The sequence below is a fragment of the Oncorhynchus kisutch genome, linkage group LG4, assembly GCF_002021735.2.
Source record: "Oncorhynchus kisutch isolate 150728-3 linkage group LG4, Okis_V2, whole genome shotgun sequence".
NCBI lineage: Eukaryota > Metazoa > Chordata > Actinopteri > Salmoniformes > Salmonidae > Oncorhynchus > Oncorhynchus kisutch.
The window spans coordinates 28,485,283-28,773,640 of NC_034177.2; the positions used below are offsets into that span (position 1 = coordinate 28,485,283).

Below are 288,358 nucleotides of genomic sequence, written 5' to 3' on the forward strand. Positions count from 1 at the left end.
GCCCATGCAAAATCTTATTTAAAAAAAAAATGACATTGAAACTAGGATTGACCTTCGTTTTCTTTCACATGCACATGTTCCTTTAAATCCCGGTAAAAACAATCTGAGATCAGGATCTGCACCACACCTCTTCCTCAGATCCTGCACTTACACGTGACTTTGTCACATGCGAGTTATACAGGTCCCACCTCCCTTCTGTAATTGGTTCTGACCAGCCGCTGAGGATTTCTATTGGATCAGAAACATGTCCTTTCAAAAGCAATGGTCCTATGCTGCTGTTGTCTTTTAGAGATATGACGTCAATCGTATCTAAGGGGTGTGAGGTGACGGGCCAACAATCATAATTAACACCAGAAAAAAAACTTGTCGCTGAGATTTCATAATGTAGTTTCAATTCATTTGACTGTAGTTTCTGCCACAAGTAAACTCTGTCAATCACTTACAATGTAAGATCATTTGTTGCGTTACACTACCCACGTGTCAACCACCTGACTGTAGCTACCACTTGACTGTAGCTGCCTACCGAAGAGAGGATCAGTAACAAACGTAGCCGAGTTAACATTTAAAGGAGTGTTATTTTGACACTAAGATTTCAAAGAATGATGTAGTAAGACTGGAATTATAATGCTAATATCATTGGACATGTATTACAAACCATAGATATCCCGCTCGCGAAGTGTCCTTTCCACATACTTTTTCACTTTTTAGAGTCACCATTTGGAAATCCAGATGATATAGGTAGCCTACAATGTAGGCTAACTACAAACCTAAGTTTTTGTAGTGACGAGTGGGAGGAGGTTGATTTCTACCTCGTCTGGTATTAGTCAGATAAGGGGAGGAGTCTCTCACTGACAAGAGACTGGCTCTTCTGAGTTTGTCTGCTCCCTAAAATAGCAGTTCGTGTGTAAATGTGACTGAAATTACGTGTATGTCTATTGGAGCCTCTGATATAGAGTGTCTATATACAACGAGGAACTTGGGAGACAAGGTGAGTAGCAAAAATAGCAACAATATTGCACAGAGGGGCACTAGTGAGAGAGAGAGAAAGCGCAAGAGGAAGACGTAGAGTGAATTAGGGATCGAAAAGCCATCCCATACTGTAGCCTACATGTAGCGCTATGTGATTATGCCATGCCAGTTTCTGTGTTTATATTCTGGATGAATATAGTATGAACTATTGTTTATTAGTATTCCTAATAATAGGCGACACTTATTTTAGATATACATTGATTTTACCCTAGATGCCCGTGCGTCTTTGCTCTTATAGCTCCAATAAGTAAACAGTTATGCTTTATCTTATTTGGTAGCCTACAGTAATTCTATCAACTTTATCGTAGTCTGTCAATTTCAGGATATTTCTTAGATTAATAGATTATATCAATCGTCTTGAATTACTAATGTCTAGCTATGACTTTACTATAACTTGTTTACTGATTATGTTTGTGAGCGCGCAATATCGTAGAGTTAACAGTGTCGTGGACTTCTCAGACAACGGGAGGAATGCGTTTGCTTGCAATTTTACTTGGTTTTGTATTATCTACGTTGAAATATATATATTTTCACATCAATGCCATCACATCACAATAGATTACATGGCATCAGATTACTTTTCGGCTTTTTACTTTGGTTGCTTTGAAATCCTTTATAATTGTCTGTGTAGACTAGGCGAATTAATATAACCGTCTATGTGCACTATAGCTGTATGAACAACTAAAACTTGACTTTATCCATTCCATTGCATATCACTGTAAAATCGAATGCATTTTCTTAGTTGTGGACTAGAATATTTCCTTATTTTAATAGGTTCACAATAATAAGTTAGTAGCCTAAACATGTGATTACTTTGTTATAAACAAATAATAGTAATATATAGTAGTCTATACAGTGTCAGTTTATTGGTAAAGATACTTTGCATTGTTAGTTCTGAAATCTACATTTTGCTGGTCAGCTGGTGGTGGTCATTTGTCCATTTAGAACTAGGCTACTCCAACTTCTATTGTTGCTTTGCTTTTATCACTGCTATTTGCTTGAGTTAGGGCAACATCTCCTCTGCTATGGAGCAATGTATGTTTGCCACCAATAAGATGTGACGTATGTCTATTTTTGAAGCAATTTTGTTTTCTTATAGTAGGCCTATGTCTTGTTCTCAGTTATAAGGGACTATTTTGATGATATATTATATTTATAGTTTGAATCTGATGTTTTTTTTTTTTTAGCCTGGGGCATATCTCCAGTACGGATTCATTCCACAGTCAGGAGCTCCATCAAACTTATTCCCAGTAAAGGATTAATACAGCAATGCTTCAATCTTTTGAATGGAAGAGTCATTGCACCTGTTTTGTATGGTTTTATTTCTAATTACAAGCCTGATGAGAGGCAGTCTGGTCACAGTGAATAGTTAGGAGAATGACCTCAACATCAGTGTTTTTCTGCACTAATGACTGAATGGATTGAACAGATTTACAGGCTACAATATTATGAAGGAGCCATGGTGGTATTGACTGTATTGATTTGTTGTGATCATTTATCTGCTATTTAAAATGTACATACATCATTAAATAAAGGTTCAACATAATAACAAATGACACTTTTCTGATTCAGCATATTTGTTTTGGAAGGCCACAAGCCATATTGTAGGTGTCAGTGTAAAGAGTTATGTACAATCACTCAAGAGCTCGTAAACTCACACAAGATGGTCAAATAATAAACCCCAGGACCTTAGTTTGTTGTAGATGATTTACTGGCACTGTGAACTTCAGTATGTGGACAAAAGTTTATGGCATCTCCACTTGACTTGACCCCATTGTATATAATTCCAGACAGATAACAGTAGAGAGTGTTTAGTTGATACTGACTGATAAATGTCTAATGTCCCCCCCCCCCCCCCCCCCCGGTTTCCCCAACCATGAGGTATTCCTAGCTTGTTGATAATGAAAATAGCAACGTTTTTGGGACGGCAGTCTTGGCAGCAATATAAAGGTATATCTGTGTGTAGTTTTATTGAGTGTCTGTTTTGGTCCCGTCTGCATTCATTTTTCCCCCAACCGATTACTGCCCCAGCTTATAGAAAGGTGATTTGCTGCTGTACAGTTAACTTATGTAAGAACTTATAGTAAAATTGGTCATATGGCACTCATAGTATGATAGTATCCTGATCTGTAATATACATCCTTGTCTGTAATATATATATTTGTGGCCTTATTAACGAAACAGCAATGCAATGTTTTGTTTGTTTCTCTAGTGTTATGTCAGGGTGTAGTAGATACAGTTATTCATTTAATATCATCTTTCTCAGTAACATATTACATAATGTGTGTGTGTTTGTGTGTTCAGGCCTAAATGTCTCTCTGTAAATTGATAGATGTGTAAATACAGTATTTGTTGTGAGTGAAGAAAGTTGACCCAGGTAAAAGGGAGAAGTTCTGAGGTGGTGATTGGTGTGAGGAGTGGGGGTCTGGAGTGTCTCCCACCTCGCTTCTCTTCATAGCACCAGAATATCACAGCTTGGATTCAGCTCCTTCCAGGAGACACACAGGAGAAACGTTGAGTGTGTGGGCAAGTCGGATATGCAATTAACGCTGGTTGTCAGAAAGAGAATGCTGGCGTTTACACCATGCCTCTGAATTAATGAGCGAAACACTTTCTCAACTCTCCTCTCCCCCTCCCAGGACATTTTTCCCAAGGAGGAAAACGCAGCAGGAAGCTTAACGCAAGCGAGGGAAGCATTGAAGGGAAAGGAAGAGACAGACAGGAGCTGGATTTTCCCATAAAGAGAATATCACTGCTTTGATAGTTGGGTAAGCCACGTATTCTTAAAAATCTTGGTATTGTTGTTGTTGTTTACCTGTTTATTTACTCTCCTGTTTTTTTAAGAGAGTCACTTAACTTACTTAATTGTATATGCCATGGATCTCCATAGGGTTGGATGATGTCAATCTTTGTCCTATGGTGATTAGGCACTCATAAAACATTGTGATATAAGATGGCATCGCCCCCTATTGGCCAACCCCCAAAATTGTTTTTGTGAGAAAAAAAACTCAGTTAAAACAACTGTTGGGCTATAGCCAGAAATTGCATGCTATAACTTGACGAAAGATATGTTTGTTGAACGCCTGGACAAAGCCTAAGTGGAGGAAAAGCTTAAATAATATTTCGGGTGGAGCTTCCGTATGGCCAGGTCAGTGTGTGTGTGTGTGTGTGTGTGTGTGTGTGTGTGTGTGTGTGTGTCTGTGGCATGCACATGATGGAGTGACAGTCAACTGATGAGGAACGGGCTGTTTTACCATAGTGAGTTAGGTTATAAATCATGGGCTTGATAGAAGCGTACCGTCTTCAGAACTATAATTGTTTGTTATATTTCTCATAAAGCTGCGATTGAGAATAGCATATGCCTCGGCCTATAGATTCTATCTTTCATTCTTGTAATTTTTGATAGCAGCACATTATAGACAACTCCTTCTTAAGCTATTTGAATATTTAGGAAATAGGTTACTGTTCATAACTTTAAAGCTATTTGAATATTTAGGAAATAACTTGTCTTGAAGCTTTTATGATAGACCTAGTAGGAGGATAGGTTATAGGCTACTTGGTTTTCAACCTCGCATGGGGTGATTTTTCCTGGCACACACAGAAAATCTATTTCTTAATCAGCTTAAACTTGATTGAACTTTATTTTTCTGTAGTCTATTTATATTGTTTGTTCACTCTCATTATTAGTCCCCTGGCTAAATTACGTTTTTAGGGAATTAAAACAATATTTTGCTCTCTCCGACTCCATTCTTTGCGGCACTGTGCAAGTCAAGTTCAAATAGGCTAAACCATCGTCTGTCACATAACGATGTCGTCAACATTGATGATGGCTGTCAGTCATCGTTGATAGATGATGCTGTTGTAATATCGCTTAACCCTAGATCTCCAGTAATGTTTTATGCTTTCTTTGGTCCTTTTGGTTATTCTCTTTATCTCAAGTGGGAAACATCATTAAGACCATCTGGTTTCATGAGAGTGTCAGCTGTACATGGATTTTGTAGTGTTCACCATGTTACACCATTGTACTGTGGCACAGCACTTCCCCTACAGTACACTTGAGAGCTGAACTGGTGTCAACTGCAGCTGACTCATCAGGCACAGTTTTATAGCACATTTTTCGAGAGTTCTACAAGACTACTTGTTTTGAGAGAACCAGTAGCTAACACAATTAACCTTTAAACTTCTTTAGATAGATACAATAACAAAGAAGAGAAGCAAAGAATACAGGTTGTGTATCACACCTCCCCACAATCAACAAGTATCAGCAAAGGTCATGATATTACATTATTTCATCAAAGTACTGAATGTGTTTATACATCGAGGTGTAAATTAGTAGTTGTTTCACTCTTACTCTCTCTTTATTCACTAGTGTGACTGCGACCCTATGTAGGAAGTCCTCTCTTATTCTCAGAGTTAGGTGTTAGGTGTGAGGGAACTTTGGCAATTATGTTCAAGATATTTGTCAGAGCAACAACAGGAAAAACACTATGCTTCTTCTCTATGTCCACTTTGCTTAGTTTCTTTGTTACAAAGCCCTCTGCACATGCTCTCAGCAACATGATTCATTGTTTAATGGAGCTCCATCATCAAACTGGAGATTCCAGCATTCTCCCGTGAGACCTGGAGGCAGGATGCAGAATCTTGAGCCTAGCAGACAATTGTGTACGCTCTAGACTATTTATTCTAAAGGAAAGCTTCCTGAGTACTTTAATAAATAAAATGGGTATAAATGTAGTTATTCTATTCCAGAAAGGGCGAACCATGAATGTGGATGTTCTTTCTTGTGTTTATACACTGCATCAAATCAACTCTGACTTCCCCTTCTATCGTGTGTGGCTACTGCAATGGCTGTGTAACCCAGAGGAATGCACAGTGTCCTAGCGGTGTCACCCAACCCCACAACCCAATCCAACAGAGAGCTGAGCTCCAAACCCAGAATCCCCTGGCTGCCTCCTGTCTGACCACCAGGTCACAGAGCCTCACCTTTGATGCTAAATGGGTTAGTTACCCCCAGGATACCAGCCAGTTTGACAAACACACGCAATTATCATTTAAAATGTTTATCAAAATATTAGCTCCCTGTTCGTTTTTCCTCTCTCCTCCAGTCCATAATACAATATAAAAAATTGGATTTGATTTGATTTGGTCACAGAGCCTCACCTTTCTCCTTTCTCCTGTCTCCTGTAGGCTGATTCAAAGCATTGACAGTAAGGCCTACCTCTGACAAGAGCTCTCATATTTGCTTAATTTAGTCCTTTTCCATCAGATTTCCCTTTAGGTCCTTGTTCGTTTTTCCTCTCTCCTCCAGTCTCACAAAACTGAGTCAAGTTATTCTGCAAATACATTGTGGAGTGTGCCAAATCAAACCGTCTATCATGCTATGAGGCTGCACAGTTGGAACTTTATTAGGCAGGCCTTTAATGTGCTGTGATGATGACTTCCAAACCGTTAGCCTGTGGATCAGGGACCAGCCCTGGCACAGGCTAATATACCACATGTACACTTTATAAATACGGCTTAATATCCTACATGGCGGTGCGGTTTCAAAGTTAATATCATAAAAATATTTTGAAATCATATTCAAACACTTATTATGCAGTTCTTTTTTTCTTCTTCTTTTTTTAAAGAAAAGCCACACTCAAATATATAATTTGACATGATTTTAAATCTGAAATTAAGAAAGATTTATACTAATAACGTACAGTGGTGCGGCCGATGGTCAATGTATACTTGGAAAAGCAAATGTAAAAAGCACCAATTTTTCCTATAGAACTATTTATAATTCTCATCACATCTGCCTGCTATGTCACTGTAGTATGTCAACAAAGCAACTCTGTTGACAATTAGCCCCCTATCATTCTGACCTAAATATCAATATCCTAAACTACAGTGGCTTATAAACATCTGATAGCCTGAAAAACTGTTTCTAACAGAAGTATGAGTGAACCACTCACTAATGCACTGTTGTCTAAGGGAGCACCTAACAGTGACCTTTCAACTGTCCTGCCCTTGGCTGTGACCTCTGGTAGTAAGCCACCCCATACGGCCCACTCAGCACATGTGCTGCTGAGCAGGGCAGAGCGGCTTAAAGATAGACAGCTTCTTCCTGTCTTCTTTGCCTTTCCCCTTCGAGCCCTCAGTCAGACAGAGTTGTCCTTACCCCCTCAGCTCTCTCTGGTCATACTGAAGAATCAGCTGAACCAAAGCGGCAGCCTCAATCTGCAGCTAATCCTCTTTCACTACTATCATCCCTGTCTCTCTCTCCCCTCCACTGTTTAAGTGGCACACACAGGGTTAAGACTGCAAATCAACTTTGAATGTGAACATTTTTACTTGTTGAAGTAAACAGTCTTGAGGAAGTTCATAGTGTAAATTGAGTTATCAATGGTTTATGATAACCTTTCCCTTTTAAATCTATAAATCATCACAAGGATATTTTTAAAAGTTTCATAAGGACATTATGAACCATTTGTTACCAGGTATTAGATGATCACAGCTGTCTTTCTATATGGCATTGATTTGGGCTATTGCCATTTGAATGTCTCCTGTAGGCTGATTCAAAGCATTGACAGTAAGGCCTACCTCTGACAAGAGCTCTCATATTTGCTTAATTTAGTCTTTTTCCATCAGATTTCCCTTTAAAAGGCTCAGCAGTAACAGAAAATAACGTATTCTACGAATCCAAATTGACACAGGTAGTGCGGAAAGAGGGAATATTACTGGAAACTTTCTAAGTTTACCACTAAACTACCAGAATTTTACTAGCTTTCAAGTTTTGGGTTAATTTTTATAAAATGACATCTCGTGGCCCTTTTGGATACTTCAGATTATCACAGATGTTCCTCTGTGTGGCCTGATCACATAATACAATATAAAAAATTTGATTTGATTTGAAATGTCTGTATCCTGCACGGTTCACATATCATATGCTGCATTTAGACAGGCAGCTCAATTCTGATCTTTTTTTCACTAATTGCTTAAAAAAGATCTGATGTGAATAGATCTGATGTGATTAGTCAAAAGACCAATTAGTGGAATAAAATATCAGAATTTGTCTGCCTGTCTAAACGCTGCTTATGATACGTGAACCGTGCAGGATACGGACATCTAAAAGGGTACTTTTGAGATATTGATATTACTATTTTCAAGGTTGAATAAATCAATGTGAATTTTTCTCAGAACATAGACTTACCTCATATTTTTGAGGACTCCATAACGAGTATAATGACACCAAGATATTGTCTGTATCATGTACAGTTCACAGATCAAAGGTTCTGACAGGAGGCATGTATAGGTCTCAAAATACAAAAGTAAAAAGCATGTCAAACATCCTTCATTCCAATGAAGTTTCTATGTGAGAATTGACAGATTTTTTTTTATTTGGGACATGCTGTCGTGGAATCGCCCCTAAGTGAAATTGACTAGATCAGTTTTCATGTTGAGTCATGTTGGATCAACAGTGCACTCCAATCTTTAGATGTCTTTCTTTCTGAGTGCATTTCTGACAGACTCTCTACAGATAAAAAATAAAGCAGTGCCACGCCACTATGGCATTCGAAGAAATGGTACACATCATTAAAACAAACTGAGGGCTAAACTGACACATTTTCATAACAAATGTGACACACTTGTATTGCATGTGAACTTTAAGGTGTTCCGCTATGTTACTTAATTGGAGTAGGACAAGAACCATACTTTTAGTTTAATATATTCACCTCTACCAAGTCAAGTTAAGTGACTTGAGTTATACCGAGGACTGACAAAAGATATAAACTAAGAAAAAATAAGTAGTACATGCATGCTAGCTGCAGTGTGGCTTCTGAGGTTAGCGTGTTAAAGCTTCTGCTATGTGGTGGAGCAGAGGGGATGGCTGATGAACCTCTGGTCTCTCATTCTACAATATTAGTGTCACTATTGATACGTTAGCAAAACCACAATAATGTTGTGTATCATAAAAACAAGAGCCTTATGTACATAGTCAAGGAAGTCCATCCTGTGGTTGATTTGTTTGTTCTTTGTTTGCATGATACTGTAGGTGTCAGAAATGGATTTCATTTTGTTGTTGAAGATGTGTTGCATCGTAATAGCAGATGAAGAAGAAAAAAAGCGGTAGCCTAACAGATAACACTGAAATACATACATTATCATAGATCAGAATTGTTTTAGGAATTTTCCCATTAATTTAAGGAAAACATAACTTTGCTGAGTTGCAGTTTGACTGAATTTCAATGGGACTTTGAAAAAACATTAAGGAATATATTATAATCTAATTTGCCAGATCAAAAGATTTCTTGTGACCACTAATATGCTCCCCTGTATCACATTTAAGACACATCCACTTACGGTAATCTTAACATAAAAAGTGTGGAGTCCCGATGGAGGACCTGAGTTGTCTTGCAGGGTCTATAGGGTTGCACATTTTGGGGAATATTCAGAAGTGGAAATCTTCCATGGGAATTAACGGGAATATATGGGAATTCATGGGAATATATGCAAATGAATATTAATACCATTTAAATGTAGATGTGTTTTACATTGGATATATTTACCATATCATATGGAGACAGAAACATAAACCTTGTACCATATCATAAGTAGACATAATTGGGGCGGCAGGTAGCCTAGTGGTTAGAGCGTTGGATTTGTAACCGAAAGGCTGCAAGAGCGTCTTCCTCTCAGGCTTCCATGTCTTCTCCCTGGACCTCCTCAATGTCCACCTCTTGAACATCAGACTCTGGGGCCTCATCTTCATGGTCACTTTCTAACAATGTTGAGGATGGCTCGTTGTCAGGCTTAAAGAGCCTTAATTTTTCAACCCTTGTTGGTCAGCCTGTTGCATGCTTTGGTGTGTGTGTTTCCAAACAACGACCAGTTGCGCTCTGAGGTGCCTGATTTTGGTGGGATTTAGAGGATGATGGAGCCAACAGGGGAAAGAGCTTCAGATCCACAAAGTCCCTTCCACCAGGTGACTGATGAGATATGTTTGCACGACTGCCATATTGCATCTCCATCCCAAAGCCCTTGCTTGGAAGTGTACATCGCCAGACTGCCAAGCACCTTGCCCTTATCCAAGCCAAGGTGGTGAGACACTGTAGTGATGACACCATAAGCCTTGTTGATCTCTGCACTACACAGGATGCTCTTGCCAGCATACTTGGGGCCCAACATGTATGCTGCGGCGTGTATGGGCTTCAGGCAGAAGTCTTCATGCTTTTTAATGTACTTCAAAACTGCAGTTTCCTCTGCTTGGAGCAACAGTGAAGTGGGCAGGGCAGTACGTATGTCTTCTCTTACATCTGCAAGCAGAGTCTGAAAATCAGACAGGGTGGCATCGTTTCCCTCAATCCGTGCAATGGCTGCTGCTATAGGTTTCAGGATTTTCAGGCTGATTACCACTCTCTCCCAAAATACATCATCCAGGAAGATCCACTTGATGGGGCTGTCCATATCGGCAGACTGTGATATGGCCATTTCTTGGAGAGACTCATTCCCCTCCAGGAGACTGTCAAACATGATGACAACACCACCCCGATGGGTGTTGCTGGGCAGCTTCAATGTGGTGCTCTTATTCTTCTCACTTTGCTTGGTGAGGTAGATTGCTGCTATAACTTGATGACCCTTCACATACCTAACAATTTCCTTGGCTCTCTTGTAGAGAGTATCCATTGTTTTCAGTGCCATGATGTCCTTGAGGAGCAGATTCAATGCATGAGCAGCACAGCCAATGGGTGTGATGTGAGGGTAGGACTCCTCCACTTTAGACCAAGCAGCCTTCATGTTCGCAGCATTGTCTGTCACCAGTGCAAATACCTTCTGTGGTCCAAGGTCATTGATGACTGCCTTCAGCTCATCTACAATGTAGAGACCAGTGTGTATGTTGTCCCTTGTGTCTGTGCTCTTGTAGAATACTGGTTGAGGGGTGGAGATGATGTAGTTAATTATTCCTTGCCCACGAACATTCGACTACCCATCAGAGATGATTGCAATACAGTCTGCTTCCTCTATGATTTGCTTGACCTTCACTTGAGCTCTGTTAATCTCTGCATCCAGCAAGTGAGTAGATAAAGCATGTCTGGTTGGAGGGGTGAATGCTAGCAAAGAACATTCAGAAATCTCTTACAATACACATTGCCTGTGAGAATCAGAGGTGAACCAGTTGCATACGCAGCTTGAGCAAGACATTCATCAGCATTTCTCTGACTATGTTCATTGAGTCAAATAAACTTCTGATTCCAGGAGGACCATGAGCTGTTGCTATCGATAAGGTGTCTGTTTCATAATTTTCACCTTGAATAGAAGTAGAGGGACTTTTGTCAGAGGTTGCTTGTTGTGAGCACCGAGGGAACTTATGCACTTGGCCAGATGATTCTGTATCTTTGTTGCATTCTTCACATATGATTTGGCACAGTATTTGCAAAAGTACAGTGCTTTTCCTTCTACATTAGTTGCAGTGAAATGTCTCCACACATCAGAGAGTGCCCGTGGCATTTTCCTGTAAAGATGAGAAAAAAATAGTAAGAAAAACCCCAAATACAATTCCATGTACAGATAAATAGTTAAGCAGTTGGATTAAACAACTCCTTTGTAAGATAAATGTTTAAAAATGAAACATGTATGGAAATAGGTGAATTAACACTCCTCAGTTAGCAGGTTCAAGCAAGCTAAAACCCACATGGTAACAAAAACTAACTAGCAGAAATTGTTAACAAGTTATAAATGATTTCAACATACTTTGCTGTAGGCTACTATTTACTAGTTAACAAAAAAATAATGTATGTCATTTAAAATATATTCACCCCACCCAGTATTGTAATCAAAACTTTAAAAGCATGTAGTCCTTGGCTCAGACAGTGTAGTAGTAAGGGCTCAATTGCATCTCATTAGTGTGCAAGATCTTGAGAATCAGCTGTACATGGAAGAGTGCACTGCACATGTGATGGAAGAATGCACTGTGCATGCAAAGGGTTGCAATTCCATTGAATTGGGGATAGTTTAACCAAAATATGCCAGGAGACCTCACTGTTATAAGTTAACTTTTTTGATGAATTTAAGCAAAATTCCCGAAATACCCAGGCTTAACATCCCATGGAAAATTTCCGGAAACATTCCAGAGCTGTCATCAAGGCTAAGGGTGGCTACTTTGAAGATTCTGAAATATAAAATATATTTGATTTGTTTAACACTTTTTTGGTTACTACATGATTTCATAAATGTTATTTCATAGTTTTGATGCCTTCACTGTTATTCTACAATGTTGAAAATAGTAAGAATAAAGAACAACTATGGAATGATTAGGTGTGTCCAAACCTTTGACTGATACTATACATACAAAAGTATAGAATTGAATCTGATTAGGTGTGTCCTGAATAATAAACAGATTTGCAGGTGTATGGCTTGTATTTGGGGATCTGGAGGTCATAGTCCCTAGTGTGACCCCATGCAGTCAGTAAGTACAGTTGCTGGTGGTGACCTAACACCCTCTTCTGGTTTGAAAGCTGGTCGGGTCCACCTCTGGACTCAAACTATAAGTCCCACCATATCTCTGCTCTGAGGGTCGTGTTTGAGCAGAATGACCGGTAGTTTTGTTTTCAAATTGAGCATTTTAAGTAATTAGGGACACTAGGGGTAGGGGGTTTAAGTCCACCATGTTTTTTTTGTATTCAGCAAAACATGTAGCGTTGTGTGTGTGACGCTTACAAACTTGATCTTGATTTCAGAATGTCTTTACTCACCTTTGCTTTGACACTGTAAAATTAAATCAGAAGTAGGTGCAGCCCAAAAACATTCTCCCCATCAATTTCCCCTACTATGCTCCTACACCAGTGTACGAAAGGAGACTTGACCCTTGCCATATGAGGAGAAGTGGAAGGCGGGGCAGGGACGTGTCACTAATACTGGGCTGGGCATGACATCATTCCTTGGCCTTTACAGCCCTGGCAGCATCCAACCAGGGAAAACATTACATCACTCCTGTAGTAAAACATGTAGTCTCACAATAACAACTTAGTGCTGGGAGCAGTAATACATTACAGGTTATCACCTGGAATGGAAAAACATTTGTAGATGTCTGAAATGTTTGAGTTTGAAAGTGAGCTGTTTTGATATGGTGATTTATATTAGGGCACTCTGTCCTTCTTCATCCCCCCAAAATATATTTAATCCCTGTCCAGGCTGCAGTAGTTGTACCCTACTCTCCATCTCCAGAGCCCAGCTCTCTGAAGCCTCTGTTTGAGAGTGTGTTGAGGCTGCCAGTTGTCTGTGCCCTCCCTCCCTCCTCTTCTCCTTCTCTCTACCAGTCCAGTCTCTCTCTGCCTGGGAGCAGACTGTGTGGCTTCCATGAGCTGCTGATCCAGGTGAAATGGTAGACAAAACCCACTGGTCTGTCAGCTGTTCTCTGGCTGTACTCAGCCAGTGTCACACTCAATGCTCCCCAGCTTGTTCCTAGTCCCCTCCCTCCCTCCCCTCGGCCCTCCTGTCACTGACCCAGCTGCCAACAGTGTTCAGACCATGTTTGGGGGAGAGGCATCCGTCACCAGCAACTGGGCCACAGGCTATCACAGAACAGTTAGGCTGAAAAGATTCCTGGAGAGGCAGGCAGCAGGGCCAGTGGGTTTATCTCACTGTGTGTTGTGTTGTGTGTGCGTGCGTGCGAGCGTGCATGCTTATGTGTGTGTGTGTAGTTATGTATGGATGTGAGGGTATGTTTGTTTGATGACCTATCAAACTGTTTGATGACCTATCAAAGTGGTGATCACAATGTGTCTGTCCTATTGACTTTAAAAGGAATGGGTTTGATTTGGTATAATATCGAGTCAGAGGACATTTAGGGAATTCCAAAAGGATGAGTTGTGCATCTACAAAACATGTAAATTGTGTTAAAGATGGATTGTATCAGCTCTACTTTCTCCACCCATACACAATTCCTGTTGTTCCCCAGCACCGGTATGTTATGGAGGTACTGAATCATTATGCAAACTAAGTCAATTCTTCCTGGAATGCCTGGAAATATTCATAATATTGTTTATTTGATGTCGAGCCCTTTGCTTAAACAATACATTCTTGCATAATTTACAATACTTTTATCCTTGATCTTGAGATGGATTAGTTGGAGGAAAGTTTTCATGTTTTGTTCAGATTCAGTCTTCTGAGCAACAAACAACAAGTATAGAGAAAATACTTTAATATGACTCATTTTGTGTCCTTTGTGTCCTGTAAGAACGTAGCTTTTCCAAGGAAATGCCCCCATTCAAACCTGGTTGCATAAACACCAGTCATGCACCAGGCAGACACTGTTTATATAAGAGCACATTTTTATTTCAAAGTGAAAATTGTTACTCAGCTTTGACTTGGTATTGAAGTCAAAATGACCAATAAGCATCCCATGAACGCTCTCCCTGGTGCCTACATGATGTGATTGTGTTTAATGTTATCTCTACTGTACATCTTTCCTCTTCTCCCTGTCGGTTTTAACAAGGACCCATTTACAATAAACGGAAGAGGTTTTATCATGCCAAAAACACTAAACAACCAATTGAAACCAGCAGACATAAAACTGATTTGTTGAAAATGAAGGCTTACGTTGTAATGGAAACAAATGGTTTCACCTTGCCAAAGTGATATGGATTTATTGGCTGTATGTTGAAATCAGTCTATTAAACCAATTACAATTATGTTGTTTAGCATTAGAACATTTTCCAACTGTTGTACTTTTACCTCAAGGGATTAGTGTTACATTTAGTCATTTCCACAATCATCCATGTAGGCCTAGGTTTGTGTGGAGTCATATTTTTATTTTTTTATCTAATCAATGTTGAATCTTTCACAGTTATTGTGAGTCATAACCGTCCATGCTGCTTGGGTTGCATAAACATTTTATGTAATGGAACACTGAGCAACAGAGGGATGGAGAGCACAAGAAAAATGGGAAGAGAAAATCTCATATTTATTCCAAGCCATTTTTAAACTCCCATTAAAAGAAGCACCAGTGCTCTGTTGGTCAGGACAGGAAGAAACACACTAACAGCCAACAGAAACTAGACAGGATGTGTACAACACAATATGGTAAACTCAGAGCAGTTTAATTTGTTTGTGTAGTTAAATCTGCCCGCTGTTGATCAAACAACATATTTGAAGGAGAATGAAATATCTAAACTGAATCGGAAAGTCTCATCTGGATATTCAGTGAATTTGGAGAGGGGAAGAGAGTGAGGAACTGTAGTGCTGCCGATACACATTAATGCATGACGTCCCTAACATCCTTACACAGCGTATTCCCCCAGGAGGAAGATCTTGATTCATCTGTGCTGTTTACCATTTCAGTGTTGTGTTCTATGGAACATCAAAAGGCTGCCATGCCACTTAGCACAGCTTGTAGGGGGCCTGGGGGGTAGGGGGCTGTCGCACCCCTCTGCGTTGGTGGGATTATCTCTCCCTGGTGAGAAGTCCCTGTGATGATGGACAACCATGCAAATGGACACATACCACCACATCACACAGACAACAGGTTAGGATTTAGAATGCGTGCATTTGGGTGTGGGTGCATGCATGTTTACAGAAGACTCTGAAAATGGGCTTTTCCTGATATCCCTGAAAAGTTTAAGTTATGATTGATGAAGAAAATCTACAGAACTGTAGAGAAAAACGGAGGAATGTGTAGTCTGTGAATTTCTTTTAGACCTGTGTCATCTGTGACTCCATCCGAATGATTTAGAAAAGGAGAATTTGGTGCGTTGTGACACTTGAAGTGCTCATACAGAGAGAATGTCAGATTCTGACACTAACTCCTGCCAGGAAATCCACTGGTAAAATTGGCGTACTGTCATAAGAGATGTTGGTGATAAAATGTTTTTGGAGAGAGGTTTTGGCTCCGAGACATTAAGTGGCTGTTACTGTTTATTTTTTAAATTTAACTAGGCAAGTCATTTAAGAACAAATTCTTATTTTACAATGACGGCCTACCCCGGTCGCACCCTTTGGGACTCCCAATCACAACCAGTTGTGATACACCCCAGGATCGAACCAGGGTCTGTAGTGATGCCTCTAGCACTGAAACTCTACGAGATGCAGTGCCTTAGACCGCTGCGCCACTCGGGAGCCCTAAAATCTTATGTGAGTAGTTAATTTGATGTAAGTAGTTAGACACTTTAGTCAGTACATTTTTTGCAGTAGAATATAACATTTTGGTGGATGAGAAGTGATTACTGACTATCACATAACAAGGTATTAAGGATGATGGAACAATATTACATTTGGGGCTTCATCTAAGAACAGCAACATATTCAAGTGAATATACTTGCATATTGTTTGGGTTTAGCCTGTGGTTTGTTGACTATTGATGGAAAATTGCCAATGCCAGTATAATTTAGGATAGCATTAATGTACATCATGCATTTCTCAATTGCCAAAACCAGATCTTTTTAATCAAGAATAATCCAAGCTTGCATCCGTTTCTACATGCTTAAACTTGTACAACAGTTAGCATAACGAGACAAACCTTGAGAAGGAGAGTGGCCTCTGCACATGAAATGGATATACCAGTTAGGAGAGGGTCATCTCTTTATCCTTGAGAAACTGAGAATCCATTCATTCGCTAGGCTCGTAAACTTGATTGACACAAATGGATCATTGGGAATAGAATTGTCCCAGCAGTAATTATGTTACAACGCTGCGACTACTACACACAACCAGCGTACCGGGGCTGGGGGTGGGGAGAACTCTTCCTCAAATCCATCTCAAGGTTTTATCCCTGTTTCCTCTCCATTTAAGTTCACACAGAAACACATGTGCGCTCACATACTCACACACACAAACTCCAGCACAACAACATCTGTTTAGACTGTGAAGTTACAAAGTCTGAACTTCACTGCACTGTCAGTAGATGTTACCTGAACAGTACAGTGTAACTGGCTCTGTCTGCTAGAGTGTACATGTTGGCAGTGATTACAGTACACTGTATCTCCAGCTTGTTGCAGTTGTCTTGCTGGCCTCAGATTCTTCTCACTATGCCTTCAAGCCAGAGGAAAATGTGTATTGGTTTTGTTCTTCCTGCTGGTTCCATCATACAGGTTTGTCGGACTCAATATGGTGATAAATGACAAACAAATGCCATATTAAAGTCACTTCAATGGAATTCTCTCATGGACCCCAAGGCATTTTTGTCAAAGTCACCTTGCATAGTCCTCTCATCCCCTGACATTACTGTGTGAGTGAGGGTGTCTGTCTGCTAGCGCTCAGTTTCACTGTCAGCATCTGATGTCCTTTATATTTCTGAAGATGTAGCCTGTTATCCAAACCTTACCATACCTTTGAAACCTGCTCAGTTCAGCTGATTTCAGCATGCAATAGAGGAATGCATTAAAAAGTAACAATAGGATACCTGTAGTGATTGGCAAGGGTGTATGTTCTGTTATTGTGCTCTCTCCTAAAGAGCTACGTTTTTTTCATTTGTCTCCCAGGTTATTGATGGATGATGTATGATGTGGGGGTCTAAAGCTATTTTCCCCAAGAGAATATTCAGTTGATCCAGTGGGGTTTTCCTGATGATGTCATTGTGGAGGTGATAAGTATCTTTGTCTCTGCGTGCCGCTGTCTGTAGCTCCATCTTCCCAGCCAGAGTTGGGTGCTAGCAGGATGGATCATGGTTTGAACTTGCGTTGTTCCAATGAGGGTTTACAGCTGGGTCAGTGGAGAGTTGGATTGAGGTAGCAGTCATCATTTGGAGAGATTAACCACTCGCAGCCTAGCCTGGCCTGGCCTGCTTTGGTTTGACTCCTCAACACAAACACTCAGAGCAAGAACGCTAACCTTTGCATCGTTGTCCCCTACAAGTCACACACTCATACATGTCAATGGATTTCTTTTTTTATCAACTTGATCAAGGTAGGTCTAAAATGCATGCTAAAATAATTATACAAGTGGAGAAGCATTGCCATGCCCCAGTAGCCATAAGCTCAATAAACCATTATTGTTTACTATGCAAGCTATGCAGAACATGCTCTGGAATATTTGTGAGTCACTGTTCAACCCTTGTTGAACTCTGACTTGAATTACCAATGTACAGTATGTCAGGGCTGGATCTACTAACATCATAACAAGCCCTACTTGAGTATAACTATTCATTGAAATAAACAAAGGAAAATACTTTCTATTGTCTGTTGGTATCTCGAGGTCATCTAAAAAACAACACATTCACCCTTCATTCCGTCAGTGACATAAAGCCATTACTCAATGTAACATTTTCATTATGAGTTTTCTCACATAGCTTTTAGTGGTTCAACGTATCACAGCTATTTCAAAGGGTGTGGGTTTAAACTCATTGTTCACACAATGGTTCCTAGGAGTTATCATTTGTTGAGATTTGCAAGTCAAATTTTTTTTCTTCACAATTGCAATAACAGTATATTGCAAACCTCTTCAGAGTATAGCATTCATGTTTTAAAAAAATCTAAAGCTTAAGCCAAGCAATTCATTTTAAACTTAATGACCATGTAGAAAATATCTACATATTTCAGTTCACCCCATAGGTTTATGTTTTGTGGAAATTACATTTCTTTATAACAGTCATGGCCCTCATATAGTTATTGTTTTAGCTTCTCAGTACTGTTTTTGAAGTCATTGTCTAGGAAAATAATGTCACCCCAATAAATGTTTTACAAATAAAGTTAACAGGCTGTAGAAAGTCCAATACGAGCACATATTTAAAGCATTTTATTTAACTCACAAGGCAAGCTGCTCTCCCTCTTTTTCTCAAAGCCTATTTCCCACTAATTTTTGTTCACACAGCCCTTTGGTAGATCTTATTAATATCTCATTAGTTGCCTTGGAAACAGAGGTGAGGGAATGTACAGAGTGAGAGAGCGAAAGAGAGAGATACGAGGGAGATAGAGAGGGTGAGAGATGGGGGAGTGGGAGAAAGGGAGATAGATGAGGGAGACAGAGGGAGAAGGAAAAAGAAGGAGAGAGAGGAATGGAGAAAGTGGTTTGTGAAGGATCAGCCTTGTGTCAGATTAGCATCAGGAGACATTAACACTAGTGATGCTTCTTCTGGGACCACAATCCTCCGTCTCCCTGCTCTGCTGGAGTGGGAGATAAGCATGCAATCACAAAGGGAAGTGTAGGAGCAGGAGAGAGAGGCTGGCTCGCCTCCACTCGCCCCCAGGCCAACAGCCCCATTTACAGGTACAGCACAGCCTGATGACAGGAAGAACAAAGAGTTGGGGTGTTCATTTCTTAATGCAGTTATGTCAGGGTCTCATTGAAATTAAGCAGCAGAACCGTGAGGGTTTTCTTTGCTCTATGTCCCACTCCGCTTAAAGCCTTACAAACTGGAACTGAGCCACTTCCTTACACTTTCAAGTTTTGGAGTTGAATTGAATATTTATACTGTTTTACATGGCTGTTTTCTTGTTATGTATGAACTTGCATAACTCATCATTATGTAACTCAGGTTATGTTTCAAATCATTATCCATATTGGGCAAAACAAGGAAAGGCCTGACGTCTAAAAGAATAGAAAGTGGTTGTGTGCTTGGTGTGGCAGCATGTGCCTGTCCAGCCTGTCTAATGGCCATGTACTGTAAATATAATAAACACACAGAGAGAATCAACAGGAGATGGAGTAGTGTTGTTGTTTAGTCTCAGACTTACAGTCAGGAAGGTAACAAGCAGAGGGATCAGAGAGGAAGGGTGTCCCCAAGGCACACTCCTTCCCTTTTTTCTCTCCCTCCATTTTCCCCCTACCTCCCCTGCAGTGGGCATTTAGAGGGGTCCTGAAAAACAGGAAGTAGAGAGGCAGGAGGTTGAGTCTTGTCTGCTCACGCTGTGGCCTGGCCCTGTGGTAGGATAGTCAAATGAGGTCATCACACACAGGAAGCACAACTGTCATGGCTATGCTCAGGACTATGACTGATGTCCATCACAGTCAGAGGAAATAGGGAAGGCTTTCCTCATATTAAACACTCAGTTAGACAGACAGCACAGTACACGTTTGAAAGTACAGAGTCTTAATTAAGCAAGGAAGAGCTGAACATTCAAAGTATTAGATGCTTTTCTTGGCTTTAAGTTTTTATAGATCATCATTGTAACCACATCATGCTCTGGATGTAGTTTTAGACTCTTGTGTTGTAGTTGATAACAGCATAATAACATGGTCAACAACAGGGTCAATAATAGCTCCTGTTCTCATCCTTTTTTATGAAATAAACCATGTAGGATGTCATATTTTGTGTTTGCTAGCATTGCGAGATGTATTGTAAGGTTAAGTAATACTAGGCATATGTGCAGAGCTTATTCAGACTTACTGACTGAGAGCGAAAGAGTGAGGGAGGCGGATGTTCTGTGTTCAGTAATTACAGTGGTAGTGGACTATGTTTTATTGAGTGTGAAAGGGCCGACCCCGTCACCAACCCTCCCCGTGTTCCAGAGGCCTGTCTCATGGGAGGGAGGAGGGGACAGAGAGATGGAGAGTGGCTGCTACTGGGCTTGCCTCTCTGGGCCTGTCTCTCACACAAACAATAACACACAACAAAAGTGGTCAAACATCACTCCACCTTAGATGAATACCAAGGATCTACAGGGGCTTTTTAAGCTAAACAATGCACAACATCGTTCCACTATTTTAACAGCTTCACTACACTCAGATGGTAGTCGTGAGTGAGGCTTGGTTTCATCTGGACATTCTGTGGGACATGTAGCTGGTATTGATTTTGATGTCAGCCTGATGTGGTCTCCGTAGAGACATATTCACTGTACATTGATCTCTGTGGTGCAAATGTTTGGTAAGCAACCTTTCAGAATTGCTGGACCGGTTTAAAGACAAAGTGGTCCAGGTGTACATTATCGAGGTCTTCTAAAGAGTACATGGTGAGATGTATATGTTTACATTCTTAAGCAAGGTTAAATGGACAGAATCATCCTATCAAGCATCATTAGCATTGAGTAATGCTTTAAAGGAAGAGTTCATTTTACCTCACCTTATGGATCAAATTGTTGTATTGGCCTGGAGTGCAAGGTTATTATAGTTTTGTGTTTTTCTATTTTTATTTGAAATTCTGTTTAGTTTCAGTTAGTTTTCAGACCTGATTTGCTAGTTTTATTTAACTGTAGTTAGGATTGCAAAGCTACCGGTAATTTACCAAATTTACTGGAATCTTCAGTAATTTTGGTAATTAACAGAAAATCTAAGGCAATCTATTATAACTTTGGTAATTTATACTTGAATAAAAAAAGTATAAAATCATTTTTTATATCTGTGTCCATATTGTCAATGAGTTTCTAGTAGATAGACCATATGGTTCAACAGAAATAGCCAATTTTTTTTTAAGCATCTAATCAACAATGGCATTATTTTCAATTATAAACTGGGTGGTTCGAGGACTGAATGCTGATTGGCTGAAAGCCGTGGTATATCATATACTGTACCACGTGTATGACAAAAAAATATTTTTTTTTACTGTTTGGCAGTGGTGTAAGTGAGTGGTTGCGTGCATAAATGTGATAATGAAGGGTGTCTCAGATTTAGAAATTATGTTTTACAGTGAAAGCAATCCAAGCGTTTGTGTAAGTTTATTGATATCTTAGCATAGCATTATGTACACTTAGCATATCAGGAAGCTTGGTCACGAAAATCAGAAAAGCAATCAAATTAACCGTTTACCTTTGATGATCTTTGGATGTTTTCACTCACGAGACTCCCAGTTACACAGCAAATGTTCCTTTTGTTCCATAAAGATTATTTTTATACCCAAAATACCGACGTTTGTTTGTCGCGTTATGTTCAGAAATCCACAGGAAAGAGCGGTCACGACAACGCAGACGGATATTCCAAATAGTCTTCATAAAGTCCACAGAAACATGTCAAACGTTTTTTTATAATCATTCCTCAGGTAGTTTTTAAAATATATATTCGATAATATATCAACCGAGTGTGTAGCTTTTTCCATAACAGCGGGAGTAACAATGGCGGCTTTACTCAATTGCGCACAAACTCACTCTGAGAGCCCCCACCTCTCCACTTACGCAATGTGATCCTTCACGCTCATTTTTCAAAATAAAAGCCTGAAACTATGTCTAAAGACTGTTGACACCTCACGGAAGCCACAGAAAAAGGAATCAGGTTTACAGTTTTGGAAACTATAGAGTGTTTTCTATCCTAATCTGTCAATTATATGCATATTCTAGCATCTGGTCCTGAAAAATAGGCCGTTTACTTTGGGAACCTTATTTTTCCAAACATAAAAATTGTGCCCTCTAGCTTCAAGAGGTTAAGAGGAAAGAAGAAACCTTCCCAGAGCAAACTCTCCCCTGAGAGCTTTCCTTCCCTAACCAACTGTAGCCGCTCTGGTAGCAACTTGATTTTTGCACGCTCCAAATCCTGTTTAAATGCCAATTCCTTTTCATACTTTACATGATCATGCTCTAGTTGCAACAGAAGCCGTTCTTTCTGTTCAAAAGACAGACCACTAGGTCTAACAGTTGGCGCGGCCATTGTAACGAAACGGGGAGACGGCGAGTCCTCGGCAGAGGATGCCCCAGTGGTAACTTCAAGAATAACACTTTCCATCAGATTGGCTTTCAATATCAACCTAACAGAATTTTAGACTTTTAGCACTAATTTCAATCTTGTAGTGTTCAGCAATCTTCAACAGCTGTTCTTCAGTACATAATTATAACAGTTCCTCTGATGGAAAGCGAATTAACTCATCTACATTAGACACCATAGTCACAAGTAAATACAATAAAGAAATTCTCTCTCTTCCCCTATGCTGAGCACACCAGACCACAACAAGAGAAATGACAATCACACTGGGCACCACAGAAGATAAAGATATATATGGAGCTTCCCCAAAATCAACAATAACTCAACCATAGTCTTCGTACGGATTTGCGGTGGGTAATTACACACTGTAGCCCGCTGGCAAGAAAAAAAAAAAAAAAAACACTCATCATGCTGGCAGATTCCCCCGAGCCACAGATGTGCACCCGAGACAACTGCTCAGTCCAGACACCACACAAAAATTACAAACTAACCATGCCCAACGTATTCCAAAGTGAAACACGTCACTAAACCTAACAGGGAAAAAAGAAAGGCTTTAGCGCCGGGTAGCAAGTGTCACTACCCTACCCAAATCTCCCACTGAGGTACACAGCCGATTGTACTCACCTCCTCAGACCAATGTCCCAACAGCGAGTAGAGGAAGAGTCTCCAACCTTAGCAGGGGCCTGGAAACTAACCAATGTACTCTCTCCAACACAGCACACAACCAACTATCCACCGCAGTGGCAAGTTTACCAAACAAAGACAACCAATACTGGGCCTACCAAACATTACAACTCCAGAAAAATCTGTAACAAAAGATTCAAACAAAGCACCTATAGAGTTTAACATGAACTCCACATTTTCTCCCAAACACAATACCTTCAAAATCCCAGATGAGCCCCCACTTGTCACGAACCGGCTCGAGGTCCGTAAAAAAAAGGGAGACAACATGGAGATTTGGAATAACAAAAATATAATTAACTGATGTAACGTAAATACAATTAACAATGGTGAGTGTAGTCAGTAATCAGTAGTGTAAGTGAGTGGTTGCGTGCATAAATGTGATAATGAAGGGTGTTGAAAGGTGCCAAAGCAAGCAAACACACAAAAATGCCATAACCAAATTCTAACAGTGCGTCTGCATGGAGAGAGTCTCCTCAATGAATGGGGAAGAGGTGTCCCATGTCGCTGACGACCCTCTCGGCTCCGCCCACCGGCATCCTAATAAAGAAAACAAGAGCAAAGGGAAAGAATACAGCAGACAGAGTGGGAGGTTCGTCACATTTCCAAGATGGCGTAGCAGTCAGACGTCTATGTCTCTGTCTTGTCTCGTCCCATGTATGTATATTTTTATATATCTTTCTTCACATTCTTTTTAAGATTTCTCCTAAACCTCAACTTCAAAATACTCTCGTGCAACCCGCCTCACCCAATGTGGTGTGGATCTGTTTTTGTTCTAAAGTATTTCTGTTTACCTCCGAACTGGAATACCTCAACTGAAACTAGGTAGCTAACTAGCTACCAGCTATCAGCTATCAGGGAAACACTGTCACCACCGATAAATCCACAATAAGTGAGAATTTCAAGAAGCATTTTTCTGTGGCTGGCCATACTTTCCACCTGGCTACCCCTACCCCGGTCAACAGCCCTGCACTCCCCACAGAAACTCGCCCAAACCTCCCCCACGTCTCCTTAACCCAAATCCAGATAGCTGATGTTCTGAAAGAGCTGCAAAATCTGGACCCCTAAAAATCAGCCGGGCTAGAAAATCTGGACCCTCTCTTTCTAAAATGATCTGCAGAAATTATTGCAACCCCTATTACTAGCCTGTTCAACCTCTCTTTAGTATCGTATGAGATTCCCATAGTTTGGAAAGCTGCCGCGATCATCCCCCTCTTCAAAGGGGGAGATACTCTAGACCCAAACTGCTACAGACCTATATCTATTCTACCCTGCCTTTCTAAGGTCTTTGAATGCCAAGTTAACAAACAGATTACCGACCATTTCGAATCCCACTGTACCTTCTCCGCTATGCAATCTGGTTTCAGAGCTGGTCATGGGTGCACCTCAGCCACGCTCAAGGTCCTAAATGATATCATAACCGCCATCAATAAGAGACATTACTGTGCAGCCGTATTCATCGACCTGGCTAAGGCTTTCGACTTTCAATCACAACATTCTTATTGGCAGACTCAACAGCCTTGGTTTCTCAAATGATTGCCTCTCTTGGTTCACCAACTACTTCTCCGATAAGAGTTCAGTATGTCAAATCGGAGGGCCTTTTGTCCGGACCTCTGGCAGTCTCTATGGGGGTGCCACAGGGTTCAATTCTCGGGCCGACTCTCTTCTCTGTATACATCAATGATGTCGCTCTCGCTGCTGGTGATTCTTTGATCCACCTCTACACAGACGACACCATTCTGTATACCTCTGGCCCTTCATTAGACACTGTGTTACCTAACCTCCAGATGAGCTTCAATGCCATACAACTCACCTTCTGTGGCAAGTAAAACTAAATGCATATTAGTATTCAACCAATCACTACCCGCACCAGCCCGCCCATCCAGCATCACTACGGTTCTGACTTAGTATATGTGGACAACTACAAATACCTAGGTGACTGGTTATACTGTAAGCTCTCCTTCCAGACTCACATTAAACATCTCAAATCTAGAATCAACTTCCTATTTCGCAACAAAGAATCCTTCACTCATGCTGCCAAACATACCCTCGTAAAACTGACCATCCTACTGATCCTCGACTTCGGCGATGTCATTTACAAAATAGCCTCCAACACTCTACTCAACAAATTGGATGCAGTCTATCACAGTGCCATCCATTTTGTCACCAAAGCCCCATATACTACCCTCCAGTGTTGGGTGACCCTCGCTTCATACTCGTCGCCAAACCCACTGGCTCAAGGCCTTATCTCTGCTCACTGGTCACCATAGCAGCACCCACCCGTAGCACGCGCTCCAGCAGCACTGGTCACCCCGAAAGCCAATTCTTCCTTTGGCCGCCTATCCTTCCAGCTCTCTGCTGCCAATGACTGGAACGAACTGCAAAAATCTCTGAAGCTGGAGACTCTTACACCCCTCACTAGCTTTAAGCACCAGCTGCCAGAGCAGCTCACAGATCACTGCACCTGTACATAGATCATCTGTAAATAGCTCATCCAATCAACCTCATCCACATACTGTATTTATTTATTTATTTATTTATCTTGCTCTTTTGCACCCCAGTATCTCAACTTGCACATTCATCTTCTGCACATCCTACCATTCCAGTGTTTTAATTGGTATATTGTATTTCATTTGCCACCATGGCCTATTTTTTCCTTACCTCTCTTATCCTACCTCATTTGCACATGCTGTATATAGATTTTTCTACTGTATTCTTGAATGTATGTTTGTTTATTCCATGTGTAACTCTGTGTTGTTGTATGTGTCGAACTGCTTTGCTTTATCTTGGCCAGGTCACAGTTGCAAATGAGAACTTGTTCTCAACTAGCCTACCTGGTTAAATAAAGGTGTTCTCAACTAGCCTACCTGGTTAAATAAAGGTGTTCTCAACTAGCCTACCTGGTTAAATAAAGGTGTTCTCAACTAGCCTACCTGGTTAAATAAAGGTGTTCTCAACTAGCCTACCTGGTTAAATAAAGGTGTTCTCAACTAGCCTACCTGGTTAAATAAAGGTGTTCTCAACTAGCCTACCTGGTTAAATAAAGGTGAAATAAAAAACAAAATAAATAAAACATCACTCAATGTGATTTTAATTTGAAAAGAATAATCCTGAGACTGGTGGAAAAAAAATATGTTGTTAAGAAACTCGCTCGCCCATGTTTACACCAATCCAATGATTTTTAACTGTAGTTAATTAAGTTACAGTGGAAGTCGGGAAGTTTACATACACCTTCGACAACTAAATTTAAACTCAGTTTTTCACAATTCCTGACATTAATCCTAGTAAACATTCCCTGTCGTAGGTCAGTTAGGATCACCACTTTATTTTAAGAATGTGAAATGTCAGAATAATAGTAGAGAGAATGATTTATTTCAGATTTAATTTCTTTCATCACATTCCTAGTGGGTCAGAAGTTTACATACACTCAATTAGTATTTGGTAGCATTGCCTTTTAATTGTTTTACTTGGGTCAAGCGTTTCGGGTAGCCTTCCACAAGCTTCCCACAATAAGTTGGGTGAATTTTGGCCCATTCCTCCTGACAGAGCTGGTGTAACAGGTTTGTAGACCTCCTTGCTTGCACATGCTTTTTCAGTTCTGCCCCCACATTATCTATATGATTGAGGTCAGGGCTTTGTGATGGTCACTCCAATACCTTGAATTTGTTGTCCTTATGCCATTTTGCCACAACTTTGGAAGTATATTTGGGGTCATTGTCCATTTGGAAGACCCATTTGCGACTCAACTTTAACTTCCTGACTGATGTCTTGAGATGTTGCTTCAAAACATTTTCCTCCCTCGTGACACCATCTATTTTGTGAAGTGCACCAGTCCCTCCTGCAGCAAAGCACCCCCACAACATGATGCTGCCACCCCCGTGCTTCACGCTTGGGATGGTGTTCTTCGGCTTGCAAGCCTTCCCCTTTTTCCTCCAAACATAACGATGGTCTTAATTGCCAAACAGTTCAATTTTTGTGTCATCAGACCAGAGGACATTTCTCCAAAAAGTATGATCTTTGTCCCCATGTGCAGTTGCAAAACGTAGTCTGGCTTTTTATGGCGGTATTGGAGCAGTGGCTTCTTCCTTGCTGTGCGGCCTTTCAGATTATGTCGATATAGGACTAATGTTACTGTGGATATGGATACTTTTGTACCTCTTTCCTCCAGTATCTTCACAAGGTCCTTTGCTGTTGTTCTGGGAATGATTTGCACTTTTCACATGAAAGTACGTTCATCTCTAGGAGACAGAACGTGTCTCCTTCCTGAGCGGTATGACGGCTGTGTGGTTCCATGGTGTTTATACTTGCGTTCTATTGTTTGTACAGATGAACGTGGTACTTCCAGGCATTTGGAAATTGCTCCCAAGGATGAACCAGACTTGTAGAGGTCAACAATTTTTTTTATGGGGTCTTGGCTGATTTCTTTTGATTTTCCCATGATGTCAAACAAAGAGTACCTGAGTTTGAAGGTAGGCCTTGAAATACATCCACAGGTGCGCCTCCAATTGACTCAAATTATGTAAATTAGCCTATCAGAAGCTTCTAAAGCCATGAAATAATCTTTTGGAATTTTCCAAGCTGATTAAAGGCGCAGTCAACTGTGTATGTAAACTTCTGACCTACTGGAATTGTGATGCAGTGAATTATAAGTGAAATAATCTGTCTGTAAACAATTGTTGGAAAAATTACTTGTGTCATGCACAAAGTATATGTCCTAACCGACTTGCCAAAACTATAGTTTTGTATAGTTTTGGAGTGTTTTGTATAGTTTTGGAGTGGTTGAAAAACGAGTTTTAATGACTCCAACCTAAGTGTATTTAAACTTCCGACTTCAACTGTAGATAGTAGGGCTGGGAATTGCCAGGGACCTCATGATATGATATTATCACGATACTTAGGTGCCAAGTTGATATGTATTGCGATTCTCACAATTCTATGTATATTGCGATTCTCACAATTCTATGTGTATTGCGATTCGAGACTGCGATTTTACTTCCGATTTGATGTTCCAAACATATTTCTCACTATACGTATGTCTTCTGCAGAGAGACAAACGAGAACATGAGAAAATGAGTTTTGATCAGCGATGGAAATTAAAGTGCTGAAAACATGTTGGCTCATTATTTACAAAGGGGATGGAGAACAAGATTTAGGTTGAAAAATACAGAAGTTTAGGTGCATGTACAGCCAACTAGCGCTAGCCATTGGTGTAGTGGTGCCTAGAGAAGTGGGTATACTCTAATTTTGCCAAATTCTTTCAAAATGGCACCCCTGGCAAAGGAAAGGCACCCTGTGTGAAAAATTATATGAGAAACAGTGACATACACTCTGAATTACCTAAAATGATGAATCCCATATCTTTCCCAGTCAGGCCAACCCAAGCTGTTCTGTGCAGTAGGCTCATTCTGTAGTAGGCCTACTATTGAAACAGATAAACTCAGTCATATTTTCCCACCCTTTTCAGGTTTTCATTCTTAGTCACACTTTCTTTGTTTTACAGAAAAACATCAACTTATGTATGTATGTTCTAAGTCCATAACAATGCTTAAACCACACTTGAGGGTAGTTACCATTGTATTCCAGTGTGCAGGCACATAAGTACTATTGTTTGATTAGTAGTGTTTCTTTAGCTCAAAATATCATTATTATTTAACATTTAACTGAGAAGGTTTTTGGGAGTCTTTCCATCTACCAGAAGACAGTTAGGCCTATCATTACCATGGCTATATCTTTCTTGTTCCTTAATTGTCTGAAACCTGAAAGTTTTACCTCATTATGAGGCATGTCTTACCTTGCTTCAAAGTAGCATATAGACAAAATCCCACCGTAGAAACATGGAGGCAATTATTTTTATAAAGACTTACACATATGTGTTGTCCTGTTCATTTAGTTTTCTTTAAACTTCCTTTCATTGTCTAGCAGCCAAAGGCATTATCCTAATCAAATTGGCAACCCATGATAGTTGCATCTCTAAGTCCCCCCTCTTTCTAACAGAAACCACTTGCATGTGCGGTGCACATTTTAGAACAGTGGTTTGCTGCAAATTGCATTTTGGAACATTCACTCATAGGCCTACTGCCGTGTGTACATTGCATTGCTGCGCCTAAAATGTGAAAAAAGTATAGTTTTTCAACATTTTAAGCCAAACATTCCGACCTGTTCCATCAGCTCTATTAATTGATAGGCCACATATCTCCACTACACTACTTTAGAGCGTTGGGCCAGTAACCGAAAGGTTGCTGGATCGAATCCCTGAGCTGTCAAGGTAAAAAATATGTTGTTCTGCACTTGACCAAGACATTGAAAATAAGAATCTGTCCTTAACTGACTTGCCTAGTTAAAAAAATGTAAAGTATGCCTTAACATTCACCAGTTATTATGTGTTGATTTTACATTGGGATTCACAACACCTTTTATTAGGATACAATTGGTCTGCATTTTTGTAATGGCAAACAACTTGTACTGTGTTAATTATTACTCTCATTCAAGTAAAATGATGCAAGTCAATCTAGGTTTACAGATAGAATAAGGAAATATATTTATTCAGAGTGGCTGTACCAAGCGGAGTGTAGCACACCTGGTGTCTGAGGGGCCTCAGCTTGTCATCTCATATTTATGTAACAGAAATGTCATGACACAAGGCATTACACCACAAGAACCTGCACTGTCCTGCACTGCTATGACATATCCTCTCACAGTTTAGAGACATGGTGGAATGTGTGTGTTTTACTGGCAATAGATTCAGGCCTACTGTACAATTGTACAATACAGTGTCAAGACAAGCAAGATAACTTACTTTCAAGGTAAGAGACAGACAGACAAACACTCATATAGACACACCAGTAGAAAAAGTGTCAGTATGAGTATTTGGAAACGGTGAATGAAAAAGTACACTCGTTCTCACTGGTGTGTTGTGATGTGGTTTAGGGAAATTCTTAATGGGTTTTTACGTGGTTAGTTTCCTTACTGTGGACAGCCATGCGTGGGTTGTTGGCTCGGTGAACTCATGTTGAGTTTGCCTAACAGTGGAGGTTAGATTCAGACAGCCAGACACTATAATGCCAGTGTCACAAACCCCCAAATTACTGTATGCAACTGGAACTGGCCATTTCTGGTCCCATGATGTTAGTCAGCTCTCAAGTGTAACCACACAGTAGTCTGTAATGCTGACTGTATCTCTGGACGTGGGCTGAATACTCTAACGTTAACTTTATTCAGAGGTTCTTCTCTATGGTGAAATGTAGTTGTATATGCATTTTTTTGTGTGTCAGTGATGAATGCTCCTCTAGGGAGAGGTATATACAGTGCCTTCGGAAAGTATTCAGACCCCTTCAAATTTTCCACATTTTGTTAGGTTATAGTCTTATTCCAAAATGTATTAAATAGTTTTTCCCCCCTCATCAATCTACTCACAATAGCCCATAATGACAAAGCAAAAACTGTTGTTGTTTTAAACATTTTTTGGGGCTAATTTATTACAAATAAAAAAACTTAAATATCACATTTACATAAGTATTTAGACCCTTTACTCAGTACTTTGTTGAAGCACCTTTGGCAGCGATTACAGCATCAATTCTTCTTGGGTATGATGCTAAAAGCTTGACACACCTGTATTTGGGGAGTTTCTCCCATTCTTCTCTGCAAATCCTCTCAAGCTCTGTCAGGTTGGATGGAGAATGTTGCTGCACAGCTATTTTCAGGTCTCTCCAGAGATGTTAGATCGGGTTCAAGTCCAGGCTCTGGCTGGGCCACTCAAGGACATTCAGAGGCTTGTCCCGAAGCCACTCCTGGACTGTCTTGGCTCTGTGCTTAGGGTCGTTGTCCTGTTGGAAGGTGAACCTTCGCCCCAGTCTGAGGTCCTGAGCGCTCTGAAGCAGGTTTTCATCAAGGATCTCTCTGTACTTTGCTCCATTCATCTTTGCCTCGATCCTGACTAGTCTTCCAGTCCCTGCCACTGAAAAACATCCCAACAGCATGATGCTGCTACAACCATGCTTCACCGTAGGGATGGTGCCAGGTTTCCTCCAGACGTGACTCTTGGCATTCAGGCTAAAGAGTTCAATCTTGGTTTCATCAGGTCTGAGAAGTTCTCATGGTCGGAGAATCTTTATGTGCCTTTTGGCTTCCGTCTGGCCACTCTACCATAAAGGCCTGATTGAATGCTGCAGAGATGGTTGTCGTTCTGGAAAGTTCTCCCATCTCTACAGAGGAGCTCTAGAGTTTTGTCAGAGTGACCATCGGGTTCTTGGTCACCTCCCTGACCAAGGCCCTTTCCTCCAGTGGCTCAATTTGGCAGGGCAGCCAGCTCTAGGAAGAGTCTTGATGGTTCCAAAAAAATGTCCATTTAAGAATGATGGAGGCCACTGTGTTCTTGGGGACCTTCAATGCTACAGAAATGTGGAAAAAGTCAAGGGGTCTGAATACTTTCCGAAGGCACTGTATTTCCCTTAGATCAGAGGAGCAGCTAGAGGGCAGAGTTCATAAGGCCTGCTGACGTCTGAACCAGTCGCCAGGTTGGCAGGTTACAGAGCACCTCACGTGGGAACTACCTCATCCACCTCAGAGGATTTAAACCTGAGGATGTCAACCTGAGACTAGGTGCACTCTTAATCATCTTAAGAGCAAAGCTGGGAGCAGCCTGGGTCAGATAAGGAAGAGTGAAGCAGAAGTATATTAGTTAAAGCTCTGTGATTCTGTCGTCCTGTTACTGGTTGTTAGGCTTTAAGATTGAAGAAAGATAAACCCAGTAGAAATGTACTTGGTTGGGAGTCATAAATGGCAAGGTGCACTTCAATAACAGCTCAATGCAGTAATTTCTCACTTCAAATGGAAAACATAATTTCACAATTAAGTTTAAAATGCTTTATAAAGTCTTTTCATTGGTTCTGAATCAGGCCTATTCAACACTAAGGACATATCAATTGCGTTTAGCATTTTCTAAGCAGTTTCCCCTTAAAGTCTGAAGTGTTCTGCCAGTGGCTCCAGCTGCTGTGGGGGGATAAGGAGACATCATGTTCTCCGGTCATTCTCAGATCCTCTCTGTATGTGTCAGGGAATGGAATACAGACTCCTTGGCTGCTTTGATGTGCCTGAGAAGAGATCACTCAGTGTTATGTTAGCTTCCGAGTGGTGCAGTGGTCTAAGGCACTGCATATGAGTGCTACAGGGGTCACTAAAGACCCTGGTTCGATCCTGGCCTGTATCATAACCGGCCGTGATCAGGAGTCCCATAGGACGGCGCACAATTGGCCCAGCGTTGCCTGGGGTAGGCCGTCATTGTAAAAATAAGAATTTGTTCTGTACTGACTTGCCTGGTTAAATAAAACAAATATGTTGTTCTTTCCTCTTTCTTTCTCTCTCTCTCTTTCTCTCCTGCAGATTGTGGTGTGGTCACAAGAAGTACAGAGTAAAACCGAGTAGAGTGTTGTACAATGTGCTAGGAGTGAAGGAAAGAAGACAAGCTCTGTTGTTTTTCTGATATTCTTGAGGTGTCAGAGAGACCAAACAGGACACAGAGATGGGCCGGAAGAAGATACAGATCACGAGGATCATGGATGAGAGGAACAGGCAGGTCAGTGTCATCCCCCCATCCCCCCTACCCTCCACTCAACATAACGAAGTCTCTCTCTCTCTTGCCACACACAGGCTAATGGCAGTAGGCTACTGTTGCCCTGTATGGAGTTGAAAACAGGAGTTAAGTTCTCACCACTTAACCACCTGTTTTGAATTCTTGACAGGGACTCAGAGTGCCTACTGACAACACAGGACCAGGCATGTGCACAGATAGGGTTCTACCTGTGCAGAGCACATGCCCCTTTGCCCTCCCACTCACTAAGTGCCCTTTTGGGTGGGGGTATACAGTTTTTTTGTAAACAGTTTTTGTTGTTGTTGTTCTGAACCCACTGCCCGCAAGTCATTGTGACATTGTCAAGTTCGCCACGAAATGCATCAGTGATTCATATTTTCCAGAAACTTTCTGAAACGGCACAGGAATGCACGTCTGTGTGTATGTGTGCGGTGCGCACGTATGTCTACACTTTGTGTAGCCATTAGCGATGAAGCAAATGATAACAATCTTCTGGTAGAGATGGAAAGGCTTTCCCAAAAACCTTTTCAATTAAAATGTTAACTACAATGTAGCCTATGCCTACCTGACAGAATGATATTATGATCATTTAAATTAATCCAGTGGCCATTTGTTTTGCAAACTCTGCAATCACATGAGTTTACAGAAACACCACTAACCAAATAACGGTCTCTTCCTGGTTCGCATTAAAGGGTGACTACACACAACTTTAAATGTTTTATTTTTCCCCAACCGCAAAAGTGGTCTCCTGTTGTGGTGTAAACATTGTTGTGGATTTAGAACATTCAATTTGGTTTTTGTGAACGGAACTGGGAAAAATGGAAAACGGAATTTAGGAAAAAAACTGTACGGAATCAGGCAAAATTAGGACAGGTGGAGGGGATGGATCTACTTGGGTAGGGGCTCTATGATTGGCTGAGGGGGACACAGGAACAGGAAGTGTTTGGGGCTGGTGATGTCACAATCTTCTCATCCAATGGCAAGGAAGGATGGGCTCTGAGGTTAACTTTTTTGGGGAGGGGAGAGACGGGTAACTATCTCACCAATGTCTATCCATTAATTTCTCTGTCTCATGCTCTATTGCTCTGGCTCTCCCTTTTCCCCGAGTTTACTTCTCTCTTCTGGGGGTCGCAGAGAAAAACGGAGAACACCATCTTGTAGGTCAGACCATACTGACGCTACATACATTTCCATGATAAAATACATTTTCAGGATGTCTCATGGTGTTAAAAAACACAGCTCTAGCTTTGCCACCTTTCACTGTAGATGCGTAAGTGCGACACTGGTGAATGGAAAAAACGGATATCTCTAGCTTAAATGTAGTATGCGTAGAAAAGCTGGCAGGCATATTCATGGCCATTTTAACCTCTCCTTGTCCCAGTCTGTAATCCCCAAATGTCTTAAGCTGACTGCGGTGGTAGGCCTGATCCCTGGAGACGATGGGACAGTCTACAGGAAGGAGGTCAGGGACAACAACCTCTCCATCAATGTCTGTAAGACCATGGAGTTGGGGGCGGGGCGAGCGAGCATGCCCCTGTCCACATTGACGGGGCTTGACTGGGCTGCACTGCTTGGTATGGCAACAGCACCACCCTTGATCACATGGTGCGACAGAGGGTGGTGTGTGCAGCCCAGTACTCCCTGCCATCCAGGACCTCAGCTACCCAAGCCATAGACTCTTCTCACTACTTCCGCACAGCAAGTGGTACCGGTGAATCAAGTCTGACACCAACAGGCTTATATCCCCAAGCCATAAGACTGCTAAATAGCTAACAAAATGGCTACATGGACTATTTGAGTTGATCCTTGTATTTACATTACTTTTTTGCACTGTCTCTATGCACACTCACATACAATCATCATACGCTGATGCTACACGGTTTATCATATATCCTGATGCCTAGTCCCCTTATCCCTATAAATATCTACCTCTCTCACTCCAATATTACTGCAGATTGTAAATGTGGTATTGGAACTGACCCTGTGTATACAGTGCCTTCAGAATGTAGTCATACCCCTTGCTTATTCCACATTTTGTTGAATCCAATATGTATTAACCTCTCTGGGATATGTGGGACGCTACCTGGCCCAAAGCCAGGGAAAATGCAGAGCTCCAAATTCAAATAAATTACTATAAAAATCTAACTTTCATTAAATCACACATGCAAGATAGCAAATTAAAGCTACACTTGTTGTGAATCCAGCCAACATGTCAAAACGGCTTTTTAGTCGAAAGCAAACGATGCTATTATCTGAGGATAGCACCATAGTAAACAAAGAGAGAAACCATATTTCAACCCTGCAGGCGCGACACAAAACGCAGAAATAAAAATATAATTCATGCCTTTGACGAGCTTCTTTTGTTGGCACTCCAATATGTCCCATAAACATCACAAATGGTCCTTTTCCGTCGATATATATCCAAAATGTCCATATATTTGGCGCGTTTCATCCAGAAAAACACCGGTTCCAACTTGCACAACGTGACTACAAAAAACGTGACTACAAAAATATTACCTGTAAACTTTGCCAACACATTTCAAACTACTTTTGTAATACAACTTTAGATATTTTTTTACGGAAATAATTGCTAAAATTGAAGACGGGATGATCTGTGTTCAATACAGGAAGAAAACAAACTGTAGCATGCTTTCTGGTCACGCGCCTCTAACAGTACACTTCTAGTGACCCTCGTTCAAGATGGTCGTACTTCTTCATTACACAAAGGAATAACCTTAATCAATTTCTAAAGACTGTTGACATCCAGTGGAAGTTATAGGAACTGCAAGAAGGTCCCTTAGAAATCTGGATTCCCAATGAAAACCCATTGAAAAGAGAGTGACTTCAATTATTTTTATCTGAATGGTTTGACCTCACGGTTTCACCTACTAAATAAGTTATGTTATACTCACATACATGATTCAAACAGTTCTAGAAACTTCAGAGTGTTTTCTATTCAAATCTACTAATACTATGCATATCTTATCTTCTGGGGATGAGTAGCAGGCAGTTGGATTTGGGCATGCATTTCATCCGGATGTGAAAATACTGCCCCGTCACCAAGAAGTTAAATAGCTTTTTTTCTCACCCATCTACAGACTATAACCCATAAAGACAAAGTGAAAACATGTTTATTTTTATGTATGATCTAATTTACATAAGTATTCAAACCCCTGACTTACAGAGGGGAGAACAAGTCTTTGATACACTGCCGATTTTGCAGGTTTCCCTACTTACAAAGCATGTAGAGGTCTGTAATTTTTAGCATAGCTACAATTCAACTGTGAGAGACGGAATCTAAAACAAAAATCCAGAAAATCGTATGATTTTTAAGTAATTAGTTTGCATTTTATTGCATGACGTAAGTATTTGATACATCAGAAAAGCAGAACTTAAAATTTTGATAGAAAACATTTGTTTGCAATTACAGAGATTATACATTTACTGTAGTTCTTGACCAGGTTTGCACACACTGCAGCAGGGATTTTGGCCCACTCCTCCATACAGACCTTCTCCAGATCCTTCGGGGCTGTCGCTGGGCAATACGGACTTTCAGCTCCCTCCAAATATTTTCTATTGGGTTCAGGTCTGGAGACTGGCTAGGCCACTCCAGGACCTTGAGATGCTTCTTACGGAGCCACTCCTTAGTTGCCCTGGCTGTGTGTTTCGGGTCGTTGTCATGCTGGAAGACCCAGCCACGACCCATCTTCAATGCTCTTACTGAGGGAAGGAGGTTGTAGGCCAAGATCTCACGATACATGGCCTCATCCATCCTCCCCTCAATACGGTGCAGTCGTCCTGTCCCCTTTTGCAGAAAAGCATCCCGAAAGAATTATGTTTCCACCTCCATGCTTCACGGTTGGGATGATGTTCTTGAGGTTGTACTCATCCTTCTTCTTCCTCCAAACACAGCAAGTGGAGTTTAGACCAAAAAGCTCTATTTTTGTCTCATCAGACCACATGACCTTCTCCCATTCCTCCTCTGTATCATCCAGATGGTCATTGGCAAACTTCAGACGGGTCTGGACATGCGCTGGCTTGAGCAGGGAGACCTTGGGTGCGCTGCAGGATTTTAATCCATGACGGCGTAGTGTGTTGCTAATGGTTTTCTTTGAGACTGTGGTCCCAGCTCTCTTCAGGTCATTGACCAGGTCCTGCCATGTAGTTCTGGGATGATCCCTCACCTTCCTCATGATCATTGATGCCCCACGAGGTGAGATCTTGCATGGAGCCCCAGACCTAGGGTGATTGAACGTCATCTTGAACTTCTTCCATTTTCTAATAATTGCGCCAACAGTTGTTGCCTTCTCGCCAAGCTGCTCACCTATTGTCCTGTAGCCCATCCCAGACTTGTGAAGGTCTACAATTTTATCCCAGATGTCCTTACACAGCTCCCTGGTCTTGGCCATTGTGGAGAGGTTGGAGTCTGTTTGATTGAGTGTGTGGACAGGTGTCTTTTATACAGGTAACGAGTTCCAACAGGTGCTGTTAATACAGGTAATGAGGGGAGAACAGGAGGGATTCTTAAAGAAAAACTAACAGGTCTGTGAGAGCCAGAATTCATACTGGTTGGTAGGTGATGAAATACTTATGTCATGCAATGAAATGCAAATTAATTACTTAAAAATCATACAATGTGATTTTATGGATTTTTGTTTTAGATTCTGTCTCTCACAGTTGAAGTGTACCTATGATAAAAATGACAGACCTCTACATGCTTTGTAAGTAGGAAAACCTGCAAAATTGGCAGTGTATCAAATACTTGTTCTCCCCACTGTAATACATGTTAGAATCACCTTTGGCAGTGATTACAGCTGTCTTTCCACACCTGGACTGTACAACACTTGCCCATTATTCTTTTCAAAATTCTTCAAGCTCAGTCAAATAGTTTCTTGATCATTGCTAGACAACCATTTTCAGGTCTTGACAAACATTTTCAAGAAGATTTAAGTCAAAACTGTAACTCGGCCAATCAGGAACATTTACTGGCCTCTTGGCAAGCAACTCCAGTGTAGATTTAACCTTGTGTTTTAAGATATTGTCCTGATGAAAGGTGAATTAATCTCCCAGTGTCTAGTAGAAAGCTGATGGAACCAGGTTTTCCTCTAAGATTTACCTGTGCTTAGCTCCCTTCCGTTTATTTTTTTCCCGAAAAACTGCCCAGTCAACAATTACAAGCATACCCATAACATGATGCAGCCACCACTATGCTTGAAAATATGGAGAGTGGTACTCAGTAATGTGTTGTTTTGGATTTGCCACAAACATAACCATTTCTATTCAGGAGAAAAAGTTAATTGCTTTGCCACATTTGTTGCAGTATTTCTTTAGTGCCTTGTTGCAAACAGGATGCATGTTTTGGAATATTTGTATTCTGTACATGCTTCCTTCTTTTCACTCAGTCAATTAGGTTAGTATTGTAGAGTAACTACAATGTTCTTGATCCATCCTCAGTTTTCTCCTATCACAACCAATGAAATCTCGAACTGTTTTAAAGTCGCCTTTGGCACAGTGGCGGCACTGTGCTATGAGGGAGGAAGAATATATTTTTTTATGAGCATGGCCTTATTTCTATTACAGGATGTTGGATGACTGACATTCATATTCCATTCACCCAGTTCAATGTAGCATCGATAGGTTTAGGCTACTACATTATACTCTATATTATAATTTTCCCCATACCCATCTTGAGGTTGCTACAACCAAGCCTATGAATGAAAGTTTACACTGTAGGTGCACACAGGTCGAGAGAAAAATATGAGGTGACAGACAGTGACTGATGGATAGACTGTGACACATTCAGTACTGCCTTGCACACTCTTGCCTGCATCTAGCTTATCTAGGGTGTAATCATTAGTTCAACAGTTGCAAACGAGAGTTTCTATTGGACAAATTCAGGTATTTTTATCCCCATTTCGTTTTCTTCCGTTTAATAAAAGTTTTTCAATAGAATCATTGGAAGGAATACACCACTGATCGCGCCTAAATACAGTTCACTTTCATAGCTGCCACATTGTATTCCTTCTAGCCTCTATGCACTCTCCTCCTCTCACCTTTTACATTTGTTTGTGGACTTCAATGCACAAGACATCAGCTGTATGTGACCAGAAAAAATAACATGTCATAACCCCCTCACACAGCCTACATCGTTGTCCCAATATTAGCTAAAGTAACGTCCTAATCAACATAGCTAATAGAACTAATGAGTTAGTAAAACCCGCTACAATCATGCAGTAACGTTACAGTGTATAGTCAGCAAGCAGTTTACCAGTTATACCGGCAGGCCCCGGTGGCAATACATTAATAAAACCAAAAGCTTACCTTGACTTGGATCAGTTCCAATGTTGTGTTGGATAGTCATAGCCAGCTAGCTAACATAGCATCCCTCTGTTGAGTAGGCTAAACAAGCCATCTGCATTTGCTAGCTAAGTAAGTGAAACTGAAAGTGAAAAAAATTACAATCTCTCTCTCTTGCTTCACCTTCGTTTTTGATGAAACTACTCACCACCTTTTATGCACTGCAGTGCTAGCTAGCTGTAGCTTATGCTTTCAAGTTTTTAGAAGTTCATCAAAGGTAAACGATTTAATTTGATTGCTTTTCCGATTTCCGTGACAAGGTTGCCTGCTGCTAGCAAGGCATAATGCTATGCTATGCTATGATAAACTTACACAAATGCTTGTTTAGCGTTGGCTGTAAAGCATATTTCGAAAATCTGAGATGACAGGGTGATTAACAAAAGGCTAAGCTGTGTTCCAATATATTTCACTTGTGATTTTCATGAATAGGAATATTTTCTAGGAAGATTTAGGTCCATTGCGTTATGCTAATTCGTGTCAGGCGATGACACGATGATTACGCTGAGAGTCACAAGAAGTTAATAACCCTTAATAAAGAGTTGCAGTCTGTTTTGGAATGGGTGGGCAGTAATAAACAGGTCCTGAAACTCTAAAAGGGGTCTTTTCACAGTACCCAAATCCAGAACAAATTCAAGAAAGCGTATAGTATTATATAGAGCCATTATTGCATGGAACTTCCTTCCATCTCATATTGCTCAAATAAACAGCAAACCTGGTTTCAAAAAACAGATAAAGCAACACTTCACGGCACAACGCCTCTCCCCTATTTGACCTAGATAGTTTGTGTGTATGCATTGATATATAGGCTACGTGTGCCTTTCATTTTTTTTAATGTTCTGTCCTTGAGCTGTTCTTGTCTATTCATTTTCTGTATTATGTTTCATGTTTTGTGTGGACCCCAGGAAGAGTAGCTGTTGCTTTTGGAGATCCTAATAAAATACCAAATACATCAATTATCAACGTCAATGATCAGGTGATTGCCCACCCTTATTTCCCAATGTCAATCATGTCTTAGGAGGCACTGTAAATAATAGCTTGCTTACAATTTGTGTTTTGTTGCAGAAATAAATAGGCTTATGCTCAAAAATGTAAAAATGTTCACTAAAGAGGCAATTGGTATGTTATGAATTCCTAGATATTGATTATGAAAGGGGGATGTGCGCCCTTTTTTCATTTTGAGCACCTGCCCCCTGAAAGGTCTGTGCACGGCCCTGCACAGGACTGTTTGTTTTGAGGTAGGAATGTTCTCTGGTATTCAAGTGTGCTTCAATTATTTTCAGACCAATAGATGTAATTTATTATTCATACAGATAAAGTGTATCTATCCAGTGTAGGGGTTAGCTGTAAAATGATATGCCTTCAATGTTGAGAAAAGATGGGATCAGCTGGCTTTAAATATGTTTATATTCCATATAAAGATAGATTTTCTAGGTATAAACTGGTGTTATGAAACAAAGTAATGTAATCATGTAATTTAAACTGAGTGTATAATTTAAGCCTCATCTCAACAGCATTTATTATCAGAAAATATTAGATGCAGAAATAATGCAAAACATATCTAATCCAGTTAGAAAAGCCAAGGCTAGCTTTTTCAAGCAGAAATTTGCTTCCTGCAACACTAACTCAAAAAAGTTCTGGGACACTGTAAAGTCCATGGAGAATAAGAACACCTCCTCCCAGCTGCCCACTGCACTGAAGATAGGAAACACTGTCACCACTGATAAATCCACCATAATTGAGAATTTCAATAAGCATTTTTCTACGGCTGGCCATGCTTTCCACCTGGCTACTCCTACCCCGGACAACAGCACTGCACCCCCAACAGCAACTCGCCCAAGCCTTCCCCATTTCTCCTTCTCCCAAATCCATTCAGCTGATGTTCTGAAAGAGCTGCAAAGTCTGGACCCCTACAAATCAGCCGGGCTAGACAATCTGGACCCTTTCTTTCTAAAATTATCTGCCGAAATTGTTGCCACCCCTATTACTAGCCTGTTCAACCTCTCTTTCGTGTCGTCTGAGATTCCCAAAGATTGGAAAGCAGCTGCGGTCATCCCCCTCTTCAAAGGGGGGGACACTCTTGACCCAAACTGCTACAGACCTATATCTATCCTACCGTGCCTTTCTAAGGTCTTCGAAAGCCAAGTCAACAAACAGATTACCGACCATTTTGAATCTCAACATACCTTCTCTGCTATGCAATCTGGTTTCAGAGCTGGTCATGGGTGCACCTCAGCCACGCTCTCAAGGTCCTAAACGCCATCGATAAGAAACATTACTGTGCAGCCGTATTCATTGATCTGGCCAAGGCTTTCGACTCTGTCAATCACCACATCCTCATCGGCAGACTCGACAGCCTTGGTTTCTCAAATGATTGCCTCGCCTGGTTCACCAACTACTTCTCTGATAGAGTTCAGTGTGTCAAATCGGAGGGTCTGCTGTCCGGACCTCTGGCAGTCTCTATGGGGGTGCCACAGGGTTCAATTCTTGGACCAACTCTCTTCTCTGTATACATCAATGAGGTCGCTCTTGCTGCTGGTGAGTCCCTGATCCACCTCTACGCAGACGACACCATTCTGTATACTTCCGGCCCTTCTTTGGACACTGTGTTAACAACCCTCCAGGCAAGCTTCAATGCCATACAACTCTCCTTCCGTGGCCTCCAATTGCTCTTAAATACAAGTAAAACTAAATGCATGCTCTTCAACCGATCGCTACCTGCACCTACCCGCCTGTCCAACATCACTACTCTGGACGGCTCTGACTTAGAATACGTGGACAACTACAAATACTTAGGTGTCTGGTTAGACTGTAAACTCTCCTTCCAGACCCATATCAAACATCTCCAATCCAAAGTTAAATCTAGAATTGGCTTCCTATTTCGCAACAAAGCATCCTTCACACATGCTGCCAAACATACCCTTGTAAAACTGACCATCCTACCAATCCTCGACGAGGCGATGTCATTTACAAAATAGCTTCCAATACCCTACTCAACAAATTGGATGCAGTCTATCACAGTGCAATCCGTTTTATCACCAAAGCCCCATATGCTACCCACCATTGCGACCTGTACGCTCTCGTTGGCCGTCCCTCGCTTCATACTCGTCGCCAAACCCACTGGCTCCATGTCATCTACAAGACCCTGCTAGGTAAAGTCCCCCCTTATCTCAGCTCGCTGGTCACCATAGCATCTCCCACCTGTAGCACACGCTCCAGCAGGTATATCTCTCTAGTCACCCCCAAAACCAATTCTTTCTTTGGCCGCCTCTCCTTCCAGTTCTCTGCTGCCAATGACTGGAACGAACTACAAAAATCTCTGAAACTGGAAACACTTATCTCCCTCACTAGCTTTAAGCACCAACTGTCAGAGCAGCTCACAGGTTACTGCACCTGTACATAGCCCACCTATAATTTAGCCCAAACAACTACCTATTTCCCAACTGTATTTAATTTTATTGATTTATTTATTTTGCTCCTTTGCACCCCATTATTTTTATTTCTACTTTGCACATTCTTCCATTGCAAAACTACCATTCCAGTGTTTCACTTGCTATATTGTATTTACTTTGCCACCATGGCCTTTTTTGCCTTTACCTCCCTTCTCACCTCATTTGCTCACATTGTATATAGACTTGTTTATACTGTATTATTGACTGTATGTTTGTTTTACTCCATGTGTAACTCTGTGTCGTTGTATCTGTCGAACTGCTTTGCTTTATCTTGGCCAGGTCGCAATTGTAAATGAGAACTTGTTCTCAACTTGCCTACCTGGTTTAAATTATATTGACTGTCAATTGAAATACTGTTCACGCCATTCAGAAGAGAGGCCATTTCTATATTGGGTAGTGTTAGGATAGGTTACCTGTTTTATGGAACTGCAGCTCGGCTGCTGTCACTGACAATATGAATCTGAACAGAAAGAACTTATGTCCCCAAAGTCCCAGCCGGATCAACAGGCACCATGGCATTTTTTGTCAGTGCAGTCGTATTTACAGACACGATTCCTCCGCCACCCTGCAATTTCAGCCAGAGAAGTTGATGAGGCAGCAGCAGTATAGCAGGCTGCAGCAGGGGCTGCTTGGCGTGGGAGTGAACCCAGAGCACTGAGCAGTGAGTGAGCAGGGCGAAGTGGGGTGACTGCGGCCTCTCCACACTGGAGGACTTGTCCCTTGGCCTGGCAGGGCCCCTCGCTGGGCTCCGCGCGGCTCCATGTGGTTGCAGCTACTTGGTAGTAATTAGGAGCAGCCACTGCACCACAGCACCCTGTCATTAGCAGGGTGGGTCAGTCAGCCGGACACACAGCACCCTTCTGTCCCTCGACTCTAACTGCCATGGCTCTAGTACTGGCCAGCCACAGAGTAGAGAGGCCTGCCCTGGAATTCAGTCTGTCTACCTGCTCACGCTAAATATAAACCCCTAAACAGCACAACACTTCACAGTCCTGTCTGCTCAACCACTGTCTCAGAGGCCTACTTTATAACCGTGGAGAAGAGGGATCCCTAGACTTTGCACTTTTGATAAAGTATGGAGAAGTCGACTTTTGACCCAGATCCAATAGGATATATCCTTTTTTGGGGGTAAGATGTATATATATATTATTTAGCAATACAAAACATACATTTACAAATGACAGCATACTGTCGCACATCAATGACATCAGACCTACCCAGACCCACCTGCTCACACCCTCTCTCCAGCGCCCGCATCACTCTCCGCCACATGGCCTCAAACTGCACCATTTTGTTTCTCTCCGTTGCCCACGTACTTTCAACATTTATGTAATATAGCATTTGACCTTTCCATTATGTTAACAAGGGACGATTGGTTGATTTCCAGTTTTTAAGTATACGTTTTTACAAGATGATTGACAAGTAAAGTACCGTCCAACCCATCGAGTATCTCATTGCACCCTCATATGCCATGTCTTGAAATACGCAGACAGACGGATTAAAAGTACCCTACTGTTCAAAGGTTTGGGGTCACTTAGAAGTGTCCTTGTTTTTTAAGGAAAGCAAACATTTTTGTCCATTAAAATGACATCAAATTGATCAGAAATACAGTGTAGACATTGTTAATGTTGTAAATGACTATTATAGCTGGAAATGGCTGATTTTTAATGGAATGTCTACATAGGCGTACAGGGGCCCGTTATCAGCAACCACCACTCCTGTGTTCCAATGGCACGTTGTCTAGAAGGCCAGCATCCCGGAGTCGCCTCTTCACTGTTGACGTTGAGAATGGTGTTTTTCGGGTACTATTTAATGAAGCTGCTAGTTGAGGACTTTTCTCAAACTAGACACTCTGATGTACTTGTCCTCTTGCTCAGTTGTGCACCGGGGCCTCCCACTCCTCTTTCCATTCTGGTTAGAGTCAGTTTGTGCTGTTCTGTGACGAGAGTAATGCACAGCGTTGTACGAGATCTTCAGTTTCTTGGCAATTTCTTGCATGGAATAGCCTTAATTTCTCAGAACAAAATTAAACTGAAGAGTTTCAGAAGAAAGTTCTTTGTTTCTGGCCATTTTGAGCCTATAATCGAACCCACAAATGCTGACGCTCCAGATACTCATCTAGTCTAAAGAAGGCCAGTTTTATTGCTTTTTAATCAGGACAACAGTTTTCAGCTGTGCGAACATAATTACAAAAGGGTTTTCTAATGATCAATTAGCCTTTTAAAATGATAAACTTGGATTAGCTAACACAACGTGCCATTGGAACTCAGGAGTGATGGTTGCTGATAATGGGCCTCTGTACGCCTATGTAGATATTCCATTACAAGTCAACTGTTTCCAGCTACAATAGTCATTTACAACATTGACAATGTCTACACCGTATTTCTGATCAATTCAATGTTATTTTAGTGGTAAAAAAAATAGCTTTTCTTTCAAAAACAAGGACATTTCTAAGTGTACATTTGCATTGTAACACTTCTGACAGCAAACTTTATTGCATTCCCAGAAGGCATGGATTATTGAGTCATTGTTAGTTTTGCACTTAAGACATGACTCTGCCGTTGTGCTATAGAATTTGTGAATTTAGTCTTTTACATAATACATTTTATACATTAGTTTATACTGGATTAATTGTATATTTTTGTTAACTGTATATTCCAACATTCACTCCGTCTTGTGCCAACATCAGTTGTTTTAAAGTCTTGGTTCCAATAGTTTATTTACTATTAGTTTCTAAGAGATTGTAAGTTGGATACGCTCTCTGCAAGGTTTTGCATATCTTACCTATCATATGAACATCCTTTTCAGACTCAAATAAGATTCCCTCAAAACTGCTCTGATGTCCAAACGATTTCAAATTGAAATTTTGTGATATGAAACTTTTATGTTACATCTATTTTAAAATATCTACATTGGTCAGTCAAAACTGCTTTTTAATTCTGTCATCGAAATAAATGTATTTCCTATTACCAAGTCATTTACGCTTTCTATGTTTTTAGTTATCCATTTGGACCAATTTATCGGGTAATTCTGAAAAGCTATCTAAGGATTGTTCCATAGGGTTGTGTTTTTAGAATTTGATATTGGTTCTTGTAGAATACGCTTAATTTTCTTCCAAATATACTTTTTTCATACTATGACCGAGTATAGTTTTTAAAAGAATGTCTTCGGTGGTGTAATTGGTATTACTGAGAATAAATATAAAAATAGGATGTATCCTATTCGCACCATCTCAAAATATAATTTGCACTCTCTAGCAGGTGGAACAACTTTCATGCCATGTGCACAGAAAGTTAATTGGGGTTTTGCTCACCCTCCTGAGGGTGATAACATGAGACCTCGTGACCCTACCCCTAAGCTGCTCTGCTCCCGCTCCCCCATGTCTCTGACAGTTACTGTGTGGGTTGCAGCTCAGCCAAGTGAGATACCAAAATCTACACAATGGGCCAATTATCAGCATAACACCTGTTTCTGGGTGGGATCTAAATAGCAGTCCAGGGGTGAGCAGACTCATGCCAGAATATTAGTATCTGCACCATCTGCACTGACCTGTGACATCAGCAAAAAAGGAAAAGGAAGGAAGCAAGAACGTAGATTCAGGTTGTTTCTGATTGCTGAATTGAGAAGCTGGGAACTCTCTGAAAACTTGCGGCTTGAAGCGTAAAGTGTAGAAGGGAAATACACTCACAGTACTGTATTGTTTTACAGAAAAGTCCAGGCGTGGAGACACACACTGCTTAGTCATTTATGTGTGTGTTGTCTTTCCATATGATTTTCAAATGTCACACTTCATCCTCCTATAATGGTTATCAGTAGTGCCCAGGCGCTACCATTACTGTGGTTTCGCTGGCTCAGCAACAGACACTCTTCTATGAGAATAGGGCACACTGTGAATACACTGGGAGTGCTGCTAAAATGAAGCTTCACCATGGTAATGTGATGTGTGTGTATCTTCTCTCCATGGACCTTGAAACACACAGTGTCCTGTCCCTGGGGTGTGCTCCTAACCAAGGGGAAACGACCATTAGCATACGAGCTCATTGTCGGAAGACAATTAGAATCGTTATCCGTGTGGCTTCACTGCCAGCAATCCATATTCATAGCGTTAAAGCGAACGAAGGCCTTAAGTAGGCTAATTAAATAGCGTGGTAATACAGGACGCTGCGTGGGGGGGGGGGGGGGGGGTCGTCTTCTCATATCATCACTGGAAGTGCTCTGGAAGGGCTGTTGACCTTTCACAATTTATGGCAGCGAGTGTGGCATGAGCTGGGAGGTCTGTAATTGCACTATCTATCAAAACAAATGGATTAGTCTCAAGAGCCCATGCAGGAATGAGCTCAGGCAGGAATGAGCTCAGGCAGAGCACGTAAAGTGTGTCATTTCTAGGATGTTTCTTTGATTACCTTTGGATTGACTCGCCTATCAATTCTCTAAAATGTAATAATAGCCAACGTTTTAGCAATATCACTTTTTTATGAATAGATGTAGATTTCATAACCATAGCATTATTTTATGATGCTCACCCTAGATCCCCTTGGTTCTACTGTTCTCTTCATCCTCTAGGTGTATGAAAGATGTAGGCTGAGGTCCTGTCATGAGTACAGGGCCCACAGGGCCCACACCGTTCTAGACACCAGTCCCTGAGTGTGGCCCTTAGTGCAGGCAAAGGGAGGGAGAGAGAAGCCTCAGCTCAGCCAGCCTCACAGAGCAGAGCAGCCTGCCTGACATGCTAATTGAAAACCTGTGTAAGGGATGAATGCTATAATGGAGCTGGACAACAGGATCACTGTGGATAGATCCATCCTCAGCTCAGCACCACCCTACAATTACAACTCCTAATGATAACACTCACCTGTCTCATTTAGACAGTCTGGCTGGATAATTGAAGAGTAGGGGAATGTCCTGAGATGAATCCCTGAGGGCGAATCTGGCTTAAGTACGCTCACATGGCCTAATGAGAAGTGCCTTGCAAACAGATAAACTCTCTGTTGTGGCTTGATTGTGTTGTGACGGTCCATGCCTCATGAATAGTACAAAATAACAACGTGAAAGCCCATGGAAGAGCAGAGAAGGACTTTTTAGCAGCAGCATGTGTGGGGTCTCCCTCCCAGTGAAAGGTACAGAGTGGCCTTGTTTAGTAGTGGAGTGGAGTGAGGCTGGCTGTGGCTGGCCTAGAGAGCTCTGCGTAGCTAGCTCCTCATGTCTAACGACGTCCTCTGGATGCCATTAAGCAGGCTCACCGGGGGTAATTGCCCAAGTCATTAAAAGTTTGATGATTTTCCTGCTGGGTGGAGGGTTGCCTGCCCTTGCTGTGGCTCACTTTGGATTTGGCTTTGGCATGTCACATGCTCGTGGGCACAGTGCTGCTCTCTCCTTCTCCTTCTCTCTCCCCGTCTCTCCCTCTCTCACCGGGGAAGCATCGGAGCACATCACTATTTTTCATCCCTTAGTCTCCCCTCTCTGAAACTCTGAAAGCTCTCAGACCAACGCCGTTCTTTTTTGAACAGGTAAAATCCGTGTTGATAGAGAATGCAGAGAGAGACAACAGGGAAAACGGGGGAGGCTAGATGAAGTGCACTGCCTATGACGCATGTTTGAAAAGTAGAATCTTTAAACTGCCTTACAAATGAGAGGGTAGCAGCTGTATGTGAAACAGAGACTATTATGTTTTGTTTTCACATATTTAAGTATTAGCAAGAGGTTAGTGAGGGAAGTTTAGTGGTCTGCTCCTGTTGTCAGGTTAGAAATCAGAGACAATGTACCCATCAGGAGCAGAAAAACTGTAATGACTGTAATGATTCAAATGACGTCCAATACTGAACAATAATTACATTATTTTTCTAGCAGCAGTCCTCTCACCAGCTCAGCCGAGTTGAATAGTGAAATTCTTCAACTAAACTCTATACATACACTATCAATGGAGACCTAGCAGAAGAGCTTGAGCAGTGGGCTCATTTCATGGAGTTTAATGGGAAGAATCTTACAGTTGAGTTTCAAGGTCAAGCGCAGCTGGCTGGCCAGACCTCTGGGTGCTACGGTGATCCATTGGAATGGGGGACTTGTGGATGTCCGTCCCCCTCGTCAGAGCTGATCCAGCCAGACAGGACATGAAGGAAGGCCTTGTGCCTAGTACTGTACTCTAGTTCTGCACAGCCAGGGGGCCCGGGTCACTCTCTCAGCTGGTGCCAGGGCGCACAGATGGACAGTGATAGATTACTGTTGAGAGTTAGAATAGTAGAATACGCAAAGTACAATTTCTAAATTTGGTTGTGCATCAGCACCAACTATGCTGTTTACTTTCTTCGTCTACGTCATGTCGCTGAGTCTACCTTTAACATGTCATAAGTCAAGGCACAATGGGTAGAATTGCAGGAAATGAACTTTTAAACTTAAATTATTCTCTCAATTGTTAAGACAGGGGCCAGTAAAATGTTTTGCCTGCGAGGTGGGGGGGGGGGCCCCCATCAAAATCTTGATTAGGTCCCCAGAAGGCTAGGGCCGGCCCTGGCTACTGGTATAATGCATTGTTAAGAGAGTTAAGTAGTTTCACTGCACAAATAGATTGATTGCACAAATCAGTTGAATGAATGTGTGGGTATGGACACAGACCTGTGAGCAACTGCGGACCCTCATGATGAATTCAGATTTATTGTGGCTCCACCTCCATCAAAGTTGCCCATCCCTAGTCTACATGATCCTTTCATGGCAGAGCAAGACGGCCATGCACTCAGTTTGATCTCTGGCAACACATTATTTTCAGTACAGTAGGTCATATACAGTAGCAGTCAAAAGTTTGGACACACCTTCTCATTCAAGGGGTTTTCTTCATTTGACTATTTTCTACATTTTAGAATAATACTGAAGACATCAAAAGTAAAAAAGGGTTAAACAAATCTAAATAGATTTGAGATTTGAGATTCTTCGAAGTAGCCACCCTTTGCCTTGATGAGAGCTTTGCACACTCTTTGCATTCTCTCAACCAGCGTCGACTGGAATGCTTTTCCAACAGTCTTGAAGTTCCCACATATGCCGAGCACTTGTTGGCTGCTTTTCCTTCACTCTGCGGTCCAACTCATCCCAAACCATCTCAATTGAGTTGAGGTCGGGTGATTGTGGTGGCCAGGTCATCTGATGCAGCACTCCATCACTATCCTTCTTGGTCAAATAGCCCTTACACAGGCTGGAGGTGTGTTGGGTCATTATCCTGTTGAAAAACAAATGACAGTCCCACTAAGCGCAAGCCAGATGGGACGACGTATCACTGCAGAATGCTGTGGTAGCAATGCTGGTTAAGTGTGCCTTGAATAAAAAAAAAAACACAGACAGTGTCACCAGCAAAGCACCATCACACCTCATACTCTATACTTCACGGGTGGAACCACACATGCGGAGATCATCCGTTCACCTATTCTGCATCTCACAAAGACACGGAGGTTGGAACCAAAAATCTCTAATTTGGACTCGTCAGAACAAAGAACTGATTTCCACTGGTCTAATGTCCATTGCTCATGTTTCTTGGCCCAAGCAAGTATCTTCTTCTTATTGGTGTCCTTTAGTAGTGGTTTATTTGCAGCAATTTAACCATGAAGGTCTGATTCACACAGTCTCCTCTGAACAGTTGATGTTGAGATGTGTCTGTTACTTGAACTCCGTGAAACATTTATTTGGGCTACAATTTCCGAGGCTGGTAACTCTAATGAACTTATCCTCTACAGCAGAGGTAACTCTGGGTCTTCCTTTTCTGTGGCGGTCCTCATGATGTAATGTCTGCTTCCAACTCACACTCTCAAACATGTAGATCCCCTGAACGCAGCTCACTTTCCAGCTCACACTCTCAAACACATAGATCCCCTGAACACAGCTCATGCTCCAGATCCCAATCACCTGAGTTCTGATCACCTGTTTACACACCTGTATTTCATTATCACACACTATTTAGTTCAGTTCTTTGCACTCCATCATTGAGATACTTTTTGTTTTGTGACAAACTTCTATTTGGAGCTCTGGTTTTCCTGTAATTTCATCCTCCTGTATATAAAGTTTTTCCCTGCTTCATGAATGACGCCTTTTGCCTATTCCCTGCCTGTACTGATGCCTTTTTGGACCTTCTGCCTGCCCCTGGACCTATCTACCTGCCTCTTCCTGTGGTCCTTTACAATAAACATCTGCTGCGCCCTGCATTTGAAACCAGCTTTCTGTTTCCCATCTTGTTCATTACACATGAGAGACAGTTTTATCATTGAAATTCTTCCGTATTGACTGACCTTCATGTCTTAAAGTAATAATGGACTGTCGTTTCTTTTTGCTTATTTGAGCTGTACTTGCCATAATATGGACTTGTTTTTTTATCAAATAGGGCTATCTTCTGTATACCACCCCTACAACTGATTGGCTCAAATGCATTAAGAAGGAAAGAAATTCCACAAATAATACTTTAACTTCTAATGGCTGCAGGGGCAGTATTTGAGTAGCTTGGATGAAAAGGTGCCCAGAGTAAACTGCCTGCTCCTCAGTCCCAGTTGCTAATATATGCATATTATTATTAGTATTGGATAGAAAACAATCTGAAGATTCTAAAACTGTTTGAATGATGTCTGTGACTATAACAGAACTCATATCGCAGGCAAAAACCTGAGAAGAAATCCAAACAGGAAGTGGGAAATCTGAGGTTGGTCGATTTTCAACCCAGCCCCTATAGAATACACAGTGGGATATTGGTTATGTTGCACTTCCTAAGGCTTCCACTAGATGTCAACCATCTTTAGAAACTGTTTTAGGATTCTACTGTGAAAGGGGAGAGAATGAGATGGGAATGAGTCAGAGGTCTGCCAGCAGTTACGCGCTGGTCACGCTCATTTCACATAAGAGCTCCTTTGCTTTTCTGAAGACAAAGGAATTCTCTGGTTGGAATATTATTGAAGTTTTATGTTACATCCTAGAGATTGATTCCATACATCGTTTGACATGTTTCTACGGACAGTAACAGAGCTTTTTTGACATTCTGTCTGCAATTAGGGAACACGCTTCATGACTTTGGATTTGTTTACCAAATGTGCTAACAAAAGTAGCCCTTTGGACATAAATGATGGACATTATCGATCAAATCAAATATTTAATGTGGAACTGGGATTCCTGGGAGTGCATTCTGATGAAGATCATCAAAGTTAAGTGAATATTTATAATGTTATTTCTGATTTCGGTTGACTACAACATGGCGGATATCTCTATTTGTTTTCTGAGCGCCGTTCTCAGATTATTGCATGGTTTGCTTTTTCCGTAAAGCTTTTTTTAAATCTGACACAGCATTAAGGAGAAGTATATCTATATTTCCATGTCTAACACTTGTATTTTCATCGATATTTATAATGAGTAGTTCTGTAAAATGATGTGGCTCTCTGCAATATCACCGGATGTTTTTGGAACTAGTGAACATAACGCGCCAATGTATACTGAGATTTTTTAAATATAAATATGCACTTTATTGAACAAAACATACATTTTTTGTGTAACATGAAGTCCTATGAGTGTCATCTGATAAAGATCAATAAAGGTTAGTGATTCATTTTATCTCTATTTGTGCTATTTGTGCTTTTTGTGACTCTTCTTTGGCTGGAAAAATGGCAGATCTTTCTATGACTTGGCGGTGACCTAATATAATAGTTTGTGGTGCTTTCACTGTAAAGCCTATTTGAAATCAGACACTTTGGTGGGATTAACAACATGATTACCTTTCAAATGGTATAAGATACATGTATGTGTGAGGAATTTTAATTATGAGATTTCTGTTGTTTGAATTTGGCGCTCTGCACTTTCACAGGCTGTTGTCATATCAATCCCGTTAACGGGATTTCAGCCCTAAGACGTTTTTAACAAGGCACACCTGTTAATTGAAATGTCTTCCAGCTGACTACCTCATGAAGCTGGTTGAATTAATGCCAAGAGTGTGCAAAACAGTCATCGAGGCAATTGTTTTAATTTTGGGGGGTGGTGGCTACTTTGAAGATTCTCAAATATAACATTTTCTTTTTGTTTAACACCTTTTTGGTTACTACATGATTCCATATGTGTTATTTCATAGTTTTGATGTCTTCACTATTATTCTACAATGTAGAAAATAATAAAAAATAAAGAAAAACCCTTGAAAGAGTAGGTGGGTCCAAACGTTTTACTGGTTCTGTATATAACCACTTGACCAAGCTAGACACTCTATTGATGTCACATCACTTTTCCTCTTCGTTCGTCTTCCCACATTTCTTTGCTGATTACAGTTGTCAACGGAGAATTTTGGAACAGCAATGCCTGAGACGTGCACTTCATAGGATGAGTGGTGGAGCCATGAAGGAAAAGTAGTTGGAGAAAGTTTTCTATGAGCGCAGAATTAGCACCCCCAGCTCGTCACTAGCAATGAGAGAGAATCTGAAAAGGTCAAGGTTTTCAGCCAGGCTCATAGTCAGGTGAAAAATCCTAATATAACTTCTGTGTGGGTTATTATAATAACCTTATCAAAGGCTGCAAAAAGATGGAGAAATAGATGCATTTTAAGTTTAGAATAGTTGAGTCATTTTCTTGTTTCCATATTTGCAGTTGAATGTTTGGTAGAGAGTAATAGTAACACACTCGTAACTTGTGGTACTGAAAATGAGTTTGTTTCACATGATTTACAGTGGATACCACTTTTGCTGTCACCGTGATTTGCATGAATTAGACAGTACATTACCTGAACATAATCATTACACCGTAATTCTTGAGGAACCCATAGAATGGTGTCTGTGTGTGTGGGTTTCTTTGCGAGCCATAGGAAAACACTACCTATAGACTAGCCCACGTGAACTCAAAGGTGCTTGTGGTTTTCCACTGAGAGGGGTGTCAACCCAAAGGCCCACGCCTTAGCAAGGTCTTAACTCTGCGGTGTAGGCTACTGACAATCATGACACAAGCAGCTTGTTCTCGCCGCATCTAAGATATTAGTCGATGATCAAAATGTCGCTCATTTTACATTAGTATGAAGCACAGTATGTGGGCATGTTTGACATGGTATTTCATTCTCTGATAAGAGAATACAGTACAGAAACCATTTAGACATCCTACAGTATCTCCAGTCAGTGAAAGGATACAGACAGTATACTAGAATAGGGAACACTCCTCTTTAAGAGCAGCTGGCTCTGCGGGGGCGATACGGGCTGATCCAGGTCTCTGTGATTCTCTGGGTGAAATGAAGCAGGAGCCTGGGTCAGCGCAGCGCTGTGGCCCTGCTACTCCATTCAGCACACTGATGGCTAGCCCAGCCAGGTGGAACAAAGTCCCAGCCCACCAGTTCAGTTCACTCACCCAGGGTTAGCTGCCTGCTTCCTGCTGAAAGGTGACGTCTCCCTCCCTCCATGGCTTAGCTTAGCAGGCACACTCATCTGCGAAAACGTTGTCAATTTGTTAATTATTTCCCCACATGACAGTCAGTGCTTTCCAGACGGTTAAACAAACAAACAAGTAAACAAGCAAGCAGCTCTGAGGAGGAGAGTGAGTCAAGGGAGGTCAATGTCAGGTGGTTTGGCTTGTCATACGCCGGCCCATTAACCTGCTCCAGGAGCTACTGTAGCCTACTGTACTATACATTGTTATAGTCAGCTCTGATGAGAACAGAGTGGGGACTGGTCCTATGTGGACCAAGGATACAGAGATGGCACATACCCTTGTCTGCCCTCGTGGAGCGTATTGCCTCCACAGCACAAATAAACACTATGACATGCACTAAAGCAATGGATAGAGAGACTGCTCTCCAGCAGGACTCATATATATCCATATGTCAAAGGTCATAAACCTTAACATGTTCTAAGACTTGCAACTCATGCATTTAAAGGAAATGTTATTCTGGTGTTTGGTTTTGTCATCACGTCCAAACCTGACATGTGGAAAGGGCCTGTGTGTCTCCCAGAGTTATAATGGACCTGTGTAATTACCTGTAGTGTGGAACATTTGAAATTCATTTTTCACAGTTGAAGTGACCCCACTGGCTCAGTTGAGACAGAGAAGCTATACAACTCATAGGATTATGTTGCATTATGCCATTTTAAATGAGGGTAGGCACAAGCTGTGACCAATTATAGTTGAACAAAGCTAGCTCATCTGCCTAGCTCCTCTTAGTAGGTCAGTGAAATTGGTGGAAGTGAATACAGACACATTCACTCTGCTTTGGCCTGAAGCACAGCTTTCACTGGCATATCCATAGAATAGCTCTCACTGTACTGTAACTGAATGCACTTTACATGACGCACACTGTGAGGATGATAAGCTTGCATAAATGCTATCGAGGAGGTGTTTCACATAAACAACATTACAGAACCGCTTGTACAGTCTCAAAGTACACTGCCTGTAAAATATACCAATGGAAGAACATCTGCATTCCTTGTTTCCCTGTTTGTCTGGATGAGGTTCTACAATGAAACAGGGTCATAGCATACATTACTGCATAGGCAATAAAGTAGTGCTACATAATGACGTATGTATTGGGTACAGGCAACCACAGATACAGAGCTGAAGAGATGCAGGACAGAAAGTCTGCAGAGAGGGTTAGGTTTCAGTACCCCTGGAGTGATGCATGACCTACAGTCCCGTCTGTGGGCTCGTGTTACAGGCAGAGTGATGCAGGGGCAGGGAGGGACCGCTGTCCGTACCGTACATGGAGTCAGGAGCTAATGTAATGTATGGATCCCTGTTCCCAACGCCCTGATTCAGCTTACCTAACCGCTACATGACTTTACACTGCCTGACCTCTGGCCTGCTAACCAATCACACCAGCCTCATATCCTCACTGTAGTTGTCCTAAAGGGATACACTTATGACTTCTGTATTATGAGAGATGGAGATAGGAAAGTATCTTATTATTAGTTCTGAAACTGTGCTGCTGCAGCCTGACCCCTATCCAACCAGTAAGAACACCCCCAGGCTGCTGCTCAACATCATTTCCAATTCTGTTTAATCACCCTCTTTTATACATGCATACTAAATATGTGTGAATGTATCTATGCATAATTTCTGAATTTGAATAGTATTTTTTTAAATCTGATTTTGTTCTGTGTGTAACTGATGATGATGGTCACTGTCTCCTCAGGTTACCTTCACGAAGAGGAAGTTTGGGCTAATGAAGAAGGCCTATGAGCTCAGCGTTCTATGTGACTGTGAGATAGCCCTGATCATATTCAACAGCTCAAACAAACTCTTTCAGTATGCGAGCACAGATATGGACAAGGTCCTGCTCAAATACACTGAGTACAATGAGCCCCACGAGAGCAGAACCAACTCCGACATTGTCGAGGTGAGTTGCTTTTACATTTTCACTGTATCAGGGCAGGAAACCATGCATATGCTTATGCAGAAAAAAATACAATGTTTGGGCTTTGAAGACTGAAGGACTTGTAACAGTTTCCTTCTAGCTACCAGTCAGATAGGGTAGGGGACATCTGCAGCCTATGATAAGTTGAGCTTCAGTTCAGTCCAGCAACCGACAAGACAAATCTACCGCTGCACAGGCCTGCACTCAGTAGCTGTCCAAACAGCATGGAAACTCTGTTTCCCCCAGATACTATACTGTCTATACCTGCATGGATGAATCCCATAATCATTATACCACTGTTTATGACAAAAAGCCTATACTTTACTCAGATGTTATGTTTAATTACATAGCATTATGTAATGAACATACTTTCGAGATTCCTATTGGCTCTGAGAGTGTTGGAGAGAATTCCAGCAGCACTTGGTCTCCCTGGCAGCTAGTGTCCCTCTACATGCCCAAACACTCACAGAAGAAGAAGAAGCCACTTGTTATGCCAGCCTATCAAATTTGTCGGCCAAAAGTATCACTGCAAAGAAAATGGGGGAGATTGTGGATCCATCGGGATCCAAATCCCTCCCACTGACGCACTTTGTTTTTCAACCTATTCAGAATCTGTTTTCTGAAGCTAGTGTCTTCACTTTTGACTAAATGAAAAACAAACACATTCAGGCCCAGTTTAAAATTCATGATAATAACAATAAAAGTGCTTTATTTGTTTTGCAAGCCAATATTTAAAGTAGACACAGACTAGTTCTTGTGTTTCAAGTTTTGACTGAGGTGTTTTCATTAAACAGGACAGACATTTCCCTGGTTTCTGCACTGCTAGCGGCATCGTAATACACTTGTGTTTTCACTGGCAGACTTCACTCAAACATACCTTATTATTAATCTGTCCAACAGAGAGAATTCATGAGTTGAAAGAGCATGATGAATACACCAATTCCAAGAATCCCACATTTAAAAAAAAAGAAATTTCACTTAAAGAAATTTGTAAAATTGCATAAAAGGAGTCAGCTGTGCCTGGTATATTTTGTTCATGTTACTGCTGCTATTGAATTACCTGCTTGGCAGAGCTGCAAAACAGTGCTCTGGCATCCAGCAGTCTCAGCCCTCTATCAGGGGTCCTATGCTCTCTCTCTCTGAGCTGAGATGGGTCTCACCTGCATTCAAATAAATGGACACACTCCACCCTTATGTAACAGTGATACCATGTTTGTTTTCTGTTGTGACTTGAGAGTCCTTGTACTTATCAAGTACAACAACTGATTCTCGTAGATGGAAGAGGATTCATTGTTTGCTATTTGTTCCATGTTTCCTTTTTGTAGAGATACCCATAGAGATTCTACAGTATGGTAGTGTATGTGTCTATTGCTACAGTATTGTATATTGTTGATGTACGTGTCAGCTGTATCTTGTAATTGGCATGTACTGTACTCAGTTCGGCACACAGTGTCATCTCTAGGGAGCACTGCCAATGGTCCATCACTAACTCAAGTGTAGTACATGCTGGTGGGGATCTGTCCATTTCCCACGTAGCCCCTCTAGCCATCTGCAAGGATACTGCCCTGCTCTTGCTGCATGAACGAAAGACGAGAACAATGCAGCGTTGTCCCTGCTCACTCGGCCAGCATCTGTGCAGATATGTGCAAATCCCTCTAGCCCTGCTGGCTATGTGGCCAAGGTTCAGAAGTGAAGAAGCAGAGCAGAAGTAACCAGGCCTGTCCAGGCTCCACTTTTGAACATTTCCACACAAGCCACCATTCACTGGTCCAAAAAGTGCTGCGGCACAAGAGCAAACGTCAGAGCCGTGTGTCATTCACTGAGCTCAGTGTCTGCTGTGGGCTTATCTGATATAGCCCAGGCTGTTGGCTGCATCTTGTTGTGGAGTGTTCTTATAGAGAAAGCCAGACGGCCTCTTCAATAAAAGACAAAGGATGTCCTTTTATTCTCGCAGAGCACAGAGATTGCCGATAGATGTCTGCACTTTTAAGCATGATCTTTATCGTTAGAACACGGACTACTCTTTTGAAAAGACATGATATGAATGTCTACCTGGTTGGCTGGCTGCTGCTTTCCTATTGGTGTAGTCAGTGTCATTGGGATATAGGATGACTGCACTCCTAATGAGCCATCTCTCTCTCTCTCTCCTTCTCTCTCTGTGTTGATGTGTCTCACATGGAGACACTTACCCTGACACTTATCTAAATGTATAAATTGCATTAAATGGATAATTGCCACACAAACAGTTATTTGCTCATCTGCCTCGCTTGAGAGACCAAGCAAATCCTTTCTGAGTTTTCATTGGGCAGCATACGGTCCAATTCCATGTGCGAAGCCAAATCAAAGGTCACACTCCTGCTCAGTAGTACCATCTATAGATAAAGGCTGGGCCTTGCAGTGTGGGAGAGCATTTGCCATGTTTCTCACAGATGGATGTATGCCTGGGGCACAGTTTGATAGCCCAGTGGAGAGCTATGGACTTTGTCTTAAACTTGGCTCTGCTGTAGATACCAGAACAGCAGGCTCAGAGAGCTGTGCTTGAGCATGAATGTGTGTCTGTGCATGCGTGTATGCGTGCGTCAATCAAATCAAAATTGATTTGTCACATGAGCCGAATACAAGTGTAGACCTTACCGTGAAATGTTACTTGCATGCCCTTAACCAACAGTGCAGTTCAAGTAGAGTTAAGAAAAAATTTACCAAATAAACTAAAGTAAAAAATAATAAAAAGTAACACAATACCGAGGCTATATACAGGGGGTACAAGTACTGAGTCAGTGTGCGGGGGTGCAGGTAAGAGGTAATGTTTACATGTAGGTAGGGGTGAAGTGACTATGCATAGATAATAAACAGCAAGAAGCAGCAGTGTACAAAACAAATGGAGGGAGGGGTCAATGTGATAGTCTGGTGGCGATTTGATTTATTGTTCAGCAGTCTTATGGCTTGGGGTAGAAACTGTTAAGAAGCCTTTTGGTCCTAGACTTGGCGCTCTGGTACCGCTTGCCGTGCGGTAGTAGAGAAAACAGTCTATGACTTGGTTGACTGGAGTCTTGCCTCTGACACCTCTGACACTGGATGGCAGGAAGCTTGGCCCCAGTGATGTACTGGGCCGTACACACTACCCTCTGTAGGGCCTTACGGTCAGATGCCGAGCAGTTACCATATCAGGCGGTGATGCAACTGGTCAGGGTGCTCTCAATGGTGCAGCTGTAGAACTTTTTGAGCATCTCGGGACCATGCCAAATCTTTTCAGTCTCCTGAGGGGGAAAAGGTTTTGTCGTGCCCTATTCACGACTGTCTTGGTGTGTTTGGACCATGATAGATCATTGGTGGACACCAAGGAACTTGAAACTCTCGACCCGCTCCACTACAGCCCTCGTGATGTTAATGGGGTCTGGTTCGGCCCGCCTTTTTCTGTAGTCCACGATCAGCTCCTTTGTCTTGCTCACATTGAGGGAGAGGTTGTTGTCCTGGCACCACACTGACAGTTCTCTGACCTCCTCCCTATAGGCTGTCTCATCGTTGTCGGTGATCAGGCCTATCACTGTTGTGTCGTCTGGAAATTGAATGATGGTGTTTGAGCCGTGCGTGGCCACGCAGTCATGGGTGAACAAGGAGAACAGGAGGGGACTAGGGACACATCAGCGGGGAGGGGACTCATCAGCGTGGCGGATGTGTTGTTGCCTACCCTTACCACCTGTGGGCGGCCCGTCAGGAGGTCCAGGATCCAGTTGCAGAGGGATGTGTTTAGTCCCAGGGTCCTTAGCTTAGTGATGAGCTTCCTGGGCACTATGGTGTTGAACGCTGAGCTGTAGTCAATGAGCAGCATTCTCACATAGGTGTTATTTTTGTCCAGGTGGGAAAGGGCAGTGTGGAGTGCGAATGAGATTGCGTCATCTGTGGATCTGTTGGTGCAGTATGTAAATTGAAATGGGTCTAGGGTATCTGGGAGGATGCTGTTGATGTGAGCCATGTGAGCCAGCCTTTCAAAGCACTTCATGGCAACCAATGAAAATCCCTCCAGCTCTATATTATCCGTGTCGTCGTTCTGCCACGACTCGGTGAAACATATTTCAGTTCTTAATGTCCCGTTGGTAGGATAATCGTAATCGTAGGTCATACATTTTATTTTCCAATGATTTGCATGTTAGCAAGTAGAATAGATGACAATGGGAGTTTACTCGCGGATTCCCAAAATACAGCCCGATCTGCGTCATCTTTTCCTCTGTCTTTTCTTCTCGCAAATGATGGGGATCTGGGCCTGTTCCCGGGAGAGCAGTATATCTTTCCCGTCGGACTCGTTAAAGGAAAAACCTTCTTCCAGTTCGTGGTGAGTAATCCCAGTTCTGATGTCCAGAAGTTATTTTCGATCATAAGAGACGGTAGGAGCAACATTATGTACAAAATAAGTTAAAAAAATAAGTTACAAACAACTCAAAAAAATGAACAAAATAGCACAATTGGTTATGGGCGTGTAAAACGTCTGCCATCCTCTTCGGCGCCAACTTAATATGTATGTGTGGGTGTGTGTTTGGTGGTCTGAACTCCAGCAACACTCCGGGCGACAACTGAACTATTGCATGAAATCTCCCTTTGTGGATCACGTCCACTTCTCCGTTTGATTAGAAGTGTCCCCGCTTCAATCTGATCCCACCTGCGTCTCGCATTTTAAAGACCCGGCTTACAGAGCAGCCTTTTATTTACTGAGTAGCTATGATGAATAGATTGATTCACCGGTTCCTTTCCTCAGAGGTTAGGTCAAGCTTGTCTGGGTCTGTAAGGGCTTTATAGCAAATATCTTGCCAGAGCAAACTTCATTTGTTGCAATGTCGTTTTCCTGTGCTGAGTGAACATTTGTGCTGTGCTGTGCTGAGAATACAATTTAGCTCATTTTATTTTCTTTACAAACAATTTGCAGTGGACAACCTGTGAACCTTTTATCTGACTGATGTACAGAGGATACATCAAAACTTTTATCTGACTGATGTACAGAGGATACATCAAACCTTTTATCTGACTGATGTACAGAGGATACATCAAATGCAGGTCAACTTGAGCAAGATCACTGCGATAAAGAAGCAGATCGACTCCAGCTTGCATACTGTCTGTCAGACTACCCTGTATAATTAGACCATTGCTGTTCGTGTTGGGTGCTGTGGCAAAAGTCCTACAGTATAGTAGCTGTTGCTGCTTCTCTTATTGAATTTCAATTGTACCATAAATGAAAATGCTGCTGTAGGTAATTAAAATAATCAAATCATCCCTTCTCCTCTTCCTTCCCAACGGGAGATAATGAAATCTTCCTTTAGCTGTTTTATAACCTACCGTTATACTGAGTACAGACAGCTCACTGTCTAGCTGAGAATCCTTAAAATCAGATATCAACTTCACAGGAACGATTTGGCGTCCATCTGTGCTTTTCTTTAAAACATTTCAACACAATTACTGTTTGCAGCTATGCTTGGATTAATCAAGTTTGCATTTAAATGAAATTGACATGGACTAAACACATTTAAAGTAATGTCATAAAATAGGGGATGTGGATATAATTGAATGGGATTATACAGCTGTAATAGTTTAAACACGAGTGTTAGACTACACTTTAGTCCATTGGTATTTATTAGGATCCCCATTAGTCCATGATGGGAATAATGGCTTTATTCAAATTTGGAGCTGCAGTTTTACTCAAATTCCATGCCTGGGCATGTAAAGAGCTGGACTACAATGGATATAAAAAGTTGACATTTTGCTTCTTCTTTTTTTGTCTTTTCCCATGCCCATCTTCTGGAGTAAACCAAGCTAGAGCAGTCATACGCAAATTCACCTTTCTCTCCGACATTAGAGAGGCCGTATTTGTTAAATGTGGTTTTGGAAATAGAACAATGTTCCTCATTGTTGAGTGTTCTATAGATAAAGAGCTCATTCAGTGAAAGAAAATTAGCGTAAATATAACATGCATCATCTCCATAGATTTATCAGTATTGTTACTTTCAATGATCATCTATTATTATGAATGGCACTCACTATTCAGAATAATAATCCAATAAGATATGTAAATCCTGACCATTTCATAATGTCAGGTCTATTGGGTCTGCTTTTCTCTCTTTACTCCACTACTTTCCATTTGAATCATTCCACTCTTTCACCACAAAGCCTGCTTATAGTAACCGCATTGGCAGTGGATCATGAAATAAAGGCCTCTGACATATAGAAACGACTGTATTTTCTTTTTTTATAAAAGAGCGAGTGTATCCAGGGTTTGAGACAGGAGGTGTTTATGTTGTCAATCAAAGCCAGTACAGTGATTAAGACTCATCTCTGTCTTAATGAATGCAAATTGGCACATCTGCTATGGTGGGCTAACTGTCCAGACTGTTCAATTAGCCTGATTGATCAATTATCTTCCTCCCGGTGCTTCTGCAGAGGACGTGACAGGGAAGAAAATTGTCAGCACAGAAAGATCGACAGGAGGAGAGGGAAAAGGAAGCCCTCTGTTCGAAACCCTTCACTCTACCGATCAAAATACGGATGCTTTATTTGATTAGGCAAAAATGATGATGGAATTTCTTTCATTTTATTATAGTGGAGCATTCAATTTAATGATGTAGTCCTCAAATAGACGTTGAATTGTGGAATTGAAAATCATGGAAATGTTCTGAGTACATTTCTGTGTAATGAGATTAGATCTAAAAAAGAAGAAGAATCAAAAGACTTCTGTCTTGAGCACTTTGCCACTCGTAAGAGGTGGACCAGAGATCAGAGGACGGTTATCACCATGTAATAGATGCATTATATTACACATAAGTGGACTTGATAGGTTAATGGATGTCACTTTCAATCAAGATGAAGGGGTCATGATGTGTAATTACTTAAGTGAGTAATGAGTCAAATTTCAGGTCAGGTTGACACCGTGCGACAAAACAATTAGCAATCTCATTTACATGTTTATTGCTGGTGTTTTCTACAATTCTCAATTGCTTGAGGAACAGCAGGAGGATATTTTGTGTCATATATAAGTTGCTTAATCTGAGTCTTGGCACTTTACCTGATGAATTCCTTTCATTTGGACCAATGAATCATGTTTCTCAGGCAGTGGACACCAGGTCTCTTGCAACAACGTGACATGCTGTGTATTTATGCACAACACAACTGCACTTCAGTGGCCCACATAATGCTGTAATTATATGATGGAAACCATTGTCCTTTAATTTTAGTGTCTTACTCCAGTTTGAAGTGACCCCACCAAGGCTTCCCACTAGTTCATACTCATATAAACAACTGTTCCTCAAGTATAGGAAGTAATCATCGAAATGATTTGCCTTCTAGTGTGTTATCTTCCTGGAATATTATGAACATAGCCATGTTGGCTTAGTGAGTAAGCAGATTTAATGAACATCATAGCCCAGTGGTGAAGGCTCCCTCTGTGGAGTATCAGATACATATTCAGGCCTGAGTGCTGTGTATCTCTAATTGTGACATTCCAAGATAATGGGGACAGTCACATGAGGCTCTGGCTGGCACAGAGAGAAGCTTTCACCACTGAATCCTCTCAAACATACCACTCCTCTAGAGGGGCTGGCTCTCTGGAACAGATAGAATGTAGTGCATACTATGAAGTCTGTTGTAAGCATGCACCTTACAGTATTTGTCTCAGTAAAACAAGAAAACGGTGATAAAATTACAAGCTTCAGTCTCAAATTGAATACTTAGTTTAAATTTCAAAGACATTTTGTGTGAGTCGTGAACAGTCAGCAATCACCATACTGTATGATCATGTGACAAAGTGTTGCGTCGTAGGAGAACATGGAGCTGCCGTGTGCTGAGGAGATTCTTCTGCCTTATAGTTACTGGCATCACACATGGATTATTGCACTTACCTCACGCTCCAGTGATGTTACTGACTCTCCCAATCCTGGATGATTAACCAACTTTGAAAGATTAATCTAAAAGGGGTCAGGGGCCTAATTTATGTTTGATATGCACAGATGACAACACAAATGAAAAGTATTACATTTTAATTGGCAAGTGCTTAACTTAGCGACTTGACTTTGGGTTGGCCAGAAGCCAGAATCCCTCTGATCCACTAAAGCCTTGTTTGACATTTGAGATGGCTGAAGGGTACACATGGTTAGCTGCACTGGCTCGCCTGCGTAAGGTCGCTCTGAGGGAGAATCTAAAAGCCCACTTCCCCTGATTAAAGCATGTTTTTACTATACTTATTCTTATACCACTAAAAAAAACTCTCACTTTAACAGAGTAGCCATACAATGTCCACACTATACATCAGGGTTACATACCACTGCCTGCAAAGTGATATAATCTGGCAAGATTTCAAAACCCATTGGGCACTTCAAAACCCATTGGGCAATACTCTCTTCCTCAGTCTCAACATCTATCTAGCAAAGTCATTTAGAGCCTTTTTATCTTTAGCTCCATGATTTAATTGTATATTTACCCATAAATTGTACTTTAACATATGTCGGGATTAGTTTGCATCATGGTCTCATTTCATTTCACTGATCATTGGCACCACTTGGTATCTGTTTTCTTCAGCAGTACCTTCTCATTCTTACTGCTATGTCGCTATAGCTCTCTCTGAGCACCCACAATATTAGAAATGGATCTTAAGCTAAGACTAATGTCAGTTCTATTGACATATGACTATTGAATTAAAGTAGATTTAGGGCATTTATGATTTATGAACTGCTGATCCCAATGTTAATATTCCAGCAGCAAACCAAATGTGTACCTTTTTGGTCTCTCAAGCTTTATTAAAATGACATTCATTTGCTTTTCCCTTCTTTTTCATAACCTATGATACATCAAATAGTTTCTACCTATGCCCGGTTTGTATGTTTATTCCAATAGAGGGGGTTTGGTTTAGTGGAGTACTATTCATGGTGAGATAGTGTATTGTAACTAATGCTCAGCTGAGGATCTGATAAGGTGTATTGGCTCATTATCTTTGAAGCCGTCTCTGTATTGATATATTTGTTGCAACTGGATTCTCTATGGAATTGGTCTGCAATGAGTAGGATATGAATAGAAGTGTCCATTTATCCATGCATTCATACTATAAACTGGGGCTGTCAGTGTCTGGGATTATTCTCTGCATTTGTCACTGGAAATGGAACTGCATCGAGTGCAAGGGTCAGTCCTGAACCTGTTTGCTTGGGCTTATCTGTAATCATGTAATACAGAAAAAAAACATTTGATTTTGTTCTAATGCTCATATTAAAGTAATGGATTTGTTTTGAAAAACAAAGCAAATGGCTAGTTTTCTATTACTGTGCTGTGTGTATCCAGTTCAGTGTAGGTGTTGCTGTGGATTCCAGGAAAGGTCAGTGAAATTAACCTGTACTGTCAGTCTGCACTGTCAAAACAAACACATTATTCTGAGCAGGCCAATGAGGCCATGGATATATCTGCGGGAAAGTGTAATGATGAGCCACCTAAAAATAATCAAGGAATCACTAATGTATATATTGAAAGCAAAAAAATAAGTGTTTTTATTTCATCAGGGGAGCCCATTGAGAGCAGGGTCTCATTTTCTATGGTGACCTACAGGTTACAATTTTTTAAAACTACCATTTCAACACCATAATAAATGTTTACATTTAATCAAAACAAATGCAATTCTCATTTAACAAATTCAACATTAGACTTCTACACTGGCCTAGCAATAATAGCTCTAACCTCATAGCTGAGGATTATGTCGTGAGTGTTACTAGTGGCATACAGTGCCTTGCGAAAGTATTCGGCACCCTTGAACTTTGCGACCTTTTGCCACATTTCAGGCTTCAAACATAAAGATATAAAACTGTATTTTTTTGTGAAGAATCAACAACAAGTGGGACACAATCATGAAGTGGAACGACATTTATTGGATATTTCAAACTTTTTTAACAAATCAAAAACTGAAGAATTTGGAGTGCAAAATTATTCAGCCCCCTTAAGTTAATACTTTGTAGCGCCACCTTTTGCTGCGATTACAGCTGTAAGTCGCTTGGGGTATGTCTCTATCAGTTTTGCACATCGAGAGACTGAAATTCTTTCCCATTCCTCCTTGCAAAACAGCTCGAGCTCAGTGAGGTTGGATGGAGAGCATTTGTGAACAGCAGTTTTCAGTTCTTTCCACAGATTCTCGATTGGATTCAGGTCTGGACTTTGACTTGGCCATTCTAACACCTGTATATGTTTATTTTTTAACCATTCCATTGTAGATTTTGCTTTATGTTTTGGATCATTGTCTTGTTGGAAGACAAATCTCCGTCCCAGTCTCAGGTCTTTTGCAGACTCCATCAGGTTTTCTTCCAGAATTGTCCTGTATTTGGCTCCATCCATCTTCCCATCAATTTTAACCATCTTCCCTGTCCCTGCTGAAGAAAAGCAGGCCCAAACCATGATGCTGCCACCACCATGTTTGACAGTGGGGATGTTGTTCTCAGGGTGATGAGCTGTGTTGCTTTTACGCCAAACATAATGTTTTGCATTGTTGCCAAAAAGTTCAATTTTGGTTTCATCTGACCAGAGCACCTTCTTCCACATGTTTGGTGTGTCTCCCAGGTGGCTTGTGGCAAACTTTAAACGACACTTTTTATGGATATCTTTACGAAATGGCTTTCTTCTTGCCACTCTTCCATAAAGGCCAGATTTGTGCAATATACGACTGATTGTTGTCCTATGGACAGAGTCTCTCACCTCAGCTGTAGATCTCTGCAGTTCATCCAGAGTGATCATGGGCCTCTTGGCTTCATCTCTGATCAGTCTTCTCCTTGTATGAGCTGAAAGTTTAGAGGGACGGCCAGGTCTTGGTAGATTTGCAGTGGTCTGATACTCCTTCCATTTCAATATTATCGCTTGCACAGTGCTCCTTGGGATGTTTAAAGCATGGGAAATCTTTTTGTATCCAAATCCGGCTTTAAACTTCTTCACAACAGTATCTCGGACCTGCCTGGTGTGTTCCTTGTTCTTCATGATGCTCTCTGCACTTTTAACGGACCTCTGAGACTATCACAGTGCAGGTGCATTTATACGGAGACTTGATTACACACAGGTGGATTGTATTTATCATCATTAGTCATTTAGGTCAACATTGGATCATTCAGAGATCCTCACTGTACTTCTGGAGAGAGTTTGCTGCACTGAAAGTAAAGGGGCTGAATAATTTTGTACACCCAATTTTTCAGTTTTTGATTTGTTAAAAAAGTTTGAAATATCCAATAAATGTTGTTCCACTTCATGATTGTGTCCCACTTGTTGTTGATTCTTCACAAAAAAATACAGTTTTATATCTTTATGTTTGAAGCCTGAAATGTGGCAAAAGGTCGCAAAGTTCAAGGGGGCCGAATACTTTCGCAAGGCACTGTATGTCTGTACATTCTGTCAAGTGTATAAAAGACAAGATAAAACACTGATCTACTTTTGTTGATTGTGTTTTTAGGAAATATGCTTGGCACTGCAATTCTCTTCTACCCAAGACATTTCATCTGCTTCCACATGTGAATAGGGAGGAATACTGATATGTTGAGTCTGATTTCTAGTAACACACACTGTACTTTATTACTACATGATGAAAAAATGTCACACACACATACACACATAAAAACAAGTCAAGTTGTTAGTCAGGCTTTGTTGAACAAATGTTTCCGTCATTCTCTGAAGAGAAGCTAAAATCCACTTTTCATATGTTTTGATATTGCTGGATACACTTTTCAGAATTGTCTTTGTAGTTCTAGATGACAGAACGTACCTTTTTCCCATGTACTGAGGTGCAGTAAGCATTCTGGTTGAAAAGCCATAATTTGCCATGCTGAGTGTAGGAGTACTAATGGGGTTGTAGCCAGTCTCCTGCTGGGTTTCAAAGTTTATAGGACAAGGACTCCATTTCCTCTGGGCTTTCACTAGAAAAAGGGTCACCACTCTCTTTGGAGTTTTTTTGCATTCTATGAAAGCAACACTTGTGATCATTTTTATCCAAGTCTTTTATAGAACATCCTATTTCACACCACATTTATGAAACAAGCCGTGAATGGACTATAATTGTCTCTTTTTCCTCATGTTCACTATGGCTTGGTTGCTGTGGAAACTCATGTTAATGTTTCAGAAAAACAGGACATGGACAGTGAACAAATAAATCTTCTTCAGTTTATCACAACCAGAAGAGTCCCATTAAAGTGTGTGCATGTGTGTTAGCCCTTTGCCCCTGTTCTTCAACAAAGCCCCTGCACTCTTCACTGCGATGGTTGTTACCAGGTTACAGTCAAGAGTTTTTTTGTTTTCATGCTTCATTGACGTCAGAGCTTCTTTTCATCCTTCACTCTCAAGTGTGATATGTATTTTTCATTTCAAAACTAGGTCTTCTTGGAGAGGGTGAAAATAAAAGGAGAGAGAACAACAAAAGACCCCCAGCCATTGCAGTCCCTGTAAACATTACTCTCCAATGACACTAATGAGCCATGCTCTAATCTCAAGTGCTGGAGCACTGCACTGGCGGCTTTGTACAAAAAACACTAGCACTCATTCAGAAAGGAAACAAGAGAGATGACATGAGTACATGTTTTTTAAAACTGAATGACAAATTACATTCTGGCTCTTTTTTTTGTGAAATAAACATTTCCCTCTGCTGTTCATCTGAGTAGAATTTGTATTATGTTGATTCTTTCTCATGTACTTGTGTTAGAAGGCTCCATATGAATTAAATGTATTACTAGTGTTTCAGTGGTTTATGTTCTTAGGTGTGTACAGATGTGGGATATTCCCACTGATGGTTTTTGCTGTTAATTAGTTTTGTGTTAGATTAGAACTGGTTGGTGTCGGTGTAGTTCTCTTCTGGTTTCTTGCTGAACCCGGTCTTGAAATGAGAGATACAGATCCTAACCTGTCCTATGACTTGAATATTTTGATAACTTGGAAACTATTGATGTGTGTGTTTCTGACCATCTCTGTATTGTTTTAAAAATGCTTTCTCCTCCTCTTAAAAATGTCTGTCCCCACTCTCTGGCATCATTAACTCCACAACGGCTAGTCAATTTACAGATGCTATTAAATGCTCTACTACTGATCATGTTCTTTGTCATCACACTCATGATTTGCTGAACATTTTCAATGACATGTGTCAGGCTGCTTTAGACTCAGTGGCGCCAGTTAAAACCAAGAATAAACTGTTTGCCAGTCTCACCTTGGTTAACACACTCCTGCCTTAAAAAGTGAATTTAGAAAGCCTTAACGTAAATGGAAGGCCTGCAAACTTAAAGTATTCTATGAGATAATGAAACATCTCCAACACTCAACTACATGGTTTAATGTAATTCAATAACACCAGGAATGAAGACCTTTACAGTAATAGAATTCTTTGCTTTCTACAGCATCTCATTGTTCTGGCAAATGTTTTCATATCTCGACTATGAATTACATGTTGCTGACATCATCCCATAAACACTTGAATGATTTCAACATTGCCATGATATATGATTCCTCGCTGTTTTACTTGATTCAAATGTCTTAAGTGATGTATTCTTTAGTTTCTAGAGGCATGCCACTGATTAACTGGCACAGGCCTACCATGGCTTATGGTAAAACTCTTTGTAAAAGAAGGCCTAACTTGTAATGAAAAGTAATGCAATACATGTCGCTCAGCAGCAACATGCAACACCATGTTCATTTCATAGCCACTTTATTTTGTGTTTATGTTAATGAAGGAAGAGCTACACATGTCAGTCTGAATACATCGGAATACATCAAATAGGTCAGCCCTAATTTGGTTTGAACTACACACATTACCAAAAGTATGTGGACACCTGCTTGTCAAACATCTCATTCTAAAATCATGGGCATTAATATGGAGTTGTTCCCCACTTTGCTGCTATAACAGCCTACACTCTTCTGGGAAGGCTTTCCACTAGATGTTGGAACGTTGCGGCGGGGACTTTCATTCAGCCACAAGAGCATTAGTGAGGTTGGGCACTAATGTTGGGAGATTAAGCCTGGCTCGCAGTCGGCATTCCAATTCATCCCAAAGCTGTTCGATGGGGTTGAGGTCAGGCCTCTGCAGGTCAGTCAAGTTCTTCCACACCGATCTCGACAAACCATTTCTATATGCACCTTGCTTTGTGCACCCCCGTGTTGGACCTGTTGGATCGGAGGGTGAGGGCTAGGGCCATTCCCCCCAGAAATGTCTGGTAACTTGCAGGTGCCTCGGTGGAAGAGTGGGGTAACATCTCACAGCAAGAACTGGCAAATCTGGTGCAGTCCATGAAAAGAAGAGCAACTGCAATACTTAATGCAGCTGGTGGCCACACCAGATACTGACTGTTACTTTTGATTTTTACCCCCCCCCTCCCCCCCATTTGTTCAGGGACACGTTATTCAATTTCTGTTAGTCACATGTCTGTGGAACTTGTTCAGTTTATGTCTCAGTTGTTGCGTCTTGTTATGTTCATACAAATATTTACACATGTTAAGTTTGCTGAAAATAAACGCAGATGATAGTGAGAGGACGTTTCTTTTTTTGCTGAGTTTATATAGTGTACTTTAATGACAGTCATGCCACCAATGGAGCGTCCTTGCCAAGTTTGTATAGTTGACATGAGAGACCACAGTGACCAATATGGACAGAGGAACTATGTTGATGGTTCTTCTGAAGGCCAAACCATGAGCCCACCCCCATGTTCTCTACTGACCTTGTGGTCCCTGTAACAGAAATGTGACCCTTATTTCACATAGAACGGCTTCTGTATGTTAGCTCCGTTGGGCAAGAATCAGCTTGCCCTCCCCCCGTCTCACCATGGGCAGTGTGAGACCTCCCTCCTCTACCCAGGGGTGAGGACAAAGCAGAGCACAGCCAGTTGGGAGGAGAAGGAGGGGGGTTAGCTGGCATCATGCCACCCTCCCCTACCTTGCCTGGCTGAGTGAGGAGGTGGGTGGGCAGGGAGGGAGGGGTGCTGTGGCTCAGATTGATGAGGCCAGGTCTATGGTCTGGGTATTGAGTGTTGCAGAACATTACTTCCTGCGCCCCCAGCGCTCCACGCCCGCCCCAGCCCTCCACATCTGCCCCAGCACTCCACGCCTGCCCCGGCCCGGCGCTCCACACCCGCCCCGGCGCTCCACACCCGCCCCGGCCCTCCATGCCCGCCCCGGCACTCCACGCCCGCCCCAGCCCTCCACATCTGCCCCAGCACTCCACGCCCGCCCCGGCCCTCCACGCCCGCCCCGGTGCTCCACACCCGCCCCGGCGCTCCACGCCCGGCTCCACGCCCGCCCCGGCGCTCCACGCCCCAGCGCTCCACGCCCGGCTCCACGCCCTCCCCAGCCCTCCACGACCGCCCCAGCGCTCCACGCCCGCCCCAGCCCTCCAACGCCCGCCCCAGCCCTCCACACCTGCCCCAGCCCTCCACACCTGCCCCAGCTCTCTATGCCCGCCTTTTTGGAACTCCTAATTGTCCTTATGAATATTTTAAAGGCGAGCAAGTATGGGGGTTGAGGACGGGGGTTTGGTTTCAAGGGCTCTGACAGCTAATGATCCACTCTGTGGGTGCAGGGAGAGGGAGACAGGGAGAGAGAGAGAGATGTTGATGAATTAGAGAGAGGGGGAGGGTGGTGGGAGCGGGGAAAAAGATGTTAAGTGAACTTCTTGTAGTAGAAATAGTTTGTTTTGTGAATGGTTGTTTATACCTTTTTATCTTTTAATATAGCTGTCTAGAGCTAGTTGGATGTAATGGAACGTGTTCGTCTCATTTGTTCCCAATCTTTTAAAGATGTAGATAATGATGACATTGAGATGCCTTTATCCTCAATTTGGACTTCAATTCCCAGTTGACTAAATTGTCTGAAAATATCCAAGCCACTGATTGAAAATGTGTTCTCTTTGACTGTGGCAACTAATATCTTTGCCACGTCCGTTATTCAACAAAGTCTCTGAGCAGCTGCCTGTCTCTCGGAGGGAATGGTATTGCTCTCTGCTGTGCAATTTATTCTTACTCAATAATATAGCGGCTATATTTGTCAAAGTTTCAATCTAGCCAGTCAACCACAATCATTTTCTGCTCTACTGTAAATTGAGCTGACCTGAGACAGAGGCTTTCTCCTCCCTGTCTGTCCTTTAGGGACACGCAGACCACAGCTCAGTCAGGATTACTCTACTTTTATATGTCTTACTCTGTTTGGTGTATCAGCTCGGAGCTAACCGTGGTCTCGCCATTGTCCTGTTTTTGAGAGGATTGGATCAGACTTTAGGATATATTGTTTTCCAAACAGCTGCAGTCCGTTCATAATAACTTAAGAAAACACAGTCTGTCCTGTACAGCTGAGAAGGAGCACCTCCTGCTGTATTTCCTGTCAGACAATGGGCTGAAGGAGAGGAAGGACATGCATGGGGTCATATCCTGATATCAGTTAGATCACTGATGATGTGGAATGGTCATGAGATTAAAGCAGATATGTCTGGGAATCAAAACCAATTTCCTTATCTAGCCCTCCCTACTCTCAGACCAGGAATATGACCATTACCAGTGTGTAGAGAGGAGAATCTGTTAGGGCCCTCGGTAATGGCATACAGTACATACAGCCACTAGCTGGAGACTTCACGAGAACAACCAACATACCCTTTTCCCCCTCAAGTGAAATCTACCTCACCAAAGGAAAAATGGGAACATACTCACAGTGAAAGACTTGTCTCTTAAGACGTTATATAAAAGCTAAAATATTTGTGAGCAGATGAAAGCCTTGCTATCAGCCGCCTCCCCATGCTGATTCTCAACAGTGTTCACACTCAAAGAGGCCCTTTGATAGCCACATTAGATGGAACGGGCCGGACACAATGGTGATGTCATGAGGATTAGCACGCTACCTTGCTTAGTGCGGCAACGTGCACAACAGCGAATTCACAACACTGCAGGGTGGGTGTGCAAGGTGGGGACACAGTTGAAATGAGGTGAGGAACACTACAGAAGCAAAAATAGTTCAAATATACATTATTTATATAGACTATAATCAAATCATAATTAAAGCATTATTTTGGTGTGTGTTCTATATAGCTACCACTGGAAGACACTGACAGTTCAGCCACAACCTGCCTTCTCCCCACATTTGAGAAGTTTGGCTTTTGTAACGACATCTACTGTCTACTTCCAAACTCCCTTTTATTCACATTCAGTACATGAATAAGTGAAATGTAAAAAGCTCGACACAAGCGGGGGGCATTGGAGTGTAATGGTGTTCCATCTCAGGCAGACTGCAGAAATTGCTTTGGCCCATTTCAGTGAAAGTGCTTCACAAGGAGCAGGTATGGTAGGTGGCTTACGCAACAGCTTTGGCTCCACTTTATCTTTAACTCATTAAATTATGTTTTCTTAAAAGTTCAATGTAAATGGGGCTATAATATAAACTCTGCGGTTGTGGTTAAATCATACACTCAAAAGACTCAACTTTTTTGTTTTGATTGCAACAGTCGTGTTTATTTTCTGTGACATAAACATAGATCTAAATGGAACACTATATTTGGCTAATATGGCTTCGACAGCAGGCACCATGCCTCGTCTCAAGATGGAGCCGACAGAGAAGGTCGCCTCACTTCTAATCATTTGGAAACTTTGCAGTATTTTTTTATTTTTTATGTATTATTTCTTACATCATATGTACACAACCATTCAAAAGTTTGGGATCACTTAAAACCGTTCTTGTTTTTGAAAGTAAAGCACATTTTTTTGTCCATTAAAATAACATAAAATTGATCAGAAATACAGTGTATGTAACGGTTTTCTTCCGCTGAAGGAGAGGAGGACCAAAATGCAGTGTTGTTAGTGTTCAACATCTTTAATATAGATAAACGAGAACACTACAAAATAACAAATGTGAAAACTGAAACAGTCCTATCTGGTACAAAGACAGAAGACAATCACCCACAAAATACCCAAAGAACATGGCTGCCTAAATATGGTTCCCAATCAGAGACAATGACAAACAGCTGCCTCTAATTGAGAACCAATCTAGGCAACCATAGACATACAAAACTACCTGGAAAGGAAACAGCCCCATAAACATACAAAACCCCTAGACCAGGAAAAACACATAAATCCCCCTTGTCACACCCTGACCTAACCAAAATAATAAAGAAAAGAAAGATAACTAAGGCCAGGGCGTGACAGTGTAGACCCTCTTAACGTTGTAAATTACTATTTCAGCTGGAAACAGCTGATTTTTTATGGAATATCTAAATAGGCGTACAGAGGCCAATTATAAGCAAACATCACTCCTGTGTTCAAATGGCACGTTGTGTTTGCTAATCCAAGTTTATCATTTTAAAACGCTAATTGATCATTAGAAAACCTTTTTGCAATTATGTTAGCACAGCTGAAAACTGTTGTACATATTAAAGAAGCAATACAACTGGCCTTCTTTAGACGAGTTGAGTTTCTGGAGCATCAGCATTTGTGGGTTCGATTACAAGCTCAAAATGACCAGAAACAAATAACTTCCTTCTGAAACTCATAAGTCTATTCTTGTTCTGAGAAATGAAGGCTATTCATTTGCGAGAACTTGCCAACAAACTGAAGATCTCGTACAACGCTGGGTACTACTCCCTTCACAGAACAGCACAAACTGGCTCCAACCAGAATAGGAGTGGGAGGCCCCAGTGCACAACTGAGCAAGAGGACAAGTACATTAGAGTGTCTAGTTTGAGAAACAGATGCCTCACATGTCCTCCAATGGCAGCTTCATTAAATAGTACCCACAAACACCAGTCTCAACGTCAACAGTGAAGAGGCGACTCTGGGATGCTGGCCTTCTAGGCAGAGTTCCTCTGGTCAGTGTCTGTGTTCTTTTGCCCATCTTATTCTTTTATTTTTATTGGCCAGTCTGAGATATGGCTTTTTCTTTGCAAATCTGCCTAGAAGGCCAATATCCCAGAGTTGCATTTTCACTTAAAACTAGACACTCTAATGTACTTGTCCTCTTGCTCAGGCCTTATACCCTCGACACGGATATAAGGACCTCTCCCATCCTCCTTTCGGCAAATCAGACCATGACTCCATCTTGCTTCTCCACACCTACAAACTAAGACTCAAGAGGGACGTTCCGCTGGTCAAGTTCCGGTGGCCTGTCCTCGAGGGCCTTCACAGTGTTCTACAGGAGCACCAACGAGAGCATACTGTCGGGCTGCATCACAGCCTGGTACGGCAACTCCACTGCCGCAGACAGACGGGCGCTTCAGAGGGTGATACGTGCAGCTGTTGGGTGCACATTGCAGGACACCTACAATACCAGGTGTTGCAGGAAGGCCAAGAAGATCATCCAGAACCCCAGCCACTCAAGCCATGCCCTGTTCTCTCCGCTTCAATCACTCAAGCGCGGGCAGTACAGGAGCATCATGGCAAAACCCCCCCCCCCCCCACCTACAACAGTCATTTACCTGACATAGAGATAGAATTGATAGCTCCATTCTAACATCATATGAAAACAATTATTTTCTATATAACGTACAATTGAGACACTGCTTCAATAGCTCATACTCTTGCGTGTGTAAGTTTAATATAAATGAACAACAGGTGCTCTGGAGGAGATGAGTGATACTGTAGATGTTATCATCAGTATGGGGGTTGGGCATACAGTACTATGAGTGAACAGACACATTTCAAGGCCTCTCTCACTTTCGGAACATCAGAAAAAAGCCTGTTCTTTTAACATTACACTCACACACTCACTATGATGCCCCGCTGGTTTGACGTCAGACAACCAGATTTTAATTTTTGGTGTATAGAGCCAATTTTCTAGTAGTCCAGGATGGCTGTGAGAAAATATCTGCTGGCCTGGTTCCCACTGCTCATAATGAACCTCCATGAGCCTTGTGAACAGATTACACAAGTTCAATTATCACTACTATCTGTCTGCAGACCCATATACAGACAGACTCACCACCCACCCTCCATTATAAATGTTGTTGTTGAAAAGCCCTATAAGTTCTAATGTATTCACACACCTCCAGCTTTGCTTTCTTAAAGGACTTTTGGTATTTGTTTCATTAGTCCACTATTGATACAGTCCCTAAATGTTTTTCATGTCAGCAATCAAGTTTTCAAGATATTGAACTTTCAAAATACAGAAAATGGAGTATGATATGACCTTTGAAAGTGAATTTCTGAACTATAGAAGGAATAGAAAGGAAGAAATGGAATAGAACGAACACAACTTCAATTTTGTTTACCATAATTCAGCATTGGTTGGTTTGTTTTGTGGAAACATTTGTATGTATTACTGAACCAATAGTATAGAGTAAAAACCTTGGGTTGAGTGATGTCTGATGGCCTTCAGGGTTCCATGTGGCCCCTTCTAAGGCCATGTTAGTGTGAGGCCGTGTGTGATTGGCCGGGCCGGGGAGCCAGGGCCTGACAGGTGTTTGGGAGAGAGACACCTGTTTGGCCATGTGCTGATTTAGTGATCCATTTACTGGGAGCTGCGGGCAGCGTCTGTGGGACACCCGAAACATGCCAAGTCATTTAAGGAGGAATTACTGCCGTGCTGTCCCAGACCTTCACTCCTTAACGTGCTCAGCTAGGAGTACCTCGGAGAGGAAATCTGTCACTCTTCACTCTTTCTTAGGCATGAATACATTATATGCTGTCATAATGTTTAATTTCAATACATCTTAGATCACGGAGGTCAATATTGACTTGTGAAATGAATTACCTAGATATGAGCACTCACTGTTGGGCTTTGTGCTGTTTAGTCTCAGTGCAATATGTTCCATGGTTTGTTCTGAGTGCTGAGTGTCCCTGGCACTGGATGTTTCCACTCTGGCCCCTCCCTGAGTGGCTAGCAGGGCACGGGGCCAGGGGCAGAGGGTGCGGCTGGATGGAAGTGCTGCCTGCGGCCCTGCCCATCTCACATAGCCATGGCCGGCCAGCCCAACCCAGCTATTCCCATAATGAGCAGGTTTGGACTTTAATTTGCAGGTCCTGATCAGATCTGTGGCAGTCTGGCGGAGAAAGTGCATAGTTTCCCTGGTAAACATAGCCTTAACAGGAGCCTAACTGAAGAGCAGCCTCAGTAAACAGGAAATGAACCAGGAAGGCGTTTTCTTCGAATGAGAAGAATGCCCCGGCTCTGTACCACACCAAACACTAGTGGATCTAAATGCACATTTACACATGTTGTGTATCATTCATCTCTCTCTCTCCAGTAACATTATCAGACAGATATGACTGATATGATTTAGGTGCTTTTCAGAGTTCCCCTGCTTCAGATTTTAGCTCATACACTGTTTCATCAAGTGTTTAAGCTAGAGTAGAGTGTATAGTTTGTATTTGTATTATTAAGGCAGCAGCTACTCTTACTGGGGTCCAAACACATTAAGGCACTTACATCACACATAAAACAAAAGGTAAAACAGTACATCATATAACATTATTACACCACTACATATCTACAATATAACAATATTACGTGTGTGCTAGTGTGTGTGTGCTTATGCGTGTGTCTATACCTGTGTGTGTGCCACTTCACAGACCCTGCTGTTCCATAAAGTGTATTTTAATATTTTTATTCTTCTGACTCAACTGCTTAAATCATTTACCTGATGTGGAATAGAGTTCCATGTAGCCATGGCTCTGTGTAGTATTGTGCACCCCCATAGTCTGTTCTAGAGTTGTGGATTGTAAAGAGACCTCTGGTGGCATGTCTTGTGGGGTATGCATGGCTGTGTGCTAGTAGTTTAAACAGACAGCTTGGTGCATTCAGCTTGTCAACACTTCTTACAAAAACAAGTCAATCTCTCCTCCACTGTGAGCCATGAGAGACTGACATGCATATTATTAATGTTAGCTCTCTGTACATTTAAGGGCCAGCCGTGCTGCCCTGTTCTGAGCCATTTGTAATTTTCCTAAGTCCCTCTTTGTGCCACCTGACCACACAATTGAACAGTGGTCCAGGTGTGACAAAACTAAGGCCTTTGTTGATAGTATTGTTAAAACCTCTTTGGGATATGTGGGACGCTAGCTGGCCGAAATCCAGGGAAAACGCAGAGCGTAAAATTCAAATAAATTACTATAAAAATCAAACTTTCATGAAATCACACATGCAAGATAGCAAATTAAAGCTACACTTGTTGTGAATCCAGCCAACATGTCAGATTTCAAAAAGGCTTTTCGTCGAAAGCAAACAATGCTATTATCTGAGGATAGCACCATAGTAAACAAAGAGAGAAACCATATTTCAACCCTGCAGTAGCGACACAAAACGCAGAAATAAAAATATAATTCATCCCTTACCTTTGACAAGCTTCTTTTGTTGGCACTCCAATAAGTCCCATAAACATCACAAATGGTCCTTTTGTTCGATTAATTCCGTCGATATATATCCAAAATGCCCATTTATTTGGCGCATTTGATCCAGAAAAACACCGGTTCCAACTGGCTCAACGTGACTACAAAATATCTCAAAGGTTACCTGTAAACTTTGTCAAAACATTTCAAACTACATTTGTAACACAACTTTAGGGATTTTGTAACGTAAATAATCGATAAAATTGAAGACGGGATGATCTGTGTTCAATACAGGAAGAAAACAAACTGAAGCATACTTTCTGGTCACGCACCTCTATCGAACAGTACACTTCTTGTACACTCCTTGTTCAAGATGGCCGTACTTCTTCATTACAAAGGAATCACCTCAATCAATTTCTAAAGACCGTTGACATCCAGTGGGAGTGATAGGAATTGCAAGAATGTCCCTTAAAAATCTGGATTCCCAATGAAATCCCATTGAAAAGAGAGTGACCTCAACAAACAAAAAAATCTGAATGGTTTGTCCTCTGGGTTTCGCCTGCTAAATAAGTTCTGTTATACTCACAGACATGATTCAAACACTTTTAGAAACTTCAGAGTGTTTTCTATCCAAATCTACTAATAATATGCATATATTATCTTCTGGGGATGAGTAGCATCATGAAATGCATGAATTTGGGCATGCATTTCATCCGGACGTGAAAATACTGCCCCCTGTCACCAAGAAGTTAAGAAGGCAGAGCAGCACTTTATTATGGACAGACTTCTCCCCATCTTAGCTACTGTTGTATGTTTTGACCATGACAGTTTACAATCCAGGGTTACTCCAAGCAGTTTAGTCACCTCAATTTGCTCAATTTCCACATTATTCATTACAGGATTTAGTTGAGGTTTAGGGTTTAGTGAATGGTTTGTCCCAAATACAATGCTTTTAGTTTGTTTTAAATATTTAGGTCTAACTTATTGTTTGCCACCCATTCTGAAACTAACTGCAGCTCTTTGTTAAGTGTTGCAGTCATTTCAATTCGCTGTAGTAGCTGAGTGTTGTGTCATCCACATGCATACAGTAGATACACTGGCTTTACTCAAACATTTTAAAAAGTAAGGGGCCTAGACATCTGCCCTGGGGATTTCCTGATTCTACCTGGATTGTGTTGGAGAGGCTTCCATTAAAGGACACCCTCTGTGTTATGTTAGACAGGTAACTCTTTATCCACAATATAGCAGGAGGTGTAAAGCCTAACACATACGTTTTTCCAGCAGCAGACTATGATCAATAATGTCAAAAGCCTCACTGAAAAGCCTCACTGAAGTCAACAAAACAGCCCCCACAATCTTTTGATCACCAATTTCTCTCAGCCAATCATCAGTCATTTGTGTAAGTGATGTATTTGTTGATTGTCCTTTCATATAAGTGCGCTGAAAGTCTGTTGTCAATTTGTTTACTGTAAAATAGTATTGTATCTGGTCAAACACAATTTTATCCAAAAGTTTACTAAGGGTTGGTATCAGGCTGATTGGTCGGCTATTTGAGCCAGTAAATGGAGGTTTACTATTCTTGGGTAGTGGGATGACTTTTGCTTCCCTCTAGGTCTGGGTGACACACTTTCTATTAGGCTTAGATTGAAGATATGGCAAATAGGAGTGGCAATATCGTCCGCTATTATCCTCATTAATTTTCCATCCAAGTTGTCAGACCCGGGTGGCTTGTCATTGTTAATAGACAACAATTATTTTCATCTCTTCCACACTCACTTTATGGAATTCAAATTTACAATGCTTGTCTTTCATAATTTGGTCAGTTATACTTTCATGTGAAGTGTCAGTGTTTGTTGATGGCATGTCATGCCTGAGTTTGTTAATCTTGAAAATTGAAAAAATCATTAAAGTAGTTGGCAATATGAGTGTTTTTTAAATTTATGAGCCATCTGATTCAATGAATGATGGAGCTGAGTTTGCCATTTTCCCTAAAATGTCATTGAATGTGTTCCAAAGCTCGCTGTTGATTTCACGTACATTATCAAGCTTTTCACACATATTATTCAGATACTGATAGTTAACACTTGGTGGTCTATAGCAGGTTCCCACCAGGCTTTAGGTGAAGCAGATGAACCTGAAGCCATATTACTTCAACAGTATTTAACATGAGATCCTCTCTAAGCTTTACAGTAATGTGGTTCTGAATATAGACCCGCATCACCGCCCCATTGGCATTTCTGTCTTTTCTGTAGATGTTATAACCATGTATTGCTATAGATAGAATATGAATGCCATCTGTTACTAGCCAGTTATTGATTTCATGAACTTTGTTTCTTAGCCTACATATTTTAATGTGGGCTATTTTTTGGCAATTTTATGGGATGCTTGATTGTTTTTATTGCTTTACTGGGAAGTTTATCAGATGTAGACATGCTTATGTTATTTATGTTTGATCGGGGTGAGCTTCACACAGTGGACTTCCTACTAGGGCACACACCGCCTCAGTGCTAACAGTATATCTCTGGTTCATAGGCACATGATTACTGCATACAATAGCTGTAGTTTGATTCAGTACTGGTACATTTGTAAAAGTTAAAGTAAACTGTGCCTTGGTAGACACGCACATTGTATAGTAGGAAATCATTGAAAACCAGTAAAGTTTCATATTTCAATCCTAGGAAATCCGACAGTAGTCTGTCATACAGAGCTTGTCAGCATGTTGGGATCTGGGTCCTTCCACCAAATCGGCACCTTTTAAGAAGTGTAAATAGGAGTGGCAAAAAACTTTAGATTTCACAAAATGTTAACATTCTGTCATAAATAGCACATGTTCAACTTGTTCAAAAAATGTTCAAAAAAACATGTTTTCCCATCTCAAATTACTATAGTAAGTGTCTATTAATTGCCAAATAAAGTAACAGGGTCGACCATATTAGGGTTGAAGATGTAATCTTAAATTCCTTTATTCATAAACAAAATCACATTTATTGAATTCACCATGTGGTCTATATTAAAGGGCACTTAATTTAATATAACAGGCTTTGAAAATGCAATATTCAGTATTGGTGCACAATACTTAAAATAAAAAAGGGTTGCAAAAGGCACTCTTTTCCTGGAACGACCTAGTTACTGTAAGCAGGGCTGGGTAAGACATGTTGTTAGATAGAGATCAGCCCAAACACCACTGTACTGTCAGAGAGCTGTCAGCAGATGCCAGCTGCTGCTGCAACGCCCATGAACACCCACACACACACACCAGCGTTACCTCCTGCACCTCCAGGATAATGGAGATGGAGGCAGAGACGAAGGGCTCATTAGTGCCTTTGAGGCCTACTCCTCTCCCTCACACTGTGACCCCTCCATCCAGAGGAGTCAGTGACTGCTGTAGACATCTGGCTAAGAGGCAGCCCAAAGACAGGGTAGGTCACCGCTCTGGGCCTGCACCAGCCTGATAGGGGAACCTGAACAGCACATATATAAATCAGACTTGATGTTCTCTGACTGGCTTGATGTCACGTGCTGTCATAGGTTCTCGTTACCACCATCATTCACAGTTTTAACAAAGCGGAGAGAACTGCTCCTTTGGTAGAAAGTTATAACAAGCACAACACAGTTTCACTCTTTTTATTTAGTTAATTTGATAGTGTGCAGTCTTTTTAAGAGGTCAAATGAAGCTATATCACACCATACTGTGTGCTCTTTACTCTTACAATAATCACTCCATTTCATGCTCTAATAAGCGTATTTGACCACATGCAGTATAGTAATCCATTTTATTTCCTACATTACTTAACATTGATAAAATCCCATGAGTGGCAGCCATGCTGAATTAAAGTCTGCAATGTTTTAAACTGCTGCTCTGTTGGATCCTCTTATACCGGGGTGTCTTCCAGCTGGGTGGCTTATGATAACTGAGAGATAATGAAATATGCATTGAAACACACACACATGCAGCAAGAGAGCGGGAAGATAGAGAGAGAGAGAGAAGGGGGGTTGGGTAGAGGTTGAGAAGAGAAAGAGAGAGAGACAGAAGGGGGGTTGGGTAGAGGTTGAGAAGAGAAAGAGAGAGAGTGCAGGGAGAAGAGTGCAGAGAAATATTTAGTTTATTCTGTGATGGTCTCTAAAGGATGAAAGGATAAGGATTGACATTTCAATTTGCCTATCATTGTTAACCATTGCATAGGAAGACAGTATTCATCCCGTTCTCTGCTCATACCAGCACACTGGCAAGCCAAAAAATAACAAATTAATTCAAATATTTTTTGATTATTTCTAAATGTACATGTGAAGGAAGGTGTATTATAATTGATGTATTACAAGTCATTGAATATCTGTCATGTATTCAATTAATTTGTGTCTTGACTTGAATGATGCCTTTTACTTATGTTAGTATGTTTTGTTATGGGAACAGGTTTGTAGAGGTGTATTGTAACCTACCTAGACAGAGAGTCATGTGGTAGTAGACTGAGTATCCTGCAGTATATATTGTATGTGTGAATTGTGCAATTTTATTTCAGAAATTAAGAAACAAAGGCCATAATGACCTGTGTGCCAGTCCTGATCCAGATGACTGTTTTGGGCACAGCCCCCTCATGGACGACCGTTTCGGCAAACTAAGCGAAGAGAGTGATTTAATGTACAAGCGCTGTGGTGTAAGTACTTTTTCCCTCTCCTGCCATTTTGTGTTGATTCCTGTTTTTATGTTGATGTTCACTACAGGCGCTAAACAAGAAAGAACACAGAGGCTGTGATAGCCCGGACCCTGATGCCTCATATGTCCTCACCCCTCACACAGAAGAAAAGTATAAAAAAATTAATGAGGAGTTTGATAATATGATGAGAAATCATAAAATCGTAAGTAAATGCAATGATTTTGCTGCTTGGCTTTGTGGCACAAAGGATTTTGACCTCCTTTTGGTTTGACTTTTTCTTCTTTTTTTAATTATCCCACCCTGCAACCTCTGTCAACTACTATAAGCAAACATGGACTATTCAAGCATAACCTTTTTTCTGTTCATTGGACGTGTATTTGTTTATTTTGTTGATTTGTTCTGCAACTTATATTTTGGCACACCCTGATAAGATCACATTGTTATGACAGGTTGAACCTTTTTAAAGCTCTATTGGGAAGATCATATTGAAAACTATAAGAAAAGGAAAGTGCATTTTTGTTATTGTGGAGGAGAAGCTTCTTTATTATAAAAGACACATTTCCCCCTGAAAAAAAAGAGGAAGATTCCTCCACTGGCTTAAATATTGACTGGTTCTGTAGCTTTGGTGATTTATGTCTTTTTTCCCAAAATCCAATTTTCACCCCCAAGCAGATTGAGAAATTGAATCTCTTTCAGTGCCTGGATCATTTGGCGAAGGGGGGGATAATTTTTGATTCATTTTATTTATCTTCCCTCCCCTTTGCTCATTGTATGATCTCTCCTGATTTCTCATCTTGGTGGGTCCTCCATTCACGTGGGCAATTCAAGTATTCGCCAAATCAGTGGACTATCACTGTTTATTTTCCACTCTTTCATCAAGCTACTATCAGACTGGAGGTGACCAAAGTACCCTGGAATTACACAGAGCTTTACCTTAAGACAATAGTGATCTTATTGCGGGTGGCAATCATAGAATCCTGCATAAAGTATAGTGCTTCAACTGTTGTTTTCTCTCTAATTCTGACATGGAGAGCACCATTGTTTGCAATTAACACACTAATAATATCACTAACTGACTGCCTCACTGGACTATGCTGTGAATGGAGTGGTCTCACTGTCACCAGTTACTCTCACAAACTATTTGGATTGTCAGCACTGCACTGCACTGACATGGAGTTTTGATCCAAAATGCAAGTCGGAAGTTTACATACACTTTAGCCAAATATATTTAAACTCAGTTTTTCACAATTCCTGACATAAAATCCTAGTAAAAATTCCTTGTCTTGGGTCAGTTAGAATCACCACTTTATTTTAAGAATGTGAAATGTCTGAATAATAGTAGAGAGAATGATTTATTTCAGCTTTTATTTCTTTCATCACATTCCCAGTGGGTCAGAAGTTTCCTTACACTTCTATGGGATTGAGGTCAGGACTTTGTGGTCAGGGCATTGTGATGGCCACTCCAATACCTTGAATTTGTTGTCCTTAAGCCATTTTGCCACAACTTTCGAAGTCATTGTCCATTTGGTAGACTCATTTGCGACCAAGCTTTAACTTCCTGACTGATGCCTTGAGATGTTTCTTCAATATATCCACATCATTTTTCTCCCTCATGATGCCATCTATTTTGTGAAGTGCCTCCTGCAGCAAAGCACCCCCACAACATGATGCTGCCACCCCCGTGCTTCACGCTTGGGATGGTGTTCTTCGGCTTGCAAGCATCCCCCTATTTCCTCCAAACATAACGATGGTCTTTATGGCCATTATGGTCATTTTTGTTTCATCAGACCAGAGGAAATTTCTCAAAAAAGTATGATCTTTGTCCCCATGTGCAGTTCCAAACCGGTCTGGGTTTTTTATGGCGGTTTTGGAGCAGTGACTTCTTCCTTGCTGAGCAGCCTTTCAGGTTATGTCGATATATAGGATTCGTTTTACTGTGGAGATAGATACTTTTGTACCTCTTTCCCCCAGCATCTTCACAAGGTCCTTTGCTGTTGTTCTGGGATTGATTTGCACTTTTCGCACCAAAGTACGCTCATCTCCAGGAGACAGAACGCGTCTCCTTCCTGAGCGGTATGACGGCTGCGTGGTCCCATGGTGTTTATACTTGCGTACTATTGCTTGTACAAATGAACGTGGTACCTTCAGGCATTTGGAAATTGCTCCCAAGGATGAACCAGACTTGTGGAGGTCAACAATTCTTTGGCTGATTTCTTTTGATTTTCCCAGGATGTCAAGCAAAGAGGCACTGAGTTTAAAGGTAGGCCTTGAAATAAATCCACAGATACACCTCCAATTGACTCAAATGATGTCAATTACCCTATCAGTAGCTTCTAAAGCCATTTCTGGAATTCTCCAAGCTGTTTAAAGGCACAGTCAACTTAGTGTATGTAAACTTCTGACCTACTGGAATTATGATACAGTGAATTATAAGTTAAATAATCTGTCTGTAAACAATTGTTGGAAAAATTACCTGTGTCATGCACAAAGTAGACGTCCTAACCGACTTGTGAAAACTGTAGTTTGTTAACAAGAAATATGTGGAGTGGTTGAAAAACGAGTTTTAATGACTCCAACCTAAGTGTATGTAAACTTCCGACTTCAACTGTATATTTTGGGAAATAACACAATTAGACGGATAAAAAGAAGAAACGTTGATGATCTGCAGTGCTGACTATTACAATGCAAGTCTGAACACCTGGTACAAGACACTTGCTATTGTGCATGTTTTGATCTGTAAAGTTTTTTAAATAGCAAAGTTATTGTTTTGTGTATTTACAGAAATATAGTGGTCACCTGTACATTTTATACATTAGTATTTATATATAATACAGGCTTATGTCAGCATCCAATTTGGAACATTTACAGAAATATAGTGGTCACCTGTACATTTTATACATTAGTATTTATATATAATACAGGCTTATGTCAGCATAGATTTGGAACATTGCCATCAGTTAATAGGACTGCTCTGTTAACCATACCAATGTGATTGATGTGGCACCATCACAGATGCCATCTCTGCCATTTCCTTCCCAGTGTGACCCTCAGCCCAGCGCCAGGTCTTTGATTCTCTTCATGTCTCTGTGTTTCCCTCCTGTAGCCCACAGCGCTGCCCCAGCAGAACTTCCCCATGCATGTGGCAGTGCCAGTCTCCAACCAGAATACCATGTCTTACAACCCAGGAGGATCCATGAGCAGCCAGGCCCTGGCTCAGGCCGCAGCCTCTCTGAGTGACAGCGGGATGCTCTCCCCCCCTCAGGCCTCCTTACACAGGAGCGGGGGACAGCAGAGGCCCCCCACTCAAGGCAATGCGGGTCAGTACCACTACACCTCACTGTTGTTTTCACTACACCTGACAATAGTACGTACATGGTGGTAACTATGTATGTACTTCTCCTATGAAGTAGTGGTGCACGACATACGCATAGTTTCCTGAAACGAGTCACATATGAACACGTTTATTTTAGGTTATATAAAGAACATGATTTAATGAAAAGCAGAAAACAGACACAACATTGTTTCACATTCTTTAATAAACAGAAACAGGCAATTGGCTATACAGCTGGCTTCACAGTTTCCCCACCAAATAGGCCTACAAGGAAACTCAACATATCTCGATGATGTTGAGTACGTGAGGTGGTCTGTGGGTTACTTATTACCTCCCACAAAAAGATTAGTAATAATTCTACATTCCATGTATTCTGGAGCATGAGTCCAGCTTCTTTGGAAGGATTGAGTGCTGTATCCAGGCTGATCCCTGGCTCCCAGCTGAAGGATGCAGATGGTTAATCATATAATTTCATGCATCTTATTAGCTGGCATGCTGGGAAGGACAGACCTGGCGTGGGCCCCAGCCCAGCCAGAAAAGTATGTCCTCAGGAGGTACTGATTAGTTCACTCTTGCTCTGCCCCGACAGGCCCTCAGCTCAACCGGCTGCATACATTTGCCTACGACATGGTCAAAGGCCTCTCTTGTCAGTTTCAATTGGTCATTCCATGCTTTTTGGCACACTTCATTGCATGCGAGGGGACTGTATTTGTTGTCTGTATGTGAGGGGAGCATTAAAGCTGCAATATATAACTTTTTGGCTGACCTGAGAAAATTCCCATAGAAATGTGAGTTATAGATATGTAATTCTCATTGAAAGCAAGTCTAAGACGTGGTATATCATTTCTATATGCGCTATTTCTATTCTTCCAATCATAAGTTTAATTTTTGTGTTTTTTACTTTCGTTTTTGTACACCAGCTTCATTTAGCTGAAAATACTATATTTTTAGTGGTTTAAAAAAAATATTTAAAAAATCACCCAAGTTTAGATGGTAAAATGATTCTCTACACTATAGAGTGCTTGTTTTGCCACAAAATGAAATAAGTCAAACTATTAGAATTTTAGCAACCAGGAAATAGTGGAGCGATTTCGACCGGCTCAAATCAGTCTTATGTAGCAATATCTGAAATTGTGTGTTTTATATTGGATAAAAGTAGAGACTCAAAATGGTAAATCATACAATACAGTCGTGGCCAGAAGTTTTGAGAGTGACACAAATATTAATTTTAACAAAGTCTGCTGCCTCAGTTTGTATGGTGACAATTTGCATATACTCCAGAATATTATGAAGAGTAATCAGATGAATTGCAATTAATTGCAAAGTCCCTCTTTGCCATGCAAATTAACTGAATCCCCTAAAAACATTTCCACTGCATTTCAGCCAAGCCACTAATGGACCAGCTGACATCATGTCAGTGATTCTCTCGTTAACACAGGTGTGTTGACGAGGACAAGGCTGGAGATCACTCTGTCATGCTGATTGAGTTCGAATAACAGACTGGAAGCTTCAAAAGGAGAGCGGTGCTTGGAATCATTGTTCTTCCTCTGTCAACCATGGTTACCTGCAAGGAAACATGTGTCGTCATCATTGCTTTGCACAGAAAGGGCTTCACAGGCAAGGATATTGCTGCCAGTAAGATTGCGCCTAAATCAACCATTTATCGGATCATCAAGAACTTCAAGGAGAGCGGTTCAATTGTTGTGAAGAAGGCTTCAGGGCGCCCAAGAAAGTCCAGCAAGCGCTAGGACGTCTCCTAATGTTGATTCAGCTGCGGGATCAGGGCATCACCAGTACAGAGCTTCCTCAGGAATGGCAGCAGGCAGGTGTGAGTGCATCTGCACGCACAGTGAGGCAAAGACTTTTGGAGGATGGCCTGGTGTCAAGAAGAGCAGCAAAGAAGCCACTTCTCTCCAGGAAAAACATCAGGGACAGACTGATATTCTGCAAAAGGTACAGGGATTGGACTGCTGAGAACTGGGGTAAAGTCATTTTCTCTGATGAATCCCCTTTCCAATTGTTTGGGGCTTCCGGAAAAAAGCTTGTCCGGAGAAGTCAAGGTGAGCGCTACCATCAGTCCTGTGTCATGCCAACAATAAAGCATCCTGAGAACATTCATGTGTGGGGTTGCTTCTCAGCCAAGGGAGTGGGTTCACTCACAATTGTGCCTAAGAACACAGCCATGAATAAAGAATGGTACTAACACGTCCTCCGAGAGCAGCATCTCCCAACCATCCAGGAACAGTTTGGTGACGAACAATGCCTTTTCCAGCATGATGGAGCACATTACCAAAAGGAAAAAGTGATAACTAAGTGGCTCGGGGAACAAAACATCCCCAGACCTTAATCCCATTGAGAACTTGTGACCAATCCTCAAGAGGCGGGTGGACAAACAAAAACCCACAAATTCTGACAAACTCCAAGCATTGATTATGCAAGAATGGGTTGCCATCAGTCAGGATGTGGCCCTGAAGTTAATTGACAGCATGCCCGGGCGGATTGCAGAGGTCTTGAAAAAGAAGTACTGCAAATATTGACTCTTTGCATCAACTTCATGTAATTGTCAATAAAAGCATTTGACACTTATGAAATGCTTGTAATTATACTTCAGTATTCCATAGTAACATCTGACAAAAATGTCTAAAGACACTGAAGCAGCAAACTTTGTGGAAATGTATATTTGTGTCATTCTCAAACATTTTGGCCACCACTGTACAGTTGAGGAACAATGGGAAAGTCATTCTGCTTTGAAAGTTGCTAAACTTGTAAACTCACTTTTGAGAAAATGTCCTTTGAATGTTTTGGTACTATTTAACCATGGCAATGTGACTGGGAATATGGCAAAGGCAAAGTGGAGTCGTAATTCAACAGCTCAGACACAAGACGTATGTAGCAGCGTCTACAGACAATCACGGACTACAAAAGGAAAACCAGCCACATCGTGGACACCAACGTTTTGGATCCAGACAGGCTAAACACATTATTTGCCCGCTTTGAGGATAACAAAGTGCCACCGACGCAGCCAGCTAACAAGGACTGTGGGCTCTCCTTCTCCATGGCTGGCCCAGACGGCATCCCTAGCTGCGTCCTCAGAGCAAGTGCAGACCAGCTGACTGCTGTGTTTACAGACATATTCCCTATCCCAGTCTGCTGTCCCTACTTCCAGATGGCCACCATTGTATCTGTACCCAATAATGCAAAAGAAACCTAATTAAATTACTATCTCCCCATAGCACTCACTTCTGTCATCATGAAGTGCTTTGAGAGGCTAGTCAAGGATCATGTCACCTCCACCTTACCTGCCACCTTAGACCCACTTCAATTTGCTTATCGCCCCAATAGGTCCACAGACGATGCCGTCGCCATCATACTACACACTGGCCTATTTCATCTGCACAAGAGGAAGACCTATGTAAGAATGCTGTTCATTGACTATAACTCAGCATTCAACAACATAGTACCCTCCAAGCTCATCATTAAGCTCGAGGCCCTGGGTCTGAACCCCGTCCTGTGCATTTGGGTCCTGGACTTCCTAACAGGCCGCTCCCAGGTGGTGATGGTAGGAAACATCATCTCCACTTTGCTGATCCTCAACACTGGGGCCCCACAAGGGTGAGTGCTCAGCCCCCTCCTGTACTCCCTGTTCATCCATGACAGCTTGACAATGCACGACACAACAGTATTAGCTTGATTACCAACAATAACGAGACAACCTACAGGGAGGAGGTGAGGGCTCTGGGAGTGTGGTGTCAGGAAAATAACTGCTCACTCAACGTCAACAAAACAAAGGGGATGATCGTGGACTTCAGGAAACAGCAAAGGGAGCACCCCCCTATCGACGGGACAGCAGTGAAGAAGGTGGAAAGTTAAGTTCCTCTGCGTACATATCACTGACAAACTGAAATGGTCCACCCAGACAGTGTGGTGACGAAGGCGCAACAGCGCCTCTTCAACCTCAGGAAGCTGAAGAAATTTGGCGTGTCACCTAAAACCCTCACAAACTTTTACAGATGTACAGTTGAGAGCATCCTGTCGGGCTGTATCATCACCTGGTATGGCAACTGCACCGACCACAACCGCAGGGGTCTCCAGAGGGTGGTGCAGTCTGCACAACGCTTCACAGGGGGCAAACTACTTGCCCTCCAGGACACCTACAGCATCTGATAGGAAGGCCAAAAAGATAATCAAAGCCAACCACCCAAGCCACTGCCTATTCACCCCGCTGTCATCCAGAAGGCGAGGTCAGTGCAGATGCATCACATTTGGGATCGATAGACTGAAAAACAGCTTCTATCTCAAGGCCATCAGACTGTTAAATAGCCATCACTAGCACAGAGAGGCTGCTGCCTACATACACAGACTTGAAATCATTGGCCACTTTAATAAATGTAACAATAGTCTCTTAAATTTTTTATTTATTTCAACTTTATATAACCAGGTAGGCTAGTTGAGAACAAGTTCTCATTTACAACTGCGACCTGGCCAAGATAAAGCAAAGCAGTTCGACACATACAACAACACAGAGTTACACATGGAATAAACAAACATACAGTCAATATTACAGTAGAAGAAAAGTCTATATACAGTGTGTGCAAATGAGGTAGGATAAGGGAGCTAAGGCAATATATAGGCCATGGTGGCGAAGTAATTACAATATAGCAATTAAACACTGGAATGGTAGATGTGCAGAAGATAAATGTGCGTAGAGATACTGGGGTGCAAAGGAGCAAAATAAATAAATACCTACAGTATGGGGATGAGGTAGTTGGATGGGCTATTTACAGATCGGCTATGTACAGGTGCAGTGATCTGCGAGCTGCTCTGACAGCTAGTGAGGGAGATAGGAGTCTCCAGCTTCAGTGATTGGCAGCAGAGAACTGGAAGTTAAGGCGGCCAAAGGAAGAATTGGCTTTGGGGGTGACCAGTGAGATATACCTGCTGCAGCGCGTGCTATGGGTGGGTGCTGCTATGGTGACCAGTGAGCTGAGTTAAGGCGGGGCTTTACCTTGCAGAGACATGTAGATGACCTAGAGCCAGTGGGTTTGGCGATGAGTATGAAGCGAGGGCCAGCCAACGAGAGCGTACAGGTTCCAGTGGTAGGTAGTATATGGGGCTTTGGTGACCAAACAGATGGCACTGTGATAGACTGCATCCAATTTGTTGAATAGAGTGTTGGAGGCTATTTTGTAAATGACATCGCCGAAGTCGAGGATCGGTAGGATGGTCAGTTTTACGAGGGTATGTTTGGCAGCATGAGTGAAGGATGCTTTGTTGCGAAATAGGAAGCCGATTCTAGATTTTATTTTGGATTGGAGATGCTTAATGTGAGTCTGGAAGGAGAGTTTACAGTCTAATCAGACACCTAGGTATTTGTAGTTGTCCACATATTGTAAGTCAGAACCGTCCAGAGTAGTGATGCTGGACGGGCGGGCAGGTGCGGGCAGCGATCGGTTGAAGAGCATGCATTTAGTTTTACTTGCATTTAAGAGCAGTTGGAGGCCAAGGAAGGAGAGTTGCATGGCATGGTAGCTCATCTGGAGGTTAGTTAACACAGTGTCTAAAGAAGGGCCAGAGGTATACAGAATGGTGTTGTCTGCGTAGAGGTGGATCAGAGAATCACCAGCAGCAAGAGCGACATCATTGATGTATACAGAGAAGAGAGTCAGCCCGAGAATTGAGCCCTGTGACACCCCCATAAAAACTGCCAGAGGTCCAGACAACAGGCCCTCCGATTTGACACACTGAACTTGATCAGAGAAGTAGTTGGTGAACCAGGTGAGGCAATCATTTGAGATACCAAGGCTGTTGAGTCTGCCGATAAGAATGTGGTGATTGACAGAGTCGAAAGTCTTGGCTAGGTCGATGAATACGTTTGCGCATTAATGTATCTTATCGATGGCGGTTTTGATATCGTTTAGGACCTTGAGTATGGCTGAGGTGCACCCATGACCAGCTCTGAAACCAGATTTCATAGCGGAGAAGGTACGGTGAGCTTCAAAATGGTCGTTGATCTGTTTGTTAACATGGCTTTCGAAGACCTTAGAAAGGTAGGGTAGGATAGATATAGGTCTGTAGCAGTTTGGGTCTAGAGTGTCTCCCCCTTTGAAGAGGGGGATGACCGGGGCAGCTTTCCAATCGATGGGAATCTCAGACGATACGAAAGAGAGGTTGAACAGGCTAGTAATAGGTGTTGCAACAATTTTGGCAGATAATTTTATAAAGAGAGATATTATCTAGCCTGGCTGATTTGTAATAATAATGTTACTTTAATAGTGTTTACATATCTTGCATTACTCATCTCATATGCATATACTGTATTCTATACTATCTACTGTATGTAGTCTATGCCGCTCTGACATTGCTCATTCATATATTCTTAATTCCATTCCTTTACTTAGATTTGTGTGTATTAGGTATTAATTGTGAGATACTACTGGTTACTGTAGATATTGCTGCACTGTCGGAACTGGAAGCACAAGCCTTCCGCAATAACATCTGCTACACACGTGCATGTGACCAATAAAATGTGTATTTGATTTGATTTGATTATTACTATTGGAGAGCCCTTATTTGTCTACACCCATCGTTCACACCCTCTGAAGCTTTATCCCCACCCATCTCTTTAAGGGTTGACTGAGCGTTCTGTACTAACAACAGCCGTCAAGCACCCAAGCTAACTTGCTAGCTACTTCCAGACACAAATAAGAGAACACTGAACATTACTCGCCCTAGCAGAGCTTGTTAGGCTGTTATGTTATCCAGATCGTTGGTGACTGTAACTGTGCTGCTGGCAAGAATTTAATTGTTTTTTTGCCGATATTCAACGGGTGTTGAGTATTCGTAAATGCAGCTATTCTTCTCTCTGACACACTCAGACGAGAGTGCTCTGAAATCTGAGTAGATGACCAGACTGAATTTACGAACGCACCCGAAGTGGTTACTTGCATAGTGGAGTCTTTTATTAAGACATGTAGCTAGCTAGCTAGGTAAACAGTGAACCATAATCCCAACACATGACATTACTACCCTGCATGAATCGGCAGGTAGCTAACCAAACAGGTTCAATGTTAGCTAGCTAACATTAGGCTATAGCTAGCCAAGCAAATGGCTCTGAGATATGAATAATAAGATCATACACGTAACGTTAGCTAGCGAGCTAACAGTACACTAACTTTAAATGAAACCACTTTCTGTCAAAATTTGAAACGTGTAATATCTAAAAATGTAGCTAGCTAGACTATCTTACCCATACACATCATTCATGGATGGATCTAATGTCGGATGCCATGGTTGCCCTTAATTTGAAGATGTAATCCGGAGACAGGTGTGTTCTCCATCTCCTTAGCTATCATACTCGAATTCAACTGATTTCAAAACACTTATGCAGTTTTACTACGTGATATAAAAAAAGTGTGTTAGACAGGATTCCCTTGACATACTGACCTGCTCAAATAGACAGAAGCTTGCTATATGGTAGACCAATCCAAACTCATCTCCTGGCATGTCCAGCCCACTCATTACCCACTCATTGGCTTAACCAACTAGGCTCGTAATTTAAAAATGTCATTCGTATTTACAGATGGCATACAAGTTTGTTATTAATGCACATGAAAGTTCACATGTACGAGAAGGCATTTCTGCCAAAAAACATATTTTGATAAAAAAAGAAAAAGAAGTTCACATTCAAATGGCTGTCCTGTGAAGTAGTGATCCGTGACATACGGCTAGTTTCCTGAAACCGGTCACATATGCAGGTTCGAGTGATGGGACACTGTCCATACTGTATAGCAAGACAGACAAGCAGAATGTCAGCATGTTCTTTTCTATCCCCAACACCCTGACAGTGTTCAGTATGTTATTCAGACTGCAGCTAGACATGTTGGAGTAATGATGCATCCAAGGCTCCAAGACCAGAGGGACAGGTCTTTATTTGGCAATTTGTTCCAAAGAAGAGGAATAGATGGTTGAATACAGTAACCGAGGAAAATGGCGACAGCTGCTAATGTCTGTCCCTCCGCTATAGTAACACACAATCAAATCACCAAGGACACCAGGAAGGTCACACATCCAACTGTTCCTTCTGGATAGTAACAGAACTAGACTGTCTTTTGTTCTCAATAGATTGCTCACTTTGTGTTGCTTTAAACATGTTTTGTTAAGGGTTTAGAGATGACAACAGTCACTATATTTTCTTAGGGGCTCTCCCTTCATTAGGAACTTGTCTGTGCCTGAAAGAGTTAACATACTAAAGGGTAGTGTTGAGGCGGCTGATTCTCTTTAGCAGGTAAATAAATACAATGTTTCCTTTAAGACTGACACCTCCATACCACCATCCCTCCTCCAGTTTCCTTCCGCCTATTGACAGGTGCATCTGTTATTCCCAGTAAGTAACAAGGCAGCCCTTATATGGCTGGAGAGAGCCTGCAAGATGCCTATGCCAGCAGAACCCTGGAGGTATTCCGGCCATGACATCCCTCTAAGTCTTCTGTACACTATGACCGGACAGCCTGTCATGGCTGCTATGTGCTCTGTGAGAGGCAGAGGCAGAGGCAGGTGGACATTTTTGTATTTTTTTTTATATGTTTATTATTTTACAATAAAAAAGACAGCAATACTAACAATGACATTCCTTGTACTGTTGAATGGGATGGACAATTTAGAGGACAAAACTTAACTCACACATACACAAAATAAAACAAAATCCTATTAGGTGGTACATGTATATGAAGACAGCATATAGTCATTACAAGCAGTGTAGTTAAGCAGGTGGACATTAACCACTTTCCTTGCCAGGCAGGCCACTGTGTCTCATATGATACAATATTAGGGAAAGTGAATACCTAGTCAGAAACTCAAGCACCTGCGATAAAATCTGTAAATCTGTGTACGCGACCAATAAACTTCCATTTTTATATTGCTGTATATAAATATATACACTGCATTCGGAAAGTATTCAGACCCCTTGACTTTTACCACATTTTGTTACGTTACGGCCTTATTCTAAAATGTATTCAATAGTTTTTTTCTCAACAATCTACATACAATACCCCATATTGACAAAGCAAAAACACGTTTTTAGAAATGTTTGCAAATGTATTCAAAATAAAATGGAAATATCACATTTACATAAGTATTCAGAACCTTTCCTCAGTTCTTTGTTGAAGCACCTTTGGCAGTGATTACAGCCTCGAGTCTTCTTGGGTATGACGCTACAAGCTTGGCACACCTGTATTTAGGGAGTTTCTTCCATTCTTCTCTGCAGATCCACTCAAGGTCTGTCAGGTTGGATGGGGAGCGTCACTGCAGAGCTATTTTCAGGTCTCTCCAGAGATGTTAGATTGGGTTCAAGTCCGGGCTCTAGCTGGGCCACTCAAGGACATTCAGAGACTTCCCCCGAAGCCACTCCTGCGTTGTCTTGGCTGTGTGCTTAGGGTTGTTGTCCTGTTGGAAAGTGAACCTTCGCCCCAGTCTGAGGTCCTGAGCGCTCTGGAGCATCTCTGTACTTTGCTGACTAGTCTCCCAGTCCCTGCCGCTGATCACCTCCCTGACCAAGGCCCTTCTCCCCCCATTGCTCAGTTTGGCTGGGCGGGCCAGCTCTAGGAAGAGTCTTGGTGGTTCCAAACTTCTTCCATTTAAGAATAATGGAGGCAAATGTGTCCTTTGGGACCTTCAATGCTGAATACATTTTTTGGTACCCTTTGCTAGATCTGTGCCTCAACACAATCCTGTTTCGGAGCTTTATGGACAATTTCTTCGACCTCATGGCTTGGTTTTTGCTCTGACATACACTGTCAACTGTGGGACCTTATTTATACACAGGTGTGTGCCTTTCCAAAAAATGTCCAATGAATTTAATATAGCACAGGTGGACTCCAATCAAGTTGTAGAAACATCTCAAGGATGATCAATGGAAACAGGATGCACCTGAGCTAAATTTTGAGTCTCATAGCAAAGGGTCTGAATACTTATGTAAATAAGCTATTTCTGTTTTTGCTTTGTCATTATGGGGTATTGAATGTAGATTAATGAGGAAATTGCTTGATTTAATCAATTTTAGAATATGGCTGTCACGTAACAAAATATGGAAAAAGACAAGGGGTCTGAATACATTCCAAATGCACTGAATACTATATACAGACCACTTGACTTTTTCCACATTTTGTTACTCTAAAATAGATTTTTAAAAACAATTTCATCAATCTACACACAATAGCCCATAATGACTAAGCAAAAACATGTTATTAGAAATGTTTTTTAAAATGCCTTATTTACATAACTATTCAGACCCTTTGCTATGAGACTCAACAAAAAAAGACGTTTTTATTTATTTTTTTATTTCACTTTAATTTAACCAGGTAGGCCAGGTAAAAAAAAAAAAAATGTAAGCCCTTTATCTAATTTGCCAGATGATCTTGTGGATACCATTTGTATGTCTCTCTGTGGAGTTTGAAGGAAGTTTCTTATTATCTTTAGCGGAATTGCTAACCAGCGTTAGCGCAATGATTGGGAGTCTATGGTAACCAATGCTAGTTAGCATCGGCTTGCGAAACTACCTCTAACTTCCTTCCTACAGGATGCAGAGACATACAAATGGTATCCATGAATTAATCTGACTCTGGGGAATTAGATAGAGTGGTTCATTGCCAAAATCCCGAAGTATCCCTTTAAAGCTATAGATCTTAAATGTAATTCTGTCCTGAATTGTGAGCCTAGATATGCTGGGTTGAAGTTTGAGTAAGAGGTTGGTGAGGTGATTCAATACTCTGAGTCAGTGCTGTGTGAAATGTTTGGTCTGTCTGTATTTGGTCTTTGGCAGTGCTCGGAACCCTGACCCTGTGCTGGGTAAGCGGTAAGGTTGTGGGGTTGTATGTACCAAACTGGGTGGAACAGCAGAGACAGACTACTTGGGAGAGAAACCTCTCTCTTCAGTGCTGTTGTCAGATGGCCATTTCTTACATAGCTCAGATTTTTCACAAGCTGCAGCTATTGGGAGAAGAGAGGCCTTTTGGACAAAGCAGACGGAATGCTCCTGTCTTGTACTGGTTGCTCTCTTTTCTCCCTCGGTGGTGTGGCTTTATATCTCTACTAAGAAGAGCTTACAAGCATGGAGAATGTCCTGGGAAATGCTCAGGATCAATGATTAAGCCTCGGGAATGGTGGCCCTGATCCGAACACTAATCCTACCTGTCATGCCAGCTCTTGTCCTTGGAAAGAAAACTCTCTTAATATTGACATGCAAAGACAAAGTGCAAATTAATCATTTTGTCCATGGACATGACATCTCATTTCACCTTAGCATTTCTCTCTTCCACATTGTGGAAGCATAAGTACTGCAGCTGGAAAGCTGTAGCTTTTTGGAGCCGTTGTCATAGTTTCCTTTCTGCAGCAGTGTGAAGGAAATACATTAGAGGCCTTTGTCATTTGATTGGAAATCGAGTATGTATTGATTCAGAATGAACATGAGCCTGTTTTCAATCCGAGAACATAATAATATTTAAACAAAAACATGAAAGTGTGTTTCTGTTAATGCACCACATCTTACGTTAAGCCACAATAGGATTTTCTATTTTCATACATTAATTTCACCCGTAGAACATTACAGGCAGTGCTAAATGTACACCGTGTTTAACTTGGGTAAATGAGGATCAGCAGAGAGGGTCATCTAGCACGTGAGGAGCACACAAGCCAGTGTTTAAATAAGGGGGGAAAAGTGCCCCAATATTCCTCCTGGAGAGGTCTCGCAGTGGCTCAGTCCCAGTGCTCTGCAGGCATGAATCATGATAGATAAGGAGATGGGGCTGAGATTATGTTTGAAGAGCCCCGGGCTCCATAAAGTAGCCTGGGTCTTGGTGACCATGACAAAAGGTGAGTCAGGGTCTAAATATTCACTCACAAAGTACAGTATTTTGGTTTTGCAGGCAAATTGTTCTAGCCATATTTTAAATATATATTAATTATATATTTTCAGAGAGAGGTTTTTGATAGAAATTAATTTTAAATTGTTCTGTCTGGAATGAGCCATCTGTATTGGCTTTCGTTCAAATACCTAGACCTTGGCTCACAAGAATATGAACTCATGCTTTGCTCAAACATAAATTATATGGATGTAATTAAAGCAACTGTGATATATACAGTTGAAGTCGGAAGTTTACATGCACTTAGGTTGGAGTCATTAAAACTCGTTTTTCAAAAACTCCACAAATTTCTTGTTAACAAGCTATAGTTTTGGCAAGTCGGTTAGGACATCTACTTTGTGCATGACACAAGTAATTTTACCATCACAATTCCAGTGGATCAGAAGTTTACATACACTACATTGACTGTGCCTTTAAACATCTTTGAAAATTCCAGAAAATTATGTCATGGCTTTAGAAGCTTCGGATAGGCTAATTGACATAATTTGAGTCAATTGGAGGTGTACTTGTGGATGTATTTCAAGGCCTACCTTCAAACTCAGTGCCTCTTTGCTTGGCATCATGGGAAAATCAAAAGAAATCAGCCAAGACCCCAGAAAAAAACTGTAGACCTCCACAAGTTTGGTTCATCCTTGGGAGCAATTTCCATAAGCCTGAAGGTACCACGTTCATCTGTACAAACAATAGTACGCAAGTATAAACACCATGGGACAACGCAGCCGTCATACCGCTCAGAAAGGAGACATGTTCTGTCTCCTAGAGATGAACGTACTTTGGAGGAAACAGGTACAAAAGTATCTATATCCACAGTAAAACGAGTCCTATATCGACATAAGCGCCATAGAAAAGACAGAATACGGTTTGCAACTGCACATGGAGACAAAGATCATACTTTTTGGAGAAATGTCCTCTGGTCTGATGAAACAAAAATAGAACTGTTTGGTCATAATAACCATCGTTATGTTTGGAGGGAAAAGGGGGAGACTTGCAAGCCGAAGAACACCATCCCAACCGTGAAGCACAGGGATGGGAGCATCATGTTGTGGGGGTGCTTTGCTGCAGGAGGGACTGGTGCACTTCACAAAATTGATGGCATCATGAGGAGGGGAATTTATGTGGATATATTGAAGCAACATCAGTCAGGAAGTTAAACCTTGGTCGCAAATGGGTCTTCCAAATGGACAATGACTCCAAGCATACTTCCAAAGTTGTGGCAAAATGGCTTAAGGACAACAAAGTCAAGGTATTGGAGTGTCCATTACAAAGCCCTGACCTCAATCCTATAGATTTTTGGGCAGAACTGAAAAAGTGTGTGCGAGCAAGGAGGCCTACAAACCTGACTCAGTTACACCAGCTCTGTCAGGAGGAATGGGCCAAAATTCACCCAACTTATTGTGGGAAGCTTGTGGAAGGCTACCTGAAACGTTTGACCCAAGTAAAACAATTTAAAGGCAATGCTACCAAATACTGATTCTTAAAATAAAGTGTTGTTCCGAACTGACCTAAACAGGGAATTTTTACTAGGATTATATGTCAGGAATTCTGAAAAACCGAGTTTAAATGTATTTGGCTAAGGTTTATGTAAAACTTCCGACTTCAACTGTATACACTACCGGTCAAAAGTTTTAGAACACCTACTCATTCAAGGGTTTTTCTTTATTTTTGCCATTTTCTACATTGTAGAATAATAGTGAAGGCATCAAAACTATGAAATAACACATATGGAATTATGTAGTAGCCAAAAACAAATCAATATATTTTTTACATGTGAGATTCTTCAAATAGCCACCTTTGCCTTGATGACAGCTTTGCACACGCTTGACATTCTCTCAACCAGCTTCACCTGGAATACTTTTCCAACAGTCTTGAAGGAGTTCCGTCATATGCTGAGCAATTGTTGGCTGCTTTGCGGCCCGACTAATCCCACAACATCTCAATTTGATTGAGGTTTGGGGGTTGCGGAGGCCAGATCATCTGATGCGGCACGCCATCACTCTCCTTCTTGGTAAAATAGCCCTTACACAGCCTGGAGGTGTGTTGGGTCATTGTCCTGTTGAAAAACAAATGATAGTCCCACTAAGCCCAAACCAGGTGGGATGGCGTATCACTGCAGAATGCTGTGGTAGCCATGCTGGTTAAGTGTGCCTTGAATTCTAAATAAATCACTGACAGTGTCACGAGTAAAGCACCCCCACACCATAACACCACCTCCTCCATGCTTCACAGTGGGATATACACATCCGTTTACCCACACTGCATCTAAAAAAAACAGCGGTTGGAACCAAAAATCTCCAATTTGCACTCCAGACCAAAGGACAAATTTCCACTGGTCTAATGTCCATTGCTCATGTTTCTTGGCCCAAGCAAGTCTCTTCTTCTTATTGATGTCTTAACAGTTGATGTTCAACTGAACAGTTGATGTTGATATGTGTCTGTTACTTGAACTCTGTGAAGCATTTATTTGGAAACTCTAATGAGCTTATCCTCTGCAGCAGAGGTAACTCTGGATCATTCCTGTGGCGGTCCTTATGAGATGTACTGTCGTTTCTCTTGGATTATTTGAGCTGTTCTTGCCATAATATGGAGTTAGTCTTTTACCAAATAGGGCTATGTCCTGTATGCCCCCATACCTTGTCACAACAACTGATTGACTCAAATGCATTAATAAGACGGAAAGAGATTCCACAAATTAACTTTTAAAAAGGCACACCTGTTAATTGAATTGCATTCCAGGTGACTACCTCATGAAGCTGGCTGAGAGAATGCCATCAAGGCAAAGGGAGGCAATTTGAAGAATCTCAAATATAAAATATATTTTGATTTGTTTAACACTTTTGGCTACAACATGATTCCATATGTGCCATTTCATAGTTTTGTGTCTTCACTATTATTCTACAATGTAGAAAATAGTAAAAATAAAGAAAAACTCTTGAATGAGTAGGTGTTATATACAGTGGAGAAAAAAAGTATTTAGTCAGCCACCAATTGTGCAAGTTCTCCCACTTAAAAATATGAGAGAGGCCTGTAGTTTTCATCATAGATACACTTCAACTATGACAGACAAAATGAGAAAAAAAAATCCAGAAAATCACATTGTAGGAATTTTAACTAATTTATTTGCAAATTATGGTGGAAAATAAGTATTTGGTCAATAACAAAAGTTTCTCAATACTTTGTTATATACCCTTTGTTGGCAATGACAGAGGTCAAACGTTTTCTGTATGTCTTCACAAGCTTTTCACACACTGTTGCTGGTATTTTGGCCCATTCCTCCATGGAGATCTCCTCTAGAGCAGTGATGTTTTGGGGCTGTTGCTGGGCAACACAGACTTTCAACTCCAAAGATTTTCTATGGGGTTGAGATCTGGAGACTGGCTAGGCCACTCCAGGACCTTGAAATGCTTCTTACGAAGCCACTCCTTCGTTGCCCGGGAGGTGTGTTTGGGATCATTGTCATGCTGAAAGACCCAGCCACGTTTCATCTTCAATGACCTTGCTGATGGAAGGAGGTTTTCACTCAAAATCTCATGATACATGGCCCCATTCATTCTTTCCTTTACACGGATCAGTCGTCCCGGTCCCTTTGCAGAAAAACAGCCCCAAAGCATGATGTTTCCACCCCCATGCTTCACAGTAGGTATGGTGTTCTTTGGATGCAACTCAGCATTCTTTGTCCTCCAAACACGACGAGTTGAGTTTTTACCAAAAAGTTAAATTTTGGTTTCATCTGACCATATGACATTCTCCCAATCTTCTTCTGGATCATCCAAATGCTCTCTAGCAAACTTCAGACGGGCCTGGACATGTACTGGCTTAAGCAGGGGGACACGTCTGGCACTGCAGGATTTGAGTCCCTAGTAGTGTGTTACTGATAGTAGTGTGTTACTGTAGTGTCCCGGTGTAGTGTGTTACTGATGGTAGGCTTTGTTACTTTGGTCCCAGCTCTCTGCAGGTCATTCACTAGGTCCACCCGTGTGGTTCTGGGATTTTTGCTCACCGTTCTTGTGATCATTTTGACCCCACGGGGTACGATCTTGCGTGGAGCCCCAGATCGAGGGAGATTATCAGTGGTCTTGTATGTCTTCCATTTCCTAATAATTGCTCCCACAGTTGATTTCTTCAAACCAAACTGCTTACCTATTGCAGATTCAGTCTTCCCAGCCTGGTGCAGGTCTACAATTTTCTACAGTTTCTGGTGTCCTTTGACAACTCTCTGGTCTTGGCCATAGTGGAGTATGACTGTTTGAGGTTGTGGACAGGTGTCTTTTATACTGATAACAAGTTCAAACAGGTGCCATTAATACAGGTGGAGGACAGAGGAGCCTCTTAACGAAGAAGTTACAGGTCTGTGAGAGCCAGAAATCTTGCTTGTTTGTAGGTGACCAAATACTTATTTTCCACCATAATTACCTAATTCATTCATTAAAAATCCTACAATGTGATTTTCTGGATTTTGTCTGTCATAGTTGAAGTGTACCTATGATGAAAATTACAGGCATCTCATCTTTTTAAGTGGGAGAACTTGCACAATTGGTGGCTGACGAAATATTTTTTTGCCACACTGTATATATATATATATATATATATATATAAATATATATATATTAGCATTCTATATATATATATATACATTCCTAATTAGCATTCTAATGTAGAATTGTTTATGTGATAAAGTCACACTGCTCAATGCATTAGGGCTGCTTTGCACACGGTTCCACTCTTGCCATGCTCTCTCTATTCCCACTCTGTCGAGCATTCAGAATGAGAGCTTGTCAATATGTAAGGGATGTCACTCTTCTCTCTGTTGTGCAATATGCCTGCAAGTTGTGCAGATTCTTTCATTAATGCCGGAGCGTTACAGTCTCTTGAAGAGCCATTACAAGGGATGTTTGTGTGTCAAAAAGAGTCTATTTGAACATTATTCCTTCATTTCTAGACAACCGTGGAAGCCGTAGCTATTCCCAGTAGATTACCACTTCCAATGTGTATGTTCTTTTTCCTTTAAAAAGCGTTTTAAACTGTATTTGTTTTATGTTAAGGGGCCCTCCAAGTGAAATATGGATTGGCGTTCTTGGAACAACTACCGAGTGAGTGACTGTACTGTAATCTCTCACATACTGTGGCCCTGCTCTCTGTTTCCTGAGTCAAATCAATACCAGAGCACCCGCTAAAGAGTTTCTGTCCAGGCTCATTAATTATAATTTGCTCTCCTTTCCACTTAATCTATTAGAGGCTCTTGATTCACACCCATTAATCTTTTCTCATTAATGTGTATTCTCTTCCCTCACTGAGACTCATGTTCCTCTGATGTTTGCTTAATGACAGTCAAGTCTGGTCAGATCTGCCTCACTTGCTCTGCGGTTCATTCTGGTGAAATCACGATTTAGTCAACAGAGTTTATTTTGTCTTACGTTCAGATGAAAACTGAAGGTTTGAGTGGTACAGACAACCTCGTAAGTTTTCTCCCACAGTGGGCGGTGTTAATTACTTACAACAAAAAGTATATTTATTTACCCAAACAGAAACTAAACATCATTGTACATGTCCTGGGGTCATTCACTGAGGATTTGATGGCAGAAGAACCATTCTGGTTCAGATAACACACAGAAAACAAATCCACAAATATGATTCTGCCAAAAGGCTTGGCTCCATTCTTGTGATCATTTTCTCATTTTAAAATGAACTGTGAGGTAAAAATAGTTGTTTCTATCTTGTAACAGTGCCCCATTTAGAAACCATTTAAAGGTCTAAAAGGGATGCTGGCACTAATTACATTTAAGTATTTTCTTCGTCAGCAATTTTTAGGCCTGGTCATCTGTACAAATGTACACTACAGTTATTCTTCATGTTGCTTTTGTGCACAACTGGCTTTAGTCCATGTCAAATTAGCTTCAAGGAGCATGTTTCTCCTCCCAGTTAGGCCCTAGTTACTGCCTACACATCCACGTTTGTGCTACAAAACATATTCATTTTGGACGGATTCCTTACGATGATATCATAGCTTCTGATCATTATCAGAGAGCTGTGTTGCTGCACCTTTTACAGTCATATCAAGCAAGATAGGACCCTCCCCCTCCCAAACTCCAGCCCAGATATTGCCTCACTTGATTTTGCTCGCCCACTCCCACAATGGTTTCTGAGTAGAGCCGAGAAGAGAAGAAACCTCTGTGTGGAAATCCACAACCAGAGTTTGCCTTTCAGAAAATAATAGATCTTTCTTAGAAATAAATAATTCTGATTTGCACTGACTTTCCAATAGTGAAGATACTTTCTTTGCAGCGGTTGTTGACCAACGGTTGTTGACCCAGATGGTACTCGTCCTCCAATGGACCTATGCTTATGTTAACGTATTGGATGTTTTGCCATAAGCAATAGCAGTGTCTGCTATTTATAGGGTTTGGGTCATTTACATGGCTAATTATATGCGTGCACCTTTTGCAGCATTCACTTCCAGTATAAGATGAAAGCGAGTGCTGGGAGCTATAGTAGTTTGCATTGCGTATGTTGTTGATTCAGCTGTGAGATACCATTGTATGTCTCATAACTGTTTATTTGGCCATGTATTGTGGTGTTTCTTATCTGTAGCTAGAGAGGTGATTGTTCCATTATTTCACAGAGCGAGGTCCTGCTTATTCTGCAGCTGGCTTGTGTTTCACTAGGCTCTATACAACACAATGGAGTACTCAGTTACTTGTTGAATTGTGTCACTGATCTCTTGATGAAATAATAGATAGCATAGATTCTTTCATCCCTCTGTTTCAAATAAAACAAATTACTATCTGTAATCTTTCAAAAAGCTGAATAATGGATCAAAACAAGTTAGAAACTGCTATTGAATTTGCTTATACTCTCACGTTGATACCATAGGATTTCATTGATTTCATTGCATATATACCTCACATCAGTTCTATTCCATATATGCATGGTGTGACCTGCACTGTAATGGTCCTTCTCCTGATCAGCTCTGAGATGGTGTCATTGCCCTGTGCTTTCTTTCACTTTGTTTTAGAGCTGCTGCCACAGGAAATGACTCTGGGTGGGGGGTAAACCAGCCTTATGACTCATTCTTCTGTAAATCTACCATTAGAGTAAAACAAAGAAATTACATTTCACACAAATGTATAAAGTACCACGAATACAGTACTATGAGTACATAGTTTTGCGTAGCCAGACATAGTATTCCCATATTGTCACTTTAAAAAAGTAACAATCTGTTACTTGTGTTTTACCCAACTGTAATGGCATGCTATTCCCACCTTAAACAGCAGTCACAGTACATTTGTTAAGTGAATTGCTCCTCATCCCAGGATACAAGGAGTTGACTTTGATATCGTCACTCACAGCAAGAATGAAAGGCTCATCAATTCTGAAATGGACATTTTATTTTGGTAAATGTGCAGGATAATTATCAGAGTCTATTAAAACTTCCCAGAGGGTTGGGAACACTTAACGTTGCATGCCGTAGCAAGCTATGCAGCTTTAAATGGTTGGAGATTTGGCAGATGCCTGTTGTTGTGGTGGCTCACAGTCCCGTGATGGCTTTTGTCCCTGTGTGTCTCTCCAGGGAGTAGCTTTGTCAACTCCAGGGGCTCTCCGGGACTCCTGGGCACACCCAGCGGGAACAGCCTGGGGAAAGTCATGCCCACCAAGTCTCCACCGCCCCCTGGAGTGAACATGGGGATGGGAAACCGCAAGCCAGACCTGAGAGTGGTGATCCCCCCATCCAGCAAAGGCATGATGCCTCCACTGGTGAGTAGTCTACAGTCCCCACTCCTCACTGCACATGAGCAGACTGTAGGAACACTATGTATCTCTGTCCTAGGGCTGGCTTAGATTCTGGCTTAGAAGCATTCTCCTTTCCCCTCACATGTGTGCAACAGAGGGAGTTTCATTTTCCCTACACAGGATCGTGACGGTATCATTGTGGTATAGCGTGCCATGCTGGAAATGTTTTGGCGCAGGAGACAATGTCATGAGGATATCAGTGCTGTCTGAGGACCCCTTTCTTCCTGGTGGGACTGGTTGACGTGCAGCTTAGATTCACTTCCATCAACAGCAATCAGCAAGTGGCATTCGTTCTCATGCTGCATTTTTATTTGATCACCTACAGGAGCAAGATTCTGAACAGTGCCAAGAACACAAACAGCACTATAGCTAGTTGGTCTATATTTCTAAGGCCCAGTCACTCAATTATTCATATTGAAATGATAGGCCCTCTCTAATTATTATAATGAAGGTGCAGAGCACCGGAGGCTCCACTAGACTGTCTCATCAATCTAAATGAGAAGAAAGTGAAAGAGGAAAAAAGTGTTCCGAAATTGGCCAGTAATAGACTCTTTCCAACCTGCATGTTGCTGGAGCTCTCAGCAACGGGAGTTCCTCCAAGACACAGAGGTGTTGTTTGGATCAGGGGTGCCCGTAGCTTGGGCACCCGTGATCCATCCACCAGCCTGGAGCAGGGGATCAACATGTGTATGGTACTGTTACCATGCCAGCATCTGGAAGTGGTAGAGCTCCATACGTCACAAAGATAAAGCATTATTTTAGATATAACTGGTAGAATGGTTCAGACAGAGAGAATTTAGAAGGCCTGAATGTGTCAGTAGTATTGAGACGAAAGGGAGGGCCTGCTCTGCTCTGTCAGTGTAAACGCAACATTACAGATAGGTTAAGGCTTTGGGGGCTGGCAGGTCTGCAGACAGCCTGTCATTAGGCCATAATGGTATTAAATTAATCACATCTCAGTGTGACAGAGTGGGGATGAAGGCTTAATCAGGGGCCCAGTGTGAGCCAGATAATATCTTGTCGCCCTTGTCGTGTCTTCCTGATGCTATTGATTGAGTGTGGTATTAAGACAGTCCTGGCCAGGGCACAGGGAAGTTGGAAGAGGGGCTTCCAGTTAGTCTCTTGTGTAGCAGAACAGTAGCCCTCAGATACAGAGAGACCCCAGTAATCCCTAGGTGAAACAAACATGCACAATATGCAGGCTTAGTAGTACTGTATCAATATATTACATTGACTGGTACCTCGTTGACTACTTTACATGAGCTACAAAGATTTGTTTTTTCATGAGTTGACCTAACTAGTCAGTTTTAGTTTCTTGAACACAGTTTTTTTGAAAGTGGAGAGCCTTCCAAATGAGTCACGTTAGAGCCTCAGGATTGATGAAGTAATTAGATTGACATAGTTATGTATTGATGCATGAGAGGCTAAGAACTTATGTGAGGTTAAGTCCAAGTGTGTTTGCTGACTTAAACTCTTCACCTTAGAGTTGATCCATTTCGGTTTTACATCAGTAACCTTCTGAGTAGGGAATAGTGGTGGATCCAAAATCATAGGTCAAACTCAGAAATGGTCACATAAACAATGCTAAAGTGTTATAACATGGTCATTTAGCAGACTCTTCTATCCAAAGTATTTCAGGGAAGTTCATGAGTCCACAAAGAAATTGATTGACATTACATTTGACAAGGAGGGTTTTGAAAGGTAACATGAATAGCAGAGGACAGAGTGAATTTGTAAGTCTAGAGGTCAGGCACGTCTAGATGACTTTTAGTTGTGGAATACAATCAGGCAATTAGGACTTTGGATTTCAACATGAAAAGGGTGACTGTAGAAGCCATCCTGACCTTCTCTTGTAACCATGCCTCTCTTCTTCTCTTCTGTTGAGAGCAGTCAGAGGAAGAGGAAATGGATTTGGTGAGTTTTAAGAAATGCCTGAGAAAAATGGCTGAATGAGCACACTTTAAATCGTAACAACAGAAAGAGGCATATAGATCAGTAACACCTGTTCAGGAGTGACAGCTGTACTTGAACTGTAGATTTGAATAACTTGAACTGGGTTTATTGAATTGATTTGATTGAATGCATTTTATTTTTATAAAGACTAAATTGAGAAATGAACAGTAGCATCAGTGTGTCACTGCATGTTTTAGGCCTGGCCTGTTAAAGATGCCTCAACCTGTCTAATGTGCTGTGCACTGCCACTCCCATGTGTTGTTCAGGGAATGCCAGACATTCTGCTGGGTTTGTGTGTGTTTCTGTTTGTTTGCGAGTGAGCACACAATGCACATGTTCACAAGAACTATCAGACAGGTCCTACATCAATCTTGTGTCTGGTTACTTCAAGAAAGTAGTTTGGACAGACATCAAATATTATTTAGTCAAACGAAAGGTTTCGTAATATCACAAAAATTCCAAAGTAACTTCCCAAGAAGAGATTTCCCAATTTTCTAATTGGGAGGGGCAGATTACTTCATTGTGGATTAAGTCTCTGAAGAAGTTTGTTTTTGATGTCACCTCGTTGGAGAGAATAGGAGCAGCGGATATTTATCAAACTGTCATGATGCAATATTGCCTCAAATGTAACCTTCAGCTGCACTATATTACAAGGATATGCCTTATGTGTTTGCTACACTTATTGAGTAAATGATTGATGTTATTCCCACCCAGATCCCAAACAGTCCTGCTGCTCATGCTAAATGTCATTTTGCCTCTATCAGGTGCGAGCAAATACAGTGCATTCGGAAAGTATTCAGACCCCTTGACTTTTTCTACAATTTGTTATGTTACAGCCTTATTCTAAATTTTATGAAATTCTTTTTTTCTTAATAAATGTACACACAATACCCTATAATGACAAGGCAAAAACAGGTTTTTAGGAATGTTTGCAAATTTATAAAAAATGTCAAACAGAAATATTGCATTTACATAAGTATTCAGACCCTTTACTCAGTGCTTTGTTGAAGCACCTTTGGCAGTGATTACAGCCTCGAGACTTCTTGGGTATGACGCTACAAGCTTGGCACAGCTGTATTTGGGTAGTTTCTCCCATTGTTCTCTGCAGATCCTCTAAAACTCTGTCAGGTTGGATGGGGAGCATCGCTGCAGAGCTATTTTCAGGTCTCTCCAGAGATTTTCGATCGGGTTCAAGTCTGGGCTCTGGCTGGGACACTCAAGGACATTCAGAGACTTCCCCCGAAGCCACTGTGTTGTCTTGGCTGTGTGCCTAGGGTTGTTGTCCTGTTGGAAGGTGAACCTTCGCCCCCAGCCTGAGCGCTCTGGACCATGTTTTCATCAAGGATCTCTCTGTACTTTGCTCCATTAATCTTCCCCTCGAACCTGATTAGTCTCCCAGTCCCTGCCTCTGAAAAACATCCCCACAGTATGATGCTGCCACCATCATGCTTTACCGTATGGATGGTACCAGGTTTCCTCCAGATGTGACGCTTGTCATTCAGGCCAAAGAGTTCAATCTTGGTTTCATCAGAGCAGAGAATCTTTCCCTTTAGGTGCCTTTTGACAAACTCCAAACGGGCTGTCATGTGCCTTTTACTGAGGAGTGGCTTCTCTGGCCACTATATGATGGAGGCCACTGTGTTCTTGGGCACCTTCATTACTGTAGACATTTTTTGGTACCCTTCCCCAGATCTGTGTCTCGACACAATCCTGTCTCAGAGCTCTACGGACAATTCCTTCGACCTCATTGCTAGGTTTTTGCTCTTACATGCACTGTTACCTGTGGGACCTTATGTAGACAGGTGTGTGCCTTTCTAAATCATGTCCAATCAAGTTAATATAGTACAGGTGGACTCCAATGAAGTTGTAGAAACATCTCAAGGATGATCAATGGAAACAGGATGCACCTGAGCTACATTTTGAGTCTCATAGCAAAGGGTCTGTTTTTTTATTTTGAATGCATTTGCAAAAATGTCAAAAACCTGTTTTCACTTTATCATTATGGGGTAGTGTGTGTAGATTGATGAAACATTTTTATTCAACCCATTTTAGAATAAGGCTGTAACGTAACAAAATGTGGAAAAAGGGAAGTCGTCTGAATACTTTCCGAATGCACTGTATGTCTCACTTTTAGATCAGAACAAACAAGTGTAGCATTCAAAGTTGATAGAGGTACATAATGGACAGAATGTTATAACCTCAGAAGATTTGAATAAAGCATGCATAGATCTATACATTGTGGGAAATGAGTTCAGTGTGAGTGTGTGGGCCTGGTGAGTGTAGTAGGCTGCCTCAGAGCTTTTGTGGTCCCGTTGCTGCCTTATGAAGGCACTGCGTTGTGTGTGACTGTGTGCGTAGGACAGCATGCCAGCCACTGCAGCCAGGATTGCGGTTTTAAAAGGAGTTAATAGTAGCTACTGTATATTATCCAAATGTAGGACCCATCTCTTTTTGTATCAGGCTTAAGAAATCTGCCATCTGTAATCGACTTGAGTGCTGAAGAGCATTTGCCTTAAGCTTGTAAGGAAAATTGAATATGAAAAAGATTGCATATCAGCACCAATCCCACTATTGTATATGGTAAAACAATATCATACTTCAAACTATATTCCCTTATCCATAATCCCTACATTGAATAACTGTTAAGAGATTCATCCACAAACAACAGCCCTCTTCTCAATATTGGACAAACACATGCAATGTCTTTACTTAATGGGATTGAGTTTTATGCTTATTGTGCATATTGTCAAGCCGTTGTCATATAACAAGCCTCAATATGTTATCTGGATTGTAGCTACATGTGACATGAAGCTACAATGCCCCCTCTTGGTGGAAAGTAGTATCACAACACATTTGTCCACTGTCACAATAATAATGGTCTTTATCAAGTTACTACTTAAAAACATATCAAATGTAATTTATCACAACTGACATTTTGTATAATTTGGGTTCACTACAGTAAGGCCTATAGGGCCATACTGTTGCTTTTTTCCAATACATCTGTGTTTTCCTGGTTTTGTTTGCAGAACACCCAAAGGCTAAGCAGCTCCCAGTCCCAGCCACTGGCCACCCCAGTAGTGTCTGTCACCACACCCAGCCTGCCCCCTCAAGGCCTGGTCTACTCAGGCATGCCCACCGCTTACAACACCGGTGAGTCTACCCCTCTGTCCCCTGCCACAGCTGCCTCAGCCCTGCCTGCCTGGCTGTTACTGATTGGTCTGGTCTCCTCTGGTGAGAGGTGTTGCTGCAGTAACAGTGGGAGGGGGATTGTGTGTAACTCACTGTTCTCTGGTGCTGTTGTTGCAGAGTACTCCCTGAGCAGTGCAGAGATCTCCTCCCTACAGGGCTTCGGCTCTCCAGGGCTCTCTCTGGGCTCCATGTCGGCATGGCAACAACATCAACTGGGCCAGGCAGCTCTCAGTTCTTTGGTGTGAGTAACACATTAGCAAACACACACACACATACACATTAAGAAACCCACACATGACCACACATTATATACACATTCAAACTACATAGCTTGTGCTCCTTTAAATATCCCTTTTCCAACCACCACTCCAAGAACCTGATCTATGTCACTTTCCAAATGGCCACTGAGCCCGTGCTGTTTCTCTCACAGGGGTGGTGGTCACCTACCTCAGGGCTCCAACCTCTCCATCAACACCAGCCAAAACATCAATATCAAGTCAGAACCCATCTCCCCTCCTCGGGAGCGCGTCACCCCCTCTGGCTTCCACCAGCAGCAGCAACAGCAGCGGCATCAGCAGCAGCAGGCGTCCAGCCGGCAGGACCTGGGCCGCTCGCCAGTGGACAGCCTCAGCTCCTCCTGCAGCTCATACGATGGCAGCGACCGCGAGGACCACCGGCCAGACTTCCACACCTCCTCCATGGGGCTGGGCAGACCCCCGGCCGGCACCGAGGACAACAGGGCGAGCCCTTCTGTCAAGCGCATGCGCATGGACACCTGGGTGACATAGAGCCACATGATCAAGCCTCCAGTCACCAGCTAGTCAGAGGGAGGGAGGGGGTAGACTTGGGGGAGAGATGGATTGGGTAGGAAAGGTCCTTATAGTTATCATTATAATATTATTATTTAACTCCATTTCATTTTGTAAGAAGGAGAATGGCAAATACAATTAAAGGACATATCTAAATTAAATACGTCTCACATGAATAAGAAGAGCATTCAAGTAGTTGGACTGAATTATGTACACAAACAGATGTTATCAGGTACTGGGTGCAATCAACATTATGTTTGCAGGAGTCCGATGTTCAAAAAAAAAAAAGCAAATGAAACAATCTAGTTTATTGTAGTCACTGGTCTAGTCTGGCACTTACTTGTAGTTGCTGTTTTTGCTGTTGTGGTTGCAAGTTGCAAACAATCAAAGAAAGTCAGAGTGTTGCCTACTGGCTGAGGGCCCCTGCTTGTGGCGTCCACTGTTCGAGCGCAAGTTTCCAACATGATGGTGTAACCGCATACACCTTTAATCTCATACAATGTTGACTCAATTTGTCTCTTCTATTAAGTTATTACATCAAATCGATGTGAAATCTCATTTTAAAACAAAATCGACCTCAGAGACACTACAACATAGTAATTTGAAAGAGGAAGAATTTTTCTCGTGGGGTTTGAGACAGGAAAAGCTATCATGTATGGGAAGGACATGGCTCAGAGTCATGTGATTTAGTTCTAAAAGAGAGGAAAAGTATATTGCAATAATAACATATTCATTTTATAATCTGATATGGGAAATGAAGATAATGGGAAATCGTCCAGTTGAACTGGTAGCATAGTAACAGTAAGAAATATTCTCATTGCTCCAACAATTCATTGGTAATGTAAGCCAAAGCTGTACTGTATGTTTATTTGTTATTTTGTAGCTATGTTTTCCCAGCAATTCTCTCAAAAACAACTGTTCATCTTAGTTATGTTTTTACTGTGCTCTGTTACAACCAATACGAAGACATGCAAGCCAGATCTTGAATCAATATCTAAAGCCATGAACACTTGATGTTCTGTTTGTAAAATTCTAAATTTGAGCCAAATGTTTTCTTTTGTTATGTAAATAGCAACTTTAATATTTATCACCTTGGTGTTAAGTACGTATGTATTGTACCATCACCAGATTCAAGAAAAAGGTATATTTTTGTGGATTACTGCCATGTTTACCCAGCGAGATCCTTATTAAGTAGAGTATTCACTGGTTAATATTTACTATTTTGTTAATTATACTGTGCTTTCTTTAAAATTTTGTTATTACTGTTTTAAAATCAGTGGATTTATTTCCAGAGTAGTTTTTTGGGTCATTTTCCCTTTAATAGTGGTGAATATCTGTCCCTAGGAAATTGTAATAACAGTGCTGTGAGGTTAAAGTTCCTGTATACCGTATGTTGTGAAGGAAAATCGCAATGCTAAGGATAACATGGTTCCTTCTATTGTGTTAACTATTTACCTGCAGCTGCTGGATACTCTGCCAACTTTCAAACCCAAGGTCCCGTCTCAGCATTGAAAAACCGCCCATTGTGATTGTGCTTAGCTCAATCGAAAGATATCTCATTTCATGAACCATGCCAATAAACCTATTTATGGTTAATTAAATTATCCATCGATAGATCACTCTGGTGAATTTTTTCACATTGAGTAAACTAAGTTACAAACGTTGTAAATATCATAGCCTAAATGTACATCTCAATCATGATGTATAAAATGTATCCATTTTATAAATCGGCACAGTAAAATATCCTTTCTAAATGCCCCATCACTAGTAGGAAATGAATAATCCAGAAATCATGATGTCATAAACAGGGTGTAGTACTGGTGAGGGGAAACAGCCATTTTCTGTTTCATTGTTGTATGTTTGCCTGTGTGAGCATATCAGACCATGCAGAGGCATGTAGGTCATTGTCTGTTACAGGTGGCCCTGGTTTCATTATACCCAATCCTCACAGTGGCTAAGTGTCAAAGAATTCAGCAGCTAAAACGTAGTAGAGACAATGCAACTGAATTGACTTGATCTCACACTGCTGGATTGCACACATTTGTATGAGAATTGTGTTGTACAAAAGGAGTCTCTCTTTATATTTGCTATATTTTCCCTTGTGTGTTTCTTCTCCATGCCCACCTCCACCCCTTTCATTTGATCCATAGCAGTTGGCCATAAGCCAATAGTGATCTATGTAGTTTACAACTCATACTCTGTCCAGATGGGACCCCAACAAAATGTGACTTGAAGGGTCCAGTCTACTATTAGATGTTATTGCAAGTCCCATATAGTCACCCTCAGTACTAGAATGAAGATTTGCGGATATGATGAAGTAGGAACTATGTGCTTAGGGCCTACAGGGCCTGAGCAGATGAAAATATGACTGTTAACCTTTAGTCCTTAAGTGCCACTGTGTGAGGGAGCTTGATAGGCAGTTGCACATCAATTTGAAATCATGTAAACCTTTTTGAACACATTGTTTTCCACAGTCTTGATCAATTCAGAAATATTTTAGAGATGCATAAGAAACACAACATAACTTATTAATATCAAATTTAACACTTCAGGTTACAGAATAGCAATAAAACCATTACACTATTCTTAAAAGGCAGTAGCAGTCTTTTTTTTAATAACTTCATCACACAATTACATGCACACTTTAGCACTTGGTAGGATATCAGGGAATTTTTCTAGGTTCACTCTTTATATGCACGGTTAGAAAATAGCCTTTATCCCAAAGAATTACTCATGTTATACATCAAGAAAAGCCTCACAAAGCTCCAAACTTGCACCCCTACAGCTAAAGGAGCTGACATACATTACAGTACATAGACTGGATAATCTTGCCCACCCTGCACTCCCCTGAAATCAGATTCACACAAGGAATGTATTGAGAATGTAAAGGGATAGACTTGCTTTTTTGGTCTATGTGCTGTGTAAAAATATGCACAACTATTGAATGTGAAAGAACAGGATTTAAGGAGACAACAGAACTTTGTTTGAAGTACTTTCTTCACTTTGCTTTGCGAGAGTAAGCCTACAATGCTTTGCTTTATGGCTTTTACAAAACAGAACTATGTGTTTGGTAATTGTTGTAGTTAATAGTTCACTTAAAGAAGCTGTTTGCGGTTTGGATGCTCAAACCGTTTGGCGGCACAAGCTGGACTTTGTTGCCATGAATGAAACAAACTGTTTCAAAATCAAGAGAGAATTTTAAGTTAATCTGCATTTTATTTCCCTTGAATGTGTTGTTTTATCTTCATTATACAATAAATATTCTAGTGAACTTTTTATTGAATGACTAAGATACCAAGCTAGAGATTGTTGTACAAATTTGTATTCTACATTCACTAAAAGTAAAACTATTGGCTTTTACTGTGTATTTTAGGTTCTCTCACTCATCCTGTATAAAATGAAGTAAACAACTCTCTTACCTAGATTTTGTCCCCCTGTGAAGTCCCCAACAATAGAGACTGTCAGCTTTATTAAACACCTCAATGTATGCTTAAACACTAACTCTATGTGCCTTCATATGGGAGTGGGAGTGATGGAGAGGAAAGTGTCCTAATTAATTATTTACAAGCATCATTTAATGTTCACAAAAGGTCAGCACAAGTTGGCTTTCATAATACAGAAGTGCAGGAAGTGCGTTTTCAAACCGAATAGTTCACATTGTCATTGATCTTTTTGGAAAACCTTCATTCAGACACTACAGGCTATTAAACATTGAGTAAACACCTTAAAAACACCTGCTCTTTCCATGACATAGACTGACCAGGTGACAGCTATGATTTTTTATTGATGTCACTTGTTAAATCCACTTCAAGGGGAGGAGATGGGTTAACGAAGGATTTGAGACAATTGAGAAATGGATTGTGGGTGTTTGGGCAAGACAAAATATTTAAGTGCCTTTGAACTGGGTATGGTAGCAGGTGCCAGGCGTACTGGTTTGTGACAAGAACTGCAAACATTGTAGTCAACATGAGCCAGCATCCCTGTGGAACGCTCAACACCCTGTACAGTCCATGCCCTGACAAATTGAGGCTGTTCCGAAGGCAAAGGTGGGGGTTCAACTCAATATTAGGAAGGTGTCCTAATGTTTCGTATACGCCGTGTACACACAGGCAGGAATGTTGAACTACAGTTGTGCAGTACCAATGCTTACTGGCAGGTGGATGTGAAAAATATTCTAGAACTCCTGCATAGCCTGACCATAATCAATACACTTTTTAGCCATCATATGCTAACATGAATACTACCAGTAAAATAGGAGGACCCTACTGTCAGTGTGTGTGTGAAGCATAAATAGTCAAACGGAATCAGGTGAAACATGCTGTTGTATATTTACAGGTTTTGGGCTAGAAGGTAAGCTGGGTCCACAAGACGTTGATGAACTCTGTCCTATGTAGACTTTCAAAATAATAATAATCGAAATAGCCAATAACTGAAGTTATGACTGGCTTCTGCAGAGTGCCTCCAAACTAGGCAGATCGCCTATAACTGCACAGGTAGGCTATTTCATCAATAATATGTAATCCTATAATCAATATTTCTCTAAAGCCAATATACCAAATAGCCAATACATTTCACAATATCAGGATATACCCTGTAAAATCACAAGCATTCAATGAATAAAGATATTAGGAAAACACCCCACAACATAGCATCTGATCAGTCCAAAATCCGTCCACAAACCATCTGAAAGGTGAGTAGCCCAAAGGCCGGCAGATGGCCATATTGAGTCGTTTTATCTTACCAGCCAAAGTTAATGTTAGTAACTGGCTATAGATTAATATCCCCCGTGAACCGGTTCGTAAATTCAGCATTCTCCATTCAGGCTGCAAAGGCGTCGATTTCCTCCTTAATTCGATTTAATGGCGAGAAGGCAGAAGAAAACTTGGAAAATATGCATCGATTTTTATGAAACACCATTTTCCACCACAGAGTACGAGTGTATAGGCAGCTGTATAAATTCCTTTTCGACGATAAGATGAAATGACTCAATATCACCATCTGCCAGCCTTTTGGCTAGAAAGTGAGTTGGCAGCAGGTCGGTGATACAATGCAGTGGTGTAAAGTGCTTAATTAAAAGCACTTTAAAGTACTACTTAAGTATTTTACTTCACTACATTCCTATAGAAAATATTGTACTTTTTACTCCATACATTTTCCCTGACAAACAAAAGTAATTGTTACATTTTGAATGCTTAGCAGGACCGGAAAATTGTGAAATTTACACACTTAAAATAAAATAAAATAAATATATTAATAAATATAGGACAAAACATAACGACAAGAGACAACACTACATAAATAGAGACCTAAGACAACAACATAGCAAGGCAGCAACACATGACAACACAGCATGGTAGCAACAGAAAATGGTAGCGGAACAAAACATAGTACAAACATTATTGGGCATAGACAACAGCAAGAAGATAGAGACAACAATACATCACACAAAGCAGCCACAACTGTCAGTAAGTGTCCATGATTGAGTCTTTGAATGAAGAAATTGAGATAAAACAGTCCAGTTTGAGTGTTTGTTGCAGCTCATTCCAGTTGCTAGCTGCCACAAACTGAAAAGTGCATGACGTGTCTCCTCTCTAATGCCCAGGAATCTCAGATTCCAACTCCCATTGGAATGTTCTGCAAGTGTTATGTCAAAATGCATTCGTTATTCTCCAAATATGATGTTTAGCTGAGCAACCATCTTCATTTATTACCGTTTGGCCAGTATGTACTTCCAAAAAAGGTATGAATAAAATGTACAAGCAATCAAAAAAAATGTATCTTCGGCACTTTCAATGTATTGCGCTGTTGTAGACTTCGGACGTAAGAGTGTAGAAGGCAACTCTAATGAGTGCATTTTGACCCTTGAATGGACCAATGGCACTTGAAAGCGCTGTGTTACAGGCCATCTTTCATGGGTCTACTAATCTCTGCCCTCTAACAGCGTATATACCTCTAGTGCTCCACTAGTGCATGTTTTTGGGGTTCAGTGTTCTGGGTCACTTGTGCATGGTACTGGAAGAGGTCCAGTGTGCATGTGTAAAGTAACCAGGCAGGATTTTGGACTGTTTGAGATAGAGGGCAAAAGGCCACCTGCAACAGGGGCTTGCCCACTCTGGGCCCCAAGTCCTCGCTTTTAACTGGTTGCCAAGCTGGGGCTTCTTTCATGTGTGCCTGAGCTCTAAGACATTGGCAAATATTGAACAAGGCTTGGTCCAGACTCAAATGCATCGGTTGTCACAGAGTCACCGCTGTTATGCAGAGAAGATCAGTGTGTGAGCATCGCTAGGCCTGTTGTATTAACATCCGTGTGTGGACAAAGCTATTGTTGATTCTCAGCAAACATAAATGCTCACTTTTGATGAGCTTAGGCTTTACCATGTTGCACTGTAAACAAACGGAGATGAATGAAAGAAACAGAGCCTGGATATGTTATCTACAGACAAGTGATGCAGTGATTGGGTGTTAGTGTTGGAGATCAGTAGTAGTAGATCACAGCCATAGCCTGCATTCTTTACTCAGATTTCATGACTCAGAATCCATCTGTATCATATTGTTTGCCCAATATAAATATGAACACCAAAGCATTCCTGTGTATGTACTTTCCTCTTCATTTCTGAATGTAAAAATGTTAGACATACTGTACAGTAACTCATCTTTTGGGACCATTAGTGACCTACTGTTCCTTTGTTTTGAAGCACTTCCATAACTTGAGGATTTCCGTGTCCACACTGTAGGCCTGTTTGTTTGCTCAACGAATGATCTCTATTTATTTAAAGTGGAGAATGATCGTCATTGTGCCTTTACCTTTGTAAATGGCCTGTGAAGAATAGTAACGACTAGCCCAACCATTTACTCTGTGTAGGCGTGTAGGCGAGCCTACCGTTACGTCTTAAGATTGTTACGTTCCCTAATAAGAAACCCAAAATATCACTCCTCAAAAGAAAAAGGTAACTAACAAATGACGCACTGACAACCAGAAGGAAACAGGTGGGTTTTTAAAATGTGTTCTGAAAGTCATCCATGGGGGTTCCTGGGTGCTGGGAAAGCAACCTCGAGTAGGATCTTAAACACCATGGATGCACACTCGCTTTGCTGGATATCAGACAAACTAAAGGAAAAGAAAACCCACAACAGGTAAGGGAGTGCAAATGAAACAGGTGAGACAAGATAAAAAGGCTTGGTTTCACAACTTAGAGGGAGTGCTAAACAGCAGTCATTCAACAGCTCTCATGCCAACTAGAGCATTGGGTCTGCAGCTCTTAAATATCATCTCTGCCAGCACCGGTGAAACTAACAACTGACTAACGAGGGGCCAGGTGCAACACATCCTGACCAACGAAGATGACTCCAGTCAGTGCACGTCCACACCCAAATATAACCAACCTCGAAATTGAAAACCAAAGCCTGTAACAAGGTCCAAGGACCTTATGTTATTTTCAGAGGTAGACTTGCTCTGGCAGCCAAAACAGCCATCTAAATGTGACTCGATTATCAATTTCAATATGGTTCTAGAAACATAAAGCCCTTTACTTTCATTCCACTTCAAAATCATTTCACAAATGCAAAACATGCACTTCCTGTACACTAGTGGATGCTCCTCAAAGGAGGAAGAGATGACCATCCTACTCAGTGAATTTCAGAAGAAAAATAAATAGTGAAACATAAAAAATTTAAAAAATGTCAAACTATACTAAATATATCCACGTCACCAAAAAAACGGATTAAAAACACACTTTTGCAATGAAGGTCTATAGTAGCTCAACAGCGCTCTCTAGGTTAGCTCCATGGTGTGGCCAAAGGACAGCTATTTTCTGTCCTCTGGGTACATAGACTTCAATACAAAACCTAGGAGGCTCATGGTTCTCACTCCGTTCTATAGACTTACACAGTAATTGAGACGACTTCCGGAGGACGTCCTCCAACCCATCAGAGCTCTTGCAGCATGAACTGACATGTTGTCCATCCAATCAAAGGATCAGACAATAAATCTAGTACTGAAAGTATAACCTACAGCTAGCTAGCACTACAGTGCATAAGGTGTTTTGAGTAGTTAACTCAAAGAGAGAAAGACCATAGCTGAACAGTTTTGAACAAATACATTTGTTAAATTTTTTTGGGAGAAGCAGCAGAGATAGCTAGCTATATTTTGTTGTATTTCTTCGTTTACCTTTCACATGCTAGTGCAGATAATTTAGTATACTCAGTAACCGGACACCAACAGAGATTAATGCTATTTTGTGTGCTCGAACAACCGAAAGAACCCTCACCGAAGTCCAAAACAAACTAATTATTCTGAACTGTTTTGGCTCGGAAGAATGCGGATGCTTTTAGCAGCACAAACTAGCAATTCCCCATCTTCACTAGCATACAGATTATAGCTAAAGAACTAGTGGAGGAATGTACATAGGCACATACCTTAAAGGTTATAGAAATAATACCTTGTGGTAAATAAGAACTCATGTGTAAGCAGTTACAACAAATTACAAATCTCTATACATATACAAATTGCTGGACATGAGGCTGCCACGTGCAAATCAATTGGCTAGTAAAAATACCAACTCGGTGTGCTAAAGTAAAAAAACGACATAACACAAAATGCATTATGATAAGGTACTTAGTGTTGCATGAACACAAACTTGTACAAAGTTATTGTAAGTAAGGAAATAACAAATGCAATGTTGGCACCAGCGTAAAATTCCCTGCTGCTTTCAAGGGGTTAGGGCAGGTTCTGACCGCAGAATATGCACGTTTCTGCATATGCAGAAACAGGTGAGTGACGTAGCACCCAAAATGGCAGGGAATATTGTACGCTAACCCTAACCCTATAAAGGTGTGTAATAATTTAACCTTTTGTTTTTTTGAAAACGATGCCTTGCTGGTATGAAAGATACACTCCTTATGTTTCCAAAACGGTACCACAAGCAATGTGTGTTCACACTCAGACCGAATGTCAGAGCTCTTCACAAAAATTCCCCGGTAAGAAGATACCTTCATCGATATGTGCTAAAGGTAGTTTGCATCTATGAATGGGGTAAGTAAAGACATAGAAGCCTGTTCACCACTTAAACCTGCTGTTGGTGGACAGGAAGCATTACCTTGTGATGAAACTCACCTGGTTGGGCCATGAACATTAAAAGGGTGGAACTGGTGTGGCCTGTTTGGCGTTGTTGTTTCTCTCCACCAATTGTCAAACCTGTCTTGAAGCATGAGCATGTATTTATAAGTTCCTTCACAAGTGACTTCCTCATTTTCACCATACTGTTGTCTGATGACTGTCAACTCACTAACTCTCTGGAAGTTTCAAACAACATACTTGGAACATATTTATATTTATTTTCTGTAAGGTCGTGAAGCAGCGGTGTACTGTCTAAACAGGTATGTGGATGTTTTTCATATTTAATTATGTAATATGATGATAATTTGTTAAAGGCCCAATGCAGCCGGTTTTATATAAATATCAAATTATTTCTGAGTATTAAGTACATTCCTGTACAGCTTTTCATTAAAATTGTAAAAAAGAAACAAAAGCAAAAAATAATTTATCAAGTCAGAGTTTTGCTAGGAGTCATCTGAGTGGGGAGGGGAAACCTGAAAACTAGCTGTTATTGGCTTGGAACTGTTATTGGTTTGGAACTTACTTTGTTATTGGTCTATTAACTTATTTACCGCCTGGTGATGTCACCCGGCAAGCCGAAAGTCCACTCATGCAAAACCTGCTGATTAGAAGGTCCTGTGTAGATTGTATTTTCAACCAGCAACTATCAGGAAAAGACAATGATCAAATTGTTTCACACTTTTACAGTGTTCGTTTCATGAACAGTTGTACAGTAGGATACAAAAAACTGAATTTTGACTGCACTGGGCCTTTAACAATCTCTATAGGATACGCTATGAACGACATTTCTTTGATGAGAACCCAGAAATGTGCATACACATCTTAAGATGGTCATACCATGATTCTATTTGATTTTGCATTTTAGGACCCCTTTAGGTAAAAAAAATATATATTTCTAAATTATTTGACAAAATCTAGCATTTGGTCTTTACAACTATAGCCCATAGAAACACATTCAATAACAAATGCATAAATGTCAAAAAAGACCGTTAGAAAATTAATCACAAGGAATAATGTTTTGAAGTGTCTGTCCTATATCTAGGACATATAATAAAGCCCAGGAAATATATATATTTACACATATTTAACCCCTTATTTTTGTTGCCATAAACTATCTCCATACTTCCATTAATTTGTTGGGTTACCTTCAGATGACTCCCGTGACACTTGTGGGGGTCGTAAAGCAAAACGGAGAACACCATCGTGAGAGTCTCCCCTTTTCACAGTGTAGCCCAGACCATTCGGACAATACATATGTTTTCATGAGAAAACTGAGTTTCCGGATCGGATGCTCGGCCATCTTCCACCACAGATGCGGAAGGCTGACATATGTGGATGCGGGGGATTGAAACACAGTCCATCCCAAAAATATTTCTAGCTTAAACTGATGGATTTTGATGGGGATTTTTGCTATTATATTACTTAGATTGACCAACGGGTGTCAAGGATGAACCAATAATGCTGTCATTTTATCTTGTCTTTGCAGTCTCTGTGTGAAAGGTGTAGCCTGTGCTCTGCATCTCTCAGCATGGGCCCCAAGAAGAAAAGTGTCTGGGAGAACCTGCGTGAGAAGACCAAGACCCAGTTTAACAACATAAAGAAGAAGACAACCCCGGGGAAGCTGGATGAGAAAAAGCCCAAGCCCCTGCATTATAGACTCAGTATGTCAGTGCCGGACTTGAGGTTTGTTCAGGAAGCTAAATCCTCTGCAGTAGAAAGTGCATTCCCCACAGCCTCGGACGCCATCTTATTTGGTAGCTCCTCAGGTTCAAGTGATAACACCTCTTTTATCTCAGTCCCTCTATCCATGGACGGGCTGACTGCAACTGATGCAGGCCCCTCAGGTAGAAAGACTGTGTATGATTTCAAAGATAACATGAATGTGTCTGTTTCTAGAATGAGTGCACCTGTGGAGACACAAACTCTCTATGATGAATCAGAAGAGGAGGACATGGCAACCTTTATGGGCAGAATCCACATGCCATCAGACAAATGGAACACACCTGCAGAGAGATCAACTTCTTCTGCTTCTTCTACTTCAGCAGAAAGAGTAAAAATACCAGCGGACAGAGGGAACCCACCCGTACCTACCCCGAAATCAAATGCTCCAAATATACATGTGTGCACAACAAGATTGACTTCATCAGTGGAGGGAATTAATGTTTCTACAGAAAGATTGCTCTTCTCTGAAGACAGAGTGGCCGCTAGGGACCGAGTGAGTACATCTGCTGAAAGATTTGCTTCTTCTGTCTCTGACCAAACAAACCTAGTTACAGAGAGACTGTCTGCTTCTAGTGAGGGAGGGAAACAACCAGCAGAAGTGAAATGGTCTTTTCCTCCAAATCCACAGGACAGATTGAACATCCCTCCAGATAGATGGTCTCTGCCAGTGAACAGGGCGGACAGGATGGGCACCCCTGCTGACAGTATGGACGGTTCTGCGTGTGGAACCCCATTAGAGAAAGAACCCTACATGTTCTGGCCCACTGACTCTGAGGACTTGGATATGCCAGAGCCCCCCGTATCCACATACATCAGAGACATCTTCTGCAGGGAGCTTCAGGAAGACATTGAGGTCAGATGACACACTAATATTGAACTTTATCATACCCTCCACAGATATAGTTATAGGCCTAGTGCACACAGTGTAAAGTCAAAATACGGACTAAAATACAGTTTTCACACACATTTTCATATAAAATAAATGTATCTACAGAATGTCACAGTAACACAGGATACTTTAGTGACCATAAGACAGTATGTTTGACGTAGTGTATTTTCACTGTGGTCTCATTAGCATGAACATTTGCAAGCTCTCTTTTCACATTCAAATAATGTGGACTGGTTTTTCACACTCTTGAGCTGTTATGCCTGCTCTCTGCCTCAAGGTTTTCTATGATCAGTCTCTAGATCTGTTACAATAGAATTGCGTAAAGTCATGGATTGTGCTTAAGATAATGCTTCAGTGGTTCTTTGTCAGAAATGTAACCTTTATTTAACTAGGCAAGTCAGTCAAGAACCAATTCTTATTTACAATGACGGCCTACCCAGGCCAAACCCGGACGACGCTGGGCCAATTGTGTGCCGCACTATGGGACTCCCAATCACGGTCAGATGTGATCCAGCCTGGATTCGAACCAGGGACTGTAGTAACACCTCTAGCACTGAGATGCAGTGCCTTAGACCGCTGTGTCACTCGGAAGCCCGATATGATGTCAAATAGAAGCAAATATTTTTTTGAAGCTTTTGTGTAGACCTAAAGTCACTTCCAATGTATTATCTGTGGACCTGTGTAATTGATGTTTGCTATGCATGGCCGGAAACTTGCTGATCTAACTAGTTGCAGTCACAATTATAGTAAGTTCAACGTTGGTCAAGAATGACAACCGAACATTATAACATGTAACTCTGTTCCATACTTTGTAGAATGTCTTTTTGATATGCTTACATTCTTTCTCCCGTAGTTACCCAACGAGCACAATGACTTCTATGCCCAGCCCTTGCAGGATCAAGCAGGCAACAATGTGAGTACTGGACTTGGACATTCAGACACTGTTAATGATAATGGTCAACACTAAGGCTGTAGACTATAGAGCATCATATTAATGTGATTCCTTTCATTGACAGGCTATGGCAGCAGGGAGCCAACCTGGTCCTATTCAGAAGTACCTCCTCACTGTCAACCTGAAGGAGGGCAGGAACCTGGTCATCAGAGACCGTCACGGTAAGTGGAAGAAAAGTACCTGGAACTTCTGGAGGTCTACAAATGGATGAATGTAATCTCGGAGACATGCTGGATATATTGATATATACAGTTGAAGTCAGAAGTTTACATACACCTTAGCCAAATACATTTAAACTCAGTTTTTCTGAGTTTAATCCTAGTAAACATTTTTTGTCTTAGGTCAGTTAGAATCAACACTTTGTTTTAAGAATGTGAAATGTCAGATTAATAGAAGAGAATGATTTCTTTCTTTCATCACATTCCCAGTAGGTCAGAAGTTTACATACACTCAACTAGTATTTGGTAGCCTTTAAATTGTTTAACTTGGGTCAAACGTTTCGGGTAGCCTTCCACAAGCTTCCCACAATAAGTTGGGTGAATTTTAGCCAATGCCTCCTGACAGAGTTGCTGTAACTGAGTTTGTAGGCCTCCTTGCTCGCACACGCTTTTTCAGTTCTGCCCACAAATATTCTATAGGATTGAGGTCAGGGCTTTGTGTTGGCCACTCCAATAACGTGACTTTATTGTCCTTAAGCCATTTTGCCACAACTTTGGAAGTATGCTTGGAGTCATTGTCCATTTGGAAGACCCATTTGCGACCAAGCTCTAACTTCCTGACGGATGTCTTGAGATGTTCGTTCAATGTAGTCACACAATTTTTCTTCCTCATGACGCCATCTATTTTGTGAAGTACACCAGTCACTCCTGCAGCAAAGCACCCCCACAACACGATGCTGCCACCCACAGTTGGGATGGTGTTCTTTGGCTTGCAAGCCTCTCCCTTTTCCTCCAAACATAGTGATGGTCTTTATGGCCATTGTTTCATCAGACCAGAGGACATTTCTCCAAAAAGTACGATCTTTGTTCCCATGTGCAGTTGCAGTCTGGCTTTTTTATGGCGGTTTTGCAACAGTGGCTTCTTCCTTGCTGAGTGGCCTTTCAGGTTATGTCGATATAAGACTCGTTTTACTGTGGATATAGATACTTTGTACCTGTTCCTCCAGCATCTTCACAAGGTCCTTTGCTGTTGTTCTGGGATTGATTTGCACTTTTCGCACCAAAGTACGTTAATCTCTAGGAGACAGAACGCGTCTCCTTCCCAAGCTGTATGATGGCTGTGTGGTTCCATGGTGTTTATACTTGTGTACCATTATTTGTACACATGAACGTGGCACCATCAGGCATTTGGAAATTGCTCCCAATGATGAACCAGACTTTGTGGAGGTTTACCATTTTTTTCTGAGGTGTTGGCTGATTTCTTTTGATTTTCCCATGATGTCAAGCAAAGAGGCACTGAGTTTGAAGGTAGGCCTTGAAATACATCCACAGCTACACCTTCAAATGGCTCACATTATGTCAATTAGCCTATCAGAAGCTTCTAAAGCCATGACATAATTTTCTGGAATTTTCCAAGCTGTTTAAAAGGCACAGTCAACTTAGTGTATGTAAACTTCTGATCGACTGGAATTGTCATACAGTGAAATAATCTGTCTGTAAACAAGTTTTAATGACTCCAACATAAGTGTATGTAAACTTCGACTTCAACTGTACATACAACTTGAGGAGGAGTATATTATGCTGCGTCAGATGATGAAAAAGCAGTTCATCATATTTACTTTGCTGATCTTAAAAAACTATCGTGGAAGCAAATACTGTACAAAGGGCACCTACCTGTGTCGAATGTATTTTTGACAGTGATTACAGCATGCTGTTCTTGTTCATCGTTATTTTCACCTGCATAAAGACATATGTTCATATCACAATAGCTGCCCTAAACAGTATGTTTTCACTGTTTTAGACCAACTGAAGCAGAGCAATTGAGATTATACACTACCGTTCAAAAGTCACTTAGAAATGTCCTTGTTTTTGATAGAAAAGCATATTTTTGTCCATTTAAAAGAACATCAAATTGATCAGAAATACAGTGTAGACATTGTTAATGTTGTAAATGAATATTGTAGCTGGAAACTACAGAGTTTTTAATGGAATATCTACATAGGTGTACAGAGGACTTGTGAGCTATCTGTTTCTCAAACTAGACACTCTAATGTACTTGTAGTCTTGCTCAGTTGTCTACTGGGGCCTCCCACTCCTCTTTCTATTCTGGTTAGCGCCAGTTTGCGCTGTTCTGTGAAGGGAGTTGTACACAGCGTTGTACGAGATCTTCAGTTTCTTGGCAATTTCTCGCATGGAATAGCCTTAATTTCTCCAAACAAGAATAGACTGATGAGTTTCAGAAGAAAGTTTTTGCTTCTGGCCATTTTGAGCCTGTAATCGAACTCACAAATGCTGATGCTCCAGATACTCAACTCCAGATATTCAACAAAAAGGCAAGTTTTATCGCTTCTTTAATTAGAACAACAGTTTTCAGCTGTGCTAACATAATTGCAAAAGGGTTTTCTAATGATCAATTATTGGGCCTCTTTACTCCTACGTAGATATTCCATTAGAAATCAGTTGTTTCCAGCTACAATATTCATTTACAACATTAACAATGTCTACACTTTATTTCTGATCAATTTGACGTTATTTTAATGGACAAAAATGTTGCTTTTCATTAAAAAAAAACTAAGTTACCCCAAACTTTTGAACAGTAGTGTATATTTGGTGAAACTGTCCCTCAAATTGTTTGCTTTACTATGGTAATTTCCAATAGAAACTGTGTTCCACTTTCGATCAACATTAATCCCGCCCTGACTTTCAGGGTGTGTCTCATACACACAGAAGTCAAACAGGGGGAAATGGTGTGGTCTACAGTATGTGTAGGCCTACTGACAATGCTTTTGATCAATGCTACTGTTTACAAGTGAAGGTCCCTGTTAAATGTTGTCGGTGAAGAGCAGGGAGACACCAGAAAGGCATGCAGTCAGACCAGATTTGGTCTCTGTCTCCAAAACACACCTGGGAGCCTTTCCTTATGGAAGCACATCCTGCTCCACTCCATATTAGCAGCTACACTAGAGGTTACATGGGCCTGGTATCTTAGATAGGTTTCTGTCACTGGAAAATATGGATTATCTTCATATAATGCAGAAGTTTATTTTGCCAGCCAAGCTCCACCACAGTATTCCTAGTGGTGGGCTGAATAGATTGCGAAGCACTGTGGCGGTTTCTATGAAGGCAAACGTGTGTGGAGAAACAAATTATGTGGTTTTAATAACCAATGCAAATTTTAGAGGCTAAATTGTTAAGTCAGTTGGAGAGTGCATGCAAGTTTTGCAGCTGCTGGCAAACTATTTTCCTGCCATAAATGACAAACTGCCACCTGCTGGAGATTTCCTAAAATACATCCTAAGAAGTTCTCACCTTTTTGTGTGTTCTGAACCCCTGAAAGGACATCCCTGATCTCACATCATTATGGTGTGAAATGTTTGTTTACTTTGTCATACTTATGAGTTCAGTCTGTATAGGACAGTAGATGTTGACTTGTTGGAATGTCATTATATAGCGTTCTGTCATATTCTACACAGATTAGATCAGGGATGGGCAACTGTTTATGGAACTCAGTCAGGGTCTCAATGTACTTTTGAGAGTTAGAATTGTAGAATACACAAGGTGCAATTTAGAAACTTGGTTGTGCATCAGCTGACAGTCACTGACAGTCACTCAATTAGCCATGTCAGTTAACAATTTTTAGACTGGTAAATTAGTCTAGTCAGCAATCTAAACTTGTAGTAATCATGGCCGAATACCGACCGTTCATGCAGGGTACGTGCCCAGGGGCCCTGACCTCCAGGGGGCCCACATTGATTGTGTTAGTCACTCTCACTCAGATATCACATTAGCGTGGCATAAATCATGGCAAAATGTGTATAATTGCAGGAAACTTACTTTACAACTGCAAACATTTCTCTGCACCCCATGGCAAAATGGATTGAATTGCAGGACATTTACTGGATAAATAAACATCTGTCCCATGGCAAAATTTGTGGAATTGCATGAAATGTGTTATACAATTGCTAAATTCTCTCTGCCTCATGGCAAACATTTGTAAAATTGCAGGTAATTAACTTTAAAACATATACTTGTCTCTCTGCTGCCAAGACAGGGGCCAGTAAAATGTTTTGACTTTAAGGTGGGGGCGCCCCCCAACCAAATCTCGCTTAAGGGCCCTACACACATACACACTTAAGGGCCCTACACGACAGAGCGTAGTTTTCACACGTAGTTCTAAATACTTTTGTTTGGCTCAAATCTTGGAACGGAACATATATGACACTCTGTTGCTCTGTTTGCGTGAAGTGTGTAGTGGCCTTTAGGGCCCACAAAAGGCTAGGGCCGGCCCCATCAAAGTTGCCCATCCCTGAATTATACTCAACGACTGTGGAATACTAACTGATTGTTTGGGGTCTGGATCCCAAAAATTATTGATTGTTAGACATAACATTTTCTGAATATGAATTATCTAATCTCACCTCCAAAATACAACTCAAATGTATACCTCCATTCTTTTTTTTACATTTCCTCAGTCCTCTGTCAATTGTCATTGTGGACTTGTAGGGATGCAAAGGGATTTTGTCTGGGGAAGCAGCAACCTCAAGTGTCAATAGACTGAATTGCTGTTTGAAAGTAACGCGCGGCCTTCATTCATTTCTCCTCTGCTATTGAAAACTAACATCACTGCAACATTTTGTTTGTTGGATGTTTTTGGCTGCATTTCAATAAAACCTTCTTAGATCTCCAATCTTAAGTTTCGCCTCATCGACCATCGCTGCCATATGTAGGCTTTTTATTTTCTCCATTTCAAATGGTATTTGTCAAATGTATAAATGTTCTTTTTTTAAACTAGACAAGTCAGTTAAGAACAATTTCTTATTTTCAGTGACAGCCCAGGAACAGTGGGTGCCTTGTTCAGGGGCAGAATGACAGATTTTTACCTTGTCAGCTCAGGGATTTGATCTTGCAACCTTTTGTTTACTAGTCTAACACTCTAACCACTAGGCTACCTGCTGCCTTGATACAACAGGTGTAGTAGACCTTACCATGAAATGCTTACTTACAAGCCCTTAATCAACAATGCAGTTTTAAGAATAATACAAGTTTAGAAAAATATTTACTAAATAAATTAAAGTAAAAAATAAAAGGGCAACAATAACAATAACGAGGCTATATACAGGAGGTACCGGTACGGAGTCAATGTGCAGGGGTACAGTTTCGTCGAGGTAATTGAGGTAATATGTACAGTACCAGTCAACATTTTGAACACACCTACTCAGTCAAGGATTTTTCTTAATGTTTTACTATTTTCTACATTGTAGAATAATAGTGAAGACATCACAATATGAAATTGCACACATGGAATCCTGTAGTAACCAGAAAAGTGTTAAACAAATCAAAATATATTTTGTATTTTAGATTCTTCAAAGTTGCCACCCTTTGCCTTGATGACAGCTTTGTACACTCTTGGCATTCTCTCAACCAGCTTCATGAGGAATGCTTTTCCAACAGTATTGAAAGAGTTCCCACATATACTGAGCACTTGTTAGCTGCTTTTCCTTCACTCTGCGGTCCAACTCATTCCAAACCATCTCAATTAGGTAAAGTCCCCCCCTTATCTCAGCTCGCTGGTCACCATAGCATCTCCCACCTGTAGCACACGCTCCAGCAGGTCTCTCTAGTCACCCCCAAAACCAATTCTTTCTTTGGCCGACTCTCCTTCCAGTTCTCTGCTGCCAATGACTGGAACGAACTACAAAAATCTCTGAAACTGGAAACACTTATCTCCCTCACTAGCTTTAAGCACCAACTGTCAGAGCAGCTCACAGATTACTGCACCTGTACATAGCTCACCTATAATTTAGCCCAAACAACTACCTCTTTCCGAACTGTATTTAATTTGTATTTATTTATTTATTTTGCTCCTTTGCACCCCATTATTTTTATTTCTACTTTGCACATTCTTCCATTGCAAAACTACCATTCCAGTGTTTTACTTGCTATATTGTATTTACTTTGCCACCATGGCCTTTTTTGCCTTTACCTCCCTTCTCACCTCATTTGCTCACATTGTATATAGACTTGTTTATACTGTATTATTGACTGTATGTTTGTTTTACTCCATGTGTAACTCTGTGTCGTTGTATCTGTCGAACTGCTTTGCTTTATCTTGGCCAGGTCGCAATTGTAAATGAGAACTTGTTCTCAACTTGCCTACCTGGTTAAATAAAGGTAAATAAAAAATTGGGTTGAGGTCGGGTGATTGTGGAGGCTAGGTCATTTGATGCAGCACTCCATCATTCTCCTTCTTCTGTGGATCTGTTGGGGCGGTATGCAAATTGGAGTGGGATGATGGTGTTGATGTGAGCCATGACCAGCCTCTCAAAGCACTTCATGGCTACAGACGTGAGTGCTATGGGTCGGTAGTCATTTAGGCAGGTTCTTGGGCACAGAGACTATGGTGGGCTGCTTGAAACATTTAGGTATTACAGACTCGGCAAGGGACAGGTTGAAAATGTCATTTTCTTGCCAGTGGGTCAGCGCATGCTTGGAGTACACGTCCTGGTAATCCGTCTGGCCCTTCAGTCTTGTGAATGTTAACCTGTTTAAAGGTCTTGCTCACATTGACTACGGCTAGCATGGTCACACAGTCATCTGTAACAGCTGGTGCTCTCATGCATGCTTCAGTGTTGCTTGCCTCGAAGCACGCATAGAAGTAATTTAGCTTGTCTGGTAGGCTTGTCACTGGACAGCTCGCGGCTGGGCCTCGCGAGCATCGGAGCCGGTGTAGTAGGATTCAATCTTAGTCCTGTATTTAGGCTTTGCCTGTTTGATGGTTCGTTTGAGGCCATAGCGGGATTTCTTTTAAGTGTCCAGGTTAGAGTCCCATTCCTTGAAAGTGGCAGCTTTACCCTTTAGCTCAGTGCAGATGTTGCCTGTAATCTATGGCTTCTGGTTGTGGTATGTACGTACGGTTACTGTGGGGATAACGTCATCGATGCACTTATTGATGAAGCCAGTAACTGATGTGGCATACTCCTGAATGCCATCGGATGAGTCCCGGAACATATTCCAGTCTCTGCTAGGAAAACAGTCCAGCTTAGCATCTGCTTAGCATCTGCATTATCTGACCACTTCCGTATTAAGCGAGTCACTGGTCCTTGCTGCTTTAGTTTTTGCTTGTAAGCAGGAATCAGGAGGATAGAATTATGTAGCCCTCCGCTTGTGCTGAGGTTTCCTGTATAACTGTGGCCATGGCTTCCCTGGTCTTGTTGTCTCGAGCCACAGCTCCCTGCTAGTTGAGACCTTACTTTTCCTGACAGGATGTCACCATGATGATGATGCAATCCCCACACGCCCGCTGCCTCTTCACCGTTTTCCCAACAATCAACATGGTGCCAGAGACCCACCAACACCATCCACTGTCATTACATATTCTAAAAGGACCCTTGCCACCAGCCCCCACTTCAATTTTTTTGTTCTCCCTTTTCACCGTTAATTTCCATCGTCACCGTTCTCAGTCATGCCAGAGCTTTTCTTCTCACTGGCTGCCACATTCTCCTCCTGTCAAGTTGCCTGGAGGTTTCCCTGTCACAGACTGGCAGGGTGGAGCTGCTGTGGGTCCTGCCTGCCTTTGGGAGATGTTCATTTGGAGTGGGGAGCTGACAGGCCTGACAGCCCATCCCCGCAGGGCTTTGTCATGTGATTCAAGCCTCCCTGCAGGCTCTCTCAAGCACCCCTTTATTCCTCCATACAAATGAAGGTATGGGACTGGCTTTCATTTTTCAGCCAATCTGCATGCAATGACTGAAACAAAGACACCCCGTCCCCCCACTCCACCACCAGGCAGACTTTCTTAACAGGCTTGGGAGATTAACACCGGTTGCTCCTGGTTGCTGGACTTTATTTACTGGTTCTCTCATGCTGGCGAGAGTTTCTACTCTTTCACAATTAAACAGCTACATCCCTCTGTTTTCTGAAATAAATGTGGGGTGCACCTCCTCCCTGCATATCTCAGTTTCTCACACAACCGCTCTTTGATTTATCTAGCTGGGGGAAGTGTGTGGATATATATTGTCATATATATATATGTATATATGTGTGTGTGTGTGTGTGATATCTTTTTTTATACAATTTTTGTAAATTATGATACTCACCCCTTAGCAAGTATGATTTTGTGTCATGATTGATTTTGCTGATAATGTTGTGATCTTATAATGGTTTTTATCTGCTATTATCTGAACATTCCATTTTCCTTAATTTTCTCTAGGTACAAGTGATCCTTATGTCAAGTTCAAACTGGAAGGAAAGACGTTTTACAAAAGCAAAGTTGTGCATAAGAACCTGAATCCAAAATGGAGTGAGTCCTTCTCTTTCCCCCTGCAGGATTGGGAGCAGGTTGTCGACGTGAGGGTGAGTATCCCATGAATCTGTTGTTTTGACTTTCGTTGTCTAAGTAACACCTGCACATGAATGACAATGTACTTATATTGTCTTAAAAGTGTCATAGCTATGGCCTGAATAGGATACACAACTGGCATACAATAAGAGTTTATTGTGCCAAAGCCTGATTGACATACAAAAAACACATTTTATTCTGAGTATGGTGTTTCTAATTGCTGTAGGTCTATGATAAGGACCGTACCACTGATGAATTCATGGGTTCCAGCACAATTGTGATCAAAAACCTTGAATTAGACAAGTGAGTAATACACACACTACTAATCACTCAGCCTGTATATCATCTAGTAAATTGCAGAACGTCTTGTGTAGACTCAATCTGGTAAATGATTGTATGTGTCTGTATCTCTCTCTTTGTCCAGGACCAGTGAGATGGTGCTAAGTCTGGAGGACCCCAGCAGTCTGGAGGATGACATGGGCGTCATCGTCATTGACACATGCCTAACTTTCAGAGATGCTACGATCAAAAGACCAGTAAGTCTCATTTGACTGGAGTCTAAATAATGTTGCATCTCAAATTTTCAATCTCAATATTTTCACGTTTGTCCGTAAATGTTTATCTCCATTACAGAAACGGCACCAGAAAAATAGAAGAAGATTTAGGGTAGGACATTGAATTTTCTACTTGCGTATTTTTGTTGTGTAAATGTAATTCTAAAAAGTGTTCTATGCCAATATCTGGCAATGTGTCAGAATACAATTTATACTAACAGTATACTCCTCATTACTCGTCAGATGAGAAATCCAAATATGGCTGATATTGTGCCTAATTTCCAGCAGCAGGGGGCAGTATATCACTGCATTATAAACGATGATCATGACAAAGAATGAAGTCAAGTCCGAGGATTTTTGTTTTTGTGCATGCGTTTTCAATCTTAATTGTGTGAAATAATGTATTTCTTAGTTAATGGGGTTAACTTCCTTGTCACATTGCCAACGACAAGTTTTGTTTTTGGAATTGTATTGTGTTTACAATGTCAGACTAAACCATACATTAGAATGATCTAAACATTTTAACTTCATATTTACATGGTAAATAAGCTCACTTAGGAGTAGAGCCTCTTTGGGGTTTAATATACAGCTCTATCTCTTTTGAAGCATTGTGATTTAGGCTGAAATTGGAGGTAGTTAAAGGGTTTTGTTTTTTAGACTGACGCTTCTCTCATTACGGTGATTGTGGGTTTATTCTCACACCTATTCACTCGCTACATCTGCCACAGTTTAATCTCCTGATAGGCCAGTAGACGATCTCCATTTGATGTTAAATAGATAAGAAATAAAACACATTTCATATACACATTGTATGCTCTGCAGATGGACAAATGAACAGACAAAGAGACAGAAATGTGTGATCCGACTCTCCCGATGTTCTTCTGCTCAAATGATGGTACAAATGTAGACTTCTGCAGAGGCAGACGACAGTGCCAAGATTTGTCTGTAGCAGTATGACTGTTAATTTTGTGACACGATTGAATTAATATTTTTTATAAATATAAAATCCTGTTCCATTTGACACCTATCCTGGTGTCTGGGACTGAGCACTAAGCTCTTAATCATTCTTCATCTCCCAGTGCTACTCCCCAATCCTGTTCAGTACAACTACCACAGAGACAGTGAATAGAAAATGCCACAGTAAAACTCTGTCCCTGTGCGTTGTGTGATAGTGTTTCTGTCTGAAGGGGGCTGTGTGGGAGAGCGGGGGCTCTGCTGTTTGAGGCACGTTGCCAGTATGAGATGCCGAAGATTCGTGATGCTGATAATTCCCAGGCATAGTGGGCAATAACCCAGATGTTAGGATGTAATATCACAGCTGTGGATGGACAGAGCCGAGTTACCAGCCAAATGGATGTAGGTCTGAGCCCATCCTGCTCGTCCCCATGCTGTCCTAGCATATGGAAGCAATCGCAGACCCCTTTAAGGACCAGGAATAGACTCTCTTTAGGGGCCACTTACAGTTAAGTGGAATTGTTTTGTTGGCCGCTGAGATAGAAATGTGTCCAAGATAAACACTTGGCGGGCCCTGCTTCATGTCGCTCCTCCACTCCGCTGTGTTCCTCCTCTTTAGAGAGGAGATGAGGGATATTTATAGGGCCGAGCAGCACTGTGCCGTGGTATTCCATGTTAATACAGGTCCCTGAGACGTACAGGCTTTGATCCCCAGCGGCCTGGCCCCTAGGTGACGGTGTGGGCAGTGACCCCGGAGAGGAGGGGAGGGACGGGGTGGCAGGGGGGCCATAGCTGGGGCTGGGCTGGGCCTTTTGAAGCCGTGCCGGCCAGGGCAGCAGAGGGAGACAGAGTATCAAAGAGGTCGGAGCAGATTACAGTCCTGTTCTTTAATTACGGTCAGCCCCACACATCCCCTCTCTCTCTGCTGTTTGTTTAGAAAGAGATGGCCTATCACTGCACAGGCTCAAGGGAACTTTGAACACATAGATGCGTATCAAGGCCTGTTTCTCCCACTCTGTAGAGCCTCAGATCTATCTCTTTTTAAGCATTGTGATTTAGGCTGAAATTGGAGGCAGTTAAATTGTTTTGTTTTTTAGACTCACGCTTCTCTCATTATGGTGATTGTGGGTTTATTCTCACGCCTATTCAGTCGCAACATCTGCCACAGTTTAATCTCCTGATAGGCCAGTAGACAATCTCCTTTTGATGTTAAATAGATCCTCCCCGTCTTCCCCTGTGGCCCGAGAGGACGGTTAGATTTGGGAAAGGCTGTCCTTGATGTCTCTGTGTTCTGCTATCCTGGACATCTTGTTCCTCTCATACCCTTCTTGCTGATTTTAGAGATTTGATTGGATAATTGAGATTTAGTGAAGAATAGACCAATGTGTACAATGCTGTATATGTCATTGCCAGGCTTTATGTACATCCATGCATAATTTGCTGATGAGAGGGCTGTGTGGTTGGTTTGCATCATTACTCACTGCGGCCGGCTGTCTCCTGTGCAGTATGCCAAGTGTCCTGCCTCCCCACACTCTGTCTCTAGGTCTGTGATGAGTGGGACTGTCACAGCCAGGGACATCTGGCGGCTCTGCTCACTGACACCCCCCTCTCTCCAGGAACCTCTCCTCTCCCCACTGACGTGGCTCTGCTACATTCACTGGAGAAAGGCTAATGTGCTCAAACAGAAAGAGGCTGTAGCCCATGCAGTCCATGCAGATGAGGTGCCAGACTTGAGGCACCGGTGAATAGTGGGGTAGCCACTCAGAGGGTTTTGTCATGGAGGGTGTCCTAATGCAGCTGTGTGTCCATGTTTGTGTCTCCCAGGGAGGCCAGAACCAGAAGGGGGACCAGCCCCAGGATAAGGACCAGACCCAGGATTCAGCTGAGGCCACCAATATGAGCCAGCTGTGGAGTGGCGTGTTTGGTATTACCCTGTTAGAGGGACAGGACATGCCTGAATACAGCCAGGGAGACATCTATGTGCGTTACAGACTGGGAGAGCAGAAGTACAAGAGCAAGGTGAGCTTATTTCTCGATCTATTAGTCCTTTTGCCACCTCCCTTCCTTTTGTCTCTTCCCTTCCCATTTGCACATGCTCTCCACCCTCCTTTCTGCTACTAATTTCTTCCCACTCTCATTTCTATCCTTCTCTCCCTCCCTCCCTCCCTCCCTTTCTCTGACCCTCCCTTTCTCTGACCCTCCCTTTCTCTGACCCTCCCTTTCTCTGTCCCTACCTTTCTCTGTCCCTACCTTTCTCTGTCCCTACCTTTCTCTGTCCCTACCTTTTCTCTGTCCCTCCCTTTTCTCTGTCCCTCCCTTTTCTCTGTCCCTCCCTTTTCTCTGTCCCTCCCTTTTCTCTGTCCCTCCCTTTTCTCTGTCCCTCCCTTTTCTCTGTCCCTACCTTTCTCTGTCCCTCCCTTTCTCTCAGCAGGTGTGTGTCAGTGTTTTACCTCCACCTTGGCTCACTGGAGCATGGCAGAGCAGCTCATTAGACTGGGCATCTCTCTGCACCATGCTCCCCTTCAGGTGGAGGGCTTCACTATGCTTCACTTGATTTGCATACCCAGCAGGCCCTGCTCGTCTACCTCTACTTATTGGCCTCCCTCCTGATGATTCTGCAGCATGCCAGTCTTGTGTTCTCATGTCATTTCTCTGTAAACCTCTCTGGTTTGGTTTTGGCTTGTTTGTTTGTTGAACAAAGCTAATCCTAACTGGATGCTGTCAGTAGTTACAATCCTAGAGAAGAGGCTGAGGAGCGCTCACACAAAAAACCCTTCTCTCCATTCCTCTCCTCTCCCCGCCTTGTCCTGGTCGCACTGAATGAAAACTAAATCCACCTGTCATGTAATCTCTGCTCACTGTGATACTGCATTAAACCTGACACCGCTATGCATCACGCCGTGTGTGTTCCAGTGCCCACCCACACTACAGTACTGTATCAGCACTATGCTCTATCGCTCTCTCCCTCAGAACCTGCGCATTCAGGCCAACCCTCGGTGGAGGGAGAAGTTTGACTTCAACAAGTATGAGAACTGGCTGGAGCCACTGAATGTGGAGGTGTTTGTTAAGAGAGGCAGAAAGAGTGAGGAATCCTGGGGAATGTTAGTATGGCCTTGATTGTCTGATTGTTTCTTATCTTGGCTGTTCTTTTAAATGGACATGGTTCAGCCGTGATATTGAAGGCTGATACCGTCTTGTGTGCAGGTTTGAGGTGGACCTGTCCAAGCTGCCAGTAAACACACAGCAGCTCTACACACAAGCCCTGGACCCAGGCAAAGGCAGGCTGATATTACTGGCCACCTTCAACCCCTGCAGTGATGTCTCCATATCAGACATTAACAAACCTCCCCTAGAACAGCCAGACGAGAGGGACCAAATACTGGAGAAATATGTTAGTATCTTTAGGGAAATATTTCTACTTATTCATGTCACTTTTGACATTTTACATGCTTGAATTAGTAAGTACAAACAGACAAGTAAATACATTTCAAAAGCGATCTATACTAACTTGCAGAATACTAACTGCGTTTATACATTTAACTAAGACTGATGGTGTCATTTTACCTTTGCAGAGTTTGAAGAACTCTCACAAAGGTGTGAGGGAGGTTGGCTTCCTTCAAGTCAAGGTTTTCAATGCAACAGATCTCACATCAACTGATCTCAATGGTGATATATCACTCCACTTTTAACCATTCCCCTTTGAACTCGTTACTTTCTATGGCTGAGTCCATCTACACTTACACACAATGTAACACAGGGTTGTTCTTTCTTTGCAGGGAAAAGTGATCCATTCTGTGTACTGGAGCTGGGGAACAGCAGGCTACAGACTCACACCATCTACAAAACACTCAACCCTGAGTGGAACAAAGTCTTTACTTTGTACATGTGTTTTTCCTTGGTCTTTTAGTGTACTTTGTAAACATTAATGCAAATGAATGTATTCCTTCAGATCTGGACTAACTAGTTATCTGTTGACAGCCCAGTAAAGGACATCCATGATGTGTTGGAGCTGAAGGTCTTTGATGAAGACGGAGACAAAGCCCCAGACTTTTTGGGCAGAGTGGCCATTCCACTACTCTCTGTAAGTTGGGGATCCTTTGATTCATAATAGTTTATTCATTGACATTGACAAGTTTTAAAACATGTCATAGGTCAGAGAGGTAGGAGCATCTTCAGTAAATACTAATGTGGTGCAATTGATTGACATGCATTTTCTAATGCTACAGGTTCAGAATGGACAGCCGGTCACCCGAGGGTTGAAGAATGAGAACTTGAGGGGTCCAGCCAAAGGGACCATCTCACTGGTGATGGAGGTCCACTATAACCCAGTAAGAACTCACTGGCTGATTCTAGCCAAGCTCATGCTCTTTGACAATTGACACAATCACTTTGTCTTTGACAATTTGTAACATCTTTCTCAGGTTAGAGCCGGCATCAAAACCTTCAAACCTAAAGAGGAGAAATTCATGGAGGTCAACAGAAAATTCTCCAAAAAGGTTTGCCTTCGCAATGAATGTTAGGCATATAGAGTCTAAAATGTATGATTCATACACATAGCGCATGGTAGATACCGTTTGTTGGATGAAGGACTACTGGAACATGCTCCTTAAATCACAGAAACAAAGCTTCCATAGGCAAGCAGCATATTAGCTTTGATTGGTCATAGTCTAACTATTTGGCTCAAGACAACAAACCAGAAAAGCCACACAGCAGCAAATAAGGCCTTGAATAAACCTGATATTGAATCATACACATAAAGCTTTTATCAAATCATGCTAGCTGCTATTTTGTTTGAATTATTTCCCATTAGGTCCTTGCCCAGAATATCTACAGAGTTCGGAAAATCACCCTGGCAGTGCTGCATACGTTACAGTACATTAAAAGCTGTTTTCAGTGGGAGAGCACACAGCGGAGTATAATAGCCTTCCTGGTAAGTCATTGCCCATGCTAATGAACTAGTTCCAAGCCTTGGGCTGTGCAATTGGTGTATCCTATTTCACTGCAGCACTATTTTAACACTTTCTTCTGTTCATCTGCGGTAGATGATAGACCAGTACAGTATGTTCAGGTATAGGCCTACTTAGATCATTGTTACGGTTTCTCAGTCACATGCTCCCTAGAATTGACACGGCCAGTCTTTATCTCCATTCTGAATTTGAAAGTAAAGTACAAGCTGTGCTATATCCTTTAATTCAAACCCCACTTGGCTTCCTTCAGTGTTCTTCTGGCACGAGGGCTTTATGTGAAGGCCTTGGGTCTGGCTGTTTGGTCATCTGACTTCTTAGCTAAGCCCTCTCCTCCTGGGGACGGTGTCCTCTGTGTGGAGGAGTAGTGACAGTTGGCCTGGGAGATTTGATCCTTGTTTAAATGTCTCTGTCTAGCTGTTTTAATGAGGCATAGTGATCTAATACCCTAAGCTGAAATAATCTTTATTTCACCCTGTGAATGTCCCACCTTAAAGCACATGTAATGTCATCATGAATAAGAGCATCCTTGTGCCATAAAGCCCTGGCAGCATCAAGTGAGGGTGAGGAAGCGGTCACAGACAGGGTGTGTGAAGATTCCTTTCTTCACAGCCTTCATTCCTCACTATGTTCTGTTTCGGGGGCGACGTGTATTTCATACCTGGTGTATTCTATAAGCTCTGCTCACTGATCCTCAAGTGCATATCCCCTCAGGTAATGGCCAGTCTCACGGTATCAGTACAGGTATGGACACAGACAGACAAGGAGACAGACTGGCAGACAGGAAGCTAGTGTGTGCAGGCAGATAGACGGAGACTGGGAGGGAGAAAGGCATGTCGTCAGCAATGCGGGCATGCAGGAGGGTAGGCGGGCTGACGGGTGACAGGTCAGCGGGATAGGGCCATCTCCTGGCCCCCACCTATAATTAGATGCTCTGCAGGCCACCAGTGTGTGGTGGCACACTCTAATCTTTCATTTCCACTTCCACTACACCTGCTGTTCAAGACGAGCCCACAAATAGGAGATCTGGGAAGGGAAAAACAAGACTTACTCTCTGGCATACTGTGACCAAAAATATGTACTTTTTTGTTGTTGCGTATTTGTACCTAAAGATTAACCGTTTGAAATGTTTTGTTGAATTTGTGTAAGAGCTGAGTGCTCCTGTTGCAGGGATGAAATGGTGTGTTTTAAAATGTGTTATCTTGATTGTGAGTAAGATGGACAGTTTGTGGACAGCACAGCTGTACCCATGCAGTTCTATTTAGAGACAGACACACTGCAATAGAGCAGTCTGGTTATCTGCAGTCCACTGAGCCCTATGCTTTCCTCTTTCCTCTGGAAAGCATTGCGCTTGTGTTAAAGGTGTCTGCCAAGACTTGCCTGAGGAGAGAGTGAATCAGCCTGCTGATAAATAAGCCGTGATAATCACCCACTCACCAGCAGATAGGAGTTAGACTGGAGAAAAGTTCTGATTTCTAATCAGGCATCGCATCCTCAACACCTCACTACATGAAGAGCAGCAACAATCAAAACCTGAATATGGCCTTTGGAGCGACAGTCAAAGATAACTATTGAGTATTAACACAGACAAAAGCCTTGCCATGTGAGACAAGAGTGCAGCCGAGGGGCCTTTACAGCCATTGCAAGCCCAGTGGCGTACCATTACACACGCCATTGCCCTGGCCCTCTGTGGGGTCAGCCACAGCACAGCGACACGAGGACCACTCCTCCCAATTTGCAATTAAGTTTGTGTTTGGAGCTGTCTGAAGCAGCATGCCACCGTGCCTTAATGAAACAAGCTACCGCTTCTAGATTTATATCTTTAGGCCCTGCTAATAGGTAACTGATTCAGACACTGACAGATGGCCTCCGCTTGCCTCTAAGATGTGCATAATTAGAGGATTGTCTTCTCCTTTCTACAGCAGCACTCTGCCTCTGCTGCTTCTCAGAATATGCTGCTAGGAACGGCTGCAGTGTAGGCTTAGACTTTAATATACATTACAATACATTATTTATCAGCCAGACAGACCATTGCTGCCGTTTTACACCACATGCATCCTGTAATGCATTACCGCTGATGTGGTTTCATCTCTGGACTGTGGGATCCTCCGCTAGTGCCTTACCAGAAAGCCTTAGCCGCCAAGCCGCTGTAAGTCCCATAGGCTAATGCTCTGACCTGCTCAAAACATGCAGTCAATTCAGGGAATGTGGATCTTCGCATTATGAATTACCTTTTGGTATGTGTGAAGTATTTTTTGCTTGTTTGAGAGATTTGTCTCACAAAAGGAACAGTGTAATCTAGTCTCCCATGAGCTGTATTGGCAATGTTTTGAGCCTTAGGTATCATTGAGAATATCATTTAAAACAAAAACGTCTTAGTCACATAACTTCTCCCTCCAACTGGCCAGCAGCATATCATCCTGCATCCCACTTCTGGCTTGCCTCTGAAGCTAAGCAGGGTTGGTCCCTGGATGGGAGACCAGATGCTGCTTGAAGGGGTGTTGAAGGGCCAATAGGAGCCCCCCCCCCCCCCCAAAAAAAGGGCAGTGATAGGGTGCAGTCTTTCAGTTGGGACGTTAAATGGGTGTCTTGACTCTCTGTGGTCGCTAAAGATCCCATGGCACTTATCATAAGATAATCTGGCCCTCATACCATAATGGCCACCTAATCAGCCCCAGCTTCCAATTAGCTCATTCATCCACTCTCCCCTGTAACTATTCCCCAGGTTGTTGCTGTAAATTAGAATGTGTTCTCAGTCACTTACCTGGTATGATAATGGTTAAATACAAATTCCCTCATGTGTGGCAATCAGAAAAGTGAGTATTTTGAGTAGACTATTTAAATTGGGCATACAATGGACACTGTTTTAAAATCAAGATGGCTCATCTTATAATTATAATGCGAAGAGGAAGCCTGTTAAGAATGCAAACTTCTGCAGCGCTGTCATTGTTTGCAGGGCTTGAGGTTACTGATTCTGATTGCGTAATCTCCTTTGTAAACGGAGTCTATACTATTTGAAGTTATACCTTGGATTTTCCACCCATAGGTTTCAGTTTCAAAATAGCAACTTTCTAATTAGGTAATGTTCAAATAATATTTTGCAAGCATTTAAATAAACTTCTGGCAAAGCCTCATAAACGTCTTCATTGGTAAACAGAAATACAAACAAGAAATGTGGATTTCTTTCAGCGCTTGTTTATGCCACAGTAATGAGCCTAGGATGTGCCTTTTTCTAAAGTTTGTCAATGGCCTGTTCCCTTCTTCTGGGAGAGAGAGAGAGTGTGACAGCTAAAATCTTCATCAAATAACTCCCTTTTAAATATGCTGCTCCCCAATACTGAGCTAGATGAATGTGCCATACATCAGCAGCAACTGCAGAGAGAGGGGTCACCCAGAGTTCTTTCCTGTAGATATTTCCAGTGCCTGTAGATGGCGCTATAGCACTGCTGAACGATGTAGTGGAGAGCCTGATGGGCGATAACTCTTCTCCCAGCCACAATTCTTCATGGGAAAAACTGTAAAAGTGAAAGCCTCCATTCTGTGGATCTGCTGGACCAACAGAACAGAAGTTTCTCAAACATACTAAAATGAGCATGTATTAGCCAGACATATTAATCTGTTTCAGAGGTTTAAAGTTGAGAACAATTTAGATTTAGATTAAATGGATGGAGGTCCTCAAAAAAAGAAAAGGGATTATTTACACATGAAAGCTGATTTTGAGCTTTTCTGTCATTAGAGCGCTTTAAGTATTTAAGTAGAATTAATATTTTAACATATTAGGTGGTCTCGTCTGTCAGGAGTTCTGATGAGAAAGAAACCTGTATATCTTATGTGATTATTTGAACAGCTTTCTTTTTGACACTGCCAGGTAGCAACTGGTTTAGACATCATTTGACAGCCTGTGAAATGCTGATTGCCTCACATCACAGACTGTAAAGATGGCTGTTGATGAATGTTTGATGCGGTGCAGCTGAAAAACACTGTTGGCAGCTGCCACGGCTGCTTTTTTTGGCTGATAGAATCCTCATCTCCCAGATGAGAGCAGGACAGGGTCAGATCTGGATCCAGAGGTCCCAAGGGACCACCTGTGAGGTGTCGCCGCACCACGCCCGCTTGCCCCCCAGCCGGGCCCATTACCCAGAATACCAGGACGGCCAGGATCAAAGCCATACTCAGTGCTGTCATAATTATTCTAGTTAACATCGTCCCCAAAAATGACATGTTTGGTGAACACTGATCTGTCCCTTTTTGGGTTACTGCGATGCAGTAATGCAGTATGTATGACCAGAAGAGTGTGAGAGGAGTGTAAAGTCAAACTGTATACATGCATGTGAAACCTCTCGTTCCTTTCTCTGCATCTGTTTTCTTTCTGTTGAAAAAGTTGGAGGACTGTGTGTGGCTCAGCTGGCTGGCCTTAAAAGACTGGGTTCTTGCGTCTCGGGGGGGTTACACTCTTAAACTCTATGGCTGTGGGAGTTCTCACAGAGTTTGCATTGGGAATATGTCAGGGAGGGAGAGGGAGACAGCCCTTTTGAAAATAGTCTAAGATGTATTAATTATTAAAGAATGGGATATCAGTATCCACAATTACTGAGAGCCGCCTTCCTATTTTAAATAGTCGGTAGTGCTATTGAGGTGCCACATTGGATGGCAGTGTGTCAGTTGACAGCTCTAGGGGCTAGCTGGTAACCATAACCTTGAGACACGTCCTCTTATTATACAGAGAGCCTTTCTCTGGCAGACAGTTGTCCTCTCTCAATTAGAGCATTAAATAACATATTTTCTGCAAAATAGTACACTTGTTATTTTCAAGTTCATTTTAATAATTAATTGTCTTGTATAATATATTCATTTTCATTACAAATATAAAGCAGTATGAAATTATAATTTCAGAGGATAAACAAGATGATGTTGCTATGAATAACACTGCAGCCCTTCTGTGTTGGTGCATCCGCCGTGGTGCTTTGTCTGTCCCTCCGTAGCGCTTTAATATTGTGCTTATTTTGGCCCCAGATGAAGTGTGCTCTGTGTTTAACCCTGTGGTGTGTGCCGTATCGTAATGGCTGCCTCTAACATGCTCACCACCTCCCCAGTCACAGAGGACACCTCTCCCAAGAGCCTGTGACCTGACCGTGTCTGTGTGTGGCTGTAACGGGGCAGACCTCGGCCCGTGTGCGCTAACATGTCTGTGAGCCGAGCTGACAGGGAGGGAAGGGAGAGAGAGTAAACGCTACTTCCTCCCTCCCCACCTCCTCGGGGGAAAAGGCTCTCATGAAGGATCTGTCACCCAGGAGGTCGTTCAGTGCTAACGCTCCCGACACGGATTAAACACTTGTGGCCAGTGCTGGAGCTTGGGGTTGGAGTGGTCACTACTGACAGGCACCACGGGGCCCCTACTGACCGCCCTGGTACAACCCTGGTCCAGCCCTTCTCCACCCTGACTCCAGACCTGCTTTAGCATTGGCATGTGTCAGACAGGCAGGGAGACAATGGCCAACACCGGTCTTGCAAGGAAATGCTAATGCTCTGCCTAGCGCTGCTGATCTTCTCTTGTCTTCCCTTCCCTTTGACAAGTAGCCCGCTATCGCTATACTGTACTAGTACTGGCATCCTTACTAGCAGCCACTGAATTTTCTTAACATTCCTAGAGTTCTAAGCTTTCAATTTCCTTATTTATGAATCATTATTGAATTAAACTCAAGTAGATTCATTGTTTAAATTTAATTAAATTGATAGAGTTTACATTGAAATGTATTGCCTTGTTTCATGGCATACTTAAAAGCCATTGCAGTAAGTAAAACTCGGGTTCATATTGTTTTTTTATTGTTTTTTAGCTATGGCTTGGATTATCAGAAACTTGTCTATACCAATGGTTTATTTGTGTGTACTGTGTAAACATTCTTCAGTGGTCCGAGCTGCTACAGATGATACATTCATGCCCAAGAGGGAGATGAGATTTCCCCTCTCTCTCTCTCTCTCTCTCTCTCTCTCTCTCTCTCCCTAGTCAATAAGACTTGAGCTGAGCGTATGTGAAATATTTATTTAGCGTTAGCTCCGAGCACCATGGCTGCCCACACCATCTCTACCTGCCCTGCAGAGAAATCTCATCTGTGCTTCCTCTCTGCCTCCGACACCCCCTGAAAGCCTGTCCCCTTATTGGCCCGAGCTCACCACAAATTACATGTCTAATTTCTCTGCGTTTACAGCTGCTTTAAAGCCTACCACAGACTAGCGTCCCCAACATTAGCCCTCAGCTAGACTCTCTGTTCCAGCCTGGCTGAAAAAAAGGCCTGCGTGAGCCGAGCAGCCACTGGTGCCTTTGATTCATTATTCATGTCTATTTTTTTGTATTTTAATTTGAGGAAGCAATGCAGATTACTCCCACTGCCCTTGATTTCACCCAGAAAAAGTACATCTATACAAGAGTGGCGATTATGCAAGGTTTTTACCCCTCTTTACACACACACACACACACACACACACACACACACACACACACACACACACACACACACACACACACACACACACACACACACACACACACATAGAGAGAAAGAGAGAGACAAATACCCCTGGAGCCTGTAGTAAGCCTTGTTAAACTTATTCAGCTACATTCATGTAATCTGGCATCCATCCACAGCCCCACTGACTGACCCCCATAATGCTAGTTGGCTCTCTCTTCTCTCTGCTCTGTTTTTCTCTTAGTTTACAGTAGCTTTCCAAGCTCAACCAAAGATAGACACAGAAGAGATAAGAATTTCCCCTTTTTATAGATTTCCTATAGTTACAGTATTAGAGCTGCTTAGTATTGTATTTGTAATTACGGTGTCCTCTTTAATGCAAGCTTAATGTCAGGGTAATAATGAGTGATACACTATTGGTAATAATTGCTATAATTGTAGGATTAAATACATTCAATGATATGATTCCATAACACATTTCCTTAGTTTGGCACATACAGTATATGTTTACATGGAGCTGTGTATATGTGCAGGGTTTGGCAGCCCTCCTGTCTAGTGTTTAGTCAGTCAGTCAGTCATCTGGTTGGTAGAGTGGGTCCTCTCTCTCCCATTAATCAATTTGCAGGATGGTAGAAACTCTTGGAGAAGGCGTCTTCGACCTTTTGTTCCTACTGCGGTCCCCTCTCCCCCTCCTGGGAGAGTGTGGGTGGTGTGAGCTGCCATGCTTGCTCAGCTTTAAGAGTTATTTTATTCACACTTTTAATCGCTGAGTGCTTTATTATTAGGTGCTGGATTCTGCTGGCCAGGGGATCTGCATGAGAAGGCGCAGAATGCATTTACTGGAATCATATTAATGGCACTATAAAACAAATCTGTCAGCCTGTTGTTAACCCCTCTGGCAGAGTGGGGCTGCCCAGGGTCGGCCCTTCTCCAGGCTCTTACAGGTGGCTAAGGAGAGTACATCTTCATCACCTAATCCACTGCGCGCTAATATTTTTTATTCATTAATTATTAGACACCCCGTGCATAATCATGTCGGTATTTTTCAGTAAAATGGTGTTTGTCAAGGGAGGTTTCCTACATGAAAGACACTCCTCCCAGACACACTAACACTTGTTCAATTACAAGTCGTTCATGATCCAATTCTGCTGTGTGGAAACGTACTGTTCAGGTAGATCATTTATTATTAGCTCCCCTGCTTTCTGTTTGTTGCTTTCTGTCCTTTTAGTGAAATAAATGACTGCTTTACCGCCAATGTAAAATATCAGTGTTGAGGTGTTTTGGATTTTAAGGTTCCCGTTGTCATGTGTAATTTGTAGTGGGATTAAAAAAAAACTACGATAGGACTGAAATTAAATGGAGCCCAACTTTGAGGCCCATTAAAAGGTGGATTATTTTCAATATAAATGTACACTTAAGCCTGACAGGTTGCACTTTGTCCACCCCGTCCTTTAATCACTCACGCTCGGCACTAATAAAACATAAACCACTTAGCAAGGAATTAGTTCTCTCCATTTCACAGAAGCCTCAGAGAATGTGAGGAGACGGGGGAAAGGTATAACTTTGCCTCTGCTCATTAATGAGAAATATCTGATGGTGAAGACGCAGCTCTGTGAGCCTGAGTGAAGGAATTCCAGCAGCTTTCCCAGATGTTCAGTTACATTTTTATTAGTGTTTTCTTTTTTAAAGCATGTAAATTCTCCAAACACGAACTGACACACCGCGAGGGAGGAATTGTGGAGATATTTCTGACAGTTTTGGTTTCTACCCTCATTTAGGTGCTCAGTTTAGACACCAGCCATTGTATTTCTCTAGCCTTTTATCTTGTCCACCAAGCCAGAGCGTTGTGAGCAGAAATTTGCATTAGTGGGCGATTATGAATACCTGTGACAGATTCTCTCTACTGACTCCCTGGGAGGAAATGAATTGCCTCCCATTGTTGACTCGCACAGGAAGACAGAGACCAGGCAATTAGACTTTAGTGGTTATGTAGCAGCTTTTGCAGGGAGGGCAAGGGGGTTCAACATTCCTGCTGGGCTCATGTCAGTTTCCAGGCATTTTTTTGTTGTGGGAATGTTCTCAATATGACAAGCTACCTGTCCAGCAGCCTGCTGAATTCCTCTGGGGTGAAATTAGTGTAGGTTTAGAATAGTCTCATGGGAATAGAGGTGACAACATATGATGTAGGTTATTCATAAATAGAAGCAGACATGCTAAAGCTACCTCTGCACATCATGCAAATTCATTGTTTACCTTTAGGTTTTCCCACCAGTGTTAGTTGTGGATGCGTAATTCAAATCATTTGATATGGAGAAATTGCAGTAACATATTGTGTCCTCACATCTTGGTCATCCCACGGTGTTGTTCCTACACTTCACATTACACAGATATTATTAAACGATAGGAAACCTATGTGATGAGGAAGCCTAGGGCTGTGAGGGACCAGTGTTTGGACTATTACTCATGGTTCACGTTTCCCTGGAGGCAGTTTGAATCCATTGAACCCAAGCCTGGCGTGGCAGTAGGTAGACTGCCCCAGAGCCAGTAGGGCTGGAAACAGGCTGATATGACAGGACCAGTCTGCTGTTTACAGGGCTCAAATGGAGGCCTGAAGGCCCAAGCGGTTCACATCCTGTCTAAGGTCTAAGTCAAACATTTTGTTTCTACTGTAACAAGCCCCCAGCAGTCCACACTCAAACGGCACAGCATGCTATTGTAGTGAGCTAGTGTAGAGTTTTGAGAATCCATCCCACTCCTCATTCCATTGGGTGTTGTAGGTTACTAGGTTTGTTTTCTTCTAGCCTTATGGTTAAGTTCCTCCTCTCATGAAAACAAAGTTAAAGAAAGAGAGGAGTTTTTGTACCTTTTCAAAGAGTAAATCATATTTTATGAAAGGGAGTAGTTATATCCATAACAAAAGAAAATGGCCTCCTCAGAAACGGGTAAAATGAATGTCTAGGCAGAGTGTTACACAGTAATAGATATAAAATAATACTAACTTTGAGGACTTCATTTCTTCATTGTCAACTTGCTGGTGTGCTCCTCCTCACACACTGGATAATTTCAGCAAGAGCCAAACTCATTAGGCTGTCACTAAATGGGTTTAAATGCAGCCGTCCAATTAGTGCTCTGCTGTGAAGTGCAGTGGGTGTTGTGTGCTATGCTTACCGCCGTTTCTTTACAGAATTATGAGGGATTACTCATTCAGTGTGATCCATCTTATTTCTACCAGGGGTCTTGGCTTTTCTCACTATCATCACTGTGGAGGGGTAAATGTTGCAAATGCTTCTCCAGTTGCCATATGTTCCTAGTCACAGTCAGTCAGACAGCCCAAATTCTTCCCAGTCTAAGAGGGTTTGATATGCTGTATAAAATACAGGATTCCATGCCTACCCTTGTCAGACTTTCCGTTCTGCATAAAGGCACACTGCCAGCACTGTTATCGCTGTAAATAAATGGGATTTTGGAATATAAAAAATGATCCCCAAATGCCTCTCTTACCTCCCAGCCACTAAGATGCTGTGTAGTTTAGTGGCGTAGCTTTGCATTCTTCTGTGCTGTTCATGGGGCTTGGGCGGTAGGTAAACCCATTATGTTTATTTGGAGAGGTGCATGCTGGGATGTGTGGGGTGAGCAGGACATTGTGTCTGGGCTTGGGTTCTAGCCCATGTTGTATGACGGCGATGCCACCCTTCGTGCTGTATCCGTGCTGTTTGTGAGTCTCACACCCCACTCTCTCCCACACTATGCCTCTCCCCGACCTCCCCCTGTCCTTCCAGACCTTCATGGTGATGGTGTGGACCTGGGAGCTCTTCATGATGCCCATCTTCCTGCTGCTGCTTATTGGCTGGAACTACTTCCAGGTCACCCCGGGGAGGGTCAGCAGCAATCAGGACCTGGTAAGTGTCTCCTCCTACTGTACCGTACTCTATACAGAGCTGGTCTATTCTACACACGTCATAGCAGCTCTTCATGTCCCCCTCGCCCACTCACTGGTCAGAAGCATACAGAGCAGAGCAGCCTCTGGCTGTCAGGACATAGATTGGCACTCCCACTAGAATTTGGCTGTGTCGAACTGCCCACAATGCTCTATAATAGTGAATGAAGAGTATGCCGTTAACATAATTTTTTCCAAAATATTAGCAAAATGCATTTGTTCATTTATTTACTATAATGAGGCATACACAGTATTATTTTAGCATACAACATTGCATTGATGCTGTGTTGATACTGTTCCAGACACAGGGTATTTATTACATTCTCAAGATGGTACGGCTATCTCCTCTGTATCAAAGTCGAGGTTATGGAAATTAAGTCTCCCCTAGCCATGTCTGTAAAGGTTAATGCTGTTCCCACTTCTCAATGTCCCCCAATTTCACTGTGTTGTAAGCTATCTTGATGGCCAGGGCCCTGGCCTGCAAACATCCCCTCCCTGCAGCAACATCCCCAACACCAACCCACTGATTGTGTTTGTGGCTGCTGGCAAAGATGCAGTCCCTGGGCAATGTTAAAGCCCGGGTTCACCCTCATATCAAGCGTGGAGCCTCTTTCACCTCTCCGTGACCCTGTGCCCAGCAGTAACACAGCCCTGTTCACAGGCAATGTCACAGTGTGCACCATGTAGGCATCAGGGATGAGTTGACGTGAAGTAAACTAGGCAACGGCATCCAAATTAAATGTTTTTTTCCCCTCTTTCTGTTTTGATGTTGTGAAGAAATGAGATTGCTTTGCTGTGACAGTGCTCTTGTGAGGAAGGCCCTCTTTCACCTCTCCTTTTGTGTGAGGTCACCCCTGTGATGCCGTCTCTATGAAACAGGCCTCTCCCAATAGGGGTATATGTACTAGAGCAGGATTTCATTACTAGGTGTTTGTTCAAAATGCTCCAGTGCCCGCGTGTGTCCCTGTCCATTTGAAAACACACTCTACCTCTCTCCATTCTCTTGTAGACGAACATGACCGATGATGAGGAGGAAGATGAGAAGGTATTTGATTTGATTTATTTCTAACTATCTTAATAGTCAAATATTCTGTATGCCAAGTTATTCTAGTTGTGACTTTTGCATAGTTCCACTGGAAATGGTCTCGCAGAAACAAACATTTAATGCATTCAACATTAGGACAGAATGTAGGAAATAGTAATGCCATGTGACAAACACGTCTCCTTCAGCACTTACTACACTCTATTCCATTGGGTATTCAGTATCACTACAAATGTGTTCTGCCGCAGTATCCCAGTCCTTTGAAATTGTAAATCTATGTTAAACTGCATCATTAATTGAAGTTTGTCTGCCATTGGGGATATTAGTAGCGAGTGAAGATGTATTCACTTTTCGAAATGGGATGGTTACTATGAGATTTACCTTGTCCCTACCCTAACAAATTAGACTAAGCGCAACGGTACAGCAGTATACATATTTACAGATATCTGAACAGTATGTACTTATCTATTCTATAAAGATTAACACTCAATTAAACAATTGGAATTCTGTATTCATAATGACGTCATATTTCTAATTGTTAATCTGAATGTGATTTTTTTTCTCTTGACACCCAATACCAAAACAAGTATTTTAATGCACGCCAACACCAAAACAAGTATTTTAATGCACGCCAACACCAAAACAAGTATTTTAATGCACGCCAACACCAAAACAAGTATTTTAATGCACGCCAACACCAAAACAAGTATTTGAATGCACGCCAACACCAAAACAAGTATTTGAATGCACGCCAACACCAAAACAAGTATTTGAATGCACGCCAACACCAAAACAAGTATTTGATTGCACGCCAACACCAAAACAAGTATTTTAATGCACGCCAACACCAAAACAAGTATTTTAATGCACGCCAACACCAAAACAAGTAAAACAAGTATTTGAATGCACGCCAACACCAAAACAAGTATTTTAATGCACGCCAACACCAAAACAAGTATTTTAATGCACGCCAACACCAAAAGGAGAAGACAAAAGAGACATGGTCTTTATTCCTTATTCCTCCTATCCAGACATTTCCTTTCATTTTAGTCAGGAGAGTGAAGAGTTAATGGGATGTGCATTATTGCTTTATGGTGGGGAAGTGTGGATCTGCTGCAAAGCCTCCAAGCAATGATCCCTCTGCAGTACGTCTAGGCCCAGGAATCATATCCATAATATGCTCAATATATTCTGTTGTGATGACCAGGGGCTACCTTCATATGGAGAGGAACACCCTCCGCTAAAAAACAGGCCGTCCTCCAAATCCTGTCTGAAAGCAAAGGCTAATTCATGGATGAAACTCTCATGATATGTGTGGATACACATAACGCAGCGTACGCTTAGCTGCACTGCATTTGTAATAAGAGCTTAGAAGAGACAATCCTGCGGCCAAATATATATAGCAATGATATGACAATTGTGTGTTTGTATGAATAGTGAATGAGGATGTGCCGCTTTTATGGTGTTCCTTTTAATAACGCTACTACTGAAATAGGATCATTAGAAGCAGGTCTTTATCATCTCAATGATTTGACAGTTTTTGGTTTCCTTTCACCTTACTTTTTTTCTTTAAGATTAAAAAAGAAATGCGATTTTCAAAAAGCAGGGAGGAGATTTTTCATGTATTGCCATGTATTGCGGAGTAACAGTTTAAACCAAATAATTCCTGTTCCTTGAAGTCCTCTCTGAACGGTTTAACATGAGCCAGCTAAGACCATTCACACTCTCTTCTTTAATTTACTAATGAAGCAGTTGCCTGTGTTTGTTTTAAGCTGTCAGATTTCATTTAAAGTGGCTTATTTCTTTCGTATTATGGGTTTGATGTCACTTAAATGTGATATCAAGCAGTGTAGCTTTACACTTCATATCAAGGTCTTCTTTCAAACTATTTGGGGTTAAAGAGTGGTCAGTGTTAAAGAGGTGATGACGTCAAAGGCACTACTTTTTTCCCTAGTCCTTTTGCGAAGATGTGAATGAAGGCTATCCTCTCTGAGAAGGTTACCATTAACACTCAAATATGAGAGTGTTAAAGATGTAGAACATACGGGGTCTGTAAAATGTATATAGGTTCAGAACATTTGTGAAATAGCACAGTTACAAATAGAACTCAAACTGGATGGACATCAGAAATAGAGGAAGGACTAAACAAACAAAAAATAACTATTGTAAATTAGACTTTGTCTGTAAAATGTGTATAAGATGTATAAATTGAAGGTAAAAGCCAAAGTGTTTATTAGTTTACTCCAATTGGGGGATCGATGGTAGGGTTTGCAGGGAATAATAATAAAGGTATATTCTTTTAAAAAGTATGTATGTCTATATAGGTATGTGTATGTATGTATATACAGTATGTGTATATGTATGCATGTGTGTATGGATATATGTGTATATGTATGCATGCGTGTATGGATATATATATTTACCCAAAAATATATGGGGGATTGGAAATGATGCAGACAATTACATTGACAATATTTAGCTGATCCACCCCTTAAAAAAGGGAGAAAAAAAGAAGAAAAAAAACACTCAAATATGTGTTTCCCCTGTTTTCCCCTGGAGGAAGGAAATATATAAACCTCCGCTAGAGCACTAGGAATGTGAAGGCATGACGTTAAGGAGAGACGAAAGGCCCGGCTACGTTACAGCAGGATAACAGATCTCTCTCTCTCTGTGAACAAATCTGTCCTCAGGGAAAGAGACAGTTTACAAATGATGTGGCCAAAGTGACTTCCTTTTGGCCTTAGGTATCAATTGTGCAGATAGACAATATTTAATCATAACATAAAAAATACAAAGCAAAACAAGCCCATAGATCTCCATCATAATGAACAGAGAAGATAAAATAGGTCTCCTATGGCCTTTGGCTGGTATGGCTGGTCTGGGGAGGGAGAGGGCGCACATTCTCCTCAAGCACTGTCCAGGGGAGCAGGGGGTTGGATTCGGGGGGTTGAGGAGGTGGCAGATTGAGCTGGAGGGGTGCTTTCGCTTACCCCCTCAGACCGTTGTCACCACTGGGTCACCTTCAGCACACCGGCCAGACCGACTGCAGACTGTGATCAGTTATGTGCATTATGGTAGGTATGTACCCGCTAAAACATACTGCTTCTGGGAGCTGCTCACTGCTCACACGTTTGTTTGTGTATTAATTTGTTTGTTAGCTTGTTTTAACACCATACCAGAACCTATGCCAAAATCACAGGTGTTTTTCATTAAGATGTGCATTTTCGCGCCTTTGTGGAATAAGTCACTAGAAAATATTCAGTCAAGCTTTGAATGAATATTCAAATTTGATGCCATTTATTCAAATTAAAGCAATGTTAAATGAGCTTTCTTAAGCGTTTGATTATGCCCAACATGCCTGTGAAACCACATTTGCTATTTACCTTTGTGCAGAAGATCAAATCTGTTCCCATTACGGCGCCTTAAAAGGTAGCGTTTACCATTTTTTTTTCTGAAATGAGAATATGATTTGACACATGTTTTCTAATCAGTACACATTTACGATTTATGTGGTCCACCCCCCTCAGTATACCCATCCCTTTCCAAGCTGTTTTATTTTTTTTGTTTGCCAGGAGCACAGAACAGTTTTGTAAAGGGCTAAAAAGGGAAATGAACAAAGATAAATAATATCATCAAATGAGTGATGTAGTAAAGGACTTCCAATTTTCATTACTATGGAGATGGAGTACTTCAAGGGTCTTAAGGGAGATGAATGGTGATAATCAGGAGAGCTTGTTGATGCGTACTTTATAGTACATATCTTTTGGACTTTTTTTTTATTCAAATGAAAGCTTATCTTTGGATAATCTTTGTCTACATTTACCTTGTGCACACAGGCCTATCTGTTACAGTTAAATAAGAGTTCATATCCCTTATCAGGTTTGAATCCTAATTCCTGTTTAGGGGGCCTTAAACAAGTTTAGATCGAGATATGAAAGGGAATCTGAGCCTAACTGATGAGGCTCCATATCCAGTGAGCTCTAATTTCCCTGTGCGCAGCTCTCTCAGTCCATCAGGAGCACACAGACATGGATCTTAATGGCTTTTAGCAGGCAAAAATCTGCTTTGAATGAGAGCTCAGGAGAAAGAGCTCAATTAACACCTAATGTGAAGTAAAGGATCTGCATTCACATTAGACTGAGGTTGGTTTTCTTTATGCCTTGCTGCAGACAGTGCCGTGTTTCTTCTATAGGATGATAGGCTACAGTACTATCCCTCTGTCTCTATTGTATGACACTATGGGATAATAATCTCTTCACGGATCTCTCAGAGAAAGCATATTTGAGATATTTCCAGCGGCCTGGTAGGGGAGGCTCTCTACAGGGGTGGGAATTGCTCTCTTCCTGTGTTTGTTGTGGAGGAGACTTGGGACTGACAGTGGGGAGTCTATCTGTGCTGGGCTGGCGGACAGCGTGTTTTCCCAGGGGCTGCCTCATGAGACTCTGATAAAGGCATTCTGTCTGGACGCTGTCACTGAGCCCAGGCTGGGGCTGGAACTGCCTTCTAACACAAACATATAGACATCCTCAAGCCTCCTGTTAGACTCCATCAGATATCTTCCTCCCCCTCTCTCTCGCGCTTCTCTGTCATCATTTCTGTCATTATTTCCTCCTTTTGATGTCTTCTCAGCCCTCTTTAGCTCACATTACTGGTGTTATCATCTGCAGCCTCTCCTCTCCCTCTGGAAAGCTTCACAGTGCTGCTTCTTCTCTGCCGTTACCAGCACTCATCTGATCATGTCTATTTCAACTGAAGAATATCAGTTTTTTCCCCCACACTGAAATTGGCAGACACCATACCATGTCCATCTGGTCTATATAGGATGTCTGTATCATATCACGGCTTTTGCACCATGATATTAATTTAGCAATACAAAATGAACAATATAACACTATTAACACTACCTTGGTGATGAAAGTGGACATAGCCAAAGCCCATTCACATGAAATTAGTCTTATATGAGTGAAAATATATCCAATGATTACAGCCCTGTGATCTGGGATGGCTGAGCCACTGCTCTCTCACACCCAGAGGTGTGAGGACAGAGAGCCAAACAGAGTATAGAGGTGGGTGGGATAGAATTGGCAAAACAAGTCTAAACCCGCCCCGTGGATTGGTTGCACCATGTAGCCTCTTTCTACTCTTCCTGTCTGGGTCATCTGGGATGCTGCCTGATTGCTGATGGCCATTTTATGTCCGTCTCATCCTCCAGTCAATCTGTGATTTAGATGTAGAGCACTTCCATTGTTTGTGGCGGACAAAAGCAGAAATCATGACAGCTTTCCAACGTTGAATCTGCCTCATTTTCAAAAGCATAGTCTGAAGAGACATTATAGGCCATTCAATAGATGGAATTACTCATGATAGTACGGCAGAGGTGAACTGGGCTTCGTTTGCTTCCTCAAACAATTGACATGCAACAGTAGACCTCATCAGTGCCTGTGTACTTTTAGGAATCTGGGAAAAAGGGACTGATGGAGAAAATCCATATGGTTCAAGAGATCATCATCACTGTCCAAAACATTTTGGATGAAATCGCATGCATAGGGGAAAGAGTCAAGAAGTAAGTTTGACATTTTATGCTTACAGTATACTGGTGAGTTCACTGTTCTCTTTAGCAGTGGGTGTATAATGCTTTGGCTAGCAACTACATTATTGATTGTGCAGTATCTTGTAACATCCTGGTCATAATGATATTCTGACTTTATTTGATGTAATATTTCATCCACAGCACATTCAACTGGTCTGTGCCCTTCCTGTCCTGCCTGGCCTGCTTGGTTCTCTTTGTGGCAACAGCAGCATTATACTACATCCCACTGCGCTACATTATCTTCATATGGGGTAAGTCAAATATACAGCATTATTTTTATTATAAATACTGTCATTTGTAATGAATAGCTCCCCTTCGGCAAAACATTGTTGAAGAAGACAATCACAGTAAATAGCGCTTACATCCATTATATAACAGTCATTTGAACACTCACACCTCTTGAATGCCCAGAGCTCAGGCTGCTAGCTCCAGAGGCCCATTGTGCTCAGAGCTCTGCTCAGTGTGAGATGTAAGCAGGACAGTCTAAGGCTAGGCCCAGGGTCTGTGAGAAAACAAAGCCGAGCAGCGTGGCAGGGAGAACATCATGCTGTATATAAAACAGGATGTCCTTGGGCAGTGTAGGCTACTGGTGTAAACCCTCATTATCTGCTCCAGTCCTACAGAGATAGACAGTTGCCTCAGCGGTCAGAGGGAAACAGACACTCCTCCTCCAGCTGTTAGCCAACAACTAACTGTACTTCTACACTGCCTCCAACACAATCGATACCAAAATCATATCAAACAACAGCACTGATACACTCTCCTGACTCCACAGTTAACCCCCATGTCTGGTTGCAAGGCAAGCCTTTCATGTAGTCTGCACACATTTAGGTCCTTAGGTTCTTTGTGTACACGTTGAGGTAAGCGCTGTAGCTAGCAGTGAGTACATGGTCCCATTGTGGTCTGTTTTCTTTCCAGAACTACTGTGGAATGCAACCAGATGGGGAGAAATAACAGTATTGAGCAAAGAGTAAACTTATTTGATTGAGTGACATGGAAAGGTAGTTGGGAGTGGGGTGGTGATAGGGGGAGGGGAGGTTGGTGGTAATCTCTGCTCTGGGCTATTGTACTGAATGTGTACTCAGAGGACCTGAGTCGCCTTTGGATACAGACTAAAGTGTATGTTTTGCAGTCAACTATCAGGCTCTGTAAAAAAAGCTGTCATGGATGTGTGTTTCTGCCTGCATTATAGCATCCTCTGTACGGTTGTGCTGACAACTTCTACATTTGTGATGATACATATCCATTGCACTGTCCATACAACCCCACCACCTTATTGATGTACTGATTCAATTTAGTTCCTGGGGATCAATTCAAATAACATCACAGGGTGCAATTTCATACAGTGGTGAACATAGACGTGGGAAATAGGGGTGCTGAGGGTGCTGAAAAAATATAATCATACAAAAATAATTACAAATATACAGTATATATATTTTTTCCTCACAAAAGTAGTGCACTGGGCCTTTACTAGTATTAGCTGACCGATATAGACGTCTGTTGCTTTGCTTTGGCAAGAAAGGTAGTTACACAATTAAGAACAGTATCTTGCAAGATTCAATAAATGAATTGTAAGAGTCGTTGCCCTGTCATGTACATCAACACGTGCAAAGTTATGGGCAAAGGCACAAAACATCCTTATCAAATGAAATATTTGTCTTGATCAAATAACATGTAAAACAACCACTTTTTGTGCAGTAGTACCTGCAGACGTTCCATCAGCCTGAAGAAAAACAATGCACAGTACTGTAATTGAGTACATTTGAGACATCAAGTGGTTTGTGATGATGTGGCTCAGTTGGTAGAGCATGGAGCTTACAATGCTAGGGTTGTCGGTTTGATTAACACAGGGCTAAAAAGTATGAAAATGTATGCACTCACTACTGGAAGTTGTTCTGGAAGAGCGTCTACTAAAATGGAATGAATAGACCATTTCAGTTTTCACATAGAAATACAGTGTACGTTGCATTTACAAAGTATTTCAAGAAACTGGAAAACATTTTTATATTTCACAAATATTATCAGATTAACTGTTTTGTACATATAATTATCACACTCAAGTTACAAATGCTGGTAAACACTCAAATACATTTTGTAGAACATTTTTCACAAAGGCTTTACTACTGTAGTCCTGTATTAGTGGACCGATATAAACGTAGCTATGGAGGTGAAAGCGCTAGCGATAGGTAGCAATATTTTTTTATCCTTGTAAAAATATGCAGGTCTGGATGACACCTTTATTTATTAATGTGTCCTTGTTTTCACAGGCATTAACAAATTTACCAAGAAGCTGCGCAACCCGTATGCCATTGACAATAATGAAATACTGGATTTCATCAAGAGGGTGCCCTCTGATGTTCAAAAGGTAAGGGTCCAATTTTCCATACAGACAGAGGGAATTCCCTGAAGATATCTGCATTATTTGCTCTAACAGAATTCCCAAGTGTTGTGGAAATATATCCTCTGGCTTTGTTTGATTATTAATGGACTCACGCCTTTAAAGCACCCATGGCCCAATTATTTCTGGCAGTGGTTTGATGCAGTCGCCCCGGTGCCTGGATGTGTTCTACTCTGATCTGTCCTCTGCCATATCGCTCCAGCCTCGTTCCTGATTAGCAGTTTTGTCTCTCTGTGATAAAAGTGCTGTGGCATCCGGGCCTATGATTGGCCAGGGGACGGTGGCAGGCCCCTGATGGCTGTAGTTGTGTGTGGCTGGTGTGCCCAGCTCTGAGTCAGTTGAGACACTCTGACGTGGCCCCTGTCACATCAGGGTGGGGGAGTCAATGAATGTAGTCGTGAGCCCCGGCCGTCCTGCTGGCTGCCATATGTGATCATATATTAGCCATGGCTGATATGTCATTTGCGGTTACATCACAGGGCTGATAGTAAATAGCTGCCAGGGCAGGGTGCTGTACTTTAAGTGGAGCTGGGTGTTAATTCTGTTCACTCTCTGTTTTGTTCTCTGACTGAGAGAGAGGCTGAGTGTTGGCAGGAAATAGAACAGCACTGCTCCTTCCTCTCCCAGGTACTTTACAGACAGTATTCAACCAGGATACGTGACTGTCTGGATCTGGAAAGACACTCTGAACCCCAGTCTCTTTCGCTGCTGTCCCCTTGATGTCCCTCTAAGAGTTATTGCCAAATGTTCAGTGATGTTGTTGGAGAGAAGCCTATGTGATTTTTCAGCTGAGCAAGTTGGCAAAACAACATGAATACATTTAATTTCACCATCTTTTATATGTCTCATCTTTTATATGTGACACATTTGTTCAAGTTTTGAAAATGACCACGGGGACAATACTTTTTAGTTTATGGTTCAGCTATGTCCTGGATGATGGCTACAAATCATTCATGATGACTCACCACTACATAAACCTCTGTGAACAATAATGTTGCTGAATAGTACAAACACAATAACCATAACAATACACCACAGATTGCTGTTGTTACCTTACAACTTCAACCCTTAGAAAGGCCTAGGTATGGACACAGTCGAGCCATATTACAAAGGCTGGAAATGGACTCCTTTCTCACAGCAAAATTACTTGGCAATTAGAGCCTGTGCAAATCTACAAAGCCCCCCTCAAACCGGGACTTCTGACAGGAGTGTGTCTGTCCTGAAATAAGAAGCATCTGTCAGTTCTGAGAACAGTTTCATGTTCTGATGCAGACGGCAGTCACTTTGTTCCCTCATTCATTCCATCTCCCATTCTAATAATCAGGATTTGGTAATTAGTATGGAGTCTCTACCTTGATTCAACAGAACCATGTTACTGTTGTAGCAAAAGCAAATGCTTTTGAAAGCAAATTTTCTTAAAACTTCATCATGCTGAGTTTCTAAATCTTTTTCAAACTAATGTTTCACATAGTTTTTATTTTATTTCATGTTTTTGGGCCTGTTACTTTCACTACACACATTACAAAAATTACACAATGATACCAGATACTTACGTTATTTAAACCATTGGCCATAGTAAGCTCCAATTTGGAAGTTTAATTCTAGATTTTCCGCCTTAATTCCTGTTACAAATATTTTTGGACATATAGGAATCTGTGTTAAAGATTGATTTCCAGAACATTGACATGACACAATCATTGATGTTGAGCCTCATAATTCTATAGTGCAAACATACTATAGCTGAAAGGAAAAAGGGGTTTAAGATCAAATGCCAAAGTGGCATGTCTCTTTTTTTCGTATGAAATATGTCATCTTTGAGATCCCATTGAAACATGTAAAAGTCGACATCCCATCGATGCTAGGTGCTACTTTAGTCAAGAAACCTGGCTGAGGCTGTTCTTTGCTTCGTATAAAGTTTTCTCAGAAAGGACACAACTTGCATGAGTGATTATGCAGTTTACTCCCTCACTGGCAGGTTGTCTCAAAAGTTGATGACAGCTTCTAATATTGCGATTGTGGCAGAGGAGGGGGGCGTACACTGGTACGGAACCCTTGACTTCTCAAATCCTTCCTCCTTGTGATTAATCCCCTCTGCTCCTGTGTTTATAAAATGATTCATTACAGGCGAGCCCGCCTCGCTTTCCTCTGCACCAGCTTTCCTCTGGGGAGCCATTACCGTGCGCTCTACTGAGTTCAGATTACCTGTCTCTAACCAAACTCCTGTTTGTTTTTACAGGTGCAGTACAGTGAGCTGAGAGCACCCAGCGTCCAGAGCCCACCACGAAGGAGAAGGTAAGCCCCTTGGACGTGCTGGATGAAAGGACCAGGCTCCTTCTGAACACGGCACAGCCCAGTCTGCTACGATGACAACGCTCCAGTGCCAGCAGAACCTGCGACCCCTTATCCCCCTGCTCCCCCCTCTCCCCTGCCCCGTGCTGCGGGGGTGCAGTCAGCCGCTCTCCCGCTTGTGTGTCTGCCACCCCCCTGACAGGGGCTGTGCACTGCACCGGGCTAGGAGGGCAGCACATGGAGCTGTCAATCATAGAGCCAGAGACACCGTCCGCCCACTCCGGCCCAGCTTGCATCCATTCATACATTTTACAAAAAGAATGAGAGCTAGAGTTTGGTTTAACTCAAACCACTGCTGTTTTGCTTTTATAGATTTGAATAGTAACACCTTGATCAGACTTGACAGCCTCATTGCATCAAGGCTGCCTAAAATATTCTGCAGTCAAACCTTTTTCATTATGTAATCCAACATTTGTGCTGCAACAAAAGTTAAACATTCCCCTTTTGCTACTATTTCTGTCAAGTCTATGCATACAATTTGATGTTTACATTGGATTTATCCAACATATGCACCACACGAAACACACTGCAACTGCCTCTGCAACGCAATGCTGCAAGTCAAACACAGCGTTACATTGGAAATGAATGTACTTCTGATGTACAAAATGCGCCTTCGGTCAGATCACGGCGTTCAACTGAACTGCTGCAATGCTTTGACTCATTTACATTTTCATTTCATATAAGGGCAAATACAATACTGTAACTGTGCTAAATCCAGTTATTACTTTGTGGTCACATTTATTTATTATTATTATGTATTTTTTTTATTTACCCCCCTCTTCGGAGGACACATCTTGTTTATTTATTTACAGCTTTTCTGCTACAATTAACAAATCAAATCAAATTGTATTTGTCACATGCGCCGAAAACAGTGTAGACCTTACCATGAAATGCTTACTTACAAGCCCTTAACCAACAGTGCAGTTCAAGAAGAGTTAAGAAAATATTTACCAAATAAGCTAAAGTAAAAAATAATGAAAAGTAACACAATAAATAACAATAACGAGGCTATATACAGGGGGTACCGGTACCAAGTCAATGTGCGGGGGTACAGGTTAGTCAAGGTAATTTGTACATGTAGGTAGGGGTGAAGTGACTATGCATAGATAATAGCAGCTGTGTACAAAACAAATGGAGTACCAGTCTTTATTTTTTACTATTTTCTACATTGTAGAATAGTAGTGAAGACATCAAAATTATAAAATCACACATATGGAATCATGTAGTAACCAAAACAGTGTTAAATAAATCCAAATATATTTTACATTCTTCAAAGTAGGCATTCTTTGCCTTGATGACAGCTTTGCACACTCTTGGCATTCTCTCAACCAGCTTTACCTGGAATGCTTTTCCAACAGTCTTGAAGGAGTTCCCACATATGCTGAGCACTTGTTGGCTGCTTTTCCTTCACTCTGCGGTCCAACTCATCTCAAACCATCTCAATTTGGTTGAGGTCGGGTGATTGTGGAGGCAGGGTGATCTGATGCAGCACTCTATCACTCTCCTTCCTGGAAAAATAGCCCCTACACAGCCTGGTGGTGTGTAGGGCCCAAACCAGATGGGATGTGCCTTGAATTATAAATAAATCAGTGTCACCAGCAAAGCACCCCCACCACATAACACCTCCTCATCCATGCTTTACAGTGGGAAATATAAATGCGGAAATCATCCGTTCACTCACACTGCGTCTCACAATGACACAGCGGTTGGAACCAAAAATCTCACATTTTGACTCCAGACCAAAGCACAAATTTCCACTGGTCTAATGTCCATTGCTCGTGTTTCTTGGCCCAAGCAAGTCTCTTCTTATGATTGTTGTCCTTTAGTAGTGGTTTCTTTGCAGCAATTTGACCACGAAGGCCTGAGTCACACAGTCTCCTCTGAACATTTGATGTTGAGATGTGTCTGTTACTTGAACTCTGTGAAGCATTTATTTGGGCTGCAATTTCTAAGGCTGGTAACTCTAATGAACTTATCCTCTGCAGCAGAGTTAATTCTGGGTCTTCCATTCCTGTGGCGGTCCTCGTGAGAGTCAGTTTCATCATAGTGCTTGATGGTTTTTGCAACTGCTCTTGAAGAAACTTCATGTCTTAAAATAAAATACCTTGTCACAACACAACTGATTGGCTCAAATGCATTAAGAAGGAAAGAAATTCCACAAATTTACTTTAAAAAAGGCACACCTATTAATTGAATTGCATTCCAGGTGACTATCTCATGAAGCTGGTTGAGAGAATGCCAAGAGTGTGCAAAGCTGTCAATCAAGGCAAAGGGTGGCTATTTGAAGATTCTCAAATATAAAATATTTTTGGATTTGTGTAACACTTTTTAATTTACTACATGTTTCCATATGTGTTATTTCATTGTTTTCACTTTTCATCTACAATTTAGAAAATAGTCAAAAAAATAAAGAAAAACGAAATCCTTTGTATATCATTATTTTAATTCAAATGTCAATTCACTGTACAATCATTTGTATAAATTACCAGAATATTTTTTATAATGAAGAATACATTTTCGGAATCGAGCCAAAGGAAAGTTTGATACATGTAACTTTGAGTTTCCAGTCTACTGTGCAACTTCTCAGGTTTCCTGTTTTGGTATGTTCTTCTTTGTATATCCTCAAATCAATTTTTTTATGAATTGTAAAATATAGAAACAATCCCAGTTGTTGCAGACTGATTTTGTCCCTAACTACACTGTACTGGGAATGGATTAGGCCACTTCTATCCCTGTATACACAGTAAACACATCTGATTGCACAACACACCCATTGGAACAGAACTCCTGCATTGGCCACCACTGTGCCTTGGTTACTGAGCTCACATCAAAGCACTGTACGTCGGTCCAGTGCAGTGGCTAATGCAGCGCTTTGTTGCCTTCTCACAATAACAGGGTCCACATGAGAGAGTACTCCCCATCCTCAGCACTTAGTGCTTCACATTTCCATTAAAATCACCTCCCCTGCCTAATGGTGGCTACACAGACACACACGCACACACACAGCTCCATGATAGTCTTTCTCTCCATGATGGAGTTCTTGGAAGAGTAACATATGGTTTCTTTTCCATCAGACATAATCCCCAATCAGAGGGTATTTTACGGTTTGCTTCGAGGCATCTTCAAGTTCTTCACAATGATTAGCCTCAAGCACTGATGTGATGTTACTTAGAGATGATTATTGGTGTGTTTGGAAGATTGTTTTAGATCTTATATGTATTAGATTTGAATGTGATGATTTTCAAACAGTTTTATCCTTGATGGGCCTACATTAACTGGCTCTTTCATTGCCTTTGAGAAATTACTATCTCTTTTCAATGGGAAATCAATTATTCTCATGACATTTCTAGACTAAGGACATATTGCTTGATGGATCAAATCTATGTGGAATACTTTTCACACATATAACAGTGGAACTTTAAACATATAACATGTTATCAGAGTTCTTACAGATTGGCCTTTTTTATCATTGGCTCTCCAAACAGTAGGCCATTATAATAACGTATTGTTAATTTGGTGTGTTTTCTCAGTTAAATAAATAAACAAGTAAGCAACACTTAAAAATACCCCTAGTTTAAGAAGAGTTTGGGCTACGGTGAGCCCTGGACCTCAGCACTGGGAATTTGTTCCTACTGATTGGTGTGCTGAGCATCCCAGTCGGGCTGCGGGCGCTCCCCCTCCTCTGCAGTAGCAAGCTGGTGAAAGAGCATCCGTCTGTGCTTTGTGAAGAGTTTGATTGGCTCAGGGGGACCCGGTGGAGCCCCGGGCTATCTCTTTTGACAGCCTGATAGAGACATCACTGGGCTCTCCCAGGAGCTGCCACCAGGGGTCCATTTCAAAGTGAGGGGGAGTCGAGGTGACCCTGAGCTTCTGACGAGCTAAATCCCACACACAAGCTGAAGCCCTGCTGCATTCTGGGCTCCACTGGGGGCGGGTGGGGCTGGCATGGAGAATGAGGAGGGGTGGGGTTCCCACAGACCACTGAGGAGACCCAATGAGGTGTCCCTGAGAGGTGAAACCAATTAAGCTTCGCTCCCAGGGTACTGTTAATCATCATATTTTAACACTCCAAAAACGCCACACCAGAACGTCTGTATCTCACACATACAGTTAGATGTGTTCTGCAGTATCTTTCATCCTACAGACTCTTGTTTGGATTCAATGCAGAACTTCTGAAAATATAAAACAGAACTTTCCAAAGAGAAATACTGCAATTGCTTACTGATGATAAATTGTTTCTGAAAGAAAGGACCAAATTACTATAAAAGGTGACATTTTGTCTTGAAACCACTTCATGTACCATAATGTATGACATGAGCATTGTTGGCCAATATTGATGAATTGAGCCTGGCTCTGGGGACTTCTGGGAACAAAGAGGTTGGAGCTTTCATCAGTAAAGATATTATCGAGGCAGGCAAATTACATCATTGGCATTGAGAGGTCATGGTGAATAGGCTGTCTGCTTCCTAGATGTCAAGTCAATAGCTGAGCTTTTGGGCTTGGACGCTCTCTGTGTAATTTTGAGACATTCGAAGTCAACGAAATAAAGAGAATAAATAGATAGGATTAGAACTGCCATTGCATTCTCACAGACCATACTTTCTCTCTCCTTTTTATAGAGGTAATCATATTTAATCAATTATTTATACATTTATTTCCTCCCGGGAAAAGCCCATATCTCATCAGAGGAAGCCACCATGCAATCTGGTCCCTCAATGCATTAGAAACTCCCTGGATATTTTACAAGCTCGCTAATGAACATTTGAGCCAGTTAACATTGCCTGGATCATATTTTTTCCACTAGTTGTTGTTGTTGTTGTTGTGCACTGCGTGGCAGTGATGTCTTCATCAGCCTGTCAAAAAAAAGTGCCTGCAGCTGTGGTAGATCCCCCCCCCAGAGCCTGTCACACTCCTTGTTTCCATGGTAGTCCTTCAGGCAGCACCACAGGCAGGCTGTGCGCAAGGACCCCTACAACCTGTTTTTTCAGCAGTCGCTTCTGTGATGTGTAGCTCCGAAGCGGGCGTCAAACTAGCAAGCGCAAGCGCAAACACATAGAACACTGATCCCTTCTGTCCTTCACAGGTGTACCACCCTGCCTTTCAGAGGATGCCAGCAAGGGCTTCATTTTAATATTCCACTACACTCCGCACCTCTTTTTAGTAATTGTTACATGAGCGATTTCATGATGGTTCTCTGACCTCCCATCATGGAGACACTATATTACCACAGTGCAGCAGAGTAACAGAGGCACTACGCTTGGTTATACTTACAGGTGTCAAATCTATTTGGTTCTAGTCATTTGTTCTAGTTGTACCATTTGAAAAACGGGCCAAAGAGATTAGCACTAATGCCCTGAGTCTGGGCTGCCATGAATTAAAACGCCAGAGGTCAGGGCCTATCCTAAGAGGACCTTGACACCAATAAAGTGGCAGGCTTTCCTGGAATCAACTCAGTAACGAGATCCAAATGAAGGCCAGATTGTGTTGCTACAGTCCCAGATTGTTCAGCCTCCATAAGCATGTGCCTGAGGAGACTGCATGGAGAGCTTTAAAAAGACGTCCAGGGCTTTATTCAGGTGCCAGTTTGCATTGTAGGAGTCGGTTTATCCTCAAAGTCAACTATAAAAAAGCCAATCAAACAGTTTTATACTGTCAGTGTCGCTCTTTTTTCAAGAACCAGCTCTAATGACAGGAATACTAGAAAGCGCAAGAACAGGGACTGATATGGTCTCTAGGATTAGGGGTGAAAATATGACTATGTTAACAACAAAGAGAAATATGACTGCTAATGGTGGCTGTTTCCAAAAGTCACAGTTTGCTAATCATTTATACCGTGGTCCACTGTACTCTGTGGTGTAAAGACATTTGAAAAGCCATAATTCTTTGTAACATATCAAGAATAGATGGTAGCCTTTAAGATATTAAATGAAATCATTGGCCTTTAAAAGCATCTCTCCAGGGGCAGCCTGCATTAATAAATTCAACTGATACTGCTTTAATATTATTCAGAGTGCATTAAAATGAAGCGAACAGCTGGGTTCATGGCCGGTCTCTGGAGTATTGCCTGGGTCTTGAGTGGTGGTTGAATGCAAAGCATGTCTGATGCAGTGCGGCGGCCCTGCGCGCTGGATGCAGGGCCACAAGGTCTCTGTGTTACAGGTGCAGGCCTGACAGGCACTGCTCTTGGATCAGGGGGTCCTGGGTACTGACATGGGCCTCAGGGCAGCGACCGTTCTGCCTATCTCGGAACAATGTCACACGTGAACAGAAACCAGGGCCTTGCATCAAATCAGGACAGCCTTGCTGTTATTACTGTGCTACTGTTACTGAGAGAATGAAGTGTTGACAAAAACTTCCAGTAATCTATAAATGGGCACTATTTCAAAATACTGTGTGTACTTTAATTAAGCTAGCTAGGGCAATGTCATTCCGAGGCATTTGCACTGGTTTCAACCTTAATTTCTTATTCTTCAAAATACCTATCCCAAGACTCCCTGAAAAACAGTGGCAACTGTTACTGTGTTTATCCTGGTAAAATAAATGAAATAAAAATGAAGCTATACAACCTTGACAAAGAACCTTTAACATATTTGTAGGAAAAACACTGGGCTGACTTAAAAAAAAAGAAAAGTAACAGAACTGTAAAGCCTTTGTTAACTTCTTGTGTTACCTCGGTGCTCTGTACTTAGTGTGAGCGTCAGGCAACAATACGCAGAATAATCTAACTGCATATTTCATTTTAATTAACAGTGATATAACACATTGTGACTCTAAGCCTCCTGAGGAAAGAGCACAATATTTGGTTTGATGAATCTGCTCAAGCCACCGATAGTCTCGCCGTTGCTAACCCCAGGGGAATCCGGTACCATTATAGATAAGGACAGATCTCCTTTTTGTCTCACTGAAAGAGAGGGAGGGAAAAACACATTTCCACAGTGGCTGGCACATGTGTGACTGCAAAAATGTTCAATATTAATAGCCTTTCATCAAGGACACAATTAGGACACCTCTATTTGACACATTCTATAGCATCAGAATGAATATGTATATGCAGTCTCTAGGAAGGAGACATAGCAGAATTACAAAGTGAAATCACAGTGGGCAAACCTAGTAGAATGAAGAAGCCCACAACATGACAATCAGGAGCTGATATATTTTGATCTGCTGTGAATTTAAAAGAACCAAGAGACTAAAAGTATATTATTAGCCCTATTCATAATTCACAGCCTAGGACAAGTTGTGTATTTACACAAATTAGCATACATTTATACAGCTACACATTTGAAATTTCAACAGCCACACAATCAAACACTACAAACACAACATGGCCATACTACTTTCATCTTATAGAGATACCAACGGTATTGCAGGAACTACCTCGTATATCTTCAATCAATGTTTTTATTCAAAGCTACTTGTGTGTTTCATGCCTCTCCTTCTTCCCCAGAACAATGCATATTGCATTTGGCCGTGCATATTTTCAATAGGTTTATCCTCTTGCTTTTTAATTTGATGCTTGAATTAAAGTGGCAAATCCTAATAAACATAGCTTTATAGATGATGTATCACTCTTCTAAATCTGATCAAGAGTGGTCCTTTTAAGTTTATGAAATGACTGCAGTTAGGCTACACATGACTGTGAAGGTTCTGTAGCAAAACCCTTTGTTGCTGAGTTTTAACTGTGAGTGAAGTAATGTTTAAGCCTGGACAGTGTGTGTTTGGCTGGGCAGTTGAGTGAAGAGAATAACCCCATGGAGTTCACCTCCAACACAGCAGCAGCCTTCTCCTCAGTAGTAGTGTCAGAGTGACACCAGACCAGTGTGCCAGACAGCAGCATATACCATCAGGCCCACTAACCAGGCCTGCTAATTACTGTCTCCTAACAGGTCCTCCAGTGCTGAGGCAATGTATGCTCTCATTTCAGATTAAAAAATAAATGCATATAGAAAAAAGGATCAATTACAGGAAGGGACAGAAAAAATCCATCCTCTAGCTGAGTAATTAGATGTAGACTTTCATTGGAAGTGCTTGCTCTGTGATGAAGGTTTAAAGAGTCCAGTGGTAGAGACACTAAAACTGTGTTTTATTTACGACGCTGCCGTGTCACCCACCGGGGCCCAATTAGGCTGTGACTGATGCCTCTGAAAGCTCCTTGCTGCTCCTCTTTGACAGGAAATGAAAGCTCCAATTGCTCACGTCCTTCCACTGACCCGCAGGCTCCAGGCTCAACCTGTTTCACTGCAGTCTAGGCTGGTGGGGAGCAATGACTTCAACACACCGCCACGAGAACAGCGTTTTGTTCCTCTAGTTAGTCGTCTCAGACTTTTTCCAGCATGTCACATCACTTATCTGTGTCAACAGAGCAGAGCGCCGTGATGATGTGAACGTTTAAGGAATACAATTCTTCAAGGCAAGTTCATAAGACACAAATGGTCTTGTAGGCTTAACCTGGACTCAGGGGTAGATATAACATATTAAATGTAAACCTGTCTCCCTCCAGATAGTATGATACAGTATGTTACGTTTCATATGGTATATTTTAGTTTGTGGATGTCCATCATCCATTTCATATATGTTATGAATTGCAATTCATACAATATGTTACGAATTTGCATTAAGTATAATATGTTACGAATTCCAATTTCTTGTGCCTAAAGTTAGCTAGGTGGCTAGATGGCAAATGTTAGCTAGGCTAGGGGTTAAGGTTAGGATTAGGAGTTAGGGTTAGAGGTTAATGTTAGGGGAAAGGTTATCTAACATGCTAAGTAGTTGCAAAGTAGATAAAAAGTAGCAAGTAGTGGCCAAGATGCAAATGAGCTAAAATGCTAAAGTCCATGATGTGATTAGGGGAACAACATGTCCTGGATTGTGCAGATCAGTCATGCATTTTAGCCCCTTGTCACGCATTTTATCAACAAATGCAAAAACCACTAATTTACAAAAAAATGTTGATTTGTCCCTTATTTCAGTCAGACATTCCAACCTGTCTCTTTTGCAGTGAAGTTATGCTTTTGATAAGATGTACAATATATCAATAGGATGTGGTACTGGTGATGTTAAACATGTTTCCAATCGTTCTTGAGATCTGATATTCTGATCAACGGAAGATGCGAGGTAGGCCAATGTCATATCATCAACCAATCACTTTTATCAAATCCTTTCGGTCAAAATTCCAGCTAAACTTGGAGAGGACAGCTAACTAAAGCGTGCGTCAGACAGAGAGCTACAAGATTAAGTAAATAGCTGTATTAGACTGAAAATATATAAGGTGATTTTGTCAAACTTGTGAGGCTCACTATGCTCATTAGTTGCTCATTCAACATATTTTTTGCTACTTTACTCAATGCAGTTTTCAATGTCTCCCTTCAATGTCTCCTTGAGACCAACCAGAAATGTTTCGTGGCCAAATATTCCCAGATTTTCATAAAACAGCCACACATTTTTTCTCTCATTTCTGTTTTACCAAATTTTGCATGGGGCAAAAGAGTGGGCTTCAATTAGCTAGTTCGGTGCAGCGGGCGTTCTGTGCAGCAGGAGGAGGATTTTTGCCGGACAATACTTAAATTTTCCTGCATTTGGGTATTTTAAATGTGGTCACCCTAGAAAGTCCCGCAACTTCATCCCTTTGTCCCGCATTTGGGTATTGGAAATGTGGTTACCCTATATGTGATTCTAACAAGCAACCTTTGGGTTGCTAGACGTTCGTGTTATATGCCCACCCATTCTCCCTGACTAACTACCCTCCTTACGTAACCATACCAAACATAACATATAAACATTTGAGTGTCACAGTTTCACATTTACTATGTTACATCTTTGAGGCTAAGCTGGTAGGGTAGACATTTACTATGTTACGTCTTTGAGGCTAGGCTGGTAGGCTAGACATTTACTATCATGCATGGCTACCTCCTGTACTGTTTCTTAGATTGAGATGTTAAACAACATCTACTGTACAGTGCTACAGCATACTGAATGAGCAGGTCTCTTACCTACATGAGGGAGCTGTGTGGCTGTTCCACAAGAAAAGGTCCTGATTGCCATGTTGGATTGCATTCTTATGTCAGCTTCAGACAGTTTGTCAGAGTAATTTTCTTAATTAACTGCGATGTGCTCTGATTAAACTGATATTTACCAATTTACATCCTTTCAGGCTTTAAATTGCCTTTCATAGACTCCAAGCATGTGTTTTATAACCAGGAGATACAAACAGAGCGTAAAATATCTACTCATGTTTCTACACAACATTAAAAGAGTTGTGTGTTATTTTGCATGAACACATACATGTGGACGATTGTTATATTCACAATTTTTTTGGTCAACCATCTACAGAAAATACTCTGTAATGTCAAAGTGGAAGACAAATTCTAACATTTATAAACAATAGAAACGAATATATTGCGATTAGATAAGTCTCTAAGAGCTATGCGCACCTGGATTGTACAATATTTGCACATTATTATTTTTAAAATTCTTCAAGCTCTGTCAAGTTGGTTGTTGATCATCGCTAGTCAGCCATTTTCAAGTCTTGCCATAGATTTTCAAGCCGATTTAAGTCAAAACTGTAACTAGGCCACTCAGGAACATTCAATTTCATCTTGGTAAGCAACTCCAGTGCATATTTGGCCTTGCGTTTTAGGTTATTGTGTTTTAGGTGAATTTGTCTCCCAGCGTCTGTTGGAAAGCATGTGGGTGATTGAAAGATGAACTGAGGTCATCTGAACTGAACCAGGGTTTCCTCTAAGATTTTGCCTGTGCTTAGCTCTATTCCGTTTCATATTATCATAAAGAAAACTCCCTTGTCCTGGCTGATGACAAGCATAGCATAACATGATGCAGCCACCAACATGCATGAAAATATGAGGAGTGGTACTCAGTGATGTGTTGTGTTGGATTCACCCCAAACATAACACTTTGTATTCAGAACATAAAGTACATTTCTTTGCCACAGTTTTTGCAGTTTTAGTTTAGTGCCTTATTGCAAACAGGATGAAAGTTTTGGAATATTTTTTATTCTCTACAGGCGTCCTTCTTTTCATTCTGTCAATTAGGTTACTTTTGTGGAGTAACTACAATGCTGTTTATCCATCCTAGTTTTCGCCTATCACAGCCATTCAACTTGTCCTGGGATATAAACATTGGGTTGTTATTTTACCTGAAATGCACAAGGTCCTCTACTCCGACAGTTCATCCACAGATAAAAGGTTAAAGGTTTGTTTCTAGTAATCTCTCCTCCTTCAGGCTTCTCATTCTTTGGACTATATGGCGGTTGGCAACCAGCTTTAAGGTGCATTACCACTACCAACTGGACTGGAATGTGGACCTCAGTTCATCTTTCAATCACCCACATGGGTATATGCTCCTATAAACCAATGAGGGAGAGGCGGGACTTGCAGCGAGTCAAGTGTCACAAATAGAACCAAGTTATGTTTTAGCGGCTGGCTACTCAGACGCTCATTGACGCGCACGAGCAGTGTGGGTGAAATTATTGAATAACATGTATGTGTACATGTATTTTGCGGTCAGCATGTTAGCCTCATGGTGAAATCCCTGAGTGGTTTCCTTCCTCTCCAGCAACTGAGTTGTAGTGATTGGGTGTTTTGATACACCATCCAGAGTGTAATTAATAACTTCACCATGCTCAAACGGATATGTCGGCTTTTAATTATATATTTTTTTGCAGTCTACCAATTGGAAAATCTCCCTGGTCTTTGTGGTTGAATCTGTGAATGAAAATCACTGCTCGACTGAGGGACCGTACAGATAATTGAGTTTGTCATTCACAAATCATGTTAAACACTATTATTACACATAGAGTGAGTCCATGCAACTTATTATGTGACTTGATAAGCACATTTATACTCCTGAACTTATTTAGTCTTGCCATAACTGTAAGGGCCGATGCCAGAGATGAGAAGATGAGAAGCAGGTACGGGGAGTTGAACATTTAATACGGAACAGACAGGTAACAGGACAAGAAAAGCATCAGCACACGGGTATACCATGATATACAAACATTAATGCAGAAGTAGGGAACAGAGCGAGGAACCCGACAGATATAGGGAAGGTAATGACAGAGGTGATTGAGTCCAGGTGACCCCAATAATAGCTGATGCGCATGATGGGGAGAAGACAGGTGTGATAGTACCACCCCCACAGGAGCACCCAACTTACGGGCCGGCCGAGGCACAGGCGCTGGGCGTGAAACCCCGACGAACCGGCAGAGGCGTGAGAGCCTGGCGTGCCGACTGAGGCATGTCGATCCGGCGGAGGCGAGAAACCTCTCGAGCCAGCTAGGGAGTGACAGCCCGACGAGCTGGCTTAGGCACCCCCGGTTCCATAGGTGTCGGGCCCCGGACCCGACGTCACCCCCAACTGGAACGTCAGAACTCCCCGATGCTTCTAATGATGGCTTGAATAAAGTTGAACATTTAATGCGGAACACACGGTTATACAAAGACATACGAACATTAATGCTGAAGTAGAGAACAGAGCGGGGAGCCAGACAGATATAGGGAAGGTAATGACAGAGGTGATTGAGTCCAGGGGAGTCCAATAATCGCTGATGCACATGACGGGGGGAAGGTAGGTGTGGGTAATGATGATGACAGGAGGACGCAATGCCGGGGAGCCTGGCGGGGGGAAGTGCGGGAGCAGTCATGACAGTAACGAAGGGGTTGAATACTTATTGACTCAAGACTTTTCAGCTTTAAATGTTTTATTAATTTGTAAAAATGTTGAAAAACATATTTCCACTTTGACATCATGGGGTATTGTGTTTAGGCCAGTGAAAAAAAACATTATTTTTTCACTCAGGCTGTAACACAAAATGTGGAAAAAGTAAAGGGGTGTGAATACTTTCTGAAAGCGCTGTAGACTAATTAATAACTTCACTACCAGTCTTTCACACATGCCACTGTGCACTATAACAATACATTATACGTTTATGTAATTCTTGAATTACCATACACAAAGTACTGTATATGTCATTTACTAGTTTTAATAGACATACAACCCCTAGAAAACCCCTGAATGCCTATGGATCTTTAAGCATGCAGCAGGAGAGAACCAATTAGCAACTATCTCTTTTATATTCCTCCCTATCTGCAGTAAGTGAGTGTGAGCGTGAGAGGGAGAGGTATGGGGGGAGGAGTTTGAGCAGCACAGACAGACAGAGAGAGAAAACAAAGCCATCATCTCCCAGTGCTTGCCCTCCTCTCCCCTCTCCTCTGTAGCTCCAATTACTGCCTCCTCTCCCTACCATCAGTATGCAGCAGGGCTGCTTCTGTCCACCACTCGCCCCAGGCCATTGAATATGTTACCTCCGCTATGGGGCTAGGGGCTCAGGGGCACCGCACCCCCTAACCCCTTGGATAATTTGGGATTCCTGCTCCTGCCTTGGAGAGACGAAAACAAATAAAACACCCAAATAAATAAAGAAATAATGCTGCCTCTCAAATATCCAGAGATCTACTGATTTATTGATTTGGTCAGTCTTTTGTTTATTGTTCTTTGTAAATAATTACAGAGCTGCGACCAACCGGCCCCCCATCATCACCCAATGAGTGTGGGTAACTGGGGTATAGTACACAGCAAAAGTTATGTGAACCCAGTTTGTGTATTGTTGAATTTTGTTGTGTGGACACAAATAATACATGTTGATATGGTGGCTATGGGGGAAATTATGCATAATGCTTCATAATTCAATATTCAACAATATTATATTTTCATATCCATAATGAACTATTTAAGCAAAAAGGCCCGAGGGGGTGTGGTATATGGACAACATACCATGGTTAAGGGCTGTTCTTAAGCATGATGCAACGGGGAGTGTCTGGATATAGCCCTATTGGCAATATACCACAAACCCCAGAGGTACCTTATTGCTATTATAATCTGGTTACCAACATAATTAGAGCAGTACAAATACATGTTTTGTCATACCTGTGGTATATGATCTGATATTGTAAACCACTGCTTTCAGCCAATCAACATTCAGGGCTCGAACCACCCAGTTTATAAATATCCTTATGGACTGATGAGGATGCATAGATACTAAACTGGTCCAATACTATTGCACCAACCATTACTAGATAAGTATAATTATTATGTCCTGTTAAACCACAAGGGTGTACAATGTACTTGAGGCAAGCCTAAAAAGCCTTTCAAACTAAAATGTTGTTAGATTTGGAAAGCCATAGTCAATCAATTAACAATATACAGTAATAATACGCTTAACAAAAATTGTAATCTTTAATTTACAATCTGTGGATACTATGAGATCAGAAAGGTTCAGAATTGATGTAAAACATCACAGCACAGTTGAAAAATATGTGGGACATGGAAATCAAGAGAGGGTGGTCTGCGGAGATAGGTGAGATGGGCTAAGAGTATCTGAGGAGGTGAATAAAGCTCATGATCTGTAATATGTAAACAGTAAATATCATGTACATCAGATACTGTAAGGCTGAGTACCATTTAATGTATATCAAACTGTATTTCTGACATGTAATACTGTGTATAAAAGTACCATGTATTTGAAGTGTATAGTAACAAAATAGCTGTAAAAGAACATGTAAAACAAAGTTACCTTTGTCCTTCATAGAGGACGGGTGTTGGGTGGGCCAATAATACAAACAATTATTATTATTTAAAAAAATCAGATTTCGGTTCCATCTCTGTGTCTTTGGGCTAGGTTTCAGGTATAGCTCTGGAGACCATACAGTTCTGATTAAAAAACTTAAGGTGAACCCGTCGTCCGGGTTAGGGCGACTCCTTGTGGTGGCCGGGCACATGCGGTGTTTCCTCCGACACATTGGGGCGGCTGACTTCCGGGTTAAGTGAGCAGTGTGTCAAGAAGCAGGGCGGCTTGTCGGGGTCGTGTTTCGGAGGACGCATGGCTCTGCACCTTCGCCTCTCCTGAACCCGTACGGGAGTCCTTGCAGTGATGTGAAAAAACAAACTACCAAATGGATATCACGAAATTGGGGAGAAAAAAGGGGTAAAAAGTGCCAATAAATGTATAGATAATATAACAAAGGCATATTTGTGTTTCAATTCTGTTATAATAGTCCTGAAGCTACTTCATAACTACCTTGTCTGACTATGTAGTACAAAAAATATATATAGCATTCTAGTAAAGTGGATGGGGAATATAATAGTGTACAACAACAATGAAACCATATCTTTTGTGACCAATATCCCGTCGAAAACCTTGAATAACAAAGCTGTGTTCCAGTTCAACACTGTATTCTGTACACTGTCTCCGCCTTTCATCTCTGAGTTACTCCTACACTGTGATCCTCACACTGTCTTCTTTGTCCACAGCTGCTCATCCCACTCGCCGGTGAGAGCAGATGCAGGCTCACTTACTGGGTAACCTCAGCACTGAATTGTTTTGAAGATGTGATAACAATAGTGGGGGATTTCGATGAAATGGGATAGAAATGGTAGTGTGAAAAAGAGTCTTCCACTTCACTGTGCTGCCCGGGTTACCAACTGAGCAGGGGCTCCGAGAGCTCCCAGTCAGATACAGCTCACATTGCAACCAAACCATTTTATTCCTCCAATAGTGACATTAATGCCTCTTTAATATGCTTATCCCCCCCCAAAAAAAAAAAAATAGTTTGAGTAATTGATTACTACATTACTTAATGTAGCGATGAATCAATTCTCCAAAATGTCAGTCCCTGCTATGGTAGCAGGGGGAAAGAAGCCGTGTGAGACATTGAATGTGATCGAGCCATAGGGGGAATTATGAGACGATTAGGAGACGCTGTTGTTACTCTTGGCTTCTCCAAGGATTTTGTCACTGAATGTATCTCCCTGTTAATAGTTGACAGTGGGCGGTCAGGGGATGTTAAATCAGCTGGCCAAGGGGTTTTATATTGTGATATCTTTAAATAATGTGTTCACAAATTAGAGGATGAGGTAATGTGAGGTGAGGTAATCCACTTACTATGATTAAATGGGACACTCTGCTTTTCCACCACAGTGCACTGGTGAAGTTCAACATTCACCACAGCCATTGTTTTCTTCAACATGATATAGCACATCTGATGAGGTACCTACAAATGAGAAATACTGAACAAGATCTAGTGCAACTACTGAGTAGTATGTAAAACTGAAACTATCTTCTGCGTAGATATCCTATGGCAATGTTAGACTAACGACATTCCATTCAGTTAAGCAGCAGTGGGTATGACACAGCAGTAGAAGAGGCACCTGCTCCTCAAAGACCAGCTTTAATCACTCTCATCTGCCCCCGCTGACACACTAACCTGGTGTTACTTAGGAAAGGAGATCTGCCTCCGAGATCCTCAAACACTTTTTCATGGCCCAACGTATTACCTTCCTAATTCAGGCCAGATGTGACGTTCCTGCTCCGCCACCCTGTTTTTCCCTCTCTTCTCCATCTCATTCCCACCTGCTAGCTGACCCGGAGACCCAGCGCTCCAGACTTTCATTTGGTCTGCCTCTGCTGAAGTAAAGTTCTTTGGCTCATTGCAATCCTTCTTTCTCTGGCATGCCACTGCCTGGAGGGTCTGCTCTCCAGTGAAGTGCATGTAGAAAAGCACTGGCATCTTCCCTCTGTCACAGCCCCCATCTCCTTTGTTACATCCATCAACGTCTTAATCCGAATCCCCATGTCCATGACCCTGAGTGACCAACCTCCCATGTAGATGGCTGAGAACCAGGGCTTCTAATATACAGGCTACATACAGGCTCTTACAGGATCCTTTCTTTACCAGCCACTCACAGCCATACTGAACCTTATGCAGACAACCTTCATGAATACTGTACTCATACTTAACCCTGGATAAACATAATGTAATCATATGTGTTTTAGTGTATTGTAAGGATTGCTTTATCAATGCAAACTATTGCTGTTGCGCAATCTTGGACTGAATAGAACCCTTTTGTCTTGAGAACACATTGGATTTAAATGAAAAACCAAAGGAATGTCATTGTTGGATGATGAACACCGTTGGCTAGTGCTGACCGGCTGAAAGATTTGAGATTTAATTGGATTGGTTGGCAATCCCATCCCATGCTGACGGACATGTCCGTATCCCAGAAGTGCCCAGCGTCTGTCTCCTCTGAATAGACCCCAGTTAATAATCTGTCTACCCTAAACACTTTACTGTTAATTGTGTTTCTTTTTTTTCTGGGGATAATTAAGACAGCGCCTTTGCGCTTCGCTTTGGAATGCAGATTCCACCAGGACTGAGGCAGGTGCCTCTTACTAAGAGACACTTACCGAGAAGAGCTGTCAATCAAACCTAAAGAGCTCTCAATTTCCTTCAGCTCTCTGAAGCTCTATTCCCTTCAGTGAGTTTATTCCAAACACAATTTTAAAGACTCAGGGATTAGGCAGGTAGCAAGCAGAGGGAATCAGAGGGAATCATTGCTCCCCAGCCTAGAGTCTAGTCTACCCTGCCTCACTCCATCCGTAGGCTACTGGGATGGTGGACAGCTTTCCCACACAGATGATAAGTGCTCGTGCATAAGGGACTTGCAATCATATCATCATCATGAAACTTATCACAGTTATTATGGCTACAGACATATTTAATTAGGCATTTAGAGGTAACTGACTGGACTTTTACATAGGCTTTCAAAAACTTGCATGCTTTTCCCCTGCATCATTGTGAGGCCAATTTTTGTTTCATTCCCATTGCACACATTCCTTACATCCATCCCTGTTTGCCGGTCCTTTGTATAAATGATGGTCAAAGGGATGCATTTGATGCACGTCTTTCTGAAAATAAATCTAAAGGCCTATATCTCTGTCTGTGTTCTCTCATATTCCTTATTCATGCAGAACGTTAGCAGGGAGAGAATGAAGCATGCAAATGGAACAATACAGAGTCTTTGAGGAACATAGAAGGAGACGCCTATTGTTAGTCTTATACCTGACCTGGAGGGCATTGTCAAGCAGCGCAGAAACAGGCAGACATAAAGAAGCGTATAGTAAAATAACACAATCAAAGACTATCCACAGTGCGTGGTAATGGTGCCCATTCTATGTGTTCAGACTGTGTCCTGATCTGGGAGACAGGCCACAGAGAGGCGCCAGCAGCTATTCACGCAGGAGTCGCCGCAGCAGAGCGGGAAAGCAGGTCACAGAGTCACGGCTACTAAGAGCAGCCGTGCTATAGAGTACCACTGACAGGCTGGGCCAAGGCTGGGGCAGCAGCTGGGTGGGTGGGTGGGTGGCTGAGTGAGGAGCAGAATTTGCATGTATTTTGCCTGCTCTCAAAAATAGAGAGAGGATTAATACTACTTTTTCTGGATGAGAGAAAAGATTATACATCGCTCTGAGGTAAAATTAATTAGCTATTGTATAGTGCATTGGTTGAAGAAAGAATGGTGTTTATACTATAATACTATATTCAATCACACTTGGTGCTGCACTATTTTGTAGTCATTGAAGGTTAAAATATTATATTTTGAGCATTGCAACAACAAAAATGGATCAGTTAAGTTTCTAATCTTTATATTTGAAATATGTGCTGTCACGTTTTGTAAGTGTGTAAAATGCATTGAAAGACAGAGTGAATCTGAGCTTCTCCCAGCAGCCTCGCTGCTCGTCGCACACAGACAGGAAATGGACAGGCACTTTGGGAGAATTCAATTCACTTGTCGTCCACTGTGAAAAAGATTGAATCAATAAGACATTTGAGGTGATTTAATGGTGTTAACATACCCACAGCACGGCACAATGACTTAAGCAAAACCGGCTTCATGGATTATTGAGTTCAGTGTAAAATCAGTCACTTCTCTTAAGTCTCCCAGTCCATTTCACTGAGAGCAATAGATGGCATTAACTGTACATTTGAAGGTGATACTTTCTGTGAACAGTCTGGTGATGGATTCTGAAACAGATAACATTATAACCACTGCTATACAATTCACTGTCATTTTTCAGATGTGCTTTGAGAATTGTGAAAGTAGGGTAGATAAAGGCTAGTTTTCATAATTCTCAGAATCCTGGCAAGGGAAATGTGTTGTGCCACTGATCTACAAACACGAGCAAAAAGGCCTAAAGAACAAATTGTACAGCTAATAATAATAATATTTCATTATACTTTTCACATTGACTATCCTCTAAATGAGTGGGTGTACAGCATGTTGTGGTATGTTAGTACAGTGATACTGTCTGTCTGTCTGTCTGTCTGTCTGTCTGTCTGTCTGTCTGTCTGTCTGTCTGTCTGTCTGTCTGTCTGTCTGTCTGTCTGTCTGTCTGTCTGTCTGTCTGTCTGTCTGTCTGTCTGTCCGTCCGTCCGTCCGTCCGTCCGTCCGTCCGTCCGTCCGTCCGTCCGTCCGTCCGTCCGTCCGTCCGTCCGTCCGTCCGTCCGTCCGTCCGCCCGTCCGTCTGTCTGTCTGTCTTTCACTGATGTCTTAAACAGCTGAATAAAGTCAGAGAGTTGACCACTAAAGTCTTGCCACAGCTCACCAGCTGAGATGTATACAGTAGGTGGTGAGTCCAAGACTTCCTCACAACCACTGCATGAACCGTGGGAGGATCGGGGATCTGGAAACACTCGTTTGCCTTTCTTCACTAACTACAATAACATCCTCTTCTTATTGCCTCATGCACATGTCCTCTCTCTGTGTGCATTATGACCCTGATGAGCTGACCACATCCTTGGAACACTTCACAAGATAAATAATTGAACTCTCAATAGCCCTTGATGGACAAAAATTGCTCCTCCAGCTGCCTCTTCTTCTCCTTTGTTCTCAGGAGGAGCAAACAACAAATGTGGCTTCACAAAACCTCACACTAAGAAAACACATTTCACTCTCATATCATAGCAGATAAGGAGGTGAAGTTGCATTATCCCCTGTTCTGATGATTAGTGTTATTACAGGTGTATGTTGTACAAATAGTGATGAAGGAAGCATCAAAAGAAGTATGTGATCTTAAAAAGAATGTTTTATCTTACCAGCTGACTGATGAAACTGGCATAAGGTATCTGTCACTACCTAACCTCCTCAGTAATCTGAAAGTAGACAGACAGACAAAGGTTTGTGGTTATGAGGAGTATTGTGGTTTGAGCTATAGGTGGCAGTGTGCTACCACAAAAACCAATAGCAGCATACCCAGCAGTGCTGAGGATCCAGCTCTAGGCAGAAGCAGGTCTGAGACTTCTCTCCGTATTTAATTAGACAGAAACTGATACTTACATGTTCATTTCTCAGCTGCCTCCCATCCAGTCTGATTGGGGAAAACGCTTTATGGTCCTATTGTAAGTTTAACTGCAACCACAAAAAAATAACCACACTTTCATTGCAAAAAGCCAAGAGTTAAGACCTTGTTTCACACCTCCTACGAGTAATCATTATAGCAGGTAGCTCTGTCAAAATCATAGTAGAGCTGTGAAAATCCTGAATTGAGAGTACTGAGGCAATTACATTGAACAAAGAAACCAGTTGGAAAAATGCCTCAGGTAAGCCTTTGTCTTATGCCCATATCTTAAAGCCATGAATCTGAAAAAATAAAGTACCATATCCAACTTTTAGTCACCTGCTGTTCCAAATACTATATGGCTGTGAATGTCCTAAACAGAGGACTATGATGTGAAGAATAGAATGAATGATACTGAACTTGGCTAGATCTTGGGCAACCCTTTTGCCCCAAGAAAGCCATACTGATTAAGGCTGATAAGTTAACTCTTGAATGAAGATTGTGTCTGAGATGATAATGGTACTAGTGATGGACAATGCACCACCATCTGAGTAAAATGTTAACTATGCAGGAGGTAGCAGTAGGATTGAGAAAAAAAAGGCATTGGTGCCTCTATGACATGAAGCAAGTGGGCTGAGAAATACAGTGAGGACGATGAGAGGAAGCAGGATTTGATGGGGAGAGAGAGAGGGGAAAATAGAGAGGAGTTGGACGTCAAACGGGGGTATGAAGCTTGGCTTACCACTAACCCATGCATCCTTATTAAAGGCATACTAAGGCGATTGCATGTAAAGCACTGTTAATGGACCCAGATGTTGGGCGTGTATATAGCAGTGCCTGCCTTTAGACAGGTGTTCCATACATACTGTAGGCCAGTTGGCAGAGTGCCAGAGCAAGGGGCTAAGGCAGAGTGGGATAGGGCCTTTATTATGTTATGACGGAGGGAGGAAACCATCAGACAGGATAGAGATATGGGTTTTCCTTTCCAGATTAATTAAAGAAAGGATCAATTAACAGTGATGAAAACCACAGCGGCATACTGACTAGCTGATAGTCCAATCAAGCCTTGAAATGCAGAGCAGTTGGCATGTTTTATCTCTCCCAACTTAATTGCAATTTTCCAGAGAGAATGACGTGATCAAAATGACAGGGTGTAATTAGCATCATATGAATAAAGTATTTACACCGTCTTGCACCAAACAGTTGCATTTGTCATTCTGTGGTTTCTGGATGAAGTGTGTCCAGCTCCACTCCATATACAGGAGAAAATACTTCATTTTGCAATTTATTCACCTCCTCTCTCTTTATGCTCACCTTTATCATGGAGATTCTGAACAGAGCTGTGCTATTAAGAAGATCAGCATTAGCTTTTGCTCTCAGTCGCAAAACTTCTTGGCAGAGGACAATTTGTCCCTCTCTACCCAATCATACCAGTTGCATTTGGTTATACAATAAGGGGAATACAATATGGAGAATAGATTTAGATTCAGAATCCTCACTACTTAACAATAGATATTAGGGAAATGATGACCTTGCAATGGTCAAAAAGATTAAACAGATTTTAACTGGACTGGTTAAACGTGTGTGTGAGGAAAGATTAATAAACGTTGCTATCTAAGTATAAAAAAATAACCACTCACATATGATATGATTTACAATAAATTGCTCTCTAGTAATGATTATTTATTTTATAAACCTAAAGAATAACAAATAGTGAAGATGGGCTTTGCAAAGTAACCATGACCTTCGACCCCAGCAAACTAAGGTTGTGTTCTAGTTCCTTAGAGACCATGGCCCCCATTCTGTGGTACATCAAATCAAATTTGAGCTAGCTACATCCACGGTAACATTTGATCACCATAGGCACTGTCTGACCCTGCTCTCCAAATGATCATAATTATACTACCTCACAACCAATCTTCACTGTACTGATAGAACTAGTAGGCTAATGCAGAATCTACGGATCCCTCTCACATTGGTGGTCTTTAGAATGTAGCTATTTGCTTGTTTTTTTATAATTAATTCAGTTATTATAACAATATTAGCTAAGATTAAACACACACACATTGCTCATTACCTTGGGAACACAGCCCACCAAAAGCCAATTTCCTGTTGAGGAAGACTGAGTAACCCTGATTGACCTCCAGATATTCCCATTACCATGGCCTAACGTTGAAGAGGAGAGCAGACTTATTGAGCTAGCTATCTCAGCCTCAGCTGGAGCTGCAGCCATAATAGCCAACCACTGATTCACGAGCCAAACATACCTCCTCTTATAATTATTAAGGAATTTATTTCCCTAACAAATCATGTAAATCAACAAGGTTATGGGAAACATTTAGACATTCAAATGTATATTAAGTGGGATTCAAAGTAATGGTGCCTTCTGCTTAGTGGGAAGATTCTTTGACAGATGGAGGAAAACAAGTTTAGGTCAAACATCCTTTTTTGTGCATTTGAACAGGATATTCTGAAGTCGGTTCCTTTTTGGATGAGTACTATCATCTGGGGCTTTGTCACCAACCTGTTTTTATACATTTTGGATACAGTAAAGGTTTTCAAAGGAACGTCAAAATGGTCGCCTGACTTTGGAGTATGTGACTAATTTATCTAATCCCTTTCCTTCTTAAAAGCATTCCCAATGGGATACTATTCACCTGTCATTATACAAAGTTAGTTTCCTTTCCACACTGTACATATCCAGCCATTATGTGGTGGACTGTCTGTAAGGCTCTCTCTCCCCACCACAAAGATGCTTAGATATATCCATGTCGATAATGCAGCTGGATGGAAGAGCAGCCTAAGTGAGTCTGTCATAGTAATTATGGAGGATGGTCAGGTCTTCAGCTAGCTCTGAGGTACACTGATATATATACTGGATGTAAAGAGTCTCCTGAGCACTGGAATATTGAAAATACATACAGTACTTTATCTACCTAAAAGCACTGGCTGAGTGGTTGAGGAAAACCACATGCACTGTATGTCATGAAAATAATGTATTACAAACACACTATCAGTGTGCCCAATGGTCAAATGTACTTTCCATATTAGATCATCTAGTTGGTTTATGTCAGAACTGGAATAAAGGTTACCAGCTCACTGGTTAATAAGGCAGATGTATTGTTACAGGATTGTCATTCGTTCGAGGCTATGTTAGCTGACAATCCAGTGAGTTCTTGACAGGGAGAAGATGTGAAAGCTGCAGCCAATATCCATCAGCACTCTTATGAAGCATCCAGACTTCTTTTCTTTTCTCATTTCCGTGCCTCCGTTGACAGGTTTTGCAGCAGAATAATGCTTACAAAAAATACAGACCATATTATAGTGAAATGCATAAATAGCACCTGTCACTTATGACTTATGACTGTGAGGGAAGAATTAGACTTGGTTGATTTCTAGTTTAAATGGTATAGAAATGTCTAACTATGTCACTGTCAATAATCTTTAGTAATGGACTTGACAGGTAGGGAGATGATATTCCAACACAGTCCATTATCTAGAGTTGGTGAGTTAGCTGACACAGACAGTTGGACTCTATGAAACAGGAGTCAAGCAGCAGTAATTGTAATGTGTTTGTGCATGGACTTCTCCGATGAAGCGGAGACAGTTCACAGTCATTTGGTTCAAAATGGTAACATAATGCAATAATGTTTTGGAGGCAGTTGTTTTGATTGGGAAGGGATACCCACTAAAACCGCAGTTACAAAGTGAGAACATAATATTAGTGTCCATCATTCGAGGTAGCTAACAGGGTCTCAGTTTCAGCTTTTCGGAAATCAAATTAGTCCACCAGACATCCAATTTGCGTTTTTGTTTAGTCAAATGTACTGCTGCTGCTTTGACTGCTGTAGGGCAGAGAGAGAGAGAGAGAGAGAGAGAGAGAGAGAGAGAGAGAGAGAGAAGCAATTCAATCCCATGTCCATTCTCCAGATTATTTCTGTTGTTTAGGCTAAATGGAATAGGCTAAATCTTATAATAACACAACAACAACTTGATGGCATGAGCTATCTACTGTTACTAACTAGCCCGCTAACCTCTGTAGCTAGCTAGCAGGCAAAGCTAAAAGGATTGCAAACAGGTAACCATAACTCTAGCCAAACAAAAAAATATTTTTCTAAATAACAGTTAGCTGGCTAGCATTTATGCAGCAAGCAAACATGTTTCTCACAAGCTAGTAACGTATTTCCTCCAATGTTATAATGAAAAGATGGCTCTCGCTCCCAAAACACACGTTTTCTGGAGACTTGTGGGCAGAGTGCTGACGTCGCCCATTGTATGCGCTTTCGGTAGCCTGACTGCGTCCAGGCTAATAATAACCTGCCCAGGGACTGCGATTGAAAATTAGCCGGCTGGCTAAAACCGGCAATTTTACTGAAACGTTGATTAATGTGCACTGTCCCTGAAAATTAAAATAAACTCAAATCAAACTGAGGAGAAATCCGTACACAATGCATCCCTGACCTCCTCCTGAAGCAGACAGCCAGATCTGAACACAATCAGACCACAATGCGACTTTCGTGTGTCTAGACCTGTCTTTTCAATGCGATCTTTGTATTCTGATGGCAGAAGTCGCATGTAAGTGTCAAGTGTAGACACAGCCTAAGGTGAGCAGCTAGTTCCTCCACAGTTAAATCATATCAAATGGGCTATTGACAGCATCCTGTCAATGACTGAGCCCTTGGAGGGTTGGCTATTTGCACATTGACTGATTGACTGTTTCTTAATAGACACATAATTGGTTTCAAAGACCTTCCAATGGAGTGTCATTTGCCAGAGCATTTGTGATAATTCACAGCCTGTCTAATTTTCTATTGGACACAATCCCAAATTAAATGCTACGATGAGAAACACGAACGCCCGGCAAGTGTTATATTGGCTAGAGAAAATACATTTTTAGCTCCACAAAATATCTTAATTGTGATTGAATCCAAATAAAAATTTCAAAGTAACTACTTCCTCGCCAAATGCATGCCTGTATCTATCAAAGTTTCGAACATAAACAAAACACATTCAATGGGTAAGCAATTACAGAGGAGGTGTTTGGGTTGGGTACCTACGTATACATTCTATACGTGGAAAAGAAAAATGTGGGGAGTGCAATTTTCTGCATCTTGAACTCTAACCCCCAGTAACATTATTCATGAGCAGTAATATTACAAGCTGTTTTTCTTCATTCCAGGCCTTGGACAATGTTGATGGATAGTCATTTTCACATGGCGGTTTTGTTTGCTTTATTTATCTGCTCTCCTGTCTGACATATTGCACATGCACCCATCATCGCCTCCATCAGTGAGAGAGAGAGAGAGAGAGAGGGAGAGAGAGAGCACTTGAAGGAGGCTGTAGTGATAATAGCAGAGACATTTAAAGAAGAAGGGTAAAAAAATGACCCCATGATCCACAAGCATTTCATAAAGGCTCTGCTTTTCAAACCAGCTGCTCCAAGGATTTTTTAACATCTATTAATGCAGAATTACTCCAATTACAAGCCTTGCTTGCACCAAGGCACCCACCGCTGCCTGCGTGAGATGGTGCACACCTCTGGGAACCAATCACAGCCCTCCCAGCCACCGGCAGCAGATGTAAGCAATTTACTTGTGATTTCTTCATATTCAGTGTGAGACGAGCTCCTGATGACCCTCGACCCTGGAGCCTGCAGGATTCTAACCCTATCAAATTAAAGCTCTCTGCTCACTTATTCCCTAGCGCTCCGCCGGTGCTAAGCAGCCATCTCGCTGCATAGCAACGCCAGTCGGGCGTGCTCGCTCATACGCCCTGCCTCATCAGCCGCTATTAGAGAAAATATACAGTGCTCTAATTGGATGAGATTCAGCTAAGGAAGTGCAGTTAAAGGTCATTTGCCACCGTGTGTCTCCTGCTCTTCAGAATCATTTCTGTGTCCTCTGTCTTTGGGAGCTGTTAAACAATAGGCCAAAGTTACAATCCTTTCTCTCTCCTCCTGACAGAGAGTGGCAGCGGCCGTGATGAAAGGAGAGTCCTAGGAATCATGTCAACAACATGGTGAGGCACCTGACTGTTGGTGCTCTGTGCCGACTGCAGATTTTCTCGACTGTACTGCTCAGTGTCCTGGAGCCCACGGCCACAACCTTGTCGTTAACCAATTTCATACATTTGCAAATGGTTTGTCTCCTATTCTAATCAGCAGTCCTTTTGTTGTAATCTTTGGTCACAGTGTCAATTTCCAAAGGATGCACTTCGGTGTATTTTCACACACAGATTCAAAATCACAGAATTATAGGCTAAGCCTTCTAGGAACTACATGCTAACAAGATGCTACCAAATATCAACATTGAAAAGCTAATGGTTGTGTTTGCTTTCACATAGACACCATCATGACAGGCTGAGAGACTGTTATAATAGCTAGCTAGAAGACAGAATCTACTGGGACATTACCATTGATTTTTCTTTCCTCTTCATTCTGTTTATAGGCTATCCCTATGGTTTCAGAGATAAATATTTTCATTCTGCACTGATAAAAAATGGAAATCAATATGTTTGCAATGTGTTTTCCAGGGAAATGTGTATCACTCATCTTTGGTCCTGAAAACACATTTCCTCAATTAGTGTGATTTCTTTTTCTCTGATTATTTAAAATTGATCTTTACCAAACTTAATGGAAGCTTATCATTCATCGCTAATGTATATATATTTTTGTTATATTATCATAAACTATGTAACAGTGGATTGCTTTAGTTAAAATGCCACTATGATTCTAATCATGATCATCTTAACATTTGCCAAAACAGCCACTGAAGTAATGTTTCATTTTCAGTCGTTACCTGGGTGAAATATCATCCTGACGAAAAGCTTGGTTGCTTCAGGACTCAATCAGCCTGAGTAAATGCTGCAGTTTGTGTGGACTCATCTATGAGTGGGGGGCTTTAGAGGCTCCCTGTCAGCCAATTTTACAGCTGGAAGGGCAAAGGCCTTTTGAGCTCCACTGGAGAACTGAGGAGCATTCAGCGAATGAGAGGGCTGGGCCGTGCAGTCCCACAGCTTCTCCCACCTTTTGTCCTGGCTGAAAGGCCTTGCCGCCTGAAACGCTTCACTTGACGGGCCAGTGTTTGCTTTTGGAAAGCCTGATTAAAGCAGGCGATACACACACACACACACACACACACACACACACACACACACACACACACACACACACACACACACACACACACACACACACACACACACACACACACACACACACACACACACACACACACACACACACACACACACACACACACACACACACCCTAAGCCTATCAATGACTCCCACCACCCCCCAAGATACTGTATTTGCCCTTGCGACTCGGGCGCTCTGAGAGAATGCAGGCGCCCATTGATCTGTGCCTGATAAAGCCCTTGGCATGGTGTGCATGGTGCCTTATGTGCTTCATTCCGCTCAGGCGAGTCCATTTCAGAGAGCTGTGGCTGAGCTAATGTGGGCCACGCTGCGCCAGTCACGGCCTTTGGGACTGGGCCTAAGTGCTGTGAGTCCTGACGCTTTGCTCTGAAATTCTCTTGCACGGCCAGAAGCGCAGCACTTTCACACTTCCTTTGGTAATTCCTTCAAGCTATTCCTACTGTATGTCTGGACAGGTAGGTAGGTATAATAATTAAACACTAGATACATGACATGGAGATTTCTAAGAATAAATTAGAGTTTGAAAGATCTCCAAAGCATTGTGGGAGAAAAGTAAACAACAAAGTAACATGGAACGTATTAAAAGGTTAAACAAAACTAGGTGCCAGTCAATAGTGAGGTAACACCTGTCCATCCATACAATATCCATGTGTCTTTTAAAGAGTGCTTTGTGGTTGTTGAGCACACACTTCGTTCTGTGACATATGACAGATGCTCTTTGAGGTCTTATTGGCTGAGATCCTGCTCTCTGTCACCTCTCACCCAGAGGTGACTCTGTTGCCACTGAGCTCCATACGTTATCGGCCCTAACACAATCGAATGCACGTTCAGCGAAAGGGGGTCGAAGAGGAGGCAGGCACAGAGGCACCCTCATGCACATAGAGGGCCAACCCCTGTGACCTCTAGCACCTGAACCATGACCCTCATTTACAAGCAGGTCAACTCTGCAACAACTGCATTTACACAGGGTCAGCTAAGATCTCTGTCCTCTAAAAAGCTCTAAAAAGCAGAGGGATCTTAATCATATAGTGTTCTCTGAAACCTGGGGCATTGGTGCTCACCGGCAGCATATGCGAGAACGGTCATGACCCCGGTCTAGCAGGAAATACAGTGCATTATTTGGACAACCCGACACATGGACACACAGCAGTAAATCTACACACAACTTTCATCTCAGCCTAATAGATGATGCATTGTCGCAAGCCTCTGAAGTATTAGTGTAGCAGTACCTCTGTAAGTGGGAAAAATAAATAGTTTGTCGGTTCCTCACAAACTCTCCAAAACAGAGAGCCTAAAAAAGGAAAACATTAACAAAAATGTCTAGCCTTAAAATGTAAGTCATGTTTTCATTGACCCCCCATTTACCCCCCTGTATACAGCATACAGTTGAAGTCGGAATTTTACATACACCTTAGCCAAATACATTTAAACTCTGTTATTAATTATACAAAATTCCTGACATTTAATCCTCGTAAAAATTCCCTGTCTTAGGTCAGTTAGAATCAACACTTTATTTTAAGAATGTGAAATGTCAGAATAATTGCAGAGAGAATGATTTATTTCAGCTTTTATTTTTTTCATCACATTCCCAGTGGGTCAGAAGCTTACATACACTCAACTAGTATTTGGGAGCATTGCTTTTAAATTGTTTAACTTGGGTCAAACGTTTCGGGTAGCCTTCCACAAGCTGCCCACAATGAGTTGGGTGAACTTTGGCCCATTCCCCATGACAGAGCTGGTGTAACTGAGTCAGGTGTGTAGGCCTCCTTGCTCTCACACGCTTTTTCAGTTCTGCCCACGAATGTTCTATAGGATTGAGGTCAGGGCTTTGTGATGGCCACTCCAATACCTTGACTTTGTTGTTCTTAAGCCATTTTGTCACAACTTTGGAAGTATGCCTGGGGTCATTGTCTATTTGGAAGACTCATTTGCGGCCAAGCTCTAACTTCCTGATGGATGTCTTGAGATTTTGCTTCAATATATCCACATAATTTTCCTCCCTCATGATGCCATCTATTTTGTGAAGTACACCAGTCCCTCCTGCAGCAAAGCACCCCCACAACATGATGCTGCCACCCACGTGCTTCACGGTTGGGATGGTGTTCTTCAGCTTGCAAGCCTCCCCCTTTTTCCTCCAAACATAACAATGGTCATTATGGCCAAACCATTCTATTTTTGTTTCATCAGACCAGAGGACATTTCTCCAAAAAGTATGATCGTTGTCCCCATGTGCAGTTGCAAACCGCAGTCTGGCTTTTTTATGGCAGTTTTGGGGCAGTGGCTTCTTCCTTGCTGAGTGGCCTTTCAGGTCATGTCATTTTACTGTGGATATAGATACTTTTGTACTCATTTCCTCCAGCATAATCACAAAGTCCTTCGCTGTTTGATTTGCACTTTTCAAACCAAAGTACATTCATCTCTAGGAGACAGAACGTGTCTCCTCCCTGAGCGGTATGACGGCTGCGTGGTCCCATGGTGTTTATACTTGCGTACTATTGTTTGTACAGATGAACGTGGTACCTTCAGGCATTTGGAAATTGCTACCATGGATGAACCAGACTTGTGGAGGTCCACATTTTTTTTCTGAGGTCTTTGGCTGATTTATTTTGATTTTCCCATGATGTCAAGCAAAGAGGCACTGAGTTTGAAGGTAGGCCTTGAAATATATCCACAGGTACACCTCCAATTGACTCAAATGATGTCAATTAGTCTATCATAAGCTTTTAAAACCATGACATCATTTTCTGGAATTTTACAAGCTGTAAAGGCACAGTCAACTTAGTGTATGTAAACTTCTGACCCACTGGAATTGTGATACAGTGAATTATAAGTGAAATAATCAGTCTGTAAACAATTGTTGGAAAAATTACTTGTGTCATGCATAAAGTAGATGTCCTAACCGACTTGCCAAAACTATAGTTTATTAAAAATACATTTGTGGAGTGGTTGAAAAATGAGTTTTAATGACTCCAACCTAAGTGTATGTAAACTTCCGAATTCAACTGTACATGATGAACCCAAATTAATTGATAATCATGTTACTCAAACTAAACATCATTTTTTTGATATTATGAACTAGCAACATGGGCCAGCATTCCTTTTATAAAAAAGAATACACACCACATATTCTTTTGGACAGTTAAATGACTTTAAATGTGATGGCACAGAGGAGTTCATTGTAGTTGATTGTGCCTTCTTGGCATACAGCTGTACTGAAACAGTACCCTTATTGCTGAGACATCTCAATAAAACTGAAAAAGCTGTCTTTTTTGATCTGACCTTCTGGCAATACTAAATGGCCCTAATAGGGGTGACATAATGTACCATTTTATGGTTAATCAAATTCCCACGGAGCTCAAGAGCTGGCAAATCAGCCCTACAGTTGAAACTTGACAGATGTTGGGTAATGTTCATCTGCTTCACATTAAATGGATATTGACTTATTATACAAAAATTTTACATTTTCAGTTAAACTTTCCTTACCACACCCTCACAGTGAAACCAATTACTGCATTTCTATAATATTAGTATGAACTGACGTTAGTATGAAGAGTCAACAAAAAAATATAAATGCTTTATAACATTGAACAGTTCTGAGCACATGCTGGGATCTCTTGTACAAAGACCAGTTCAATTCCAGAGGCAGAGACATCAATATTCTTGCAACATATTATTTCACCTCACATATTTCAGCTGCACATTACACAGCACACACTACACCTGTCAACTGACAACTCTGCACTCATAATACATTGATATGGCAAGCGAGGGAGAGAGAGAGAAAGAGAGGGGGCAGAGGAAGAGAGATTGAGGGAGTGAGTGAGTGAGTGAGTGAGTGAGTGAGTGAGTAGAGAGGGAGAGGCAGGGAGAGAGGGAGAGGTCACAGCAACCGCGTGATGGTCGCTGACACAGGAGTTCAGCCGGCGGTCGGGGAAGCAGTTGAAGATGAAGCAGCCACACAGGCCAGGCTCTGTGTGCAGGTGCCCCCTTGCTGCCCCGCATGCTTTCATCCCCCATCCACTCCCACATTGCCCCGCTAGCCCCGCCTGCCATCCACCAATCAGGGCACAGGGGGGCGGCGGCCCAGCGGGGCCACATCAAAGCCTTCTCAGGGCTGATGCTGGCACAACACAGAGGAGCACAGAAGAAAGCAAGGAAGGCCAGTTAAAAAAAGGGAGTCCAAATGGACCCTTTCTTGAAAAAGGGCACCACCAGAACAAAACATTTCATTCTCTTCACAAATCAGCATTATGCCAACCTTACATCCCAAAACCCAGACACATTTTTCTCCATGCCTTGAGCCAATGTCCTCCTTGAGTGTGTGAACAAGAAGGATAATTTAATAAAGAAAATACAATCTTCCAGTTTGAGGAACAAAGTTAGATTTAAATAAGTGCAAAATGTCCCTTTCTTTTTTAAATTATAATTTTATAGCTGAAATTAAAGCATCTCTGGAGAGAAGGCTTTTCATTGGGGGCATGCAGACACTCAGAATTTCATATCCCTCCAAAACCTATTAAAACATAGTATTTCCATAAAACAGAGACAACAATTATAGGATTAGGTATTTCAGGAAACTTCAGTTTCAAACATGTTGCTTAAAGTGTGTGGTGGGGGATTCAACATATCATGAATAAATTAAATATAATATATTTTAATATATAATATAAATTAATATAACAATACTTTAAAAAAAGAAAGAACAATTATTAAAATCACAAAATTATTAACCTCATGCTATGAAAATCTAAAATGTTCAAGTCACTGTAAAGTTCTTGTTGATTAACAGTAGTGAGCTCAAACTCTGATCAGCTGTGCTCTTTAGTACTTTAAATGAAGAGGGTTCTATGTTAGAACTGATTATGTGACTCCAAATCAAATAGATGGAGACTCAATGTGACATGAAACTAGTGAGAGAAAATCACCCCTTAGGGAGTATCCAACTAGCAAAAAATATAGGGATAATTCTGAAGTACTGTACAAAATGCATGGTTTCAGGTAAAGCTAACAGCTACAGCCTACAAGCCAGTGCACACTTCAACAATTAGCAAATGAATAGGTGATAGGAGCAAACAAGATCTAATATTTTCATCAAGTTATAGATTCTTTACCATTTAGGAAAATCAAGCCCACACTTCAAATGAGGTATCCCTGCCATTTTACCTTCATTCCTTAACCCTTCATGCTCTCGCCAAACTTAGTGTGACTTTCAATATGAACACTTTCACATTGAGTAGATGTTTCAAAATGAGAATCACTTCTACGATAGACATGAGCAAACTGTACACAAGCATTAGTTCTACAAAACAAGTGTGTCAAGTCCCTCAGTGAGTATGATGCACAATCCAGCGAGCTCTTGCATACAGTACGTAAAGGATATTAATGGGTTCCTATGGGAGAAAACGCGGATGCCCATGAGTGAGCGTGACTAAAGTAGGACTATGAAAGGGTTCCTCACCACACTGTAGAGTACATGAGGCAGGCCATGATAAACAAAACAACAGATATCCAATTATGTGCCACAACAGGGAAATAAAGAAAAATGTGTCTGTACAATAACAATCGTTTAAGTTCTTCCCTGCCCCTATGGTGCAGTAGCTATGTAAATTGAGCATAATGTAACCAAAATATAAAAATATACTTGCCTGAAGAGTCTCTTTTGATTTAGCTAAATGCACTCTTTTCTCATTCTTTCCCCCAATGAAAGCAAACACAAGCTTGTGATCAATACTGAACACAACAACAGCAACAAAACAAGTAACTGAGCGCTAGGGTGAACTAGAGAAAAGTTTCACAGACTGCATTCATGATCCACTAATGTTTTGTCATATCAATAGGCTAACCTACAAAAACTGCTAGGGAGTTTTTACTAGCCTCTACATCTGCATTGCTTGCTCTTTGGGGTTTTAGGCTGGGTTTCTGTATAGCACCTTGTGACAACTGCTGATGAAAACACGTTTTTTGTAAAACATATTTGATTGAATATGATTGAATATATTTTCAAGTCCAGATGTTTGAATTCAAGCTATCTCGAGCATGTCATAAGGCAACAAAACATGACATTCACCCAGGGCTCTGTGTACATTACAGTTAAGTCATATCTGGAGAGAAAGAACAAAGACCGTTTCCATCCTTTTTTCCCCCAGGAAGTCACACGTGTATTGACTGATACATAGCCCTTGTTGAGCATTACTCATGTGGTGAAGACATACACCAATTCCGTCTGTCAAAGCATCACTGGAGAAGCAACGCTTACGAGGGAGTGAGAGTGAAGCCTTATTGGTGGACATATCAGAAACAGACAGGTGCTGCTGACCCTCAAGTGGAGTTGGTCCACCACTCTGCCGTTGGGCGCTGCGTAAGTGATGATATAGACAAATAGCTCACCATAATGAAGACTTATTGATGACTTGTGTTGCTGTAATGATGATATTGATTGAATGTGCTGAGCTACTATTTGTATTATTCAAACGGTTTGACATGTGTCAATGTCTGTTTGCTGAGGAAAGTTCTATATGCCTGGTGTCAGAAAGAACTTGTAAAAAGGCCATTTACAACATCTTGTCAATTTTATTACATGTGCTAATAATTTTAAAATGTAACAGAACAACACATTTCTGGACTTACTGTAACACTGAACAACAAAGAGCTACTCTGCAGTAAGTGGGAACATTGGAACACATGTTACTGGTCCCTGGAATCTTGTGTAAAGACATGGCTGACATTTTGGCATCATCCTCCATTCTGTTTTCGCTCTGTTCTCTGCTCCTGTGCCAGCTCAGCCTGTGTGTGTTATTTGCTGTGACTTGGCACTCTGCTTCCCCTGCTCACATTACTACAGCATCAGAGACTGATTTTATCTATCTACAGAACCTAAACAACCAACTCCGGAGGTTGGGAGGACAATCCTGACAACATGGAAAAAGTTGCATCTGAAAGAGGCGGACGTTTATCAATGCACTGTGTGACTGTAGGAGTCAGTATGATGCTGTTGCATTGGCTTTCTGCAGCGTGTGTTCGGGATGACCTTCCCTTTGTTCCTGAGAAGAGGCCTTGTTGCCCCCGGTCTGTCCCTGCTCTTCTCCTGGTCTGGGATGTGTCTGTGCCTGGGGCCATACTCATCAGTAGCTCGGCACCACCTATCCGTCTTCCCTCATTGTGCACAGAGGTGACAGCTGGCATTCAGCAGTTTGTAAAAGGCTTTTAAAAAACACGCAGGGCCTCCATCCTCGGCTACATTAAAGTAATTAGCTGCCAAGCTAGTAGAAAGCACCCCCCACCAAGTGCCAGCAAGACTGTGGATTGAAGTCAGCATCCTGTTTGACACATCTGGGCAAGGGAGAGTAATGAAAACAGCTGCTTCTGCCCATATGGCATCCAAAGGCTGGCAGCGCGGCAGTGTGCTGTGCCAACCTTAGGCAAATTATCCATCATTAATCCGGGGATCTGACCAGCATACGAGTCGCTGCTAATCAAAACATCTGGGGGTGGTGGCAGAAAAAGGGGGGAGGGCTCACTTGAAAGGACCATATTTTGAAAGTAGAGGGGATGCAAGGCTACTGTTCAATAAAGGGCCTGGCTAAATTAAAGGTGTGAGATCTGATACACCCGATGTCACAGGATGCAGAAGGCGAGGTCAGTACAGGTGCATCAAAGCTGGAATCTGGAGACTGAAAAACAGCTTCTATCTCAAGGCCATCAACTCCGCACCTTAGAGGCTGCTGCCCTATATACATAGACATCTAATCACTGGTCACTTCAATAATGGAACACTAGTCACTTTAATAATGTTTACATACTGCTCTACTCATTTCATATGTATATACTGTATTCTATTCTACTGTATTTTAGTCAATGCCACTCCGACATTGCTCGTCCTAATTTTACACTACTTTTCAAAAGTTTGGGGTCACTTAGAAATGTCCTTGTTGTTGAAAGAAAAGCACATTTTTTGTCCATTAAAATAACATCAAATTGATCAGAAATACAGTGTAGACATTGTTAATGTTGTAAATAACTATTGTAGCTGGAAACGTCTGACTTGTAATGGAATGTCTACATAGGCGTAGAGGCCCATTATCAGCAACCACCACTAATTATTTTGGGGGTACTATTTAATGAAGCTGCCAGTTGAGGACTCTGTTTCTCAAACTATACACTCTAATGTACTTGTCCTCTTGCTTTTGAATGGTAGTGTATATATTTCTTAATTCCACTATTTTACTTTTAGATTAGTGTGTATTGTTGTAAATTGCTAGATACTACTGCACTGTTGGAGCTAGGAACACAAGCATTTCGCCACACCCGCAATAATATCTGCTAAATATGTGTATGTGACCAAAAAAAATGTATTTAAAAAAAAAAATTGCAACCACACAAAGCCTGAAGACATGAATGTGCTGATGGAACAATATCTGATGGAAGACAGTTGTCAAAAACAATGGGCCTCATAAAAAAATTATATCCTCAATCCATTATTTTACAGGTCTCTCCCACAATATAATAACTGTATACTGTATATTTCTCTGTGAATAGCAATACATCCTTTCACAGTATCCACTCACAGTTTAAATGATTAAGCATGGGAACACAGCATTCAATGCTGCCAACTTTTGAAATCCATGCACGATAAACATTTACTTCGAAAATCAATGCTCAGATACAATTTGATTAGCTGCAAATTGCCCTCACATTTGTTTCTGCGTTTGTCTATTGTGTGTCCTTTTCACTCATAGGCTAGCCTGTTCAAACCCGGCCTTCAAATTCCCTCAGAAAGTCAGTGACATTAAAATGTCCTTTGATGTGCCTTTGCCAAGCAGGGAGTATTAACAGTAATAGTGATTCTGTCACTTAATGCCTTTCCGGCGATCAATAGCTCTTAAATGCTACAGTGGGACAATTAAAAATAAATAGGAGGTTGCCCCAGTCTAAATCAGATTATACATAACTGCCCCTAGCTGGCTCTCAAAAGCACAGTATGGCTTCACCACCAGCCTCACAGCATCCTGGTTCAGGAGTGAGGCTGAATTTAAAATACATAGCTTTTATTCCTCTCCACAGCGACTACAGTTTCTTGCTTCAATCTACCCTACAAACACAATGATGTATTTAAAAAATGGAAATAAATGTAAGGATCTAAAGCTAAAATGTAAACACTGAATTAATCACAACATTAGACATTTAAAGAATACTTCGATTTCAGTGGTCTTTTGGAAGCCTGTCTGTCTGACATGGCAGTGTGGTCGCAGGTTACCCAGAACCCCCTGTGGCTGGTGCTGTAATGTCAACACTGGTAATAATACAGATGTAACTGGAGGCGGAGCATGATGGGAGCCCTGGCTGACAGACATGACCAAACTCAACACAATTAGCCGGTGACAGCAGGTGCTGCCTGACTCCGCCGCGTTAACACATCTCAGGTTTCCCTGTAATGGTCACAAAGTGATCCTAACTTTCAATTAACACATCCCCTGCCTCCACACACAGCCCCAGCCAGCCAGTCATTTCCGCATCGCAGCCATTAGGCGTGTGGGCAGGAGTGCTTTGGCAATTGGCACACCACCCATCTCTATGCCGGCTGACTGAGAGAGAGAGTGAGATAGGCATTTCTTATTGCCACAAGGCGACTTCAACAGACACACAAACACACACACACACACACACACACACACACACACACACACACACACACACACACACACACACACCCTCCAGAGTTTCACACCACCGACTCGAGTCATTTGCCACACCATTGTTTAAAATAATATCTATCAGAGTCAGTTTCTGTCCAGCCTCAAAGAGAAGTACTGATGTTAGCGCTCCAGTCTAAATCAGGATAAATGGGAAGAGAAACCCTCCTGGAATGAAGAAGGATGAGGTGACACTGAAGAGTGGAAACACACACACATGCGCATGCATGGACACACACCACACACACACCACACACACGCACTGTACACTCTCACACACAGGAAGAGGGTGATCTTCTTTCAATACCCCACCATCCATCATGTTGTGACTCCCCAACAACAGTTCTACAGCTGTCTTCAGAGCAGCACTCTGATACCAGGGGAATTACAGGCCACAAAAGAGTGCACAGATAAGGAGCCCTGCTGTACACTACAGCTATGTATTTTAACCTGCCGTCCTGTCTCCATCAGACCAGGATGAGCTACTGTTACGGCCTGTCAATGGAGTCTATTGACCTTTAATGATTCACTGACTGTCTGTACCTGAGACAACAGCCAGGCCAGGGGATGAAGGGGTTGGGCCAGACCAATACACCAGCACTCAGAATCAGCCCGATGAGAACCACTGCCCTGCTCCATTGAGTGCAATTCACCAAGTCACTGAGCAGCCTCACCATCCATATGGACGATCACGTTCTCATCTCAGTCATCCATGCCACGCATGCAGAAGTAATGTAATACCCACATGAACAAATATGGTATAAATACTGTAGTATTGTCACGACTTCACGACTTCCGCCGAAGTGTTCGGCGGTCGACGTCACTGTCCTTCTAGCCATCATTGATCCATTTTTCATTTTCCATTGGTTTTGTCTTGTCTTCCTACACACCTGGTTCCAATCCCATCAATTACATGTTGTGTATTTAACCCTCTGTTTCCCCTCATGTCCTGGGCGGAGATTGTTTGTTGTATGTCAGTGTTTATTGTTCATTCTGGTGTGCGACGGGTTTTGCACCCTCTATTTGTTATTTTGTATAATTTGGTTTTCGGAGGTTTTGATGTTTATTAAACATCTCCGTTTTTACCAAGTTCATTCTCCTGCGCCTGACTTCCCTGCCACCAACACGCACCACATTACAAGTATTACTATATTTATACAGTATACTATAGTATTTACTGTAGTGTTTTTGCAGACTTTACTGTATTACTCACAGTAGTGTTTACTGTAGTGTTTTTGCGGACATGACTGTAGTATAATGTCTTTGCACTGTTTTAATGGTATGCATCATCATCTGAAATAGCATTGTTGTTTTGAAATAATATCACTACACCACCAATAGATTTACTGTTGTAAACTGCTGAATAATGGTAAACTACAATGACAGTCATGCAATAAAGTCCTCAGGCAAAGTGCACATTTAAAATCCCTTATATAATTATTGGTAATGGTAGCCAAAACTGTTGCTGTGCATTTATCATTTTCATTAAGTAAATTGTGTAGGCCTACAACATGATGTAAGCCGTTGGGCATTGCAAGAAGCAGTTATTATATATTTAGTCATTGATTACAAGGAACAGTACGAACAACATTTGCAGCAAATGAAGCAAAACATATACTTATATTCATAACGTATTTTATATTCGTAATATATTTAAAGCTATTCTAGGAAAAGTAAATATGTGCATATCCCTAATAGCATCAACTTTTGGACTATAACCTCCACATCATATGGATGACGAGCAGGCCCCAGCGAAGACCTTTGTGATGACATGTTGATTTTCATGTTTTCATTTAGGTATACTGTACAAAATGAACGTGACTGAGGCCAAGATTCAATCAGATCAAGCGTTTACCTGCGGTAGCCGACACCTGCATAGCTGATGTATTGGTGGTGTTGGAGGTGTGGGCAGTGTCACCCGTTAGCCTAGTGGTTAGAGTGTTGGGCCAGCAACCAAAAAGTCACTGGTTTGAATCCCCGAGCTGACAAGGTGAAACATTTGTCGACGTGCCCTTGAGAATGGCACTCAACCCTAAGGTGTAGATTACATCTCACATTCCAGTGTTTGAAAGTGTAAATAAAGCTGCATGGGTTTTCTCTTAATGCGACCCCCTGCAGTCAATGGCAATGTCTGCTCTAGGTATAATGCCGGGAGCTGCTTGTGGATTTGACATCTGTAACACAGTTCCACCTCCGCCCTGTTTTCCCATGTCCGGTTACTTTGTATGTAACAGTAGAATTATGGTGTATAACACTGTGAATGAAGCCTGTCCTCGGGGGAACCTAACCCAGTTGCACATGTTATCCAGGCTCTATCACCGTTCTGACCTTGTTTGAGGTGCAATGAAGGTCGTTGTACGTGCTCTTATCTTCCTGGGAACTGGATAAAAATGACAGGTCCCTCCAGAGCCAAGATAAACATGTGCTTTAATGGAAGTTGTGTGTAATTTGCTCTTTGCCATCTTAACTGTAGGTATTACTACTTTAAATGGATACATCTGTCTGTGTGAAGTCTTTCATTACCTCTACTCATTACCAGCGCATCACAGGGCTCCCTGTGGACACGCCTTTTACGCGCTCCATCCGCCGAAATGCACTTTAACGTTGCAGAATTTGACGCTTGTCTCAAAACAAATTTGTCTGAAGCAATTCAAAAATATCACTACACAAACAGCCAGTGCAACATAAACTGTGGCGTTTACATTCCCATTTCTCTCTTTGTGTCTGGAAACCATTGCAGCATCATTGTGTCACATTATAAACAGTACATTTGGCTCCAAGCATATATCAAGCATGACGCTAAAAACGTTAACATTAATATTACTCTCACAATCCCACTGGCCATACTGCACTGGTGTGTTTATGTAAGAGGTCAAAGTTCCCTAATCAGGGTATTAAACATAACCTGTGCTCTGCAAGATCACAATATCTGCATCTTCATATTTACCTTTAGTTAGAATACAGTAATCCACAAGGTTCCATGGTTCCTTGAGATGTGTATAGGCTGTGGGCTCTGCCCTGGTCACTCCCTAGCCACACCCACAGTCACTTACTGTGGCGTAATCAGAAGGACACAATGCTTTGGAACGTTCAGATATAAATATGTTATGTAGAACAAACATGCCACTCCGACATGTAGAACAAGTAATCATGTCTGTTGATGGAATTTCTATCTGCAACGTTCCACTACGTTTGGCAACTGAACGTGGCCCTGGGGTATATTCATTAGACTGATTCTGTTGCAAAACGATCTGTTGCAAAACATTTACTCCAACCGGAACAAATTATGCAACAAAAACAAGCACTTCTATTGGACAAATTCAGATAGGTCCCTCCCTGTATCCATTTGCTCTGTTTGCTTTCGTTGGGTTCTTAAAACGGTAAACGATTTACATGACAAGGCGTAATGAATAAACCCCTGATTTGAGTGTCAGGAACATGGTCAGAAGAGGAAATAAGCTATCTTGACGGCAAGACATTTGATCAGAAATGTTTGTAATTAGAAAACTGTTTATAATTTTAAAACCTAGTTTTCTGACTCCATACAAGTGAGATATTGTCAGGGATATTGTATTGGTCATCAAGAGAAGGTTCCTTTTTTTCTCCTTTTTTTTTGTTTTCGTGAATTGTACCCCTTTTTCTCCCCAATTTCATGGTATCCAATTGTTTAGTAGCTACTATCTTGTCTCATCGCTACAACTCCCGTACAGGCTCGGGAGAGACGAAGGTTGAAAGCCATGCATCCTCCGATACACAACCCAACCGCACTGCTTCTTAACACAGCGCCATCCAACCCGGAAGCCAACCGCACAAATGTGTCGGAGGAAACACTGTGCACCTGGCAACCTTGGTTAGCGCGCACTGCACCCGGCCCGCCACAGGAATCGCTGGTGCGCGATGAGACAAGGATATCCCTACCGGCCAAACCCTCCCTAACCCGGACGACGCTAGGCCAATTGTGCGTCGCCCCACGGACCTCCCGGTCACGGCCAGTTACGACAGAGCCTGGGCGCGAACCCAGAGTCTCTGGTGGCGCAGCTGGCGCTGCAGTACAGCGCCCTTAACCACTGCGCCACCCGGGAGGTGGCGCAGTGGCCTATTTACATATATGTTGGTATTTTTCCTTTAGGTTATTACATAGACAAACAATTAAACTGGTTAGATCAATTCTATACATTTGAGTTTATTTGGGGTTTTTCTGGTTTGATTCTGTTGTCCCAGCTGATTCAAATGTGAATACACATCTTTACAATACATTTCTGCCCACCCTTGTTTTTTTATTAGCAGCGTTGAGTGTAGCTCTAATGAACACTTACAACAGTAACATTCAAGATTCCATACTTTCAATCCATCATACAGTAAGTATGTCATAAAATGTACAGGTAACTAACAGAATAGAGGAAACACCAACATAAAGTGTCTTGATTGGGCTTTGGTGCACCACGAGCCAGAGCAGCTTCAATGCACATTGGCATATATTCTACAAGTGTCTGGAACTCAATTGGAGGGATGGTAGTATTTGGTGTTTTGTTGATGGTGATGGAAAACGGGCGCCACCAGAATCTCCCATAAGTGTTTAACTGGATTGAGATCTGGTGACTGAGACAGCCATAGCATATGGTTAACATCATTTTCATGCTCATCAAACTTTTCTGTGGATGGGGGCATTGTCATCCTATAGCTATGGTAGCCAAAATAATGGAAAAAATAATGGCCTGCCTAGCATTTTTAAACGATACAATATACTTTATAGTCCATTTACATGGAAATGAATTCTGTGACGTCAGCATAAAAATACACAAACACAACATATGACATGCTGTATGGAAAACTGGAAGGTTAGTACAAGTCATACATTTACATTTTCACCTACTGTCTGACTGTGTATTAGGACTACATCTGTCCTATGTCCCACTGTTCAGCAGCCCGATGGCTGACTGAATGAAACTTGCCTTGCTCCGTACTGAACAGTGGGAACCTGAATGCATTATTTTGGCAGTTACCTGTATGTACAGTTCTGTTCCATTTTTGTTCCAATTCCATTCATGACATACAGACAGGCAGTGTCTGTATGTATGTACTACCATTTGTAGTACAGCCACAGTGTTAACCACTAAGACTGACTGACTGACTGCCAGTGTTGTGTCATGCTGGGTGGAGGTCAGGAGGCCTGGGATAGGGAAGTCTCTGCTGATTGGAGGGTATCTGAGAAGGCATTCCACTGTGACTGCTGAGGCTATACTCCCCTTCACTTCTGATCACAGCTAAAGGTCCTGTACCCCGAAGACAGCATATTGTCAGCCAGATGAACACTCTCATGTGTGCTGCTGGCCTTAAACACACTGCCATGCTCAATGAAGGCCAGTGGAGCATTATGCCGTTTGATACTTCAGGGAGAGGTAAGGTGTCCTAACTCGTGCAAGAGGCAGGGACAAGCAGAGCTTCTTATGAATTAAACTATTTTAGAAGTAAAAAAATTGCAGCATATGCTGATGATGTCAGTTTGCTCCTGACCTCGTTTAGTGGCTGAAATGTTGATTCTTCAGAATAAGTCTGTGCCTGCACTTACCATAATTACATAATGTTTGCCTTTTGGGCCATGTTTATATTTGAAAGAGCCACATGAGCACAGGCTGAGCCAATGGCACTAAATCACCTCGTTTGGACCTTGGAAAACATACTGGAAATGATCTAGGGCAGAAGGTGGAGGAGGGCAGGGGAGAGAGAGAAGGCTTTACCTTTCCCTCGATCTTTACGGCGAATGATTTGCTTCCTTTTGAGTTATTATATATTAGTTATATAACGTTTGCACAGCTGTGTTCCTCAGCTGGACACATCTCCTGACACACCATAGTTTCCCTTCTCCTCTAATCTACAGAATCATGAAAGCCATTGGCCTTGACATGGCTTAGATCCGAGCCCCGGGACTGATATACTGTATGCTGTAGACCCTGGAAGAGGAGGGAGGTAGGGGGAATGGGGGAAAAGGAAAGAGGGAGGGGAGAGGAGAGGAGAGAGGAGAGAGGGAAGGGGAGGAGAGAGGGGGAGGCGGGAGGGGGGAAGAGGGAGGGAGGGGGAGGGAGGGGGGAGGAGGAGGGAGGGGGAGGAGGGAGGGGGAGGAGGGAGGGCGGACTGAGCACTTGCCTTATTGTAGTCAGGATGCTAGGAAGGAGGCTAGGCAGCCTGCTGCAAGTCAGTGACATCATTCATATGATGTACTGTACATTCTGTTATACTCTCTCCAACGTGATTGGGGTCTAAAACAAGCTACAACTGAGCACTTTTACTGTAATGGACGTTTAGACTATTACTACTTTCACATTCAGATTCTGCAGTGTGGTGTCTACCCTGCTTTCACAATGGCTGTTCTATCTTATCCTTTTTCTTTCTCTCTTTTGAGTTTTCACATTTTCATTAGACAGCTTAATTCTGATCTATGCAGAATGGATTAAAGTGTCTGAAGGGACTGCTGTGACGTATCCGCCAGCAATCTCATGCTGTCAGGCGACTGTACCTCATTGGAGAAAGCCTGATGAAATAAATGCTGGCTGCTGACTCCTCCAATTTCACGGCTCTCCTCAGTGTCACCCCGAGTGCCTTCTCCCAGATTGAGATATTTGCAAACTGTCATCTCCGATAAATAGCTGTCTGGAGTGATGCTGCTTATGGCCCCTTAGGTCTGATTTTAAGGAGGTTTTGTGAACATTTCCCCATCTCCTCTGTTGTGCTGGTTAGAAATCCAGAGTGCTACAAAGCACTGTGACAATGGAGGCCTCCCCTCTTAAAATTAAACAACACACACACACACAACACCTGTCTCTGTCCTGTCTCTCACTTCCCATGACTCCTTATGGTTATTAGTTATCTGACATGCTGCAATCATTGAACTCCATTAGTGGAGGCAAATCCCTCTCCCTGTCCGCCGGATGAAATAGGCTTTGGCATAGTTTCGTGCTCAAATTAAAATGTGTCATGTCTTGTGCAGCCACAGAGACGGGACATGTCGGGATGGTCCCTCCGAATGATATCTGGCAGCTCGTTATTCCATGTACATTTTCATTAGTATCAGATTTACAAGTCAAGTTTTCTTATTTAGATAACATAAGCTACACACTTTGAAATATTCCTTAATAAATCTCAGCCAGTTATAATGATTACATCTGTTCATTATGCTCTTACCGTACCTTACCCCTCTAAACATAATTCAAATTGCCTTATTCCAGTGCAAAATCTCTTCCCATTAGCCAATCCTGATAGGGCTCTGATAAGGTCATTGGTAAGTTTGAGGACCCTGTCGTTGGCTGAACATAGAAACCCTATGGTGATGAACGTAGATCAATGAGTGAGACCAGGTATAGGTGTAAAACAACCCCATACTGTTGCCACTTTATATACAGGAGTTATGCACTGAATACATGTGTACCTTAACTTATTGACAGCTGCCCTTGGCATTATGAGGCATATGGCATTAATGAAAAATAAATGGCAAGGTAAATGTACAGGCTAATGAACATGCTCAATTTGCGATAGGAATCTGTACAAATAGTTTGAGGCTATTTGAACATTACAAATAGCTTGTATAAGAGTGTGAACCCTAAAAGACGTTCATATCGGACACACACTTTACTGCTGGCCTCATTAGCACTGGCACCATTGAAATTGAGCAGAAATACCGTATCAAAAGTTAAAGAGGGGGTTAATGAGAGGTTTAACAGAGCACCACGGAGCCATGAAAAATAAACCATAAAATGTTGCTTCTGCATCCATTAAAACGGCTGTTCTTTCCTATTTTTCCAGCCGTCCTCTGTCAGCTACAACAGGAAATGCAGGCAGGCTGTTCGACAGCGTCACAGGCCTTTATGAGCTTAGTTATTTCCACTGCTGTCCCACATTTAATAGCCATCGGATACACCCTGCGTACAATCGGCTGCTCCTGATAATATCATAACCAAGTATTTACCATAGACGTTTAAGATTTCCCAGATAACGCTGAAACACTAGAGCTGCAAATTTGTTAATATCATTAAATTATGTTACCAGGAACTGAAGCTGACAGAATATGATCCCACAAGGCCCCAGTCTGTGGAAATAATTTATAATGTAACAGCGATAAAACATGTACAAGTTATCAGGTTCAAGACCTCTCCCAGTATCTCAGGGCTCCAGTTACACATCTGTCTTTAGTACACATGTTCAAACAATTAAGGAAAATGTCTCTTTCACTGGCTGCAAATAGGAAATCAGTTGCCCAATGTCCATTTTTAGCACAGATCATTCACTATTATATGATCGTCAATATCAAAAAAATCTGACCAACAAATGAAAAATATGTCAAATGTCATTAAACCATTCTTTAAAAATGTGTTAGTGTGGTCAAACTGTGTACATAGTCTAGATGTTTATCTGTTAAACATGAGACAATGCTCCCAAAAGTAGATGCCCTGTGGAATCTGGGCAGTAGTTCTGCTGCTTCTCGCAAGCAATTGATGCTGAACTTTGTGCAGCACAGTACTCATTTTGTGATACTAGCAAAGTAATTCATTTCATAATATCACTATGGCACCTAAGACACCAGGATGCTTGTAACCATCAGCACCAATTACTCAAGTCATGATATGAATTGATTGCTTATCTGGCATCAACATGGTTCAAATCTGTCTTAATCTGTGTTTGTGTGTGTGTTTTGTGTGTGTCAACGTCTATATTCCAAGGTGACAGTTGGAATCAACATATCAGCTCTAGTAAATGGGACGTAATGGCCCGGCGGGAGAGAGGAGAGATGGCTCGTCTTTAAAGCTGCCATAGTGTTTATTATCTCCTTTATTATATTCACAGTGGTAATGTGATATGTCACACTGTTGCTAATACACTTCTGTACGCTGTCATCTGGCTGTAATGCTTATCAGGCCTGTGCTGATGACTTGCCCTCTTGTCAGGGGTAATTATCCCTGAATGTGGCAGGGTGGCGGGCTCGCCAGGCTGGGGACTGCTATTAATGGTGGAGAGGGATGACGTGAGGCTGGCTGTGTCCTCTCCACCTAGCCCTGGGTTAGCAGGTGCTACAGTATACTGAAGCTCCTCTAGTCTGGGGTCAATGAAGGGCAAGTGAAGGACCCATTTGAGGCTAAACTTAGCATGAATTGTTGAAAGTGTATAGTGTATCCTGCTCTTCATGCATACAATTGGCTGGCCTGTTCTCTGGGTTTGTAATGCACAAGTCCATTAAAGGGACATGGTGATACCGTAGGAACAGGAGAACAAGCTATACTGTATCTTCAAGAGAGCCTGTTTTACATGCATGTCATGAACATTTTATTTTATGCATTTCATCAAACTTACAATTTATCCTTTTTGAAAGTGAGCCCTGCTGCTGACCTTGAAAGGCTGAAGCAGGGCACAGACATTATAGTCTTTGACATGTGACTGAACTATTCAGTGGTGCTTGATTGAAGTGAAACAGGTTTGAAACATTTTCCCAGAGCTCTGATTACTCAACTTCAAAGCGTCGATAAAATGTCATACATATGCAATTTTGCCAAGTACTAGCCCACATTAAAATATCCTACAGTAAAGTAAAATCACCCCATGTGACATTCCATACTATAGTCAGGGTGAGGGTAGTCTCCACAGCTGTCAAAAAAAATGCCGTTGTATTTCCGATGGACAACCACAGCCCCTTCCCGGTCCAAGGCTTGTAGTGTCTCCCTTCAAGCTGTGTTTGGTTCAGAAACAAGACAGTTTCCCAAAATAAAACTCCTCTCATTGACCTTCCTGTTCCACCGAGGAGTGAAAATCCCTGTTCTCTGTGCCAACACAGACTCATTACTCCCCTTTTAAAAGAGAGCTCTGTGGTCCTGGAGGCCTCATTACAGCTGGAAAAGACACCCCTGGGACACGCTAGGAAAACAGTGAAGACCCCCACCCCTCCCCTCCCCCTTGAGTAATAAGCCCGCTAAACTTCCACAAAAGAGTGAAGAACGTACAGTGCATACTGTAAAGTCTACTGCAGCCCCCCGCTGTCCCATAAGCAAGATGTCTTTGAGGTGTGAAGACTTAATGGCTCTATAACTAATGGATGTTTTATAAGCTTGCCAACTGATTAAAGCATTTTACATGCACAATAGTCCATGGCAGAGAATAAGTAGACCCGTTTAAATCACTGCTGCAGTACAGCTGACAGAATGATGCACTGTGAAGTTTCTCATTTCCACTATATGTCATCATGAGTTCAATGTTCAGACAGCAATACTAGTTCAACACCAACTCCGGGGAAATCTTTCAAAAAGACAGAACAGAACTTAAACATCATACTCAGAATCTTTGACTAATGATATTGACAATGACAAAGCCACAGTTAGATTCAAATACAAAACATGTATTGGGGTGCATTGACTTCAAAGTAAATTGGTATTAAAATATTAGTTTAGTTATTTTTAGTGATAAATGTATGTTGGACAACCTTGTGGAAAGGACTGAAACACAGCTGCTCTTTCTTCGGACTAAAATGTTATCTGAACTAACAAACTTTACGATATAGCCAATTTTGCCTTTGCAGCTGGCCCATCTAGCGGAAATCGCTCAGACCTGCCTCCAGGGCAAGATTCATGACAATAAACTTCAACCTGCGAAACAGACAGGGACCCAAAAACCTCACAATTAAATGTTCTCACAAAATCCTGCAGACGGTTTTGTTTTAAAATTGCTGCAAGCTGTGATTCCCATGTGAAAGACATCAGCAAGCTGCCTCCTCCTGTCTGTCACTTCTAAGGACGGAGGGCCTGGTATGTCAAAGTCACGACCTCAAGCTCCAGGCAAGTGTTTCCACTCACAATTATCTCCACAGCTTCTATTACACAGGCTGTTTCTGATGACTATGATGAACTTAACCCACCTACATTGCATCACTGTGCAAAACAAATAAATACATGTAAACAACAGTGGTCAGTTAATGTAAATAGAGGAGACATGTGGTTGTACTCAGCTATACTCTGTCTTGGCTAATAGTGGTGTAAAATGCAGAAAAGGACATAATTTTCATGCCTCATTAATGATCTAAAATTCTGCGATTGGAAAGAGAAAATTATACTATGCCGGTTGTTGTTGAAAGAGATTTACATAGTTATCAAAACGTCATGCCAGGGTTAGCCTACACAAAACACAGCCCTTATTTTAAGTGTTTCTAAAATCCCCTATGGGAAAAATGAATGGTGTAAAAACGATTGGAACCATTTCCCTATTTGACCGCTAGGTTTTATGGGTATTATGACACCTCCACTGTGGGGCTCTATAATGGAGAGTTTAAAACTCTTAATGAAGAAGTACTACTGTAGCTCTCTTACCTGAAGATGAGAAGAATGCTGATCAACTTAACTGTTTTAAACCTAAATCAGCAAGCATCAACAAGTTTGTCCGACATACTGAGAAATAGACCACAAAAGTACACAAATGTACAGGTGGAAAAAAGGATGAAGATAATGATGATGATGTTGATCCAGGTGACAGCATTTCAGAAGTTTCAGTGGTGCGGCGCAAGAACAAAGGCAAACATGGCTCTGTTACTGGACGCAGATTAGTAGCTTCCTCCACCAGCTCCTCAGGTTCAGCATGCTTAAAAGAAGAGTCAGAACTGGTAGCATGTGCAGCATCTCTAAAGAAGAAGCAAGCTTTAGAACTTGAAAAAGCACAGCTGAATGCTAAGAAGGAGCAACTGATGCTAGAGACAGTTATTGCAGCATCCAATGCTAAGCCGAAAGGGTTTGAAGTCAATGATGACACTGGATGACATGGATGGATTTTTCAAGGCCAAGGGAGGATCCAGAGGAGCCTCAAGACAGAGCGAGGAGTACAGAGTCCATCCCTATGCACCACCATATAGAAGAATGAAGTTGGCCCAGGTACAGAACGCTGAAGACCAGATCCCAGTGAAGAGCACCAAAGGCCTGTGATGCACGTACAGGATAAACCAAGATATGAGACAGATCTCGATCAATTCATGCAGCGTCAGAAGGAGATTATAGAGATGCTCGTGAAGCAGCAAGATTTTTCTAATTTACAGCAGAGAGACATACCTGTGTTCAAAGGTGACCCGCTCGTCTACAAGTCCTCCATCAGAGCATTCGGGCATGCCATCGACAGCAAGACAGCCGGCAGCCGAAATAAGTTGTACTACCTGAAACAGTACACCAGTGGAGAACCGCAAGATCTTGTCTGCAGCTGTGAACATGAAACCTAAAAGCTGCTATCAAGAAGACAGGAAGCTACTTAAAAAGCATTATGGTGATGAGCTGAAGAAAAAGCCATTGCCTACATGGATAAAGCTTTGAAGTGGCCACAGATCAAGACAGAAGATGGGAAATCATTGCACATGTATGCGCTACTCCTGACTGGATGTCGGAACACCATGAAAGACATTGAGTACATGGACGTAATGGATAATCCCACAAGCATCGAAGCTTCCTTACAAGATGAGTGAGCGGTGGAGAGGGACAGCCTTCGATGATCAGGAATGACAGAGGAGAAGAGCCAGGTTTACAGACTTGGTGAACTTCATTGACATGCAAGCTAAAGTTGCTATGGACATGCTGTTTGGAGACACGGTACCTTCAGAAAGTATTCATACCCCTTATTTCAAATTTTACAGCCTGAATTCAAAATGGATTAAATATATGTTTTTTTCCCTCACCCATCTACACACAATACCCCATAATGACAAAGTGAAAACATGTTTTTACACATTTTTCAAATGAATTGAAAATGAAATACAGATATCTCATTTACATAAGTATTCACACCCCTGAGTCAATACTTTGTAGAAGCACCTTTGGCAGCAATTACAGCCTTGGGCATATCTAAATCAGCTTTGCACATCTGGATTTGGGGATTTTCTCCCATTCCTCCTTGCAGATTTTCTCAAAATCTGTTAAGTCAGATGGGGAGTGGAGGTGAACCACATATCTTTTGGGCTATCTTTTGGGCTGGGGGTACTCAAGGACTTTCACATTCTTGCTCTGAAGCCATTCCAGCATTGCTTTGACTGTATACTTGAGGTCATTGTCCTGTAGGAATGTAAATCTACCAAGTCTAAGGTCGTTTGCAATCTGAAGCAGGTTATCATCAAGGATTTGCTTATATTTGACTCCATTCTTTGTTCCCTCTATCCTTACCAGTCTCCCAGTCCCTGCTGCTGAATAGCATCCCTATAGTATGATGCTGCCACCACCATGCTTCATGGTAGGGATGGTGTTAGACGGGTGATGAGCTGTGCCTAGTTTTCTCCAGACATATCGTTTTGCATTCAACCCAAAGAGTAACATTTTTGTCTCATCAGACCACATAAATCTTTTACCTTATTATCTCAGAGTCTTTCACATGCCTTTTTCACGACTTCACAGGAGAAATGCGTTTTTTTGGAAGAAATGTCTTGTTGAACATGTGAACTTTCATGTGCCTTAATAGCAAACTTGTATGCCATCTGTAAATACGAATACAATTGTTAAATTACAAGCCTTGTTGGTTAAGCCACAGAAAAAGAGAAGCAACCTTCCCACTAGCTATGATTGACTGAGATAATGAGAGGACTGGACAGGCAGAGTAAGGAGTTCGGATTGGTCTGCCATAGAAGCTCGTCAGTTTGCGTTGGTAATACTGTCCAACACGGTTAAAAAAACGTATTGTCTAGTGGAGCTGCATAAGTGTGGCTCTCCACTTTCTGGAGGATCGCTCATTCCTGACAGGGAGACACGTCCATGTACAATGATGTATACAGGTAACATTACATTTTCAGATATTACACGTTTTCACATTTTTTAAGAAAGTGAATTCATTTCAAGCTAAAGTGTACTGTTAGCTAGCTAGCTAACGTTAGCTGGCTGGCTCCCTAGCTGACGTTATTATTCGTTTCCCAGAGCCGTGTGCTGTTCTAGTTAGAGCCTAATGTTTGCTAGCTAACATTGAACATGGTTGGTTAGCTCCCAGCACTGTGACATTGTTTGCACTGTTTATTGTTTAACTAGCTATCATTGGCTGGCTGGCTCATTAGCTAACATTACGTGACTTGTGTACAACACTCGTTTAATACAGTGTCAGTAAACTTCTGCAAAAAAAGCGTAATGAAATTGTTGCCTGCAGACCCGGTTAGGCTGTATCATGTTATCCAGAGGTAAACAAATCATCGGCCAGAGCGTTAAGTGTGCACTTTTAGAGCGAACCGAGATTTTTTATTTATTTTATTTTACCTTTATTTAACCAGGTAGGCAAGTTGAGAACAAGTTCTCATTTACAATTGCGACCTGGCCAAGATAAAGCAAAGCAGTTCGACAGATACAACGACACAGAGTTACACATGGAGTAAAACAAACATACAGTCAATAATACAGTATAAACAAGTCTATATACAACGTGAGCAAATGTGAGAAGGGAGGTAAAGGCAAAAAAGGCCATGATGGCAAAGTAAATACAATATAGCAAGTGAAACACTGGAATGGTACTTTTGCAATGGAAGAATGTGCAAAGTAGAAATAAAAATAATGGGGTGCAAAGGAGCAAAATAAATAAATAATTAAAATTAAATACAGTTGGGAAAGAGGTAGTTGTTTGGGCTAAATTATAGGTGGGCTATGTACAGGTGCAGTAATCTGTGAGCTGCTCTGACAGTTGGTGCTTAAAGCTAGTGAGGGAGATAAGTGTTTCCAGTTTCAGAGATTTTTGTAGTTCGTTCCAGTCATTGGCAGCAGAGAACTGGAAGGAGAGGCGGCCAAAGAAAGAATTGGTTTTGGGGGTGACTAGAGAGATATACCTGCTGGAGCGTGTGCTACAGGTGGGAGATGCTATGGTGATCAGCGAGCTGAGATAAGGGGGGACTTTACCTAGCAGGTTCTTGTAGATGACATGGAGCCAGTGGGTTTGGCGATGAGTATGAAGCGAGGGCCAGCCAACGAGAGCATACAGGTCGCAATGGTGGGTAGTATTTGGGGCTTTGGTGATAAAACGGATTGCACTGTGATAGACTGCATCCAATTTGTTGAGTAGGGTATTGGAGGCTATTTTGTAAATGACATCGCCAAAGTCGAGGATTGGTAGGATGGTCAGTTTTACAAGGGTACGTTTGGCAGCATGAGTGAAGGATGCTTTGTTGCGAAATAGGAAGCCAATTCTAGATTTAACTTTGGATTGGAGATGTTTGATATGGGTCTGGAAGGAGAGTTTACAGTCTAACCAGACACCTAAGTATTTGTAGTTGTCCACGTATTCTAAGTCAGAGCCGTCCAGAGTAGTGATGTTGGACAGGCGGGTAGGTGCAGGTAGCGATCGGTTGAAGAGCATGCATTTAGTTTTACTTGTATTTAAGAGCAATTGGAGGCCACGGAAGGAGAGTTGTATGGCATTGAAGCTTGCCTGGACAAAGAAGGGCCGGAAGTATACAGAATGGTGTCGTCTGCGTAGAGGTGGATCAGGGACACACCAGCAGCAAGAGAGACCTCATTGATGTATACAGAGAAGAGAGTCGGTCCAAGAATTGAACCCTGTGGCACCCCCATAGAGACTGCCAGAGGTCCGGACAGCAGACCCTCCGATTTGACGCACTGAACTCTATCAGAGAAGTAGTTGGTGAACCAGGCGAGGCAATCATTTGAGAAACCAAGGCTCTCGAGTCTGCCGATGAGGATGTGGTGATTGACAGAGTCGAAAGCTTTGACCAGATCAATGAATACGGCTGCACAGTAATGTTTCTTATCGATGGCGGTTAAGATATCGTTTAGGACCTTGAGCGTGGCTGAGGTGCACCCGTGACCAGCTCTGAAACCAGATTGCATAGCAGAGAAGGTATGGTGAGATTCGAAATGGTCGGTAATCTGTTTGTTGACTTGGCTTTCGAAGACCTTAGAAAGGCACGGTAGGATAGATATAGGTCTGTAGCAGTTTGGGTCAAGAGTGTCCCCCCCTTTGAAGAGGGGGATGACCGCAGCTGCTTTCCAATCTTTGGGAATCTCAGACGACACGAAAGAGAGGTTGAACAGGCTAGTAATAGGGGTGGCAACAATTTCGGCAGATAATTTTAGAAAGAAAGGGTCCAGATTGTCTAGCCCGGCTGATTTGTAGGGGTCCAGATTTTGCAGCTCTTTCAGAACATCAGCTGAATGGATTTGGGAGAAGGAGAAATGGGGAAGGCTTGGGCGAGTTGCTGTTGGGGGTGCAGTGCTGTTGTCCGGGGTAGGAGTAGCCAGGTGGAAAGCATGGCCAGCCGTAGAAAAATGCTTATTGAAATACTCAATTATGGTGGATTTATCAGTGGTGACAGTGTTTCCTATCTTTCCTATCTGCAGTGGGCAGCTGGGAGGAGGTGTTCTTATTCTCCATGGACTTTACAGTGTCCCAGAACTTTTTTGAGATAGTGTTGCAGGAAGCAAATTTCTGCTTGAAAAAGCTAGCCTTGGCTTTTCTAACTGCCTGTGTATAATGGTTTCTAGCTTCCCTGAACAGCTGCATATCACGGGGGCTGTTCGATGCTAATGCAGAACGCCATAGGATGTTTTTGTGTTGGTTAAGGGCAGTCAGGTCTGGGGAGAACCAAGGGCTATATCTGTTCCTGGTTCTAAATTTCTTGAATGGGGCATGTTTATTTAAGATGGTTAGGAAGGCATTTAAAAAAAATAACCAGGCATCCTCTACTGACGGGATGAGATCAATATCCTTCCAGGATACCCCGGCCAGGTCGATTAGAAAGGCCTGCTCGCAGAAGTGTTTCAGGGAGCGTTTTACAGTGATGAGTGGAGGTCGTTTGACCGCTGACCCATTACGGATGCAGGCAATGAGGCAGTGATCGCTGAGATCTTGGTTGAAGACAACAGAGGTGTATTTAGAGGGGAAGTTGGTTAGGATGATATCTATGAGGGTGCCCGTGTTTAAGGCTTTGTGTGAGATTGAGGGCATCAAGTTTAGATTGTAGGATAGCTGGGGTGTTAAGCATGTTCCAGTTTAGGTCGCCTAGCAGCACGAACTCTGAAGATAGATGGGGGGCAATCAGTTCACATATGGTGTCCAGAGCACAGCTGGGGGCAGAGGGTGGTCTATAGCAGGCGGCAACGGTGAGAGACTTGTTTTTAGAGAGGTGGATTTTTAAAAGTAGAAGTTCAAATTGTTTGGGTACAGACCTGGATAGTAGGACAGAACTCTGCAGGCTATCTTTGCAGTAGATTGCAACACCGCCCCCTTTGGCAGTTCTATCTTGTCTGAAAATGTTATAGTTTGGAATTAAAATTTCTGAATTTTTGGTGGTCTTCCTAAGCCAGGATTCAGACACAGCTAGAACATCCGGGTTGGCAGAGTGTGCTAAAGCAGTGAATAGAACAAACTTAGGGAGGAGGCTTCTAATGTTAACATGCATGAAACCAAGGCTATTACGGTTACAGAAGTCGTCAAAAGAGAGCGCCTGGGGAATAGGAGTGGAGCTAGGCACTGCAGGGCCTGGATTCACCTCTACATCGCCAGAGGAACATAGGAGGAGTAGAATAAGGGTACGGCTAAAAGCTATGAGAATTGGTCGTCTAGAACGTCTGGAACATAGAGTAAAAGGAGGTTTCTGGGGGCGATAAAATAGCATCAAGGTATAATGTACAGACAAATGTATGGTAGGATGTGAATACAGTGGAGGTAAACCTAGGTATTGAGTGATGAAGAGAGAGATATTGTCTCTAGAAACATCATTGAAACCAGGAGATGTCATTGCATGTGTGGGTGGTGGAACTAATAGGTTGGATAAGGTATAGTGAGCAGGACTAGAGGCTCTACAGTGAAATAAGCCAATAAACACTAACCAGAACAGCAATGGACAAGACATATTGACATTAAGGAGAGGCATGCTTAGTCGAGTGATCAAAAGGGGCCAGTGAGTGGAGAGGTGGGTTGGTGATTTAGACAGCTAGCCAGGGCATCGGTAGCAAGCTAGCATAGGATGGAGGTCTGTTGTTAGCCACCTCTTGCGTTCCGTCAGTAGATTAGTCGGGTTCCGTGTGGTAGAGGGGATTAATCCAAATCACACAACAACAACAAAAATAAAAACAATATATATAGTTATAGAGGCCCAAGAAGAAAACATAATAATAATAAAAATAAATAAATTGTCAGATTGTCTGGGTGAGGCTAAAGCTTAGGGTGAGGTTGTGAACTATGCTGAATGGATGTAGATAGACAAAGAAGAGCTCTTCACTAGATAGCAAAACATTCAAAGGTGATTTTCTCAAAAGTTGATCAACTTTCAAAACAGAATTACTTTCCCATTGTTCCTCAAATGCAGTGAATTATATACCATTTTGTAGCTCTGAGTCTCTACTTTCATATCATGAAAAAACACAATTTCAAAAGTTGCTACATAAGATCGAATCCAGGTGGTGAGTCACATATTTGCACATTTGTGAAATGTTAATATTTAGAACATTCCATTATGGACATTTGTATAGGAAACACCTCATTAGTGTAGCTTCAAAGCTTCATTAGTTTTGCCTGCCACCACAGTTTAGCCTGCCACCACCGTCATATCACACTGTGTATGCCCACGGAAGAAAATAACAGAATTGTCGGGATTTTCATGCCTTGTTAACGACTGAAAACTCTGCGATTGGAAGGAGAAAAGGGTACAGTGACAGTTGTCCTTATGGAAATGAAGTATTGAAGGATAGAATATTTCTGTGAAGCTCAGGATTGCTAGCAACAGGCAATGACAAAACGAATAAGTTACCATTGAGGCCTACTAGCCACAAGTTAATGCAACTGTGTGATACATCTGTGTTCAGCATGTTTAGGTTGCAGGAGGTCATTGCTGTCCAGTCAATAGCCAGAAGCAACACCCTTAATTTACAATGAGCTGACACATTTGCTTCAGTAAGGAAGTTGTATACCGATCGAATGAGTTGAAGTCTCAAAATAGCAACATTAAGAAAGTATAAAACTTCCGTTTAGCATCCCTGAGGATTGTGAGTATGCCACTCAGGATTTAATCAGTTCTGGATGACCTTATTGCCGGCAGAGGTCAGCATTCCCAGCAGTTAACACGGAGGCAGATGGCAGCTCTGAAAGATTTAGTAACACATGTCAAGTAAGGCTCCCTTAAGGGATCAGCCCATTTATAGCATCAACTTCCAACTCATCTCCCTACCACACTGATGTGAACGCAACTCCCGCTTCACTCCTAAAGTAGAGTAGATTGTTCCCTAATAAAATTAGGATTTGTATCAGTCTTTAACGATCTGTAGTGCAGTACAATAATATTACCGTTTAATTAGATTAAACATTACATGGGAAATAAGCCAGAATAGACCACCAGTCATTAAGAAAATAACTATACTGTATGATATGAATTCCATAAACAATCTGCTTCCTTTTTAATGAGTTTCCATAGCCTACTGTAAAGGTGTGAACAGACTGAGGAGAGAAAAGCCCTTCCTGGAGACATGAAAACTGAAAGTAAATCAACATGTAATGGATCCCTGGCTGTGAATTTGCTTTGTTTATGACATTGAAGTCAATTGATTGGAAACAACTGACTACTCACATGCAAACCAAATGTAGGCAAGAACTGTTGAGCCAAACGGGACTGCTTATTGATTGGTCTGTAAATGATAAAGTTGTTTTAATTGATCAGCCTTGGAGCTGGAGCGCTGTGAGTTGGAGGGGGCCAAAGGGGTCTGGGGCCAGGGAACTTAAGAGCCATTAAGCACAAGTGAGTGCACTGTTGTTGATGTGAACAGATTATTGTGGCTGGTCAAGCTTTAAAAGAACACTGATCGCAGTGATTATCTTTTCACTGGGAGCACTCTGAGAGCACTGACACAAGTCCAACGTTTAAGAGATGTTCAGCAGGGTGACATGTAACTGGAGAGCGTTCCTCTCACCACAGAGGATAAATGTGCTACTGCCTGCCTGGGCGTGTAAGTGGCTTGTTGTGCCGACAGCAGGTCAGCACATCTTAATTTTCTTAATACTTATTAACCCATGGGCTGTGACTCGGAGGCCAATGGCTTTCAAATGTCTAGGAGTAGCCTTTGCTTAACTGGACTGAAAATCATCATGAGTTGTTAATGTTGGCATTTAAACAAGCTTTTAGGAACTGTTGCCTACACCAAGACTGCTACTGAGGACCTCCTCCAAAATGGGGTTAAGGAGGAAGATTAACATTTCACCACAATGAAATGCTTAAAAGACATATGGAGGACTTGATATCTACCAGCTATTGGGCCTAGTTTGTGGAGATGTTTTTCCCCTATACTGTCTCCATCTTTTTTAATCAGATTGCAGGGATAGAAAGCACTGTATGTTATTTCTGGAATAAAGACACTTTATGTTTTCTACACCGTGAAGTGTATATTTTGTTCATTGATACCATAGCAAATCCTGCTTGAGTGACAGAACATTGAAAAATGCCAACGTTGGAGAGAGCTTTCAAGTTTAGGGAAAATTGACTATGCAAGACTGACACTGACTGAATAAGCAAATGTCAAGCAGTTATCTTGAGCAACAAGAGCCTCAATCATAATCTGAGTGACTCACTTTCAAGTAGTTGTTGAAAGAGGGGATATTTTGAAAAAAGGAAAATATTTAATATAGTTTCCTGTTCTCGTCATGTCCATAATTCTGAAGCTTTCTGCACTTATGTTTTCATAATGATGAGATAACCTTGATATTCCATCTCTGAATCACATGATGAGTAAAAAATACCTGCGTAAACTTTGGATGCTACAAAGAAAAAAGTGCATAACAACATCTCTCAATGTATTTGAGCTGTCTCAGAGTTGTCAGAGTACAATGATGTTGACAATTGATTCATGTGCAAATGTCTCTATTCCCCGGATGGCAGTCAGGGTGTATAAAACTCACTTCTCCCTCTGTGAGAATGACAGGAAGCAGCGAGTCAAGACAACAAAGCTTTCACAAACAGCTGTCTGCTCTGACAATTATCAGATGTATTTATTGACAATGATTTAAAGGATACACTTTGTGAAAAGCATAGCTGAAGTACACAGACATATTTGCCAGTTAAAAATGAGGGACGATTATGACAATACACTGTACCATTTTCTGTGAGCAGATGTTGCCAATCATTCTCTCATGTTGAAGTATAGCCATCTCAACTAGATTAGATAAAACAAACTCTCCCGACAGCAGGATGTTTATGGAAGTTTAGTGACAAAATGAAAAAGGTAAGATGTGTAGGCAGTGTCTAGCTATAACATACTATTCTAGTGATTGTAAACTATTACGTCTGTGTCCTTTCAGGGGGGAGAAAGTTAATCAGATCTAAAGAGCAGAGTTGCTTTCGCCAAAAAGGCAACTACAGGTGCAAACCTACTGTCACCTCTGTGCCACACAGGTTCTAGCTTTCTCTGGCTCTGCATCGTAAGATACTGAGAGCATGGCCTTATGGATACAAAGGTAGTGGCCTGTGGTTCATTTAATAATCTCTCTGTCTAAAGCCCTTCTAAAAGGTGAGAGTAATAACACTTGTAACCCTACTTGTGCCCCATAGACATGGAAATGCATGGAGCTGCATGCTACTTGGCTGTGGGGGACATGTGTCAATCCCAGTTGTGAGACAGCACTACCCTCCATCTAGAGGCAATGGGCCTGCGTGCTTCATAATAACACTGCCATGCCCCACTGCTATCCATTAGATAAGAACCCTGCTCAGTTTGCTCACTGCTATAAGCTATCATCAGTTGTTAATCATCATCATTACATCATTACAATCATCATTGTATTAGGGGATACACACAGCATGTTCTGCACTCCTGACTTATGGGGTGGATGTATACCAAGGACCAACAACTGATACGGGTAACAGGTTTTTCTAAGAGCAAATGTTTGACTTGAACTAGATGTAAAGGAATGGGGTTCAGGATTGCGAGGCGATATTTAGGATTATGTTTTAGTGTTACATGAGCCTTTGGGAAGATTTGTTGATGAATATCAGGTGATATCAGTGCTAGGCATGTGTCCTTCACAAAACAAAATGTACATGTAAATGTACAACAAGCTTTCCATAAAATCATTTGAATCATTTTGTTGTGGCCAATAAGGAAACAAACAAATTGCAATAAAAATTCATCACAATTCAACAGAACCATCCAAGGTTGCATAACCTACTAAATGTAAAACCTACTAATGTTTTTTTTGTAGAGAGTGAAGGATGTTCTAGGAGACTGCACTCTCATTCTCTTCACGATGGCTCTAATTTGCTATCTGTTCTCAGCAATGCAGTGCAAATATTTTTTTTAATTAGGGGTCATGTTCATATTCTGTCCCAGAGTAAGTGATAGTCAAACAATGAAGGCCGAGCAAGGAAAGAGACGTGATTTCATTTCCTTATTCAAATCAACCTAGAGTTGGCTTAACCGGTGATGAGGCTATTTATTCCCTGAATGTAAAATTCATGACTGTAAATGAGACATGATGAATGCAAGGAAAAACACCAATAGAAAACTAACACAAACCTGACATTCTTTGAAAGTAGAGAGTAAATTAAAGTTAATGTAAAATAGTTGGTCCATTGCTAGGATATAGTCTAGCTTTATTTGCATGCAATACTCTGGATTGCTGGGCAAATGTCAGAAATTGTGAAGACCTTAGGTTTGAATAACTCATCTCATATTTTGCACTGAAATAGTCACGCAGGAGTGTACACCTATTTTCTAGATTCGACCAAGAAATATATTCAAACCCGGAGTCAGCAACCAGCCAATAGCCTCTGCATGCAGTCTCAGACCGACATCTCTGTTCTTCTGTAGGATTCTATAGGCCTATTGTTCCTCTGTCTTCTTCAACTTCCACAGACTCAAAACAGAAGCATCTCCCATTATCCATCTTTATTATCAATCCATGACCTGTATATTGTCTCCTGTCACAACTTGACATTATCACCTATGTTTCATGGCAAACTACCAGCTGTTTCTTGGAACAGAGGCTCTGAACATCTCTGACCCGTGTCTATGTGGCTCTAACATATGTTTACATAAACACTCCACCTACACAGATTACAAACTGCACACAGATAGAACATTTTGACACAAATTGTCTCAATACACAAACAGCCAAACACATACCACCCATAAACAAACACAAATGGCTGAAACTGGAAAAAATACAAAACAATTATATGATATCTGAGCCAATACAATTGCAGTAGGTGGAATAGAAAAAATCTGTTTTCAACATGCAGAATCGACACCAAAAACATTTCAATATAATATGAACCCAGAGAATGCTCTCAAATCCTTTCAATTCTAGGGTGCATTCATCAGTTTCCTCAGTTTCATAATGATAAATCAGTACCATTGCAAACCACTACTGCAAACCACTACAGTGTCATCGTAGACAACAAGAACATTACCTTGCAAATACCTCATACCCTTTCACATTGATCTGGTACTGGTACTCCCTATATACAGCCCCATTATTGTGTATTTTATTCCTTGTGTTACTATTTTTCTTTTTATTATTATTTTTTTAACTGCATCATTTGGCAGGGGTCGTAAGCACACATTCCATAGTTAAGTTTACACCTGCTGTATATGGCACATGTGACAAATAACATTTTATTTGAGAACCACACTGGTGATAGATCATGCATTAGCACAGAGTGAGCTTACCTGCTATGTATTAACTGTTGAACACATGCAGGAGAGCAATTCAGGAAGTTTGTAATGGCCGAACGTAAGAACCAACTGCATTTAATAGATTGCACTTCTGTGACTTTCTTCTACGGCTGTATAGATTGGTAAACAAATCATTCTCAAATTATGCCGGGATGGCTCATTTTCTTATTGACTCCCAGGTGCCGCTATTTTAATCATTACCTAATTGTCCGGCTGCTCTATCGACATTATAGAGGCCCTCCCTCACTGATTCTGCTGACACTGCCAGGGGCCTCCTAGATCTGGGCTAACCTTTCGATGTCCATTGACACTCCAGGGGCTGATGATGATTGATCGAGGTGGCCCTTGCCGTTAGATAATACCTAATCAGCGTTCAGAGTAATTTGTGTAAATGAGACCTCATTATTGATGGTAGGCAACTTTAGGAGCTTTCATGCACACTGAATCTGTGTAGGGATTGGATCAGCAAAAAAACTTTGCTGGATTAGGTCTACAGATGTTGGATCTTAATTTGACCTAGAGTATATTGTCATAGCATAATAAACCTGCAGCAACAGTATTTGTCCAGGGTTTTCAAACAAATATTGTCCTCCGAAACACGAACCTGCCAAGCTACACTGCTTCTTGACACACTGCTTGCTTAACCCGGAAAACAGCTGCACCAGTCGGAGGAAACACGTAGAACTGGATACGAGTCAGCATGCATGCGTCCGGCCCACCACAAGGAGTCGCTAGAGAGCGATGGGACAAGGGCATCCCGAGCAGCAAAACCCTCCCATAACCAGGACGACGCAGGGCCAATTGTGCGCCGCCTCATGGGTCTCCCGGTTGCGGCCTGCTGAGACACAGCCCAGGATCAACCACGGATATGTGACGCCTCTAGCACTGCGCCACTCGGGAGGCCCCAAAATGACTCTTATTCATTTCCTAGCTGCAGATACAGTGCATTCGGAAAGTATTCAGACTTTTTTTGACTTTTTCCACATTTTATTACGTTACAGCCTTATTCTAAAATGGATTAAATAAACATCTGCCTCGCTCTGTGCATGAATCTACACCTTTTTCTCCCTGAGTTACACAATACCTCACCTAAAAACGGAATGGCTTCAGTGGAGTTACAGCGGCACCTAACCCAGCAAGAGGAGCTTATGGAGGAAATTTGTCATCTTTTCCGCCAGCCTATTCCTACTCCTCCGATGCCAGGTATTATAACCCATAGCCCTCCTTCGTTCATACCATGCCTGGAAAATATAACAGTTTGCCTGGGAAATGTCAGGGATTTCTGATGCAATGCCTCAAATACATTGAGCACAACCCCACTAACTTCGCCACAGACAAGAGCAGGGTGGATTTTGTTGTCTCTACTCGCAGGAAAAGCCCTGGATTGGGCCACCGCCATATGGACTGCCAACAGCACAGAACTCGGATCCAAGACCCATTTCAACACCCTCTTCAAATAGGTATTCGATCACTCTTCCTCCAGTCGTCTTATAGGAGACCTCCTTATAGAACTTCAACAAGGACGCACTTCAGCTGCCAAGTATGCCCTAGCGTTCCGACCATGGCTGCAGGGAGTGGATGGAATGAGGCTACTTTATTTACTGTCTACCAAAGAGGGCTCAACAGGGAACTTCAGGCGGCGCTGGCCTGTAGTGGTGAACATCAGGATTTAAATCAATACATTTGTATGTCCATCCCCATCGATCGCCTTCCGCCGAAGAACTCTGCCACCCAGGAACCCGAAACCTTCTCTTTCCATGATCCTGTTTGAGGCCGTTGGGCCATGCTCCTCTCCTGCGTATCGAACGTCTAAAGCAGATCCAAGAAGGGCTCTGCCTATACTGTGGGGGGAAAGATCATCTACTCAGCCATTGCCCTGTTCGCCGCCACGAAGAGATGAGAAGGGTCCCCCTGCTGCCATGCAGGTAGGCGTGTCCTTATTTCTTAATATCTCTCAGAAGAAATTCTCCATCCCAGTAATGATAACCGTGAAGGGGGTTACCAAGTACGTAGAAGGCTTGATAGATTCGGGAGCAGCAGGTCATTTCATAGATCACCAGCTAGTAAAAGAGCTTGACATAGATTTAACACCTGTCACCCCTCCCTTAAGGATTAACACCCTGAACGGGCAGCCATTGGGCACGGGCTTCATCACGCACCTGACACATCGTCATCCTCCAGATTGAAGTCTTCCACACTGAAACCATTCAACTCATGGAACTCTCATCCCCCAAACAGCCACTCATCCTCGGACACCCCTGGCTTTGTCGTCACGACCCTGCCACCTCGTGGCAACAAGGTGAACTACTGTCCTGGTCTTCTACCTGCTTCTCCAGTTGTCTCAGCCTACCCTGCAGAGCCATACCATCTGAATACGCCCAGTACAGCAATGTCTTCAACAAAATCAAGGCCTCCACTCTGCCACCACATCGCCCAGGAGACTGTGCTATTGACTTATTCCCTGGAGTGTCCCCACCGAAGGGCCGTGTTTACACCCTATCTATCCCTGAAAAGGAGGCAATGGAGAACTACATCGATGAATCACTCAAATGGTTTCATTCGTCCTTCTTCCCCGGCTGCGTCCAGCTTCTTCGTTGGAAGAAAAGACAGTTGTCTCCATCCATGTATTGATTATCATTCCACAAATGACATCACGGTCAATAACCGTTTCCCTCTGATCCCAGCATCCCTTGAACAAGTGGGCCGCGCCAACATCTATACTAAACTTGACCTGTGAAGTGCATATAACCATGTCCGTATACATGAAGGCGACGAATGCAAGACGGCCTTTATCACCGCTCGAGGGCACTACGAATACCTGGTCATGCCTTCCGAACGCCCCCGCATTCTTCCAATCCTTTATGAACTGTAAGGTTCTGCCTTTCTTTTCTTAGTAAACCTTGTGTTCTTGAACATAGCCCTGTTTTTCATTTTGTTCATTTATTTCACCGGCGTTCGTTTCTCACCTGGTCTCATCAGCTCCCTATTTAGTTCATTCTGTTTGTATGGTTGAGGTATATTGTTTTGTCTGCCTACCTGTGTTTGACCATTGCCTGCCTGTGACCACGATTCCTGCCTTCTGCGAAGGCATAATAAACATCTGCCGCGCTCTGTGCGTGAATCTACACCTTTTTCTCCCTGTGTATTCATTACACTCTGGTGTAGTCCGTAATGTTGCATGATCAGTGGTTAGGCTATTAACTGGCAAAAAGTATGCTACATAAAAAGTGCAATACTGTTAATATAAGCATGTGTTAGTGTCTGTTTTCACTGACATTATGTAAATCACAAAGGTCATCTGCATTTCTTGCAATGCAGGAAAATTCTCAGCAACAAGAGTGATCAAATTAAGATCCCACATCTGTACGTCTTGCTTCAACACAATGGGGAAGATGAACGGGGAGAAATAGGTGAGGAACTACTACTCACACAACGCAGTCAAGAAAACAGCAACATGAAATGGTGGCATATTAAACATGAGGTGAGCTCACCAAGATAATAGCAACGTAATACATTTTGTGTGTGAATGCGCACACAAACACACACGAGGTTGGTGACACCTTCATTGGGGAGAATGGGCTCTGGGTAATGACTGGCGCAGAATCGGTGGAATGGTATCAAACGCATGGTTTCCAGGTGTTTGATTCCATTTGATCTGTTCATTCTTATGAGCTGTCCTCCCCTCAGCAGCCTCCTGTGACACACTTACTTTCTCTAGTCATCCATCACATACTTCATCACATAATAGTTCCTAATCACCACAGGGATTACTTTTGTACATCTGCATATTCTCCTTAATATTTCTTAGATTCGCTCTATTATGCGAGTCTCTTATCTTCATAGAGCTATCTACGATGAACCATGGGCGTAAATGACTTCCCTTTCCGTAAGACTACTTACTTTAGAAAACCATTTTGTCAGCAACTCAGATTGAAGTAAGTGCAGCAGGGTATTAGAATGATAATAGGTGGTGCAAGTGCTCTATTCTATAAAAGTGGGATTATAAAAAAGTAGTTATTCAATTCATCGTTTTCTTTCAAATTCAATTTAAACTCTGGCAATAATAAAGGCAATATCAAGAGCTTTTCTCCAAAACGTTTTGATTCATTATGAACATAAACGCATAGAAAATTCCATGGATTAGGATTTACTGATGAGCACTGACCCAAATTAATCCTGACTAAATCCTCTATACAATAATCTATCAAATACAATTACAGTATCTTCTACTGCAGTATGGGGCTGGTGAGAACAGTTAATGTCAGCTTTCCAAAGTTGCTGTGTCCCAGACAGTCAGAGGTTGATCATGGAGGATGGATGTGTGCCCCACGGACATGCTCCAGCCTGGCCCCTGTAAATAGAGCCCTACTCCCTGCCACACTAGGTTCCACCCTGTACAAGGCCTGGGCTCATACATGAAGGCCAGGGCCCTTGATGATGATTGATCATGTTGATTTCTTCATTACTTTAAACCCAATCAGTGCTTGTTGTGATTTGAGTGATGATAGCTTATTATTAAGGCTTCTTCATTTTACTTCACCCGTGGACCCTTTGGGACAGCAATAAGGGATCAATGATTTTTCTCTCTTTGCATACTTACTGCCGGATTGGAATTCTTATCTCAAATGTGAAGTTCAAATGCACATATTCAGTCTAATAGATGCTGAGGACTTCTTTACCTTTTAATACAACAGTGAGTTGTCCCTTTATCTTGAGTTCATGTGCATGACACATTGCAAAAGAACTATGCATAAAACTGACAAAATATAATCATTATTTTTATGTTACAAAGATGCACTGACCTCATATTGTAGCTTATAGAGACGCCAACCGATATATACATCTAGCATTGAAAACAAGTGATAAACAATAAACAGTAATTCGACAGTAACTGTTTTTTGTTGTGTATACAGTATTTCTCTATATAATAATAGCTTCTTTAACTGACTTGAGACAACAATTATACAAATATCTTCTTGAAAAACAAATGCTAACTTTAATAAATAAAGGTAAATGCATTGCTGATATGACTGTCAGGACTCATGGGTTATGTGTTTTTAAGCGTGGATTAAAAGTATAATTGATTTTTCAAAATGATATAGACTGGGATCAAGCATTCTGGGACGACAAAAGACCTTTAGTAATGGATAGTCTGTAGTTGTTTAACAAAACAATCACAGGAGAGAGCTATTCCAATCTGTTTCTATGTCAACAATCAATCATAGAGGCAAAAATGAGACATTTCAATAAAGCCACTTGCAAAAGCATTAATGAGTCTTTCCACGGAGGAGAGGCTCAGATGTGTGGCAGGGAGAATTCTACAGAGAGGTCATGCTACACATTTATGAGTATGATCAGAATCAATAGGACATTTGGAGATAGAATATCACCAGTCCTCCAGGACTCTGTGCCAGATAGAGGTGATTCATCATTACTCTTAAGCTCAGAGCATTGGGTTAGAGACGCCAAAATTCCCCAGCTTAATTGCAGACAAAGTACTAGGTTAAAAATGCTACACCGGATTTTTTTTGCATTTTCACATTGTAATTTCAGAAGATTTACATAATATATCTGCCACTAATAGTGGAATGATAGTGTTTCAGAGTATTTCTTAACCGCCAGTGTTGTGATTGGCTGTGATATTCACCTATTAATTTCTCCCGTCGGAGCGGCATCGTCTGTCAAACTGGGAAAGCTGTTTTGACTTTGTGGATGTGTATGGAAAACGCTGGTTGCTAAAATTCTACACTGTTCACTCAATTTCAGTTTATGTGAAAAAACAAGCACTGAATAGCGTAGGGAATCATTGTACCATCTAAATCGATGTAAAATATATTTTCAATAACAAAAAATATCATTTTTACATCTGTTTGAAGCTTGTGGACCAAAACCGAAAGTTACTTTCGTTTTAGGGAAATATCACAGCCAATCAAAACACTGGTGGGTAAGTAATACTGTGAAACACAATCATTATACTTTTAGTGCCAGACATATTATGGACATTTTCTGAAATTACAATGTAAAAATTCAACAACAAAAAATCTGTATAGCACCTTTAAGTTCAGGAAAGCAAATCGTTATGTTAATAAATATGTCAGTTATTCTGTGGAATATTTCTAGAGTAAAATAAAGATCCATGTTCAATATTCTGTATTACTGGTTGACAAAATACAGTGCATCCTATTATGATCCTAGTAATATTATTACAATCATACCACAACAATTAACGCTACTGTACAGGATTGTACTGTGAGATCTACATGAAAGAATGTCATGGAACACATCTAAAGAACTACTGAAGTCTATAACAATTCTTGTTTGTAGCCTTGACAATGCTGATCCTATGAGGCACTAATGCCCTGAATTACAGCAGATGAATGGGCCACTCTGTTGGTCATGACAGTATTTTCACTACCCATCTAGTCCTTCCCTTTTCATCTTACTCCCTTTGGTGAATCCCTGGTCCAAATGTTGTCCCCTTTCTTCTGGTCTCAATTTCTGTTCATCAAAAGCGAGGTGAATGTATGTCCAAATCCCATGGCCTCAACCACAACAGACTGTGTCATTAGAGCTCAAGATGGGTGGGTTTGGCTGTAAAGACACACAAACACAGATGTCTGTGGGTGAACACACACGCACGCAGGCACGCACAAACACATGCGCATGCACACACTCTCGCACACACATACACACACCCGCACAATCTCACACTCTCACAAACACACACACACTGCTGAAGTATTTGATGTTTTACTTGTTTGAAGCCAAAGTCTTGTTATCAGTGCTATATTCCAAGCTCCATTTCCCAGGTTTTTGATAGGAGTCCAGGTCTTTCATGCAAGAGCCACCGTTGATATAGAAGCCAACAGTGTTATGAGAAATGACATTGTGACTGATGGTTAACTTTTCAAAATGCCTGCCTTATGTTCAGACATGACAGGTACAACCAACTACCAAGTGACAGACAAGCCAAAAATACACACACTAAAATGAAAATAAATACTTTGACATGTGATGGACCTTTTTGGGAGGGTAAATCTTACTGTGAACATTTTGCAGGCAGATTAATATAATAGTTTCTGCCATTGTGGTACGTTTAAACAATCATTATAATTACACATTACTGAAGAATGTTATGAAATCAGACATTCATATCCTCATAAACAAAGTGGAGAACGTGAACTAGTGGGTTGAATGTCTCTTGGGACAGTGTCACTTGATACATGTGTATACATGCTTGCCAATGCTTGTTTGGGTGAATTCATTTGTTAAGGATTTCAACCCCCAGTGCTTGGGTCAATCCCGACAAGTCTCTAAGTCATAATGAAAATTGGTAGAGCTATAACCAAGAAAAACATTTAAAAACCCCAAAATAAGAAACCAAGAATATAAGAGAAATTAGTGAACTACATTTTCTTACTCAGCAGTGTTTCATCTTATTCTATAGATGTCTTATGGTGGCTTTATGAAGTCATTCTGGCTCCCTGCCCCATAGACCCCACCACTAACACCCACTCCTCATGGTTCTGAATTCAACCAATTACAGGCAGTGTAAGCAGACATTACCAACAGTCATGATGCTGCCATTTCCTGTTTGAAATTAACCCAGCCAGCCTGGACCACTGGCAGCATGGGCCTGTGGAGGGGAGAAGAAGAGGAAGAGGAGGGGAGTGGAGGGGTGTGGTTTAACTCCCATAAAACAACTGACCTGAGCAGTAGGACTGGGAGTCATCGGTTTTAAAACTATGACATTAAGCTGTGTTGTAAAACAGTGTTGTACAGTTTATGTAGGAGAAACATATAGGCACGGCTAATCTAAGCTACAGTAAGTAGTTACAAGGCTCAAAATCTTTCTCCAGTGTTTATACCATAAAATAATTGGTGTTTAGGCCTATTTCACACTTGGAATCTGAACCATATGTGCTTGCAACAAGTCCCCAGGGAGTGTTCAGACAAAGAAGGGAAAAAAACAAGTTTCATGGATTGGATTTTCTCTTTGACTGTAATCACTTCTCTTGAGGCCCATTTGAGACCCTGGGCCAAAAGAGAAACCCAAAAAACTGTTAGCTACGATTAAGCAGTGATACAGCATGCCCAAATACTGATAGGATGGCAAGTATTTATTTTCTCTATCCAAGTTTTCCACCCCCTCTACTTGTCTCAAAACTTTGGGTTACAACTATAGGAATGAAATAAGAGAGGAAAGAGGCGGGAGAAAAGACAACACAGGTCTCCTACGCCCCTTACACTGACTGCCTAGGGGATGTTTTTTCTTGTTAATAGCCACCCATCACCCCCTCAGTCTCTCCACCAAGATTTACAAGATAAGTGAAGGGCAAATTACCAATAAAGTATTTCATTTTTTCCACATAGTCAGGTGGTATCAGTGAGTGAAAAGTGAGTCTCTTCCCAGCAAACCGGGAACATTCCCAGAACATTAGCGAAGATTCCCATTAAGTTCTGGTTAGGGTTTTATCTAACATTAGGATAATAAAACTTGAAATTAAATATCCTTGGATATATCCAGCATATCCAACAACCATTTTTGTATAAAACATCCGCCTGAGGTCGTAAGAACATTCCCAGATCAAATGTTCTGTTCTTTAAAAGGTTCCCAGAATATTTCATTAGGTTGTGGGAACAGTCTGGTGGAACATTATATGGTCATCTAAAAAGATATGTCCTCAAAACACAACAACTGTCCAGTTTTGCAGATGGTGCAAAAAACATGCAAGAACATTTCCTGAACACATGTTCTTTAAACGTTCCTCAAATGTCTTTATTTTGTTGGAACATTGTGGGGATATGACAAGAGATAGGTTCCCAAAACACTAAAACTGTCCATTTGTTTGGGGGGGGGGGGGGGGGCTTGGGTGAGTCCACATAACAGTGGTTTCCTCAACTCTGATAGTTGTTCCTGTGGTGCTACAGAGGGAGTCTTTGGCCACTGATTATGGGGTAAGTGAAGGAATGGAGGGCCATGATTCCACCTGTGCGTAGCTGAAAACTCAGCCAGATGCTTTCCTCTGGTGATGTCATCTGCTATGTTGTTCTGTGTGTCAACATACCTCCAATCCTGTGGTGATGTGTGGTCCAGGAGTTCAGTCACACAGACTTTGTATCGGAAGGATTCTGAGAGAAACCAAGTCAACACTGTAGTGGAGTCTGACCACAGAACTGTCCTGTCCACAGGTAAGGTGCTCGGTCTGTACCAGCTTGACCCGCTGGGCACCTGTAAGGGCTGCGCACAGTTCAAGGCGGATAATTGAGAGAGGATGTTTAGGAGCTACTCTTGAGTGAGCCATGACAAAGAAGACGTGGACTTGTGCCTGCAGGGTTTCCTGAGGCATGCCATTGACCCATAAGCCTGCTCTCTGGAAAGTGACTCTGTGAGATGTTCACTGGGGCTATAGCATCTGGGAATCTGGATCTTGTCCAAGTCAGGGAGCTCACCTTCCCACTCAGTCCAGGCCTGCCAAGCCTTTGTACACATTTGTCAGGGTAAGGCTCTTGTACTCAACTGGTCGGTGCTTGTAGCCCAATGTATCCGATGGACAGTGCCAACTCAGGCCGAGGGTACCCTCTCTTGGTTCTGTTCGGTAATGACTCAGAGTTCAGCCCTTTCAGATCGTGCTTCAGGAGGAAGGTGGTCAACTACAGATGTCTGGTTGCTGTCCAACTGCCGTATTTCGATGCCCCCCTGAAGCTATCAGTTCTCGCATTCTGACCAGCAGTTGTTTGGCCTCCTGGATGGTGGGAAGGCTCTGTAGACAGTTATCCACATAGAAGAAGTGTAGCACTGAGTAATGGATGTCTTTGCTGTTCTCTCGGTTGTCGTGCACATGTTTCTGAAATGCATATGTGGCACAACATATGCAAGCACTGGTTGATGCTTATTTATAAAACCCTCTTAGGCCTCACTCCCCCCTATCTGAGATACCTACTGCAGCCCTCATCCTCCACATACAACACCAGTTCTCCCAGTCACATTCTGTTAAAGGTCCCCAAAGCAAACACATCCCTGGGTCTCTCCTCTTTTCAGTTCGCTGCAGCTAGCAACTGGAACGAGCTGTAAAAAAAAAACTCAAACTGAACCGTTTTCTCTCCATCTCTTCATTCAAAGACTCAATCATGGACACTCTTACTGACAGTAGTGGCTGCTTCTTGTGATGTATTGTTCTTGCCCTTTGTGCTATTGTATGTACCCAATAAGGTTTGTACCGTGTTTTTTGAAGCTACCATGTTGTTCTGCTGCCATGTTCTGTTGCTTGTCATGTTGTGTTGCTACCATGCTGTGTTTAAAAAAAATAAAGGTTTAAAAAACGTTTGTTGCAAAGGGTAAGACTTGCCACTCATATACAGTGCATTCGGAAAGCATTCATACCACTTTACTTTTTCGACATTTTGTTATGTTAGAGCCTTATTCTAAAATGGATTAAATAAATGATAAACCAGACAGAGATAGGAAACCACTCCTCAGTAAAGGGCACATGACAGCCCGCTTGGAGTTTGCCAAAAGGCACCTAAAGGACTCTCAGACCATGAGAAACAAGATTCTCTGGTCTGATGAAACCAAGATTGAACTCTTTGGCCTGAATGCCAAGCGTCAGTTCTGGAGAACACCTGGCACCATCCCTATGGTGACGCATGGTGGTGGCAGCATCATGCTGTTGGGATGTTTTGGGACAAGTCTCTGAATGTCCTTGAGTGGCCAAGCCAGAGCCCGGACTTGAACCCAATCGAACACCTCTGGAGAGACTTGAAAATAGCTGTGCAGTGACGTGCTCCATCCAACCTGACAGAGCTTGAGAGGATCTGCAGAGAAGAATGGGAGAAACCCCCCAAATACAGGTGTGCCAAGCTTGTAATGTCATACCCAAGAAGACTCAAGGCTGTAATTGCTGCCAATTGCTGACTGAAGGGTCTGAATACTTATGTAAATCTGATATTTCAGTGGTCTGAATACTTTCCGAATTCACTTTACATCTGGGGGGGGGGGGGGGGTCTTCCTATCTGAGTTTGAGAGGTGGTGACGCTTTGAGGTTGGTGTGCTGGGTAACAATGCTGACATGGTGCAGGAGTTGCTTAGGAAGGGGTAGGGTAAACCTCTGGGTGCCGGGGTGGAGGAGGCTGGTAATGGTTGGAATAGACTTGAGTCTCAAGGTAGTACTGTGGTTGTTGGTAAAACTGCACAGTAGTTTGAGAGTTCATGAGAGATTTACAAGATTGGTTGACGGTAGGTGAGGGTAGTACATCCCGTATAAACACAAACTCACTTCCTTGACAACTTCCTTACCAACAGCTTTACACTGCTCCGCAAAGCGCAAGAAGTAGGCTATGAATCCTCTGACTTCTGCAGAGGCTGTATCACCTTCAATGCTGCATGGCCAATGCAGACATCGGATTGACCACACAGCGCTCAGAAGCACAATGCACTTCTTTCTGCAGAATGCGCTCTCTCCTGCCAATTTGTGCACATTCATTGTTTCATAACCTCGTTGTGTCAATTGTTTGATTGTTAGTGTATATCAATTCTCCATTACATATATCACCAGTAGTACCGTTAAATCTTATAATTTCTAATCTACAATGTTTGTTTGGTCACAGTAATGTCTGTAAATGCATCCAATATATTATTATTCCTCATTGTCAGGGGGGACATTGTTTGCAGAGCACACAACCTATGCAACACTTGTGAGAAACACGTTTTGGCGTAGTTCATTCCATTTACATGTTTTGTCAATTCAATTTAGTCATTGACTTTTGTTTGGAGCGCTTCGGTCAATATTGAGTAAGGATGTGCACCTGATTACGCTTAGAAGTAGACCTATAGGCTACATGGCCTGTTCGCAAATGTAGGCATGTAAATGTGCCCATTTGGGGACCTGATAGTATTTCTGATTGGCTACATAGTATGAAGGGACCAATCAGAGAGCAGGGTTTAAGACGATGCCATTACCTAGGGACCAATTAGAGAGCAGGGTTATGATGATGTCATTATGATGGACCAATCAGAGAGCAGGGTTATGGTGATTTCATTATGATGGAGCTTCTCAAAGTAATGTTTCTTCACCTCAAACAGCAAGCAAACAAAGTATGTTTTTACATCCATTAAGAATGACAATAGTTAATGTATTTGAAAAATCTTTCCAGCTCTCTCCCTTTCGATAATCACTCAACTTGTAAGGGAAAAATATCATGCTCTGAAACAGTGGAAATGTCATAAAGTAGGCCTACCTGATAACTTCTTATCAGTGCTTGACTTGGATTGAAATAGGTTCCGGTACTCATTTTGGGTGCTGGTACTTATATTTAGATGCAGGAGCTCCACAATACTTTTGTGATAATATTCTATAAGAGGAACAGGAGCTCAAGCAGTAGAAAAGAAGCACTGCTTCTTATCCCTTGCACAAATAGCCTACACAGCTGTGTCAGTCCCAAGCTCACTGTAGGGAAACTCTAAGGCCCAGAATATTTTATATAAAGTTCCAAGTTCGCCAGTGCAAGCTTCAGGTTGGACCCAGTTAATAGTTCATACAATGTTTCAAATTCGTTGCAGACAGGCCATGCCTAGCCAATGTGATTTATAGGATATTTATTTTTATCAGGATATTCTCTACCTGCAGGCTGCAGTTTTTATTTGCTGTCTTTATGTAGGCTATTTTTACTTAGTTGCCACTGGCAATAGAACTTACTTTTTGAGGTTTGTATCATTTTCCTTTAGATTTGGATAGAATTTGAGAAATGAAGACGTTATTAAAAATCAAATGATACCATTGCACAAAAAAATGTGCACATGAAAACCATAACTGGCACGCAGATCGGTAGAAATGGTAAGATAAATTGACATTCTACATGAGAAAGTTTGCTGACTCCTCGTGCAGCCTATTCCCGGCAACTTCACAAGAGTAAAGGCGGAATCTGCGAAGGCCAGCAGGAGTGGGAGGAGAATGGTTGGGTCAGGTTAAGTTTATTTTCTTCTGTTTATCTAGATCTCTGGCTCCCTCTTGTCATTTGTGTCTCATTTCATCAAACAGTAAGCTTTTATTTTTTTATATTTTAAGAACAAATTCTTATTTTCAATGACGGCCTAGGAACAGTGGGTTAACTGCCTGTTCAGGAGCAGAATGACAGATTTGTACCTTGTCAGCTCAGGGATTTGAACTTGCAACCTTTCGGTTACTAGTCCAATGCTCTAACCACTAGGCTACCCTGCTGCCCCAAGCTTAAAGCATTAGACAAGGTCAATTCATATAGTTGATTTTATTAAAACACATAGGGTGTGTCTATATATGGAAAAATACATGTTTAAAAATGGTCAAAAGAACAAATGACTTATGTGAACAGAAAAGATGTCCACTCTTAATGTGCAGGTGAAAAAACAGTGCTGAATGTGGTGGCAAGGTGGCCAGGTGGAACGCATGACTCGTTCGTTCTGCAGAACAGCAATGTTGGCCTATATGCTGTTGAGGATGGATGGCTTATTGGTGAGTGTTGCCTATTCAGTTGAAGTACAGTATATTTGCCATTGCTAAATCAACTTCAATTGTCCTAATGGTCCTCTCTCTGTAGCTATGTTTTCATTTATACTGGTCATACCACAACTAAACTAGCCAAATAAAACCTTTTGGTTGTACTTAATTTCTGACACTAGAACCTCTATTTCAGTCTCGAAAAAGTGTTTTATCCGTCGCTTTTTTTTGGTTGCGCCATTGTAGGGTATTTAATTGTACAGATTTGTATATTCCCCACGTGGTTTAAAGGAATGATTTTGACTATATACTGTATGGTTAATTAGGGGCATTTCGAAATGCAAATACCCAAGGTCGTACATGAGCACTGAAGCTGAGAACAATTGGTATTTATCAACGATTATCTCCTACCAGTGTGCATATGACGCTTGTAGGATTGTTTGATAAATCACACTTTTTCTATGCATACGAACATTGTAAATTCCGTTATATTTTTGTATATTGTTTATGCAATATTTATAAAATAGGTCCCAGCTGTCAATATTCTTGCAACATCAAAGGAAATGTTTGTGCACCCTGATACAAACATCTGAATGTCAGCAAACTGGACAGTTTTAGTGTTTTGGGAACCTATCTCTTCATATATTCCCACAATGTTCCCACAATCTAAAGAAAAATTCTGGGATCATTGTGAGATCAAGAGAGATGATTCTAAACTTGAAGATACTGGTACTTAAATTATGCTTTAAGAAATATTCTAGAATAATTCTTAGTTCTTAGACATTCTTAGTTCTTAGACATTCTTAGTTCTTAGAGAGAGAGAGAGAGAGAGAGAGAGAGAGAGAGAGAGAGAGAGAGAGAGAGAGAGAGAGAGAGAGAGAGAGAGAGAGAGAGGGAGAGAGAGAGAGAGAGAGTTCTTTACTCCACTGTTCTAAAAATGCACTTCCTCTTTGAAAATAGATATTTGGCTGGATTTCAACACACGTTCACCCTCAATTTCCATCTGAAGGGGATTTAGTTGACACTCCCATTCAAAACTAAACCCAAAGCTGAAGATATCCCTCAGGAACCTCTCATTCATTCATTCAGCATTCACATGAGTGCATTAGATGGGCTATCAGCCTACAGTAACGCTTCCTGTTTCTCCAAGACACCTTTTTCTCATCTTCTGTCTAATTCAGTTGTGTTAACAATTTTCATACTAGAGGAAGAGGCATCGTATTACTTCAACTTGAGATTGATGTTCAATTTACCAACATAAAAGCTTGTACCAAGTCACAGACCAGGAAATGTACTTTTACTCCGGTCTTCCGGACACAGATTAAGTGTTCTCCTGGACAAAAAAACAACAAATAAACTATGAAGAATCTGCATTGAAAATGCTTTTTAGTGTTAAACTTAATCTATGTCCAAGAAACCGGCCCTTTAAGTTTTAATTACATGTACTAGTTTTATTTCAAGCATTCAGGCAATTACATTTTAGAGTAAGGTTCTTTCAGTTGAAAATGACGAGCCATAAACCATAACACATTACAGTATTAATCAGATAAGTGTTTCAAGACACAGTGAGAGAGAGAAGTGAGAAAAGGGTCAGTGAGAGTAATTGGAGTTAACAGACGCCTACATTTCCACTGCCTCATTGAAAGCAATACATCAGTATACATAGCTAAGTTAGGTAAGCATTTCACCACTCTCATTAAAGTACCAAACAAAGTGGAAAGTATACAGATTTTGAAGCTGTTCACAATTCTTTTTGGATGATAGGGTAAGAAAGTAGTTTGATGCTAAGCTATTTCAAGTAACTACAGTATTTCTAAGCCTTATTTGAAAACCATGAGGAAATCAAAACCATCACTATACTGACATAGAGCATGTTAAATTGTCAAGGTTAAAATATCTTTGAAATATTATTACTCTGAATGTACTGTCCATGTGACACAAATACAAAAGAAGCATATACTTATTTTGAATTTATTTCACCTTAATTTAAATAGGCCATAGTGGCAAAATAATTACAATTTAGCAATTAAACACTGGAGTGATAGATGTGCAGAAGATGCATGTGCAGGTAGAGATACTGGGGTGCAAAGGAGCAAAAAATAAATAACAATATGGGGTAGTAGGGTGGGATATTTACAGATGGGCTATATACAGGTGGAATCATCTGTGAGCTGCTCTGACAGCTGATGCTTAAAGTTAGTGTGGGAGATATGAGTCTCCAGTTTCAGTGATTTTTGCAATTAGTTCCAGTCATTGTCAGCAGAGAACTGGAAGGAAAGGTGGCCAAAGCAGGAGTTGGCTTTGGGGGTGATGAGTGAAATATACCTGCTGGAGCGCGTGCTATGGGTGGGTACAGCTATGGTGACCAGTGAGCTGAGATAAGGCGGGGCTTTACCTAGCAAAGACTTAAAAGATGACCAATGAGTATGAAGTGAGGGCCAGAAAACGAAAGCATACAGGTCGGAATGGTGGATAGTATATGGGGCTTTGGTGACAAAACAGTTGACACTGTGATAGACTACATCCAATTTGCTAAGTAGAGTGTTGGAGGCTATTTTGCAAATGACATAGCTGAAGTCAAGGATCGGTAGGATGGTCAGTTTTACGAGGGTATGTTCGGCAGCATGAGTAAAGGATTCTTTGTTGTGAAATAGGAAGACGATTCTAGATTTCATTTTGGATTGGACATGCTTAATGTGAGTCTGGAAGGAGAGTTTACAGTCTAGCCAGACATCTAGGTATTTGTAGTTGTCCACATATTCTAAGTCAGAACCGTCCTGAGTAGTGATACTAGACGGGCAGGCAGGTGCGGGCAGCGATCGTTTGAAGAGCATGCATTTAGTTTTATTTGCATTTAAGAGCAGTTGGAGGCCACGGAATGATAGTTGTATGGCAATGAAGCTCATCTGGAGGTTTGTTAACACAGTGTCCAAAGAAGGGCCAGATGTATACAGAACGTTGTCATCTGCGTATAGGTGGATCAGAGAATCACCAGCAGCAAGAGCGACGTATACAGAGAAAAGAGTCGGTCCGATTATTGAACCCTGTGGCACCCCCATAAAGACTACCAGAGGTCCGGACAACAGGCCCTCCGCTTTGACACACTGAACTCTGTCTGAGAAGTAGTTGGTGAACCAGGTGAGACAATCATTTGAGAAAACAAGGCTGTTGCGTCTGCCGATAAGAATGCGGTGATTGCTCGGAAGCCAAATTGCATAGCGGAGAAGGTACGGTGGGATTCGAAATGGTCGGTGATCTGTCTGTTAACATGGCTTTCGAAGACCTTAGAAAGGCAGGGTAGGATAGATATAGGTCTGTAACAGTTTGGGTCTAGAGTGTCTCCCCCGTTGACGTGGTGGATGACCGCGTCAGCTTTCCAATCTTTGGGGATCTCATACGATACTAAAGAGAGGTTGAACAGGCTAGTAAAAGGGGTTGCAACAAATGCGGGAAATAATTTTAGAAAGAGAGGGTCCAGATTGTCTAGCCCAGCTGATTTGTAGGGGTCCAGATTTTGCAGCTCTTTCAGAACATCAGCTATCTGGATTTGGATGAAGGACAAATGGGGAGGCTTGGGCAAGTAGCTGTGGGGGGTGCAGAGCTGTCGACCGGGGTAGGGGTAGCCAGGTGGAAAGCATGGCCAGTCGTAGAAAAATGCTTATTGAAATTCTCGATTATGGTAGATTTATCAGTGGTGACAGTGTTTCCTAGCCTCAGTGCAGTGTGCATCTGGGATGAGGTGCTCTTATTGTCACGACCGTCTTCCTGAAATGAATAAGTGGACCAAAGCGTAGCGTGCTGAGCATACATTTCTTTTATTTAAGAGAAAATAACAAAATAACAAAAACGACCGTGTAGCTTAATAGGGCTATAGTGCCCCTAACAAAGATAACTTCCCACCATGACAAAAGGGAAAAAGGCTAGCTAAGTATGATTCCCAATCAGAGACAACGATAGACAGCTGTCCTTGATTGAGAACCATACCCGGCCAAAACATAGAAATACAAAAACATAGAAAACAGAACATAGAATGCCCACCCAAATCACATAAAACAGCTCTCTCAGGTCAGGGCGTGACACCCATTTACTTAACAGTGTCCCAGAACTTATTTTTCTATTTGAAAAAGCTAGCCTTTGCTTTCCTAACCGTCTGTGTATATTGGTTCCTAACATCCCTGAAAAGTTGCATATCGCGGGGGCTATTGGATGCTAATGCAGTACGCCACAGGATGTTTTTGTGCTGGTCCAGGTTTGGAGTGAACCAAGGGCTATATCTGTTCTTAGTTCTACATCTTTTGAACGGGGCATGCTTATTTAAGATGGTGAGGAAAGCACTTTTAAAGAATAACCAGGCATCCTCTACTGATGGAGTGAAGTCAATATCCTTCCACGATACCCATGCCAGGTCGATTAGAAAGGCCTGCTCGCTGAAGTGTTTTAGGGAGTGTTTGACAGTGATGAGGGGTGTTCGTTTGACAGCAGACCCATTAAGGATGCCGGCAATGAGTCAGTGATCGCTGAGATCCTGGTTGAAGACAACAGAGGTGTATTGAGAGGGCAGGTTGGTCAGGATGATATCTATGAGGATGCCTGTGTTTATGGATTTAGGGTTGTACCTGGTAGGTTCCATGATAATTTGTGTGAGATTGAGGGCATCTATCTTAGATTGTAGGACGGCCGGGGTGGTCAGCATATCCCAGTTTAGGTCACCTAACAGTACAAACTCTGAAGATAAATGGGGGGCAATTCATTCACATATGGTGTCCAGGGTACAGCTGGGGGCTGAGGTGTGTCTATAACAAGCACCAATAGTGAGAGACTTATTTCTGGAAAGGTAGAAGCTTGAACTGTTTGCAGTAGATTGCAACTCCACCCTCTTTGGCAGTTCTATCTTGGCAGAAAATGTTGTAGTTGGGGATGGAAATGTCAGAATTTTTGCTGGCCTTCCTACGCCAGGATTCAGACACAGCTAGGACATCAGGGTTGGCGGAGTGTGCTAAAGCAGTGGAAAAACTAACTTAGGGTGGTGGCTTCTGATGTTAACATGCATGAAACCAAGGCTTTTACGGTTACAGAAGTCAACAAATGATAGCACCTGCGGAATAGGAGTGGAACTGGGGGCTGCGGGGCCTAGGTTAACTCTACATCACCAGAGGAACAGAGGAGGAGTAGGATAAGGGTACGGCTAGAGGCTATAAGAACTGGTCGTCTAGTGCGTTGGGGACAGAGAATAAAATGAGCAGATTTCTGGGCATGGTAGAATAGATTCAAGGCATAATATACAGACAAGGGTATGGTAGGATTTGAGTACAGTGGAGGCAAACCTATGCATTGAGTGACGATGAGAGAAGTTTAATCTCTGGAGGCATCAGTTAACCTAGGTGAGGTCTCGGCATGTGTGTGGGGTGGCACGAAAGAGATATCTAAGGCATTTTGAGCGGGACTGAGGGCTCTATAGTTTAAATAAAACAATAAAAACTAGCCAAGACAGCAGTAGACAAGGCATATTGACATTAGAGAGAGGCATAAAGTAATCACAGGTGTTGATCATGAGAGCTAAGACACCAACGGGTAAATGGCGATGAATGGGCAAAGCGGGTCAGTTAGGTACATACAGGACCTGAGTTCGAGGCTGGGGCAGACAGTTAAACAAAATTAGGTACTGTGTTATTGAAACAGTCCAGGGGGCATCAGCTGTGTAGCTGAGTGATCATAGGGTCAAAAGAGCAGCAATAGGGGAGTCAGGGTGCTGTTCGGTAGTCACTACTACCCTAGGCAAGCAGGGGACACAGCGTTCAGAAAAGCTAGCGGGCCAGGGCTATTAGATGGTTCTTCGGCGTTATCGTAACAGAATAGCCTGTTGAAACCACATCGGACGAACACGTCGGCAGTCCAGTCGTGATGGATTGGCAGGGCTCCTGTCGACAATAAAGGGTCCAGGCCAATTGGCAAAGGAGGTGATATCGCGCTGTGTAGACTGGCAGGTGATTGTCCGAGCTAAGGCTGGCTGATGCGAGGACCGCTAGCCGTGGCTAACAAAGACTAGTAGCTAGTTAGCTGGCTAGCTCATGATGGAAGTTCCACTTATAAGGAATAAAAATAGCAGATCCGTACCACATTATGCTTTGTACTGTACATACGTAGAAGGAGCACAGAGAGATGATTACCAATTACAAGTACACATGCTACACTTAAGCTTAAGTTAAAGGGGAAAGGGAGGAAAAAAGAAACAGGATAGTCTTTTTTCATACATGTAAAGCATACATTATGTCCGATCGTACGATGCCACCGTTGAACAGCCAGTCAATGAAGAGGGCAGGGAGAGGCAATGGAGCGAGGTAATGTGTAATCTTACTACTCAATGGGCTGTGCCCAGCAACGGGCCTCTGAATGCTGGAAGTGTCAGGGAGATAAATAGCGGAGTGTCCCCGTCGAAAAACATGATTAATACCCCGCCTGGTGACGCTGCTGAAGATGAAGTGGGAGCAGCTGGCTCAGGCAGCGCAGGCACGCAGGGAGAGGTGGGTGGGGGGACGGGAGCGAGCGCAACGGAGCAGAGAGGGCAAAGAGTAGGACACACTGGCAACCAGGGAGAGGGAGGCGAGGCAAGGGCAAGCCAGGCCACCGTAGGCACAGGGACCCCAACCTCCCATACCGCCCCTCTTCTCACCACATACACACACTCACCATGGCTCACTTTAAATATTCTTCATGCACATAGCCCACACATACATGGCAAACATTGCATAATTTATTTCAACTTTTAAAATACATTAGGGTTAAATGTCATAGCGCTTGAATTTTATTACACTGCAGTGCAGCAATTTTCTGTAGTTGATAATTGGAAGTTTTCACCTTTGGATGTGATCCTGTTTCCTTCTACAAGGCACTGTCATAGAATAAACTCTTGGATGAAAGCAGAACCATTAGCAATACAATTAGAGGACAGTGGCCATGCAGAAATATTTTGTTATAATGACAACATGGAATAAACATGTCTTCTATTTAAATAACTGCTAATGCTCAATATACAGTGATTATACTTTAAAGATTTAGCGTGAGAAAGAAGTGGTGGGATATGAACATGTAGCGTTATTGGGTCTGTTCTGTTGTGTAAGTAAACATGTCGAGGGGTGGGCTACTTTTTCATGGTTCAGGGGCCCCAACCCTCCCCTCAGACAATTAACTTTTCCAGTGTAATGAGATGATTGATAAGCTGGAAGTGTGTGCTTTAAGGAGATATTAATCATTCCCTCTGGTAATTTTAATCATGCGTTCCATCATTCCCAGATGCTGAGGATCACCTTCCTGGCAAACAAAGGGCGGCCACGCCACTTGCATAGTCATTTTGTTCTAGTTTAACTATATTTTATGCTGGTTTGTTCCTCCCATCTGTTCGCATGAAGCCTGCACAGCCCACGTTGCACATTGACAAGCTGGGGAAGCAGCGTGTGGGAGTGTGCTTGTGTGAGTGTGTGTAAACTTTTGAAAAACAGGCATATTTGAAATGGTAAATGTAGTCCTCTAGGTTCGTGACTCTGTGGTAGACAGCCATCAGCCACCTTCACACACACACACACACACACACACGCACGCGCACGCACACGCATACGCACACGCACGCACATGCACAATTATACGCCGATGATACCACATGGTGTGGGCAATATGTCAGAGTAACGCACATTTTGGCATTTGAACCAGTCACTATTATTAGAAGTATGAAGAAGAAGTGCTGCAGGGAAGATATGTTGTGGATAAGAAACAACTTCAAAACAATCTCCCTCCCTTGACTCCCTTGAAAGTCGAAGAGAGACAAATATATTCCCAAAGCACTGATTAGTTCATGTTCAGTGCCTCCATTGTACTGTACCTCTATCTTCCTCCTCTGTGTTCTTACCAAGGCAATGGAAGATTCTGAGTTGTATCCCAGAATCAAAGGCATTTCTCCTATGACTTCTTTTCAACCAACATATTGTCACAACCGAGGTATGGGGAGATTCGCTGTGGCCCAGAGGTATCTGCAAACACTAAAATAAACAGAAACAACTAATCAGATATACAAAGAAAACAATAAACCACAACTTTCATATGGGAAAACACACTTACAAATGCTCAGAATAAAACACCATGTTTGCAAAATGTGAAATATCATGCATATACTTGCAAGGTACTGATATTGTGAAGGACATATACAGAAGTAGACAAGTATAAATGAAAATGTAATTCATGAAACAGACAACGATGATTAGTCAAATGAGATTAACTAAAACCCTGTCACCTTGAGAGAAATCTAATATGCAGCATGACGTTGAATCCCAAAGCACTTAAAGTACAACTAATCATGCATGGGTCCAAGTTTCTTTGGATATAAAAACATATATAAGAGTATAATCTTGGGGTAAGTGAAACTTCCTGCCTGTGCTAAAACCTGGGACACCTCCAAACTTTAGTTTGACAAGTGTCCTAAATACACTTAATCATATACAACATTAATGACATCCTGTTGACAGATATTCCATCATCAAACTGAATGTTTTTGAAAGTTGTTCAAAGGGGCTTGTCTGAATGTGAACAGATTAGAATAGCTTGCATGCAGTCAGAGGCCCATAGTGAGCTGATAGGTTCCTCCCTGGAGGAGTTGATATGACACATCTCCAAATGCACTGAGCTGCACTGCTTCTAACAACCATTAATTGCAACCAATATAAAAAGCTATTTAATTTTACATTGGGTCTGGCCTCATCTGTTATCGGTGGCACACTTGTGCAGAGTACATAAAAGTAATAGTGGCTTTCAGGGGCTATTCCCTACTTATTATCTAATAATGATGAATGAACATGCCTGGAAGTGACAGCTGTTTGGGTGCTTTGTTTGCAGTCAGGTATCTATTTGCAACTTCCCCTGAAATCAGGTCTGTTTGACTTTGAGGAGGTGTACCCAAAACAACTTTACCACATTATGGGTTTCAAATATGTTGTAGGGAAGATAAAACAAACACTTCAATAGTAGATGTAAATATCTATTACCAAAATGCAAGGTGAACTAAAACCAAAATCTCTCTTCGTTTATCGAGGTCAGTGTTGGGTGACACTGTAGCTGTCATGTTTTTTTGTGGTACACGGGGAAAGCATAACCTTTTCACATTTATCCTCACTAAGAGCGTGCTAATAAAAAGATCCTAATCTAAAGGTCTTGACCGGCCCCTTTGTGTATGTTTACCTTAGGACATTCCAGGTGCTCTCTGCCTCAAGAGAAGCTTGAAAGCACCTCCACAATAGCCTACCCCATGAAAATGTGGAGGAAATGAACACAAGAATCTCGTTCTGTTTTTATAAAACACATGAATCTTTGTCATGTAGCAGTTGTCAGACAACCATATGCTAGTGATAGGGGGCGCTTGTCCCATGTATGATAATCAATATCAGTGATGTATAGAAGGTCAAGCAAAATGTAATGAAGAGCTCAAGTCAGGTCACATCCCTTTAGACATACCCCTTGATGTTACCCTAGGAGGTGTGCAGGCAGAGGGCCACCAACTATAAAGCTTTTTACTCTGACTCTGGTATCTGCTAAAAACCATGTCATCCCTTCACCATGACTGTGAGTACAGTATACCTCAGGGAAAGCTGTACTTCACAGCTCACCATCATTTTCTAAGAGACATTTTATTAATGCCAATCTCAGTGGTGTTGACAGGCGAAGGACCTTAAAACAACCGTTTCGTGAAGGGTGGCTTGAAGGAAAACACAACGACTACTCAATAGCCCTCGTTACTTCCATCTTGCTTTATCCTGGCATACTTGCTCCACTGCATGGCTAAAAGACAATTAATCCTAATAATCAGGGCCGTCACCATCATTGCTCATTCTGGCAGACCCCTTTTTCCATAGGGGCACAGAGGGAGAGCTTCAGCCCACGATCTCTGCTGCACAGATGAACCTCTTACAGATGTTGAGAACGCAGACTGGTTAATCGCTTGGCCATTTCAAAGCCTTTTCTGAAAGATGGGAGATGGGAGAATGAATGAAGGATCTTCCATGTCATGTATGTCTGTGATTAGGGTTCTGTTGTGATTTAAGCATGAATCAGACTTTTCTTTCCTTTGATTTATAATATATTAATCACTTTCACAATGTTCTATAGAAGTATACTGTGCTGTTTTTATTGAGCTAGTACAGAGTGGGCATCCAGACAGAGTGGGCACGAATGCATTGGCATTTATTTAGTGACAGACAACATTCCACAAAAACCAAATGGTTGTGGTACAGTCACAGTGTTTGACATATCAGCATGGGAACGTAATCTTCTCAAATGTGAGTCCAAATGTTCGGGCAAATGTTACAGGCACAGTCTGTGTGTGTGTGTGTCAGCTGAGGGACTGGTAAGACCGTAGAAGACAGGAGGCCCAGGCAAACAAGCAGATGCTATGGGGCTGCTTGGAAGAAGAGAAATCATAGTGCAGCAATTATGAGAGTTGAGAATTCAGTAAAGCGGAGCACAGTATGTTCTCCCAGCATCTCAGCAGCACTCACAGCATCCCACACTACAAGATCATTAGGCCATGGGACACATTCACTCTGATTTTAGTTTGAGGAATTAATGCAACAGCATCTGTACTCCCAGAGACATCCATTCTGTCACATGCTACGTATGCAACTAGCCAGCTTCGATGTGGTTATGCATTAGGTTATGGATTATCTTCTTTAAAAGGATCAAATGTGGCCACACCTGTTCAGTTTTAAGCAACACCTCTCTTTTTTTCTGAGTGCTATGTGAGGGGCAGGCATATTAATCACACTCACAGCCACTAATGCTAACAATCAGTCAATGCTGTTGGCCAGGCTCTCCATCTCTAGTTACAGGAGGTTTGTCCTGGGGCCTGCGGATTTGTCCTGCTACTCTGCCTGTAGGACAAAACATACACAACAGAACAACCCCACTCTCTTTGTTTATCAATGCCAATCTTATGGAGCTGTAGATTTTATTTTTTATGTGAAAATATTGAATCATGTAATCTACTATATTTCTTTCTTTCTTTCTTTTTATTTCTTTCTTTCTTTATTTGTATCCCCATGAGCTTTTGCAGAAACAGCAGCTACTCTTCCTGGGGTCCACAAGAAACACAAAACATGACAAGTAACAAAACACTGATACACTGACAGACAAGGACAGTCACAGAAATGTTAAATACAACGATATACAAACAATACAACAACAAAAATTATACAAACAACACAACAGCAACAATTATATGTGTGTTGGAGTGTGTCTGTTTGTGTATGTGTGTGTGTGTCCTCACAGTCCCTGCCATTCCAGGAGATGTTGTTTAATCCATTTTTTAAAGGTAATTTAGCTTTTTGCTTGAGTAATTGGAGATGGAAGGGAGTTCCATGTGATCATGACTCTGTATAATACAGTGCGTTGCTGTGAATTTGTTTTGGACTTGGGGACTGTGAAGAGACCCCTGGTGGCATGTCTTGTGGGGTATGTATGGGTGTCTGAAGAGACCCCTGGTGGCATATCTTGTGGGGTGTGTATGAGTATCTGAGCTGAATGTTATTTGATTATGCAGACAATCTGGAATTTTCATCACAGTAATATTTCTCATAAAAACTAGGAGAGATGCAGTTAATCTCTCATCAACCCTCAACCAGGAAAAACTGTCATGTATGTTGTTGATAATGGTTCTGTATGTGCAGTTAAGGGCAAGGCATGCTGTTCTGTTTTGAGCCAGCTGTAGCTTTGCTAGATCTTTTATATCTGGTACCTTTCATTGAAAACAGACAGCTTTACTCTACTTGATATAATTAGAACTACACTGAACCAAATTATAAATGAAACAACTTCAAAGATTTTACTGAGTTACAGTTAAACTAAGGAAATCTCTCAATTGAAATTAATTCATTTAGGCCCCAATCTATGGATTTCACATGACTGGAAATATAGATATGTATCCATTGGTCACAGATACCTTAAAAAAAGGTAGGGGCATAGATCAGAAGACCAGTCAGTCAGTATCTGGTGTTACCATCATTTGTCTCATGCACATCTCCTTCGCATAGAGTTGATCAAGCTGTTGATTGTGGCCTGTGGAATGTTGTCCCACTCAGTGGTGTAAAGTACTTAAGTAAAAATATGTTAAACTACTACTTAAGTTGTTTTTTGGGGTATCTGTACTTTACTTTACTATTTATTATTTTTGGCAACGTTTACTTTTACTTCACTACATTCCTAAAGAAAATAATATACGTTTTACTCTATACATTTTCCCTGACATCCAAAAGTACTAGTTACAATTTGTCAGGAAAATGGTCCAACTCACACACTTATCAAGAGAACATCCCTGGTCATCCCTACTTCTTCTGATCTGGCCAATTCACTAAACGTAAATGCTTCATTTGTAAATTGTATCTTAGGGTGTGCCCCTGGCTATCCGCCAATAAAAAATACAAAATAAAATGATGCCGTTTGGTTTGCTTAATATATGGAATTTGAAATGGTTTATTCTTTTACTTTTGATACTTAAGTACCTTTTAGCAATTCCATTTACTTTTGATACTTAAGTATATATTTTACTCAACTCGTATTTTCCTGGGTGACTTTCACTTTTACTTGAGTCATTTTCTATTAAGGTATTTCTTTACTTTTTACTGAAGTATGACAATTGAGTACTTTTTCCACCACTGGTCCCAATCATCTTCAATGGCTGTGCAAAGTTGCTGGATATTGGTGGGAACTGGAACACGCCGTCGTACAAGTCGATCCAGAGCATCCCAAACATGCTCAATGGGTGACGTGTCTGGTGAGTATGCAGCCCATGGAAAAACTGGACATTTTTCAGCTTCCAGGAATTGTGTACAGATCCTTGCGACATGGCATTATGGCTGTGCATTATGATGCTGAAACATGAGGTGATGGCAGCAGATGAATGGCACGACAATGGGCCTCAACATCTTGTCAAGTTATCTCTGTTCAAGTTGCCATCAATAAAATGCAATTGTGTTCATTGTCAGTAGCTTATTCCTGTCCATGCCATAACCCCACTGCCAGCATGGGGCACTCTGTTCACAACGTTGACATCAGTAAAGTGCTCGCCCACACAACGGACGTACTGCCAAATTCTCTAAAACGACGTTGGAGGCGGCTTATTGTAGAGAAATTAACATTAAATTCTCTGGTAACATCTCTGGTGGACATTCCTGCAGTCAGCATGCCAATTGTACGCTTCCTCAAAATATATGGCATTGTGTTGCGTGACAAAACTGCACATTTTAGAGTGGCCATTTATTGTCCACAGCACAAGGTGCACCTGTGTAATTAACATGCTGTTTAATCAGATTCTTGATATGCCACACCGGTCAAGTGGATGGATTATCTTGGCAAAGGAGAAATGCTCACTAACAGGGATGTAAACAAATGTGTGCACAACATTTGAGATAAATAAGCTTTTTGTGCATATGGCAAATTTCGGGGAACTTTTATTTCAGCTCAAGAAACATGAGACCAACACTTAACATGTTGTGTTTATATTTTTGTTCAGTATAGTTATCATGGTCATTCGCTAATCGATTAATAAATAATTACTGTAATGCGAGTGAACTAACAAGTATCATTATTATTATATTGCATTGTGTTGTATTTATATGATGGCATTCAATTATTTATAAATGCATGCGTCCTCAAACACATTTGTTGATAATCTGAATAATTATTACAAACACGTCATCTTTAATGACATTATAATGAAATGGAATCTGAGGATTGTCACTGCTTTCTTCCTGGGAAGGAGAGGCGGACCAAAACACAGCATGGTTATAGTTCATGGTTCTTTAATCAGAAAACTCAAACAAACTACAAAACAATAAACGTGAAAACCGTAACAGTCCTAACTGGTGCATAAAACACAAAGATAGGAAACAATCACCCACAAAATACGCAAAGAATATGGCTGCCTAAATATGGTTCCCAATCAGAGACAACAATAAACACCTGCCTCTGATTGAGAACCAATCTAGGCAACCATAGACTTACCTAGACACCTAAACTGAACACAACCCCATAAATCTACAAAAAACCCTAGACAAGACCAAACACATAAATTACCCATATCACACCCTGGCCTAACCAAAATAATAAAGAAAACAAAGATAACTAAGGCCAGGGCGTGACAGGATTCTATTCAGCTAACATCCATGTTCCAAACCCGGAATAATTTGTTATAACAAACTTCATTTCAGAAATATATTCCCCTTCCATTAATTTTCACAAAATAAACAGCTGGTTGGTTGAACTGAGAGAAAACTGCATACTGAGCAGGACTGATCCTGTCTGACTATCATCCACCAGTCGCATGAGGCAGAACTGGCATGTTTGGGTTTCTACTAGAGAAAGATAGCTTCACTTGACAGCTTGGAGCTGAAAACTGCAACAGTGATACAAATTACACCAAATCTGAACAGGGAATTTCAGGCCCTCAGAAAGTTGACATATCTATGAACATGGTGTGTGCAGTAACGGATGAATGTATGTGGGCTTTCTATTTGTATATATATTTTGGGCTTAAAACTGAATGCTAATTATTAAAATGCACATAGCGTAAAATGTACAGATGTGGGGACTGTCAGAGCTCCATGGGCTGTTGAGCTTATGTGCATTTTGACAGTGGTTGGATTTTATCTCTATTCCTTTCCTGAGAACCACCTACAGAGTACAGACATCATGATATCCTGCCAACGTCAGGCAGCAGGTTGGCTTTTTACTTGAATGCAATTTCAGCAAAATACTGTACATCACAGGATTGACTATGAGCCCCATTAAATAAAAACAGTCACAAAGGTTTGCAGAAAGTGTGCAGAATTAAGCACACTTTAATTACAATGTTGTTCTCACTCCAAAAATATTTTGCTGAGTATCTCTAAATATGCATATTTGAATCTTTAAAATACACTGAACAAAAATATAAACGCAACATGTAAAGTGTTGGTCCCATGTTTCATGAGCTAAAATAAAAGAGCTCAGAAATGTTTCATATGCACAAAAAGCTTATTTCTCTCAAACCTGATTCTCTCACATTTGTTTACATCCCTGTCAGTGAGCATTTCTCCTTTGCCAAGATAATCCATCCACCTGACAGGTGTGGCAGATCAAGAAGCTTATTAAACAGCATGTTCATTACACAGGTGCACCTTGTGCTGTGGACAATAAAAGGCCACTCTAAAATGTGCAGTTTAGTCACACAACAATGCCACAGATGTCTCAAGTTTGGAGGGAATGAGTAAATGGCATGCTGACTGTGGGAATGTCCACCAGAGCAGCTGCCAGAAAATGTAATGTTAATTTCTCTACAATAAGCTGCCTCCAACGTCGTTCTAGAGAATTTGTCAGTACATCCAAACAGCCTCACAAGCGCAGACCACGTGTATGGCGTTGTGTGAGCGAGCGATTTGTGGATATCAACGTTATGAACAGAGTGCCCCATGGTGGAGGTGGGTTTATGGTGGGTTTATGGTTTATTGTCCCACCTCCATGGTGGAGGTGGGACAATGAACAAAATTATTGTGGCAATTTTAATGCACAAAAATACCGTGATGAGATCCTCAGGCCCATTGTCATGCCATTCATCTGCCGTCATCACCTCATGTTTCAGCATGGCCCAATTTCACAAGGATCTGTACACAATTCCTGAAAGCTGAAAATGTGCCAGTTCTTCCATGGCTTGCATACTCACCAGACATGTCACCCAATGAGCACGTTTGTGATGCTCTGGATTGACGTGTACGACAGCGTGTTCCCGTTCCCGACAATATCCAGCAACTTTGAACAGCCATCGAAGCGGAGTAGGACAACATTCCACAGGCCACAATCAAGAGCCTAATCAATGCGAAGGAGATGTGCATGAAGCAAATAGTGGTCACACCAGATACTGACTGTTTTTTATTTTATTTTTGTCTCTAACGTTTTTTAAAGGTATCTGTGACCAACAGATGGATATCTGTATTCCCAGTCATGTGAAATCCAAAGATTTGAAATGATTTAAATTGACTGATTTCCGTATATGAACTGTTACTCAGTAGAATCTTTGAAATTATAGTATATTGTGTTCACACATTTGTTCAGAATAGTTTCGTTTTGGACTTTTCCTAAAAACCTGGTTGTCAGATATGATTGAAAATGGCTCAACATTGATGTATTTATGGAAAGTGAGAGAATTGTCCTATAGGAACGGAAGATGTTAAAAGATAACAAAAGTAACATTTGCCAAACATGAGAATCGGAACGTGAAGGCTAAACTCAGTTTTAACTCAACACAATGGCATCAGCCAGATGGCAAAGTCACCCCCTCACAACACAACACTGTGATGTCTGTTGCTGACAACAGCTGCATAATATGTTCCACTGCAGTATGTTATCATATACCATAAAGCACTCTTATTGTTAAGGAAATGTTTCTTTACACAGCATATTGATTGTGAGCCAGATTGCTTACTCTTGGGAATAAACTTCACAGAGCAGCTTGGCATCAATTTTGATTACTTTATTGCTGAAGAATTCCAGATGTTCTGACATGTGATTCAGCCTAAACATAGGGGGATAGTGGGGCTATGGTTGAGAGAAGCCCCAAATGTTTGCATTTGGAACCAATTACTACCCTACCCCAGCATAAATATCAGCTTTCACCCTACTCCCAACATTGTTACTGATTTAGCACCTATAGGACATTACTCATCATGCCTGTGTAAGGCAACCACATTCTAGCCATTACTTCTTGTTATTTAGGTGAAGGACTTGAAATGTCAGCTTCAAACCTAGTGTTAACCTGGAAAGTAAGCTGAGTAACACATTTTGGCAAATTGAGGATTTAACACAATCTTAACCGTAATCAGGATAGTTAACACATCAGCTGTTCAAAATTATTTTAAAGGGAAAGTATTTGATAGCTCAGACACACTGGAAGGATTGCCTTCCAACAGTACTTAGCACCTTTGAACAGAGTGTCAGCAGTCAATCTCTTTTGTGTTCACACAGCAAAGATCTTGGAAGTTGTCAGCCACTCAGCCTTAAATACTCCAAACCAGAAGGTGGCAGTAGCGTTGTTTGGCAATGCATAGCCATGCGTATTGCTTATGGTCTAGATTCCAAGCAATCTGTGCTAATGTTGCTATTTTGTAGAAAGCCCTAGCTAGCTAAGTATACTGCACTAACTCGGCAGCTAACATAGGCAGCTGTTTAATGGAAAATAGGTCATCCACTGTGATTTAATTATAAGGTCAATACTAGCTACAGTGGTTAACTATCTTGGAGGAAGTATTTAGTGTTGTGTGCATTGCGTCTGTGCACTTAGCTAGCTACCATCCCATAGCTTGCATTGCATATGGAGTGTGACTGGCTCATCTGTGGATGTACGGAAAAAATGCCTTATTTATTATCATTTTTTGTTGGCGCCCCCACGTGGGGGTTCATGCTCTCTGATTGGCTCAAAGTCAAGTTTTTGGCCACTGATGATCATTGCGATTCTAAGTAGAATCGGTAGTTCGATACTAACGACTCGGCACATAGCAGGTACCGCTTTCGTTCTGGAAAGAGAAGGAACGGCCTTCCACTGTCTATCCACAGTCTATCAGCAGTGAGATTCTCTTTGTGTTTCATGCTTAAGCAAAACATAATGCCGGTACTGCAGACATAGTCTGGAATCTCTCGTCATGATTTCACCATCACCTGCAAAAAATATTATTTTGTATATATCTTGCAACACCAAACTAATTTAAGACATTGTCAGTAATAACATGAAAAACAAAGAGTGCAGGTGTTGTAATTTCTTAGATGAGGTATTTATGGAGGAAATGTATGATGCAACGTTTCCAGAAAGTAGGGCTGAAATCACTTATGTTATTGTAAATCAATAAACAAATATCATACAATTCCAGCACAAATCTCATACATATGTTTTTTACTTACATTTATCCATTGCAACTTACATTTATTTATTTTATTTTTATTTTACCTTTATTTAACCAGGTAGGCAAGTTGAGAACAAGTTCTCATTTACAATTGCGACCTGGCCAAGATAAAGCAAAGCAGTTCGACAGATACAACGACACAGAGTTACACATGGAGTAAAACAAACATACAGTCAATAATACAGTATAAACAAGTCTATATACAATGTGAGCAAATGAGGTGAGAAGGGAGGTAAAGGCAAAAAAGGCCATGGTGGCAAAGTAAATACAATATAGCAAGTAAAACACTGGAATGGTACTTTTGCAATGGAAGAATGTGCAAAGTAGAAATAAAAATAATGGGGTGCAAAGGAGCAAAATAAATAAATAAATAAAAATTAAATACAGTTGGGAAAGAGGTAGTTGTTTGGGCTAAATTATAGGTGGGCTATGTACAGGTGCAGTAATCTGTGAGCTGCTCTGACAGTTGGTGCTTAAAGCTAGTGAGGGAGATAAGTGTTTCCAGTTTCAGAGATTTTTGTAGTTCGTTCCAGTCATTGGCAGCAGAGAACTGGAAGGAGAGGCGGCCAAAGAAAGAATTGGTTTTGGGGGTGACTAGAGAAATATACCTGCTGGAGCGTGTGCTACAGGTGAGAGATGCTATGGTGACCAGCGAGCTGAGATAAGGGGGGACTTTACCTAGCAGGGTCTTGTAGATGACATGGAGCCAGTGGGTTTGGCGACGAGTATGAAGCGAGGGCCAGCCAACGAGAGCATACAGGTCGCAATGGTGGGTAGTATATGGGGCTTTGGTGACAAAATGGATTGCACTGTGATAGACTGCATCCAATTTGTTGAGTAGGGTATTGGAGGATATTTTGTAAATGACATCGCCAAAGTCGAGGATTGGTAGGATGGTCAGTTTATGTTTGGCAGCATGAGTGAAGGATGCTTTGTTGCGAAATAGGAATTCTAGATTTAACTTTGGATTGGAGATGTTTGATATGGGTCTGGAAGGAGAGTTTACAGTCTAACCAGACACCTAAGTATTTGTAGTTGTCCACGTATTCTAAGTCAGAGCCGTCCAGAGTAGTGATGTTGGACAGGCGGGTAGGTGCAGGTAGCGATCGGTTGAAGAGCATGCATTTAGTTTTACTTGTATTTAAGAGCAATTGGAGGCCACGGAATGAGAGTTGTATGGCATTGACGCTTGCCTGGAGGGTTGTTAACACAGTGTCCAAAGAAGGGCCGGAAGTATACAGAATGGTGTCGTCTGCGTAGAGGTGGATCAGAGACTCACCAGCAGCAAGAGCGACCTCATTGATGTATACAGAGAAGAGAGTCGGTCCAAGAATTGAACCCTGTGGCACCCCCATAGAGACTGCCAAAGGTCCGGACAGCAGACCCTCCGATTTGACACACTGAACTCTATCAGAGAAGTAGTTGGTGAACCAGGCGAGGCAATCATTTGAGAAACCAAGGTTGTCGAGTCTGCCGATGAGGATGTGGTGATTGACAGAGTCGAAAGCCTTGGCCAGATCAATGAATACGGCTGCACAGTAATGTTTCTTATCGATGGCGGTTAAGATATCGTTTAGGACCTTGAGCGTGGCTGAGGTGCACCCATGACCAGCTCTGAAACCAGATTGCATAGCAGAGAAGGTATGGTGAGATTCGAAATGGTCGGTAATCTGTTTGTTGACTTGGCTTTCGAAGACCTTTCATACTCGTCCCCCATGGGAATCAAACCCACAACTATGACATTGCAAGCACCATGCTCTACCAACTGATCCACATGGGACAATACCATTGACTTGCCACATACCATTGACTTGGCATTGAGGATATTAGTAGAATATGCACATTGCCCTCAGCAGCATTTGAAGTTAAGCGTAATTGCCCAATTCACCTGAAAGTTACACACTATTGATAATGTATAGATAACTTCAGTTGTGTCACATTTGCAGAGGTAAAGTGCACAACACGGAGATGTTAGAGGGGGGAGGAAGAATGGTGGAAAATATTAAACATACAGTATGTAGCTCAGCATGCAGGATTGAAACGCACATGGGTGGGTTTTTAGCCCCAAGGAGAGCTAACACTGAAATGCTCTTTGACCATGAAATGGCCCAGCCCGGTTATGGTGGTTAATGGCTGTTTGGTGCAGCAATGCTGGGGCTAGGCAGGAGATAAACAGGGGGAGACTGACTCAGAGGGATTCTGCCTGCTCTAATAGGGTCCATGTACAGTGCAGGAATGAGGGAAGTCAGGCCAGTGATGATAGCATTTACTTGATGTTATAATTGCCAACTTACTGTCATGTGGAATGATCAATGGATCTAAGAAACAGTGGTGGACACTAGCAAGACAGCACAACTAGAAAAAATGTATATGTAGGCTATTCTTTATACTTTGTCTCTTCTTCTGAATTATCTGCACACAGGCCCTCTTCAGGGAGTATCAATATGTTGGTCCTAGCTCCTTTTTCCCAGACTCTGTTTTTTCCTAACTCTCCTGGTTTTGACCCTTGCCTGTTCTGACGCCGAACCCGCCTACCTGACCACTCTGCCTGTTCTGATCTCGAGCCTACCTATCCCCTTGTACTGTTTGGACTCTGACCTGATCACTGAACCCCTGCCTGTCCTGACCTCAAGCCTGCCTATCGCCTGGTACTGTTTGGACTGGGACCTGGTTTATGAACTCTCGTTTGTCCCCGACCTGCCTTTTGCCTATAACTTTTGTTATAATAAATATCGGAGGTCAACCATCTGCCTCCTGTGTCTGCATTTGGGTCTCGCCTTGTGTCCTTATATAAACAAACCATACAACCCTATGCAAAAGGACTACTTTGAACAATCTCCACAGAAAATTTAACAAAAACACATTTACTTGGAGACCAGTGCAGATGCAAAGTATGGTAACAGAATGACCGCACAAACAGCACAAACCATCATATTGTTACTACTGTACATTTTGCATCTGCACTGTTCTTCAAGTAAATGTGTATTCGTAACATTTCCAGTGAAAATTACCATGTTTTATGTGCTACAACTGCCTACTACATCGCACAGTTCAGGCTCGATCTAATTTATCTCTAGAGAAACCGTGCAATGTGTGAAGAATGGGGAAAAAACAACAAAATGGAATTAAAATAATGTCAATTAGTTGCTTAAAAAAACAGAAAATAGCAGACATTTTGGTTAATCGCTCAGCACTATGCAAACATAGATGTATCATACATGTAACATTCTCCTCAACACAGGTCCATACAACAATCTTAAATGTTGTATCAAAAAGTAATGTGTGGAATACATTGGTGTATTTGGGCAGTAACTTTCTAAAACACTTACATCAAGCCAAGTCTAGTTGGAATGACCTTTACAGATGATTCATGAAATTAATTCATGCTTGTTGAGTACAGTTGCCTTTGTCCTATGATTCCTCAACCAGACAACTTATCCAACGTTGATAGGACTAATTGCTGGACAAGAGTTGAAATGCCTCTGAATGACACATTGCCCTCATCATTGCAAGGTCCTAAAATCCTATCCTCCAGCTAAATTCTGGAAAGGGCAAAACTTAGGGCGAAATGGGGGGTATCGACCCTTCCGCAAGACATGGCCATGTTAGAGATGAAAGGTGACGAAATCAGGCCTCTTTGGGGTCACCATCGAGCTGTATAGCATGTGACAGAGAAGGGATATCACATGTATTCTGTTGGCAAGTGTCCATATTTAAAGGTCATTTCTAGGATACAGGGAAAACATTGTTGGACTACTCACTTTTCAACTTTAATCCAGTTTAGGAACACAATAGGCTTCGACGGTATCCAGATTTTTATACCGTCATACCGCCATCCCGGGCGGTATGTGCTATGCCGGTATTACTGGCATAGCACACAAAGGCGTGTTAAAAACACACCAAAATATTATTGGGCCTCTATTACTAAAATGCAAACAAAATTAGCACAAGTAATAGCAAAATCACACAGACACCGTTAGCTAAATGCTAACGAGCGAAAACGAACATAAACTAATTTTAAAGATAGGCAAATCCAGCTCATAAAGTTATACAAGCATAGCTAGTAGCTACCGAATGTCATTTTTAGTAAGTGTGGACATTTACAAGGGAAAGTGAATGAGATACACTGTGCATTGAAAAAAGCTGTGATGCATGCTTTTCTGAAGGAAGAGCGGCATGTGTACACAGAGCAGAGGGGAGTAGAGGAGAGAACAGAGGAGGAAAAACACACTAGTAGGAAGCACAGGGGGTAAAATGGCAGCTGTACAGATAACAGAGCTCTTTGACTTTTCTGTCGCGCTCTCAAACGCGGCAGAAAGCCGTTATAAGTTATCTGATGGCAAACACTTAGTAGTGAACTGCATACAAGCTGTGCGGCGCAATTCATGTGCGCCTCACAACAGAGACTCACCAATATATAGAACGCTATGGACTCACCAGCTACTGCTTTCTCCCGTTGTGCTCTATACAACAGACACATGACTGACTCAACTGTTCTGGGGAACTACGGTAAGCTTCATAATCTAAAATAATGTGACAGGTGGAATGAAGAACGCAATCTGCTTTATCTCCTAACGTATTGCACAGGTTGACTGCAGGTATTACCTTTAAAAAATAGCTACAAATATTCACATTTAATGGAAAACAAATTTTGAAAAACCATCCTGTGGCTTTTTCTAAATACCCCGATATACGGTATACCATATACTGCCCAAACCTAGAACACAACGTTTAGCCTACTTGAAATGCTGACTGAATCTGTCTTCAATATTAACTGCCCTTTTTCTAATTAAGTCTATTTCACTGGGTTGAATTTCCCAGGTAGATCAGAAGCAGTACATTTGGACGCACGCACGCTCGCCAAACACACACACACACACACACACACACACACACACACACACACACACACACACACACACACAATCATCTAAAACAAGACCCTAAGGTTATAGGGAACTGATTGTAGAGCGGATCTTATTTAATCAGGTCGGGCGATGAGTCGCGATAAGGGATTGACTCATCTGCTGCGATACAGATAGCGCAGAGGAAAGATGGAGACAACTGAGGGATAAGCTGTAAACCTATTCTGATTAAACTTGTCTGACAAACCTCTAGTGGAGACAATGACAAGTGCAATATGGGGTCAACTATCAGTCATTCATCAATGAGCTCCTCCAGTCTCGATTTGAATTATGAGCACTTGGCAGTATTAACCTTCCTAAACCCAAGTTGCAGACTAGGACAGTTTAGCAATGCCAAGCACTGACAGCCCAAGAATCAAAGTTACTGTTGTGTGTCACTTTAATAAATGCTTTCAGTCACATAACGCCATGGATAAAGGCCAGTAAGTGATAACACGCATTCCTAAAGCACTTCATAAAAGTCAAATCCTATGACTAGCTCCATTGAGAAAATGAGACTTAACGGTAAAGTCGCCTTTCACTCAGAGTTAGAGAAGATCCTGCCATGTCGTTGCCTGTTTCCATGATGACTTGTCTCCTATGTACAGAGATGTAGGATCTTAATTCGATCACCCCGTTGCAGGACATGTCAAACTTGCAGTGTACTTGAGGTTTAAAAAGGCATCTGAAGTTTGCAATTTCCGCTTAAAAATGTCAGACTTGATTTTCCTTATGAAAAAAATGTATCAACCCTTAAAAAAATGTCCATTGATTATAATCCACATAATAATTCACATTTCCTGTTGCTGCAGGATTATTTTCCTTCTGTAGCAAACTGGCTCAAATTAAGATCCTACATCTGTAAACCACAACAGCTTTACTTTGGGATATCCAACTGTGATTCCCCTTAAAGAGGAGCTATCAAGTGGCTCAGACACACCGTGTTAGCAGTGTTTGTCCCTAAACACCATAGAACAGAGTGGGACAGGCAAAGGCTCTCCGCTCCAACAGCTAGATAAACCAAGTGGAGATCAGCTTAGCTCATAGGTCCTGTGTGGTGCAATAGGCAGCTCAAGGTCATCTGATATAAACCTTTGATCCATATGAGTGGGTGGAACAATGTGGCCTTCACGCAAGGAGGTTACCTCTGTGACATTTCCTGACCTGAAGGTCTCTGGGCCAGGAGTCAGCACTAGATCAGGTTACATCAAATGGGAGCTGGGAGGGATCAATTTACTGTCTTGGGGACACTGGGAACCCTGACTTTTCAACACTTTGAAGTGACCGACACCAGCTATGAAATGTCCTTTAGGATTTTGAATATGACTGTCAATACTTATCTCCATCCAAAGTCAATAGTACAGTGGTAACCATACACATGATTCCCAGTCTTTGCTAATAACCATAGGGATGGACTGCCACAGTTTTACATATAGAAAATAAGGAATCATACCCCACTCCTCCCCTCACCCCCACATTTTAGGTCTGTTTTTCAAAATACAGATGGATTATGTACTCCGGTGGTTCATTTCTATCTTTGAAGTACTTAAACAGGAGGTTAGTCTACATCTCCATATCAAAGCATTATGAATTGAGCCATTTTCCTTCCCTCTTATTTCAGTGAACAGACAGAGAGTAGCCTGCAGTGATATGCCATTATCAGCCAACACAGAGCTCCTTTCTAACAGGAGTAACAGTGCAACAGAGAGAATCAGCAGCATTCTACTGAAGCGAAGAATGAGATCCCTGGGCTTTTTGAGCAAGGTCAATGCCGAGGCAAGGCACATCATGTTTAAAATTCAGTCCTCTCCCCACTGTTGAGCACTTGAAACGCACAGTGCCATCCAGCCACGAAACCTGCTAGCCATTATGTAAAGAGACATAGGGCTTTAAGTAAATACATAATCTTAATGAATGCAGGGATCTGGGGGGGTAGGGGGAACCCAAGTCAAGCAGGGCAGGGTCAGAAACACGGAGGGAATAATCCTGTGAGTCAACAAGACAACTGTTAACTCCCTATTATCACAACCTGCAGCAACAGTGAGTAGAAACCTTGAGTCCCCAGCCTTTGATATGCTTCATCTTCACACCAATAAAGTGTGGGCCTGCAGCCAAATGCTCATGCCTTTCTCAGTTGCCTACACTTGAAAACCAAGTCAGCCGATTTGAGTGTAGTTTACAGCATGGTCACCACCAAAGAGAAGGATTCAAGGAGTAGAATGTATGACAACTAATCAACTAAATAGAAGATAACAATGAGACAAATCACGAGACTCCATACGTGGCTGATGATCCCGTATGCAACTTGACATGAGTACAATGACATTTATCCTGTGTAACCTGCACTCTAAACTATGTATCTTTGACATATCTGTCATGCCATACTGCATGTATATCCGGTTCAGGACATCCTCTTTGTCTCATGAACACTGACCTTCATCATTGGCCCTAACTCATCCTGGATGCATAAACTTAAAACAAAAGGACAGCCATTAGATGACATGTCACACAATCTTGGGGTCTTGTTCTGGCCTTGTGCCTGCTGGCTGTGTTTTTGCTTTTCCCAGTTTGCTCTGTGAGACTGCCAGGACATTGAGCCTGACACATCAGAACTGCTGCTCTCTTGGTGCTCTCTTGGTGCCCTCTTTCATTCCCACTATCACAGAGTCAAAGCCTGCAGAGATGGAGCTGTCCAGAGACTGAGCCCTGCTGGGTTTGACTGGGCCAAGATCCCATCAAGCCTGGAGGAGAGGGTCATCCTCTTCCCCGACTTCCACTTGCTATGATCTCTGAACCGATTCTAAAAAGGCCCCTGACTTGATTCGAGCAGACAGTCCCTTTTGAAAGCTCCCTTTGGTTTCGCTTCTGTAGCCTGGAAAGGGAAGAGCAGGGTTAGGCTACACACAACAGTAAAAACCAAAGAGAGAGAGAAAAAAATACAGCTGATAGCCATACTCCAGGTGCAGATGGCACGCTGTGTTGTGTGGCCTCAATGAATCATGTCAGTCTAGAGATTGGAGGCATATAATATGGAAGGATCACATGAAAACATTGTCATCCAAAATTCTAAGAATAATTAGCAAAAGTAATTTCCATGAAAGGGAACGGCTACTGGTTTGCCAAGACACTTATGGTCTCTACACAGCTAAAATGACTTACTGAGAGCCCAAACAAGGAGTCAAACAATATTCTTCACTAAAACTATTCATATACTGTAGTTCTTACATTCTGTAGTTTGAGGAATCTTAATCTAAATTCTGATGACAATTTATATTTGCATGATCAGAACTTATACAATAAACGTAATAAACATATTTTAGTTGTTATAGTTTGTGTTAATACCATGTATATATATATATAAAGTACTTTTTTCTGGCAAATTCATGATCTGATCAGAGTAGACACTGGCACCAAGAACTGCAGGCTAGTGCAACCCTGGAAACCAGTCAGGGTGAGAGGTCAGAGGAGGGAAAGCAAAGATCCAAGTCCCATCCCATTGTGTGACACGCCGCCATCACCCACTCACCCCAGAGGCTTAGCGTCAGTGTTATCACTTCAAACACTAAATATCTTCACATAGTTTCTTCAGAAATAGAGATATGGATCCTTCCCAAAGGTCAGAGCCCGTTGAAGTTTCCATGATTAAGCCATGCTTTGTTGTTTGACTTTTCCCCATTGAAATCTGTACTTTTGGGTGCAAATTGTGTATTTGGCTCAACCTTCAAGTTCAATCAGGCTAAAGCTCTATACGGTATAGGTCAGTGTCTAATTATATAATGAATATTAAGAAGATACCATATTCAGAGAGGTGACTTCAAATGCCATGCCTCTTAGAAAAAAGGGTTCCAAAAGGGGTTCTTCAGCGGTTTTGAGTTCCGTGTAGAACCCTCTGTGGAAAAAGATTCTACATTGAACCCAGAAGGGTTCTACCTGGAACCAAAAGGGGTTCTTCAAAGGGTTCTCCTATGGGGACAGCAGAAGAAACCTTTTAGGTATATACAGTGCCTTGCAAAAGTATTCATCCCGCTTGGCGTTTTTCCTATTTTGTTGCATTACAACCTGTAATTTAAATGGATTTTTATTTGGATTTCATGTAATGGGCATACACAAAATAGTCCAAATTGGTGAAGTGAAAAAATAACTTGTTTAAAACATGAAAAGTGGTGCTTGCATATGTATTCACCCCCTTTGCTATGAAGCCCCTAAATAATAGCAGAAGTCACATAATTAGTTAGATTGCACACAGGTGGACTGTATTTAAGTGTCACATGATCTTAGTATATATACATCTGTTCTGAAATTGAGCTTTTTGGCCATCAAGGAAAACGCTATGTCTGACTCAATCCCAACACCTCTCATCACCCCTGAGAACACTATCCCCACACTGAAGCATGGTGGTGACAGCATCATGCTGTGGGGATGTTTTTCATCGGCAGGGACTGGGAAACTGGTCAGAATTGATGGAATGATGGATGGCGCTAAATACAGGGAAATTCTTGAGGGAAACCTGTTTCAGTCTTCATGAGATTTCAGACTGGGACGGAGGTTCACCTTCCAGCAGGACAATTACCCTACTGCTAAAGCAACACTCGAGTGGTTTAAGGGGAAAATTTTAAATGTCTTAGAATGACCCAATCAAAGCCCAGACCTCAATCCAATTGAGAATCTGTGGTTTGACTCAAAGATTGCAGTACACCAGCGGAACCCATCCAACTTGAAGGAGCTAGAGCAGTTTTGACATGAAGAATGGGAAAAAATCTCAGTGGCTAGATGTGCCAAGCTTATAGAGACATACCCCAAGAGACGACAACTGTAATTGCTGCAAAAGGTGGCACTACAAAGTATTGACTTTGGGGGGGTGAATATTTATGCACTCTCAGGTTTTCACCTCCCCAAAATCCATTTTAATTCCAGGTTGTAAAGGCAATAAAATAGGAAAAATGCCAAGTGGGGTGAAAACTTGCGCAAGCCACTAGACAGCAAAAGCCAATTCTAAGAGTATATGAGTAAAAAAAATCCTGGATTTATCCCAGAGTTGAAACACCATACCATAACATATCTATACTGGGCACCATATGTCTATCAAAGAAACAGAAACACTGAAATATGTACGTTTAATTTGACCAAGTCAATAATCACATGACTAAGATCCACACCCGGTTGTCAAAAAAGAGACACGTGCTGTGTTCTTGTCTGCAGACAAGAAATGTGTGACTTAACACACCTACGGCATCATGCACGACATCATAGCCACTGCTGAAGGCTAATCTCCAACCACTGGGATCAGATTTCCAGCAGTATTGACAGTTCAAGAATCAATCTGGGCCAGCTTCCTGTACTGAACCTGATGTAGCTCTTATACTACGCCTGTGACTCTGAGCTGTACAACTCGCCAGTTTCCCTGTTCTGTGTGCCTGCTTCTGAGAGGGTGATAAAAAACATATTTTATGGGTCACTGATGTCGCTGCGCTGATACTAATCTTTTCTTGCACAAAACTACAAGGCCGCCCATATTTTCACTGCAGTTTTGCATCTCCTCCCTCATTTTCATTCTACAAATAACAACTACAGCAGAACAAAAAGTATCAAACGAGTTGTTAATAAATATATAATTGTGTGGTCAAAGAGTGTGTTTTCACGCTGCATGAAACCTCCCGGTTTCTGCACCAAATAGAAGGCGCTGCAGGCAGTCTCTTGAGAGAAGGTCTCATTTTCAGCCTCCTGCCGTGCAATATTCAGTCCTGTCTGAAATAATATGGGACTCGTTTCAGGGCTTAGGAATTCTCAAATATGCTGACCATAACTGACAGCATAGTTTCAAACAAAACACAGATTTTTTCACGTGGAAGGTTTGAGTGGCAGGCTACATTCAGGGTGCAGAGATCCTGAATCCAAGATCAGGGGTGTCACATAACTCCACAGCTGGTTTATGGCTATGCTGTGATGCCATAGATTGCACTCAGTGCCAAGTAATACCATACTGAGATGCAATCTTATTCCAAACATCATTAAGTAAGTACCTTCTGAGTTAATACAGAAATGTATTGTCTTGTTTTAGTGAATAAGATATCAATAGCATCTTTGTGTGGATTTTTGCCAATTTTTTAAATTTGCTTTTACTTCTAAATACACTTTTTTTTAAATCACCTCAGATTTGAAAATAATAAATCATTGTTGGGAGGTTGATATCAAATCTTAGTGATAACTTTTCAATTCGTATAATCAGTCTGAATGCATCTCAAGTTCAGCCGATGCTGAATAAAAAAAAAATAATAATAATATATATATATATCAAGGATGCATCATCAATTGCATAGAGAAACAGAGAGACGAAGAATGTTACTACGAGAGGCTTTGGTGAAAGGATTCAAGGACTTAACAATTCCACATCCTCTCAGCCCATCCTTCATCTCTAATAATCAAGCTTGGCCACAGAATATCCCTCTGGATGGGCAAAAAGAATGTTGCCTGTCCTCCTCTCACTCATCTTAAAGATTGCCAGTCTTGGGTCTTCCCCTTGAAGTCCTCTGTCACTTTTATGACTTCAAATGCTAGGCAGAGGCTTTTTTAACGGACTGCCATGTCTTTAAAGGCAGATCATTTTCTGGGCTACATTAGCATGAGATAAAGGGCAGCCCGTCTAATGCAAAGGAAGTCTGGAGAAGCCTAGACCACCGACGCTGTGAACTTCTTTGTTGCTCGTATACAAAAGGGCACCAATACAGGCTTACCAGTTGTGGTAAACTGGAGGATATGGGACAATAAATCATGCAGCTTGCCTGAAAATAGCTGTTTAATCTAAAGACTGCCAATGTGTGAGCTCACTGTGATAACTATATTACAGCAAAATTACAGCAAAATTACAGGAACTTCCAATAAATTCCCTGGTTTTCCAGAAACCCTGGTTGGAAGATTCCAGATTTCCTGCTTATTCCCTCCTGATTCCGAGAACCTCCAACTAGGATTACGTAAAAAAATGGGAATTTATTGAGATTTCTCAGAATGTTGCAACCCTAATTATAGTAAACAATGTCTTATATTAAATGGCAAATACCAATGAATTTACTAGCTCACAAATGTTTGAATGGGTAAAAAAGAGGGCTATGTTTAAATCCTAGAGTCAATGTCCGGGCCACCGCTGAAATCGAATTAGCATAATAAAAATACAAAATCAACATCCGTCAGTTTAAGGTAGAGATACCTGGTTTTATTTTGCATGGGCTGCATCTCAATCCACCGCATCTGCCAATGTTGCTCTTCCGCATCTGCGGTGAAAGGTGGCAGAGCTAGAGCGGTGTTTGTCAGACCATGAGACAACTTGAAAATCGGTCTTCTCACAAAAACATCTATAGTGTCCAAATGGTTTGGCGTACAAACTATTATGAGACTCTCACAAACACGATGGTGGTCTCTGTTCTGCTCTACGACCCCCACAAGCATCACAGGACTTGTCTGAAGTTGGTAAAGCCGATCTGCCAACGTCTGTCTGTAGAGTGCCAACAGATTGGGCTACACACTAATGTGAACCCTCTGTGGAAAGGTGAGTCTCTCACAAATACGTACTGTATATGTTGGTTGTTTTGCTCTAGGATGCCCACAAGCCTCACAAGACTAGTCTTTTTTCTGAAAGTATATATATGGAGATATGGAGATATATGGAGATAGGTTAGGTTAGTGCTATAGGTTAGTGCTATAGTGATATAGGACAGACACTTCAGAATAAACTTCCTTTAGATTTTATTATTTTTACTACCTGTTTATCCATATATGAAGCGTTTCTATGAGCTAATTATAGAAGTAAGGCCAAATTCAATGTTTCATCAAATAATTTTAGAATATATTTTCTTGAAACCTTTAAAGTGTCCTAAAATTCCAAATCAAATAGCAAAATGATCCTTGGTATGACCATCTTAAAACAATTCCATATGTTAGCTTAATAGAAGCCACCCTCCCCCGGCTTAGACTCTTCCAACCAATTGTTGAAATTATATTTCAGAAATAATATTATTTTCAGCACACAATGCCCTTTCAAGAAAAGCAGAATACATTTCACATGTACCTGTGCAGCATTATCTAATGAGATGGTTCCCTCACAATGCCATTCAATATATGGTGAGAGAAACCCTTCAGCGTGTGCAGTCTTTCTCTATTCTCTGTAGTTAGGTGTTATAACAATATAGCATGGGGAGGTGCTGGGTGAGCGTGTCGCGGCAGGCTGCTCCAGAGAGTAGGAGGCTGCAGGAGGCGGCTTCTCTCCCTCCCTCACAGTGCAGGAGGCCACCCAGCCACACACAATTACACCCAGAGCCAGGCATCAGCCTAACCCCCACTCTGCCATGGGCCAGGCCTCAGTTGGATCTCAGCATGCATGCTCAATGATCTGTTATTAATTAATCAATCAAAACTAATCAAGGTAAACCTTTCTTTTTAAACAGGTCAGAATACACTGTTCCACATGGGGGGGTTTGAACTCATAAAATACAGCACTATGCTCACAGAAAATGCTTTTCTGAAGACAATTGTGGATTCAAAGAAGGCTTTTGATACCATGAAAATAAGCCTGCTAATAAATAAGGCTGCCGTGCTCATACTTTATATAACATTTATGCTATTTCAACACACACACACCACAAGAGCTATGTGAATAACAAAGGGTCAGGTGCAAAATTTGATAGATTATAATGTCAATATGGCCTATATCACCAAACATAAATATATGTCTGAATTTAAATATTATGAATGTGTGGACAAATAACATGCTAGGTTGAGACATAAGAAGCTTTGGCTTGCCTATAAACGATCATGCATAACTTCATCTATCTAAATTAGACATTGCAGAATTAGTTTATGTTAGTATAACTCTTTTTGGAATGTAGTACCCTGGTTAGTGTCCAGTTATGTAGCAATCCACTGTACATCAAATGTTCAAAAAACAATAAAACAATAAAATACATGCCGGTATGCTTACATTGTTGCTTGCAATGCTGGGTAGAACTACCCTCGATCCTTGAACGTTTTCTGAAACTTCAATTTGGGCCTTCAAAAGTAAATCCACCGAACATAAAAAAAACATGGACGTAATAACCTGGTATTCTAATTGAGTAGCCAATGCTGCTTCGGTTTTTCGATTATAAATCAATTTGCAGATCATTAAAGTAATTATTACAACACGGGAAAATGTCCAGAATCATCAGGAGCGAACAGTGGGATATCATGTTGGAAGACCTGACTGTACAGATATGTCCACTGAGCGGCGCTGTGGCCCGCTTTTTGAAGGTAGACATGCGCGAGATGGAAGGCGGAAGCAGTTATCCTTCCTTCGGGAAGTGCACGGAACCGTTATGTGTTAGACAGTTGACAATGATGGGGGAGTGAACTACAGCTATTTAAAAGGAAACTGCAGGTAGGTGAAACCCTCAGACTATGCTTATCGCGAGTATGCAAATTAAGCATACAAGTCTTCATAATCTAGAAATGCATGGTTAATCATTCTCAGCGCATGGCGTCAGGGTGAGTTGTTGGCTATACTCATCTTGGAAAGTCACACCTTCCCCCGAAATAGTCAAACACTCAGTCAACGCACAGATAAACAAAACACATGACAAAATATATTTTTCAAATAGTGTCTAATTCATTTGTCCTCCTTTGTCTGTTCTGGGGTGGCCTTGTTTGTAAAAGCATGTGCACATGGAAGCTCTTGCATTGCAGGAAATGCCACGTAATGTTGACGTGTGATCAGATTCACTCAATTAATTTACAGCTTTTATATTTCATACAGTGTATTCAGTTTCATCAATGTAGTTTCCATACAAATGTATTGTAATATAGTCTGTATTGATAGACTCTCACTAGACAATGGGATATGGGTTCAACAAAGCAAATGAAAAATAACAATAATATTCCAGAATCTATTTTAGGCTACTTGGGTCTATCTTTATTTCTGTAATTCTTGCTTCCTCTCTCTCTCTCTCACACATAGCCTTCAGTCTCTTTAATAATGGTAAATTAGACCTACCTGCAAATCAGTTAACAAATTTGACTCATCAGACAACTTGTAAAACAAGAAAGGACAACAGTCCTTTCTACAAAGTACATAGCTGGTGAAGGATTAGCATTGGACCATATAATCTGCCCCAGCCATATTATAGAAACAATGTCACTATGATCTGGTGAAAGGTTAAAAACAGGTCAAGATTTCATACTCTGTAGTAAGGGCTGGAAATTGCCAGGGACCTCACGATATGATATCACAATATTTAGGTGCCGATAAGATATGTATAGCGTTCTGTGTGTGTGTATATATATATATATATATATATAATTTAAATGTTTTATTAAACTAGGCAAGTCAGTTAAGAACAAATTCTTATTTACAATGACCGCCTACCCCAGCCAAACCCAGACAGCACTGGGCCAATTATGCACTTGCCTATGGTACTCCCAATCACAGCCAGATGTAATACATCCTGGATTCGAACCAGGGACCATAGTGATGCCTTTTGCACTGTGATGCAGTGCCTTAGATCACTGCGCCACTTGTTATGGTTTGATACTGTGATTCTATTGTGATTCGATGTTCCAAATATATTGCTCGCCATATGTCTGCTGTAGAGGGACAAGAGAGAGCCTTGAGAAAATTAGTTGTCATCAGTCATGGGAAAACAAATGGTCTCCCTATTTAAAAAGAAGATGGAGTACAAGCTATTAAGGAAAATACTGGAGTTTTGGTGCAGGTACAGCCAACTAGCGTAAAAATTATATTGCGCTATTGTGGATACGATATATCGCCTAAAATAATATCCCGATATGCAACTGTATGGACCCCCTCCCATTATTACTCTGAAGAAGGTTCCAGACCGAAACGCCTTTGAACTTGCAGCACGTCATCCAGTACACTAATAAGATAGGCCCTACCAAGATTTGAGAGCTGAAAGAAAGCAAAAGGCAGGTTTAAAGCCCAAGCCCGTCGGGATGTATCCTGGGGTGGGACCCCAACAGATGGGAAGTACTGTAAGAGACGAGTCCAAGGTCAATCTGAGATTCAGTGATGAAGCCGTGGGCACCGCTCTTAGCAGTGTTTTTAAAGTTGACTTAAGAAAACAGATTGTATGGTCAGACAACTCAAGACCATATTGCAGCATTTGTTCATGCTTCTTTTGTGTAGATTGCTACAGGCAGTATTGCTGCCAGACACCAAATGGTAAAAAAATAAATGGTGATCATTATGTTTTTCTGGGAACGGGCCGGACGGGGGTGCTGATATCTAATGGACAGTTTTTCCTTTGTCCTTTTTTATTGCTAACCTTGATTTTCATGTTTCACAGCTGATGCATTCAACAGCGGGCGATGTGGAGGGAATGTTAAAGCTGTCTGAACATGTGCTACCATACTACAGTTAATTAATTGGTCAAGTCAATAAATGAACTTTATCTTTACATCTATTAGTGCACTTAACTGTGGAGTAGCTAATGTGTGTGCTTATCTAGAGCATAAATAGAGTGCATATTTGGCCATTAGTTAACACTTCATAGAGTCTGTTTTGATAGGGTGTTGTTAAGACTTGTGGGACTCCTCTCGGTCCGGTTTCAGTCATTTATTCCTGGATGCTGTAAAAACACTTGCTGTGGTTTGGTAGATTAACAGAAAGCCCCCTAATGGAGTAATTACACAGAGCCAAACATCTATTTTTCACCTGTGCTCTGCCATTACTCTCCGTTCCCCATCCACTCCATTGGAAGTCACTTACTCTCCTTACAATGAGTTATCATTGACTGCCATTTAGGCGTTCTGGAGCAATTTGTCTTACTGAGGCCGTGGGCTGGCCTCATTGCAGTGAACAATCATTCTCTTTCCAATATATAAAACATTCATGGGGAAAAAAGGAGAGAAAACACTGCACAAACAGATAGTGGAGAGTGGCTAATAGATACTCTGAAAGAGACATACAAGAAAATAATGGAGTAGATTAAAGAGGAAGGTACATGCCTGGACGTTGCAGTACAAATATAGAGACTCTGCCATAGGGCTGGAGTTCCAGAAGTCAGATTATATCTGTCAAATGTGGGTGCTACGATTATTAGTGCTTGAATTTACTGTAAATAAAAACTTGAGACTAGATACTTTTCAAATCATGAACTGTTATTTGTAAAATACGTATCAGAATGATTGAACTCTAAACACTAATTTAATCTCATGTAAATATCGTTTGACTTTATTTGATATATGACACTGGAATTTGACATAAGTAACATAAGTAACCTTTTTCATGAGACCATAGTGAGGTGTGATAAGATATGGACAAATTACATTAGGTATCATTAATCCTGACTTCTTTTAAAATGGTCACTTGAGAGATATAGTCTCTTCTTTTCTGCTTGGCAATTAATTGATCAAATAAAGATATTGATTGGCTCAAGGATCCTCTCCTCTGGAGAAGACCCTGTGGACACCATGGCCCTGAGAGCACGGGAGATGTGTACCTTTCTCACTTTGTATCAACCAGATAAGACGTGTCAACTGTGCTGTACAGTACTAGTCACAATAGTACTAGGGGTGTTATACATAGCCTACCCACTATCTCTCACCTACTGGAGGTATGAATGGATATTGCCTTACTTTTAAAACACAGCCCATTAAAGTGACATGCTGTTGATAGTTTATTTTTAATTGTCTATGACTCTAGTTTAGTAATGGAGCATTATTGCTAAAATCATAGACAGAAATTGTACTTTTTGTGGGTTGCAAAATATATTGTATAAGTTATTAAATATATATTTTTTAGTAAGTGTGTATTGTGACTTGTCTTTATTCAACATTCATTATTTGATATTAATGCATTATTTTTTCAGAGCTCAACAAGACATTATCTTTCAGGGTTTTTATACAATAGGATAGGTTATGTGACAGTGTGTAGAATGTGGTTCTGATTGTATTTGGAGACCAGAACATTCAAAGACACATAAAAGGCATGCCAGTGTAAAGTGCATTTGGGTGGAGTTCAGGGTTGGTTAGCAGCATACTGTAATGGACTGTCTTTGTTGTGGAGGGGAGTCTCAAATCAACCCAGACCATCAATTGTACCTTGGACATGAAGGTTAAGAATTATTTTCTGCTTGAGAAATCAATAAACCCAAGACTTCCCATCATGTTACTTAGCTTCTTGACACATTTGAACTAACTATAACTAACAATCAGCCTCAACATACAACACTATGTTCTGTGAACATTTCCCGAAACATTATAGCCACAATTGCATAGGCCTGTCTGACTTGTGCATCCCATTCAAACTGGCTGCATTCCCCTGAATGGTTAATAGTGTGCTTAACTCAGTATTTGTTAGATTACTCAATCTCACTGCATAGCACAATGACAAATAACCATTATTTTTCTTGCACTGATAATCAGGACAATTTAAACATGTCTCACCAGCACAAGTGAAACCATTAATCCTGTGTGATTCTGCTGATAAGTGGTGACTGGGAAGTAATGGCCATGTCGCCCAGAAAAAGAAAAATATATGAACAATTAAAACAAGATGGCTACTATCTGGCAATTCCCTACTCCCTTTTTCATTAACGGTGTTTTAAGTGAGAAGTTCCTTTGTTACTGAACTGAATATTGAGTCATGGCTTTTTGGTGGATTTTAAAACATGGTGCAGATTAGTCATGTAACATGTTAGAAAATCATGTAATAAAGGAGCCTAGTGATTATTTACTTGATGAATACAAAAGCTATTCTGAATAAAAGTCTGTTCTCATGACATTTGCTGATGTTTTAAGGTTCTGGGTACAATATGTTGACTTTTCCAGGCACCTCTGACTTTTGCTTAGTTATTTGAAAGCTACTTTAACAAGCTACAGTGTATGATGGTTCATATTCTGTAGTATGTGTGCCTTCTTTCAAGCAGTAGGATTATATTGTGTCTGGAGATAAGTCCATTCACATTTCATGTTTTGCTTTGCCCTAGAAAAGCAATGTGACATGTTTGGGCCGGAGGGTTATAATCTGGTCCCCTGACCGTAGTGAACACACCCTCATTTCTGTGGCTTGACGAAGAGATTGGTGTGTATTATGGTAGAGATTGGTGTGTATTATGGTAGAGATTGGTGTGTATTATGGTAGAGATTGGTGTGTATTATGGTAGAGATTGGTGTGTATTATGGTAGAGATTGGTGTGTATTATGGTAGAGATTGGTGTGTATTATGGTAGAGATTGGTGTGTATTATGGTAGAGATTGGTGTGTATTATGGTAGAGATTGAATTATGGAAGTTTTGACAGTTTTACCCACATTTTTTGTGTGCAAAATGTGTCACAAGCTTTTAAGTTGATGTTTCTAATTACAAAGCACATTATATTAATTTCCTCCTACGTATAGCAATAGGAAAGGGGCATCACAATTATAAATTAAATTTATGCAGTCTTTCAAAACATCTGATATTATTTCACTCTGCTAAATTGAATTTAACACTAACCCAGTGTAGTCAAAATATCAAAAGCAATTGCAATTTGTTTTTAATAAATGTCAGATTTGCTTATTTGCTTAATTTCAGTTCATATTTTGGCACATGCTAATATGTGATAGAAAGAGCAGAAATTAATGTTCTTACCCTTAATGTATAGCATCTGAAAAGACACTTGTCATGTCTTCGAAATGAGAGAACAGTGAGAGGTTTCATTTCAAGATGGTCAAAACAAAAACTTTCACATGGGCCTCATCTCATTAGAATATTATTTCCAAAGAACCTCAAACAATCCAATTGAGATTAATTCCACATGTAGTTCATATTAACCGTTCCATATTAAACCTGGAACTTTGCATTCTACATGCCAAACAGACAGTATGTTGGCAGAACCACCGTGCCTGGCATGTGATATTCTGCATTATTTTGGCCGTAACTCTGTTTAGATCAAAGGGATTCGGGGGGGGACTGAGTTTCAAATCCCCAAAGCCTGTTTTGGCTATTCTTTATTTAGCTCATTGGCATTCTGACCCCATGCTTCTTAGACTTTGAACCCTCAAAGTTTGGAAAATCTGAAGCGCTTCTTTAAAAACATTATCAGTGGGCCAGATTAAAGAATATCACTAAGCATCTTAAGGTTTTAGTGCAGTGTGGCGGCATGGTTTGGGCCTCTGGGGCAAATTTACCACCATATACTGTATTAACAATGGCTGAGAAAACAGACCGAGGGGGGTGGAGAACTTCTCTCATGCTAAATTGAGTTTGGGTCACATTAAGTAGAGTTAAATGTTTCAATGTTTTAACTAAACACATCTTGATTTTAAGTTCATTTATAGGTCTTAAATTCATTGTAAACATGTACTGGCTTACTCTAACACAAATTTGTATTAGAAAAAGAGGCATACATTCAATCAAATGGTAATGAAATTGCTTTTAATTGGCCATGGCCCTCTATCAGGTATATTCCCAAATTAGTCAATGCATTCACACATCTTAACAATTTGCCATATGTGTGGTCCGTCTGCTTTAGCCACATGGGTATTGTACCTTTTCAATCCAGAATGAAGTAAATGTTTTACCTAAACAGATATGCATGAACTTGTAGAAGTGTATGTTAAACAAAAGTAGTTTCTAATAAGTGTGAATCCCTACTTTGTTATTTTGGTCATGTGCAAAAATGCACAGGATTGAATGCTGTCTGTTTGTTCCCCATCAGATTCTAACACCCCTTCAATCTCATCAGTCCTCATGATTAAGATTTGGCACCTTAGACCACATTGTCTTCATTTGGAAATATTTCAGCTGCATTTCTGCCACTCTGAAGGGAGATGAAGATAAAGGAGAAGAAGGGAAAAACACACCCTGTTGTGTGAATCCTAGAGAAGGCCTTGAAACCTGCCATTCATCCCTTTCACTTCATCAGCTGAGTCTAATTGCCAGAGAGGACAGGAGACCCCAGGCCCGATTGTTCCTTATCCTCTTTGGAGCCTTCGCAGGCATGAAAAGTGAAAGGGCCGCTTTTGATCTTTTTTCATTTTTTTTCTTCTCTGTTCTGTCATCTCCTGCTATCCTTTCCCTCAAAGTGACAAACTCTTTTCACACTGTGCCCCCTTCTCCATCCACACAAAATAATTATCAAGCTCTGCTTCATCAAATAATTGGTAGAGATAGGAGGTCACGACGGGGAGGGCCAGAGGTCTGGAGGGGTGGCCTTAGGACTAGGTGGAGCTCCCAGCTCATCTTAGAGGCATGCTCCTTAGCTTGGGGTACCTTTATGTATCTTGACCCCGCTTTTCATTTGCCAGTCCTAATGAGACCCACTCACGCGGCCGCTGCAATACTGGTCCTGTGCTGGCCGGGTTGGAAGGCCGAAGTACAATGAGACACAGGGCTATGCTGAGACAAGGGTGCATCTGTGCTGTCTTATTAAGCCTTGGAAAGGAGCTCATGTTTCTCAATGTCCCATAGGAGCTGTGACCAGATCTATTGACACCTATTTGTCCTTTGCGGTCAACACCTTTCAGAGGAGCAGCCTACACTCACAAATTCTTATTAGGAGTAATTCTGGGCAGCTTATTTGGAGAGGCAAGTGCTTAACTTGGTTTAGGTGGCCATGTGAGAAATGGAAAAATTCTGATGACAAAGAATGTCTAAGGCCATTCCAGTCAGAAGAAAACTGCCCTTCAATATGGAATACACTCCAAGGATGCCCTCTCTGTGGGTACTTACAAGCACCAACTACTTTTTGAGCCTCATTACTCCCTTGTTGAGATATAGAGAGCCTGGGTATTGTTAATCATTATACAATGGGTGGTTCTTATCCTGAATGCTGATTGGTTAAAACTGCATTCTAGCCAGTGTCTATTCCACAAGTTCCCACCGGCTAAATCTATGACGTTAAAATACCTATTTACTCTGTTCCATCTGACTGCACAATCCGGTGCCTCATCAGTCCAGCCAGGCAACTAATAAACCTGATATCCACTATACAAAGCATGTATGCATTATTTCACATTTATTTTAGACTAACATTTCGTTATCAACAGCGGAGATTTGTATAGACTTTGCTGTCTGTCTCCCCGACATTTGCAACATTGTTTCAATATTCAAATTCTATCTCCTGCTGTCCCAAGGTAATGAACGGTGTCTGGACGAGACAGACAGAGAGACAGAAATCATGAATCAGTTGGCATCATTTTTATGGATATATACAAAAATATATATATTCTATTAAAACAAAACACAGTTAATGTGCCATCTTTCCAGCTTTAGTTTGAAGTGATTATGTACTGTAGCTGTGTTGTTGGCTAGCTCCTCTGAACAACAGTGTCCTGACGAGTGAGCACATTTTCTATGCCAGGCGAAATGGCGCCTCATTAGCTCATTGTTATGGATGTCACTAGAAAAAAGCTTAAACAAATGCAGCTACTTTGCTGTTATTCTGGCTGCACTTTTTGATGTGACTGTAAGTTAGCCGTAGTTGGCTAGCTAGCAAGCAAGGGATAAGAACGTTGCCAGCCAGTATGGCAATGGAACATCTAGAACAAAAGACTGAACGACTGGGTCGCATCCATAGATACAGTACAAAAAGACTGAACGACTGGGTTGCATCCATAGATACAGTACAAAAAGACTGAACGACTGGGTCGCATCCCTAGATACAGTACAAAAAGACTGAACGACTGGGTCGCATCCATAGATACAGTACAAAAAGACTGAACGACTGGGTCGCATCCATAGATACAGTACAAAAAGACTGAACGACTGGGTCGCATCCATAGATACAGTACAAAAAGACTGAACGACTGGGTCGCATCAATAGATACAGTACAAAAAGACTGAACGACTGGGTCGCGTCCCTAGATACAGTACAAAAAGACTGAACGACTGGGTCGCATCCATAGATACAGTACAAAAAGACTGAACGACTGGGTCGCATCCATAGATACAGTACAAAAAGACTGAACGACTGGGTCGCATCCATAGATACAGTACAAAAAGACTGAACGACTGGGTCGCATCCATAGATACAGTACAAAAAGACTGAACGACTGGGTCGCGTCCCTAGAAACTCTAGATTTGTGTTGGGACTATATCTTGTGGAAGGTTGAAATAGTATGAATAAATAAAGCAAAATAATGTTTTTAATTAAAATATGTCAATCATTATTTGAATAAGTTGGCAACCTGTTGTATCAAAGTGATAATGCCCTCGAAGTCGGTGTTTGGAGGATATATTGACACAGTTTCGTCTCGGGCCTAACAACACCTGTGCCAATATATCCTCCAAACACTGGCTTCTCGGGCATTAGCACTTACATATTTCGAACTTGAAGTTCTACAAACAGGCTAACTTGTGTTGAATAGTTGTAGGGAGAATGCAGAAGTCAGCTAATTGTGATGTAGTCTATTAATATGTTATATACCCTGAAACTAGCTTATATATTTTACATAGCAGATTGCGTTGCAGTTTATTATATGGAACCGAACACTATTTAGTATAAAAAAGCGCAGACGGCCTATAATTTCTATAGTTTATTATAATGATCACAGTCTATACATTTATATCTCTGCGATTCATGTAAGTCATACTCTATGATAAATACAGTGACTCGGCCATGTCCTCTACCTTACTAACAAAATGGACAATGGGGGAATAGTTTAAATAGACTGAACCAAAAATGACAAACAAATACACAAGTAGGCAAACAAAAACCTTTAAGCAATCATGTAAAGCAAGTCTAACATCTGAACAGTGAGAGAAAACAAAGCAGGGCTCCTGTCAGAGCATCGATCTACTCCTGAAGGCACACAGAAACACAGAGCTCTGATTGCTCCCTGCCTCTCCCGCTCCCTGACTGCTTCTCTCCCGTGCCTGCCTCCAACTCTTCTCTGGCTCCTCTCTGAGAATGTGCTTATTGATCTGGCCCACTTCTATAGAGTTAACTCACTGATATATCCTGACCAAGGGCTTTCTTGGGACTGAAATCGTTTGGAATGCTGGTAAGAAACTGCATTTAAAAAGACAATATTCAAAAGAATACAGCCTGTAACACAAACTTCCCCCTTGTGCCTAGTGAGAGACACTTTGACAGTTATGGAGAATAATATCAGTCAGAATATGTAACGAAGTGTAATACAGTATACAGTAGGTCTGGAAGATTAGTTATGCCATCAGCGGCAGCTAATGGGGATCCTACTCAAATTAAAATATGGCTACTGGCTACTAGTAGCTAGTGGTGTTTCAGACAGTATTGTTATTTCAATATCAATATTGCCAACATTTACTAAAGGTCTCCTAGTTTTCCTTTTCAATGTGCTCTTCAACATTTGTCAGCACATTTATGGTAGAATCATTGAGTCTGAAATCACTGTGTGGGGTTCTGGTGTTTACTTGTCTGTATGGCGTATGTGTAATCAGGTTCATAGTGAGTGGTTATATGTCGATTTGTGTGTATTTTAGCAAGTGTGTTCTGTTGTCATGTTTGTAGCGTTCCATGTGGGAGGGTCTGTTGAGAAGTAAGCCATCTGTAGTGTTTTGCCGGTCGACATGTTGTAAAGCGAGATTTGAGAGTGTGGGGAGACTTGACTTGTCAAATCTTGGCACATAATGAGACAGAAGGGAGTGAAGGCAGGAAAGTGTCCAGAGATAAACAATTAGATGAGTCCCAGTGGTAAAGGGCATGGGCAATGGGAGGACGCTCCCAAAAACAAAATCAATATGGCTTCCAGTAAGGACACACTGGGGTAAAGTGATGAAGGGGTTAACACTTATTTCTCAGATCAAGACACACAGAAGAACAAAGTCGCAGCTTGCTCAAAATCAATAGGGCTACTGGTGTGAGCATGGATTGAAGAAAGCTGTCTGTCATCCTATACATATTTTAATACTGTATTTAATACACAACAGTCACAGTATTACATTGTAGATCTAATAAGAGACAAAGACATAACACGCATACCAACAGAAAGCCGTGGTATATATCAGCAGGGATAATGAACTGAATTAGGCCAGCCAGTCTCACAGCAACAGCCAATTTTGAAATGAATTGAAAGGATCTTTAAGTAGGCGGCATTTGGGAATGGTGGATTCACACACCCTGATACAAACATAATAGAGCCTGGTCCACAGACAGCGTGGGCTGTCCCAAAGCGTCCTATCCCCTCTCAGGCCCTGCCCAGACTCGCAGGTCTTATCTCACATCTCACCACTGTTCCCAGCAGGCCTCACAGGGGTAGTGCTGCCAGGGCAGGAGGGTCGGACTGGAGGTGGGGCATCCCGCTATGTTCTTGTACTGGCATTAAAGAAGACAACAAAAAAGAGATGGTGAGGGGCTGAAAAAACAAGTTGTTCTGCGACTGCTGCTGTTAGGCTGGTCTGGTCTCCTCAGAGACTTGGAGGCGCTGACCAGAAAGGTGTGAGTGAGCTCTGGCCGGCCTGTCGCATCGTCTCCACGGAGACAGGGACATGGCACCCCTATGGGCTTGTCTCCGTTGTGGCCCGGAGCAGGCGGGAGCGTTTGGGAAGCAGCCTGACCATTCCCTTGGCTCCAGGGGGACCAGGAGCCACTGCTCAAATGACCTTCAACAACCTGTCAGCCTGTCATCTTTGCCTGGGGAATTAGGATATATATATATATTTTTTTAACAACTGGGGATGTCTATAGAGACACTATTGACTGTGCCAGTGTATATTTATTTGGAGAACAAAGGGGATCTATATTGTGGTAGAGAAGGCACTATGTACAAAGGGATATAAGATCGGAGGGTGCCTTCAGAAAATATTCACACGCCTTCATATTTTCCACATTTTGTTGCATTTTGGCCTGAATTTAAAATGGATTCAATTGAGATTTTGTGTCACTTGCCTACACACAGTACCCTATAATGTCAAAGTGGAATAATGTTTTTAGAAATGTTTACAAATTAATTCAAAATGAAACGCTGAAATGTCTTGAGTCAATAAGTATTCAACCCCTTTGTTATGGCAAGGCTAAATGAGTTCAGGAGTATAAATTTGCTTAACAAGTCACATAAGTTGCATGGATTTTTGAATGACTACTTCATCTCTGTACCTTACACATACAATTATCTGTAAGGTCCCTCTGTTGAGCAGTGAATTTCAAACACAGATTCAACCACAAAGACCAGGGAGGTTTTACAATTCATATCAAAGAAGGGCACCTATTGGTAGATGGGTAAAAAAAACAGACATGAATATCCCTTTGAGCATGGTAAAGTTATTAATTGCACTTTGGATGATGTGTCAATACACCCAGTGACTACAAAGATACATGCATCCTTCCTAACTCAGTTTTCGGAGAGGAAGGAAACCACTCAGGGATTTCACCATGAGGCCAATGGTGACATTTACTTAATGGCTGTGATAAGAGAACTGAGGATGGATCACCAACATTGTAGTTACTCCACAATACTAACCTAAATGACCAAGTGAAAAGATGGAACCCAATAAAGAATAGATTATTCATGTTTTAAGCAACAAAACCGACATGTGCGCAACTATGGGGCAAAACAGACTGGGATGGCTTAGGTTGTTGACCACATGTAAGCTGTATTTCATCTCCAATGTTTATTGAAAACATAAATACATTTCCACAATTAGCACTTGTTTCTCAAAGACATCATTACATTTGTTGGTGAACTAGCTAGCATTTTTTTGCTATATTGAAGTTGACATGAAATCAAGAACAAGATTAAATGAGTTACTTTTGATTCCTCACATGGCCGTTCTCTTGTCATTCTTGGTAGTAATCTGGCCATACAGAATCACGATACGTTGATTTCTCACCATCGTTTTGGTTGAGTTGTCAGCTAATATATCTATAAAAAATATTCCAAAACATGCATCCTGTTTGCAATAAGGCACTAAAGTAAAACTGCAAAAAATGTGGCAAAGAAATGTACTTTATGTCCTGAATAGAAAGTGTTATGTTTGGGGTAAATCCGACACATCACCGAGTACCTTTCTTGATATTTTCGAGCATGATGGTGGCTGCATCATGTTATGTGTATGCTTGTTATCGGCAAGGGAGTTTTTTTTTAGGATAAGAACAAACTAAATAGAGCTAAGCACAGGCAAAATCCTAGAGGAAAACCTGGTTGTCTACTTTCCAACAGACACAGGGAGACACATCTACCTTTCAGCAGGACAATAACCTACAACACAAGGCCAAATATACACTGGAGTTGTTTACTAAGATGTCATTGAATGTTCGTGAGTGGGCTAGTTACAGTTTTGTATTGGCTTGTTGATCATTACAAGACTTGCAATCATTTTGGGGTATTGTGTGTAGATGGGTGAGAATAAAATATATTTAATCTGTTTTGAATGCAGGCTGTAACACAACAAAATGTGGAATACGTCAAAAGATATGGATACTTTGTGTAGGCAAAAAATTATAGTCCCACTAAGCGCAACGCAGATGGGATGGCATATCGCTGCAGAATGCTGTGGTAGCCATTCTGGTTAAGTGTACCTTCAATTCTCAAATAAATCACTGACAGTGTCACCAGCAAAGCACCACACACCACCTCCATGCTTCACGGTGTGAACCACAAATGCGGAGGTCATCTGTTCACCTACTCTGTGTCTCACAAAGACGAGGCGGTTGGAACTAGAAATCTCAAATTTGGACTCATCAAACCAAAGGATAGATTGCTCGTGTTTCTTGGCCCAAGCAAGTCTCTTATTGGTGTCCTTTAGTAGTGGTTTCTTTGTAGCAATTTGACCATGAAGGCCTGATTCCCACAGTCTCCTATGAACAGTTGATGTTGAAATGTCTGTTACTTGAACTCTGTGAAGCATTTTTTGGGGCTGCAATTTCTGAGGCTGGTAACTCTAATGAACTTATACTCTGCAGCAGAGGTAACTCTGGGTCTTCCTTCCCTGTGGCGGTCCTCATGAGAGCCAGTTTCATCATAGCGCTTGATGGTTTTTGCAGCATCAACATTGTCATAAGTACTTTGTCCAAACTTTTGACTGGTACTATATATATATGTGCTAATTTGATATGCTAATACTTCCTTTGTCTCTATTAGCCAATCTTGATGTGGAAAGATTTTAAATGCTGGACTAAGGCGATCTACTTTCAGATTTTGGATTTGATTGCTCTATCAAAAATGAAACAGCTGGCAGAAGAGAAAAAGAAAAAAGGAAATTAACATAATTAGACAGCAATAATAGCTATCATCCCAATTCCTGTATTCTACTCTGTCTTTACTTCTAAGAGCAGAACAATGGAGTGAAATTACTGTTTGGACAGGCCCCCAGGCAGCATTCTAGTTCGCAACATTTGATTTAAAAGAGAGAAATCTAAAAAATGTAATCAGTAGCACCTGCCATGATTACAGGCTATGTCAAATGAAAACATTTAACGATAAACATTACTTCAGACCCAACCACTGAAGCAGTCTACATTGTACAATGTGCTGCAAGTAAGCATAGTAAGTACAGCCTTGTGTTCACCATCCCCTACTAACCTATCCTCAGGGTGAGTGCTTGTGGTTATCACTCCCAGGTGCACTGAGAGTGGACATATTCTCAGAGCAGTTACCCAAAACAGTAATCATCGGTTATGGGTCCAGTCTGTAAACCAGGATGTACGTACTGAGTCATACAGTACATGTCTCACCATCTGCATTATCTGCCCTTAATATTGCAAATACTGTGGCGTGGTGCTTCTAAAGATAGCTTTTTATTTTGTGTACTAGGGTGACTTTTTCTTGTGCCTCTACTGTCTTGATTCCCTCAGTTGCGTGGGGATAGTAAAAAATATAATGTATATTGTCTTCCTTTAAGCCGTATGGGATTGGCTATTGGATGACAACATGACTATCACACAGGACAATGTTGATGCTGTAATAGTCATTGTAGATATTGCATAAAAGGAAAATGATTGTAATATTGGCAGTTCATGGATTATTGTAAATAGTATACTGAAAACAAACAGCAAGTAAATTGCATATCAACTAATTCTGATCTCTTTTTAGATTTGAGGTAATCAACATGATTATATCAGGTAAGTCATGGATCCATTCAGTTTGTCGTTTTGGAAAATGCAAATGGGTTATGTCTGTGATAATAACAAAACAGAATCTTTCGTCTCAGTTTGATATTGCACAGTGCCATCAAACCCATTCCCAGGAGACACTTTGGTGACACAATCTGACAAACCAACACAAGCAATTGTGTTGAAAAATCTGTGCCTTTTTTCTTTGAGCCAAAAAGAAAGAGGATTTTGAATAGTGTGGCGGTGGTTCTTTATGCAGAGCTGAGACGCGACGCCTTCCAGACGGTGAGAGATGGCAAGCCCTAATAATACAGAGCTGTACAATGGTTCTGACAGGCGAGCAATAAAGCAATCAGGGTCCCAGGCATTCCAAATCTCTTTAACGCCCACCCTCTAACAGTCTGAGAGAAGGGCTGCTGACCTGTCGGCTGTCAATCATGGAAGATACCTGCTAGAGCCTGATCAGGGAGAGCTGAGGGCACAAGTCCATCAGATCTGTTTTCACACTACACACACTAACATTGGAAGCATAACCAAGAAGAAAAAAAGCCATACCGCCTCTCTTAATTAAGAGTGTAGAGAAAAGAGACTTGTTTGGTTTAAATGGGTAGGAGAGGGTCTTCGATGTAGAAGGGACAGAGTGTGGAATCCCAGTGAGACAGAGAATAACCTTTTCCCTTGATTTAGGAATTTAGGCATCGATCTGTCACACTGTTTTGTACAAGCAAGAGCTCTCACTGGTGCATTTCAGCTGGGGGAAAAAGAAAAGCATTAAAGCTAGTTCATTAGCTGTCTGTAGCTCATTCCAGCAAATGATAATACTGTGGTCAGTTAATGGTTTTCTAGTGTTTCCTACAGAGCCTCCCTGTCTGAAGGCTGCCTGCTGAAAACCTTACACTTGTTTTTTTTTCATGTGGGGAGTCCGGTCTTCTCCTGCCTGATTCAGACAGATGGCTTCAGCCAGTGGTCATGTCTGTGAGAAGTCTGGCTACATGGGCTCACTCTAGAGTCCTCTCACTGCAGCACCACAGCAAGCCTTAAAGATGTTGATCCCACATCCTGCTGTACTGTAGACTGGAAATTATTTATTGTTTTTTTGGTTACTTATATTACTGTCTTTTTTTATACTTAAAATATACTCAAGTATAGATGCTGATGGGGTTACTTTTAAAGATATACATTTGTTATGCATAGAGACAGTGAGAATGGTGCTAAAATAATCGTATGTAACGAATAACTCCATGTACTGAAATCAAGTATTGAAAGTTTTGAAATCAAGCAATACTCAAAATCCTAGTTGTCCTTAAAGGAAAGTTCCACTCAAAAAGTCCATTGTCGATGTAGTACAAAAATGTTTTGCATGTCAGCATTCAAGTTTTCAAGATATATAACTTTCAAAATATAGAAATACAGTCACTCTGATGCATTTTGCATCGTGTGTGGTGCAGCAGGTAGCCTAGTGGTTAGAGTGTAGGGACGGCAGGTAGCCTAGTGGTTAGAGCGTTGGACTTGTAACCGAAAGGTTGGAAGATCAAATCCCCGAGCTGACAAGGTAAAAATCTGTCGTTCTGCCCCTGAATAAGGTATTTAACCCACTGTTCCTAGTCCATCATTGAAAATAAGAATTAGTTCTTAACTGATTTGCCTAGTTAAATAAAGGTAAAATAAATGTGATGCTGTGTTTTGCATCATATGATGCAATTTTGTATTTTGAACGTTATATACAGTATCTTGAAAACTTGACTGCTGACATGCAAACCATTTTGGGTCTATATCAACAACGATTAGTAGTTTTTGGGTGGCGTTTTCCTTTAAGGTGCTAGAATGAGAGATTAACAAGATTTGGCAGCAAGTGATGAGTTCTGCAGAAGTGTTCTTTATACGATCCCTATGAGACCTCCAGATTTCACCCCAGTGTTTTGCTGACCAGAGCTCAACTGGAGCCTTGCTAGGGGCAGTGGATTGGCTGGTTCCTCCCTGGACTCTGGTGGCATCCCTTACACTGATTACATGTGATCCTGCAGCTGGAACTGGATGGAAGGTCCACATGTACCTCACCTCACCCTGAGGAGCTGAGGGTCTCTGAGAGGCAAGGTTACATGAGAGGCAGAGTGCAGTGGACCATTCACCATGCCACGTCTTGCTCAGGTCTGCTTAGCGACTGGCTTTCTAGTCGTAGCCTCCTGTCCAGCAACATCACTGTCTGTAACTGAGGCCATCCAATGTATTTTTGATGTGAAGGTTTTCTTTCTGTTTGACTAAACCCAGATGTCTAGATTTTTAAATATCTGGCTAGCCAAAACTCAATACAGTTGCGTTTTTCCCTTTTTGTTGTACTAATAATATATATATATATTTTTTTTTATGATTATGAATGTCATTTTGTCAGAATTATTGAGGACCGAATAACTATCTTATGGATATTGTTGCACTCGCTTTGTCTAGGCCTAGTTACATTAATGAATGTGTGCATTTCTGTGAGAAATCAGCATTTGAGGACCGTGTTGGATGCACATGTGCCCAGGAGACAGCTGCAGCTTACCAAGTTAAGGGCCAGCTTAGTCATGACCTCTTGGTGGGCCAGTCCAAGCGGATCGTTATGTTAAGAGGGGAACGAAAACATAAAGTACATTCGGAAAGTATTCAGACCCCTTCCCTTTTTCAAAATTTTGTTACGTTACAGCCTTAACTCTAAAATTGATTCAATAGATATATTTTTTCATCACTCTACACACAATACCCAATAATGATAAAGCAAAAACATTATTTAAAAAAAAAAAAGTTGTGCTAATTTATACAAATAAAAAACAGATACCTTATTTACATAATTATTCAGGAACCTTTACTATGAGACTCGAAATTAAGCTCTGATGCATCCTGTTTCCATTGATCATCCTTGAAATGTTTCTACAACTTGATTGGAGCACCTGTGGTAAATTCTATTGATTGGACATGATTTGGAAAGGCACACCCCTGTCTATTTAAGGTCCCAGGGTTGACTGTGCATGTCAGAGCAAAAACCCCAATCCATGATGTCGGTGGAATTGTCCGTAGAGCTCTGAGACAGGATTTTGTTGGGGCACAGATCTGGGGAAAGGTACCAAAACATTTCTGCAGCGTTGAAGGTCCCCAAGAACAGTTGCCTCCATCATTCTTAAATGGAAGAAGTTTGGAACCACCAAGACTCTTCCTAGAGCTGGCCGCACGGCCAAACTGAGAAATCGGAGGAGAAGGGCCTTGGTCAGGGAGGTGACCAAGAACCCGATGGTCATATCTGCAGCACTCCACCAATCAGGCTTTTATGGTAGAGTGGCCAGACGGAAGCCACTCCTCAGTAAAAGGCACATGACAGCCCACTTGGAGTTTGCCAAAAGGCACCTAAAGATTCTCTGGTCTGATGAAACCAAGATTGAACTCTTTGGCCTTAGTCAGGACTGTGGGAAAGATGAATGGAGCAAAGTACAGAGAGATCCTTGATGAAAACCTGCTCCAGAGTGCTCATGACCTCAGGCTGGGGCAAAGGTTCACCTTTCAAGAGGACCACGACGCTAATCACACAGCCAAGATAACGCAGGAGTGGCTTTGGTATAAGTCTCTGAATGTCCTTAAGTGGCCCAGCCAGAGCCTGGACTTGAACCCGATCGAACATCTCTGGAGAGACTTAAAAACAGCTGTGCCGTGACGCTCCCCATCCAACCTGACAGAGCTTGAGAGGATCTGCAGAGATGAATGGGAGAAACTTCCCAAATACAGGTGTACCTAGCGTCATACCCAAGAAGACTGTAATCACTGCCAAAGGTAAGTGATGGTCTGAATACTTATGTAAATGTGATATTTCTGTTTTTATTTTTTAATACATTTGCATACATTTCTAAAAAACTGTTTTTGCTTTGTCGTTATAGGTAATTGTGTCCAGATTGATGAGGACCATTTTTTATTTCATACATTTTAGAATAAGGCTGTAACGTAACACAATTTGGAAAAAGTCAAGGGGTCTGAATACTTTCCGAACGCATTGTACATAGGGAAGCAGTCTCTAAGGTGCAGGGTAGAGTAACAGCTCGTAGCTAGCTAGTAACAGTGAGTAAGGTTTAGGGCAGGGTACTGGGAGGATGCCTGCTAGTGGTTACTGTTTAAACGTCTATATGTCTGCAGGGCAAAGGTCTGACCTTGGTTTTTAGTGGACTGCTCTATAGAATCCAACTTCAGTTGACAAAAACATCACCTTACATAGAGATGTGGAAGGTTAAGTCTGTTTTTACATTTAGGCAAAGTTTGGCAGACAGTACCATGAACAAAAAATGTAGCCCAACAACTTCTTCCCTTAATTAGCAGCTGGCACATGCACAAGAGGTTGCCTTGGCTGAAAAAAAGGGATTGCTGAGGCGTTGTCGGACCTCTAAACCTTTGTTACCAATGACATGTCATCCCTCACTCTGTCATGTTTAACTAAAACCAATACCCATTCAAAGCAGAATCCATCAGTTGTAGGTAGTTCAGAAGAATGACAGATTGCCTTTCCTCTGCACTCAAAGCATCTGGATCCTTTCTCTACTGCTCCCCCTCTATTATGGTAAACAGCCTGAACAACAGCTGGGCGATGGGAATTTACAAGTTAATCAATTGTTAGTTAGGAGCCACACTGATGCCCTATACCCAACCATCTGCAAGTTAATATTAATTTACTCTGCTGATTTTCCCATAGGCAACAGTCCATTTATTGATTTATTCTTGGGGGATTCACCCACACTTAAAATTATTAAGTAATTTCAGCAGGATAAATATTTTAACCAAATTAAAAGGTTGCCTTCAGTGTAATTGAATCTGTGTGGGATAGAAGTTTACAGTCCAAGCAAGTTAAAACACTTGCTATTGAATTCTGTTGGTGTTAAGTTGTTTCTCTTCATGTTGCCAAAATAAATGACAGAGCAGAACCAATTGCCAGTGGATTATGTTGGTCTGCTATTGGTTCCAGTGGGACAACCTAAACAGAGACAGCAGTCTGATAACTATTCAGATTGAGTTTCACTTATTTGTGGTGTATCCAGGTGAGCTCTGTTTACCCTGGAAACTGTGCTTCCTGTTAAAGTGTGTCTGTCTTGTGTCTTTGTGTCTCCTGTCAGGTGTTGGTGCCTGTGGCTGCTGTGACTGTGGAATGCAGGGTCCTGGTCCTTTGTTCCATCCTGCACTCAGCGAGAGAGATGAGACACGCAGAGGCCCATCCAAGCAGGCCAGTCATGATCACTCTTCAGCACACATTCTACATTCCAATAGGTTATCTCATGTGCAAGGTAAATGCTGGGTCCAATTCACACACAAACCGTGGGTAAGTTAAACATATTATTCCCTGCAAAATATTACGTTTACTTTCTTTAGTGTATGTTCACACAGTTTATGAAACCTTAATGTGGATTCTTGTAGTTCAATAATTTTTGTATTCTTTTTTTTTTTAAACTTCCCCCAGAAAATCCCTAACCTCTCATTTTGTCTGATAAGATGCTTAGTGTTGTTGTCTGATAGTCTTTGGAAAAGCTTTTGTCAGGCACTTTGTATCTGTCAAAATATTTTTCAATCTGCCATGTTGCAATGTTACCATAGAGTAAGAATAAAAATACTAGTGAACATTTTTTTTGATATTGTGATAGAAAGCATATTGTATATTTGGGGTTTGGCACAATTCTTTCAAAAATACATTTCGGCCATGGGATCTTGGCTGCCTTGAGACAGAGTTACAATAGAGGTCACCCTTTACAACTGAGCTGGCATTCACCTTTACCCAACTTCCTATCTCTGTGAAGAAACCATGCTTTGCTTTATTTATAATATAGCCAACCTCGCTGTGTAGCCCCTGGCCCACTCCCTCTCAAACATCACACAGTGAGGTCACTTCCCTCCTCTGCACCTCCACTGCCGCTCTAGCATTCCAACATGGCTTTAGGACAGCAACTCAGCAAACCACCATAGTCTTCAAATCACAAAAAAGCCCAGATCAGAGCACTGCTGGACGGGAGCCAGGACCCAGGCCCTGAATGCCCAGGCAGCTGGGGGTGTGCTCTAATAAGGGAGAGACAATG

The 288,358-nt window shown here is 41.6% G+C and overlaps 2 protein-coding genes and 1 long non-coding RNA gene across 9 annotated transcripts; 2 read left to right on the top strand and 1 right to left on the bottom strand.

Annotated features, from left to right (window-relative positions):
- The first annotated feature begins 534 nt into the window (after positions 1–534).
- mef2aa (myocyte enhancer factor 2aa) lies at positions 535–115,348 on the top strand. 7 transcript variants are annotated; one of them, XM_020480710.2, is made up of 12 exons: positions 541–988; positions 3,669–3,797; positions 32,623–32,815; positions 55,742–55,945; positions 82,939–83,073; positions 85,975–86,188; positions 103,157–103,204; positions 105,682–105,866; positions 107,793–107,816; positions 110,882–111,005; positions 111,162–111,285; positions 111,475–115,348. In XM_020480710.2, exons 3-12 carry the CDS (start codon positions 32,762–32,764, stop codon positions 111,830–111,832), a joined length of 1,470 nt encoding a protein of 489 aa, XP_020336299.1. In that variant the 5' UTR covers positions 541–988; positions 3,669–3,797; positions 32,623–32,761; the 3' UTR covers positions 111,833–115,348. The 7 variants fall into 7 exon arrangements, with proteins under 7 accessions (XP_020336305.1, XP_020336299.1, XP_020336300.1 ...); XM_020480711.2 differs by lacking the exon at positions 82,939–83,073 and adding an exon at positions 82,737–82,871 and having other exon boundaries at positions 542–988; XM_031822764.1 differs by lacking the exons at positions 82,939–83,073; positions 107,793–107,816 and adding an exon at positions 82,737–82,871 and having other exon boundaries at positions 548–988.
- Positions 105,482–121,037, bottom strand: LOC116373981 (uncharacterized). Its single transcript, XR_004209699.1, has 4 exons — positions 120,966–121,037; positions 111,492–111,819; positions 111,138–111,278; positions 105,482–106,221 (listed from the first exon to the last, which is right to left on the bottom strand). It is a non-coding gene; the product is annotated as an uncharacterized LOC116373981 (long non-coding RNA).
- A 77-nt stretch (positions 121,038–121,114) lies between these two features.
- Positions 121,115–163,946, top strand: mctp2a (multiple C2 domains, transmembrane 2a). Its single transcript, XM_020480717.2, has 25 exons — positions 121,115–121,228; positions 122,455–122,651; positions 122,865–123,183; positions 123,319–123,543; positions 124,433–124,492; positions 124,596–124,692; positions 132,899–133,041; positions 133,254–133,330; positions 133,452–133,563; positions 133,661–133,693; positions 136,360–136,554; positions 137,506–137,636; positions 137,740–137,926; positions 138,108–138,201; positions 138,312–138,414; positions 138,514–138,616; positions 138,762–138,863; positions 138,957–139,031; positions 139,346–139,465; positions 149,743–149,862; positions 150,910–150,945; positions 156,396–156,505; positions 156,674–156,783; positions 158,800–158,897; positions 161,167–163,946. The coding sequence occupies exons 2-25, from the start codon at positions 122,497–122,499 to the stop codon at positions 161,224–161,226; spliced, it is 2,865 nt and encodes a 954-aa protein (XP_020336306.1). The 5' UTR covers positions 121,115–121,228; positions 122,455–122,496; the 3' UTR covers positions 161,227–163,946.
- Positions 163,947–288,358: the final 124,412 nt, after the last annotated feature.

Coding starts and splice junctions, on each gene's coding strand:
- mef2aa (XM_020480710.2), top strand. CDS start 32,762: ATGGGCCGGAAGAAGATACAGATCACGAGGATCATGGATGAGAGGAAC. Junction 32,816..55,741: donor TGGATGAGAGGAACAGGCAG/GTCAGTGTCATC, acceptor CTGTCTCCTCAG/GTTACCTTCACGAAGAGGAA. Junction 105,867..107,792: donor AAGGCATGATGCCTCCACTG/GTGAGTAGTCTA, acceptor TGTTGAGAGCAG/TCAGAGGAAGAGGAAATGGA.
- mctp2a (XM_020480717.2), top strand. CDS start 122,497: ATGGGCCCCAAGAAGAAAAGTGTCTGGGAGAACCTGCGTGAGAAGACC. Junction 138,415..138,513: donor TGGAACAAAGTCTTTACTTT/GTACATGTGTTT, acceptor ATCTGTTGACAG/CCCAGTAAAGGACATCCATG. Junction 156,784..158,799: donor CTACATTATCTTCATATGGG/GTAAGTCAAATA, acceptor TTGTTTTCACAG/GCATTAACAAATTTACCAAG.